General features: G+C 40.8%; 3 protein-coding genes and 1 long non-coding RNA gene across 7 annotated transcripts; 2 read left to right on the top strand and 2 right to left on the bottom strand.

The window, feature by feature from the left end:
• Positions 1 to 10,750: 10,750 nt before the first annotated feature.
• On the bottom strand, positions 10,751 to 11,902 carry hspb9 (heat shock protein, alpha-crystallin-related, 9). Its single transcript, XM_026916953.3, has one exon. The coding sequence runs from the start codon at positions 11,830 to 11,832 to the stop codon at positions 11,221 to 11,223; it is 612 nt and encodes a 203-aa protein (XP_026772754.3). The 5' UTR covers positions 11,833 to 11,902; the 3' UTR covers positions 10,751 to 11,220.
• A 21,708-nt stretch (positions 11,903 to 33,610) lies between these two features.
• On the top strand, positions 33,611 to 132,230 carry rarab (retinoic acid receptor, alpha b). 4 transcript variants are annotated; one of them, XM_053239087.1, is made up of 9 exons: positions 33,611 to 33,897; positions 67,886 to 68,266; positions 115,039 to 115,184; positions 119,127 to 119,268; positions 125,882 to 126,042; positions 126,163 to 126,339; positions 126,990 to 127,194; positions 127,968 to 128,126; positions 129,825 to 132,230. In XM_053239087.1, exons 2-9 carry the CDS (start codon positions 68,095 to 68,097, stop codon positions 130,001 to 130,003), a joined length of 1,341 nt encoding a protein of 446 aa, XP_053095062.1. In that variant the 5' UTR covers positions 33,611 to 33,897; positions 67,886 to 68,094; the 3' UTR covers positions 130,004 to 132,230. The 4 variants fall into 4 exon arrangements, with proteins under 4 accessions (XP_053095062.1, XP_053095061.1, XP_053095064.1 ...); XM_053239086.1 differs by having other exon boundaries at positions 115,036 to 115,184; XM_053239089.1 differs by lacking the exons at positions 33,611 to 33,897; positions 67,886 to 68,266 and adding an exon at positions 92,911 to 93,770.
• A 6,335-nt stretch (positions 132,231 to 138,565) lies between these two features.
• On the top strand, positions 138,566 to 223,084 carry LOC113528062 (deleted in malignant brain tumors 1 protein). Its single transcript, XM_053239391.1, has 43 exons — positions 138,566 to 138,689; positions 155,579 to 155,608; positions 162,313 to 162,627; positions 163,873 to 164,187; positions 164,273 to 164,551; positions 166,378 to 166,692; positions 166,778 to 167,056; positions 168,883 to 169,197; positions 169,283 to 169,561; positions 171,388 to 171,702; positions 171,788 to 172,066; positions 181,157 to 181,471; positions 182,756 to 183,070; positions 183,156 to 183,434; positions 185,185 to 185,499; positions 185,585 to 185,863; positions 187,614 to 187,928; positions 188,014 to 188,292; positions 189,725 to 190,039; positions 190,125 to 190,403; positions 191,844 to 192,158; positions 192,244 to 192,522; positions 193,926 to 194,240; positions 194,326 to 194,604; positions 196,044 to 196,358; positions 196,444 to 196,722; positions 198,138 to 198,452; positions 198,538 to 198,816; positions 200,206 to 200,520; positions 200,606 to 200,884; positions 201,831 to 202,154; positions 202,240 to 202,380; positions 206,943 to 206,993; positions 210,087 to 210,200; positions 211,704 to 211,733; positions 215,353 to 215,667; positions 216,957 to 217,265; positions 217,358 to 217,636; positions 219,218 to 219,532; positions 219,618 to 219,896; positions 220,029 to 220,325; positions 220,422 to 220,547; positions 221,378 to 223,084. The coding sequence occupies exons 1-43, from the start codon at positions 138,611 to 138,613 to the stop codon at positions 221,581 to 221,583; spliced, it is 11,247 nt and encodes a 3,748-aa protein (XP_053095366.1). The 5' UTR covers positions 138,566 to 138,610; the 3' UTR covers positions 221,584 to 223,084.
• LOC117598836 (uncharacterized) lies at positions 151,427 to 153,398 on the bottom strand. Its single transcript, XR_004579376.2, has 5 exons — positions 152,701 to 153,398; positions 152,223 to 152,625; positions 152,072 to 152,149; positions 151,821 to 151,949; positions 151,427 to 151,730 (listed from the first exon to the last, which is right to left on the bottom strand). It is a non-coding gene; the product is annotated as an uncharacterized LOC117598836 (long non-coding RNA).
• Positions 223,085 to 225,293: the final 2,209 nt, after the last annotated feature.

The following is a 225,293-nucleotide window of genomic DNA, read 5'->3' as shown; positions in this document are numbered from 1 at the left end:
GGGCAAAAAACTTTCAAGACAAGATACTGCACTGCAATGATCTCCATTCCTATACCTCACACAAAACTCCTCTGCTAAAAAAGCAGCGCAGAGACACATGTCTAAAAGCATTTAGACAAATCAGAACTCTTTTGGAACAATATACTCTGATAAACAAAAAGAAAACTCTTTAGGAACAATTCAGCTTATCGTGTTTGGAGATGAGCTTGGTGTTTTGCATATGAGGTACAGAGGTGGGAGCATCGTGATATGGGGCTGCTTCTCTGCAAACAGCACTGGGCCATTACATGTAATCATATAAGAAAGAATATACTGGGACATACTAGATTAGGTTAGGTTTAGGTTAGATTCAACTTTACTGTCACTGTCAGAGTATGAGTACAGAGACAACGAAATGCATTTAGCACCCAACCAGTAGTGCAAATAGGAGATAAGTTAAATAAAGTAATAAGGTTAAGGTGCAGTAAGTTATGATAACAGTGTACAGGTAAAGTAAACAGTACGATGCATACCAGTAATGCGAATTATGGTCCAGTAAGTTGAGATAAACAGCATGATGCATGCAGTGTGATACAGTAGATACATACAGTGGATAAAATGCAGATGTGCAAATAGCAATAATATGCAAACAACAATCTGATAAATAATTGTAGTAATGACAGATAATTGCAGTGAAGTGAGAGTACTTGCAAATAATTGCAGATAATAGCAATAATGTACAATACAGTATAGTATGGTGTCTAATGCTACTGATTAGTTATGAGGTGGAGGCTGGCTGTTAATGCTTAGAAGCTGAGCTCAGCATTAGTACAGCTGAAGGGAAAAAGCTGTTCATGAGTCTTTTTGTGCAAGAACGCAGACCAGTTCATGATGGGGATGGGAGGTGTCCTTGATCATGCCTCTCACTCTCTGCAAGCAACGCTTTTGATAAATGTCCAAAATGTTGGGCAGATGTGTTCCAATGTTTGGCAGATTTCACTACCCTTTGTAGTGCCTTCTGGTCACACACTGTGCAGTCATTGTACCATACTGTGATGCAGGTTGTAAGGATGCTCTCAATGGTACAGCAATAGAAGTTCACCATGATCATGACCTTTTTGAGGAAAGAGGAGGTGTTGAGGTTCCAGGAAGAGGTTCCAGGAAATGTGGACACCCAGAAACTTGAAGCTAGAGGCCCGCTCTACCTCAGTCCCCTTAACAAAGATAGTGGTGTGTTTGCGGCTCCTCAAGGACTTCTGGTAATCCACAATCAGTTCTTTGGTTTTCTGGGTGTTATGGTCAAGGTTGTTATTGGCAGTCAGAGGTGAAGAGGAAGTAGAGGAGTGGACTCAGCACACAACCTTGTAGTACACCGGTGTTTATGATGATGATGGAGGAGGCATTGTTGCCAAGTCTAACAGACTGGGGTACGTTGGTCAAAAAGTCCAAAGTCCAGAGTCCAGTTGCAGAGAGTGGCGCTGATACCATGATACCAGGAGAGTTTGGAGATCAGCTTAGATGGAAAGACTATTAAATGCAGAGCTAAAGTCAATGAATAGCATCCTCACATAGGAGTTGCTATTTTCCAGATGAGTCAGGGCAGAGTGAAGGGCCGAGGTAATGGCATCCTCTGTTGACCTGTTATGATGATAAGCACACTGATCCAGTGATGGTTGTAGGCAAGCTATTAGAGGAGAATTGAATCTAATCAGCTAAGAAACTAAATCTGGGGAGAAGATGAACATTTAAACAAGGTAGTGACTCAAACATACAGTCAGAATAAGTCAAGAAGGCCTTGCATAGCCTAGTCCATTTCCTGATTTTGAAATCTAGAGAATTCTTAAATTGCGAGTCTATCAAGCTACCCTTGTAATCTTGGGAAAGAGAAAAAGATTTGGCAAGAGGAATGGGCCACAACTGAAATGGAACACAATGCTGCTAAAAGTTAATTACACAGTTACATCTCAAAGATGTAATTGCCAGCAATGGCTTTGCAACAAAATTCTTATGGTGGTAATTTGTGGTGTCCAAATACTTTTTTCCCTATCAGTAATTTTTTTAACATATGTATTTATGCTTATGAATGTATATACACATTTTTGTTCATATTTATAAAGTCAAAATGAGTATTACTTTGAGTATTACTTACTCATTATGAGTATAACTTTGAAGTGGATATATGCACTGAAAGTAGGTGTCTGAATATTTATTTCCCCTCACAATATAAACAATTAAAGTTAAATACAATCAATACAGCAGCATCACATTCATGTCAGGGTCATAATCCTTTTCCTGTACCTGAGCAACACCAGTATCTTCACCATGGTTGCAGTTGTTCTGCCCACAAACTGCCAAATAAAAGTGGGCCAACTATAACTACATTAATGTTTCCAAGCTACTGGCTGCACCAAAGGCACAAAAAAATACAAAGCAATTCCAAAATATTTCAGGTGCACTGGCAAAATTAATATTTTTCACTGAACACAGAGAGATGTTTGTTTAGTTTGTCACCAGTCAGTTGCTGTAGTAAATGGGTATAATATTAAGAGACATTATGAAATGAAATAACACTTTTTCAAGTCATGCATTGGTGCTGAACAAGACAGTGAAATAACTGTTAAATAACTGAAAAAAAGCATTTTTGGCTCTACATATAAGCGAGCAAACTTTTTTCTAATGATGTTGAACAAGAGCTGACTCAGTCAGTTACTCAGTCACCTTTACTTATAAAGTACATTTAATAACAACTGTTGCCCAAAGTGCTGTACAATTAAATCAGATAAAAAAATGACATGTAACAATATAAGTAAGAATACTACATTTAATCAGATTCAAAAGCTGAAACAAAGAAGTGAGTTTTGAGACATGATTTAAAAACCTCAGGAGTTGGTGAAGACTTAATGTAAAGTGGCAACTTATTCCAAAGCCTAAGACCTGCAACTGAAAAGGGTGTATCACCCTGCAATTTTAATCGTGATCTAGAGACAATTAACTGTAAGCTAATGTGATGACCGTGTGATGACCTTGACAGTCTAGAGTACCGTTGTCAGAAAATGAGGTCAGAAATATAGAGAAGTGCCAAACCATGCAAGCCCTTGTAAACAAATAACTCCACACTTTAAACTGTATGAGATCCTGTATGAGACTGGAAGCCAGTGGACTGAAGCTAGTACAGGAGTATTAGAATCACATTTCCTGGTTCCAGTCAAAAGCCTAGCTGCAGCATTTTAAACAATCTGGAGGCGTGAGACAGAAGATTAAATAATTCCCATATAAAGTGCATTGCAATAGTCAAGTCTCGATGAAATAAAAACATGTATCACAGTCTCCAAATCATTAAAAGTTAAAAATGTGTTTAATTTGGCAATCATTCTAAGTTGATAAAAACTGCCTTTGACCACAGAATTAATTTGACTGTCAAATTTTAAAGCCAAATCAAAGACGGTTTATGAGTGTAAGTTGGAGGACAAAGGGCCCAAGTTACTATTTACCATAGTAATAGGGTCAGGGGGGCCAAAAACTAAGATTTCTGGTTTGATTTATTTAATTGGAGAAAATTAGCCACCATCCAACTTTTAATTTCCTAAAAGACATCAATAGAGATTGTAAAGCAGAGACATCAATAGGTTTCATCGGAAAATAAAGCTGGTTGTCGTCGATGTAACAATGATACGAGATGTTATATTTCTTAAAAATAGCTCCTAAATTGAGCGTATATAAAGAAAATAAAACAGGGCCTAGAATGGAGCAGAAGACGAGGAGAAATTCCCAGTTTCAAATGAGAAAGTTCTATACTTCAGGTAAGAAGCAAACCAATTAAGTGCACTGCCCTGAATTCCAACCCACTGCCATAAACGCTTCAGAGGAATGGTATGTTCGATTGTATGAAAAGCTGCACTGAGATCTAGCAAAACTAGAATAGCAACATCCCCGTGTCCACAGATAACAATAAATCATTAGAGGGCAGACTCAGTACTATGTCTTGTTTTGAAACCGGACTGATATTTATCTAATACATGATTTTTACTTAAAAAGAGGAAAGCTGATAAAAGACAACCTTCTCCGAAACTTTAGAAGGAATAGGTAATCTAAAGGATCAAGATTTGCCTGGACCTGTAACAGTCAATCACCTTTATAATGTGCTTTGCATCTCCACAATAAGACTTATATCTGACTTGACAGCAACTCTTTACTCCCAGACATCACTGTTCCCATTAGAGTTATTAATTTGTGAGTCTTGAAATCTTTATTTACACAATACTTTATTTACAAGTATTCAGCATAAAGTGCTTAAAATCCACCTACTGAAGTGAACAAAAACACACTATTAATGGTGTTAATTTTTTTTAGAGCATGTATGGCCTGTGACTGTACTTTTTTCTCCATCTACTCTCCCAAAAGAAAATTTTAGAAACTCCCACCTTAAAAAAGACTGTCTTCTCTTGACCAAACTCAACCACACTGCGCAGATGTTAATCTAACTGCAAAATCCGTATCGAAACCTATCTTAAATTAGTTTCTCCATCAGTCTCGTAAACAGCTCAAGTAGACCTATCAAATTGTAAACAATAACTAGGAAATGGAATATATACAGTATATTGAGGTGTAATGACATACGAAAATCTTAGTTTTCCATTTTCAATTGATTAAAACATTAAACATTATAACACTTCAGTAACTGAAACTTAACATGATTTGAATGGCTACTTGCATGTGCAGTTTAAATCAGATCATTAGATTATTTAAGGGTGATTAAAAACACAAGTAAAAACTACATGATTTGAAGATTATCAGTGGTCTGAAAACATTATTTTGATTATTTAAAGGCTCAGAAATCTTCATGGATTGGTTTCTAATTCTAATTCTTTTCTCAAAACCAGTCTTGTTATTATACAAGATTCGTGGTCAAGGTATGAATAATATGTCATTTCAGTCCCATTTTCCCCATGTAAAGGAGGCAGGACTGTGCCTCTCCACAGAACTGAGGATGGAACCAGGAACACTAGAGCTGGGAGTCAGCAATGACCTATTAATTAATACAGTTGGTAACTAAAATAATTTCACACAAATCTGTTTTTACACAGTAACACACATACATACAACCATACAGTAGTATGATGCAATGGCAGTACTATCGTATGTTTTCATAAATTTGTCATTTACAGTGCTATATATATACTTTACCTTTTACATTTACATCACCACATCACATGCAGAAATTTTTTATTACACAAAGCAAGTTACAGATAATTTTATTAGGTTAGACACCTCTCCATAGATTTGTACTGGATTATGAGTAAATTATGTGGTGGGGAGTTTAAGCATCATAGAAGCTAGTAACAGTGGTTATCATAGTATTTACGTTCCCTATATTTATGGGTATAGCAGGCTGAAGGTCTTGTGAGATGCCTGGACTCAATCCTGGACTTTCCACTACCCGAGGCTACCCTCCTCCAAATATTAACCTACTTCTTTGGTGGTGTTTCCTATTTCCTGTGATTCCATAATGTGTACCATATGATGGATCTCCAGGGAAATGCAAAGGTTTTCTTATGCAAGGTGTAATACTTTTTGCTTGCACTCCCATGCACTTTTCCAGAGACATAGACAAAATCTCTGAGGTGCACTTACCTGGGTGACCGCTACATTAAACTCCACACTGCTGAACCAAACATATGAAAGCTTCGAACAAGATGTATTTGACCACCCAGAAATGGGAAAGGATGCTGGAGAAAGACTGCTAACACCAAAGCAAGCTGACTTTTCATCAATGTCTCATACAGTCATACATATCGACTACAGTGGATTGGACAAGGACACAGTGAAGTACCGCTACCCTTTACCACTGGTACCATCAGCCATTGAACAGGTAAAGGAGCCAAATGCTCCAGTAAAATTGATGTCCACAGTACAGAAAACTTGATGCACATTGGAGAATGTGATGAGTGGAAGACATTTTTCATAAACAACAATGGAGTACCTGGTCATGCCCTATGGATTGGTCAATGCTCCTTCAGTGTTCCAGGCCTTCATTAATGAGGTACTCAGGGAAATCCTGCACACCTGCATCATAAAGTACATTGAAGATATCCTGATCTATTTCCAGGCCAAGGCAGAACACATCTCTCAGGTACATGTGGTTGTGTAAAAACTCTTAAAGCATAATCTGTATGTCTAGTTGGAAAAAGTGAATTTCACAAGAAACCTGTCAAGTTTTTAGGCTTTATTCTCAACAAAAGAGGAGTGGAAATGGATCAGAACAAAGTGGAGTGAATATGTCTACTGTACATATTCATGATGATCTGCAAATTCCTGACTGGATGCATAATCAGCCAATCATGTGGCAGCAGCACAATGCAAAAAAATCACACCGATACAGGTCAAGAGCTTCAGTTAATATTCACATCAAACATCAGAATAAAGAAAAAGTGTGATACACATACATAGAATGGTGCAAAAAACATCACCTTAAAAAAGTCTACACACTGTTAATATGGCCTATATATAACAGACACATTTACCTATCCAACTTTGTTCAGCTTACAAAAGAATTAATAGTGTCTGGATGCGTAGCACCACGGCTTTCAATGTAAAAATGCCCCCAGTTTTGTAATCATAAAACACACAAATATGCCCACAAACACAAAAGTTATAAATATCAAGAGACTTGTATGCCTTGTTTCGTTTCTCTCTAGTATAAATGCTCAGAGTTTCTATGAGATGTATATATGTTCCTCCCATTTCAGGCTAGCACAATTTAGCACTATTTAGCCACTGACAGGATGCCAAGCTTTAATTTATTTACTTTAATTTACTTAAACGCTATATGTTCCAATACTTTTGCTTACCTAAAAATTGGGTTGTCTGCACCTCATTCTGCTTTCCACCCTCAGATACTCATGTTTCTGCACAGATCTCAGCATGTCTGGGAGACATCTCCTAATGGATGATAGCCAATCAGCTGAAAATAAATCCCAGCAAGACTTAGCTGCTCTATACCACCAGAGATGCATCCCCACACATTGCTAAACTGACTCATTCATGCAGATTTCTCCTATACATCAGAAGGATCGGGCCATTTCTAACTACAGAAGCCACTTAGGTGCTTGTTCAGTCCCTCGTCGGGACTAAATAAAACCTATATAGTTTGTTTAGGATTGAGTGCTGTACTCTGGTTGGTCTGGCTCCACATACCACTAGTAGCTGGTCCTTTTGTAGACAATCTTTCCAGTATTTATCAGCATTATATTACTGTTGTAATATAAGTAGCTTAAATGTACTGAAAATGGAAAAACAACACATAACAATATGAAAAAAGCAGACAAAAAATCGCATAGATAGATAGATAGATAGATAGATAGATCACTGTATTCATCCCAGAGGGAAATTCACCTATTACAGCAGCACGGAGAGTTAAAGTATACTAAAAGTAATTCAACAGTGTAAACATTGTAAACAGTGATAAAATAAATAGGGATATACAGTACTGTATAGATTGAAAATGAAAGAAAAGGGTAAAATGAATAGAAATAAAGTGGCAGGTGCATTTGGATGTGAATAGTGGATGGTAGTAATGTTCAACTATTGTCCAATGAGCTTAAGACTGGCTCAGTGCAAAATAGTGTCCTAGCACAGTGATGAGGTCATGAAGGGGATGCTGTTTATTGTCCAGAATGGCTGTGAGTTTATTGAGTGTCCTCTTTTCCACCACCACCTCAAAACCGTTCAGAGAGCAGCTCAAGACCAAATCAGTCTTCTTGATCAGTTTGTTGAGTATTTGCATCTCTAGCACTGATGCCACCTCCTCAACATACTGCTGCAAAGAAGACCACACTGGCTACCACAGACTGATAGAAGATCTCTAACATCTTGCTGCAAACATTAACTTGAGCTTTCTCAGAAAGTAGAGTCTGCTCATCCCTTTTGTGTACACAGACTCAGAGTTGACCTTCCACTCCAGCTTTTTGGCACATTTACTCTTCAGTTAAATTTGCACTGACTCAGCATTAATGCACATTTCACATTTCATGCATATCATGTTGTCCTGTCTTGTATTGTTGATTGTTGAACTGTTATTTTCCTCTAACAGTGGCAGCAGTCTGAGACGGTCAATCCAAACATCTCTATTCCCATCCACAGATTCCTCCTGGGGACTCTACAGATGTTCCCAAACCAACTGTGAGATGTAGGCTCTTCAGCAAGTCCTGGGTCTGCCCCTGAGTTTCTGTTAAGTTGGACGTGCCTGAAGCATCTCTACCGTCCTGCTCCTGGTTCATCACCACAGACTGGTGCAGCAGTTGTTACACTGATGATCCTGACCTAATCTCTAACTCTCCTTTTCCATCACTTATGAATAAGATCCCAAGATATGTAAACTCCTCTTGTAGGGTCAAGGTTTTGCCCCTTGCCCGAAAAGTGCATGCTAAGTGTGATGAGGAGGAGGAAGGAGCCAGGCTGTGAGGACGCCTGGCACTAAGTTGGCTAATCAGTAGGAGAAAGGTATAAAGGAGTGGCCTCCTCCTTGCCCATCTGTGAAGTTTGTTACATTGGGGCTGAAACCCAGGAAGGGGAGGGATGCGCTGTCGGATAGCCCTTGCTATTGCGGGAGGATTGTGGTGCCGAGGAAGTGCAGTGCTGGAGCGGTTACCGGAGGACAGAGGAGTCACTATCGTCTGCCTGAAAAGGGGCAAATCTCCATTCAGCACTGAAGAGGTGTGTTAACTACCCCAACCTTGTTAAATGCCTTCAGGAGGTTGTTCCTCCTAATCACACCTCAAAGTATCATTCCCAGTATGAGCATTGAAGTCGCCCAGGAACACTGTGGAGTCAGTAGGAGGTACCCTCTCAAGCACCTGCTCCACCTTTTTTAAGAAGGGTCAACAGAGGAGGAGTTCCTCTTCCATGATGTGGAGTTACTTTCCCTGTATGAGTAGTCACAGGTGGACTGGCCCTGATGTGAGGCATCTACCATCAGAGTAAATATTGTTGTAGACTATGCAGTTTGTTTCTTTATTGATATCCCAGGTTTATACAACCTGAAGTCCACAGAGATGCATGTTGGGCTGGGTGTGGTACATGTGAATTGAAGGACTTCTCCAGGTGAGAGCACAGAATTAGGGGAGATCCAGGTCAGTAAGATAAATTGCCTCTAGGTGTGAATAAGTTTGTGAATGTGTGTGTGCATGGAGTTCCTGGGATACACTCCAGATTCACTGAGACCCTGATCAGGATAAAGCGGTCACTGAAAGTGAATGAGTGAGTAATTGAATTTGGATGAATGAATGAATGAATATTTCTAGCAGAGGATAAAGGTGTCTGTCTGGTCACATTAGTTTATAAGCTCCTCTAAAGTCTGGCTGGCATTTTATTTGTTGGAGTCAGCAATTCCTCAAAAAAAGTGCAAAATCTTGGCACAGCATCTCAAAATACAACTATGCGTCAGTACTGAGTTGTTGTGATATCAGTACTGAAATATAGATCACAGGGTCTCATTTATATGCTGTATAGAAATTTGCAAACATGGTATAGATGGTATATAATGTATTTTCCATTTTACACTCGAAATAATTTTATAAAAAGTTGTCGTGATGTATGATGTAAACATAGCCTGGTCCATGAGGCATCTCATCCTAGAAGTTACCAGACCATAAGGATAGAAATGTTTCATCATAGGATAAATGTAATCAAAGAGAAGTGGTATGCCATATTCATGGCCGTAATGAACTTTGAGGACACTGAGGTCCAGACCTTGGTAGTTTCACAAGGTTGTTTTTTTTTTTTTTTGACATGTCATGTAGCCTCCATGTATCATGTGTCAAATTCACTATGGTAACAGTGACATCCTGAAAATGTAGTGGCAGTGTTGTATACTATGCAGAAAAAACATGCAATCCAAGACTACCAAAGCAGCAGTGCTCATCATTTCTCACCTGACTTCAGAGCAGCTGAGGAGGATGTTTAGGGATTTCTCACAGACTTAGTCACAGATTATTTTTAGCTCTCACAGGACGGTACACTAGACTTTATATTGTATGCGAGTGTCTTGCCTAACAGGGACAGTCCACCACCATACCACCAGAGGGCGCCCACCCCCAAATTTTAGAACCCTTTCTTGGTTGACACACTCTTCCTGTTCCTTGAGTATGCAAAGCATACTTAGGATAACCGTGAAGTCTTGTAGATTCGGAGCCATTGTTTTTTGTGATTGCTTTTGCTTTTGCCTTGCTTCTGGTCTTGGAATCTGAGGCTTCAGTGGGCACAGGATGAGCTAAACTGGACAGTTGAAGATTGCAAAAAGACCAGGCAACATTTTTTAATCTTGAACTGTCCAGGTTTAGGTGAGCCTGTGCCCACTGTAGCCTGTGTGCTTGGCTGACTGGAGTGGAACCTGATGTGGTCTTCTGCTGTGCTTTGTAAGAATCAAAGCTGTAAGAGAGAGAAAGAAAGGCTGATGAGGGACCCACTGTTTACAGTTATAATGTAAGTGATAACAGGAAATAACTTGTTGTGTGGATGTTCCATCTGTGGACATTAAATGTAAATATAAATGGATAAACAGTATGACATGGTTTTCTTTAATACATAAAAACTATCTATAATTGTTGGCAAGTTGCTGTGGTGTAAGAGGAATAAAACACTTCAGAACATGCTGTCATAGGAAAATAATCAAGATTTGGGGTGCCAGCAGTAACCCTGCATCATCACTCTGATTATTTTACTATAACAACACCACATACAGTTCATTATTCTTTATTAACACACAATAATATAGTAAAGTCAAAATAACTTTATTTGTGTAGCACCTTTTACAATTAAAAATTTTCTCAAAGCAAATTCTTAAGGACATAGTTATAAATGAAATATAACAGAAATAGCACAAGAAAATACAGCGCTAACAAAAACTAGATAAAATTGCTAAAAAGAGATAAAAGAATAATATAAAGAATAAGAATGAATTGTTTTTGGTTGTTGTTGGTTATAAGCCCTGTCCAAAAATGGTGTCGTTAGTCCTGAATGATTTGAGTCTGAGCTCAGATTTAACGAAAATGGTGATTAAATAAAAAAAAAAACCCAACCACCTGCTGAATTTTTTTTTAATTACTTTGAGTGCCATGAGAGCATAAATAGCTGAGGGATGGGATAAAAATACATTTTGTTTTTTTTTTTTTACAAAACACAGATCATTGGGAAAACATAATGTCAAGCAGCTTGACATGAGGGTTCAGTGTGTGTGTAGAGTCTCTAGTCGTTTTTCTCCTCTGTTTTGCTTGTGTTGTCTTTGCTCAGGGGGAAGTCCAGCGACGTCCTGAAGCGCATCGGGACCTCGCGCTCATCCGACTCGGCCTCTTTGACCTGAGACTCGATCTTGAGGAAGCCGTCGTCCCCCAGCGTGCAGGTGAGTGTGGACGGATTGATGTGTTCCGGGAGCTCCACGCTCCGGGAGAATCCTGCAGGACCGGACGAGTCCCCCTCAGTCGGCTTTGCCACCTTGACCTCCAGCTTTCGGCCACACACAGTCACTGCGATGTCATCTGGAGAGAAGCCATGAGTGTCGAGGGAGAAGATGCTTGGGCCTGTGAGTCTGGCGGTGGATGTGGAAGATGATGTGGAAGATGATGTGGCAGATGATGTGGCAGATGATGTGGAAGATGAAGGTGAGGAGAAGAGTTCATCCAGGCTCTGAAACAGCTCGTTTATGAGTCTGTCTCCTATGTCTGCCCTGAAGCTTTCCATCATCTGCTCTCTGTGTCGCAGGAATCGCTCGGTCAGGCTGCAGCGTCTCGGCCACAGCACATAGGCGTCCTCGAAGAAAGGATCGTCTCCGAATAGGCTCTCCATGATGGACTGGGTCATCTTCCTGTTTAGTTTTTCTAGTGCTTGAAGGCTTCTGCGCTCTCAGCTGAGTGCTTTAGCCACAGAAACCTTCGCTGTGCTTTATATATTCCTCCAGCTTGAGCGCAGAACCTCCTCCTGCTTCTCTCTTTACACCACTGAGCTCATCATGACATGATCGGCATGTTCAAGGTCTCTGACCTAAAAGAAGACGTGTTTAAATTTGACCTGTCATGTATAAATTTACGTCTCAGTGGCTCTTCTTTCTCCTGCGCTGATCTTACTGGCACAGAGAATGCTGGTGACCTTTAACCTCTCAGCAATGCCACAGAGAGTAAGCTCAACGTGCTAATTTTAAACATTGTGTATTAAGAACCATCTTGCTTTCTCTGTACACTGAGCTGACTCACTTCAGTGGTGCATGAGGTCATTTCCCAAAACACGTCATACCCATGTCGAGAATTTTAATTTCAGTACACGGAAATATAGAGCAGGCAGCTTGGGATGATTATTTAAAAAATAAGGCAACTGTAAGCCATTTTAATCACTTAAATAATTTTTAAAAATGTATTAAATAATTTTAATACATTTTCGAGTAGAGTAAAATGCATTATTTATTTTATGTACAGTAAGCCAGAGTAACCCATGGCAACAATATATTAAATGACATAATATATAAAACTGAATATAGTCATCTAAAATGTAAAGTATAACTAATATATTAATAAAATGTAAAACAATTATCAAAAATATAACTAATAAGCCCCAGAGTAAAATAATTATTATTGTTATTATTAATGTAGACATTTATTTATTTACTTATTTGTTTATTTATTTATTTTCATACATTGTTTATATAGATAACAAATAATTATGATAAAGACCTTTAACGAAATTATCTAATATCACAAACTAACTAAAAATCTATACAAATTCCAGCATAAAATCATAAATCATCTAAAAAAAAAAAGTATAATCGATATTTTAAAGATTAGAATTTCTCCAAACAATTAATCATTTCCATGGATATTTTTTTCATTCTTTCTTATTTATTTGCTTTTTTTTATTGAGTATTTATTCATGATAAAGAACATTAATGAGATGAGCTAAGATCATTCATGAATGAATTAAAAAGCTGTAAACATGATTGCATAAAGTCATAAATTATACTATATATAAGTTAAATATCAAAATTTTGCCAAAGTATCTGTTCAAATGTTTTTTTTTCATTCACACACAACATTCATACATGACTTTCACACTCCTTATACACCTTATGACATCAACTACATTTCAAAACAGTGCTATGAATAAATGCATATGTGTGTGTGTGTGTGTGTGTGTGTGTGTGTTTGGGATACCGGTTGAGGATTTACCCGGTGAGTGAATGGTGCAGGAACGTAGCTGAGCAGGGAACACACGCAGATACAGTTTCAGATATTTATAACATGACACAGTTTATGACACACTTACGCTAAACGCTTTAATAAGGTATGAAATCACAGGATAATTATAGCTGTGTGTCGATTAAAGGCTTAAACGGATTATCACTGCTGTGTTCTGAGCTGGAAAGCAGTTCGTGCTTCCCAATCGCAGGGGGTGGGGAAGGGGCGGGTATCAGGGTGAGGGGGGTGGGGGGGGTGATTATTTCTTGTAATCACGAGATGTTTGTCTAAATTCTCTCATTTATTTTAGGAGTATTAGTGCTGCAGTTACATTGTAATTTATAAAATTTGTGTCACAGTTTAGCAATATTTTAAATATTTTAGCAATGTACATCTGCCCCTACATCTCCACATACATCTGCCCCTACATCTCCACATACATCTGCCCCTGCTGTTTACCCTGTGAGCTGTTTAACATTCACCCTTTCCTTATATGGCCAATGCTTCCCTCATTTTTGCCCATGGCAGCTAATTAGTGTCACCTGTTACTTGTTTCCCCTCATTAGTCATTTATTTCTACCCTAGTGGCTTCTCTCCATCCCTAGTGTTCCTCTTTCTTTCTTTCTTTCTTTCTTTCTTTCTCTGTCTTCTCACTCTTCCCCCTTTGTACATTTATTATGTGTTATATGTATTTTATTGTCTTTTCCGTTCACTTTCATAGAAAGTTCTCTTTGATATCAGGTCACAGAGGTCGTAATTTCAAAAGCATGTAAAATGAAAAACCTGGAAGTGAGACAGCGGAGTGAATATGAGTGTGTGACAGAAAACACTGACGTGATGAGTCAAAGCAGAACGTGAGCTGTTTGAGTATCTGACGTGAAGAACCTGATGGACTCGGGGTATGGCTGCAGTGTGAGTGGCTTATATGGAGATGTCAAAAAGTCAAATCAAAGAAGAAGACAAAGTGGGGGAAGAAAAACAGGATTGGATGAATATGTAGTAAAACATAACAAAAGTAAATGACAAAGGAATTAAAGTAAAGAAAAAGAAAAAGAAAGGATGATTGGGTAAATGATAAGAGGGAAGATAAACAATAAACAGATAAAAGAGTAAACTAAAAAAAAACAGAGGATTAGATGAATGAAGGCAGTTAAACGAAAGAAAAAAGAAAGAAAATATCTATAAATTATGTATGTATGTATGTATGTATGTATGCATCTATCTATCTATCTATCTATCTATCTATCTACCTGAAAAGGGAAGAAAAACAAGACTAAAACAAAAGGAAAGTTTTGAAACAAAGGCATAGAAAAATAGAAAGTGATTAGATAAATAAGGAAGAAATCATGGACAAAAGTAAAAAGAGGAAAAATAAGGACTGAATGAATAACTAATAAAGAAAAGAGGAAAAATAAAAGAAAAAGAAGGAAAATAAAAGATGATTGGATGAGTGAGAAGGTAAGATAAAACAAGTGAAAAAGGAAAAAATATCTATCTATCTAGCTATCTATCTACGTATCTACCTACCTACCTACCTGCCTGCCTGTGATCATGGACTGCAGTTCATCTGTTGACTGACAGAGGGCGCTGTTGGATTTACAAAACCCTCAATGCACTCACTGGATAGATTTCCTTTCACAGTTCTTTGAAAATTTATTTTGAAATCTGTTTTGACTCAGTGTGTGACTGTGGATGAAACAGAAACACACACACACACACACACACCATAAATGTAGAATGATCAATAAGAAGGTTGATAATCAGAAAATATTGAAGATACTGACTGACATCAGAATAACACAAGTCAGGACCTCACACACACACACACACACACACACACACCACGAATGTAGAATGATCAATAAGAAAGTTGATCTTCAGAAAATATTGAAGATACTGACTGACATCAGAGTAACACAAGTCAGGACCTTGCGCGCGCACACACACACACACACACACACACACACATTCATTCTCTCTGTCTCTCTCTCTCTCTCTCACACACACACACACCATGAATGTAGAATGCTCGATAAGATGTTTGGTCTCCAGGTACTTCAGATTCAGATACTGACTGACATTAGAGTAACACAAGTCAGGACCTCTCACTCTCTCTCTGACACACACACTCTCACACACACACACTCTTTCTGTCTCTGACACACACACTCTCACACACAGAATGATCGATGTGGTGGCTGATCTTCAGAAAATATTGAAGATACTGACTGACATTAGAGTAACACAAGTCAGGACCTCACACGCACACACACACACACACACGCACACACATACACACACACACACACACACTTGTGTTTTCTAGCAGTGCCATGTAGAAACTTTGCTTTTAGTGTTTCCCAGTGGAGAGATGGAGGGATGTGTTAGTCTGACAACTCTGTTGTAAAGCCTGTTCTTCATGATGATGGACAGATAGAGAGACCCAGTGAGAGATAGAGAGATGGAAAGAGGAGGATGCTGAATGGTTGTATATATGCTGCAGTATATACTGTATGCGAGGTATGAGGGTTACAGTTTTAGCAAAAGGACTAATATCAGGAGGAGAGATTTACCTTTTAAGGAGTTCAGCGAGCAAAAATCTGTCATGGCTGCTGTAGATCATTCTCTAGAACAGTGACAGAGAGAGAGCGAGAGAGAGAGAGAGAGAGAGAGAGAGAGAGATGGCGTGATGCTTGCATTCTGTCTTTTAGCTCACATTCCTCTGTTTCAGCCTGGAGGGCCTGGACGCAGAAAGCGGCTGGTGTGTGGAGGCTGAATTTGCAGATCCAAAAAAGAGACACAGTATATTTATTCGTACACATGTTCGTAAAAAAGCTCAGATGCTCACGCAGGAGTGTGTACTGTTGAATTCTGGATTCTGATTGGTCAGAAAGTGTTGATTAGTTTTCTATAACAGCAGCTCTGACAGTAGCGCAGCTACAAATCACAGGTTTATATTAACACACGCTTTCTAATACGTTATTGTTTCTTGTGTAGAGTGTATATTAGCCTGCATGTAAGGAATAAACGATGGATCGGGGTGATGAAGCGGAGTCACTGTTACCACCCCGATATATGCATATTTCATATTTTCTCATAACAACACTTCTTGAACAGTTTTATTCCTCTTATACCACAGTACATTACATTTTTTCTTTATGAAAGAACAACTCTTCATGTTTTTATTCATATATGATTACATTTAATGCTGTGGAAGGTCTGCGAGACAAGCTAGTTACTGTTATTTTTTACGTTATCGCAGCTATTAATAGCAGTTTCTCACTTTATCTCGAAGTTGAAAAGATAAAAAAAAACTGAAAAAATCATAAAGCGTAAACTCCTCTGTCCTGAAGATGTCGGAAAAGTTCAAGTTACAGCTTTACCTCTGACTGTTACATTTACATTTACATTTATGGCATTTGGCAGACGCCCTTATCCAGAGCGACTTACAATAGTGCTTTGAAGTCTATCAAAAATACATTCTGATATTGGCTCGCTAGGTCACAAACTAGGAATACCATCAGTCCAAAACTCTGATGGGGAGGTGATTTTTTTTTTTTTTTTTGGTGAAAGTGCTAATTTAAGTATTTTATGAAGGGGTAAGTCTTTAGACGTTGTTTGAAGACTGCCAGTGACTCAGCTGTTCGGACATCTAGGGGAAGTTCATTCCACCACCTTGGTGCCAGAACAGAGAAGAGTCTCGATGCATGCCTTCCTTGTACCCTGAGAGATGGAGGGACCAGTCGAGCAGTGCTAGAGGATCGGAGGGAGCGTGGTGGCGCTCGAGGTGTGATAAGTGCTTTGAGATAAGTGGGTGCTGGTCTGTTTTTGGCTTTGTAGGCGAGCATCAGTGTTTTAAATCTGATGCGGGCAGCTACAGGAAGCCAGTGGAGGGAGCGCAGCAATGGGGTTGTGTGGGAAAATTTAGGAAGGTTGAAAACCAGTCGTGCAGCTGCATTCTGGATCAGTTGCAGAGGACGAATGGCGCTCAGAGGCAGAGCTGCCAGGAGTGAGTTGCAGTAGTCCAGTCTTGAAACGACAAGGGACTGAACAAGCACCTGTGTGGCCTGTGAGGAAAGAAATGGACGAATCCTTCTGATGTTATAAAGGAGAAATCGACAAAGCCCTGACACTGGAGACTCCTTCCAGAATTTTAAATAAACTTGTTACAGAAAATCTTCACTGTATCAACAATTATACTTTTTTTTTTTTTTTTAATTTGTCCATGTTACTATAGAAACAATAACGTATTAGAACAAGTGAATTAAAATACGCTTGGGATTTGCAGCTGCACTACTGTCAGAGCTTCTGTTTTGGAAAATGAATCAACACCTTCTGACCAATCAGAATCCAGAATGTTACAATGTAATTAAACACAGTTAGCTTGTTCTTCTTCAGCAGAGTGTGATTGTGTGTCAGGGCTGATGGGAGTCTCGCGTGAGAAGTTGGGCGTCTGAAGGAAGTGAGACGTGTGAGAATGGCAGACGCTGCAGTCTCATCTCATCGCCTGCCCTCACTCACTCACCCTTTGTTCCCTACATCGACCTTCTCACTTCCTGCCATACTTATCTCGAGTGCTGATCGAGTGCCGCTCTGATTTCAAAACGGGACGTGCATGGTTTTGGCTCGATTCTCGTTCCTCATTAATGCTTTCATGTTTACGCTGCTGATTCAGAAACACTTCACCCAGACGCCGTGGAACAAATACGAGGAGCTGCTTGGTTTAGCTCTATCCAGCACTGACGACGCAGTGCAAGCGCAGGTCTTTGATTGGCATTTGACATTTCGCACTGTTGAAGTTCGTTAGGGTCAAACGCACTGCCAATATGCACTCGTTCACACTCTTGAGCATGTGAACAAGAGAAAGGAAGACCTGAATCACACCTTCAGCCTGCCTGGAAAGTTCACAAGTGTTTTCTCAGACATGTGTGGGTATTTTTATGTTTCTGTGTGTGTATGTGTGTGTATGCGTGTGCCACTTCTCATGACCCTGAGCCCTGACACTCTAATATGAGAGCAAAACCTCCACAGACGCCACCATCTCTGCCACTTCCTGTCCCAGCATGCTCTGCTTCCTGCAGATTCATATCACACCTGGCTGGCACGCTTGACACACTTTCGCCTTTACACTACACGTTAAACACATGACTATATTTAACCTTCTGTTCAGTTCAGGATTTGTTCAGCAGTGTGCTCTTATGTCACAGGTTATTTTAAGTTATTATTCGCAAGGACAAAAAAAACCCCTAAACATCATGTCTGTTTTTCGTGTTCATGACAGAAACTGAAACAAAAACGTATAGTCTCCAGCACTTACACTGGAGACTCCTTCCATAAACTTTAAATTAGCATCACCTCACAGAAAACTTCACCAAGTCACCAGTTATACATGTTTAATCAGCCATCAGGAAGAGTAAACCATTTAACCATCTTGTTCTTGATCTCACCAGAGATATAACATGTTTTGCTGAGATGCTAATATTTTCACTTTGTGCATATGAACGCATATGGAGTTTGAGGCAGAATCAACAGTTAAGAAATGGTACGGTCCGTTGTAGGGGTGTTCAGATGTACTGTACGTGCATATTTCTAATATATCTTAGTGTTTAGGTATTTAGAATGTGTAAGGGTGCTGGTAGCAGTCGTTGTAGTAACACACACTACTTTAATTCACATGTGTACAGATGATTGACAGCTCCGTAGCTTTAGCGCTGAACGTGTCCCAGCTGCAGGCGGTTGCTTAATGAGGGCAGTAAATCGTTGATAGCACTGCGACAACAAAACTGCATTTTACATTCAGAAGTGATTGAGATCCAACATACGGTGTGTACGAAGCTCAGTGAAACATTAATGTTAGGCCTAGGAAATGTCGCCCCTCTCTCTCTCGCTCTCTCTTTCATAGTTCTTTACTCTCTCTCTCTGTGCCTTACCCTCTTTGTCTTTCTCTCTCTTTCCTAATTCAAAAGAATGTGCTTTCTCTCTCTCTCTTGCGCTCTCTCTCTCTCTCTTTTGCTCACTCTCTCGCTTGTTTCCTGTTGTGCAGGCCGACTCGCTTGGCAGATTTACAGCTGGAAGGTCAGAGTTTTACAGCAGCGCCATATAAATCTCGTTCCTCCCTCTCCCTCTGCGCCACTCTCTCTCTCTTTCTCTCCCTCTCCAACTCTGACCCCCACATCCTCACCGCCCTTTCATCTACATACCTGAGAGAGAGAGAGAGAGAGAGAGAGAGAGAGAGAAACAGAGCTAAAGACAGAAAAGAAGGCAGAGAAAGAGGAAGAATGTATGAGAGAGAGAGACAGAAAAAAGAGCGACAGAAAAAGAACACTAAAGACAGAAATAGATTGAACGAGAGGTAGAAGAGAGAGTATGCGAGAGTCTGAGAATATTCTGACAATCTTTACTTTTCATATCATTTCGTGTCTAATATGACTCAGAGTCATGCTGCATTAAAGGGCAAAATCCATTACTCAGTAACAAAAACAAAAAAACATTTCTCCTGATGATACACAAGGACACACTTGGATTTCACAACACATACACATGATTCATCTCGGCCCAGTGCTGTGAGACCTACTGACTGAACATGAGTGATCAGCAAAAGTTTTTCTTTTTTGTTTAGCAATTATTCAAATTATAGAAATTATATTTGACATATCTGTGCTTAAACATTCTCTATGTAGAAATTGCAGATATATACAGGTAGACTTTTCGCCGTATCGCCATACTTGTTGTGGTATCATAGGTGTACGTATCTCTCCTCCTGATACGATACGATGTGCAATATGTCAACAATTCTTTGTGCAGATGACATGTATAAAGTAGATAATGATTTAATAATGAGTGATTTTAAAAAAATTGGGGAGGCACAGTGACTAAACCTCAGGTTATTGGTACATCGGTTCTCTGTACCTTTATCAGAAATACTTGTAGATATTCCAATTATTTATACTTAAAGCACTTTGAGATTTTGTACTTGAAGTGAAAAGTGTGATATAAATGAAGATTATTATTATATTTGATTAGATTTTAATGACTGACTGGTCAAGAGGCCACGCCTCCTGTATTGTAGTGAATAATAATTAACACACACAGCATGTGGATGGTGTGTATTGATGATGGATGGGTTTGTTGCACAGTGGGACAACTCAGCTGTAATTCAGAGTGAATAACTGCACTACGTTCGTACACGTGTGTGTGTGTGTGTGTGTGTGTGTGTGCGTTGCTAGAACACATGCTGTTTAAAAAACACAGTAACCCTGTTATATGGACAGCCTGAAGATCATTGGGATTGCTGGCGATGGTGCCGCATGGGGACCGTGGAGATAGTTTTGGACTGCGGTTCATATGGGCAGTTGTACTGTGATGGCATGGGACTGTGATTGCTGTGGTGGCTTTGGGGCTGCGGTTTCTGTGAGCAGTTTTTGCACTCAGGTCTCCATCAGTGGACAGTGGGTAGGTTCAGCAAAACAGACTTCATGTGAAAACTGTAATCAATTTCCTGGTTACACAATTGCACTAGTTGAACATGTAGTACACAGTTATAGAAGGGAATTATTTATAATCGCACTATCCGGTGTCACCCAGATGAGGATGGGTTCCCTTTTGAGTCTGGTTTCTTCCTCATATCGTCTCAGGGAGTTTTTCCTTGCCACCGTCACCTCTGGCTTGCTCATTAGGGATAAATTCATAAATTTAAAATTTATATCCTGAATTTATATATTTCTGTAAAGCTGCTTTGTGACAATGTCCATTGTTAAAAGCGCTATACAAATCAAATTGAATTGACTTGAATTATATCAGTGCTGTCAGGCAGAGATGCTTTTAATCAATGAGAGAGAAAGAGAGAGAGATAGAGAGAGAGATAGAGAGATCTGGGAGTGGGCATTGCATTTCAGATCAAGCCATACAATCCTGACTTAGCTGGCTAACAGTTCCATAAGCAAGGAATAATACACTCTGTGTAGTGCCCTTGTGGGAAAATAATCAACGACTGGGTGTTGTGATGAAGCAGAGATACTCTTAAAAAAGTTGCAGTTGATTATTTTCCAATAACAGCAAATACTGAAGTGTTTTTTATTCCTCTTATACCACAGCAGTATGCCAGTGATAACTATGTGAGCTGTTACTATAGAAACGATAACGTACCAGAACGGGTGCATTAATATAAACCTGTGATTTGCAGCTGCACTACTGTCAGAGCTGCTGTTCAACACTAATCAACACCTTCTGACCAATCAGAATCGAGAATTTGAAAGAGCTGCAGTGTAAAAGAAGTTAGTGAATATAGCGAGCTAGAGTAGCGTTGGCTAGAAATTAATAACTAAAATATATCGGTGCATTATTTTTATTTACTACGAGAGACCAAAGAAAGCGTCTGCACGGCAAAGCCTGTGGCTAACAGCTTCATAATCAGTTCTGTGAAGCGTGTGTGTGAGAAGAAGTGTGTGAGAGTGTGTCTGTGTTGTCCTGAGGTGACAGCGAGTTTCAGTTCTCATCACTCGGGGTGGTGATGGCACTACAAGGGCACAAACTGCAGAGCAGCAAGAGGAACAGGAAGTGCTCATTGCGTGCGAGACAGAGAGAAGTGGGCTGAGGTTTTACTCTGTGTGTGTGTGACTGTGTCTGTGTGTGTGTGTCTGTGTGTGTGTGGTGGGGGGTTGGGAAGATGAGGAAGACTTGCAAAAACTTTAGCGGGTGTAGTGGATCAGTATTACAATCTTGTATGTCTGTTATTTGAAATAAAAATCATAATACACATAGTAAGACAAGCTTGTTTGTGTGAGTCACTGCTGCTCAATGCTCATGACTAAACCTTTTTCAAAATGGCTGAAAACATTCATGTAGCCACAAAGCTAAAGCAAATGGATCGCTATATGCCGAATCCACGCATTGAACTACGGCCAGTAAGTCCCCCATCGTCTTCCATAAACCTTCCTACACGTTTCTTCATTTTATTCTTCCTCTCTCTCTCTCTCTCTCACTCCCATTTACAGGAATCTTTTTGAGTGTGTGTGTCTCCTGCTAGCGAAGCCTGCTCACGCTAATGCAAAGCGACAGCTAGCCTTCATGCACCACTGCGCCCTACGTCCCAGAATGGACACAAGAGGACTCCATCAGCGAGAGAGAACCGAGAGAAAGAAACGAGGCCGAGGGTTAAAAAAGGAAGTAGAGGGCATGAGAAAAAGTCTGTCTCCATGGAGATAGGGAAGGGAAGAGAGTAGTACGACAACACGATGTGCCAATCGTTCATCGTCTAACATCTGCTGGCGCGACGCCGTGGGAAGATCATAAATCAGCATGGAGTCCAAGCGCACCAACCGCACTCAGGTTTTTATTAATTATCATATCATTTTATAATCAGTAAACATTTGATCCTCGTCAGGGTCACGGTGGACATGGAGACTATCCTGGGAATGCTGGGTACAAGGCAGACGTCCGTCTCACTCACTCACTCACTCTCATTCACTCACTCACTCACTCACTCACTTACTCACTCATTCACTCTCACTCACTCACTCATTCACTCACTCACTCTCACTCACTTACTCACTCATTCACTCTCACTCACTCACTCACTCACTCACTCACTCACTCACTCATTCACTCACTCACTCTCACTCACTCATTCATTCACTCACTCACTGACTCACTCTCACTCACTCACTCACTCACTCATTCACTAACTCTCATTCACTCACTCACTCTCATTCACTCATTCACTCACTCTCACTCACTCACTCACTCACTCATTCACTCACTCTCACTCACTCACTCACTCATTCACTCACTCTCACTCACTCACTCACTCTCACTCACTCACTCTCACTCACTCACTCACTCACTCACTCTCACTCACTCACTCACTCACTCATTCACTCACTCTCACTCACTCACTCACTCACTCATTCACTCACTCACTCTCACTCTCACTCACTCACTCACTCACTCACTCTCACTCACTCACTCACTCACTCTCATTCACTCATTCCCATTCACTCATTCACTCACTCTCACTCAATCACTCACTCACTCGTTCAGTCACACATTCACTCACTCATTCACACACTCTCACTCAAGAAAGAAAAAGCAAAAAAGACACAAAGAAACATAAATAAGAAAGAAAGACAGAAAGGCAAAATGAATGAATGAACAAGAAAAAGCAGGTCCTGGTCTTAGAAAGAAAGAAAGAATGGCAAGCAGAGGAAACAAAAAAGCTAATCCTGGCCCAGAGAGAGAGAATTAGAGAATGCGAAAGAAAGAAAGAAAGAAAGAAAGAAATGAAGGAGTGAAAGGCAGACAGTCAAACAGAAAGAATAACCAAGCAGGTATACTATAGAAATGTTAAGTTTCAGGTTTATTTGTCCTGTGCACAAAATGTCAGTGACAATTGTACACTGAAATCCTTGAAAAAAGCAGTGAGTGAACGAATGAAGTAACAAACGAAAAAAAGCAAGTGCTGGCCCCGAAGGAAGAAAGAAAAAAAAATTAAAGGAGAAAAACGGGAAAGAAAAGAAGCTCTCTGAATAAAAGAGAAAAAAAGTTAACAGCTTTTCCTGTCGATGTTGGAGCGAGCGGGTGGTCTGGCTCTCCGTGTGCATGGAGATGAACTCACTCGCTCACACACACTCCATTTTTCAGAGGTGTAATCACAGAGGAGTGATGGAGCGAAAGAGGAGTGATGTGTCATGAGGGAGGAGGAGAAAAGTGAATCAGGTGTGGCTGCTGGAACTCTGGGTGGATTCAAGACTTTACAATGCGACCCTGTGGACTCATTTAGGCCTGTGTGTGTGTGGGTGTGTGTGTGTGTGTGTGTGCATGTGGGAGAGAGAAGTATTTGAGTAAATCTATGGACCTAACTTTGTAAAGCCCCTTCACAAACATGTGGACATCAGTAAACATACAGTTTGTTCGGATACACTTTGGTCCACCATGTTTAGTGAAATAAACGGAATTCCGGGATTGTCTACACGGAGAATCCCACGTGTGTAGTGACCGTGGAATTCTGACAGTTTCTACTATATAGCATATAGCTCTGAAGAGACGCCACGCCTACCTCTTTGTCTCATCACCTGGCCTCCTCACGCACAGTATTCCCGGGATAGACTCCGGATCCACCACAACCCTGATCTGGATAAAGCGCTTACTGGATCTCAATGAATGAACAAATGAATGAATGATATACACACCCTCTAAGTACACACTTATGTTCTTGTCTAATCAGAATCTCTGAGCTCATTAACTGTGTGTGTGTGTGTGTATGTAAGATCTTTGATCAATAGCTAATTAAAAGGTCAGCAGTGGATTAGCTTAGGCTTTGTAGCATGGAACATCAACCTCAACCTCTATTATACTGTGTGTGTGTGTGTGTGTGTGTGTTTTTTCTGGAAATGCCATATTTATTCTAATCCAAGTGAAATATTTTGTTCAATTCAGAATATTGTACTGAAAGAAAATGCTCACGATGTGAACAGTGACAGCAGACTGTTATTCAATGCTAGCTGGCATTAGCTTGCTAACTTAGCCAACAGTACTCGCTAACAGCGCTACATGTGGTTTTATTTTAATCTATAGCTCATTAGCAGTTAGCATTTTTGACACAGACAGAGAAGCAGCAGCGCAAACAAACACCATGTCACCACTATCTGCAACAGACCCCACCCCCCTTCTGTTCAGTGGTGCATGATGGGACAGGTTAGTGCTAAGTGCTAATGGTAGTGCTTAACCAGCTGTTGTTACTGTACTACATGTTTTTTGTGGCTCTCAGTTATGCTACACTATGAATACATTAATCTGAATGCTCTAAATGAATACAAATACAGATATGAATAGTAGGTGCACTATTTTGTTATTTTTAGAAAGCTTTAGAAAGATTGCCGGGGCATCTGGTTGAGACTAGAGGTGTTCATCGGGACTGGGACACATACATACAGTGTGGTGTGAATATGAAACCTGCGTAAAAAAACACTCATTTACATGAACATGCGGCCCTGTGTGACATATTTACAGCGTTCATTCAGTCATCCTTAGTAGCTGCCTGGTCAGGGTTGCGCTGATTTAAATTAGGCGACTATTTTCTTTATATTTTGGGAAAAAGAACCGACAAATTTGTTAGAAAACATCACGACTAAAATACTAACTGCGCATTATGAACTGGAGTGATGTAGCTGAGGTTGAGGAACTGTCACAGCCAGAATACACACACCATGCTGACACTGAAGACCCAAAGTTTCCAGAGTTTTCCAGAGTTTTCCAGTGTGTAGTGGTAGCGTTCATATAGCAGATAGCAGCATTGTGTTATACACCTAATATAAGTATGTGCTTTGTGACGAAGCTCAACAGCTCAGCGTTTAGAAGAGGCAGCCATCGTGTTCAGCGTTGTGCGCTCGAGCCAGCTCTCATTTAACGAGCTGTAATTTCCACCTAATTAGTGTTCAGGCCTTTAATTGCAGTTTACTGAGCTGTTCGGGTTTATTGGGCTTGTGAATGTGTGTGTGTGTGTGTATATGTGTGTGTGTGTGTATGAGGCCTTGTTATGCCACAGTCAGAGTGTTTTTCCTTCCTCTCGGCTGCTTCGTTGGCAGACGGTGTGGCACAGTACGATGATGAAAAACAAGTTTCTATAATCGGCTCATTGTTAACGTCCAAACGTCCTCGATAACTCCGTGCAGCGATTTCAGTTACGAGTACACTTTACTGATCCTACAAAGAAACCTAAATGTTACAAGAGCATGCAAATAATACAAGGCAACATAAGGAGAATCTAAAAGTAAAAGTAAAGAGAATATAGAAAGAGAACTGTGTAGATTTATACAGATTAATAAAGATAAACAGTGCATTTCAGTGTGGCATGGCTGCAACGTGTTAATGACAGTGAAGTGTGATGCAGCAGGGAATTACATTCACTTCTGACGTGAAGTCAGTGTTTAATTCTTAAAAAGCAACAATGCTCATTCTTTTCCTTTTCTTTTCACTCCTACAGCCTTTCTCTTTTTTTTTCTTCTACGACTCTTCTCTTTACCATTTTTTCTTTTCCTTTCTTCACTCTTCTTTTTTACCATTTTCTACTCACCACATTTATTTTCACATCTTCTTTTCTGTACTTTTCTTTTTCTAATCTCTCTCTCTCTTTTTTTTTTTTTACCATTTTCTCTTCTCTACTTTACTTTTTTCTCTTCTTTTTTCTTCTATGACTTTTCTCTTCTCTTCTTTTCTCTCTCAACATTTATTTTTCCTCTCTTCTTTGCTCATTTGGTTCTGTCTATTGTTATACATCCATCTAATGGGCCTCATTCCACTGCTTCGACTTGGCAGGCAGCCGACCACAGAAAGATGAGAGAGAGAGAGAGAGAGAGAGAGAGAGAAAGAGAGAGAGAGAGAGAGAGAGAGAGAGAGAGAGAGAGAGAGAGAGAAAGACAGAGGGAGAGAGAAAGACACAGAGAGAGAAAGAGAGAGAGAGAGAGAGAGAGAGAGAGACAGAGAGAGGAAAGGGCATTTGAGTTCATTTCTCTAAAGGATATCAGTCATCTCGCTCTCCCAGGCACTTTCACACACACACACACACACACACACACACACACAGCTTCCTCCCTCTTGAACATTTCTCCTGCCTCTAATACACACACATTAAGGTTGCTGCTCCTCCAGTAAAACAACCGTAGGCGTGTTTGTGCGCTCATAAAGTGGCAGCCACAACAGTAAAGCTGGAGTAAGTGTTATCGTAAAGTTAACAGCGACGATGTGTCAAGACTCGGGGAAAAGCTTTATGACGGCTGCCGAAGCGTTTTCAGATGACGTTTAACAAGTTTTCGCACATGATGCTTCTCCACAGGTTGGACATTTTCTCCAGTGGACGACTGCACAGTGTGTCGAACCATCAACCCATCAACTACTGTAGCAATGTGATGTTTATTCCGTTCTATAATGTGTGTGACCATGTTGACCAGTCACATGCTCCAGAGGAGTGTGTGTGTGTGTGTGTGTTTAGATATATCGCAGCAATCACACCATCTCATGAATTCAAAACAATATAAATCAGGCTGATCTTTAGCCATGAACAAGTTCAGTGGTGGGAGTTGAATATATCATAAAGTTCATCACAACCATAACATAGAGTAATATAATCACAATAAGAGGTTTTTCTTTTATATGTATTAGAGATGGCTCTGATTCCATACTCGGTATCGTTGTCTGGCTGATACCAGCAAAAAATGGTGGATCAGATATCAGAGAAAAACCATAAAAATTGGAATTGAATTTGAAGAAAGAGATTTGACTGTTTTTTCTTTTCTTCAGATTGATTTGATTATATTTATACTTTATTCTTTATTGTATTTACAATGTGATTTTTGTGTGAAAGAGTTTCACTGTAAAGTGCTTCAGGTAAAAAAAAAAAATTGAAAGCTCAGTAAGTTTTAAAGAAAGCAATAGCGGATGGGTATCAGCTGATACTCGAGGTTTCAGTCTGAGTATCGGAAAAGAAAGAGTGGTATCGTGCTATCGCTAATATGTAGTCCTAGCAGGCAAAATTTGTACACACTTAAATTTGTCAAAGCTCCTAAATAGCCGTCTGTAACCCTGCGTTCATGCTACAGTCATTTTCTTCCCCTCACATTGCTCAAACTGCTACATTTGTCGCTCGCTGTCATGTTTCATAGCAAGCGCAATGGCCGTCTTCACATGCGGGATCTATTTATTTTGCAACTTTGAATATGAAAATTAAACAAATACTTTTCGAATAATTAACAGACGACTTGGCAGCTTGAAGAGGCATACTGTTCATCACACACCCCCGAGTTTCCCCCGAGTAGCAGGACATAATATTAGCTAATGTTCTAACAGGACAAAATATTAGCTAATGTACTAACAGGACAAAATGTTAGCTAATGTTCTAGCATGCCATAATATTAGCTAATGTTCTAGCACACCATAATATTAGCTGATGTTCTAGCACGCCATAATATTAGCTAAGGTTCTAGCACGCCATAATATTAGCTGATGTTCTAGCACGCCATAATATTAGCTAATGTTCTAGCACGCCATAATATTAGCTAATGTTCTAGCACGCCATAATATTAGCTAAGGTTCTAGCACGCCATAATATTAGCTGATGTTCTAGCACGCCATAATATTAGCTGATGTTCTAGCACGCCATAATATTAGCTAATATTCTAGTAAGACATGATATTAGCTAATGTTCTAGCAGGACAAAATGTTAGTTAATATTTTAGCAGGACAAGATATTAGCTAATGTTCTAGCAGGACATGATATTAGCTAATGTTCTAGCACGCCATAATATTAGCTGACGTTCTAGCATGCCATAATATTAGCTAATGTTCTAGCACGCCATAATATTAGCTAATGTTCTAGTAAGACATGATATTAGCTAATGTTCTAGCAGGACAAAATGTTAGTTAATATTTTAGCAGGACAAGATATTAGCTAATGTTCTAGCAGGACATGATATTAGCTAATGTTCTAGCAGGACAAAATATTAGCTAATGTTCTAGCAGGACAAAATATTAGCTAATGTTCTAGCAGGAAATTTCAGTAAACATTCACACACAGCTCAGGTCTTATTCACATGCAAAAAAGAGAGAACAAAAAATCAGATATATCACAAAATATCACAGTTGTGCATCATATATGTCACAAAATATCACAGTTGTGCATCATATATGTCACAAAATATCACAGTTGTGCATCAAGGCCCACGATGTAAATGCAGCCTATGTTTATTTTGTCATTTACATGATGAATAAATGCATCTGCAAAATGCATTCAGCTAAAAATAGCAAATTTGTTACCAGTGGGATCACAGTGGTTGTAGAAGCTTTGTAGAATTAACAGGAAAATCAGACATGAGTGTTTAGATGCGAGTCAAATGACCAGACATCAGATATGCTTCAGATATGAATGTGTGATACTAGATGTGAAAAAATCCAATCTGACCTGTTTGGACAAAGGCAAAAATATCCGACTTGTGTCAGAAGTCAGGGAAAAAATCGGAATTGGTTGGCAATGTAAATGCAGCCGTGTGCAAACCTACTGTATATAACTGCTGTTCATGTGCTCCTTCACAGTATGATAAAGTGTGTTTCTAAAATAAACATGTGCAATCTGTGGGAACTTGTGTAATTAAGTCTTACAAGCATGGAGAATATTTATTCATGACAAACAAATGTCAAAAAAAAAAAAAAAAAAACCAAAGTGAGGCTGTACTATAGCAAATAACCGAACTAACGGTTAATTTCCATGTGAAATCAGATAACATCAGGTTTATTAATAACAGTTGCATGAATGCTGTCAGGTGGAAATGATGTGAAAGAAAACATTTCCACAGTCTCTCTCTCTTTCAGCATCATAGGTGTGAATGCGTGGTGAGTCTGATACGAAACTATCTTTACCGCAGGACTAATGTGTCATTATTACAAGGAACTCAATATTTTGAGATCCTGGGACAAGAAACTTAAAGTGAAACTTCTAACTTGATAGGTTTATCTATCTGTATCATTTCAAGTTATTTTGATTTCAAATGACAGAAATGAACTTCCAGTAAAGTTATATCTGCCTTATCAATTTACGCAAATTGTACGAGCAAACTAGCTGTGTAACACAATACCTCTATCTGTATCTGTTCAATGCATCAAATAGCTATATCTGTAAATTTGGATTTAAACCAGAAGTAGGTGTGGCATCTTTTTGAAATGCTGCTCAGGCTGCGTCACAGAGCTGCGTAACACGCTTGGAGGAAAGTGCTATTTGTCCTCTTCTGCATACATAAGCCCACAGACGCCTACAAATGCCTGCTGTGATTGACAGGAGAGAGAGAGAGTATGCCCCTCCCACCCAGAGAACACAGCCAGATTTGCTCTCTTGACTCCTGGCCACAGACGGATGTGGCGTCTTTGGAATTTGAACTCTCGATCTGCCGACAATAAGGTAAACGCTTTTCTTTTGTGTCCTCGGGAGCCTTTTTTATTCCTGAATTAAACATGAGTCCTACCACTCTACCCACGTAATACTGGAAAGTTCATAATTAATCCCACTCATGCAGCTATTAGTTTAGTTTTTAAATGCTCATGATATTTCCTGACAAATTTAGTTGCTTCTATTTCCCAAAATATAAACAGACTTGTAGCCTGATCTTCCCTGACCAGGCAGATACTAAGGATAACTGAATGAACGAATGTGGAAATGCATCGTGCAGCAGCGCACGTTCACGTGAATTACTGTGGTCTTTCTTTCTTTTTCCCTCAAGCTTCATATCTGACTTGACCTCTTTGTTGCATTCCTAGTTGCTTGTTGCACTCCTCTGATTTCCACCAGATGGCCCGTATCTGTTCATTCTTAATAATGTAAAGTATGTTTGTGAAAGCAAAGCGCACTGCATGGACCTTACACTTTCAGCCAGAAATGCGTGATACAAATTGCGTATCTCTTAAGGCGGATACGACAGAGTCAGTGCTGCTTTGCTCATGTGAAATGCACAATCCTCAGTCTGTGTGCGTTTTTACACAAATCAGAGCCTGAGAGTGCAACCCCACACCAGACGTATAGATCATCTCTGTCTCTCCCTTAGCAGCTAAAGGGTTAACGCCGACCACTGCCCACATCTGGGAGTCATTTAAGACATTCCATACAGCTTACCACATGCGCTTAGACAGTCCGAACCCCACAAAGCCCATTTCACCGTCCGGCGCTGGAAAAACGACTTCTCAGAGAGTGCAGTTGAGATAATTAAACAGCGTTCAAGCTTTTTACAGCTTGGCCCTGCTTCGTCTTTGAAGTAGCATGACGCTAAATGGTGCTAACTCTTTCCCAGCCTGAGATAGGATCTCCACAGGCTGCATGTTCCCAGCTCATTTCCCCCGGTCAAGCCTCGTGACCCGTCAAAAACACAACCGGCTTTCGGCCTCTCCGGAGCGCAAAACAAAAGGCAAACCCGGGCTAAGCTGCAATTAAACAAGGGCAACAAAGATCAAGTTCACTCAAGCGAGTGCTCTAAAGCCCCTGTGGAAATCCCTTCATGGACCTCGACATTCCAGCAGAGGTTCTTAATTTTGCCAAGCTCACGCAATAACGAGAAACACCAAGCACACAGAGATAGCACAGGGTGAGCATGTTAGCATTACCACACACCAGCTCCTTATTAGTTTCCCATGAAGAAGATCATAGAAATAACACACGAACCACTTCATGCAATTACTTCAGCTGTGGTTGACCTCGGAGTCACACAATAGCGCTGATGAATTAAACATGACCGTACAACACGGCCGAGAGAAATCTACTCAGTCTGTCCGGCCTTCACAGGACAGCGCAATTAGACTCAGTTATACTCAGTTAGAGCACATTGCTGTTGAATTCTGCATTCTGATTGGTCAGAAGGTGTGGATTAATTTGTGCAGCTGCAAATCGCAGGTTTATATTAATGCGCTCGTCCTAATACATTATTGTTTCTATAGTAACAGCTCATATAGAGGGACTTATACAGCTCCACGTGAGCGTATTTAAAAACGTGTCACCATCAATATGGTGACATTTATTGAACATTTATGGAAGGAGTCTCCAGTGTTGGAGCGTTGTAAAAGTCAGAGGTAAAGCTGTGTTTTTTTGTGTGTGTGTATAATAGCTGTCAGATCAATAGCCTGAGACGCCTGAGCTTCTGTCACGGTGATGAAATAGTCATCGTCATTCTTTGCAACGTGATGTTTATACACTCTAGCGTGGCTAATCTACCTTTATAGATTAGCCTTATAACCGTGGTTTCCTCTTATCCTATCGTATACAACCTCTCATTAAATGTGTATAAAGACATTCTGAAGAAAAATAAAGCTTGGAAGGAAGTAGAAGAGATGGTTTGTGCCTCAGGCGAGTGTAAATAGCTAATACAGTTAGCTTGCTTTGCTAATCTGCCAATGTAGCTAGTACAGAGCGGAGCTAAACATGCAAATCAAACTTAAATCCATTTTAAACAAAAGTGGTGTGTATAAATAGTATTGGTGTTGGCTGTGCATTTTGACTACTACCGCTTCTTATTAGAATGATTTTTTAAAAATGCTGGCCAGGCCACGCCCACAAGCAACACCAGCAGTTTACAGCATAGGATTAGGGTGTGGAGGAAGCAATGAACTGCCGTGGAGGATCAGGAAACACAGTTCCTAAACACTTTGTGAGACTCTATCCTAGAAATAATTGATCATATCATAATTTATTTAAAATAATTCAAATAATTTACATTGATAGTTAAGTAAAGATAACACCCAATCTGATCATACAGGACCCTGGCTGAAAACCAAGCAATAATTTCATCAACAAACTGTTTCTCCAGCAAACTCATCAGGACTGGACTGGACACGACTGTAAACACGTGCCGCTCACACAGCCGATCTGGACAGGACAGGACAGTGCTGTGTTGTGTTGTGTTGTGTGGACAGCGCCACTGCCGCTTTCTCACATGTGCTTCATGCTGAGGCATACGAACTACATTTCCACACTAAACAAGGCGTCATGCCAAAGCTTCTGAGCGTAAGACCTCCATGTGACTAACAGATACAGTTACACACCACTGTCACAATCACTATATTAATACGGAATATGGGTTTTCCCTGTGTGTCTCCCTGCACTGATCAGCTGACCTGACTCATAAGCTCATTAACACACACTTCACAAGGTTAAACTGGGTGTGACAGAGCAGGAAACACACTGCTGTATGCACTACAGGGGGAATAAACGAGCAGAACATTGCTCTTTTATGATAATAATAATAATAATAATAATAATAATAATAATAAAGAAGAATTACTAACATTATCATTATCACTATGAGCAAATTATACACTGAGCTGGAAAAAAGTAAAACAATAAATAATGTAAATATATAAAAATAACAGAAACAAAATATAATACATACAAATAATGTGAATCTTCTTCTTCTTCTTCTTCTTAATATTATTATTAGAATTATTATTATAATTTTAGTCGCACTGTGTTATTTTTATACAAGTGGGTTTTTTTTTTAATAATATTGCATTTGTAATAAATAGTAGTAGTAAAATATTACCTGTAAATAACTGTAAATAATTTGTAAAATAATACCAAATCAATAATCATAAAATATATTATTGTTATTTATTTCTGACTTGTTGATTTTCGGGTTAATGTGTACAATATGTATAATAATAATAATAATAATAATAATAATAAGTTGCTATTATTTTAATCTGCAAATTATAAAGTCTGAAACAAAAAAGAGTAAAAAGTAAAATAATATAATTGTATCAAATATAAGAAAAATGAATTCTTATTCTTATTATTATCACCGTTACTAAAATAGCACCCCTGACCTGAAGTGACTCAGTGGGCGGAGCCTGTGGCTTTGTGGGCGGGGCGTTGTGGGGGTTCCACCAGTGATCACATGACCGCAATGGCCGCCGCTGTGCTCGCTGGCTCAGAGCTCGCGCTCCGCTTCGGTAGGATGCAGCAGTGGGCTCGTGGCTGCTCCTGATCTGCTCACATAGCGCGTGCTTTCGAGCCTCTGAGTGAAATTAAGGGAACATTCTGCAGCTTGCTCGACCGGAGAGTTTATTAAAATCATAAAGGGGCGGAAAGAGAAGAAAAATAAAGAGCATTGTGACAGAAAACTTGGGAGAGGGAGCGACGCGACGCAGCGGGAGGAGGAGGAGGAGGAGGAGGAGCCAACAGGTAATCATCCTTTCACAATAATACAATACAGTATGGTCAACACACACACACACACACACACACACATGCATACACATGCATACACACACATGCATGCACGCGAGATTAATCGGGTTAAAACAAGCCTGTGGAAGATCCCACTTCCGTTGATTTGTTCTCTGAACTTGCCCAGTGCTTAGGTTTTTTGTGTAATAGTTTAAACAGCTGGTTTGTTTTGTATCTTCATTACTCAAGTTGCGCTGCTGGATGCATGCTGTAAATCAGCCCACAGGGTTGCCAGATTGTGCAGGATCCCGTGTTAGGCTGGTTGCCAAATCTCCATATTGGATAGTGGCCAAAAAAAAAAAAAAATTGGGGATATCCTTCCAAACAGGACATTTCCCCAAGGTTAGTATTTGCGTCCCTCTATGTTGGTTATTTTATGAACCATTTCATAACATTCAGGAAACATTCTCTGAATCGGAATGCGTAGCATGAACGCTATGTAAGAAATAGCACATGGGTTGTGCTGTTCTCTCTCTCTCTCTCTCTCACACACACACAAACACACACAGACATACACACACAGACATACACGAGACACATGAATGCTGCGTCACAACACACTCGGAGGAAAGCGCTATCTACCTCCTTCTGCATGCATGAGCTCACAGAAGCTCATTATTGGCTAGTGTAACTGTGATTGACAGGCGAGTATGCCCCTCCCACCCTGAAAGCACAGCTCTCTTGGACTCCAGGCCACGGTTGGCCGCGGCATCATGGGTATTTGACTCCAGAAGGCAGGACGCATGCTTTTTTAAAAAATTTTTTTAATTTTTAAAAAAAAATTTTTATTGCACCACTCGGGAGCCCTTGTGTTATGCTGTTACAGAATAATAATCCACGCTGAGGTGGTGTGATATGCCAATGATTACAAAGTTTAATATATTATTTATGAATGTCACTTTTTACTGTTTATAAATGCATTAAATTCATTTTATGAAACAATCGAGAAACTGTTTAGTTCTTGTTCTTACTTACTTTATATAAACAGTTGCTCTGTTGTTGTCTCTCTTTTAAAGTTAATAAGATCAAATACGCAGCTTTTTGTGTTACGGGAAAAACTGGGAAGTGTAAACGCTTCTGTCCTGACCGTCACAGAGCGCTGACACTGGAGACTCCTTCCGTAAATGTTGCATAAACACACAAAACTTCACCATATCAACGACTGCATGTTTTTCTTTGTTAAATAACAAGACGTTTTTAAAATGTATCTTGGATTATGTGGAGTTTCTGCCCTACAGATACTTGTGTTGTTACTATAGAAACGCTAACGTATTAATATAATCCTGTGATTTATGTTGCAGCCAGAGCTACTGTCAGAGCCGTGCTCTTATAGAAAACTAATCCAGCCGTCTGATTCGAGAATTCATCAGCGTAGCAGTGTATATATTTTACAGAAACTTTCCTGGAAAACCAAAAGGGAACTATAAAAAAGATTTGTCCTTAGAATGTTTCTGGAACCAGAAACGCCCGAAGAAAGACTTATAACCGTGGCGTCATCTCACTGACCTCTCTTTAACCGTGTAGAGACTTTACAAAGAAAAATAACGCTTGGAAGGAAGTAGAAGGGGTCCTTAGTGTCTCTAATCTAAAGATAATCCGGCAACGAAGCCGAGCACGCCAATCCAACGACCGAATGTTCACACTGATTCGTGCGTTATTGAATTTGTGTTTAACTATTTAGCTTTAGAAGTTATTTATAGCTACTGTTGTTTCTCGCCGGAGGAAAAAAACCCACTGGACAGGCCACGCCCACAAGGGACATGAGTGACTTTGCGTGCTAATATCAGTGTAGGATAATCCTGTCCTGGCTGTTATTCAGCAGATTAATAGCCTCATTGATGGTGTAGCTGAATGAAGTGTGCGATCATGCGTCATGAGGTTTAGGACAAAAGCTCAGTAGTTAAAGGGAAGTTCCCTCGGGCCTGATGGAGCTCATTTGAAGAGGAATGAGTGCATCATTGGAAGTTTGCTTCCTCAAAACACTTCTGCATGCCTGTCTAATATGCGCATTACTCACACTCACGCACACACACACACACACACAGAGTGCTTCACATCTGATAAGACACTTGTGGAAACTGACTGTGTGAGGTGGATGGAAAGTTGTTTAAATGTCATACGAGTACTTATTTTAGTAAGTGTGCTGATTTGTGTGTGAGTGTGTGTGTGAGTGTGTGTTTTTGAAGCTTGAGGTTGAGATTCCTGTCTCAGCAGTTTATTGCTCTAGTCACTGGAAGGTTGTGAGTTTAAATCCTCAGCACTGCCACGGAATGTAGTTTAACTGCAGTACGCTTTGTTTTTGCGCTTCTTTTCACGTGCCGAGCCACGTCACGCCGCGGTTCTTGTCATGCACACGCAGTGTGGACTCATAACTGAAAATCATCTTCTCTATATTCTGTGGCTTTTGCAAGATCGTATTCTGCATGGATTATGTGGAAGACGTTGTATCCTCACGTAAAAATTTTCACACTGGAATAAGAGTTTGGATAAAATCTGTAGATGGAGAAGAATTACCGCCAGTCTACTGCCCACTACTGTTACCTACTGATCCCAGCATCATCATCATCATCATCATCATCGTGTTATTGATGAAGAGCTGTGTTTATATGTGTGTGTATCATTTTTATAGTTTTTACAGCCTGGTTTTCAAAAAAATTCCCATCCACACAAACACAGTTTTCGAAAATGTCTCGAAAGTTTGGGAACACTCAGATGAGCGCTCCAGTCCACTAGGAGGCGATAGCACGTCTTAATTTCTTACGTCAGCGCAGCTCGAGAATAATGTTAAGATCATGTGTATTGAGTGTTTTGAGAGAAGGTAAAGTAGAGCATTTATCATATTCTGTTGCTTCCGCATGATGGTGTGATGATAAACCAAAAAAAAAAGTGAAATTAAATCTCAAACATGTTCTCAAATAGGAATTTACGGAAAACAAATGAACAACCTGGTCAGCAGTCGTGATAAATAAGTCGTAGAACATTCGTAACACACGCATGTGCAAGCTCATCTGTGTTGTTTTTTTTCCTGTGTACCTAAAAAAAAAACTGAAATCGGAGAAACTTGAAAAAATTTCTCCACCTTTGAAGACTCTTTTTCACCAGCGTGAATAAAAACAGCGTTTTTAAATTGAGCATGTATTAATGAAGTCGTTTGTGTTGTCCGTGTTTACGGGTGGACTGAAGAAAAATCATTCAAGCTCACGTGGACGCTCACGTGGACGCTCACGTGGACGCTCACGTGGACGCTCACGTGGACGCTCACGTGGACGCTCACGTGGACGCTTGGACCTTTAAAGCAAAAGTTGCCGACTTTACCAACAATCAGCTGCAGATATTTTTTCCTTTTAGCTCAAATGTAGTCGATCCGAGCGACATGGGTTTAGTGTTGAATTATGTTTCTTTAGTCTTACACTTGAATTATATCGTAAACATTCTGATCTCATCTCTCCATTCCTCTCCTCAGTCCTTCTCAGGAGAGAAAGAAAGACGGAAAGATGGATTTGAGAGTGAGAGAGAGAGAGAGAGAGAGAGAGAGAGAGAGAGAGAGAGGAAAAGAGAATGAAAATGAGAGTGCTGAATCCCCAGTGCATTGTGGGTAGGGGAAATGGAATTTTCTCGTTTTAAGAGGAGGTTTTTATCGTTAATAATTTCTGCCTTTCACACACGCACGCGCACACACACACACACACACACACACACACACACACACACACTGCACTGCTACTCTGGATGGTAATGTGGATGTGAACACACTCTGTTCATGCAGTTAAAGTCTTTCAGCAGGTGTGTGTGCTGTAATGACCCAGATTCAGTCCTCATCCACACACACACACACACACAACACACACACACCCACACACACACTGGAACTTTCTGTCTTCATCTGCTGAAAACGCATAATTGTTAGCAACACTCTCGAGAGCAGGATAAATTGTGTAAATGTCGTTGTTTTCACATTGTGATGCGGAACGATGGTGACATCAGAAAACGCCGTGACGTCCATCGTCTTTTGATTGGCTCCTCGTTGTCACATGATTTAAGGACAATTCCTTAAAGTAAGGAATAAAATACGACGGGTGGTGTGATGAAGCTCTGTTCTCGCAGTGAAGTTGATTATTTTCCTTTAACATTACTCTTTTTACGACAGTGATTTGCCAACGCTAACAATTCAGTTATTAAAGAACGACACTTTTGTTTGTTTATAGTTACTTTTAATGTTGTGGAACATCTGCGAAAAAAAGTTCCTGTTCTCGCTTACATTACAGCAGCTATAAACTCTCTTTCTCTCACCAGCCTCTCGTTATTCTTAAAAAAAAAAAAAACAAAAACGCAGCTTGTCATGTTACCGATAAACATTAAAGCGTAAACTCCTCCTTTGTGAAGATGTCAGAAAACGTAAAGTTACAGCTTTACCTCTGACTGTTACGAAGCTCTGACACTGGAGACTCCTTCCATAAATGTGAAATAACCATCTCCTTACAGAAAACGGAGCTGTTGCTATAGAAACGATAACGTATTAGAACGTAATATAAACCTGTGACTGCTGTCAGAGCTGCTGTTACAAAACGTTTCGCAACACTTTCTGACCAATCAGGAAGGTTTCTGATAAGGGATTGTGTGAAAAAATGTGAATTTTTATTAGAAATAAATGTGAAACCTCTCATATAGTTTTTAACTTGTTATCTGGAATGTTTTATACTGAAGTCTTTTTTATTATTTAAAATGTCTCCTATTTAAGTGTTTTTATCTATCTATCTAGCTATCTATCAATCACCTTGCTCAGATTCCAGTATTCAGCAGTAATATAAAATGATTTAAAACCACCAGCATGAATAAAAACTGTTTATTTGAATCAGGAGACATTTTTCTTTTGGTACTCACCCAGAACAGAACATCTGTAGATCCTTAATAAGCCTTAATTTGTCTGTTTAGGAATTAAAGCTCCTAAGAAGTATTAAATTGCCTTACATTCGTTTTTACACGTTTTTAATGGTAGGATTTTTAGGTTGTTCCTGCAGTGCTGTAATTTGTTTTAGTTATTTATTTTTTTAGTTCTGTCATTTAATCTCATTTTGAAAACATTTCAAAGCACAAGGATGAGACGTGTGGTTTGTGTTGTACTAATACTCAAAAAAAAAAAAAAACTGAAGGATTTCATGTGTGAGGTCTGGGCGCGAATGGAGAACAAATCTAAAGGAATCTGTAAAGCCCATGAGTGATTTTTTTTTTCTTATCGCACGATGATTAACAGTTCCGAGGCTCAGCCGAAGCCTTCGTCATGATTGCGTGTGTAAATCTGATAATATGCAGTGAGTGTCACCACACGCTCACCTCAGACGTGATTTACAGCTTCTCAGCGTGCACTGTTTTTTTTTCCTAACCGGTCTCTCTGCGATATTAGAGCGTCAGGCCTGACAATCCATCACACGTTTGAAAGCAGCGTCTGTGCAGAAGCACCGCAGGCAGAAACGTGACACGGAGGACTCATTCTGTCACGGAATCCAGGAAGGGCTAATTGTGTAATCACGAAAGGAAAATTGACCCCCTCTTCGCCACGGTCCCTCGGGGTGGACGTGATGAAACGTAGCTGTTTGGGCAGAAAACGGGACGGGTGGACAATTGATACGTGAACTCTCATCTCATGAAGTGTTCAGTAATTATGCGGTGTGTTAGATCAGCTCTGATGGAGCAAAGAAAAGTGCACATCACCAGAACATGACTGAAGAAATTGCTTAAGAATTTGCGTACAGCTGTGACAGTAGCGCAGCTGCAAATCACAAGTTTATATTAATGTGCTCGTTGTAATGCGTTATCGTTTCTATAGCAACAGCTCATTCACTGGGACGTGTGCGGTGGACGATCTGCATAAACTGATTAAAAAAACATCTGTAATCATTGATACGGTGAAGTTTTCTTTAAGGAGAGGTTTATTTAACATTTACGGAAGGAGTCTCCAGTGTCAGTGCTTTGTTACAGTCAGAGGTAAAGCTTATTTTTTTGCAGTTTGTCTGTTATATTACAAGCTGTGAACAACTGTTTATAGCTGCTACAATGTAAACTGTATGTACTTTACTAAATAAAAAAATTTATTTGAGGAATTAAACGCTTCACGTTGTGGTGTAGGAGGGATAAAACGCTTCAGGGTGTGGTGTAGGAGGGATAAAACGCTTCAGGGTGTGGTGTAGGAGGAATAAAACGCTTCAGGTTGTGATATATGAGGAATAAAACGCTTCAGGGTGTGGTGTAGGAGGAATAAAACGCTTCAGGGTGTGGTGTAGGAGGAATAAAACGCTTCAGGGTGTGGTGTAGGAGGAATAAAACGCTTCAGGGTGTGGTGTAGGAGGAATAAAACGCTTCAGGGTGTGGTGTAGGAGGAATAAAACGCTTCAGGGTGTGGTGTAGGAGGAATAAAACGCTTCAGGGTGTGGTGTAGGAGGAATAAAACGCTTCAGGGTGTGGTGTAGGAGGAATAAAACGCTTCAGGGTGTGGTGTAGGAGGAATAAAACGCTTCAGGGTGTGGTGTAGGAGGAATAAAACGCTTCAGGGTGTGGTGTAGGAGGAATAAAACGCTTCAGGGTGTGGTGTAGGAGGAATAAAACGCTTCAGGGTGTGGTGTAGGAGGAATAAAACGCTTCAGGGTGTGGTGTAGGAGGAATAAAACGCTTCAGGGTGTGGTGTAGGAGGAATAAAACGCTTCAGGGTGTGGTGTAGGAGGAATAAAACGCTTCAGGGTGTGGTGTAGGAGGAATAAAACGCTTCAGGGTGTGGTGTAGGAGGAATAAAACGCTTCAGGGTGTGGTGTAGGAGGAATAAAACGCTTCAGGGTGTGGTGTAGGAGGAATAAAACGCTTCAGGTTGTGATATATGAGGAATAAAACGCTTCAGGGTGTGGTGTATGAGGAATAAAACGCTTCAGGGTGTGGTGTAGGAGGAATAAAACGCTTCAGGGTGTGGTGTATGAGGAATAAAACGCTTCAGGGTGTGGTGTAGGAGGGATAAAACGCTTCAGGGTGTGGTGTAGGAGGAATAAAACGCTTCAGGGTGTGGTGTAGGAGGAATAAAACGCTTCAGGGTGTGGTGTAGGAGGAATAAAACGCTTCAGGGTGTGGTGTAGGAGGAATAAAACGCTTCAGGTTGTGATATATGAGGAATAAAACGCTTCAGGTTGTGGTGTAGGAGGAATAAAACGCTTCAGGGTGTGGTGTAGGAGGAATAAAACGCTTCAGGGTGTGGTGTAGGAGGAATAAAACGCTTCAGGGTGTGGTGTAGGAGGAATAAAACGCTTCAGGGTGTGGTGTAGGAGGAATAAAACGCTTCAGGGTGTGGTGTAGGAGGAATAAAACGCTTCAGGGTGTGGTGTAGGAGGAATAAAACGCTTCAGGGTGTGGTGTAGGAGGAATAAAACGCTTCAGGGTGTGGTGTAGGAGGAATAAAACGCTTCAGGGTGTGGTGTAGGAGGAATAAAACGCTTCAGGGTGTGGTGTAGGAGGAATAAAACGCTTCAGGGTGTGGTGTAGGAGGAATAAAACGCTTCAGGTTGTGATATATGAGGAATAAAACGCTTCAGGGTGTGGTGTAGGAGGAATAAAACGCTTCAGGGTGTGGTGTAGGAGGAATAAAACGCTTCAGGGTGTGGTGTAGGAGGAATAAAACGCTTCAGGGTGTGGTGTAGGAGGAATAAAACGCTTCAGGTTGTGATATATGAGGAATAAAACGCTTCAGGGTGTGGTGTATGAGGAATAAAACGCTTCAGGGTGTGGTGTAGGAGGAATAAAACGCTTCAGGGTGTGGTGTATGAGGAATAAAACGCTTCAGGGTGTGGTGTAGGAGGGATAAAACGCTTCAGGGTGTGGTGTAGGAGGAATAAAACGCTTCAGGACATGCCGTTTATAGGAATGTAATGACCTTCAGTGTGTAACAGTGACTCTGCTTCATCACACCACCTTGTTATTGATTATTTTCTTACAAGAGTGTTTTATTCCTTATTTTTACTAATGTACTCACTCTATTTGCTATAATTATTGATGATATATTGATTTTTATTAACTTACTGCAAATTCGGGTTGGTAAAATGTTATGCTCATATTTACACACACTCTGTCCAGACGTGAGTTTCGTCGTACACACTGCGTTCCACATTATTATGCAAATGTAATTTTTCTCTCTTTTTCCTAAATAATCTATAAAAATGATAGTTCTCATAATTTTCAAGTCATCAAGCATTAGAGTATAACTCGACTGTTTTCGAACGAACCTCCAAATCATAACGTTTTTTTAAAAAAAAAAATCAAAATCTTAAAATGCACTGTTCCACATTATTATGCACAATAGAGTTTCAAAACATTTTATTGTTGTAAACAACTGAAAATGGTCATTAGTTAAACTGCAAGCATTTGCAGGTTATATTTGCTGAAATCAAAAGCTCTTTCAATCAAAAATATCTTAACAGGCCAAATTACATTTTGACATAGGACCCCTTATTGGATAGGAGCTTCACAATTCTTGCATCCATGGAAGTTGTCAGTGTTTGGATGGTTTCTGCTGGAATTTCTTTGCAGGATGTCAGAATAGCCTCCCAGAGATGCTGTTTTGATGTGAATTGCCTCCCACCCTCATAGATCTTTTGCTTCATGATGCTCCAAAGGTTCTCAGTAGGGTTGATATCAGGGGAGGATGGGGGCCACACCATGAGGTTTTCTTGTTTTATGCCCATAGCAGTCAATGATGCACAGGTATTCCTTGCAGCATGGGATGGTGCATTGTCATGCATAAAGATGATCTTGCTACGAAAGGCACGGTTCCTTTTTTGTACCACGGAAGAAAGTGGTCAGTCAGAAACTCCACATATTTCACAGAGGTCATTTTTACACCTTCAGGGACCTTGAAGGGGCCGACCAGCTCTCTCCCCATGATTCCAGCCCAAAACATGACGCCACCACCTCCTTGCTGACGTCGCAGCCTTGTCGGGACATGGTGGCTGTTCACCAACCATCCACGACTCCATCCGTCTGGACCATCCAGGGTTGCACGGCACTCATCAGTGAATAACACTGTTTGGAAATTAGTCTTCATGTACGTGTAGGCCCACTGCAGGCGTTTCTGCTTCTGAGCTTTGGTTAAGGGTGGCTGAATGACAGGTTTATGCATAACTGCAACCCTCTTGAGGATCCTACACCTTGATGTTCTTGGCACTCCAGAGACACCAGCAGCTTCGAATACCTGTTTGCTGCTTTGCAGTAGCATTTTAGCAGCTGCTCTCTTAACCTGACGCATTTGTCTGGCAGAAATCTTCCTCATTGTGCCTTTATCTGCTCGAACCCGTGTGTGTTCTGAATCGGCTACAAATCTCTTTATTGTACGCTGATCACGGAGAAGTTGTTTTGAAATATCTAAAGTTGTCATACCTTCTCCTAGGCATTGAACTATTTCTCGCTTTTCGGCAGCAGAGAGATCCTTCTTCTTCCCCATATTGCTGGAAAATGGTGGTCTGCTTAATAATGTGGAACATCCATTCTTCAGTAGTTTTCCCTTTAATTGGACTCACCTGCAGACTAATTGGCACAGGTGTCTGAGATTGATTGGAGTGATTGGAAGAGCCCTGACACACATTCCCATCCATGTGTTTAAACTGACAGACAAAAAAATGACCTTTATGACCTTTAAACACAATTTGCATAATAATGTGGAACGCAGTGTATATAGATATGCCAGAGATGAAATTGGTGCATTTTTGCTGATAATCATTTTACAGCATTTGAATGAATAAGGGCTAGCGTGTAATATTTTTATACAATTATTTCGCTCATTTTCTCAAAGGGTGCCAATAATTCTGATTTGAATATAAAATCCTAGCAAAAGAGACAATCGAAGAGATACAAACTCTGATTTTGAATAGCTTAGCAATCAGATTTGACTTAAACAGGACTTTACAGATTTGAAATTGCGATTTTACATTCATACAATTATTTATTTATATTTTATTAACGATCACTTTTTTTTTCTTTCTTAAAAAATTCCACATCGAGTTTCACCTCCGAGGGATTTAAGACATGTGTTCTCTGTCTCTGATGGTGTTTGGTAGAAGACTTTTAGACGTTTCTGGTGACACAGGAAATCCTGAAGGGCAGCGGCTCAGACAGGAAGTGGTGCCATCGCGCTGGCACCGGAACAGGAAGTGGCTCCAAGGAGATGTCATGTTGAAAAGAGTAAAAATGCACCAGCGGCTTCTGTCTGAGCAGAGACTTCCGCTCAGGGGCCAAGAGTCGCCTTTCCTCTCTCACTGACCCTGTGTGTGTGTGTGTGTGTCAGTCATCACATCATCGTTGCTGAATGTTGTCCGCATTTGTCCCACAGTGTATCATGTTTTAAGTTTTCTGTTGGTCAGTTTGCTGGTGTGTCTTTGTATCTGTGCTGTGAACATGTATGATGCACTGATTTTTAAAAAATAAAAAGTCTGAAATTAGTATTTTGGAAAATAAGTAGCTGATTTACACCCTTGATTAAAAATGAACTAAAATTTATATTTTGGAAAAAGCTAATAATCGTGTTTATTTAATACAATCCTATGCAATGATTTTTGCCCATTCTCGTGAAGGGTGCCAATATTTTTTGGTGTAGACGAGGGTTAGGGTGTGTGTGTGCGCGTGCACATGCATGTGCATGTTTCTGCTTCCATTTCGTCACCTTTCTCCCTGTTCACTCATATATCTAATGTGATCAACACTCACACACACACTCACACACACACACACACACACACACACGCACACACACTCACTCACTCACTTCTGAAAGCATGGAAAATTCTCCACTCTGTGCTGTTTACAGAAACCTGGTTTGGCTGCTTACTCTGGCACACAGGAGTGTGTGAAATACGCCAACTTAAAAGTAGGTGGCGTGTGTGTGTGTGCGTGCGTGCGTGTGTGTGCGTGTGTAATGTGAGAGGCGATGATGCACATGATTTAGTCCTGTCCTATCGGTGTTTGTCATTAATCACACACCAGCACCGTGATGCTAATTGGTGGTCATCTGCTTTGGTTGCTTGTTAGCATCTTTAGCATTAAAATTGCATTAATGTTCTGATTAAACCTTTTTTTTTATCCAATTTCACCTCAATAAAGGAGGCGTGGCCTCTGTGTCTGTCAGTTCTAGTAAAGGAGGCGTGGCCTCTGTGTCTGTCAGTTCTAGTAAAGGAGGCGTGGCCTCTGTGACTGCCAGTTCTAGTAAAGGAGGCGTGGCCTCTGTGCCTGTCAGTTCTAGTAAAGGAGGCGTGGCCTCCGTGCCTGTCAGTTCTACTGAACGAGGCGTGGCCTTTGTGTCTGTCAGTCTTAGTAAAGGAGGCGTGGCTTCTGTGTCAGTCAGTCACAGTGACAGAGCCGTGGCTGGTCCCCAGCATTTATTGATTGTTACAAAACAAACGTTAAAACACATTGTGCCACATCTGACAGTCGATCAGCGTTCATCACTCTGAAGACCACAGATCCCCAAATCTCGTACTTTTCTCTCGTCAGAGTGAAGCCTTGTGCGGATTTGTCCTGAAGCGATGAGTCATACAGCATACTGTTGAGGGAAGTACTAAGAGTGTGTGTGTATAGTGTGTATGTGTGTGTGTATGTGTGTTATATATATTCATCCAGGCAGTGTGTGTCAGGAGCTTTGTGTAAAAGCTTCCATGTGACTGTGGTGGAGACGTGAAGCTGCAGGGTGTGTGTCAGTTTGTACGGCCGTGTTTGCAGAAGTGAAAATAAATCAACGTTTCTTAAAGCAGCTTTCTATTGCAGTACAATCCATCAGCTGTTTCATTTCTTCTCCTGCTTCATGTTAAAGATCAAATCAAAATATCACTGAAACCAGTGAAGACAATGCAGAACTGAGGCTTCGCTGGCACACTGTAAGCAAACCTCAACAGTGTTGTACGATGTATCACGAGTATCGTAAAAATATCGTTAAGAATTGTGATCAATTTTTGAGTCATTAACTAACTAGCTAACTCTAGCTAGGGAGTAATAAACATCCATCATGGTTAGGTGGACACTCCACATCAACCGATTGTTTGTTCAGAATTTTCTGTAAGGAGATGTTTATTTAGCATTTATGGAAGGAGTCTCCAGTGTAAGCGCTTTGTAACAGTCAGAGGTAAAGCTGTAACTTTACGTTTTCCGACGTCTTCAGGACAGGAGAGTTTACGCTTTGTAATATGACAAGAGAACGAATGTTTAGCTGCTGTAATGTAAGTGAGAACTTGTTTCACAGACTTGTTTCACAACATTAAACATAACTATAAATGGATAAAAAGTATTCCGTGTCATTCTTTATTCTTCAAATAAAAAAAAAATGCTACTTGTTGACAAATTGCTGTGGTATTAGCGGAATAAAACACATCGGCATGTGCTGTTAGAGGAAAACTCCGGTGTGGTAACAGTAACTCCTGGACTACTCATCACACCACTCCGGCGTTGATTAGTTTCCTATGACGGTTCACCACCGAGTCGTTTATTGCTTATCCAACCTTAAGAATGATGGTTGGCCATTTTTGGGAATTGTTTGTAAGCGTTTTCCTCAAGTGATTCTGTCAGCCATGTTTTTTTTGTTTTTTTCCTTCACTTTTAGCTCTAAATCAGATCATTTCAGTTGAGTACTCACATCTGGAATCTCTAAATGACCTCTAAACAATGGCAGATTAAATCACGTCAGTGGAGGCGCAGGGCGGTGATGGCAGTGTGGCACCAAAAATTTGTTGAGAGTAACCGGATTAGCTCCATCTCAGCGAAAAAGCCCAGCGGAGTTTTGGCAGTTATTAATGAGGACACCAGAACGCTAATGCGGTGGTCGAATAGAAAGGCACCAGATACATGCAGTATCAGCTGCGGATTAGAAGAAGCAGATGTGGGAGACTCTCGCTGAGTGTTTGGCTGGAGGAAAACTTCTGCTTTTGATCAGCAGCTTGCAACTCATCTGGGATTCGAAACGCTGGGTCCTTTTAACGTGACTAAACTCAAATGTTACAGTAAGACTGATGAAGAGCAGACTGTAGGAAAGAGGCTTGCTGAGTGACACGTTATTGTTGCAGCGATGTAGCTGCGCTGCCTGGCATCCTTTAATTTCGTGTGTGTGTGTGTAAAAATATATATATATATATATATATATATATATATATATACACATATATACATATATATATATATATATATATATATATATATATATATATATATATATATATATATACACATATACATATATATATATATATATATATATATATTTTTTTTTTTACACACACACACACACACATATACTACATAAACATAGAAAACGCGATATGAAATTAAAGGATGCCAGGCAGCACAGCTACATCGCTGCAACAATAACGTGTCACTCAGCAAGCCTCTTTCCTACAGTATATATATATATAAGTACTGTGCGAAAATTTTAGACACATGCAAAGAAATGCTGTAGAGCAAAGATGCCTTCAAAAATAATGAAATTAAACGTTTCTACATTTTAAAAAATACTATAAAGAGCAGTAAACAGTAATAAATGAAACAAAGTCAATATTTGGTGTGATGATCCTTCGCTTTAAAAAAAAAAAGTATTCTCAGGTGCAGTGTGTGCAGTTTTATAAGGAACTGAGCTGTAAGTGTTCCTGAGCATCTTGCAGAAGCAGCCACAGTTCTTCTGGAGACTTTGACTGTTGACTCGCTTCTTATTTCTGCAGCGAAACCCAGCAGCCTTCATTCTGTTTTTATCTGAAAAGTGTCTCTTATGTAACTGCTGCTTTCTTTACTGACATACAAACATTTTTCTGTAACATTTCATTTTGTGCTGAAAAACTAATGTTTGGAATCTAAAATGTTTTTGTACTGAATCAATAATGTAGAAGTCAGAAAATAAACATCTATAACAAAGTTTGTACTAAAAACAGTAGGGTGCAGAGACTTTTGCCCAGTACTATATGTATATGTGTATATGTATGTATATTGACGTCCCTGTAGGTGTGGACTAACAGCAGTTCTATATTCTCAGAAGAGCTGAGAGGAGATTTGCAATTTAGCCCCGCCCATATATCTGCTATACTTGCCTTTGCGCTACAGTTATTCCCGTCTTCTGCGATTACTGTTTCACAGACCAGACTTTACAGTCTGCTTTGCTTCGATCATTAATCCGTCCAGATCGCTGTCATTCCTGTCGTCTGTGTTTACGTCACAGCGTGTCACCTGGTATAGGATGTTGGTATCTGAGCATTTTTATGAGTATGAGTAAATGTGCTCGGTATTGGAGAGATATCTGATAGCAGTATCAGTTGCCAGAGGTTTTCACATTCCTTTCATCCTTGAATTTGAAATGCCATTGAGGTGCACTAGCTTGCAACACACACATGCACGCACACACACACACACACACACACACACTCACAGTGACACACACACACTTGGAAAGTCCTGCGGTGTCTCCAGAGGCTGTTTGGGACTGGACGATCGATCTGCCTGGAGTGTTTTGGGTCGTTGGGTCGATAGCGGTGTGTTAAACAGACGTAGCTGCATGCACTGAGTGTGTGTGTGTGTGTGTGTGTGTGTTTCTGCATCGTCAACTGCCAAACTGTATTACTATTTGCTGTTTGTTATAAATAAGGACTCGTATGTTTGTGGAGGCGTGGTCTCTGTGTCTGTCAGTCTGAATAAAGAAGGCGTGGCCTCTGTTTGGCAGTCCCAGGGAAGGGGGCGTGGCTTCTGTGCCTGCTGCTTTCAGTAAAGGAGACGTGAAGGAGGAGTGGCTTCTGTGCCCAATGAAGAAGACTTACCGTGTCCTTACTGAGGTAGTTTATTCATGGCATATTTAAAAAAAAATACAGATGAAAAGAACAAGATGATCTGGCAACACACACAACCAATCAGCATTGAGCAGAGCTTCTAGCCCCGCCCCTAAACCATTAGTTCCTAAGTAGGTACTGATCCTAAGTAGGTACCAAAAAACATCTAACTGGAAGCTTTGGCACCTGGCTGATGCCTGATTGGGGGAAAAAATTACAGTTCAAGTTTACTAGTACCAAAAATTATGGCACCCAACGTTGCTCAGAAAAGCTTCTAAATAAAATTAAGAATTTTTATAGGCAGTGATAAATGTGTGCAGGCAGCTCGCCCACATGTGTATGTACTGACGCTTACTATAGTATAAAACTTAATAAATTAATGTCACTGTCTGTTTAGATACAGACACACCCACAACGAACCATATATGGTATGCAAGCATTGTTCAGTGGGTACATTTCGAATGTGTGTCTGTGTTGGATTACTAAAACAGACGTGGTGGGAGAGATTGGATAGCTGGCCTGAGCTCCTCCATCTTGTCTCACCACAGGGTGGTCCTGTTTGGATAGGTTAGGATGAAGGGTTAAAGGATGATGACCTTTGACCTTGATGAGGTCGTCCATTAGGCACCGATGTCTACATGTCAGTGGCCACCCTGCTGTGATCATTTGTCTTCGTCTGTCGGAGTCGTCTTACTGTCCGCCTGCTCCACGTCCCCGAAATATGGAGCATGAACTCGCCAGAAATCTGTTTCTGTTAATCTTTATTCCATCTTTCATCCATACTATGACTTTTACACCTCAGAGAAGTGTGAAGGATCCTTTTGTTTCTTCTTAATGACTTGGTTTATATTCATGCAACATTTTTTTTTTTTGTAAATAAAGTCAATGGAAGCTGCAGTATCTGTTTAGTCATCACACTCCTGCCTCCTTATTTGCTGCCAGTCTTGGAGTATCTTAGCAAATTGTTTACCTGTAGCGTAACGTTAGCCTGTACTGTGAAAATCACGTCATGTTTTACCTCTTGTAGGGAAATGATGCGTAAACATTAGCTACAGCTACCAATAAGCTTTTATCACATAGTAGAAATTGTATTGTTAATCAAATAGTTTACATATCGCGAACACACTTCTAATAATAATAAGAATTACGAATCAGAAGTATGTCTATGCTATTAAATAATTATTTATATCTATCAGAAGCATAACTAACATTTAATTTGTCCAAAACCTGCCTTGACACCAGGGATATTTTTGAAAAAGACAAAATTACGTTTGAATATGAATTAGTGTATAACGTTTACAGACAGAGTGGACGTTATGAGTAGTGGAAGGTAAAAGTTGCAAAAAGGCACTAAATAAGATCTCAGATTTGTTTTTATGTATTTACCCACAGCGGTGTTTTGCTGTTGTTGCTGCTTGATTTTAGTGTGTGTGAGTTCTTGGTCGACATGGGATACACGTAAATCAGCAATTCTACACATCTTGATGTTTTGAGCCTCTAACACACAATTCAGCTGTTTTCCTCCTCCTTTTCCCTAAATGTGCTCACTACATAGAGTTATAACAGAATGGTGCTGTAGACTATTTGTCCATTAGGATGCATTGGGAAGATTTGGCCACAGAAATGACTCCAGTAAGAGACCTCTGGAGAATCATTACATGTAAAATCACTTTTAAGACATATACTTGGCTTCTTTTTATACGTAATTACTCAATTAATAGATTCAGGAATTACAGTAAGAAATAAATAACATTGATTGATTTATTTTCCTGCATCAAGGTCATCAATTCCTGCTAGAAACCATAAAGATTTAAAATGAGGGATGTACAAGTGCAGAATTTTCCGTGCACTGCTCAGGACTCGGACTAGAGCACGCCGGTTTTGATCCAGAAACCTGCGTCAGTTGGGTCTGTGAGCTAATAATGTTCCAGTTTATCCGAACAAAACACTACGACAGCTTTTGGTTTTTTTTCTTTCTTTTTTTTTTTTTTTTTTTTTTTAAAAAACACTGGACTCGTCTTCTCAATGCCAAGTCTGTTACTGATCTCAGAAATGGTGTTGATAGGATCTCTCTCTCTCTTTCTCTCTCTCTCTCTCTCTCTCTCTCTCTCTCTCTGACATCGGAACTCTGAGCTTCACTACTTTTCTCTCAGCACTTTTTTTTTCCCTTTCAGCTCTTCTGCTCCTCTGAAGCTCAGTCGATTATTCAGGTGGATTAAGTCTCAGTGATTTCCTGAAACCCCCGTCCGTCTCGAGCTTCATTCCGCTCCGTGGCATTGCGATATTTCACGCCACGTTTATTGGCAGGTGCTGTCTGAAAGTGGGTCATCATCGATGATCTGACACACACCAACTCGCGGATGTTCAGTTTCAGGATGGAAAGCTTTGTTTATCTGAGAACAAAAAGACAGAGCAAGTAAAGAGATAGAGGATAACTGCAGTGTTGGTTCCTTCCAAGGTTTTCCAAAGAAATACAATTCAATGAAAGCTTTTCTAATTAACGGCATAAAATTTGCCACATGGGTAAAGAGATCGAAGGTGATGGAAATGGATTATTCAGAATATTCTGCTTTCCTGGTTATACCACATCTGATATGATATCAGACGAGTAATGAATAAAACTCTCCATGTGATGCTGTTTTAGGAAAATAACCAGTGACGTGGTTGACTGATGAAGCAGAGTCACTGTCACCAATCCAAAGTTGATTATTTTCCAATACCAGCACTTCCCAAAGTGTTTTCTTCCTCTTGCACCACAGAAATATGCCAAAAGTAGCATTTAAAAAATATATATGTATATATATGTTAAAGAATGACTTTTTTTTTATCTGTTTATAGTTACATTGAATGTTGTGGAATGTCAGCAGAACAAGTTATTTCCTGCTCTCACTTACGTTATAGCAGCTATAAACAGTCGTTCCCTCATCAGCCTCTCTTTTTTCCTCCCTTTTAAAGTTTATAAGGCAATAAAACGCAGCTTGTCGTGTCACAGCGAAACCGCAAAGTGTGAACTCCTCCGTCTTGAAGTTTTTTTCATGTCTGAAACCTGTTACACACAGTTTTAAAAATCTGTTTATGTCCCTGTGAATGAGAGGAAGTGTAGCCAAAGTTCTTTTTTTAATGGAAACTTATCCACATTTCTAACACTTGTTTTGTAATATCAGAGAAGATTGTGTGCACAAGGTATGCGCACATGTCTAGTGTGTGGCAGTTAGTTGCTGATTTTGCCGAGTGATTAGTAAAACTGCTCGTAATTGATCCACTTAACCTGCAATCACGATTCTTCTTTCTCTGATTCTTGGAAGCTGCAGAGAGTTTGCCCCGTAAAGAATCTGTAATCTGCCGAACAGGAAGTCGGCCATGTTGAAATTCACTGTAGAATCATAACCAAATTTGGATCACAGCCTCGTTTCTTGGATTTTTGATATCTGTGATGTTTCATCCATAACCTGCAAACAGATTTGATGGCTAAGTTGCCGCACAGGAAGTGAGGGCATGTCTCAGCACCGCTTTCATATACTGACATTAAACTTGTCACATATATTTACAAACATAAGCTGAAGCTAAGAAACAGAATTTGACATCATTTGGAGCTTGGTAGGGCTACTGAAAACAGGAAGTGAAGCCATATCTCAGCAACAGCTTGACCTTTTGCCATAAAATTTAGTTTATCTCCTGTGGAGAAAGCGCTGATGGGCCAAGTGGCTTCTGGTTTTCCTCAATTGTAAGGGGTGGGAACAGAAAGTGCCTGGTCCCCTTAATTGCTGCTATGCTTGCAGCTATATTTACATAATATGGTTGTTAGGCTAATATCAGCGAGCTTAGCTAGCAAACCCAGCTACTGGTAATAATTGCACGATTTAACATTTAACCTGATGTTAGCTAGAGAGGTAACATAACCACTTGCAATTATATTATGTAATTAAAGCGTGTATTTTATGCTTAGCAGGATGTCAGGCAACAGAAGTGAAAGTACAGAGTGTGTGTGTGTGTGTGTGTGTGTGTGTGTGTGTGTGTGTGTGTGTGTGTGTGGGGTATGAGCAAATTTGAGATTGGATGAGGAATTTTAAGCAACGCTCCACCCCTTGTTGACTCAGAAACACCTGTCACTGTGCAACATGGAGATGTTTCTAGAAGCTGAAGCAAGGCGTCTCCGCTGACACTGAGGAAGTTGCACTGGGAGGACGAACGTTGCGCTGATGAAGCATTGTGTCCAGCATCGTAGAGGTCACTTTCAGGTCAACAACATTTCCAAATCTAGCAGTATATACATCTGGAAGTGACAATCTGACTGCTGACTAGTATTCTTTCAAAACCCGGAGGCTTTTTTGGGTGGATAAATTTGCAAAATTTGTACAAAAATAAAATCATGAAGTGGCTGTAACAAGCCGATATCCCAGCAGCTCGTGTAAAACGAAAAGGTCGAACAAATAAACGCAGTCGTTTTACGAGGCGTGAGGTTGTGATATCAGCAGCGTCTGCAGGCACCAACATGTCTTTCAGTCATGATTATAATTTTATGATTATAATAATGGATGAAGAGGAACATTGAGAGCCATGTTATGTAATTACCAATAAATAATGAGTTGGTCATTACACATGCATAACAAGGAAATTTTGGAAATTCATTTTGGAAAATAGTGACTAATTTTCCCAAAATCTGGGGATGGAACATGAAAATATGAAGCACAATAACATGCAATATGAAAATAATAGGCATGGTGGTAAAAGAGAGCAGCTGTGACAGTAGTGCAGCTGCAAATCACAGGTTTAGGTTAAGAGTTAGACAGGAAGTGGCTTTAGGCAGAGGAGAGCAGAGGTGGTGTGTGTGTGTGTGTGTGTGTGTTTGTGCGCTGTCAGGCTTATCATCCTCATCATCGATGGGACAGTGACAGAAGACCTGCCTACCTTTACGCATTTTGCGTAGGAGCACTGCATTTTAACATCGAACTATGCTAGTGTGAGTTGTCACTCAAAAATATGCTGAGAGGGCAGTCAGATGAGCCAATCAGCATATGAATCTGGAATGATTGACAGTTATGTAGGTGTTTTGAACTCTTTGATATTAACTGATACCCCCTGGAAACCCCTCCCCCTTCTTTGGGTGGTGCACACAAATTTAACTTTGGTCGGTTGAATTTGTGCTTAAAAGATACACTGACATGGTGTCCTTGCTTTCGTGGTAAATTGAGAATGTTTTGTGTTGTTTAATGTGAAAAAATAATCTATCAATGTGCGTTTAACCTAGCTAACATTAGCTAAGTATGTAGTTAACGTTAGTTTGCGGTATTTATAGGGATTCATCAAAAATTTAGGAATCACCAGCAAATAGTAAAAAAACTGCACATTTGTTTTTTGGTTGAGAAAGAAAAAATGTTCTTCAGTCCGAACACAGTCATAGTCTAGAATTTATACTCTTTCTACTCTTTCAAGAGAATGGGCAATGAGGATTGTATAAAATAACAGACCTGCTAACCTTAACGCACTTGGTGTAGGAGCTCCACACTGTAACAGTGACATAAAGTTTTCCTTTTTCTCCCAATAAAAATGGCAGAAAAGCCAATCGACATACGAATCTGAATTAACTGACACTTGCGTAAGTGTTTCGAAGCCCCGCCTCCTTCCCCAGACTCGTATTAGTAATGTTTTGGCTGGTGCTCTCGTTTCGTCACATATTATCAGCTTGAAAGATGAGCTGATGCGGCATCCTCACTTTCTAAATGGAGAATATTCTGAATTCATTACTGTGAAGAACTTTAGTAAAATCTATCTGTGTATGGTTGACTTAGCTAACGTTAGACAAATATATAGCTAACATAAGTTAGCTATATTTGTTAGGGAGCCGAAAATAAATTTATTAGCAGCTGAAAAGAGAAGAAAAGTTTGAGAATTTCGATTGAAAAAAATTAAATAGACGTACAACGAAGTGTCAAATCCAACACTTTACAAATAATTTTAATTAGTGCAGACGTGTTGCAATAGATTTACAGTGAAAACGTCGGCCATGTTCACGCTTTCTCCCAGAGACATTAGACCAACGATTTGTAAAAGGGTTACACTGAAAGTGTACTGTTATGTTTTATGTGAATCAACAAAACCTTCTCAGAACTTTTTAATAATAGGTTTTTGTTTCATTCAGTAATATACACAGCAACAGTGTTGACACAACAGAAGAACATTTAAAGTGAATGCAAACAAACTGTCATACATTACTGCTCTCCAAGAAGCCTGTCACTGTTCATCGTAAGGGAAGAGCAAAGTGGGACAAAGGGACACACACACACACACACACGCACACAATCTCCATTTGTGTTTGATTAAGACCTGCTGGAGATGAAATAATAAACATGTGCTTGTATCTACGCACTAAATCCCCCACGGCCAGGCGCAGAAACAAAGAAAGCAGAACACACACACCCGGGGTTGGAGGCGTTTCGGAGGAGTCAGGGGTTTGGAGGGGGCACGGGTTCAGCGGGCAGGTCGGGGTTATTATTATTGTTATTATAACCAGTAGAGCAGGTTATTATAATTGAACGCACTTGTGTTTTGATATCTCAGGTGCGCTGAGAAGAAACACTGCTTTAGTGTAAACACAGCTTATTACTCTCCAATAGTATTTAATTTAACTGTAATGCCAGTAAGTTCATGTTGGAAATTGTTACATGTAATAGCATGTTTAGGACACAAACACTGTTCCTTTTTGATGTTTTTTTTCCCGATATATCTATTCAGAGCTTCTTTTCTGTATTGAATGACGGACGTCGAGGAAATGCGTTTTAATAGATTTCTGTTCAGCAGCACAAAAACAAAACATGAGAGAATATGAATATGTAAATATTAAGAAAATTAAAACAGTATTCAGATAGAATACTTTGTTTTGACAGCCTTAATTTATCAGAAACGGACAGACAGGAACACAGACAGACAGACCAACAGATGGCTAGACCAACTGACACGACAGACTGACTGACGGACAGACAGATTGATAGACCAACTGAGAGACTTACAGACAAACAGACTGGTATGACATACTGACTGACTTACAGAGACAGACAGACACCAACAGACCGACCGACTGATGGACAGACCTGCAGAATAACATGATAGACTGATTTAAAGAGAGACAAACAGACGTATAGACCAACTGATAGACCTACAGACAAACTGTATGAGAGACAGACGGATTTACAGAGAGGCAGGTTAACAGACAGACAGACAGACAGTCCAACAGAAAGACAGACTGATGGACAGAAGCCATCATACAGACAGACAGCAATTTAAAGACAAACATAGCAGCATATAGACAGACACAATCAGACACCAACAGACTGACTGAATGACTGACAAGCTCACAGACAGACAGGCAGGCTGACAAAAATGACAGACAGACAAGACAAACTGACAGGCAGTGACACAGAAAAACAGTCTGTCTTGTCTGTCATTTTTGTCTGTCTGTCTGTCTGTCTGTCTGTGAGCTTGTCAGTCATTCAGTCAGATTGTTGGTCTCTGAGTGTCTTGAGTCTGTCTTGTCTATCCTGTCTGTCTTTCTGTCAGTGTCTGTGAGTCTGTCCTATCTGTCTGTCTGTCAGTTTGTCTATGAGCCTATCCCATCTGTCCCATCTGTCTGTGAGTCTATCTGTCATTCAGTCAGTCAGTTTGTCTTGTCTGTCTGTCATTTTTGTCAGTCTGTCTGTCTGTCAGTTTGTCTATGAGTGAAAATGAAAAGTTGACAGTGTAACCTTGTGCTCATGGTTTCATTTTAAATCCAACACACTGGAGTACACAGACAAAATAAAACCTGTGTCTGTGTCCAAACAATGTCTCTCTTTCGTTCTTTTCCCCCCAGTGATAATGTAATAAAAGCTCTTCACACGCTTTAGTGTGTTTCCTGCTGAAAAACATTTCAGCCATGTCAGTGTGTGTGTGTGTGTGTGTGTGTGTGAGAGTGTGTGTTATAAATGTTCTTGTTTGTACCCGAGCCACTTCAGAGCTGCTGGCTCTTTCAGTTGTAATGTTTCTCGCAGAACTAATGACACGCTGGAATCGCTCGCAGGTCTGCTAGCGCTCTGTTCCAGGATTGTTTTTATCACACGGAGCATCGCAGCTGAAATTCTGGCTCGTAATCCCACGTGAGGATGAAATGAAGAGCGCACTGTACACTGGTCTCATATTAACGCCGTCCACGTCTTAATGCGTCGGGGTTTGCAGTGTTGTATTTTTATTTGTTTACTTATTTTGTTGTTGTTGATATAGTGTGAAAGTAAAGCAGGTTAGATAATGCTACAAAGGTATTTTAAGCTAATAAGCTAAGCTACCTGTTTTGCTGTTTTTGTTAGCATGCTAACGCTTCCTAAACCAGTGTTTTGACATTGAGAGAGCAGGAGACGTGATTTTCGAAACGTGACCAGGTGCTTCCTCCGTCACAGTGCAGATTAAGCCTTGGAACTTTTATAAAGTAAACTTTATTATTTTTTTCAATGCTGAATTGAAGAAAACATGTATTTAATCATTCAGAAATTTTTAGAAGGTTTTTTTCTGCAGTTAAATTAGGTTTTTTTTTTTTAAGCATACAATTAGCAAACATACAAGACGTGGTTAACTAGCATCCATGCTCATAGTATAAGGACATTGAGGACATTCAGGACATTCTAAAGATTTACCTAAAATACATTTTTTTTAAATAATTTACTTTGAGTCTGTAATTTAACAGGATTTTACTTTCAAAGTGACCCGGTCAGTCATTATCACTGACACTAAACATGGAAAAAGAGAACTTACTTTTCTTCTTCACATAATCTTCAGGAAACTTGGATGATTGCAACTTCCTGTTGGAATTTTCCAAATATGTCATGTGGTGGATTTGTTAACGAGGTGGAGTGAATGAACTAAAATGTCCGTTTTTCACAACCTAAAAGGGACGACACGTGAAAAAGCACGAGACGTTAAATCAATTCAGATCCTGATGCAAAAAGAATAATATTTTAATGATTATATTTCAAGGTAAAGTGCGCTCATAGTGGGCTGGGAGCTTTTGTAAGTTTTATTATTAATTATCATTTATTAATCTGAAACTTTTGAAATATTTAAAAGCATCTTTTACCTTGACATTACCTTTGCGTCTTGGAGTTTTTAGCTAAGCAGTAGAAGTTGTATTTTTTTCCTCTTTTGTTAGCATCTGTCACTGAGTCATGCTAAACATCACAACGTGCCATGAGACATTTTGTGTCCTGAGGTTATGTGTAATTTCTGTGTTATGTCAGTCATCACACACACACACACACACAAAACACATCATCACAACATCTAGGGAAATATGTCACATGACGTGACGATATAATCTGGTGTAATAGTGACAGTAAGTATCGGACCAGTGGGCGTGTCCTTGCTCGAGCAGCGTGATTGGTCAGAGGGATGAGTTTGTGTGTATGTTGAGGTTTGCTGGTGATGGTATCATGAGCAGGGACGTGTTCCAAAGCAGGTTATTTCGTGGCGCAGGCGTGAGGAATGAGACCCAGCCGGATGTTTTCACCTCCTCCACTCTAACCCTGGAACCCAGGCTTTTATTAACTTCCTGTAGAGATGGATCACTCTCAGCCTGCACCGTTATTGTTGCATGCTTACTTCCAGTCTCGAGGCTCGTTTTGTAGAAAATAACGAGGTTACTGTGGAATCTGCGGTTTTGAATATTATGAGCAACAATTAAAGGAACAGTTTGGCTAAAAAAATGTTTGTTTTTGTCAGATTATTCGATTAGCCAGGATGCTATGTTTACTTCCTTAGTGTTGCACTTCTAAAGTATAACTCTGCCTTTAGACATTAAGCCACACCTCCTACCTGTGTAAGCCACGCCTCCTACCTGAGTCTGATGCTGATCTCTCTGTCTTTCTTTCTGTCTCTCTTTCTCCTTCTGTCTCGTTCTGTCTTTTCCTCTGTCTCTACTATTCTCTGTCTGTCTTTATTTTGCTCTCTCTTTCTCTCTCTCTGTCTTTTTTCTTTGTTTCTTCTTATGTCTTTCTTTCTTTCTCTTACTTTCTTTTTTTGTTCATTTGTCTTTCTTTTGTTCTTTCTTTTTTCTTTTGTTTGTTTATGGTTTTCTTTCATTCTTTCTTTCTTTCTCTCTCTGTTTTTTTCTCTCTTTCTTTTGCTCTCTCTCTCTCTCACTCTCGAGTAGTGTTAGTGAGGGATAAGGGGAGCGAGGGATGAAGTGAAGGAGACTCCCGGGTGACGGATAAGGCTGCTTGCGGCGAACTGGAGACATTAGCGCTGATTAAAACTCACGCCGCTATCCATCACCCACCCCGGCGTGCCCTCTTCCCTCCTCTCACTCCCTCATTCCCTGTTTTTTCCCCTCCGTCTTGTAATGGATGGATTTCCCACAATCCAATATTGCAGGAGCCGTTTGCATGCGGAGTCACTCCATCATGCCAGGGTTGTTTTTTTTTTTTTTTTTTTTTTTTTTCCCTTGACACAACATGGGGCCGTCTCTCTCTCTCTCTCTCTCTCTCTCTCTTCTGCTTATTCACTGATTCTCTCTTCTCTTATCTCTCTATACTTTTCTCTTTTCTGTGATGCCAATTTGTCTCTTTCTCTCTGTTTTTCTTCCTCTCTTTTTTCCTTCTGTCCTGGTGTACTGCATGTCTAGCGTTACTGTAACAGGATTTTTAAATAAATACACCTCTCCAGGTGGTGTGGGGTGCAATGCATTCTGGGAGATTATCAGGGTGGGAAACCTCCTGCTGTGAGGATGATGGAGAAAAACACACGCACACGCGCACACACACACACACACACAGACAGACCGTATAATATCTCTATAAAATGATTATAAGTGTATCTACAGTATATAGTGCAGCTGTAGTAATAATAATATTCAAAAATACCACAGTGTGTTCTGGATTCTGATTGGTCAGAAGGTGTTGATTAATTTTCTAACAGCAGCTCGTTCACAGGGACTTGTATGCTGGACACTCTACAGCATTAAATAGAACCATAAATGTATAAGATGTAGAAAGTGTTAAAAATCATAATTGCTGGCAAAGTGCTGTGGTATAAAAGGAACAAAACACTGATATTAACTAGAAGCTCTGCCCCCTTCCCTCCATCTCACATGCTCTTGTCTGGACTGATGAATGGGTGCTCTTGCTTTCCGTAACGGTGAATGGAGAATGTTTTACGTTTATTGACGTGGCTAAGATTAGATGTTTAACATCAGATGTAGTGAGCATCAGTTCAGATGCCTGAAAAATTTCAGCCCAAAGAAACAAAAAAACAAGCAGCACTTAATGTTTTCAGAGATTTCTTGTTTATATTCTCCCATACTCTCCTTAAACCTTGAGTAAACCACGCCTCCTACCCGAGTAAGCCACGCCTCCTACCCGAGTAAGCCACGCCTCCTACCCGAGTAAGCCACGCCTCCTATCAGAGTAACCCACACCTCCTACCTGAGTAAACCAAGCCTCCTACCCAAAATAAACCATGCCTCCCACTCGACTAAACCACGCCCTCATCTGAGTAAACCACGCCCCTGCCTGAATAAGCCACAGCTCTTACCTGAATCTGATGCTGTGCTCTTTATCTCTGTTTTTCTTTCTCTGTGTCTCTCCTTCTGTCTCTTTCTATCTTTTTCTCGGTCTCTACTATTCTCTATCTGTCTTTGTTTTGCTCTCTCTCTCTCTCTCTTTCTTTCTTTCTCTCTGTCTTTTTCTGTCTCTTTCTTTCTTTCATTTGTTTGTTCATTCTTTCCTTCTTTCTTTCTTTACCTTTTTTCTCTTTCTTTCTGTGTTTCTTTCTTTTTTCTTTCCTCCCATACTCTCTTTAAACCTGAAATCATGGAAATGCCTGTTTCTTTCTTTTTTTTTAGGCTACTGATTCAGGATGATTAAATCATTTAGCAAAAAAATTTTTTTTAAATCACGATCAGGAAAAAAGAAACGAACTCTCACAAGCCTACTTCAGATAGAGAATTGCATTATATACAGAAATACTCCAGTGTATCTGTGTATGCACTGAAAACAGAGCGCAGTTAGTCATTAGATAGAGATCACAGTGATGCGTGTAGTTTAAAGCTCAATGGGGAAGCGATAATTCAGATATTTATGAATAAATTTTGTTGATTCACTGAAAAGGAAAGAACACAGGACATGAAAGAAAAATTAGCTTTTGTTAAAGGTTACATTCATGTCCTTCTGACTTTATCTACTGTGAACTTTGACCTGTGCCTCAAGCCAATAGGAAGTGGGCGGGATAGGGAGTGGGCGGGACTGTGGTGTCTTCAGTCAGTAAATAGAAGATTGTTCCTCCTCATTGTTTTCTTGACATATTTCTTTTTTTATTAGGGTTTTTTGTGGAAAAAAAATCTTTATTTTTTTTTTTCTCCACTTGCTAGGATTTCGTTGTTAGCAATGTTAGCATTGCGTCATGCATGTTTATGCTTGTAACGAAGGACAAAAACATTCCTAACGGTCCTGCTGAAGCTCTCTGGTAGTCGTGGGATTTGAACTCACAACCGTCTGGTCATTAGTGCAGACGTTTAACCACTGAAGCAGCACGGCTCCACATTTCTGTCTCACTCTCTCTCACATGGGTAATGCCGTCTTCATGAACTGATTGTATAATGAGCTGTAGAGGCGCAGGCTTCGTGCCGTTCCCCAGCCGCTTTCCTGAAGCTTATATAACACACGCGTGCACACACACTGCTCCAAATCTGTGTAGAAACCAGGTCAGTGCATTCAGCGTTAGTTTATTGCCTTCAGCGTGAGAGGAGATAACGTGCTTCCACGCCACGGTCATGATAATGGAGCTGTTTTGAATTGAGCAGACTGCAGCGGTGATTATCTCCTGCTGAACCCACGATGAAGCTGGAAGTGATGCTTAAAGTTCCATGTAAATATTATGGAGCTTAACAACGTCGTCTGAAGCGAGTGCACGAAGAATCAGGTGGAAATAGATTTCGTGTGAGTTCCGTTACTTGTTAGCTACATTAGCCTCGGAGCTCCAGTACAAAACTAAGAGTCAAATAGAAAGAAAGAAGGAAAGAAAGAAGATTCGTTGCTTCAGTGTCTTTATTACAGATGGCTGTGTTCATTAGCATTTACCATTAGAGATAGAATGAGAGAGAGAGAGAGAGAGAGAGAGAGAGACTAATGGAAGTGTGGTAGTCCAGTAATGACTTCCTTTTCCCCGTTCCCTCGTCCATTAGGACGTCCAAATGAAATGAAGGGAAATGAATTGAGATTCTGCAGACAAGACACAAGAGAGACAGACAGACCGAAGAAGAGAGACAGACAGATGGAGAGGCAGATGTAGAGATAGGAGGAGTGAGACATAATGACAGAGACAAGGAGATGTACAAGCATGAGGTGAGACAGATAGATAGACAAGAGTGGAGAAAGACAGAAAGATTGGAGAAGGACAGGCAGACGGGAAGATAGACAGAACGATGGACATACAGGCAAGAGGAGAGAAACAAGTAGACAAGAGGAGAGACAGACAGATGGAGAGGCAGACATGCAGACAGACAGGAGGAGAGAGACATACAGGCATGAGGAGGATAAACAGAGAGACAGGAGGGTAGATGGACAGGACAAAGACAGCAGAAGAAACAGATGTACACACAGAGAGAAGAGACAAACAGATGGAGAGATGGACAGGTAAAGACGGAGAGACAGACAGGAGGAGAGACAGACAGGAGGAGAGACAGACAGGAGGAGAGACAGACAGGAGGAGAGACAGACAGGAGGAGAGACAGACAGGAGGAGAGACAGACAGGAGGAGAGACAGAGAGTGAAGATGTGAGGTAAGCAGAGGCAGTAAATGAGCTCATTAGCTCTGTGTAGCTGTCACTGCTAAATGTATGAAGCAGAGACCAAGGACACATTTCAATTAAAGCTACACACACACACACACACACACACACACACACACACACACACACACGTGCAGCCGCTGAAGCCATCAGTGTGATTCATCTGGGTTGTGTGTGTATGTGTGTCTGAGAGAAGATGAGGACTAGACGGACCAAAACACACACAGAGAACGAAACACTTCGCTCAAGTTAATAAAGTATCCAGCTGTAACACAACACACACACACACACACACACAGAAAGAGAGTGAGACAGAGAGAAAGAAAGACAGGCACAGAGAGAAACACAGATGTACACAGACAGATCAAAAGAACACTTCACTGAGGCCTGCTGTAGAAAGGGACTGAGAGAGAGAGACAAAGAGAGAGGGAGACAGAGAGAGAGAGAGAGAGATAGACAGAAAGAAAGAGAAAGAAAAAAGCAAGGATATAATAAAACAAAAGGAAAAATGGGCAAGGACAGAAAAAAGAGAGGGAGAGAAAGACAGAACGGGGGAAACGGGGGAGGTGAAGTGTGATGTTTATGTTTTGATATCAGAACACTTCAATGATGTTATCACACTCTGGCCACGCCCACTTAGTGTTTCACTTCCTCATCGATCAGTGATATGAAAATAATAACTGTTATTTTAGTGGAGAATACAGTCGTACACACTGAGAGGGTAGACACAGAGAGAGAGAGAGAGAGAGAAAAACAGAGAGAGAGCGAGAGAGACAGACGAAAACAGAGAGACAGAGCATGTGCGTGAGAGAGAGAGAGAGACATACAGAAAAACAGAGAGAGAGCGAGAGAGAGAGCAAGAGAGAGCGAGAGAGAGACGGAGGAAAACAGAGAGACACACAGTGTGCATTAGAGAGATAGAGAGAGACGTATGACAGACATATGACAGCGTGACACCCGTCAGCCAATCAGGAGCAAGTCTTTTTCTATTTAGAATTTATGTTCATGGGTAATTAACACACACAGACACACACACACAGGACTGTAAAAGTAATATGCCAATAAAAGTGATATGCCATAAAAACTATCTAAATCTCAAATCTGTAGCTGTGTGTGCGTGTGTGTGCGCGTGTGCGTGTGCGCGTGTGTGCGCGTGTGCGCGTGTGTGCGCGTGTGCGCGTGTGCGCGTGTGTGCGCGTGTGTGTGTGCGTGTGTGTATGCTGTCATTTTCTCCTGGTGGAATATATTTGGCGCAGGTGCCAGCAGCACACATAATGCCAACAGTGAGTGGTGCTGACATTTGCTGTCCATCCACTTGCACACACAAACACACACACACACACACACACACACCTCATGCTTCGCTGGTTCTGACATCTCATCCGTTAGTGCGTGTAGGTGAGACAAGGGCCTGTGCCAGCAGTAACCACAGAAAGGGTGTGTGCGTGTGTGTGTGTATGTGTGTGTGTATGCGTGTGTGTGCAGCTTTTTGGATTGGCACAAATATCTTACTTTGCAGCTGCTGAGAAAACTAAAGGTCAGAGGGCATTTCGGTCCATGAGACTTACCAATACACACATACACACACACACACACACACACACACACACACACATATACAGACAGAAGGAGAGAGAGAAAGATAGGCAGGTGGAGAAACAGTCATACAGACAGGAGAGACAGACAGACAGGATGAGAGAGCCACACAGGAGGAGAAACAGACATACATTCAGGAGGATTGAGAGGGACAGACACACAGACAGGTGGAGAGACACACAGTAGAAGGAAAGAGAAACAGACAAATAGGTGGAGAGACAGACATACAGACGGGAGGTGAGAGAAAGACAGATAGACTGACGGGAGACAAGACAATCACACTGTTGGTGAGACAGACATAGACAGGCATGAGGTGAGACAGATATACAGACAAGCATGAGAAGAGACAGCCAGACAGGAGGAGAGACAGATATGCAGACAGACAGGAGGAGAGACAGACAGACAGACAGACAGGAGGAGAGACAGACACATAGCCAGTCAGGAGGAGAGACAGATATGCAGACAGACAGGATGACAGACAGGCAGAAAGACAGACAGGAGAAGAGACGGACGGGTGGACAGACAGACAGGAGGAGAAACAGACAGACAGACAGACAGACAGACAGACAGGAGAAGAGACGGGCGGACAGACAGACAGACAGGAGGAGAGACAGACAGACAGACAGACAGGAGGAGAGACGGTCATTCTGTGAATAATTATGTGAATAATTTCTCATGTATCTTTCTGAAATCCACTGCATGGTTTGATGGAATAAATGTATTACATCAAACACTTTACACCAAGTTCCACGCTTCAGTAAAAACCATGAGCCTCCCAGTGATCATTAAATCCCCTGCTGCAGGTTTAGAGCTGTGATTCTTCTCCTCCTGCTGTTTCATAGTATTTTAATTTGCTCCATAAATAAGTTAATGATGCCTCTCTTTAGGTAGTCAGCATTAATGGTGTTCGTGTGACTGTTTTTTAATCCCGCTCTCTCTCGCTCCTGCAGCTACTTTTGTTTTCACCCTCCTGTGATATTTCTGATGAGCTTATTTGGCTCTTTTTTCTGCAAAATAGAAAGAATTAAGTAATTAAAACAACAACGGTGGACCGTGTACATAAAGCAAGATGGATTACCACATGTTGTTATTTATCTGTTGATTATTTTCCTGTAACAGCACAAAATGTGGTGTTTCATTCGTATAAAAACCGTAGTTTTTATAGATCTGGCAACCCAAATCCTCGTTTAGCTCCTGTGTATGAGTGAGCTCTGTTCACACTCACACCTATTTCTCTCTCACCTCTCTGTATCTCTCTGTACATCCGTTGTTTCTTTTGCTGTCTCTTTCTTCTCTCTCTAAACACAATCTTTAAATGAAACTCTGCAGTCTGCACTGCTGCATTCTGAGAGATAAATAATAACCTCGGGTTTTGGGGAGGGAATGTTGGGGGTGGGGTGAGATTTATCAGTGCAGAGCGGCGTGTGTGTTTGCGTGGGCTCGGAAAAACTCGATTAGCCAAAGATAGATGGTGGATGGAGGGATGCTAATATGAACTGGTGACAAGAGGGGAAGATGGATGGGTAGATTTACACAATTGAGAAATGATGCACAGACAGGCCAGTACACACACACACACACACAAACACACACACACAGCTTCACTTAGCGATCAATTCGCAAGGCATGGGCTGTTATTAAATTTTCATACCATGATAATTGCCTAACATTTTATCATGATTTACGATATCGTCATGATATTGAAGCAATAATACTATATTACAAATAAATGACTCAGTCAGTGCCACACTTCTGCTTCCATGTTGGAACTCTCATCTGCTGAGCACAATTATGAATCTAAAAGAAAGTTGAAAAATACTATACACCGTGCTCTTTTACCTTTGTCCAAAATAAAAAATGTTCAACCCTGTGGTTTAGGGTTGAACATGAAGGCAACAAAACCACAGCGACTTCATTTCCTGTAAGTGACAGGGCCACAGGCAACGGGTGTTATGGTGACAGGGCAACAAACGTCACAACAAGGAGGTGACAAGAAACAGTGCCAAAAATGTCACGGCAACATGGAAACAAGTCAACAGGCAACAGGGCAACAATCATTATGGTGAGAACGGCAAGGCCGCAGGCCAAATGGCAAACGGCACAGTGGCACGGCAACAGGGAACTGGACAAGTGTCAGGCCAACAAGCGTCATGGCAACAGGGCAGTAAGTGACCAGGACAGAGGATGCGACAAGCGTTAGTGTGACAAGGGCAACAAATGACAAGGACAGGGGATAGATATTATGGTGCCAGGGTGGCATGGGCCAGGGTGACAAACATCACACTGGCAGGGTGGCAGGGAATAAGTCACCAGTTGTTATTGCGATAATTGACAGGGCAATAGGCCGATGAGTGTCAAGGCACCAGGGCACTAGTGGACAGGGCAGCAAATATCACAGCTACACAGAATAGGACAACAAGCATCAGGCTGACAAATTTGATGATGGCAGGGCAGAAAAGAAAAAGTGACAGAGGAACAAGGAATAAGGTGACAAGCACTAGAGCGACAGGGCAACAAGTGACGGGGACAGAGGATAGGGTGACAAGCATTTGAGCAACAGGGCAACAAGTGGAAGTGAGACAGGGAATAGGGTGACAAGCATTAGCGTGACAGGGCAACAAGTGGAAGGAGAACAGGGAATAGGGTGACAAGGAATAGGGTGACAACCATTAGGGGACAGGGTGATGAATGTCATGGCTTCAGCGGGATAGGGTGACAAGTGTTCGAGCAACAAGGCAACAAATGGAGGAATAGGGTAACACACCTTAGAGTGACAGGGCAAGAAGTGATGAAGACAAGGGAGAGGGTGACAAGCATTACGGCGACAGGTCAACAAGTGATAGGTCAACGAGTGACAGGGAATAGGGTGACACGCATTACAGTGGCAGGGCAAGAAGTTACGGGGTACAGGGAATAGAGTGATGAGCGGTACAGCAACAGGGTAAGAAGCGTCGGGGGACAGGGAATTGGGTGACAAGGGTTACAATGACTGGACAGTAAGGGACAGAGGATAGGGAAAAAGGAGGCAAGCAGGACAGAGACAGGGGAATAGGGTGACAAGCCTTACAATGACAGGGCAAGAAGTGATGGAGGCAGGGGATAGGGTGACTAGCTGTACAGCTACAGGGCAAGAAGTGAATGGGCTGAATTGGCTGACAAGCATTACAGCAACAGGGCAAGATGTGATGGAGACAGGGGATAGGGTGACAAGCATTAGAGCAACAGGGAGGCAAGTGATGGGGACAGGACATACGGTGTTACGGTGACAGGGGACAGAGTTGCAACATCACAGCAGCCGGGATTACAGGGAATAGGACAAGCATCAGGCCGACAAATATCATAGTGACAGGGGAACAGGGTGACAAGTGAAGGAGTGTCAAGGGTGTACTTATTGACCCTCCTCTGGAAGTGCCCTTCTGAATATTCTCAAGTGTCCACGATGCTGATGTCTGCACAGTAAATCATATAAGTGATTATTGGCACGGGCCAAATGGAGTCGTTTTAGAAAGTCTTTTATTGTGTCCGTGTGTGTGTCCTCTGGATCCTCGCACCCTTCATCCCACATTTATTGGAACTAAACAAAGTCGGAATCATGATTATTAAGTAAGGAATAAAATATTCTGTGTCGTGATATTATAGGATAATAATCAACAGGTTGATGTGATGAAGCAGAGTTACTGTTACTAATGTTTCTCTCTCTCTCTCCTTCTCTCTCTGTCTTTCTTCAACCTAGGAGCATCATGTGATCTCCAGAGTTCATCCTCACTTCATCCCTACCCACACACACCCACACAAGTCCACCACTTTGGAGTTTATTCCCTGGAAGGACATGTGACACAAACCTCAGTGCATCTCCAAGCTTGTGCCTGATTGGACGGATGGGATCGTAACCATTATTTCATGCTGCAATGGATTTGTAGGCGTGCGTGATTGTGGATCACCATGTCTGGAAACGATAAGCCCCTACCACTCCGTGGCTCTGGCCATGCCCATGCTCTGGGCGTCTTTCCGATGCCCCCGTATCCCTACTTCATCCCTCATATGTTGGGCGGGATCTCTCCTCCGGCGCTACCCACACTTCCTGTGAGTGGATACAGCACACCGTCTCCTGCCAGTGAGTATTTGTACTTATGTCTCCTCTTTAATTGTAAAATGGGTGGGGCTGATTTGGGGTCACCGGTCACAAAGCTCATCCCATCCACGCAGCTTTTACCAAAACCAACTTCTTTGTATCTAAGCAACCCAGCAAGCAAACGCTAACCTTGTGAGTGGAAGCTAACTGGCTTGTGTATTGCGGTTGGTGTCTCAGACAGGGCTGTCAAACAAGTGTGCTCATTATAATATTAGGCCACGCCCACTGGACCATCTCAGATCAGTGTGATCAGAGAATTCAGTTGCTGTTTGAGCGTTTTATCACATTTTTGTCTTGCATTTTTCTTGAAACTTTGCCGGGTGTTCAATAAAACTCTCAAAACAATTAAGATATATCATATTTTACACTGCTTAATTTATTTATTTTTATTTTATTATTTAATCAGTTGTCACTGTTTAGATGAAATTTCGGACTTGGATTCAGACCCTAGGTTTGCCTTGGTGTTTCTTGATTTAAAAAATTTTAAAAACTAGTTGACTAGTTGTCTTTTCCATAACTGTTTTAGGACATCGCTGTTGTTAGGCTGTTTTATTTTTACAGCAAAGAACTCATCAGACCGCACTTTAGGTTAAATATTACATTTCCTGCTTCAGTGCTTTTATAGTCTACATTGTTAACGATGAAAGTAAATGAATCAGTGCAAAAGAATAAATCTGTGTATCATATTACACTATTTGAGGATGTACCAGTCCTTAAAATGCACTCGCATGGACAACCTTACACTGACATTCTGAAACTGAGAGTGCAGCTTGGTGAGGAAACTCTTTATAGCTTAATGATGGATGGAGGACGCAATGTCTACAGCAGCGTCTGCGAGGTTTTTCAACACCAGAAACGAGTCTGGATCAGCGTCTTTGAGCCGCATGTGCTGCTGATCTGCCTCTAAACTAGCTGAGTGAGATTGGAAAGTGATGCGCAACCCGCGGCTCCTGAAAGCAGTCTTTCACACAGCGCTGGACTTTTGAAATTTGCAATTTTATTTAGCTTTAAATGACAACTAAAATAATTGCATGTGGGATTCCTTCATCTGGAGTCTCAGTGTTAGGGCAAAAGAATGATCAAAAAAAGAGCAACAAGAAAAAGACTTTTCCCAGTGTACTCTTGTGTTGACTAGACTTGACTTCATCCAGTTTGATGTATTTTCAAGCTAACAAAGTACGTTTAGCTGCTTTCTTTGCCGTCTGCCTCACAGCGGCGACTAGCGAATGTGTTAGCCCACTAGCCCGTGCAGCTCCTACTCTACACAATATAAAGTCATATCACGTCTGTGCTTAAAAATAGACCATGACATCAAACGTCCTCCAGCAGCCGCTCCGTGTTTGGACGTTTCTTTCCAGACCAGACGTGTGTGAGACGTACTGAGAGATTTCTCCTCACACTCGTGTGCGATGTACACACTGCTAAGTGCTGACAGAGTGATGATGTGTGTGCTGATTCCTGCTCTTTGTGCATTCTTCTTTTTCACTCTGGATGTCCTGCAGATATTTGGGGGATTTTGTTTTCTCGTCATGTCATTTAAGCGCTGTGTGTCTGTGTGTGTGTGTGTGTGTGTGTGTGTGTGTGCGCGTTATTGTGCTGCCTGATGTGTCGGATCACGTCGACGTGTTTGGCGAATCAACTCATACGAAACTCGAGACGTAAAACCACCGGAATGTTCCTGAGCAACACAAAAGATGCCGTTTTACCCGCGATGCCTGGGGAGAAGCTTGTCCTGGTGTGAACTCTTGTGTGTGTGTGTGTGTGTGTGTGTTGATACACACAACATCAGAGTGTGGTTATTAAAGGCACACTTCAGCAACCAATAAGGTGTACATGTTTGGTGTCTCAAGTTTCTTTATTTTTGCTTTGATGCTAATGTTGCTAACAAATAATGGAAGCCTATAGCCACCAGTTTAGCTTGTTGCACTATTTAAAAAAACCAAAAACCTTACAACATTATGAAGTCATTCGGGTAATAATAGTGTTCACAATGCTAAAGTGGAGTCTCTACAGCTTTACACCACAGTGCTGTTGAATTCTGGATTCTGATTGGTCAGAAGGAGTTGATTAATTGTCGATGTGAGTAGTGCAGCTGCAAATCACCGAAATCACACAAATGCGTTTGTTCTAATATGTTATTTCTGCTATGGTAACAGCTCATAATAAACAGATTAAAATATGTGTGTAATCGTTGATATGGTGAAGATTTCCTCTTGTAAGGAGATGCTTATTTAACGTTTAAGGAAGGAGTCTCCGGTGTCGGCATTTCGTAACAGTCAGTTTTCCGACATCTTAAGAACAGAGGAAGCTTTTATTACTTGGTGTCGTGTAGCTTGTTATCATTTTTACACCTGCCTAATTGTAAAATGTGCATTTCTTAGTGTATTTACGGTAGCCCTGCTACTCCAGTAGTTACGGTAGTTATGTTTACACAACAGTGGAAATCCCACACTGGTGGAAATTAGCTTCGTAGTGACCTGTTGTTTAGGATGGATTTATAGACAGATATTTTTCCAAAGCCTGTGTGACATCTGGTATTATGTCCTAATACACATACACCGCATTCTAATTAGCGAGGATATCATGTACTGAATCAAAACCGAGGACATTTCCAAGTCCGGACATGTCCTTGTTTACACTTCCCTTTGCATTAGTCAAATATAATCAAATGAACTTCAAGGTCAAGGACTGAAGGTGTCCAATGGCATCAGATAGATTTTATAGTATGTGATCATATATTTTACACTGTTTGAATTATGTTGAAATATGTCTCAGGAAAGGAGGCGTGGCCTTTGCACCTGTTGGTCCCAGGAAAAAGGGAAAGGAGGCGTGGCCTCTGTGGTTGACTCGGTGTGAAAACCACTGGAATGTTTCAGGGCGACATAAAAATAAAATGCCGTTCTACCCACAATGCATAGGGAGTCGCTTGTCCTGGTGTGAACTTGTGTACGTGTGTGTGTGTGTGTGTGTGTGTGTGTGTGTGTGTGTGTGTGTGTGTGTTTAATGCTGTGTGAGTTCATACACACAACGTTAGAGTGAAATTATTAACAGGTGTAATCACTGAAACAAGCTTTTTCTTTATAATTAAAAAAAAAATCCTATGATGTAATTTTCAATATTGTGTATTACTGCAAAAAAGTTTTGATACCCTTGTATTTTTTTCACCCCATTTTCTCCAGTGCATATTTATTAGTGTATTTACGGTAGGTGTGCTTCTCCAGTAACTACACTAGTTTGCATCACTACCGTTACCTCATTGCTTACATAACACGTCAGATATCATTGCTGTGCTAGCTAGAAATTAGCATCGGACAAACACAAGCGACTCAAATGTCCAGGTTTCAGCATTAAACGCTGTCGTGTAAAGACTTCGTCAGGTTTTAATGTCACCCGTATGGGAATAACGAGGACATCGTGTCCTGAATCAGAACTGAAGACCTTAACATGTCCGAGTGTGTCCTTGTTTACGTCTTCCTTCACGTTAACCAAGTATAATCAAATGAACGATCAGATCCTCAGGATTCTCCACGACCATGAAGGGACATAACGGTCGCTGTGTCACACACGAGTCACACTGAAGTGAAAATAATAAATGGATTAAAAAACCTGCTGTTATTTAAGAAAGAATCATCGTTGATCTGGTGAAGTTTTCAGTGAAGGGGTTTTTATTTATTTTATGGAAGGAGTCTCCAGTATAAGTGCTTAGTACCAGTCAGGAAGGTTTCCAGCATGAGGAAGTTTTTCAGGAGTTTTTATGCTTTTTGGTTTCTCTGTAATGTTTATTTTATATAATTATGAACAGTTAACACAGTGTAATAGTGTCATGTTTCCATAAAAGGAAAAAAAAAAAAAAAACGCATATTATGGAATGTGTTTAGTTTAGAATCGGAGGTAACGTTGACTGAGTAACCAGGCAAGGGGTCAAAGGTAATGGGTGGGGAACCTCACTATATCACCAGTCCTGCTGTGTGTGTGTGTGTGTGTGTGTGTGTGTGTGTGTGTGTGTGTGTGTGTGTGTGTGAGAGAGAAAGAGAGAGAGAGGGAGAGAGAGGGAGGGACAGAGAGAGAGAGGAAGGGAGAGGGGGAGGGAGGACATTCAAGAATCTTAAACCAGACCTCTTATTGCCAAGTCGTCGCTCTGCCTTGCTGGGAAATGACACCATCATTTTTACTCGTCACCGTTTGTTTGTGCTGACTGCAATTCAGGGCACAGGTGTGTGTGCATATGTGTGTGTGTGTGTGTGTGTGTGTCAGTGCTGTTTGAAAGGCTTTCAGCTTATCAGCAAAGCCTCTTCAGACCGGATTGATGTAACCCCCATTATATGTTAGTGCACTCAGACATTGTGAAGAGACCTGCCAGAACACACACACACACACACACACACACACACACACACACACACACACACACAGAGAGAAAGGACAAGGGGGTGGTCGGGATGCCCTTGAGGGAGTGTGTTAAGCTATAAGTGTGCTTCAGGGTGACATTGTTAAATAGATGGCACTCCCTCAGTGCTAAAAGCTGCTTTTATTGCTCATCTTTAAACACACACACACACACACACACACACACAGACATGACCTTCATAAGCTCTGTCAGATGAGAGTAATGCGCTCATGTGTGAGTGTATTTGCGATTTGTGCCTTCACAATAATAATACATTATCATTTCATATACATGTTATCATTGAAAATGGTGAGGTTAGGGAGATGTTTATTTAACATTTCTGGAAGGAGTCTCCAGTGTCGGCGCTTACAGGTAAAGCTGTACCTTTAAGTTTTCCGACATCTTCAGGACGGAGGAGTTTAAACTATAACATGACAAGCTGCGATTTTTAACTTGGAGAGAGAGAGAAAGAGAGAACGACTGTTTACTGCTGCTACAACGTAAGTGAAAACAGGAACTAACTTGCATCGTGAACCTTAAAAGTAACTATAAATGGATAAAAAGTATGACGTCATTCTTTAATAGCGTTGGAAAGCTGCTGTAGTGTAAGAGGAATAAAACACTTGGGGCCGTGCTGTTGTTGGAAAATAATCAGCTTCGGGGTGGTAGCAGTAAGTTTACTTCATCACACCACCTCGGTGTTGATTGTTTTCCGATAACAGCACAACACGGAGTGTTTTATTCTTTACGTGACAAAGAAATGAGCACACGTAAGTAGGACACCATTTGTGAGCATGTTGAAGCTTAAATTTAAAAAAAAAAAAAAAAAAAGATTCCAGTGTTAAAAATTTTGTTCTGGATATGTGGGTATAAAGATTCTAATAAATATTAAACATCCAAGTTTTGACACGATTTCTTTGCGTGAGAAACATACACAAACGACACAATTTTCCCCTCAGTACAAATGCTTTGTATAGCACTACTGCTAAGCTTCACTCTGTTGCTGCGTAACACTGTAGACTCATTAATATTCATTAATATTCATTAATATTCATCAATATTTAAATTTGTTCAGATACTAAAATTATTAGCAATTAGTGGTTTTAAAGTAGTTTGAGAGTTGCAGTGTGCAGTAAACTGATGGATGGCTCCTTTTGGCAATAAAGAAAGGTGTGTGTGTGTGTTTGTACAAGAGGTCACATTCTTGGGATGGCCCAGGATGCACTGTGAGGGGCCCCAGACGCTCCAATCTTACACACACACACACACACACACACACGCTCCTGAGAGAATGCCTGCTGCTGTTAAACCTCTTTAAGTGATTTAATAAGTGTGTTTTGTGGTATTTATAAAATGATTTAATGTGTGTGTGTGTATGTGTGTGTGTGTGTGAGTCATATGGTCAGCTGGGGCTGATGCTTGTCATGTGCTATTCCTGTTCAGTGAAGACAAGCCATACAGTCCTGCACACACACACACACACACACACACACTCTTTCCCTGAATGTTGGTGTATTATCTTTATAAACCTTCTACTTTTAAGGTAAGGCCACCTGTGAGGTAACCAGTAGCAACTACTGACACATGATAGGAGTCATACACACACACACACACACACACACACACACACAGACACGCACACACTGATTAATTAGTGATTGGTTAGTAACACACATTTAATCAGATTTAATCAGAGAACTGAAAGCATCAGACAGATTTACTTACACATGCACTGAATGATGTTTGTGCGCGTGCGTGCGTGTGCGTGCGTGTGTGTGCGTGCGTGCGTGTGTGTGCGTGCGTGTGTGTGCGTGCGTGTGTGTGTGTGCGTGTGTGTGTGTGTGTGTGTCCTCCATGTCTCTTCTTGTGTGCTTTAGGTCTTTGATGTGCATGATGTTCACCACATGTGTGTCTTGTCACTGTGACTGTGTGCGCACGTGTGTGTGTGTGTGTGTGTGTGTGTGTGCACGCATGCGTGCGTGCAGTGGTTTATAGGTGTGCTGTCTCACTCGTGTTGGATTTACAGCTCACAGAATGTGTTTATCACTCACCAGTGCCTAATGGAGGGAGGGAGAGGGAGACAGAGAGACAGAGAGAGAGAGAGAGAGACAGAGAGACAGAGAGAGAGAGAGAGAGAGACAGAAGAGTGGAGTGAGGGAGCAGCGTTCTTTCCTGTTTCTCACTGTATAGCTGTAAATCTCCTCCTCCATCCATACATACAGAGACAGAGAGAGAGAATCAGGGGAGGCATAAAAAGAGGGGAATGAATGAGGAGAGAGAGACAGAGAAGAGAGGGAGAGAAAATGAGCTGGAAGGAAGGAAGGAGAGAGAGATAGAGAGACATAGTGAAAGAGAAAGACATACTGTACAGAGAAGGAGAGAGACAGGTAGAGGAGTGTAACAGCGTGATGTCTCTTTATGCTGTGCTTTTCTTCAATAACAGTCAGTCATGTGACATTTTTGTAGCCCTTCATGGGGTGTGTGTATGTGTGTGTATGTGTGTGTATGTGTGTGTATGTGTGTGTATGTGTGTGTATGTGTGTGTGTGTGTGTATATGTGTGTGTATTCTATTGGCTTTGTTTTAGTGTGTGAAGTCACTTTTATGAGCTGTGTCTTCTTTCCACTTCCACCGTGTTCTCAGGAGGACAAACCACACCGCAAGCACACACACACACACACACACACACACACACACACACAGTCTCTCTCTCAGAGCCATGCTGTTAGGTGGAGCAGTGTGAGGTGTGTGAGGGGTGAAAGGGGCTGAGTGTGTGAAAATCTCACCAAAATCTCACCTCACAGTTCTTCTTCACACTTTTACACAGCATCACTGCTGACCTTTTCACACACACACACACACACACACACACACAGAAGAGAGAATAACAGTAAGAGAGGATGAGGTCTGTGTGTGTGTGTGTGTGTGTGTGTGTGTGTGTGTGTTTTAGTTACCTAATTCAGAAGTGTAACACAAACTGAATGAACAATTCACATTATATTTTCATACCATGCAAACACACACACACACACACAGAGGGAATCCTTAATTGCTACTGCTTTTGTGTGTGTGTGTGTGTGTGTGAAGAGTTAAAACAGGAGCTGTCTGGATTTATTTACAGTGTTTTGGATGTTAAATCTGTTGTTGTTGACAGATGGACAGAGTTGGATGGATGCATGAGATACACAGATGGATGGATGATTCGGTTATTGATACAAAGGCTTCTGTGAAAGTCGTGTAGGGAAGGTGAACGAGTGAAAGTCGTGTAGGGAAGGTGAACGAGTGAAAGTCGTGTAGGGAAAGTGGATGAGTGAAAGTTGTGGAGTGAAAGTGGATGAGTGAAAGTGGGTGAGGGAAAGTCGGAGAGGAGAAGGGGACGAGTGAATGTCAGAGGGAAGGTGGACGAGTGAAAGTCGGAGAGGAGAAGGGGACGAGTGACTGTCATGGAGAGAAAGTGGATGAGTGAAAGTGGATGAGGGAAAGTGGATGAGTGAAAGTGGGTGAGGGAAAGGGGACGAGTGACTGTCATGGAGTGAAAGTGGATGAGGGAAAGTGGACGAGTGAAAGTGGACGAGTGAAAGTGGACGAGTGAAAGTCGGAGAGGAGAAGGGGACGAGTGGAGGGAAGTGTGTGAACACGTTATAATCACTGCAGGAATGTGAAGCGGCGCTACGTTAGCAGATCAGCTGCGAGATTATCAGCAGGTCAGTCGATAAAACCCAATAACGAGTCTTGGTGCGGAATCACATGATCCCCAGCGCAGCCTCGCTCTCCCGACGACACATTCCTGGCTCATTTCCCAGAATTCAGTGGTTCCTCAGAAGTGCCTGGTGCGCTAATATATCAGGCCGTGTGGCGTGGAGCTCGTCCTGACAGCGTTGTGGCGCAGAGCCAGCGGTAGTGAGCATACGTGCAGCTTTCCTCTGCGCTGATGTCAGATTGTTTGTGCAGCGCTGTTACTGAAGAATGTCATGGTTCAGGATCCAGGCTTTATTTCTCAATTTTGCCTTGTGGGGTTGTAAAATCAGCTGCTGCTTCCTGTTCCTCTGCTGCGTTAAGAGCTGCACGAGTGCCGCAAGTTCAGCTGATCAAAGAAAAGACGGCTGTCAGGTAGAATTTGAAAAGTTGAAAACGTAAATAACGTCCAAGATTTTTAAACTGAAGTTAAAAGTTTTGTCTGATGTCACGTTGCACGTTACACCACAGCGCTGTAGAGTTCTCGATTCTGATTGGTCAGAAGGTGTCGATTAATCATCTAATACGTTTTTTTTATTGTAACAGCTTACACAGGGACTTGAACGGCGGATGCGCCACGTAAACAGATTAAAAACGTGTGTGCTTGTTGATTTCTGTAAGGAAACGTTCATTTGAGATTTACGGAAGGAGTCTCCAGTGTCAGTGCTTTGTAACAGTCAGAGGTAAAGCTGTAATTTTGTTTTCCATGGAGTTTCTAATGCTTTGTGTTTTTCTGAGTAACATGATAAGCTGAGATTCCTTACACATTGAGAGATAAAACATGAAAAAAAAAAAAGAACGCAACATGTTCGGAAACGTTTGACTGCCACTGTGAGTCCCAGCTCCTCGTGTAAAACTAATCCGGTCTGAATAGGGCTCATGATGATAACAGCAGTGAGATGTGAGAGGAATCTGTTTTTCACTGACACATCACAGTCTCAGCAGCTGCTTTCTGCGTTTTGATGATGACAGGTGTAGCGCTAAACGCAGGATGCATGTCATCACTTCTGTAAGTGTGGCACAGCTTTTCATCACTGAAGTCAAAACTTGTTTCTTCGCTTCTTGCAAGCGGGTTTTTTTTTTTTATTTGTAGTAACAGTAGAGCATCTTGGTGCATTTTCACACCTTTTAGTCTGTTTGCTGAATCTGAATCAGTGATTCGATTCAATTTGATTCGATTTGACTCTTTTGATTCATTTGCTGTTTGGTTTGGTTTCACACTGCACGTAATTGAACGAACCACAAAGCCAAAAAAAAAAAAAATGCTGTCTGAGCAGCATGTAGTTCTGAAAACATCCTTGTAAGACTTGGATAAAGTTAAACAAACCTTTATAAGTGTGTGCTGAAATCACAAAAATCTGAGTACAAAGAACACAGAGCCAGCGCTACATAAATGAGTAGATAATTATATAAATAAATAGTTTAAAACATTTTGTGTATCATCCAGAGTTTTTGTTCTCTTTTCGTTTTTGATGTCAGACCAAATCTCCAGAGCACATGGCATTTCTGCAGCGTTACAGCTCTGTGCTTTGGATCAGCAAAATTTACAAAGAAATGCTGCGACACAAAACACAACATGATCGATTCACTTCAGGCAGGTGAATCGATTCAGAGTCTTCTTCACTAGAGTTCACTTGCGAACTGATCGAGATCACTTCACTCAGACGCTCTCAGACCCGAATATGATTACTGTGTTCTCACCTGCCTAAAGAACCGCACGCACCTAGCTGGAGAACACTCCAGGGTTCCGTTCAAACACACTAAACACTGTATATGTTAAAGCGTCCTTAAAGTCTAAAGCAGCTTTTCAGTGTGATGTTTCAATAAAAAGTTAAAAAAAAAAAAAAAAAAAAGCCACACATATCTGCATTATCTCTATCCATTAGAAAAGGGGCCAAGTGGGCCTCGAGACAAAGCCTTTGTTCCTGTCCCACACACACGCATCTGCTGGGCAAGCTTCGGGGGAATCCCAGATCGCTCGGATGTTACTGCTCTGGGAGTCGAGAGGGACTCCAAGACCCAAAACAGGACATGCCTGAGGAACTCCTGCGTGTGACAGCTCCTTTATCCTCCGAGGTGAGGTCAGCGCTGGATTGTGCTCGTTTGGATTGTTCGATTTCGCTCTGTTTGTCTTGGCTCGAGGTCTTGTTTTTTTTTTTTCCCCGGACACAGTTCCTTAATATCCTCGGGGAAATCCTGAGGAATTTAGTCACCTGAATCAAATCTCCTGGGCCTCTGAGGTCATAAGACGAGATATTTGTCCATTTAACCTGTTTAATCCAGAACAGATTGACTTTGCCCCCTGACTGAGTTGGTTTAGAGATTATTAAAGCCATACGCTCGCCTGCTCAGACTTTTATCAGGGATTTGGTTTTGCATATGCTTCTACATCGACCACTAATGATGGGTTTATGACTACGCGTTTATGTTATGTTTCTATAGTAACAGCTCATTCACGGGGACTAGTACAGCGGTACTAGTACACGTCATATAAACTGATTAAAAAAGCTTTCATATGGTGAAATTTTCTGTAAAGAGACGTTTATTTCACATTTATGGAAGGAGTCTCCGTTGTTAGTGCTATGTAACAGTCAAAGATAAAGCCGTAACTTCCAACATTTAATGATTTGTACACATTTGTGCACATTTAATGAGAGGATGTATATGACAGGATAAGATGAAACCATGGTTTTCTTCCATCACACAGTAAACGGGAACTAATTGCAGGTGGGAAGTAAAGTCCTGAGCGGGGAACTGAAGAAACGTCGGACCGCGCAGGCCATAGGATTGCTCCGAGGAATCATTCCGGAAGATTTTTTGGATTTGTCGCTTTACATCATTGAATTGAAATTGCATACAATTGAAAATCTCAGTTTAAATGTCTTTTGCTGCTGTTGTTGAAATCACACACACTTACGTAGTTGGTCAAGTAATGTTGTTTCGCGTGCTAGTGTGAATGCAGTGTGTGAGTGTGTGTGTGTGTGTGTGTGTGTGAGTGAGCAAGGGTTTTCCCATATCTCAACAACTTGGTCTGAAAATTCCCTAAAACTCATTTTACATGGAGAAGGAAGTTATAATTAATCTTATCAGGCATCAGAAATCTAACTTCGCAAAAAAAAAAAAAAGCCACTTATGGGCCATTTAGTTATTTAGCAACAAGCTAACTATCATTATAGCTCAAGTAGAAGCGTCAGAATCTGTCATTTTGTTTTAATATTTCTGAAATAACAAAATGACATTAATCCAAAACGGAAAAGTCCACTTTCCCGAAAGGAGACAGACATTATTTTCAGTTTCAGGATATGTACTTTTGAATCAAGCAGGGAAAAAAAAAGTTTAACCCCTCTTCTGTTTGGGTCAAAATAAACTATTTTAACAAAGCTAAATATGATTATATTATACAGTATTCTTAACATACATAATAATGTTAAAAAAATCATATTTACATTACCACGATGATGTTCTCGAGTAGTAAGGTGAAATAAAAATGTTTGTAAATGTAATGTTATCATATGTCCCGTTTCTTCACACTCTTATTTCCACACACACACACACACACACACTTGCCACTAGGAAAGAAGAATATATATTAAAGTAAAGGTCATAGCTGTATTCCTGTACATTCTGAAGTGAAAGCGAGGGACAAGGAGACATAACGTGGCAAAGTAAAGAACAGAACATGAGGGTTAAAACATCTTAAACATTCAACCGTGGATTTTTTTCACCTCGAATATCTAAATATTTGGAATATGGGAATGCTGAAATTCATCCTGGTGAGTTTTCTCACTGGAGGGACAACATTCCGCTTTAAATCGAATAGAATTTTTAGAGATGATCCCTAACACCGAGGCGAAAGCATCTGGAGGGACATTTTTCCAGTGCAGATGAATAAGACGGGCGTGTATACTTATTTCATATACGAAATGCAGAGCATGTGCCGTATACACACTAACGGAGGGATGGAGCTGTGTGTGTGTGTGTGTGTGTGTGTGTGTGTGTGTGTGTGTGTGTGTGTGTGTGTGTGTGTGTGTACACTTCCAGATGTTCCCACTCAGGTCTAGTTAAACATTATCAGTCTCGCTGCCTCACTCTCTCGCCCTCTTCTCCTGTAATTCTCCGGAACTGTCCTGCTCTCTTTCATCTGCCTCCCTCTCTCTCTCTGTCTTTCCCTGTCTCTCTTTCTTTCACTCTCTCTCCCTCTTCTCTCACAGGAACAGATTACTGAAGGCTCTCTGTCTATACTGAATCCTGGAAATGGATTTGAGACACGTCCCCTAACGGTTATACACTGTTTCAGTTTACTGTCAGCATTTACTCATTTATGAGTCAAACGAGAAAATATCACTCTTTCATTGAGCTGGGGAAAGAGATAAAAAAGAAATCAGGGACTGTTAAGTAGCATTCAAACAAACAAATAAAAAAAAAAAAAGAGAGAAAAGCAAATGTTTAAGGAAAAAAAAACGTGGGGTGTACAAACTTTTGCACTTAGCTGTAGGTTATTATAGCTATGCATTACATAATGGAGACCTACCACAGCGACTGGACAGAAGGTGTTGATTAAGTTTCTCGAACAGCAGCTCTGACAATAGTGCAGCTGCAGATCACAGGTTTATATTAATGCGCTTGTTCTGACACCTTATCGTTTCTATAGTAACAGCTCATTCACAGTATGTCTGATATCTACATCGGACATAGAAAACAATCGTGTTGTGTTCATGTTTTGGAATCAGAGAAACATTATCTGTATCTGTTTTAGATAAGAGTCGGACTTTTGAACCCGACTGTACGTGCAACATGAGCCTTAACGTAACACATCAGCAGCTTTAAAGACGCAGTTCACGCAGAAAGTGTACACAGCGTTCCCAAGACGTGATCAGTGTCTGACTTTTGCTTCATTTTTGCATTGAAGCTACAAGACTAATGTAGCTAAGCGGTAATGGAGGCTTATAGCTACCAGATAACATGGAGCTTCTCCTCCGTCGGCTTTGTGGAGTTGTTCAGTGTGTCAGACAAACTTGGTGATGTGTTTCGGAGTGTGTTTTCTTTAAACATGGATAACACTCGAAAGACAAAGTCAAAGAGCGAAAAACATTCACACTTCTTCCTCAGTCACGGGGTCATGGGTAGTCACGGTTACCTCACTGCTGACCTTTTTCAAAATACTGATTAAATTGCGTTTCCGTCTGATTTTTTCCCGATCTTACTCCGGTGCGTTGTGTGTTTTTAACCGTTTTATTAATACCATGATACTGTAAAAATGTCATTTTTCATCTTTATTATCATATCATGCAAATTTCTAACAACTCTACACCATCAGACTTACACCGGGGGTGTGGCCTAAACTTTGTAGGTGGAATTATGCATTAATGTATTCAGATGACAGTATCTGAAAGTCCAGGCACCACCCCTGTCTCAGCTGATCATATTTGGTTTGGTGTCAGGGGGACGGCGTGTATTTTTGCTTAACTGTCCCTTTAAAGATGACGAGCCGTGTGTGATTTATTAGGCAGGAGCACACTCGGCGAAGCGAAGAGAGGACAGGGCACTTCCTTTTATCGAAAGGGCAAAAGTCGAAAGCCCTCCTCGGCTTGAAATTGAAATCCATCCTGTAATTCATTAACATTTCCCCCGCAATAAGCATTCACTCGGTCCCATTCAGTCTCCCGCACCATTTCCATCTGAAAGAGCCGAGTGCGCACTTCAGTCGCTCACTTCAGTCGTGCCTGTCAGGGCGTGACCCCGTGACCTCTGGGGGGAGGATCTCGAATGTCAGGCCCTTCTCTACACTCGCTCCCTCCGTGTCAGAGGGCTCAGGAATGCCCTGCTTATTGTAATGGAGTCAAAGGGGGGAGGGGGTGACGGGGGTAAAGACGGGTTAATTGCCCTCTTTGAGGGGGTGATCGTGTGTTTTCCGGCCCGTTGCGCCGTTTTGCTGTGCCACTCGGCTTAAGGGGGATTTTTAGCGATTAAGCTGAGGATTTGTGTCGCTTCTTGGCTGCTACAGTCAATTTGTCAATTGTGTGTGTGTGTGTATGCAAATGAGCGTGAGCAGACACACTCAAGGCTGTTTGATATGCACGGCTCTGAGGATAAGCTGGCATTAGGGCGTGTGTGTGTCACAAAAGCAGCCTGATACAGGAGGCCTGCAGCGATAAGATAGAAAGCTGCTGGTCTGAGACACGGCTCAGGTGTGTGTGTGTGTGTGTGTGTGTGTGTGTGTGTGTGTGTGTGTGTGTGTGCGCGCATGTGTGTGTGTGTGCACTCTTGCGTGAAGAAATCAGTGGCTTTTGTTTTGCGTCAGTGTGTCTGATGTAACAAATTCTTGCTGACCGGGCCCTCCCCCATTAGAAAGAATCCCTACTGTGTCTTTCTTTTATCTGTGTGTGTGTGTGTGTGTGTGTGTGTGTGTGTGTGTGTGTGTGTGTGGGAGAGAGAGAGAGAGAACACGGTTTGCCCCACTGGAGGAGCCGTCGGTAAAGTCTGGAAAGTAAATGCAAAGCTTTCTTGCTCTCACACTAGAGCTGTTAAAACTACATGGATTTGAATATTAATGAAGTATTTTTAATATATTTGAATATTAATGAGCCTGAAATGTTAGAAAGACGCAGAGGGAATTTTAGCAGTATTGCATGTGATTTGCATCACATAAACAACGGAAGGTAAAATTTGTAATAAGTGTATGTGTGATGCAAACACTTCCTGTATAATTACATACGTCCTGTATAAATGTACATAATTACATAACGTACAGGTTTTGCGTTTTTTTCTTCAGTATAAAGACGCTCCAGGAAGCATTCACTCTTTTCTATCTTCTCCCACTAAAACAACAACAAAACCCTTTAAAACGCAGAACAATGAAGCATTACCGACGTTTAATTAGACGTAATGGAGACACAGGTACAGCTTATAGACATGTTATGGTCATGTGACCTACAAATAATCAAACGCAGCTTGCCTGGCCACGCCCCCTAGAACAAGCGCTTATAACAATATAGGTCAAAACGATAGTGATGTTATTGTGATGAGCATGCGTACATCGTGAAGACACGCCCATTCCTGGGATTTATACACAAATCTCTACGACATCATTGCTTAGCAGAGATATTTCTAGAAAACTAATCCCGACCTGATTAGCACTACGCACAAAACAAACTTCTCCTTCACTATATATGCTCATTACACAGAACATACACTACGTAGTGCACTATATGCCTAATAAATAATAAAATGTTGCTTGAGATTCAGCCACAGAAGAAGAGCAGCTGTTAAAGCTCTTAGACGTGATATCACTTTTAGGATGCATACTTTTTGTATATATTAAATGAGAAAATAATTCAAGATTTTTAAAGAATCGAGCAGATCTCATTTAGCCAAAATAATTAAGAAATCTTTTGTTTCAGTAGACTTAAAAGACAAACTAAAAGAATGTGAGGTCTTAAAAATTCAAATTTGGGTATGTAAATATTTGACATATTTGTATAGTGAAATTCATCCTGACAACACACACACACACACACAGACAGTGATCATTTACGTACTGTGATGTGGGCTCTGGTTTCTGGGAGGAGGGACAGGGCTGGTGTTGGGACTCCTTTTCATCTCCTTGCCCTCTGCAGAAGATGGAGTGATACAGTGACAGTCACTGGGGTCAAAAAAAAAAATCTCTAAATACCCCCCACTAGTCACCCCAACCCCCAGCTCCTACCCTTCCAATCACCCCCTATCCTCTCTTTGCCCCTTTGAAATGGTGATGACGATGATCACTGCCTCTTCACCCCACCCCCGATGATTTACCCCCCTTCCACAGAGGTTAGTTTGGGCAGATTGAACCCCCCCAGCCCCCATTTGTCAGGACTGGCTCCAGCTCTCTGAGCCTTTTGTTTCCTGAACATCTGAACCAGCTCATTTCCCTCTTACACACTCTTTATGGCTAATTTGGAACACAGCCCGGTCATGTCGGTCGCTGATCTTTGTTTATTGTAACTGTGTGTTTATTATATTGTACCTTGAGTATTGTTTTCCTGAAACGGTGTAGCTGTGTGTTTTTGTCGTACATTCAGTGTGATATTTATACTACATGGAGGAGTTCTTGAATTTTTATCCCGCTTGTTTGTCCCACTCGTAAAACTTCCACCCAATCTGAACTCAGGTCATTTTAGAAATATGCCTAATATATAGGCTTAATATGTCTGTTGCATTAATGTTTCAGATTTACAGGACTTTGTTCTTTGTCCTTTGAGTCTTTGTCACATCACGTGTTGTCCACTATGAGTCCGAGTCAAGTTCAGAGTGCAAAGTCATACAGTCTGATTAGATTCCAGAGTCCCAGACCCTTAAACATGCACTGTGAGTCAAATCCAGAGTCTCATAACCCAGAGTCTCAGAGTCAGAGTCCAGAGTTCCAGTATGTACCGTCAGAGTTGAGTCCACAACCTAATGCTGCAAAATAACTTACCTCGGAAGTGGGACGTTGAAACTCAGAATTACGTTTCATTTTCAACCTCAGTGCATTTGAGTTAAAAACTCGGGGAAAACCAGGGATGCCTCAATGTTTGTCTTTTGTTTGCAGCAAGCTAGCCAGCTAACTGTGATGAGTGAGTATTTTCAGAACAGTGAACTGTAGAGTCAGTGTTATGGATTTATCAAGTGAACATGTCTGTATGCTGATTGATCTAGAAGAAATAAGTGTATATACAGTATAACACATTTAAAGGTAAGAAGTGCTGCTTTGTTTACTGCTGAAGCTGTGAGCAGCCATGTTGATTTGAAGTAACTTGCTGAACACGGAATTGAGGAGACCATCCCTAGTTCCCGAGTAGGAATTCCCAGTTGACTTTTCTTTGGTTTTCTTTGATTTTTCCTAGTTAGAGGTTGGAAATAGTGGTTTACAGCCTTCAGTTGAATGCAACATACAGTACAGTCTGCAAACGTACAGTCTGGGTGGAGTCCAGAGCTGTAACCATACAGTCTGGGTGGAGTCCAGAGCTGTAACCATACAGTCTGGGTTGAGCCCAGAGCTGAAACATTACAGTCTGGGTGGAGTCCAGAGCTGAAAGCGTACAGTCTGGGTTGAGTCCAGAGCTGAAAGCATACAGTCTGGGTTGAGTCCAGAGCTGAAAGCATACAGTCTGGGTTGAGTCCAGAATCCAAAGACAAATCGAATCCAGAGTCTGAAATCGTCCTGTTCAGAGTTCTAAGCCAAGTCGGGTTCAGAGTCTCAAATCATATTGTTTGAGTCAGGTCCCAAGCCCTACAGTCCAAGTTGAGTCCAGATTCCTAGAGTCCCAAGCCGTACTGAGTCAAGCCCAGATTTCAAATCATACTGTCTAAGCGGTAAGCATCCCAGACCATCCGGTTTGAGTTCAGAATCTGAAATAATATGGACTCGGTTCCAGAGTCCCAAGCTGTTTATTCTGACCTGGGTCCAGTGTCTAGGTCAATTCCAGAGGCTAAACCGTACAGTCTGAGTCGAGTACATTGGCTCAAGTCATACTGTCCCAGTCAGAGTCAGACTCCAAGCCATACAGTCCAAGTCGAGTTCAGAGACTAAAACGTACTCTCAGAGTCCAAGACTCCGAGTTTGAGTACAGTCCAAGTTAAGTCCAGATGTGCTATCTCTGAGTCAGCTAAAATACAACTTGTATGCAGTACTACTGCTGTAATGGAGAATGTCTATAAATGAAAAAGCTAAACTGACCAGGACAAAGCTTTTATTTTATTGTGTTCACTACGTTTTAGTCATTCGCAGACTGAAGTATAAATGATCTCAACTTGCTCTATTAACTAGTTAGTGACAGCGTGCTTGGATCTCATTAACTCATTAGCTCATTAACATGTCTTACTTTATTGGCTGATAATTGCTTCTTCTTTTTTTTTTTTTTTTAGAAAGAAAAGCTTGAATTTATGCAAAATTACCTGCCAGTAGAACAGAAAAAAATTATGCTTGGAATTAGGCCAAGAATTGGCTTAATAATCTTATAATAGTTTTATAGTTGTTGCATAATGAGAAATATCAGATGTGTTTGCTTGTTTTAAATATTTTTTACTTGATGAGAAATCATTTTACAGTGTAATTGTTTATTCAGTCCCATCATGTGACCATCTACCTCCACTGAGTGCATTATTACTCTTCACATGCTCTCTTTGACTGTCTGGATGTAATGCACACACACACGCATGCGCACACACACGCACACACACAGCCTGTGTCTGGAATGCGTCTGGGTCTGCGCGTGTGTGTGTGTACATGTGTAGTTTAGGGTCAGTGGGTCAGGAGTGTGTTGTGATACTGTAGACGTGGAGCAGGTGGTGTGAAGCTTTAAGCGTGGACTTGACCGATCGTTTCATTAGAAAGAGACGAGCTCCAGGATCTGCTGCTGACGCCGAGGCATGGAAATGTTACACTCAGGAATGCACTGGATTTCATTTCTGACCCCAACCTCATAACATCTGAGCTCTGCCTATCAGCACTGACAATTATTAAACAGTTATTAAACATCACAGCTACGATGCCAGCGACGATTCGTGTCGTGTAATCGGAAATAACAAACTAATAATAATTAACTAAAAATGATTGTAATAAAAATAATAAACCAAAATGGAACAGAAAATTGTAGTGAAAAAAGAAAACTTGCACACTGAATGTATTTTTATTATAAGATTAGAAAAGAAAAAAAATTATACTCCTGTGCAGAAAATGTTATAGTATAGAAACATTAATCTAATATTTCTTATTATCAGATTATTATAAATCAAGTATAATATTATTAAGCCTATTTCAGTCCTTTTTTGTACTAATTTCATGCTTAAAATGGCTTCTATTAGATAGTTTTGCTTCTTTCTTGAAACAAACATTTAAAGTCCAATAAAATAAGACAACTTCAACTTTGAAATAATAATAATAATAATAATAATAATAATTTACTAATATTATATTATATATTAACTAATATATATTTCCAGTGTGAATTTTTTCATTTTTGTGATTTTTTTGTTTTGTGTGTGTTTTTATTTTTATTTTTAATTTTATTTTTAATTTGGCACAAAACTCCTGTAGTTGTCTGTGTGTTATCTGCAGTGTGGGTGATTTTTATGTTTTTTTTTTTTTTTTTTTAAAGCAAGGTGATTGTATTATTTTCTGATAACTGATGAAATAGAAACGTTTTGGACTCAACTTTGCTGTTTTCCCCCCAAACCTCACACATCTGGTGAGACGTCTCGCAGTAGCTAATCCGCTCCATATGCTAACTCAGCCACTGAGTCAGGAAACACACACACACACACACACACACATATGCTGTTCTTCTGGGCTCGCTGATCTTCATGATGGAGATGATTAGAATCTATTTTTGTGATGGTTTTACAGAACACACAGTTTTAATAAAGCTCCATTTAAATAGTGAGAATGAGGTTTGACAGTTTTTTTTTTTTTTAACATACACATTAAGGAAGTTTGATCGAGCGGTCTGAATTTACAAATTACAATCAAATTCATCCTGGGGAAACAGAATTCTGACTTTGTCAGAAGGTGTTGATTAATTCTCTCTAACAGCAGCTCTGACAGTAGTGCAGCTGTAAATCACAGGTTTATATTAATGCGCTCGTTCTGGTACGTTATCGTTAGATGAGTTTGCGCTTTGCGGTTTCTTGGCAACATGACAAGCTGGAGTTTTCAGTCTTATTAACTTCGAGGGAGAGGAAAAGAGAGGCTGGTGAGGGAACGACTGTTTATAGCTGCTATAACGTGACTGAGGACTTGATTTGTGGATGTTCCACAACATTAACTGTAACTATGAACTGATAACAAGTACAGATTTAACTGCTGTGATATAAGAGGAATGAAGCACTCTGGGACATGATGTCATATGAAAAAAAAATAAATAAAAAATTCAGGGTGTAAACAGTAACAACTTCACACCATCCAACTATTGATTATTTTCCTATAAAATCACAGCAAAGTGTGTTTTATCCCTTACATAGAAAAGTTACTGAGTGCTGAATTTCGATCCTTCAGTTTCCCTGTGGTGAGGAATATGTGGGGTGCCAGTACTTTTGGGACAACCCTCTGGTTTGTTCATCTACATATTTTTAAACTGCCATGTCGATTTTAATGAATTTGTAAATCCCCATGTGATTAGCTTTTTTTAATGCAAATGCAGAGTATGATGTAATAAAACGTGGGCTCGGCTTCACACTTATCAGGAACCATGTACTTGTCTCCATACCTGTTTAAATATCAGTCATGTGATGTTTAGCGTCATTCAGGTTGGGGGTTTTGTGTGTGTGTGTGTGCGCGCGCGCTGATGATCGCAGGACAGTGAAGGATGGAGTTATTTTCATGCTTATTGGTGGCTGTGGAGGAGGGCGAGAGCTGAAGGTCATAAATACTCTCTCTCCCCCTTTCAAGTCGCCTTCAGGTCTTCTCATGCATTTCCTCCTCCTGCCATAAAACTCTTTGAATTCCTAACAGCCTCCCTGTGGGCCTCCTCCTCCTTCCTTGTCCTCCTCCCTCCTTCCCTCCCAGCATGCATTTCACCAGAACTCTCATTCCCGCTGCCTCAAACAGAGGACTCGCTTCGAGCGTCGTTTCAGGAGGCTTTTTGAATTCCTACACTACAGGTCAAAGGAATGATGAAGAATAGCGGTTTAAAGTTTACTCAAGAAGAGCGGTTTAAAGTTTACTCAAGAAGAGCGGTTTAAAGTTTACTCAAGAAGAGCGGTTTAAAGTTTACTCAAGAAGAGCGGTTTAAAGTTTACAGACATACAATTATATAAATTCGCCAACAACCAGTTTTGTACTGAAGTCTCATCTTTGTCACTCACACCTGTCGAGCTTCTGTAGCAGGGATTTTCAGCAATTATTTGTAAAAGTCCAGGGACATAAAATTCGTTGCTTACACAGGTCCTGAGAAGCGACGAACATGACTGGGCGGTGACAACAGTTATTATAAACGCTTAACCGTTAGTGGTTGGGCTATAAATAAAAGAATTTGATGTGGTTGTGTTTTGATTCGTAGTGACGCTTCACAATTTTGACTACTGTCACTGACTCTGAACTGATGAGACGTGTTTGGAATTTGACGTGCGGAGAATAAACTCCAACGTCTCTGTCCAATCATCTGTAAACATTCTGTTTTCATCACTTAATTTTTCAAAATAAGCCACTTTACAAATCATACCAGAGAGTGTAAATGAAATGAAACATCTGTTAAAGTGTCTGAAGTCGGAATTATGTCATTTTCGAGCTCAACGTGTTCAAGCTACAAAGTGGACAGAAAAACATGGATGTCACCGTGAAAGCATGTGTTTTGTTAGCAGCAAGCTAACCAGCTAACATTAGCAAACATGAGATCTGTTGTAGATTTAATCAACTAACGTGTCTGTTGTTTGATCTAAAGTAAATACTGTACTTGTACTTACTATAAACTCATTTAAAGTGATAGTTTAGCTCCCCTTGACAGCATCATGTTGACATGGTATCATATGCTGAACATGGGGTTGAGGACATCTTCCGGACTTCCCAAGTAGGAAATCCGAGTTTGAGGGGGCTTTTCCTAGTTCGAGATTGGAAATTCCGGGCTACGAACTTTACTTGAATGCAGTATAATTTACATAAATGCACGGGATCTGCTACAGAAACCACACGGGTTCATGTTTAGAAAACTAGGTACCAAAGTACCAAGATGACCTAATGACACTAAAGGGCGGAGCTAGCAACACTGTTAGTTCCTGATTGGTTACTTATAAGAAGAAAATAATTACCAACAGTTTGTTCCACACATTTGTTTGTTCCAAAAAATCTCTTAATACATACACTCTTAGAAAAAAGTCATTCAATGGTTCTTCAAAGGTTCTTCAACAGTTTTTTAAGGGTTCTTCAAGCATACAGTTGATAATTAAGGAATCTTCTTTTTTTTAATACCATTTCTTGTTTTTGAAATGTACACCATTAGGTTTCTTTAGTCTGGGTGTTGGCCAAGACTCTTAAAATGTATAAATAGAGTGGTACAACAGAGGGTTTCCCATTTCCTTAATGAGGAGAACCATATTTCATCTGGAGAGCCCTTAAGAAACCATTTTAAAGTGTGTTCATTTTGAGTGACAAGAATAACAGATTGTCGGTTGTTTGTGGAAATCAAAATAAATTAAAAATTCATAATATTTGTCAGCAAGTGTTAATCGGCGCTCAGTTTATTAAATACGTCCCTCCGTAAAACTTCTCCAACCTGGAAGCATTTATTTAAAAAACGAATCTCAGTTGTAACTAACTGTGTTCAAGAGCATCAGCGTGTATACTTTATGACGCAGTGTCCATGGTGCTCACTCAGATAATATCCTCTTATCATGTCCTCGTTTCTCGAGTGCGATCAAAGCGAAGAGCTCGGATCAATAACGCTACATCTCGTTTATACCACCGACGTTTAAGACGCCGCCTCCTGCACTCGTTATCTTTATTGTAATGCTTTTATCACGCTGCCGCTGAGGGGCTTTTATCAGCTACAAGACAACACTCGTGGTGGTTCTCTCAAGGTCACAGGCTTTGATGCGACTCGCTTCAGGTCAGTGATTTACTCCAGGGGGACCGTCTGTGATTCTGATAAAATATATCGGTGAATTTTCGTTCATGCTGTTCATTCTCCAGCACGTTTTTAACCCCGAGTTAAGTGGTTTGGACGATATGATGTGATCCTGCTGTTTAATCATGATACTGAGCGCTCGTGTCACGCGTCATATCCATTAGAGATGGCACTTCATGGCAGATTAAAGCGACTTGTCCATTAAGGAACATATGCTTATTGGAAGATCAGCTGCTGTTTGCGTGTTGGCTAATATTTTAGATGGTACGGAATTCAATAGCAGACCTACTGAGAGTCAAGGATAGGAATCAGAGAGGAATCATCCATCGCTCTCCTGATGGATGGAGCTATTCAGTGCCTGGCAGGAACCTTGGAGTGGTGAACATCCATCGTCCTGTTAGGAACACTGCGCTTTTAAACGGTTCTGTACGGGCCTTTTACTGGCAGCTTTCACATAACACTGAAAGCACAAAAAAAAAATCTCAAGTGGAAGATAGATTCTCATCATCTCAGCAGAAATCCACTTACATATTTCAGACTGGTAATTAGCTAGCAAGCCATCATGCTAATGTAATAGCCTAATGAAATAATAGCATGATTACATCTGCTATTTTAATAACGAGGTTAAAACGAGGGACAATCTTGCTCATTTTAAAACACTAAATGATGTTTTATAAGAGTCAAAGACAAAATGCGTCTTCTTTTGTGTCCAAAGACATTTTACAGAAAAATGGGGGGAAAAAAAGAAATAAATAATGTGCATAAATATTATATGATTTATTGCCATTCTTGTTTCATAAAGGTGTTTATGGGAAGAACATAATTAAATCAATAAAAACCCTATATATATATATATATATATATATCAAATTTAAAAAAAAAAGGCAAATTTATAATAAAAAAAAAAAGGCAGATTTATAATAAAAAATATAAATTAATTTGTGTGGCATAATTTTGAGGAAAAAAATATTTATTTATTTATTTATTTATTGTGTAACTCATTCATTATGTTGTCAATGATACAATATTATAAATATAAATAGTAGCAATAAATAGACCACCTGTATGACGATAGAGAGATAGATAGATAGACAGATAGATAGATAGATAGATAGAAACTTTATTTATCCCAAAGGAAGTTGTAGTGTTATAGTAGTGGTAAAAACAAACATATCCAGATAACATAAATATAATAAAAATAAAGAAGCATGGTGCATGAGGAATGATCTAGTCTACATTGAGGAGGAGAGGGAGATTATCTCTGTACAAATAAATGTGTAAAATACGTAAACAGACTGTAAACAGTGCACTTGGAGGCGGTGCGAATGTGCAGGGAAGTGTAAAGGTACCATACTGTATATAATATTGTATATTATTATATTGTATAGTATAATTAAGCAGTATGTCCCGGGTAAGAGTGCGGTTAAACTGACCATCAGGAGTGCTGTAGCTAAACACAGGCGTGCTGATACTCAGGATAACGCACTCATATATTTATGATAAGTACATTCCTGATAAAGGTGCTGAAACTGGCGTCCCTTTTTCCTTTTCATCCTCATCTGATGAACTTTCAATATAATATAATATACAATATATAGATACAATATAACATAATATACAATGCAGTATAATAGCCTTTTATTATATATCTAATAATATCTATTATTCATGCATAAATAGATGTTATTCGTATATAATGATTGATTTTTTATTTTACTGGGTAAAAGTTCACGGAAATAACAATAACAGTGTTTTTCCTATTTTTTTGTCTGGGGCCCAGTGAGAGAGGAGCAGAGGAGGAGAGGAGGAGAGGCGGGGTTAGTGCAGCCAGAGGGCGGGGTCTGTGCGAGGGGGCGTGGTCAGTGCGCGGAGGGGCGGGGCGTCGCGTTGCGTTTGGGTGCGCAGCGTTGCGTTGCGCGCAGCTGCTCGCGCTCGTCAAGCCGCCGCGCTGTGAGAGAAAGGAAGAGGCGGAAAGACGGAGCAGATAGCGGACACAGCGCGGACTCAGCGCGGACTCAGCGCGGACAGAGGAGCGTTCCCGTCAAGCGACATGAGCACGAGCGTGAACAAGCCCCGCGCGCACAAATCCCCGCGCCGTGGAGAAATCCCACCAACTTGTTGACCTGCGCGCGCTCGGGACGGGACTTTCTTCACGCGGATGAGGATTAAACACGATCCTGCATGCCGGATTTTTATCTCTCTCTCTCACACACACACACACACACACACTCCTGGGCTCGAGTTAAACCCAGGAACGTTTTGAACCTCTGATTAAAGCCTTGCTGCTTTTTGATATTTATTTCTTATTTAAAGCGCGCGTGCTGCGTGGTTGCACCGATTGCGATTATTCCAAGGATGCATGTCGTTAGAACGACGCGACTGTTTCACTGAGTCGCGTGCGCGCGCGTGTGTGTGTTCGTTCGTGCGTGCGTGCACATTCTTACACACACTTACACACGACATCGTGAGCGAGTTTGCAAGCTGACCCATAAACACACTCCCGAGCGCGAGAGGTGGTCTCAGGAGCACGGTGTGTGTCCAGTCCCAGGCCCGTGTCAGGGCTTTAATCCCTCCGGAGCCGGGTTTGCGCTGAGGTGGGAGCAGAAAGCTCAGGGAGCTCCCTCGCGTTTGCGCCATGTATGAGAGCGTGGACGTGGTGGGTTTGACCCCGAACCCGTTCCTAAGTGTGGATTATTACCACCAGCACCACCAGCAGCAGCAGAAGCGCGGATGTCTGATCCAGGATAAAGGGATGCCGAGATCTTTCGTCCCCTGGAGCTCCTCTCACTGTAGGTGGCCCTTTTCTCCTTCCTGCTTCTTCTCTCTCAGACGTGTGTGTGTGTGTTACAGCATGGTGGCTGCTTTAATCCCATTCCTCCTCCAGTCAAGGCCTGTGTGAGCTCCACATGCTGCTGTGGTTCTGCTCTGACTCACCTGGAGCAGGTAAACTGCCCTGTCCAGGAGAGAAGAGAGCTAAAAGTGTACCATTGCTTACACAAGTCCAGAAAGGCCTTGCGTCATTTCTTCTTTTTTCTTGCGATCTCAGGATAGGAAGTTGTTCTCTCAAAATCACGACTTATTTTTCTCAGGTCGAAATGCATTATTGGAAATAAATTCTGTGTATCAGGGAGCATCTTAACAGCACCTGGCTGTTACAGTGGCAGAATTTCAGCCTTTCAGCCATAAGGTTGTGGGTTCGATCCTGAGCTCAGGGGACTGTGTGGAGTTTGTCTGTATATTTCACCAAATATCCACTTCGGGATCAGTAAAGTACATCTATCTATCTATCTATCTATCTAGCCTTCTGTTTGTTAGTGCTAGACCTTTTCCAAATTAGTGTCTGTCACTTGAGAAGGCGACTCAGAAATCTGCAGCTATACCATCGTGGACACTATAGTAGTTGTACCAGCTACTTCCTGCATTCGGACATAGAAAAATAAGTCAAGGTCTCGAGAGAACAACTTTTGCTTTCTTGAGATCACAAAAAGAAATAACAGCTGGCCGTTCTGGACTTTGGTCATTCCTTGTCACTGGGTTGTAGCTTTTACCTAGAAGTGTGTGTGTAGTGTACCTTTCACCCTCACAGCCAGGGGTGGGTTGATATGACCAAATGATCATATCACGAGTCTTGAACTTTCCAGCAATACCCAGTATGTTCTGCAGGTTATAGTTTTGCAGACAATTTCTTAACAATTCAGTACGATTGCATAAAAACAGTTCAATACTTCATGCAATGTTTATAACAAACAGTTTATTTAAATTTTTTTTCTTTTGTATTGATATCATTTCATTCTTATTCAGAGGTCTATAGCAGCTTTTGCCCCTTCGATCCTTTAGTCAATAAAACTGAAAGTAAAAAAAGCACTGGTATGGATATGTGAACGTTTTAGTTTTAGGCGTGCGATGCGTGAAGAAAAAACCAAATCGATAAAAAAAAAATGCGAAAACAAAGAAGATATCCTGCAATTTATATTACAACATCTTGAAAATTGTGTTTGGAGCCAAGACAGAATAACAATTCACTGATAAAAGTGATGCAATTTAAAGTAAGACTCCACGCCAAATAATTAAGCGATATGGAAGACCTGAGAAGGTTAAAGTTTTACTCTGAAAGGTAATTATTAAATGTCCAGTTATATACCATCAATCTTTTTGAAAGGTACACAATCACCATGTTTACAGGTGAAGGATGTGTAATAAAAGATAAGGACAAGGACAGGTACAGTTTGTTTTTAAGTGTGTGTGTGTGTGTGTGTGTGAGAGAGAGAGAGAGATGTGGTTCTGGTGTTTTTTAGAGCTGAAATAAAACCTTTTAAACTGTTAAAATGATGGAGCATGTGAGGATCCCTGAGGAACTGGAGTGAAAAGTGCGACTCTGGGCTGGTGTGGCGCGTTCAGCGGAACAGCAGTTGATTAATGAATTCGTGAGTTTGTGTGTGGGTTCAGACTTTCGTGCCAGCAAAGCAGCGTGTGGTTTTTCAGACAGACATGTGGGGAGAAGTCGTTTTCAGCTCGGTTTCTAGCAGTCTGTGTCTGTGCACAACTGCTGCGTCGTGTTTGCTTCTTGTGAAGTCATTATGCAGTGTGCAGGTCCAATGGGTGCACACTGAAAATATCGTCATCATCATCATCATCATCTTCGCGGTTCTCCAAGATGATGTCACGATACACTGTGTGTCGTATTCAGTTTTTTGAAGGTTTACGCAGTAACTTCACACAGGGTTAAGTTCACGGGGTTAAGAATATGCCTAAAGTGAGCAAGAGTTCATTTATTTTATTTGCCGTCTACAGTAACACAAAAGCAGGGACAATACAACGAATGGTGCAAAAATAAAATCTGGAAGAAGCAACAGTCGTCTCCAAGACAGCCCTAAAGTGACAATTTCCTGCGCTAACAAGATCGTGTAATGCTGTAGCACTACAGGACTGGACAAGATGATGGTATAGAATTAATACTGCAAGAAGTTACATTACGATGTGCTTTTCTGAGATATCGCAAGCAGCACCAGTACTTTAACAACAGGACAATGCACAATAATGCAGCTCTGGATGGGTTGTAAACTGTAATGCAGCTCTGGATGGGTTGTAAACTGTAATGCAGCTCTGGATGGGTTGTAAACTGTAATGCAGCTCTGGATGGGTTGTAAACTGTAATGCAGCTCTGGATGGGTTGTAAACTGTAATGCAGCTCTGGATGGGTTGTAAACTGTAATGCAGCTCTGGATGGGCTATGAACAGTTATGCAGCTCTGGATGGATTATGAACAGTTATGCAGCTCTGGATGGATTATGAACAGTTATGCAGCTCTGGATGGGTTGTAAACAGTTTTGCAGCTCCGGATGGGTTGTAAACTGTAATGCAGCTCCGGATGGGTTGTAAACTGTAATGCAGCTCTGGATGGGTTGTAAACTGTAATGCAGCTCTGGATGGGCTATGAACAGTTATGCAGCTCTGGATGGATTATGAACAGTTATGCAGCTCTGGACATGTTGTATGTTTATGCAGGACTGCTTATGTACAGTTATGCAGCTGTGGGTGTGTTATAGAGAGTAATGTAGCTCTGGATGGGTTATGTACTGTTATGCATGATGGGTTATAAACAGTTATGGAGGTCTGCTTATCTAGGTTATGCAGCCTTGGATGGGCTATGAACAGTTCTGCATCTCTGGATAGGTTCTACACAGTTATGCAGCTCTAGATTGGCTTTGTAGCATTATGCAGGACTGGTAATGTACAGGTAGGTAGCTCTGGATGGGTTATAAACAGTTATACAACTGTAGATGGCTTATGTACTGTAATGAATGATAGATAATAAACAGGTATATGGCTTAGAATGGGTTATAAACAATAATGCAGGCGGGTTATGTGCAGTTATGCAGCTCTCGACAGGTTAAGTACAGTTATGCAGGATGAGTTACGTACAGTGTTATGTACAGTTATGCAGGATGAGTTATGTACAGTTATGCAGGATGTGTTATGTACAGTAATGCAGGATGTGTTATGTACAGTTATGCAGGATGTGTTATGTACAGTTATGCAGGATGTGTTATGTACAGTGTTATGTACAGTTATGCAGGATGAGTTACGTACAGTGTTATGTACAGTTATGCAGGATGAGTTATGTACAGTAATGCAGGATGAGTTATGTACAGTTATGCAGGATGTGTTATGTACAGTTATGCAGGATGTGTTATGTACAGTTACGCAGGATGTGTTATGTACAGTGTTATGTACAGTTATGCAGGATGAGTTACGTACAGTGTTATGTACAGTTATGCAGGATGAGTTATGTACAGTAATGCAGGATGAGTTATGTACAGTTATGCAGGATGTGTTATGTACAGTTATGCAGGATGAGTTATGTACAGTTACGCAGGATGAGTTATGTACAGTTATGCAGGATGTGTTACGTACAGTTATGCAGGATGTGTCATGTACAGCGTTATGTACAGTTATGCAGGATGTGTCATGTACAGTTTTGTAGTTTTGGATGGCTTATAAACAGTAAAAGAACTCTGGGCTGGTGATGCAGGGTGGTTTAGGAACAGTTATGCAGTACAGATTATGTACAGTTGTGCAGCTCTGCACTGGTTATGCACAGTTATGTACAGTTATGAACAGTAAAGAACAGTTATGTACAGTTATGAACAGTAAAGAACAGTTATGTACAGTTATGAACAGTTATGCTGTGCTCTAATTTAAGCCTAACACGAGTTTCTGAGCCAGGACGAGGTGAGGAGACGGAGTGTGAAATGTGTGACTTGTGGAGAATTCACCTTCAGGCAGATTCTGTCTAATAAGCTTGGATGAATTAATAACAGTATTAATGTCTGTAGGATTATTGCGGTAAAAATGTCATGTCTACTTGTCATGGATGTTTACGTAATTTATCTAATGCCGACATTACAGTTTATTCCAGCATTTAATAAAATGTTGTTACTCATAGGGAACTATATCAATGAAATCATTATGGGTCGCAATTAGCAATTACTGTAATTATATAGGAAAATCGAGTTTTAATACTGAGTGGTGTTGTGGGATAACTGAACATCTGCCTCCACCTGTGTGATTCACACACCATGAGCTCATGAGTGAGGTGAGTTAAATTCAGTGCAGAATTAAGAAATGTGTTTATTAGTATTTTTATTTCTATCAGGGATCTTAATTCTCACCAGAAATCTAAATAAATCTGCAAATTGGAAAAGGAATATTGGGTAACTGAATCAGAATTCTTAACTAAAAGAAAAATCACTTATGTCATGAGTAAAGGTTGTGTGTGATTATTTAGTTGATGTTGTGTTTATGGTGCTGTTAAATTAAAAATTGAATCATATAAAAAGGCATTATGGCAACGTATGAGGAAAAAATACCCCAGATTTAAATGTAGTGTTCACTGAGAAACCAGTTTTATCTCGATTCTCCTAGCATTAGTGGGCCACGTACGTTATTTTAGGCAACATTAATTATCCCCTCCAATGCAATATTTATATAATGAGTTTCTATTCATTCAATCCTTTTATTTAGCCTGCGTCTCGGGAGACACACTGAGGGCCCGCTCTCGTTTTCACGGATCCCGAGCGGCAAAAAAAACGGCCCAGTAGAGAGCAACAAGGGCATTTAAATAAAACATTTACCGTCGGTCTATTGCTTCTAAGTGCTGTGTGAGTGTAAAACTTCTTTGTCTTCGGCATTACAGCGCTGCTTTCCCATCACAGCACAACAAACCCGTTCCCTCACCAGCCTCGCAGAAAACACGCAGGTTGTGTTGCTGAGAAACCGCAAAACATAAACTCCTCTGTCCTGAAGATGTCAAAAAACATGTTACAGCTTTACCTCTGACTGTTACAAAGCGCTGACACTGGAGACTCCTTCCACCATATCAACGTATTAAAACGAGTGCTTTAATATAAAGCTGTGATTTGCAGCTGCGCTACTGTCAGAGCTTCTGTTACAGAAAATGAATCAGCACCTTCTGCTCATGCACATGCGTAAATAATGGAAAAAGGTGTATTTGAGTTGAAATTTTTCATTTCTGCCACCGTGTGCATAACCCAGATGTGCGCAATCCTTCACTCTGTTTGTTTTAGCCTTCAAGCCCAGGCTTTTATCATTCGTCTTCCCTTTTTTTTTTTTCACGAGGTCGTGCCACTTCTCCTCACAAGTGATCCGTCCATCACGCAGTGTTTGAAAAAGTTTGTCACATTGAAGGTTGCAGAGTGACACACACACACACACACACGCAAAACCCATGAGACGGCTGCTGTCAGAGCGCAGGCCTCTTTTTACAAACAAATGCTATTTCTAAAAAAAAAAAGGATTGTAGAAATGAGGGAAATTAACGTTTCTAAATCTTCACTCTCAGAAAAAAACCTAACTGTATGTATCTTCATGGTTTTTACACAATATTCACATTTTCAGGGGAAAAATGAATACTGTACTAGTGTGAGCATTTTTTACTCCCTTACTTTAAATCCTGAAAATAGGAATTGCACAGCTGGATTAACTGTAAGCCGCCATTTTGCTTTTCTTTTTTTTTCTTTTTTTTAATTTAGAGCTAGAAAAAGTACTTCTATAAACTATAAACTCACACTGGATATGAATCTTATGCCATCTTCTTATTCCAATATCATTGTTTTTTTAAAAAAATGTCTCTTGTTTGTATCATATTACATTAGCCAGCAAAAAAAAAACACTGTTTTCTTCCTCAGCCCATGTTTTTTTTTTTGGGTTTAATGATGAGTGCTTGTGTTTAAAGTCTGTGCTCTAGACGCTATTGAAAAAACCCACTTCTACTCAAGAAAGATCTGGCAACCATGGAGGTGTGAACTACAAGCAATTGAGTTAAGCTTGTGCATAAACCAATTCTGAATATGAGAAACTTTCCCCATAAAAATATTGACATAACTTTTGGAGTTAATTGTGAATATAGCCCAAAGTGAATAGTAAGTCATTTTGGATTTTCCACACCATTTTGGTGTTAAATGGTTGAAATAAAACCATACATCGTTTATTTTTTTTTTTAATCAAATACAGAGTGAATTTTTTTTAACACCTGAAGTAATTAGGTTATTAATTAGAGACTGTAAAATGTAACTCCAGACTCAACTGGCTATTAGATCTGATAGCCATTTCACAAAAAAATTAAACGTAAGAAAAGATTTTTTATTTAGTGAGCGTTCAGATGAGTAAATCTTTGCGTAATGGCTGTGGATGCCTCCCAACACTGCCGAGGGTGCCAGTACTTTTGTCTTCAGTGAAGAGAGAGATGTTTGAGTGCAAGCTATGGATCTGCAGTTGAATCAGAAATGTCACACTATTACTCTGTGTATGAGGACACCAGGTACGGCCCCGATCTCCATTATGTTACAAAGAAAAACAAAAGTAAATAGGAAGCCATTTTGGGATTTGTTCCGCTAGAATGAGATTGTCATGGAGTCGGAGCGAAGATGTTGTTTTATGGACTCTGTCAAAATGGTATGTACCTTCAAGGTAAAAACATAAAGAGCTTCACTGGAGATGGAGGCATGGAGGGGTGGGGGGAGGCATGAAGGGGTGTTGAGAGGGGTGGTGGGGTGGTGAGAGGGTGGGGGTGGGCTGGAGGGGTGGTGATAGGGGTTGAAATGTGGTGGGGGAAGGCAAAGGGGGTGGGAGATGGAGGGTGGTCGGAGAGGCGTGGCGAGAGGGCTGGCGGGGTGGAGGTATGGTGAGAGGGGTGGGGTGGGAGAGGGGTGGGAGAGGGGTGGCAAGAGGGCTAGAGGGGTGGAGGTGGGGTGAGGGGGTGGGAGAGAGGTGGAGGGGTGATTGGAGAGGGGTGGCGAGAGGAGAGAAGGGGTGGAGTCATTTGCAAGATGGGTGCAGGAGTGGCAAGAGGGCGGTGATTTGAATGTTATGTGCAATATAACGTGAAGGAAATTTGATGAGATTCACATGGTGCTGGAATGAGGAAGTCCTAACTAAGGAAGAGAGTGTCGTTGTGTCGTTTTATCATTTCCTGTGAGCAGCGCAGTGCTGCTGGGAACAGCAGAGCCGTCTGGGGCGATGAGGAAGAAGAATAAAAGACAGAAATAAGATGGAAGGAATGAGATGGAAGGGAACTGAGACGATCTGGTTCATTGGTCACGGCCGCAGAAGAGCAGTGTGGTGGGAGGACGCGGGGTTCCCACTGACCTGCGAAGATAAAAAGCGTTTAAAATGTTGGTGTGTAAACTTCGGTGTTTCGATGTAGAAAAAGTCTAAAGTGTTATTCAGATGGGATTCGTCTTCCAGACATCAGTAGTAATTATGGCCGGCATAAGCAGCCTGTGTATCAGTCATAGAGATGGATGTGTCTTCACGTTGTATGCCAAAGGTTCCATGCCTACTACACACATTTCATTTTTAACACAAAAGTATTGGTTGTTTGGGAATATGTATAGCCATTTGATTTTTACCTGAGGATCTTATAAATATTCCAGAGCACCGTCAATACAGGAAGTTGTACATTCACCTCTAAAGCAAGTTGCGCAAAGTTCCCCAAAATTAGCATCGACTCTGGAAGTGCTTCAGGCCTTTTACAGACTATGAAATGACTTTAACGACTTTTTGACTTCATTAGATATACACAATAAAAATGTTGTTTTTTTTCTTAGTTATGGCAGAATGCTTAAAATATGGACAGAGAAAATATGAAAAATGTTTTTTTTTTTTTTTTATTTTTATTTTTTTTTTAGAATAAGTGTTTACCTTGTTGTTTCTCTTTAACAAAAGTAGTTGTTGAATGCCACCCAAAAGCATTTATCTTTTTTACAAGTTTGCTGTCCTCCGGGCTGCTCATTACCAAAAGCTGCTCTGTAATCAAGGTGGAGAAAGCCCTTGTGTTAAACCCACACAGGGATGAGGCAGGGATTTCGCAACACATGGCACCCTTCCAGACAGGTAGTGCAACCCTGAAGGCCATCGCGTGCTTTAAAGTGCCGCCGTGGAGAAGAAGCACCAAACCACAGACTTCTGTTTGAACCACATAGAACAGTGTGTTCCTCAAACGCTCGCCAGCGTTCAACATCAAAACATCACAGGTGTCAGAGTGTTTGTTTCGTTCGGCAGGTTCATTCAGCGAGCTCGACGTTTCCTCAGGCTGTCAGTTGCATCTACAGAAAGGTCATGTGATAACCTCTGCTGTTCAGTTCTGTATAAATCACAGTATTTTTATTATTATTACCTTTATTATTATATACACATACACAAACATTTATGCACTGCATGATCTACAGCCTCTCTGTTTATACAGTCAGAGGAAGTGCTGCGGGATCAGGAAGTGCTGTTTGTGTTGTGCTGTGTTAAAGCGGATCTGGCAGAGTGTCACGCCTAAACACCGCTAGCACATTCCACCTCTAACACTAACCCCGGCTGAGCCTCTCTACCTGCTCCACGTGTCACTGACGTGGATACAGATAGACGACTAGACGTCTGTTTTTAGGCAGCAAAAGTGAAAAGCTGTAAGTGCTGTTGAATGCTGGATTCTGATTGGTCAGAAGTTGTTGATTAATTCTCTATAACAGTAACAGTAGTGGAGCTGCAGATCACAGGTTTATATAATGCACATTATCGTTTCCATAGTAACAGCCCGTTCACAGGGACTTGACTGTTTATCATCCATGTAAATCGTTGATACGGTGAAGTTTTATATACGCTTCATGGAAGGAGTCTCCAGCGTCAACGCTTTGTAACAGTCAGAGGTAAAGCTGTAACTTTAAGTTGCCGTGACAAGCTGCGTGCTGTTACAGGGAAAATAACCAACTTCGGGGTTGTAACAGTAACTCGGCTTCATCACGCCACCCGGTCGTTGAGTCTTTTATTCCTCACATGTTGTGTGTTGTGGTTGTGCGCTCTGGATGTGCATTAGCATGTGCAAATCAGTTAGTTTGACTAGTCAGATAATCGGCTGTGGGAGAAGAGGTCACTGGAGTCCTTGTCAATGTTAAAGGAGACGTGTAAAAGTAAAAGGGAGTAAAAAGCCTTTTTAAGACATGTCGTCGGCGCTGATGTGTATTTAGAATTTGTCGTGTGTATCGAGCAGCAACAACACTACCATGTACTCCGCCATTGTTGTGTATGTTTGTTCGCTCTCGCCTTTACAATAGACACGTACTGCGCACGTCTACATACCTAACACGTACTATGCACGTGCATGATGTCACCGTTTTTAAAAATTCCCGTATTGGGTGTTTACATGGAGACGATAACGGCAGCGTTTTCAAAAACTTGCACTTTGAAACCCGTTTTCAAAAATATGTGTTTTCAGTCCCCAAAAACGCCATTGTCGTGTAAACGAACAGGCAAAACGCATAAAAAGTTTCCTGTTTTTGGCTGAAAACGTTGTCATGTAAACGGCCCCTTAGTTTGCTTCTTCAGTTTTGCACTCGAGCTACGAGGCTAATGTAGCTAACAAGTAATAAAAGTTTATGACTACCAGTTTAGCATTGTAGAATCTGCACAGGATATTCCATGTACTGGATTCTAACCCAGACACTAAAGCCTAAACAGCGTGCTTAAGTGTTTATGGTGTGATGAAGAGAAGTTACTGTTACCACCTAAAAATGGCCGTCTACCACCACGGCCGTCTACCACCACAACCGTCTGCCACCACGGCCGTCTACCGCCACAGCCGTCTGCCAGCGGTTACCAGTTTTAATGGTCATACTTTTTCTCTGATTATAGTAGTTACATTTAATGTGGTGGAGCATCCAAAAAAAACAAGTTTCAATGATAACCTGTGATCTTCAGCTGCACGCCTGTCAGACCAATCAGAATCCAGAATTCATCAGCGCCGTGGCATCATATTGAACACCACACTTTTTTCCTCCAAAACATTTTAACAGAGCCGTAAGCAACAGTGGACCGAAGCATCTCCAGATAAACCTGTGCCTCGGTGATGGCGAGTCTCCTCCGTGTGCTCTGAATAAACCTGTACAGCTGATGGAATTGGATCTCAGTGAGTGGGCGAGGAGGTTTCAGTCCCAGACAGAGTGAGGGGTGGAGGTGGGGGGGTGGAGGTGGGGTGTGGTGGGGCGTCACGTCTGCTGCGTTTCAAAAAAACGAGAAGGAGAAAAGGGCAGAAAGAGAAAGGCAGGCAGCTGTAAACCCACGCAGTAAAACTGAAGGAGGCCTGAAGGCTGAAACCTGTTCTGGCAGGAGGAGGAGGAGGAGGAGGAGGAGGAGGAGGAAGAGGTGTTAGACAGATTGCCTTTATTTTTCTAGATATTAAAAATAATAGCAGCAATATAATATATAATAGAGAATATATATGAATTATGAAAGAAATATACATTCAGTATATTCTTATTTTAAAATCTGTTGTTTTTTTCTATGATCATTATTATCTGAATGTCCAATAATATTGTACAAATATGATGTTAATATTTTATATTTAATATTAATATTCAGTTCTTTTGTAATAATAGTGATAATAATAATAATAATAATATTATAGTGTTTGTGTATAAAAAAATTATCAAATGTATAGAATATTGTGATATGATGACAATAGAAAAATGATGAAAGAAATAGATATACAAAAATACAGAATATTACAAAAAAATTAAAAATCTTTTAAAAATAATTGCCTACTGTTATATTTATTTATAGTGATAATGAAAATGACAATTTTAGTAATAATATTTATATTATATAAGTGTGTGTACTTCTTCTTTTTCTTATTATTAATGTATTAACATAATTTAAAAGGACAGTGGGACATTAAATTAATAATTCTGAAAAAGTGAGTATCATTATTATTAGAACTAGTACAAATCTACGATTTCATCTTGCTTTATTTTTATTTTATTTTAGCATTTTTTTGGATTTTTAAGTGTCCTTAAGAACAATAATGTGCGTGTTGATTACAGATGATCAGCACACGCCTGCAGTGAAGAAGATAATAAACAGAATAAATATGTGAAATGTTTCGGCTGAACCGCTGCAGGATGTTTTTTTTCTCTCTCTATCATCAGCACTCGTGATTAAACGTTTCAAAGATTTACACTCCTCGTGTTTTACATGCTTCCTGCTGAAATGCCAGGCGAGTGTACAGAGGGGTCACGGGGTCACCATCTCACTGTAAACTGATCCTGCCACGTTGCTTAACATGCTGAGGAGTTTAACCTTTGACCTATTTGATCTCTCTCTCTTTCTCTCTCCTCATATCTCTTTCCTTGCTTGTCGTCCTCCGGAGCTCGGCAGTCTCTAAGAGGAGAGTTTTTTTTCCCTGCTGGACTCATAAATCAAGGTGGAGTGGATTCACGTTATAATCACAAACGCATTTCTACACTCATGTTAGTTTTACTCCGCTGCGCTCGGCCGCCCAAATGAAAGGGCGCTATTTATTTCTGCACGCTTCTCTGAAAACACTGGTTTCGCATCAGCTCGCTCGTTCCTCTCGTCCTCTCGTCCTCACGTCCTCACATCTCGGGTTATTTTGGGCGGAACGGCCATTGAGGCTGCAGCGGGTTTTTATAGATGCTGTCACAAGGCCACATGATTAGATTCTGGAAAATGGATTTGTGTGGATAGCAGGAACGCCGACTCTACTGTAGACACATCGATTAGATCACTAAAGCAACATGGACTGTTATTGCAACACAACACAAACAGTTTTATAAACAATTCCGCTAATGATCAGGCGTGACGCAGTACTCTACAGTAAGAGTCGGGGGCAACGTTATTAAACAGAATTACAATTCGGTTGCTATTGCTAATTAAACGTAGCCATCAGTAATATGGATGAAACCCAAATTCTAGCCTGATGACTCTGACGACGCTCCTAACATTCTGAGTGTTGTGATTGGCTGTCCTGTAAAGGCAATTAATTATTTTTCTTTTAATGCAATTATTATATATAATGCTATCTCCAGATATGTTGTATGTAACTTCAGGAAAGATGAGCTGAACTCTCTAGGTTGCGCCGTGGACAAGTCAGTTTACCAAAGCTTTATTAAAGTACACGTTTACCACGACATTGAATTCTGGATTCTGATTGGTCAGAAGGTGTTGATTCAGGTTTATATTAATGCGCTATCGTTTCTATCGTATAGTTACGGTGGAGTTTTTCGTCTCCGGTGTCAGTCATTCTTTAATAAAAGAAAATTGTAATCGCTGTGGTGTAAGAGGAATAAAACACTTCAGGACATGCTGTTGTAGGAAAATAAGCAGTTCATCTGAGTGAGTCAGAGGAGTTAAAAGATTAAAAGTTGTGTGTTTTGGTGAACTTCCATCAGAATGCAGTGACTTTCGAGTTCTCCGTCCAAACGTCTTCTCATGTTCGACTACATCACAATACGTTCACCAGCAGGCAGAAAATAAAATTAACCGATACCGTCATGTCATGATTCATTTCCCTTTCCACTCCACCTCACACTAACTGTCAGTGAGGAAAAACACAGAGCGCGTTTCCCTCCTAAACGGGTCACGAAACGATGAAAAGAAACGCTTTCTGGTTTCTGTTTAATGTGGTTTTAAATTCTGAACCACATTCGCACCGTATTCAGGGTTTAAATAAAGTTCTAACGCAGTCACAGCGCTGGGAATGAGGACCTCAGTGTGCTCTGTCCAGAACTCGGAGAAATAAAGACTGCAGCAGCAGAGCGAGTGAAGTGAGAAAGTGTAGAAGAACAGCAGAAAGAACTTTGTATCTCCGTCTTGTCTTTGTCTCTCGTGGGAAATAATGTGATGATTTTCGTGATGATCATCGTGCCTGCCCCAGATCCCGGTGTCATTTTTGTACACTTTCTCTTTGAGTGTGTTTTCCCTGGTGTCCTGATGAAACAGAATGTAGGTCAGTGTGTGTTTAGTGAGAGACAGAGGGCTTTCCTCAGCCTTCAGCTTCCTGCACAGCTCTCAGTACTCAGCTATAAGGATGTGTTTTTTTTTTTTCTTTCTTTCTTTCTTCAACCTTCATCACGTTTTACACGTAATCCTCAGGAAAGTGGATGCATTTAAAAAGTGCTGCATTTTTTTCTCCATGCATTTAATCTCCTGATCAGGTTAGAGCTAGTGAGGCTGTGTATCGTACGTCATTATTTGTATTATTCCACCATCCTGGCTAGTTTACTCACAGTTCCTAACTAGGCTTTTAGTTCAGCTAAAGACACAAGCTGTTGAAGTCTAGCTGACTGACTGTCAGATTGCGTTACGTTACCATGGATCAACAGTTCTCCATCATGACTAATATTAGCAACGTATTAGCAACGCGTCCATGCTAACCCTGGGCCTCATTGATCTCTTTTAGTAAAGCTGTGTGTAAATGTTTTCGTCCAAACTGAACTTAAAATTCTGTCCAGATTTACAAATGTTTCGTTAACCCTGCTTTTCTTCCTACTCGTGTGTGTGTGTGTGTGTGTGTGTGTTGATAAACGCCAATCAGTTGTAAATTACCAAGTGTGTTCCTGGCACGGCTGATTAGGCACGCTCATAGAACTCCATAAAAGGCAAAGGCCACAGAGAGCGGAAAATAGCAAAATGACGACTAAATTTTTTTTGTGTAAATGCGAACAATTTACGAATAAATCTGTTGGTATCCAGTTGTGATAAACGAGGTCCGATATTGCTAGGTTTGTATGAGAAGTGCGAGTGAGGCGTTTAGCTAAAAACAGCCTCAAACTTGCTAGTTGTCTTTTACAAGGCCTTCATTGTTTGCTGCTAATCTCATTACACACTTCGATTTAATCAACATTTCTTTCTCTCTTTCGCCTAACCTGTTTCTCCTGGTGCTGTTTTTTTTTTTTTTTTTTTTTGAGGCAGAGGTTGGGGAGGGGGTTTGTCCCTGTGTGTCTCCAGATTTCCCCCACTAAGCCGTTAGTGGGCACTTTGGGAAACGCTAATTTAGTCCCCACGTGCCGCCGCACGCTCGTTTGTTTGTTTAAGACTTCCTTTTCAGCAAGGCTCTTATTTTGCAGCCCATAAAAATGCACCTTAATTACAAAATTGCTGGTTGGTGGTTTTGGCTGCTCGTGAGGCGTGTTAGTTTTTTCCCCACCGCGTCCGGCCGCAGAAACAAAAACGACAGGCCGCTATTTCTGTGCGCTGAGCTGAAAACACTGGTTTCGCGTCAGATCAGCCGTTCGTCTCGTCCTCGGTGCTTGCGACTGAGGGTTTATTTTAAGCGGCCCAGTGCGTGAGGCAGTCGCTCTGCAGGCATGTGGAGGTTTTAATAGATGCTGTCGGATTGGATCTTAGATCTGAGCCAGATTTCTTTCAACCTGCAGTCAAGAAAACATTCAGAAACACGGACGCTAAACAGCGTCAAAGAATGCAATAAAAAACTTTCATCCTGGTTTATAGGATTGTATTAAATACAGTTTCCCCGTGTTTAAAGCCACTTGTCCTGGTTGTGATTCCTCCAGTTCTGCCAGCCGTGTTTTCTGTTTTACCTACACTCTCTTCTAATGAACAGAATGATGTAATAGCATCAGTACTATGCCTTTAATCCATTTATACTTACATTTAATGTGAAACATCCAGGAAACAAGTTCGTTCCTGTCCTCGCTTACGTTACAGCAGCTATAAACAGTCGTTCCCTCTTCAGCCTTTCTTTTTATCTCTGTCACGAAGTTAATAAGACAGAAAAGCTCAGCTTGTCATGTTACTGAGAAACCGCAAAGCGTAAACTCCTCTGTCCTGAAGATGCACTGCACAATGCACTGAAACTGGAGACTCCTTCCATAAAAGTTACATAAACGTCTCCTTACAGAAACCCTCACTGTATCAACGATTACACACGTTTTTAAACACACGATAAACGAGCGCATGAATATAAACTTGTGATTTGCAGCTGCACTACTGTCAGTGCTGCTGTTATAGAAAACTAATCAACACCTTCTGACCAATCAGAATCCAGAATTCCACAGTGCAGTGGTAAGATGCTATTAAATGCTATCAGTATATCGAGATCATTCTTTCCAACTGATTATTTTCTCACAGGTTTGAAAACACACCTAATGGAATGTTCTGAACTCTCAATAAAAAAGGTGTGAAAATGATCTAAAATGTTGTTGGTATCAGATCCGAGTCAGGTGTGGGGCGGACATCGGAGCCCTGATATCGGTGATATCGTTTTGTGATGCATTGAAAGCTCAAATCAGATGATTGAGCACAAAAGGAGATGTACAGTGTTAAAACTGCCGTACAAATAAAATAAACTCAGACTGTCTTGAGAAGTGTATCGGCCGCTTGTTGCGATAGAAAAACGTCCCGAGATCTGTTGTTGGTCTCCACCCGCTCTGTATACACACGCTGACTCAGCGCTTCCGCCTCGCAGCTGATCAAGTCCACTCGCTTTAATCACGCCAAGTCTGAGGGGAAAAAACAGCAGCTCAAGCTTCAGCTGTGTAAAGAGTGCTCTGTTTTACACACTCATTCACTAATTACACACACTCCGTTTACCAGACGTCTCTCAGTGCAGGCGCGCACGCACACACACACACACACACACACACACACACACACACACACACACACACACACACACACACACAGCAGCCTCGATTACGATCATTTTTCAGTTTACAGTCAGACATTTCTCCCCGTTTTCTTGTCCTCTTTCACTGGCCAATCAGAAGCGAGGGGCGGGGTTTACGAGCCTGAGTCACCGGGAGCTGGTTGTGATCCAGACACTGAGTCAAATAAGCAGCTGGTGTGAAGTGACCTACATCACACACACACACACACACACACACACACACTCGTCTCACTTTCGGTCACTTTCTCCTTCTCTTTTTCCCTTTCACATACAATTCCTGTCTTTTTTTTCTAACTATCCCTTTTTCCCATCTCTCTCTCTCTCTCTCTCTCTCTCTCTAGCATTTCTCTCACTTTTTCTCTACATTTTTCTCTCTATTCTTTCCTCCCCTTTTCTCTCTAGACCTCACCTCCCTTCTCTTGTTCTCTTTTTCCATTCCTCCTTCTCTCTTTTCTCTCCCTGTCTCTTTCCCTCAATTTTCTCTCTCTTGCTCTTTCCCTTCATTTTCTTCTTCTTTCTAGATGTCTGTTTCTTACTTGCTCCATCTTTCCTTCTCCCCTTCCCTTTCTGTTCTCTTTCTTTCTACCTTCCTCCCTCATTCTTTTTTCTTTTCATCTATTCACTGTGTCTATTTCACCCTGTCTCTATCTCTTTTTATCTTTCACTGCTTCTTCTCATTTCTTTCTGTCTTTCTTCTGATTTCTCTCTCTGTCTGTCATCCTCTCCCTCTGTCTCCGTCTTACCCCCTTTCCTTTATCTTTCTCTCTATCTGTTTCTTCCTCGATCCATCTCTCCCTCATCTTTTTCTTCCCTTCTTCTGTTGCCTCCTCTATATTCGTCTTTTGTCTGTCCATTGTTGTCTACTTCATTCAGTTTTCTCTTTGTCTATTCAACCCTCTTTTCTCCATTCTTCCAGTCATACTTTGCTTTTCTCTTTCTGTCTGTCTCTCATTTCTCTCTCTCTCTCTCTCTCTCTCTCGCTCGTAATGATGTTTGCAGACTTTCTGCTTCTCCTCACTAAGTTAGCTTTGAATAACAAACGTGCTCCGCTTTGATGTGCAGTACGGTGTGTGTGTGTGTGTGTGTGTGTGTGTATTTGTGTGTGTGTTAGCTGTACCAGGATCTGCTCTCTCCCCAGAGAACGTTGCCAGGTATGCAGGCGTTTTCCTTTCATGCACTGCCCTATTTTTCTCTCACACAGTCTCTCCATCTCACTCGCATGTCTGTGCTATCGCTTTTTCATTAACACACACACACACATACACACACACACACAGAGTCTCTTTTTCTCTCCCCACCTGAGCGGTCAGGTGTGTTAACACAGCTGTGTCTCTCCCCCGCTTTCTGTCACACAGGAACTCTAGACACTCGAGTGTTTGTGACGTTTTCCTCCTGCAGCGTGGCCGAGTGTCACGCTGAAGAGAAACGACCTGACCAAAAGTTGGTTTTATTTTGTATTCCCTTCTGTCTGAAAGATCCAGCTTCGCTATGAAGTGCTACGTTTACACGTGTGTGTGTGCGTGTGTGTGTTTCAGTGCATGCTGAAAGGTAGCTTTCATCGCTCAGGCATTAATAGTCTCGGTTCAGGTCGGTTCATTGTGCTGGTTCTGTTACACTCTTCACATCAGCCACATGCAGAAACATCCTGATCCCACAGTGCTGCTGGATTCTGATTGGTCAGAAAGTGTTGATTAATTTTCTGTAACAGCATACTTATATATACTCTATCACATACTTTCTCTGAGGGGAAACTACGGGAAAATACGGGAAACTTTTTACGGGTTTGGCCTGTCCGTTTACACGACAACGCCGTTTTGGGGACTGAAAACGCATATTTTTGAAAACGGGTTTCAAAGTGCAAGTTTTTGAAAACGCCGCCGTTATCGTCTCCATGTAAACACCCAATACGGGAATCTTTGAAAACGGTGACATCATGCGCGTGCGTAGTACGTGTTAGGTATGTAGACGTGCGCAGTACGTGTCTATTGTAAAGGCAAGCGCGAACAAACAAACACAACAATGGCGGAGTACATGGTAGTGTTGTTGCTGCTCGAGAGTTTGCTAACGCTTCTTCAGCAAAGTGTGGATTTACTTCACCAATATTACAACCAACTAACAAGGGGACAGCGCCAACTACTGGCCTGGCGTATGTAATACAGCGTTTTTGGCCGTTATCACGGATATGCGTAAACGCCAATTGTTTTGAAAACATTGTTGTGTATACGTGAAACTTTTTGAAAACGCAAGAGAAAAACTTTTCCATTTTTGACTACATCGTTGTGGTGTAAACGTAGCCTGACAGTACTGCAGCTGCAAATCACAGGTTTATATTTATGTTCTAATATGTTGCTGTTTCCATAGTAACAGCTTGTACAGCGGACGCTCCACACAAACACGTGGGTAATCCTTGATGGAAGGAGTCTCCAGTGTTAGTGCATCTTTAGCACAGAGGAGTTGAAAAAGCTGCTTTTTTTGTCTTATTATCTTAAAGAGAGAGAATAGAGAAAGAGGCTGATGTTTGTTTGTGAGGCGAATGTTTATAGCTGCTATAACGTAAGTTCCACAACAATAAATGGATAAAAAATACAGTGTGCCAAGTAATGAAAATGGTTAGTGTTGGCAAATTGCTGTGGTCTAAGAGAAATGAAACACTTCAGGACACTTTATCATCACGTTATCACAGTATCGATATTATAGCGTCATATCGCCCAGCCCTCTGTGTGTGTGTGTGTGTGTGTGTGTGTGTGTGTGTGTGTGTGTGTGTATGAGAGAGAGCTGGTGGTGTCAGTTCGTCCTCCTTCAGTGATGAAGCTTGATGTTGTGGTGAAGCTCTCTGACGCTTGTGTATGAGGTTTACCAGCTTTTCGTCCGTTTACAAATCGCTGTGTGTGAAATTTTACAGCTTTATTTTATTACACCGCATTTTTATTGATTTATATATTCACTTTCACACCACTAGTGGCAACATTTCTTTCCTAAAACGTGGCGTGTGACGGAGTTTAGATTATAAACAGTCCATAAAGACCCACTGAGCGGTGTGGTGTGTGTGTGTGTGTGTGTGTGTGTGTGTGTGTGTGTGTGTGTGTGTGTGTGTATGTGTGTCTGAGAGAATACAGTGTGCATTGCTGGTATATGGTCACCTTTGTAGTGTGTAGAAGGGGATTAAAGCAGGTAGTGGTTTGATGGGAACGGAGATTTCCTGCTGCAGTGTGTGAGCGAGTCTCTGCTGGATAATCTCGCATAATGTTGCGCAGGTTTGTACGATAGCGAGGGCATTAGTGTAAGAGGCTCAGCGCTACTTTAATGCGCACACAGTTGGCTGCTTTGCTTCGGTCACTCGCCCTGACTGCAGTGACGCTTTAATCCTCATGGAGAATCTCCGTGTTAAGGCGTTTGAAAGAGAAATAAAAAAGGTTTGTTAAAAAGTATTCTGTGAAAGAGACGAGTATGGCTGGGCAGTATGACGAGATCACCGGTATCGTGATATATTTTCCTGTGATTATTTTTAAATAACAATTTCAAACTCTGATCAGAAGCAACTGAATCAATTTTTTTTCCATTCATATGCATATATATATATATATACACACACACACATATATATATATATACATATATACACAGTACTGTGCAAAAGTCTTAGGCACATGCAAAGAAATGCTGTAGAGCAAAGACGCCTTCAAAAATAATGAAATTAAATGTTTCTACATTTTAAAAAATCCTATAAAAAGCAGTAAACAGTAATAAATGAAACAAAGTCAATATTTGGTGTGATGATCCTTCGCTTTTTTTAAAAAAAATAGTGTCTCAGGTGCAGTGTGTGCAGTTTTATAAGGAAATGAGCTGGAAGTGTTACTGAGCATCTTGCAGAAGCAGCCACAGTTCTTCTGGAGACTTTGACTGTCGACTCGCTTCTTATTTCTGCAGCGAAACCCAGCAGCCTTCATTCTGTTTTTTTGTCTGAAAAGTGTCTCTTACGTAATCTGCTGCTTTCTTTACTGACATACAAACATTTTTTTTGGCAATCTAAAAAGTTTTTGTACCGAACCACTAATGTAGAAGTCATAAAATAAGAATCTGTAACAAAGTTTGTACTAAAAAAAATAGGGTGCCTAAGACTTTTGCACAGTACTGTGTGTGTGTGTGTGTGTGTGTGTGTGTGTGTGCCAACCATGGGTTGGTGTGATGAAGTGGAGTTACTGTTATCACACTGAAGTTGATTATTTTCCTCTAACAGCATGTCCTGACGTGTTTTATTCCTCTTCTACCACAGCAATTTATCAACGATTCCAATTTTTATTTATTAAAGTTCATTTGAAATGTTGTCATTTCATGAATCACAATATTTAAAACTTAGTTTGATGACACTTTTATTGAATGAAATTATTAAGAAATTATTTAAAAACAAAAAAATAGGAAAACATTTATAAAAAGGTAAGTGAAAATGTTAACATCAAGTCAACTGCTTTATTTTTCACTCATTTTGTTATTATAAATAATAATAATAATAATAATAATAATCGCAGTAGTAATAATTGGGATTGCTGGCGATGGTGCCGCATGGGGACCGTGGAGATGGTTTTGGACTGCGGTTCATATGGGCAGTTGTACTGTGATGGCATGGGACTGTGATTGCTGTGGTGGCTTTGGGGCTGCGGTTGCTGCGAGCAGTTTTTGCACTCAGGTCTCCATCAGTGGACAGTGGGTAGGTTCAGCAAACAGACTTCATGTGAAAACTGTAATCAATTTCCTGGTTACACAATTGCACTAGTTGAACATGTAGTACACAGTTATAGAAGGGAATTATTTATAATCGCACTATCCGGTGTCACCCAGATGAGGATGGGTTCCCTTTTGAGTCTGGTTTCTTCCTCATATCGTCTCAGGGAGTTTTTCCTCACCACCGTCACCTCTGGCTTGCTCATTAGGGATAAATTCATACATTTACAATTTGAATAGATTTTTTTTTCTGTAAAGCTGATTGTGACAATGTCCATTGTTAAAAGCGCTATACAGATCAAACTGAAATGAATAATAAAGATACTGCAGTTCTTGTGATATCGCATATATGTATAAAGTGATGTAATTTATCACAGTATCGACATCATGATATCGTCATTTTGTAATATCACCCAGCCTTTTCTCAGGAGATCATGAGTTTGAATCCCACTGATGCTACAGCTGTGTGAGTCCAGGAAGCATGATTGTCCTGCTCTCTGTCAATCAAAATGAAGCCAGCCAATCACGGGCTTCTGTTAGCTCATGTGTACAGAACGGTGCAGTTAGCGCTCACATTCTGTGATGCTGTTTGAGTGATGGTTTGTAAAAATGCTTGGAGATGTAGATAAATGAGTAGGAAGTGGATTTGACTGAGATGGTGTTGTAGATAAGAGGTCCATTCTTCAGATCAGATCATAATGCAGCTCTAATGTGTGTAAGTGCAGATTTGGCTGAGAGGTTTATGAGATTGTCCTTTTGACATTTATGATATCACTGTGCATTATTCATCCATGCATGACTAACCCTCTCTCTCTCTCTCTCTCTCTCTGTCTGTCTCTCTGTAGCAGTGGACACTCAGAGCTCCAGTTCCGAGGACATTGTCCCGAGTCCTCCGTCTCCTCCGCCTCCTCCTCGTGTGTATAAACCCTGCTTCGTCTGTCAGGACAAATCATCGGGATATCACTATGGAGTCAGCGCCTGTGAGGGCTGCAAGGTACCGACTCACTCAGCTCACCAGTTTCCCGTTTATTTTTAGCCCGGAGTAAAGTGTGGAGTGAGTGCTAGTGTCAAAAAGTGCACGGGTTACAACAGACGCACCATAAATGTACCAAAAAAGTATTACTAAAATGATTCAAATGCATAAGAATCCTAATGCTGCTTCTATCCACTTTTAATTAGTCCACTATAAAGTCCTGATATTTTAGAAAACTGTCTTTGACATCTTCAGAATGGAGCATCCATGATAATATTGTGTGTAAGTCAGGATTAAAGCACTTGGGTTGTGCTGTTATAGGAAAATAATCAACAACAGGGTGATGTGATGAAGCAAAGTTACTCTTACCACCACAAACTCCATTAACAGCTCCGTCCCGAAGTGTTTCCTCTTACAGCACTGCAATTTGCCAATGATTACAATATCTCTTAATTAAAGAATGACGCGTCATACTTTTTATCCGTTTATAGTTATGTTCAGTGTTGTGGAACGTTCATGAAATTGCTTAGCTGAACAAAGAAATCCCAAAAACACAGTATTATGTTTTTCCACTAACTAAATTATTCCTCTTAATGAGAATTGGAACAAAAGTTCTGTTTGTTTTCCGAACCTCTAAGGGTTTTGTTTAAAATAATGAAATCGAACAGTTCACAGTTGTCCTGAGATTTTATCTCAGTGGTCCAAACACCAAGCCGAGCAACTTCATCAAAATCATCAGTGAAAAAAAGTGACGTACTCAGCAAATTCTGTGAAACATTCCCAAAACAACATTCCTACAATGTTCAAAAACTAATATTATTATTGCTTTCAATGTTTGTAAACGTTGCAGTAATATTAGAGAAACTAAACTGATCTAAAAATCTAAAAGCTCATTCAAAACATTCATATCCGAAGCCATTCTAAAATACTCACAACATCTCACAACATACCGCATCACAACAACTAAATTCTTTATTTAAACCAGTAATACACTTTTCGCTCCTGTCAGCTAAAGTGGAGCAGAAGAATTGTTTATTGCACACATTATTAAGAATAAATTAAATGATTTATCGAACACTGGATTTTATCGTTTTATTTTTGTCGCCACTTTACGAATAATTTCTGAAGTAATCCAAATCATTACGGCATCGGTCTTTCTAAATTTCGCCTGTTATGTTGCTTAGCAACAAAAGATTACTGTTAAGGACTACACTGCATGGTGGAAGAATTTTAACACATGGGGTTTTTACCTTACTCGTGATAAAATCACTGCAGCACATGGCCTCTCGCGGCTTACTGCTTTAACAAATGTTGTGCAAAACGTTATCAGAAAACAAGTTCAACATTTTAGGAAGCAAAACTTGAGATAAGCTTCTGAGTAAGCTGAAACTGTTAGCTGGACACTGAGACGAGCTCTGAGTGATTTTATTGTTTAAAGAGCAGCAGTGTGTAGAGTGTGTGTTGTAGAGTCCGAGGGAGCGCAAGAGCAGAGGTTAGCACTGAGCTAACCTCCACGCACACACACACACACACACACACACACACACACACACACACACAAGGCTGAGGGAGGGAACTGTGTGAGGAGCACACACGCTACACAAACACACTCGCTCAGCAAGATATAAACATAACTTCATTAAATTTTCATGCTCAGTGTTTCCCTCCTTCTCTTCCCACTGCTGAGAATCAGAGCAGCGTTTCTGAACTCCGTCCTGAAGGAGTCTCTCATCCGCTCATCTGCTCATCCTCTCATCCTCTTATCCTCTCATCCTCTTATCCTCTCATCCTCTTGGCTGTTCTGAGATAAAGCTGAGTCAGCAGTCAGAGTCAGCAGTCAGAGCTTCTCAGAGTGTGTGTTACAGAAACCGGCTCACGTTCAGATCCCTTCCATGCTGATAACTCTGTACACACTCAGTTACACCCCCCCCCCCCCCCCACCACACCCCCCCCCCCCCACCCCCCCCCCCCCCAACACACACACACACACACACACACTGTCTCAGTGTGGTCAGAGCTTAATACTCACACAGTTATTAAATGGACACTAAAGAGCTTTAACTGCCTGAAGACTAAATTAAACACAGCCACCAAGCAACTCAGTCCTAGTCCAGTGTCCATTTCTCCTCTTGTCCCTTCTCTTTCCTTAATCCTCCTCTTGTTACACATTTTCTCCATTTTTCTCTTCTACTCATTTCATTGTCTCTTCTCACTTCATGCTTCTCATCTTGTCCCTTCTCTTTCTTTAATCCTCCTCTCTTTTTAAACCTTGTCCCTCTGTCAGCTATTTCTCCATCCTTTAATTCTCTTCAGTTCCTCTTTTTGTCCCATTTCTACTCGGTTCATGTCATGTGTATGTTTTCATCCTCCACTCTTTTTTTCCTCTCTTTTTTCTTCCATCTTCTCGTGACTGCTCTCTTCTTTCCTCTGCTCAGCTCATGCATGGGGTAATTTCTAAACTCCTCCATGACACACACACACACACACACACACACACACACACACACACACACACACACTGCATGACTAATCCCAGTCCAGTGTCAGTATCCGAGCTCCTCGAGTGAATGTGTAAAGGTGATGGTGATGTCAGGAAGGTGTGATGTGTTGAAATGTTGTATGAGTGTAGTGTGTAGATGCTGATGTGCTGTGTGTGTGCTTGTGTGTGTCGGTGTTTGTGCGTCTCTGTTAAAACGCACAGACTATCAGCTGATGGGCTGCCAGAGCGGCGTTCGCACTTGGGGCTGATTTTTGGGCCTTTTTGGTGATAGCCATGTGTGAGTTTTGTCATGGCTTTATCAATGCGTCAGGTTTCTGTGAAGTCAGAACAGAAAAGAGGGAACGAAGCACGGCTGATAAAAGCTATTTTTTCCCCGATTCCGGTAAAGAGAAGAGTACACACACTCATGTTATTTCACTATTTATCACAAACTATCCTTCTGTTAGTTAGGTTGTCACAAACAACCTGAAGACTCGTCCCTCCTGCAGTAATTTAACTGTCGCCTGGATACAAGAGTTTTATCACAGAGGAGAAGTGTATTAAAAAAAAAAAAGAAGACGACACGGGAACATCACACAAGAACTAATGCCATCGAAATACGGCTCTACACTGTGAATCATCATGATACTCAAAGTGAAAGGCGTGTAGCAGAAGAGTTTGTTTAAAGATTTAAATAAAATCCATTATGATTTCATTATGGAAAACTGAACCAGTATTGACCTGTGTGAGAGATCATACCAAAGCTACTTCTTTGCTACTGTACTTAACTACTTTAATTTGGAAGATTTAAACTTTTCTCAAGTATTATTATTGAATCACTAAATATTACTTTTTCCTTACTCAAGTTTCATTTTGACCTTCGGAGCACTCGCTGAAATATTCAAAAGCCATGAGATTTTTACTCGTTTTTTTTTTTTTTTCCCCTGGCTGCTACACCATTCAGTTGTTCAGTTGTGTTTTTCTTGTTGTTGTTGTTGTTCTTGTTTATTCACTGAAATTTATTAACATTTATTAAACATTAACTAAACTACTGGTTATATAAAATGTGAATAAATAAGTACAACTAAGGAAGAAAGTATATGTAAGTTGTTTAGTCATTAGTTAAGTACATATAAGTCAGGATAAGTAAAAATAAGTAAGTCAAAGTAAGTATAGTAAGTAAAAGTACGTATATAAATATAATAAGTAAGTAAAGGTAAGTGAGGAAAGAAAGAAAGTCTGGATTTGGTCAGTTGAAAATCATTTGTAAGTTCTGATCAGTTTAAAGTCAGTTATTTTATTATCTTGAATACTAGTGTATATTTAAACGTAAACACCTCTGGTTAAGAGTTATCATCTCTACCACTTTGAAACATGTATTAGTGCACACTGATTTAATTACAACTATATATATAGTTTTTTTGACTATATAAAAACTATTACAGGACTGGACTCAGTGTGTCTGTGTGTGTTATTGTTTGCAGGGTTTTTTCCGCAGAAGCATTCAGAAGAACATGGTGTACACGTGCCACCGAGAGAAGAGCTGCATCATCAACAAGGTCACACGCAACCGCTGTCAGTACTGTCGTCTGCAGAAGTGCCTGGAAGTGGGCATGTCCAAAGAGTGTAAGTGTGTGTGTGTGTGGATGGGTGTGGGTGGGTGTGAGTGGGTGTGGGTGTGTGCAGGGTGGTGTGTGTGGGTGTGTGTGGGTTTGGGTGTGTGTGGATGTGGGTGTGGGTGGGTGTGAGTGGGTGTGTGTGGGTTTGGGTGTGTATGGGTGTGTGTGGGTGTGGGTGAGGGTGGATGTGGGTGAGGGTGGGTGTGAGTGGGTGTGTGTGGATGTGGGTGAGGGTGGGTGTGTGTGGGTTTGGGTGTGTATGGGTGTGTGTGGGTGTGGGTGAGGGTGGGTGTGTGTGGATGTGGGTGAGGGTGGGTGTGAGTGGGTGGGTGTGTGTGGGTGGGTTTGGGTGTGTATGGGTGTGTGTGGGTTTGGGTGTGAGTGGGTGTGGGTGTGGGTGTGAGTGGGTGTGGGTTGGTGTGGGTGAGGGTGGGTGCAGGTGGGTGTGTGTGGGTGTGGGTGGGTTTGGGTGCGTATGGGTGTGTGTGGGTGTGGGTGTGAGTGGGTGGGTTTGGGTGTGTATGGGGGTGTGTATGGGTGTGTGTGGGTTTGGGTGTGGGTGTGAGTGGGTGTGTGAGTGTGTGTGTGTGGGTGTGAGTGGGTGGGTTTGGGTGTGTATGGGTGTGTGTGGGTTTGGGTGTGTGTGTGAGTGGGTGTGGGTGTGAGTGGGTGTGTGTGGATGTGGGTGTGGGTGGGTGCAGGGGGGTGGGTGTGGGTGGGTGTGTGTGGGTTTGGGTGTGTATGGGTGTGTGTGGGTGTGTGTGGGTGTGTATGAGTGGGTGTGGGTGTGAGTGGGTGTGTGTGGATGTGGGTGTGAGTGGGTGTGAGTGGATGTGGGTGTGAGTGGGTGTGAGTGGGTGTGGGTGGGTTTGGGTGTGTATGGGTGTGTGTGGGTGTGAGTGGGTGTGGGTGGGTGTGGGTGGGTGTGGGTGTGTGAGTCTCTTCAGTGACTCGAGTCATTTGACTCTGTTCATTTAAATGATTCGTTCACATTTGCGAAACATTTGTGTGTGTGTGTATTTTGACCTCAGTCCATCAGTGTATTTGCCCTTCCATCCCTCCCCTGACAGCCTGTGTGACCTTTGACCTCTTACCTTTGACCCCGATATGCCCCAGCTGCTCTAAAGCCTCCACAGAAGCTGTTTTGTTGGCCTTCATCCAGCTGCTAAACTCATCAAACTTAATGTTTTGGTGTTTTTTTTGGATTCTAGAATCATGCAGTAAAGTGTGTGAGGATGTGTGTGAAGGCTTTAATACCTAAGCAAATAAACTGTTAGTAATATTGAAAAGTAGAAAAGTAGAAATGAGGGACTGATCTTCTGAAGATAATCAAGAGCCAGTTTGTGGCTCAGAGTTTGCAAGTCAGATTTGATTCAACTTCATAAAACATGCTGCTGGTGTCTTTTTTTTTAATTTTCATTTTTCCCTCGTAGAAAGTGGATGGAGCAGAATTTCGTTTAGTGAATTTCCTTTGTGTGTGTGCATCCGGTTTGTGCTTAACGATGCCTAACGAGACGTTGTCATCGTGATGAAGATCTACACATTCGCTTCCTTTTAATCCTGAATTTCACAACACACTGAAATCTTTCTTTAGATGCGTTATCCTCTGAAGCTCTTGGTCTCACGCAGGCCAACGTGGTGCGAGTGTTGAGGAGTTTTCTGTTCAATACGGAGAAGCATCTCTCTGAGTGTGTGAGTGTGTTGTGGGAGCGTGTGTGTGTGTGTGTGTATATGCGTGTGGTGAAAAATGACTTTCCCTGCACTAATAGTTCTTTAATGGTTCCATTAGATGGGTTTCCACAGCCCACGCTGGCACCTCGCTCACTCCGGAGAGATGAATATATGCTGAGGAGGAGGAGGAGAAGCCGCAGGCAACACATACTCTGTTAGAGATGAGTGTGTGTGTGTGTAGTGTGTGTGTGTGGTGGTGACAGTGGATTTACATTTACAGTGTAAATTAGAATGAAAAATGAGTCAAATAGTCAAAACAAGCACTGAGGCATGAAGGAAGCGAGGAATGGGTTAGAAGACGAAGGTGAACAGAACAGAACAGTTTGATCAGGACGTGTTTGCTACGAGGCTAATGTAGCTAACTAGAAATAGAAGCTTATAGCCACCAGTTTAGCATCGTGCAAGACTTGCTAATATAGTTTGTGACTAATTAGGGCACATTATTATTTATAAACATGCACTAAAGGATGCTGCAGAGATAAAAACAGTCACACTTCTTCTTCAGTGCATAGATGTAGGAGGTGTGGCCTAAAGCTTGAAGGCGGAGTTTACAAGTGAATGAGACATGCACTTTACACAATTCTCCACTGGTAGCTGTAAACGTACTGTTGGTATATTTTTTTTGTTTCTTTTTTTTTTTAACCTGATCAAGTTCCTTTCTCTGCTGCTTCTCATCCCTTATGTGTGTCTCCCCAAAACTTTCTTACCCTCTTTCTGTGGACTCGTCAGTTTCTCGGTGCAGGGTGGCGACTGCATCGAACCCTTTTGGCTGTGTTTAATCCACTACTGCTGTTGCTGTAAACCAAACAACAGTCTGCTTTTTGGCTCAGCAGCTCCAGTTAGATTTTTATTTTTTGGCTCGGCACGTCTCCTTTCCTCACAGCCGCTCTCTCTTTCAGCTTGCAAGATAAATTCTGAGAGTGTGATAGATTTTATGGAAAAGTCCTTCTCAAAAATATAGTTCTGAGATCGGGATCTGATCCTTTTTTTCCTTTTGGTTTTTGTTCTGTATATAAGAATGTACAAAGAGATTTATACAAAAGATTTCATAATTAATTTTTCCTTTAATTTTCACCACCAGCTCATGAAACTGTGATTTTTTTATTTTTTATTTTTTGGGACTAGGTCATCATACTGTAAAACATTTAACCCATAACAGCCCTACTTAGCTAAATTAGCCTCGTAGGTTCAGCACAAACCTTTTTTTTTTTTGGCAGATCGACTGCAATTCAGGTTAGAAGAACACTGTGTACATGTTACACTGCATTCGGGTTACCTCGGAAATGGGAAGCAGGAGCTCGGAATTTCGTCATTTTCGTCCTCTGTGTGTTTGAGCTGCAAAGTGGGAATGAAACAGATGCCTCCATGTTCATCTTTTGTTAGCAGCAAGCTAGCAAACTAACAGTGATGAGTGATGTATATTTACTTCCTCAAATCAGTGAACTCTGTAGTCAGTGTTACAGATTTAATGAATATGTCTGGATGTTGTATGTATATACAATATATATATATATATATATATATATATATATATATATATATATATATATATATATATATATATATACACAATATAACTTTTTTTGAAGGTAAGTAGTGCTGCTTGTTTACTGCTAGTGCTGTGAGCGGCCATGTTGATTTGACATCATTTACTGAAGTTGGAGTTGAGGAGATCATCCCGAGTTTCTGAGAGGAATTCCCAGTTGAGGGAGTGATTTCTTTGGTTTTTCTTAATTGGAAGTCTAGGAAATTACGAGTTATGACTTTTAGTCAAATGCAGCATTATATTAAACTGAAATGTTCCTTTAATCAGTGTGCTTCTAACCTTCCACAGAGACCTGATAATAATACTGTTGTGTGTTTCCATCCCCCAACTGGTCTAAAAAAAACATTAGGAATCCTGCTAGGAGACCCGCCATTTTTAACCACCGGCAGTCAGTCGGTGTGTTTAGTTTTGTACAGGACCTTGAAAGAGAAGAAGTGATAACGTCCGAAGCCCTCCAGATCGACCTTGGTGACGTATTGTTATTGTTGTTGGTTACTGCAGCGCTTTAAGGCCTCGCTGCTGACACGAACATCCACAAACCGCACGAGTCGATCAGTGAAGAAGCACCCACATGAATGTTTACACCATTCCTACAAGAGCTGGGGGAGGAACCTGAAACATTTCATCACTGTGAGAGATGAAGAGAGAGAGAGAGAGAGGAAGGAGAGCTGATGATGGAAAGAGTTTAAAAAGGAAAGCACCCACCCAGAGCTCTGAGCGTTATCGCCAGGTTGGCAGGATTTCCTATTTAAAAAAAAAGAGAGCTATTTTTAATATTAATGAAAAGCCTTTATTTGTCACATAGTGCAACACAGTGAAAATCTTTTCTTCACTCAGCCCAGCTCGTTAGGAAGTTGGGGTATTCTACCACAGCGCTGTTGAATTCTGGATTCTGATTGGTCAGGAGTAATTTTCTATACCAGCAGCTCTGACAGAAGTGCAGCTGCAAATCACAGGTTTATAATAATGCGCTCGTTTCTATAGTAACAGCTCATTCACATGAATTTGTACACGAATGCGCCACAGAAACAGATTTTAAAACATCATTGATATGGTGAAGTTTTCTGTAAGGAGATTCATTTTCAGCATTAATGGAAGGAGTCTCCAGTGTCAGCGCTTTGTAATGGTCAAAGGTAAAAAAGCTGTAACTTTACGTTTTCCGAAATCTTCAGGACAGAGGAGTTTACGCTATGCGGTTTCTCGGTAACATGACAAGCTAAGTGGTTTTTTTTGTGTCTTATTATTTTCATGAGAGAGATGAAAGAGGGGCTTGTGAGGGAACGACTGTTTATAGCTGCTTTACCTCAAGTGAGATCTTATCTTATCTTGTTATGTAAAGAATTGGGAAGGATTTTTGGACCTGCTGAGTCCAATCTGGCAACCCTAAATCTGAGTATCAGCTGTAATATCCGACATCCTCTCTGTGAGCTTATGTGAAATATCTCTCATATGGAATACATCCCTGAAATGCACATCCATAAAAAAATCTCAACTTTGATTCCAAATTCAGTGAAATGAATTCCATTAAAAATAAACAGGAAATTTTTCGATATTTCGATATAACGTTGCAGCTTTGATTCTTGGCTGATATCATTTTTTTTTATACCTCTTCTCCCACCCCTCTCTTCAGAGGACAATAAGGACTTTGTTAGCAGTATAGAAAGATTATCTCGACCATTATATGGACTATGAAAGCCACTCCTATGAGGAGGAGAGAAAGGAAAGTGAAGGAATGGAAGATAAAGAAAAAAATAAATAAAAATTGTAAAACAATTTTTAAATGAGAGAACAGGGAAAATATTATATTGTACATTATATTATGCATGATTGCATGTACACATCGACCAACCAGAAACATGGCATATTTTGACAGCAGAACAGGAAAAAACACATGTGAGGAAAAAACTAAGGAATAAAAACAGTATGATGAGGAGGAACGTTCTAGAGAGAAGTAGCACAAAATGACAAGGATCTGGCATAACTGTGCAGAGTGAACAGAAAGTACTGAGTGTGTATTACATGCTGTGTGTTCTTAGAAACTACTTATAGACCCTGTGTGTGTGTGTGTGTGTGTGTGTGTGTGTGTGTGTGTTTGTGTTTGTGTGTGTTAGCATGCTCATATATCTGTAAATGATTCAACTAGCATAAAAATCGAATATGTGAATGAATTGTTTGTTTTGTTGTGTAAGGCTGAGTTGTGAAGATTCAGACAGTGTGGCATGCAAAGTTCATCCCTGGATCCTGAGCTGGATCTGGAAATGTGTGTAAACTCAGAAAGTAGTTTGGGAACGTGATTGTGTGGTTGTAACCCCCTAACACACACACACACACACACACACACAATGAGCTTCAGTGCTGTGCTGTGTCATGTACCTGGATTCGATTAGAGCGGCACACAGACGTCGTTCATCACTGATATTAACACCTTCATCTGCCAGCTGTGTGTGTGTGTGTGTGTGTGTGTGTGTGTGGAAAGCAGTTGTACTGTAATGATGAATGCACACTTTTGTATGCGGTGTGTCTGTGTGTGTCTATTCTGGAGACGTTCACATCTGTTTTTTCTCAGTTTTAGCATTTACAGTTTTGTAATTTAATTCCAAAGGTTTCCATGTATCATGAATGTGTGTGTGTGTGTTTTGTGTGTAGCAATTCTTTTCCTCGTCGCTCTCCGTCTCAAAATCATCTCTTTACAGTTTTTTTTCTTGTCTCCTCTGCTTTCAGATTGTTCTTTCATCATTATTACATCATTCCCACACTGATTTTAAGACTTTAAAGATGGGTGCTGTAGTGAGCCTTACTTGAGGACAGACTCCTGCAGCAAGATAAATAGAGTTGTGTCGCCATCTAGTGTTGACGGAGTCACATTTTTTTAATGCCAGTTTATTGCTGTCTGTGTACTGTGGTGTGTATGGGGGATGTGTGGATCAGTAGGGACAGAGGCGTGAGGAAAGTAGAATTTAAAGCAGATTTTTGAGCTGGATTAATTTCCCCTGGGTGATCAACTGACTTAAATAATTACCAACAAGATCTGTGACTTCAATCCACTGATACTGTGGCAATATTTCTGGAGTAGAGGGATGAGGTTGAGGAATACAGATATGGAGTGGAAAAAGTACTGAGAAATTCAGCCAAAGTGGTAGAAAAACTCAAAAAAAAAAAAAAAAATCTGCCATTAGTTGTTATTTGCTCTTCACGGTCCTCTCTGACCAAAGCTTGTATTTACAGTAAGAGTTTATGAAGATGAACACACACCAGGTGCCAGTTTGTGAGTATCCAGTGATTAAAAAAAAAAAAACCAAAATGTTGCTGATTGTTTGATTCGTGTCTCTTCCCCCTCACACAGCGGTTCGGAACGACCGGAACAAGAAGAAGAAGGAGGAGAAGAAGCCGGAGTGTTCTGAGAGCTACGTTATGAGTCCTGATACGGAGCGGATGATCGAGCGTGTGAGAAAAGCTCACCAGGACACGTTTCCATCGCTGTGTCAGCTGGGCAAATACACCACGGTGAGTGAGACACAGCAGCAGAGGGCGCTAGTCCTGTCAGAACTCACCGGTCTGTGCCATGATGAAGCTCAGTGTCATGATGAAGCTCAGTGTGATGTGTTTTCTCCTCTTGTCCTGTAGAATAACAGTGCTGATCACAGAGTCTCTCTGGACGTGGATCTGTGGGATAAATTCAGCGAACTCTCCACCAAGTGCATCATAAAAACAGTGGAGTTCGCCAAACAGCTGCCCGGCTTTACCACGCTGACCATCGCAGATCAGATAACACTGCTCAAAGCAGCCTGCCTCGACATCCTGGTGAGACACACACACACACTACAACAACTACAATAATAATACACACAAACACAACAGTGGAAAATATATAAATAATAAAACACTGAGTGGTGGGATGAAGAAGAGATACTGTTACTGTACTGAAGTTGATTATTTTCCTAGAACAGCACATCCCCAAGTATGTTATTCCCCTTATTCCACAGCATTTCATTTATTAATTTCATTTATTAATTAAAGATTGTCGTAATCATTTTTATCCATTTATAGTTACATTTAATGTTGTGAAACATCCGTGAAATGTTACTTCTTGTTCTTAATTATTAACATTAACAGTCATTCACTCACCAGCCTCTCTTTCTTTCTCTCTCAAAGTTATTAAGACAAAAAAAAATGCAGCTTGTCATGTTATTGGGAAACTGCAAAAAACAAAATAAAAAAAAAACAAAAACGTAAAGTCTGTTCTGAAGATGTCAGAAAACGTAAAGTTACAGCTTTACCTCTGTTTGGTGTCTAAAGTTTGCATTTATTTTTGTAAGCTTTTTTTTTTTTTTTAATTAAAAACAGGTTTTTCCCTCCATAGTTTTTCTGAGACTAAACAGAATTAAACGTGTGTTCAGTTGTGTACGCACTGGATTGTCATAACGTTCGTATTCTGTTCTCTCCCATCTCAGATTTTGCGGATCTGCACACGCTACACTCCCGATCAGGACACCATGACGTTCTCGGACGGACTGACGCTGAACCGGACGCAGATGCATAACGCCGGCTTCGGGCCTCTCACTGACCTCGTGTTCGCCTTCGCTAATCAGCTGCTGCCGCTGGAGATGGACGACGCAGAGACGGGCCTGCTCAGCGCCATCTGCCTGCTGTGTGGAGGTACTGCAGGGCTTCACTAAAGGACACGAGGCTGAATATCAACAGCTAGAGACAGAGTGATGTTTTAGCAAGATTCATCAAAATCTACATTCTAGCTCAGTTTACAGGCAGATTACAGCTGAATGGGTGTTACTGCACGGCACGTTTGAAGCTAAAGTGATCCAAACATTTGCAAACATGGGGTTCCACATCATTTAACACCCAATCAAGAGGCAGTAAATGACACTTTCTGATCAATCAGTGCTATGGATATACTATAAAAATATAAATAGCATTTTGTGTAGTTAAGTTAAAAAAAAAAAAAGCCAAAACGTTTGTGTGGGTTGAGAAGGAAATAGCTCAGTAAACTTCACAAACATTGTGGTTTTTTTTATTTTTTACATTTAATTTTTGTGTATATGCACAATTAATCAGTACCATGCAGTGCTGCTAGCCCCGCCCCTGAGTATTACTGGGTCAATCTTTGGAAGACCCCAAATTACTGGAACCTTTAGTACTGTAACAATGACCAATGGGGCAGTATTAAAAATCCCAATTAATAGTTTTTGATACCTTCTCATGATTGGTTAATGATGGTGGAAATCATACTCAGGAGGCGGGGCTAACAGCACTGCTTGTTGCTGATTAGTTATGCATAGTGCATCACATAATATGCATATACCTGGACAAAAGCTGAATTTATCCACTTGTGAAGTTATTAAAGAACCTTCAATTGGGAGATCTTTTTCCTAGAAACCATGTGAGAGTCGTGAGTCTTTTCTCTTTCTGTACAGATCGTCAGGATCTGGAGGAGTCAGACAAGGTCGATATCCTGCAGGAGCCTCTGCTCGAAGCGTTGAAGATCTACGTGAGAAAGAGGAGGCCTCATAAACCACACATGTTCCCCAAAATGCTGATGAAGATCACAGACCTCAGGAGCATCAGCGCTAAAGGTGAGGAAGAAGATTTAAACACGACAGAATTAAACAGATGACAGAAAGCAGTACTCTTCGCCATGCAAAAGCTCTACTCTGAGGAAATGTACAGCCAGGTCAAACAGTTCTGAATAACTTTTATTTATGTTTTTTAATATATATTGGATGTTCTTTTAAAATATACCCATGTGTGTATATACACCGATCAGCCATAATATTAAATACCACTGACAGGCGAAGTGAATAACGTTGATTATCTTGACATTATGGCACCTGTCAAGCAGTGGGATATATTAGGCAGCAAGTGAACAGTCAGTTCTCAAAGTCGATGTGTTGGAAGCAGGAAAAATGGGCAAGCGTAAGGTTCTGAGCGACTTTGACAAGGGTCAGATTGTGATGGCTAGACGACTGGGTCAGAGCATCTCCAAAACAGCAGGTCTTGTGGGGTGTTCCCAGTATGCAGTGGTTAGTACCTACCAAAAGTGGTCCAATGAAGGACAACCAGTGAACCGGTGACAGGGTCATGGGTGCCCAAGGCTCAATGATGCACATCGGGAGCGAAGGCTAGCCCGTCTGGTCCGATCCCACAGAACAGCTACTATAGCACAAATTGCTGAAAAAGTTAATGCTGGCTATGATAGAAAGGTGTCAGAACACACAGTGCATCGCAGCTTGCTGTGTATGGGGCTGCGTATCCACAGACATGTCAGAGTGCCCATGCTGACCCTGTCCACCACCGAAAATGCCTACAATGGGCACGTGAGCATGAGAACTGGACCATAGAGCAATGGAAGAAGGTGGGCTGGTCGGATGAATTATGTTTTCTTTTACATCATGTGGACGGCCGGGTGCATGTGCATCATTTACTTGGGGAAGAGATGGCACCAGGATGCACTATGGGAAGAAGGCAAGCCGGAGGAAGCAGTGTGATGCTCTGGGCAATGTTCTGCTGGGAAACCTTGGGTACTGGCATTCATGTGGATGTTACTTTGACACGTACCACCTACCAAAACATTGTTGCAGACCAAGCACACCCCTTCATGCCAACAGTATTCCCTAATGGCAGTGGTTTCTTTCAGCAGGATAATGCACCCTGCCACACTGCAAAAATTGTTCAGGAACTGGTTAGAGGAACATGACAGAGAGTTCATGGTGTTGATTTGGCCTCCAAATTCCCCAGATCATAATCTGATCAAGCATCAGTGGGATGTGCTGGACAAACAAGTCTGATCCTTGGAGGCCCCACCTCGCAACTTACAGGACTTAAAGGATCTGCTGCTAAAGTCTTGGTGCCAGGTACCACAGCACACCTTCAGAGTCCATGCCTCAACGGGTCACAGCTGTTTTGGCAGCACAAGGGGGACCTACACAGTATTAGGCAGGTGGTTTTAATGTTATGGCTGATTGGATTAAATATCACACACTCACTTAATTTATAACAGGAGATTGTGCATAATAAGTTAATGATAAAAAAAAAATAAATTAATTGGAAAATCAGTGTTGAAATTGTGAAAGATGAGTATTATTGTGTCATAAAACTTATGTTCTTATTATGTTTTAATGCAAATCCAGAAATAAAAAATAAATAAATAGCAGATGGTATCAATGGAGGTAGTTTAACATACATGTACAGCAGAATACATATAAATACCATCTCTCTCTCTCTTTCTCTATCTCTCTCTCTCTCTCTCTGTTTTTCTGTCTGTCGTTCGCCAGGAGCGGAGCGAGTGATCACGCTGAAGATGGAGATCCCCGGCTCCATGCCTCCACTCATCCAGGAGATGTTGGAGAACTCTGAGGGTTTAGAGGGCAGCAGCATGAATCCTCCAGGCAGCTGCAGTCCGAGTCTCTCACCCAGCTCGATACACAGCAGCCCTTCGACACACTCGCCCTGAATCTCTCTTTCTCTCACTCACAGACACACACACACACACACACTTATGTTAAGCATGCTCGCCCTGAACCTGCTCCATGACTCAGGAACCACACACCTACATGTGCAGCCGAGTCAGAGAGCCTGGTTTCAAGACAATAATGTATAAAGTGGCTGATTGAGAAGCTCAACACACACACACACACACACACACACACAGGCTGAGCCTGAGTCACACTCGCATTACAAGCAAGGTGTGCGCTTCGGTGGAACTCCTGAGGTACCGATCTGATCTAAAGCAGCTTGCACGCTTGGTTAAAACCGATTCTGATCTAATACCAGATCGAGGATTCTAATCAGCAATGTGGAGAAGGACGTGAGTTTGTGGACGTGGTGCACACTCCGAGGAAACTTTCCTATTTCCGTATGTATTCTACAGTGACGTTTTGGATTCCTTCATCTGTAGATTTAATGAATGAGGAGACGGCAAACTAGAGACACAGGACGTCCGATGTCCAAAAGTCATCAGGGACATTTTTTGTGTTTTGTTTGTTTTGTTTTCTTACAAAAGATATATGAATATATGAGTATCTATATTGACAGAAAATGAGATGATTCAAAAGTTGTGTTGATGCAGGAAGAAAAAAAACCCTCTCACATTTACTCTTATTTGTCTCAAGAGTTGAATATAGTTCAGTTCTGCTCACTGTCTCACTTCACTGCAGAAGAAGATTGTGGATGTTATGGTGATGTTTTCATGCCGTTCACTCAGACTCGGAACAAATCTCACTTTCACTAAGCACATCGGGGGGAAGGGGGGTGAAAAATTCAAACGTAGCTAAGCATGGAAAATTATTTAGCGAGTCATTAGTGGTTTGGCTCCGGTGATGATCAAACTGATTATTAAGGAAAATAGTTAATAGTGCATAGTGATGCAGAAAAATCTAGATTTAAAATAAAACAGGGGTGGACAAATCATACATTTATTAGTAGTGTGTCTTCAGTCTCGTATTTTAGTTCCCCGGAAGCCTAACTGAGGCTGGGGTTCAACAGTGGTAGCTAATGTAATATATCATCATATGGCTAGCTAGTTAAATGCATTAACACAGACTAAGAGAAATGAACAAGTATGTAGCCATCTTTCATATCTTATCATGATTACATTTTTGATCTAGTTTTTAATGAAGTTCCAGGCTACTGATTTGTCCACCCCTGATGAACAAAAGTATATTTGACCACTGGCAAAATAAAAAAAAACAAACAGTTGAAGTAAAGAGACAAAATGTTTTAGTACAATTTCTGCATTTTACACATGAAGCATCCATATTTCGTATCTTTTACAGTGCAATCAAATCTGGAAGCCCCGTCAGCAGAGAGATTATTACACTGCCTCATTTACACAACCACAACACTGCCTCGGTTTTTCTTTATCATTCATCACCATCTACAACACCACTGCCTCTGTGAGACAATCACTTTTCCTGTAGCGTCCCAAGAATACTGCCTGTGTGGAACACACCGAGCACCGCTGGAGACCGGGATCGAATGTCACAAACATTGGAATTGCATCATGTCAGCAGCGAGTCTGTCACTGAAAGAGAATTCAGTTCATTTTTCCCAAGATGTTGCTGCAAATGAACACCAAACTGGCCTTTGAACTTCATCCACCGTGTCACAGACCCATCCAACCCGCTGATGCGCCATGGTCTTTACATGCTCACTACAAGCTCACAATGATCCGGTCCTGATCCCAGACTTTTACCCCTGAACTACCACCGCCAGGAGCATTTAAAAGCTACGACACACACCACTTCCCTCCAATCCAGCTTTCCACTGTAGACACGCGCTAACGAATCATCACTGTACCCGTGTGCAATACCTCTTCAGAAAAAAAATCAAATCAAGACGCTTGAAAGACTTCCACGTTTCACTTTGACTATGCACGCGACTTGCACAGAAACTCGCAATGTGTTCGGCTTCCTCTGAACTTCCTTTTCGTGTTTCGTGAATGTGAGCGTGATGATGTACGGACACTGCCGAAAAACTTTCACTGCCAACGAGCCACATCAATTCAGACGTCTTAAACCACATCAAAGTCACACGGCGTCCAGCACAAAGACATTGTTCTGTTCTGTTCTGCTCCAACACTTGTTACACATTCAAACGCACAAATATTGTTTCTCTTGTATCGTGAACTGGATGATGAAAATAATCTTTATTAAAGACTGATGTTTTGTGTGTGTTTCTGATCACGTTGAAAGCGTTCTGTTCTTTTACACAGCTTCATTTGAAATGTTTAGCCATGTTATAGAACAGAAGTTTAATAGCGAGTTTACAGTGTGGATCATTTTACACAGAATCCCCAGTGATCTTAAATGACTTAAGGCTGCTTTCACACTCAGCCTTTTTTCCTCAAACACCAGCGCAAATTTACTTGTAACCCTACAGGAAGTGGCTGCAAGACGGGTGCTATTAATAAGCAATGTGGTCTGCATTTTTTTGTGTCACGTTGTTGTTTTTTTTTTTTTTTGCTCAGCTTCCACATGGTGAAAAAAGTTCAGTGTTTCAGAAAAGCACCGAGTACTTTTTAACCCCTCGACCAATCAGGGTGCCAAGAGAGAAAAACAACCATAGAGGACAAAGTGCTGGTAAAAAAAAATTCCACCGTTGTAATGCAGCTTCTGTAATGATTTCTCTTGATTTTCTGCCTCCAAAGCTACAGCGAAGACAAACAACCTCTTCAACACCAGTTACTCCATCTCAAAAATGGAACTAGAGAGGAGTAAACATTGGGAAGAACCAACTCATCAAGAGGAATCTATCCTCTGGCAGAAGTTCAATTCAGTTATAAATCATGACCGTATACAGGTGTAGTAGAGTAACGACAAGCAATACTAAATGTGTTGAAAGCTGATTTCACCCTAGTGCTTGTTAGTTGTCCTATAGAACAAAAAGCTCCAACTGTGGGCCTTGATTTTGGTCTAATTGTGAATTTGGGAGAGAGAGACCTTGCATGCCTGGTAATCAGTATAATGCCAATGTATAAACAATGATAACAAACATACCATAAAATAACTGGGCTGGATAAATTCCAAAATCTAATCAGATTACCTGCTATGAAAATTCCATCTAAATCCTACAAACATCGAACAACTTGTTCTTGAGATACTGCACTAATGAGAATCTCACACTGATGCATAGACAACCCAGAATGTACTCAAAGAAGGAGTACACTATATGGCTCCTTATACTCCTGACCATCACACCCATATGTGTCTCTTCCCCAAACTGTTAGCACAAAGTTGGAAGCACACAATTGTATAGAATGTCTTTGTATGCTGTAGCATTACAGTTTCCCTTCACTGGAACTAAGAGACCCAAAGCTGTTCCAGCATGACAATGCCCCTGTGCACAAAGCGAGCTCCATGAAGACATGGTGTGTGAAGGTTGGAGTGGAGGAACTCGAGTGTCCTGCACAGAGCCCTGACCTCAACTCCACTGAACACCTTTGTGATGAACTGGAACACTGACTGAACCCCAGACCTCCTCACCAACATCAGTGCCTGACCTCACTAATGCTCTTGTAGCTGAATGGACACAAATCCCCACAGCCACGCTCCAACATCTAGTGGAAAGCCTTCTCAGAAGAGTGGAGCTTATTTTAACAGCAAAGGGGGAATAAATCTGGAATGGGATGTTCAGCAAACACATACAGTATATTGACCATATAGTGTATCCGGCAAAAGAAAACGTATGTGTTAACCACCAGAAAATATTTTAAATGATCATTGTAAAGCCACACTCCACTTTAAAGAAGGCATTTAACACAAAACAAGCTCATTCTAGGCAATCAGGTTTCAATCAGACATCCAAAATTTCTAACTTATAAAAGATTTCTTGGAACCAACCAACCATGCACAGGGGAGATTGGGGTCAGTTGTGGCACAAACAGTCGCTCCAGTCAGCAACAAGGTACAGTGATGACACTCACTCTGCACATGCTCAGTAGCATCCTATACATGCCTGGAAAAGAACAGCAACTTCAGCCAGGTTTACACAGTACGATTTGCAGCCCGACTTTGCTGTCACATATATAAATGAGATAAAACTCAACATCCACGAGTCCCCCAGATCTACTCCTTTGATAAAAACACTAGTCGCTAAATGCTAGGTTAAATAAATAAGTCTTCAACCTCGACTTAAACACTGAGACCGTGTCTGCTTCACGTACATTAACTGGGAGACTATTCCATAATTTTGGGGCTTGATAAGAGAAAGCTCTGCCCCCTTCCGTGGTTTTGGCAATGCGTGGTACTGATAGACAGCCTGCATCCTTAGAGCGAAGTAGGCGCGGCGGAACGTAAGGTACTAGCATATCGCTTAAATACTGCGGAGCGAGACCGTTTAATGCTTTATAGGTTAGGAGTAATATTTTAAAATTGATGCGGAATCTTACTGGGAGCCAGTGTAATGTAGATAAGACTGGCGTGATATGCTCATACTTCCTAGTCCTAGTCAGGACCCTCGCTGCTGCGTTCTGAACTATCTGAAGCTTATTTATGCATCTAGACGTGCATCCAGATAGTAAAGCATTACAGTAATCTAATCTGGACGTGATAAATGCATGGACTAGTTTTTCAGCATCACTTAGCGAAAGTATATTTCTAATCTTAGCAATATTTCTGAGGTGGAAAAATGCTAACCTGCTTACATTATCTACATGCGCCTCAAATGAGAGATTAGAGTCTATAATCACACCAAGATCTTTTACTGTTAGACTACTTGAAACAGAGAGACCATCTAAAGTAACAGTGTGATCTCTACTTCTAGCGGCTTGTGGTCCCAGTACCAGAACCTCTGTTTTTTCTGGGTTTAGCAGGAGAAAGTTGCTTAGCATCCAGTCTCTTATGTCTATCGCACATGCCTCAACTTTCTTTAACTGGCTATTCTCATCTGGCCTAGCTGAGACGTATAACTGTGTGTCATCAGCATAACAATGGAAGCTAATATTATGTTTGCGGATTATGTTACCTAAAGGGAGCATGTATAACGTGAAAAGCAGTGGGCCTAAGACTGAACCCTGCGGAACGCCATATTCTACTCGATAACGTGCTGAGTGGTCACCGTTTAAATCGACAAACTGATAGCGATCGGTTAAATAAGATCTAAACCAGTCGAGGGCTGAGCCCTTAATTCCTACGACCTTTTCCAGTCTGTGAAGAAGGATATTATGGTCGATAGTGTCGAATGCTGCGCTAAGGTCGAGTAAAATTAATAGACTAATGCAACCCCGATCAGAGGCTAATAGCAAGTCATTGACTACTTTGACTAATGCTGTCTCTGTGCTGTGGTGGGGCCTGAAACCTGACTGATAAAGTTCATAGATATTATTACTTTGTAGATATGAAATTAGCTGCTGCGCTACTACTTTCTCTAATATTTTAGATAGAAAGGGAAGGTTTGAAATCGGCCTATAGTTAGTTAAGTTGTTAGGGTCAAGGTCTGGTTTCTTCACTAGTGGTTTAATAACAGCTAATTTAAGTGATTTTGGAACGTACCCATTGCTCAGTGAGGAGTTAATTATTTTAAGCAGGGGTTCAGTTACGGTTCCAACTATTTGCTTGTCACACAATCTGTTATACAATTCAGCCAAGGTTTTACTGGGATCATCTCCATACAGTGTCATGCATAACAATCTTAAAAGGCCACTGAAATTGCATATGTAAACCAGCTTTAATCACGGCTCTGAAAAACTTGTAAATAAAGGTCAGATTTTGAGGGAAGAAAGCAATTTTCCTTATCTGGAAAACTTCAACATTATGAATTATGTGTTAATTTAGCAGGGATGCAAGAAGGCATTTTATATTGGGGGTACTGAAATTTTTAAAAACATATTATCTAACAGAAGAAAAGGTAAAGTCAGTAAGTTTCCTGGCACAGATATATTATATATATAATTATACAGTTGCTTAACTCTATATTAGTCCTTGGTGTATAGTCTATTGAATAAAATACAAACCAGATTCCATCTTCTTGAAGTGGATTCATTCCTGGAAAAGTTTGCTGTACAAGGATGAAGCTCAAAGACCCGAGCAGCTGTTATTCGCTTGATTGACGTATTTGTGCCTCAGGCAGTGCCCAACATTTATGCACCCAGTTAACAATATGGGGGGAAAAAAGTGCTTCTTCTGGTGCAAACAGCACCGTAACCAGGGTCAAAATTTTAGTGAGGTCCGGATTGCAGAAATGTGTTCTCATTAATGTATCGGTGCCAAATGTGTACTACATCAATTGCTAATGTTTTAATCTCCAATACGTTATCTTTCCATTCTTAGGTAAAGTATGTTACATATAGTAATTAATAAGAAAGAGTGTATGTGTGTAAACTATACTAGTGTCTATATAACTTAACAGCTGTTTCCCCCAAAAAGCCCAAAATTACAAAACTACTGAGGTCCAGACATTGGTGTCCTCATATTTTGTTACGAGCATGTGTGCAAACACTGTAAATATGAGTTCTTTACGGCATAATAAAATAATTTGCAAAAGCATATTTATATCTTCCCCATACTTAATGAATTTAGATGTTACAAATGACCCCAATATTCTCTGATACTAACATAAAGATGGTCTTTGTTTATTATGAATAGTTAACAGAGAAATATCACGTCCAAAAAACTGGAGTGCTAAAAGAGATTTAAAAAACAAAAAAAAAATTCAGTGTTACAACTGGCCCCACTCTCCCCTACAGCAGCTGCTACAATGCTCCAGGAATACACTACAATCCACGAACACACCGCTACAATGCTCCAGGAATACACTACAATCCACGAACACACCGCTACAACGCTCCAGGAATACACTACAATCCACGAACACACACAGTGCCTGCAGAAAACAGTAATAATTAAACCCGACAAAGAAATACAAAATTGAGACTTACTCTTTTTCTTGTAGCTCTACTCAAATCCTATAATATGACTTCACTTCAGACAACATGGGTTCAAAACAATAACTCTTTCCTCTCATGCTGACTGAATGAGCTTCCAAACAAATCTAGGTTTGATTGGGAGTCATGTGTTAATGTGCTATATATGACACAACACTGATTTAACCTGTCTAATCTCTATTCTGAAGAAAAGGCGCAAGAACTGCTTGTCTGTTCCCAGGATATAATGGAATCTTTACCAACATGGTGATTTTACATGAGGATGTAAATTTAATCTAATCTGAATAAGGCTTTATGTTCTACTCAGAGGTGGATTTCAGGATCAAATCCCCAGTGAAATAGTTTCTGTTAGTTCCTAATGCTTACTTGTGGGTGGTGAAGATAGCTCACATACAGTGCAACTGATTATATATTGTATATGTTTTACACAGTAATTGTGCTATAATGGTGTTCATAGGTCAAAGGTCAATGTCAAACAAATGCATCCCTTAATTTGTGGCTAGCAGAAACAGAAGTATCTAATCAGAATCATGCATTCCAGCAGATGTGGTTTTACGAGGTAAGACGTAATTATCAACAAATTACTAGCATGTCATTTTAATCATTTTCAGTGGAACTATCAAAAAGCCATTTTATTTCTTGTGCCTATTAACGTTATTAATTACTTCCATCTCGTGTGCTACACTCAGCTGAGGAAGGTCTTCAGAAAACCTTAGAGCTCAGCTAGTGGAAGATTAATTTTATAGAAAAGTAAGTGCTATAAGCATTTATAAATGTACAATATTTGTTTAATCTACACTATTAAATTACTCTTGGTTCTTTTATATGGTTAAATATCATAGATTTCTAGTTAATTTATTAATTACTGTAAAAGGACAAATTACATCCTGTCAACCCCAAAAGACTTTTCTTTTTTTTTTTTTTTTTTTGTAGTGGGTCTTAGGAAGTTCTTCATGGCCCACTTTTTTTTTTCTCTGGCAAAGGCAATCTTGTCTGTTGTCAGTTTCTCTGCCAGTTCCAGGCGGCACTTTTTTGGATTGAGGCTTAGTAAAGTGCTATGCAACACATCCAGGGCCAGTAGGTGTTCCTCCTATCTCTCAGAGTATCCCATGATGAAACATTTCTATCCTGATGGGCATGGTCTCCAGGATCCAAGATACCAGGATCACTCAGTAGACATTTTATTATTCTTTCTTTTTTGTAGACTTGCTAACCAAGTGACTTTTCTGTGTCCAGCAATAAAATTTTATCAAATCTTCTCCCACGTAATGTACAATTCAGTATGTTTGATGCTTTAGCTCATTAACAACTTCTTCCTGTTGGTAGAACATGAAAACACACTAAAACATGAAGTACACAGGAAGATAAGGAGTAAAGTCATGGCATGAAGGTTGTATGTCGGTTCTTTGATTATAATGTATACCAAATTTGCACTCACAAGTACACTTTCTGAAGTGTTGCTTTTTAACGTAGAATAGTAAACTGTTTGTGATCGTCTAGAAGTGCTGTTTACTGTACTTTTTAACAAGTCTAGTTTGTGGTTGTGGTTTTGCTGTTAGTTTCAGGAATTCTTCCTTTCACAATAGGAAATGATCAAAAATGGAAACTCCACCTCTTCAGCTTCATGATAAAACACAGCCATTAAAACCTCATGACTGTCACCATGAGAAGACCAGAGCAATGAAAACTGTAATTAACACCAATCTGAACAAAGCCTCAAAGATCAGGATGCAAAGACTTCAACTCACATTAATGCTTGGTAATTATGGTATTTTGGTATTTTGGCTTGTTTAAAAAAAAAAATCTATATATATATATATATCACTGATTTTCTTACAAGTATTTTTGGTACTAAAAAAATTTTGTAAAAAAATTACATTTATTTATGTAAATAAATAAGGCTTCATGTAATTAGATATGCATAAATCTGCATACTTAATAAAATCAAAAATTTATTTCACTCTGACGAATGTCTCTTCTCAAGAGAAAGACATTAACAAAACATTATCGGCTTTTTCTAAAGTCATTTTCAGTATAAAATCTAACATCATTCAAACAGCTATCAACATTTTGAGAAATTCTTCTGTAATACCCTACATAGGGATAGGAATTAACATCTGGAAACTGCAATTTTTGGTCTGGATATAGAAAAAATAATTTCGAATAATAATATGATTTCATGTGCTTCCACTCTGTGTAGTGCGATTTATAAGGTTTATAAAGGAAATTAACATGTATCCTATAATGACACAAATTGACATTTATCAGGAATAGGCTTTTCGGGGAAAAAATTTTCTGCTGAGTTTTGATATTTTGTATTACTGTGGTTTAAGAGAAGACGTGTTATAGACAAAATTTATCTGAAAATCTGATAAATGATTGAAGTGACCAAAATTTCTACCTGCAGTGTCTTGCCTTAAGTAGACAGAGCATTGTCTGACATTTTCTAATGGTCATAAATTTCTATATATAAATGAGACTATATGATCTATATTTCAGTACTGGTAACAACAATTGTGACACAATTATAATCTCATTTTGAGATGTGTGAGATGTACAAAGCTTTCACAATGGACTTTTTTGACTTCATGTTTGAAGAATGGCTGATTTCAGCAAAATGCAGCCTGGGATGAAGAAACCTTTTTTGGTCGGCCAATAACCTTTAATACACTCACTCACTTCCAGTAATTGCTTTATACTTGAGTAACCTTTAACATTTGTTAGAATTAGGTTATTTTAGTTTATTGTCTCTGAGCAGAAATTATTTTCAACAGCATATATATATATATATATACATTGCTCAAAAACATTAAAGGAACACTTTGAAAACACATCAGATCTCAATGGGGAAAAATATCATGCTGGATATCTATACTGATATGGACTGGGTAATGTGTTAGGAACGAAAGGATGCCACATCATTTGATGGAAATGAAAAGTATCAACCTACAGAGGGCTGAATTCAAAGACACCCCGAAAATCAAAGTGAAAAAATGTTGCAGCAGGCTAGTCCATTTTGCTGAAATTTCATTGCAGCGACTCAAAATGGTGCTCAGTAGTTTGTATGCCCCCATGTGCTTGTATGCATGCCTGACAACGTCGGGGCATGCTCCTAATGAGATGACAGATGGTGTCCTGGGAAAAAAGAGTACTATACACTTTTCATCAAACTGCATTTTGACAGTTCTATCGTCCAATCAGAGCATGCCACATCACGAAGTCCCTCCCCTTTTTTATCCAATCAGAGCGCACCGTGGCGGAAAGTCCCGCCCCCCTTTCGACCAATGAGATTCTTCTTTTTTCCAGATCTCCCGCCCCGGTCCCCCTCCCTAATTTTTGTGGGTCCGTTCACGCGCATCTGTGTTCCGTGCGGGGGTCCGTTCACGCGCTTCAACCCCCTTTCTCTCTCATCCCCCTCACCCCCTGTCTGGGGTCCGTGCAAATTATCCGGCCAGCGCACGAGGTCGGATTTCAGGCGGCTAGTGTCATGCCGTTCCACTCTTAAACTTTTTTTTTCCCTTTTCCTGTGTATTGTGCGATTTCAGATCTTTTATTAATACTTTATTTATTTATTTTTGAAACATAAACGGTATCCCTGTTATATGCAAAAAGAGGATTAATGGCCCATCACGGGTGTTCTATTATCAGTGAGACTATTATTTAGATTTTTCAAGATACTGACAAAGACGGCCCATAAAAAACCAACGCGTATCTTCGCCGCACTCAAGCACCACCGGCGGGTCCGTTGTGCGAGGAATGGCCTCTGGATTTCTGCGGACAGGGTGGACGATGGGGTTATGTGTTTAGCTACGAAACCGGGGAATTGCAGCTATATCAGGTGAAGTGTGGAGAGAGCCTGGGGGTCTCGACGTGTCTAGCCTCGTTATCCTCTAATGACTGGAGTGTGTTAAAGAAGGTTGTCCTTGAGAATTTTGACAAGGATGAAGGAAAATGGAGAGGGAACGGGAGGGCCTCTCTCCCGGAGACTTTTCCCAGAACCCCAGAGGTTTCAGAGCGAAAAGTCAGGTTTATGGCTATCTGGATGACTAGAGCCTCAGGCACAGGGCGCTGGTTCTACAGGGCCAGTCGCTGTGTGGAGAACATGGAGAGAGAACCGGTATGTAAAAAACCCAGAGAGTACTTTGTCCTGGATCTTTTCAGCTCGGACTGCAGTGTTTTTCATACCGTGTTGGATGTGCCGCTTGTAACGTGGAGGGAAAAGATGGGTGAGATTGACTATAAAATTACTTCGCTCTTTCTCAGCTGTCGCGAGTGGAACGAAGCCCTGAGTGATGAAAAAATGAGCCATTGTTGAACATGTGCGCACACTCGCCCTCAACACGGATCGTATTACGAGGGGTGGGAGGGGGGAGCTTGAGCTCTACTTCGTTTTATTTTATAAAAGAAGACTCGACCGAGAAAGGAGAAGAGCGAAAGAGAGAGAGAGAAAGAGAAATATGGAAAACTGCTGTGAACGCGTGCTCAAGAGAATCAGGCCTACCCGGATTGTGTTGAGGGGGATAGAAGAAGAAGAAGACGGAATGTCCGACCATCCTTCATCTCCGGAGGAGAGTTACGCCGTTTCTTTCCCGCCGACCCCTCCCCTGACCCCTGAGTTCTTGCAACAGCTTTCACCCCCTCGCTCTGAGGAACCTGTCGTCTTGGGGCGCGAGGAGACCGTCATCTCGGAGCACGCTGGCGAGGATCCTGCGGGGTTGGACGTTCAGGAGACTCCTTCGAACGAGAACTCTCCCTGCGGATTGGATGACCCGTTGTGGACGTTCATCGATGACCCTGACGCGCCGCTCTCATGCTGGTTGAAGAGGATCGAGTTTTTCAAATGTCTGGAATCAGTGGTGCTTCATTTACTCAACAAGGTTCTGACAATATACGCCGAAGCCAAATGCAGCGGCTGTCAGATCAGTCATCCTAGCCAGAGACAACACACATGTTGTCACATATATCAGACCTGCTTTCACGGTGTGGTGCGGATGCTGTGGAACTCACTGTTCATCCATGCCATTGAGAAATATATGGAGAGCTACGGATTTTACGAGACGTGCGATGGCGACGTAATTAGGCCGGCAACAGAGATTCTTTTGCTGGGGTATAGATCAGGAGGATCGATCTACGAGCGCATCTACCAAATGTATGATGAAATCAAACCTGACGAGGAGAGAATAGAGCGTTTCATAAAGCTGGTCATGGACTGCCAATATTCCCGTTAACTTGATTTTATTCCATGCCATCATATATGCATTTATTCAGTGTGTTTTTTGCAGCTACCTCTTATATTTTATTCTATACTATTATATATTCGATTATTCAGTGTTTTTTTTTTGCTGTGCTGCTAGCTATTATATACGCTTGTAGTTTGATTTTATTGCTGACACGTATTTGTATATAGTTTTTGCACGCGTGTTTGATTTTATTCTATACTATTATATATTCAATTCAACGGTCATAGACGTATTTTCCAAGAAAGCTTACGTCAGAACTCTCAAAAGAAAAACATCCACGGAGGTGGTAAAGGCTCTAGAATCCGTTTTCTCCGGAAGTCAGACACCTGTAAAGTTACAGACTGACGCCGGAAAAGAATTTTTTAACAAGGCTTTTGAAGGTTTGATGAAAAAACACGGCATCGTGCATTTTTCCACATACAGCGAACTCAAAGCTTCGGTGGTTGAAAGATTTAATCGTACTTTAAAAGGTCGATTGTGGAGATATTTCACAGCTAACAACACCTTGCGATACCTCGACGTGCTGCAGGACTTGGTGAAAAGCTACAATAACAGTTATCACAGCAGCATTAAAATGGCGCCGGCTCAGGTGACCTTGGAGAACGTCGATCGAATGTTTCAGAACATGTACGGTAAGCCGCCAGTCCAGAAGGCTAGATTGAAGATGGGTTTTGAGATGGGGGATCTTGTCAGGATATCGAAATTAAGAGGGGTGTTTGATAAAAAATACGAACAGAGTTTTACAGACGAGCTTTTTTCGGTGGCCGAACGCCTCCCTTGCGACCCACCCCCCCCATGGTCGACGTGCACGGCGCGTACGGGGACGTAGTAACCTTACTCTTCGATCTGCCGTATTATTTACCCGCGAGCAAGCGGCACATCGAGAACATAAAGATCGAGATAAAAACGGATCAGAACCAAGAGGTAGAATTCACTTACGGGAAGGTCATCGTGACGCTTCACTTTAGACCGAAAACATACGGTGTATGAATCTATATAAAATCCATCCTTTAACGCGACCGTCATTCAATCTCAGGCCAGAGAGGACGAAGCTACGTTTGAGGGCATCGGAGAACGAATTAAAAAATAAAATGGCTCGGGGACTAGCGATGGAAGACCCTCACAGATTCGTCCGTTACTACGAAAATCAGGCCGGATGCGATTTAGGAGGATTTTACGGAGCCCCTGTAATGTACGGCTTCGGTATCGGCTCGATATTCTCAAAACTGTTTCGTTTCATATCTCCCCTGCTGAAAAAAGGGCTCGACATTGCCAAACCCCATCTTAAAATGCTTCGACGATCGGAAAAATCAATAGGGGTCAGGGGGCATCGTGGTTTTGTTGCGAAGAGTGAGGAGACGACCTCCGGGGGGAGCGCCTCTCGTCGAGTTCTAATAAACGTTCGAGGGGTAAGAAGAAGGAAACAGTCGGCAGAAGCGGTCGCTCGAAGAGGAAACCCTCCCGGAGCTCTGATATGTTTTAACCGACGTAGGGGAAATTCAAACAAAGAAACATGGCTCTCTTGCATCAGAAATCCCTCGAGTGCACGCTGCGCGAGCTGGATCTATTTTCTGCACCTATGACACAGCTTTCGATCGAAGATAAAATATACACCGAAATCTCCCCCTTGTCTGCCATCACGGACACGGGGCCCATCGAGTTTTTCATCCCCGGAGATGGGGAAAAGTTTCTGGATCTGAATGACACCATGTTGCATCTCCGCGTGAAAATCACCAACGCCGATGGTACGGACCTGGCCGACGCGGCCGCAGTAGGGCTCATCAATTACCCTCTGAATATGATATTCAGTCAATGCGACGTCATTCTGGGGGATCGTCTAATCTCGCAATCGACCGCCACACATCCCTACCGTGCCATGATCGAGACTCTGCTCAACTTTTCACCGGATACCCTCGGGAGTCAATTCACCGCCGGTCTTTTTTACAAAGACACTGTGGGAGCCATGGACTCTGTAGCGGTCGCCAACGGTCCTAACAGAGGATTAAACAAGAGAGCCGAATTCAGCGCTAATTCTAGAGAAGTGCACCTGCTCGGCCCTCTCCACGGGGACATATTTTTCTGCGAGAGACTTTTGCTGAACTCGGTTGACCTGAGGGTCAAACTGACATGCACCGGCGACGATTTCCGTCTCATGGGAGCGCGCGACTCGGGATTCCGAATGAACGTTCTGGGAGCATCTCTCTTTGTGAAAAAAGTGACCGTAGCCCCTGCCGTGCTGTTAGGGCACGTGGCGGCCCTGATGAAAGCCAACGCTCTCTATCCCCTCTCACATGTCATCTTGAAAACCTATTCCATCCCAGCAAACTCTAGGATATGTAACCAGGAGAATCTATTTCTCGGAACCACTCCTAAATACGTGGTTTTAGGTATGGTGCACCAAGAAGCGTTCACGGGGAGAAGAGACCTGTCCCCATTTAACTTTGTACATAACGACGTAGAATACCTGGCTCTCTGTCAGGATGGTAGACAGATCGCCGCCAAGGCTTTCTAGCCCCAATTCAACAACAGACAATCCGTCAGAGAGTTTTACAACATGTTCATGGCTACTGGGAGACATTTGAAAGACTTACCTCTGAGTATTAACCGCAGCGAATTTAACGAAGGATACGCCCTGTTCGCTTTTAATCTCAACCCAGCCGACGACAACGATGCGTTGTCGGTCGTATCGAGTGGTAATTTGAGACTGGAGATGAGATTCAGAGTGCCTTTAGCGAATACCACTACTCTTATCTTCTATGCTTGTTACGATTCTATTCTAGAGATTGACTCTAAAAGACAGGTGTTGGTGGATTATTACTAAACATGGATAATCTTCAGCTAGAGAGTCTTTTGCAGCATCTTCCGAGGAACGTATTTCGTGGCATGTGGGCTTCCGACCACCTACCCTCTCTGAATCTGTCCTTTAGACCTCCCGCCTACTTCGTGGTCAACACGCACCCTGCCCACATGCCCGGCGAGCATTGGTTAGCATTAACCCTGGAAAAGGAGGGTGAAGCCACATTTTTTGACTCTTACGGATTTCCCCTGGACTTTGCGCATTACCCTTCGACCATCCGCTCAGTTACAACAGTCTATGTCTACCGTATGCGGTCATCACTGCATCTATTATCTTTACCACCGAGCCAGAGGCTTATCTTTTGACCAAGTATTGTCTTTGTACGACGAGGAGGACTTGATAAAAAACGATCTTATGGTGTACGACTTTGTGAAAAAATGTGGGTTAAAAATAAAAGCGATCACTGCGGGGGGGCAGGGTTGCTGTTCTTTATCTGCATGTGAATACAAGTTGTGAAAAACGAAAGACTGTACGCATAATGATTCAATTAATTAAACTCTTTATTGATGAAATAATTGTCTCAGACATTTATTATTATTGCGAATACTCGATCCATCGAGGGGACAGAACGATTCGTTTATCGCTCCTGAACTTCTTAGAGGTGAGAGGTGCCGGGGGTGTGATCCAGCGCGGGGATAACGATGCTGAGGTGCTTTTAGGATGTTATTTTAAACTGGTAATGGTACCATCCTTCAGGGAACGGTATTGTTCGCGAGCGTGCGGGTTATTTACCGAAGATAAAGGGACGTTCAGTTCCAATAGAGTATTCAGAAATTGCGTCCAACCGGTGGGAGGGGGTGTTTTTTTTCTTATAGGAGAGAGAAAGATGTTTGAATAAATCGATCATATGAGACCCTTTCGCCGTCTCACCCTTATAAACAAATTCCCCCTTCGAATTCCATCCCCCGCCGCTTTCCTTTAATTTCCCGATGATGTATTTATTTGCGTTCTTGTGACCCCGAGGGGGTAAGCTTTTCAAAACCTCATCACCCATACGGTCGAAATCGATCCCATCGGACGCACGCGCGGTTCGAGCGGGAGAAGAGGAGGGGTGTGGGTCTCCCACACCGGCGGGGACCCGAACCCTCTCCTCCTCGTCAACCTCCCCACCCTCTCCATCCTCGGTTCGCTCCCGTAACGTCGGAGTGACTATACGCTCATCTCGCCGATCCTGCTTCAGCAACGTCAAATATCTCTGCAACAAAGTGTCGTATTTTTTTATTTTTTCATAAGAACTCAGCCCCGGCTCGTTTAACACCTCCCTCATTTTATCGTTCAAATCGTCTTCAGACGTTTCTCTGACCGTAGGCCGAGTCAGGCCACTTAACCGACGGGGTGAGACGAGAAACATTTTCCGAGCTTACTTCAAAGTCATTTTATTTTTTATTGTCTACTAGAGAGCCCTCCAAGGGTTTTTAAACAATAACAGATAATTACTATTCAGGCTGATGGTACGGTTGTGTTTACCTTGCTGAAACACGTTTTGAGTCAGCATCATGACGCTCATGTTTCTGTGGTGTCTGTACTGAGTGAAAATTTTAACCACTTCACGATGTTCGGATTCTTGAAAGATAACGTCTTCCAGAATGATCAAATGGTTTAAGTCCTGAGGAAACAGGTTTTCATCTTCGAAAGAATCAGGAAGCCCTTTGACAAATTTTATCTTTTTATTCATCTTCTGCAATTCATCGTACATAGGCTGGTAAGAAGTGTAGACCCGTACCAATGTTTTCGGGTACGACATTCATGACACGTTCAGAACATTCCAGTACCCTCTTTACAAAACAGGTTTTCCCACAGCCACTAGGGCCCGCTATTATACAAGAGAAAGGACAGACGAACCTGTGTTCGAAATCTGTTTCTTCTATAACCTCGAGATGTGACATTTTATTTATTTATTTGCCCCTCCAAAAAAATATAGATTAATATCCGAATGGCAGAGTAGTACCGTCTGGAAAGAGTTGTCTTTTGTCATATACAACCAGAAACTTTTTCTGAAATGTCGAGTTTTTTAATGAGAAACCCTTTATATCACAAGTTATTCTGTGCTGAGGGATCTCAATAGCGCCCGCCACCCCTCCCTCCCCTGAGATCTTTAGGTAATCCTCCACCAGATCTCTGACGCTGTCAGAGTTGACTCTCTCGCAACATTCTACGGTTTGTGTGACTCCTTTGACGCGCATCACCATTTTTTTTTTATTCTTTGTCTGATAGGCGTAACTCTTGGGCCCTGCTGCCGCAAACTCCTGTATGCTATCCCCGTCCAATTCGTCAGTCAGCTCACCTAGGTAATTACCCAATTCTAAAGGAGTCTCCCCCTCCTTCACCACATAAATTAAACTATCCGTGTCTGTGTAAAGAACTCTGTCCCTCAACCTTTCCAGGTAGCCGTACAGTTTGAGATGCGCGTGGGTGGTGGTGAACGCAGCTATGAACACATTACTCCTTCTGCCTGGGGGCTGAATGCAACGGTCGCCGAATCTCCACCTGATCAATGCTCTCTGGTCGTCCAGAACATCAAAGTTATCAATCACGTATTTACCGGAAAACAGATAGCTGAAAAACTTTTCAGGATCCGATACTATCTCGGTGCGGAGCAGATCGTCTCTTTGAGCAAACTTCCCCCAAAGACTATTGAGACAGAGTTTAGCCACCTGTCTCTTGGCCGGATTCACCTCTATCTTTTCAGGGTCTAATCGGACCCCGTGATGCTCCAGATACTTGGAAGAACTAGAGGGTATTAGCCTCACTCAGACGGATCCAGGTACCGTATCTCTCTCTGTGTTTTTTTTGTTTTTGGCCTCTGTTATTTAGTTCTGGTGAAAAACTTGTTTTTTTTTTTTTGTTTTTTTTTTTACTAAGCGTGACAGATTTTACACGTGGTATTAATCCTGATGAGTTTGCGAGAGGATCGGGAAGCGACAGTCTCACCGATGATTTGGATTTGATGCTAACTGGGGCTTTGCCAGCTTCAGGCGGGTAACCGGACGCTTCCTGCTTTCCTTTTAAAAATGCGTGTACGTACCCCGTGAACACGGAGTCGCTGCTTTTATCGAAGTGCCATACCTCTGTGATTTTAGCCACTCTGTAGCCCATCTCCAAGGCTTTGTTAAATTCTACAGTGACCCACACACCCGTCAATGCTCTTGCTTTTGTAAAACAGGGAAAAAGAGCCCATGAGGCAGGTAGACTGTGGCTCTGATGAGACCGAAGTAGTTTCTAGGGTCTCTGAAATCTTTGTATATGATCGTAGGGTGATCTAAGGGGTAAGAGCATGCACTGTTAACGTATGGATATAGAGAGGTGACGTCAACGTAGAGCACTCGTTCGACCTCTGTAAAGAGCGGCGCGAGGGACCAGAGGCTCTGGAGGATTAAACGTACGGAGAAACTCTTTGACACGCTCGCAAGATTTTTTCATCTCAAGCCACTCGTGTTCTCTCACCACCGTCACGCGGACGCCGTGTTCGGACTCTAACGTCCTCACTCTCTCCTCGCTGTTCAACCACAATTCACTGAAACTGATGCCTCTCAACAGGCACGTCTCCGCCGGGTCGAAACACGACGGACAGCCGTGGTAAAAGCACCCGTGATATTCCCATGCGTACTTTTCTCCATCAATCTCGGCGTAACCGTCTACAAAAAAAGGACCGATCTGCTCTTCCCCCATATTTAGAGCGTGCTGAATAAAGATTTTTTCTTTCGCCATGACCCATTCTAGCCATTGGATGGACGCGTGCAAGAATCTTTTACGCACCCGAGCGTAACCGTAGGGGCATGGTATGGCCAACGTCTTAGGAGTCATATAATTTGTGATAAACACTTTCATGCAGGCTGACGCTATGGTGATCAAATCGAATGGGTCCACCCCTGTCTCTCCGAGAAACTGATTTCTGAATTTGATGCAACCCTGGGAAAGTATAATCACGTCGTTTTTACAATAACGCAGAGCTTCCTTCCTAAAGTTAAAAACGCCCAGCGCAGCCACGGCATACCATTCGTGAAAATCTTGATGCTCCTGCTCCGACATGCGTTCTACCCCATAATCGGAGGCAGGTGGGTAGGGTCCTACGTACTCGAGACGCTCGGCCGAGCTGAATTTGTGAGGAAAATACCCCTTGGTCTGATTGGTGAAACCTAAGGCTTTTGGGAAATCGCTAAGACGCATGGGTAGGAAAGACAGAGATTCTATGAATTTTAGCTCGTAATGAGGGTCTTCAAAACTAAGGATTTTACTCCCCGTCATGAGAATAAGCTGAGGCGATAACCCCTCTTTCAGCATATCTTTCAAAACCAGATATCTGTCACACCCTTTGGCGTTGTGAGCGATAAAAACGTTACTTCTGTAGCGCTCATTTCTGAAATACATAAGAAAATGTTTAACGCACCCATGACCGTAAAACCACTTCTCTTCACCTTTCAACGTTTTTGCATACACCAGAAAAGGTACGTGCACACCGTTCTCAGTGGCGAACGTTTCAAAGTGATACAAAATCAAATCGGGATGGTCGGCGCTCACGGGGAGAGGGCGAATGTAACACCTGTGGTCGGTTTCTAGCTCCCTCGTTAAAATCTCCCCACAGATTCTACATTTCGGCTTAGCGCAACAATGACTATTTCCTACACGGGTGTTCACTCCTGTGTTGTAACACCGGCCGCATCTAGCACATTTTTTAACGAGCTCGCAGAGACTGACCGACCTACCAGTTACAAAGTTCCTCTTACCTTCTTTGTGATGGGCGAAACACGCTGGGGAACGACACTTTCTGAGACAGTCCGAGCATTCTACGGGATCATGCTCTTGCATGGGGCACTCCCTGTCGTTGCATATGTGACAATAGCCCCGACAGGTATGCGCAATTAAAACCCTTGTAGCAATAATTACAGACGAATCGCGTACCTATAAAGGCCTTGAGGTTTTTTATCCTGTAATAATGGTTATCCAGTAAAAACAAAAACAAAGATTGGGAACGGTCGTGGAAATCTATTTCAAAATGCGAGAGGGTGCTAGACGTTCTGTAAAACACTACGATTTTACGTTCTAAAATGTCTTCGAATTTTCGCACGTCGCTAAAGGTGACGGGTGTGTGCTCGTCCAGACCGACCGCTTGCTGCCACTCTCTAGCTTGTCTCTCGCACTGCCCATATGTGAAACTGCCGTTACACACGTGAGCTAGACTGATGGCAAAGCAGAGCTGATCTCCGCGGTCCTCTGTAACGTACAGGTGACATCTTTTTTTACGTATGATTTCACTGTCTAAAGTTTTCTCCAACTTACGTTTTCCACCGCCTCTAGGGTTCCGCACCACCTGAACAATCAGATCCACTCTTTCGCTCACCGCAACCCCCATGTTCGACTGTACTATCTGATCGAGCATATCTTCAAAAACGGGTAGAATATTTTCACCCGTGCCGTCGGCAACTACCGACGCGTGAACTCTTACATTTTCGCCCTCTACACTTAACTGTACCATGTCCCCCCTCCCAGCTACGACTCTCGCGTCGTCGATCAATTCCCGAATGAGACTGATCACGTTTTGATAAAATGTAGCGATATCAGGCTCGCCCACCGGTGGAGGGATTGTTAACACGCGTCTCATTTTTACGTATTAAAATTCTTGTGCGTCGTGACATCGATTTCTCTTTCATCAGCTCCATGTTCCTCCTCGTCTTCGACCATCGCGCATCCTCCTCCTCCTCCCACCTGCGGCTTTTCTCTATCTGCTCCGCTCCCAACCCCTCCACTTCCTCCTTCCCCCAATTCTCTCCCATCGCCCACGACCCCTCCTTCTGGTCCTTCTTTCTCTATTCCCTCCCCCTCACCCTCCGCACCTCCTTCTACCCCCTCCTCACCATGCGGCCCACTTTCTTCCTCTTGTTTGTTTATAGAACGAATAGCGGCTTCGATTTCCAGAAATGGATCATCGTGCCTATTTAGACAGAGGATTGCATTTTCTATCGCCTGTAGAGGATCTTGCTGAATCACAGAGGTGTTATCGTATATGTCCTGCTGCATGTCTATGCGAAAGGAGGGGCGGATAAGCCGTAGCCCTTCTACGCTTAACCTTAATTTGGCAAGGACCCGCTCTAAAGTCTCATCCATTTTTTTTTATTTTAAAAATGATGTGTATTTTTTATTTTTTAAATAATATGTATTTTTTATATATATATATATTTTAAATTATATATGTATTTATTTTATATGTTTTATAGTGTTTATATGATTTATAATGTTTATAGTGTTTATATATTTATAGTGTTTTATAGTGTTTATATATTTATAGTGTTTTATAGTGTTATATTTTTTGCTTATTTTGTATGCTTTTACTTTTAACGAGGGGTCTAAATAAAACGTCACAACTCAGGGTTAAATGATTTTTTTTTTCTTGCACACTTTTATTATATAATTTTCCCCTATCTATAACCCAGTATTCACAACATCAGAAATATTGCCCTGACGCTAACATACATTCAAAAACATGAATTCACAACATCAAAATATACCTCGACACGGACATGCATTCAAACTTTTCACACAAAACCTTTTTCACACATGGCACTGTTGTCGCGAATCAGGTCGTGAATCAAATCGCTCGTTATTTCGGCGAGCCGCAAGATTCTGCTGTCACGGTGCTGGCGGAGAGGTGGCGCTATTCTCAGCCGACGGACCCGTTCAGGTCTCGCTTCCTGGTTAGAGACGTTGGCTGAAAAAAAATAAAAACCCCTATCAAAATCTTATACGTATAGGTATATAAAGAAGAAATGTAATATAAATATATACATAGACGACATACCATTAAACCGTCATTGAGGAAACCTGCGCTTAAACAGAGGCCCAGTGGGACTCTGGCGCTCTCTCCGACATCGCTCTGCTTCCTGATTCGGTTCTGGGCCGTTATCCAATTCGGTCTCCGCTTCAGTCTCTGATTGTTTTAAAAAAGAAGGCTCGTATCAAAAACCGTATTCACACACACACACACACACACATATATATATATATATATATATATATATATATATATATATATATATATATAAAACACACCGTTAATCACGCATTGAGATCCATGACCCACTTCCCTGGTTGAACACGCGGGTGAACACGTGGGTGATTCGACTGAATCTGTAGGGGATTAGAAGAATGTCTAATATTCATATATATATGTGAATAATAAATATTGAAATAAAAGACATACCTGCGACGGACTCTTACTGACTAATCTCCGTCTCTTCGCTCGCCGGGGTGCGTCACAGACTTTTAAGATGGGTGTCACGCTTGCGACTTGCGGCCTCACTGGCCTCGGAGTTGTTGATATTTCTATTACGCCATCTCCGCTTCTCGGAGGAGAAGACGGAACACGGCGATCTCGCGAGATTGCTGGCAAAGCCCCAGTTAGAATCAAATCCAAATCATCAGTGAGACTGTCGCTTCCCGATCCTCTCGCAAACTCATCAGGATTAATACCGCGTGTAAAAAAAAAAAAAAGTTTTTCACCAGAACTAAATAACAGAGGCCAAAAACAAAAAAAAACACAGAGAGAGATACGGTACCTGGATCCGTCTGAGTGAGGCTAATACCCTCTAGTTCTTCCCCTGTAACTTTATTAAAGAGAAAAACATATCAAAAAAGTACAGAAGGGTTAAAATAAAAGAGAAATTAATAGAAAAGCTTACCCTGATACTCAGGCACCTGGTGAATTTCAGCTTGAACTTTTTGAAGCTGAGAATACATAAAGTGTTTATTTAAACAATGTTTTTAAGAGAAAAGAAATACCTTATAATTTCAACAAGTTTTCTTACCATGAGCCATCATGTTGATCCCCGAATTTCTTCATGGAAAATGTTAGACTGTCTCGTTTCTTATATACCCTAAAGTTCTTTTCCCACCGATACACCTGTCACAAGTTCTCGAGCAACCATATACACCTGACGCCTGATATCATCGCTTTAGAGGGTGGAGGGGTAGACTGTTGCGACCCCTCCGTCAACACGTGCTCTGCGGCTGGTGAGAATCAGAATGAATGAATCCTGGTACATGATTTAAAATATAATTTTCAGCTGACGAAAGAGAGTATGAGGATATTTTCATAAAATATATTTTCAGAATATGAGCGCTGGGAAACGTGATGCTCGAATTAAAATATATTTTTTGCATATAACAGGGATACCGTTTATGTTTCAAAAATAAATAAAGTATTAATAAAAGATCCGAAATCGCACAATACACAGGAAAAACCATCAACTTTGACTAGCTTCAAATAAATCACTTATACACAGCAGTAACAAATAAATAATTTGTACATTGTGCATTAAATGTTCCCCGTATGCTTCTTGGTAAAACGTGGCTAAATATAAATAGCGAGACTAACCTAACTGATGCTAAGCACTGTGGTTTTTTTTTTGCTAAACTCTTTCAATTGGGCAATTTTTGCTAGCTAGTTTTAATCCAAATTTATCTAAGATGTATTAAATATTAGCTAAAGTTTAAGAGTGGAACGGCATGACACTAGCCGCCTGAAATCCGACCTCGTGCACTGGCCGGATAATTTGCACGGACCCCAGACCAGGGGGTGATGGGGGTGAGAGAGAAAGGGGGTTGAAGCGCGTGAACGGACCCCCGCATGGAACACAGATGCGCATGAACGGACCCACAAAAATTAGGGAGGGGGATCGGGGCAGGACATCTGGAAAAAAGAAGAATCTCATCGGTCGAAAGGGGGGCGGGACTTTCCGCCACGGTGCGCTCTGATTGGATAAAAAGGGGAGGGACTTCGTGAGGTGGCACGCTCTGATTGGACGATAGAACTGTCAAAATGCAGTTTGATGAAAAGTGTATAGTACTCTTTTTTCCTGGGGTATTTCCTCCCAGATCTGGACCAGGGCATCACTGAGCTCCTGGACAGTCTGAGGTGCAACCTGGCGGCGTCGGATGGACCGAAACATAATGTCCCAGAGGTGTTCTATTCGATTTACGTCAGGCGAGCGTGGGGGCCATTCAATAGTATCAATTCCTTCATCCTCCAAGAACTGCCTGCATACTCTCGCCACATGAGGCCGGGCATTGTTGTGCACCAGGAGGAACCCAGGACCCACTGCACCAGCGTAGGGTCTGACAATAGGTCCAAGAATTTCATCCGATAACTAATGGCAGTCAGGGTGCCATTGTTTAGCCTGTAGAGGTCTGTGCATCCCTCCATGGATATGGCTCCCCAGACCATCACTGACCCACCACCAAACTGGTCATGCTGAACGATGTTACAGGCAGCATAATGTTCTCCATGGCTTCTCCAGACCCTTTCACGTCTGTCACATGTGCTCAGGGTGAACCTGCTCTCATCTGTGAAAAGCACAGGGCGCCAGTGGCGGACCTGCCAATTCTGGTTTTCAATAGCAAATGCCAATCGAGCTCCACGGTGCCGGGCAGTGAGCACAGGGCCCACTAGAGGACGTTGGGCCCTCAGGCCACCCTCATGAAGTCTGTTTCTGATTGTTTGGTCAGAGACATTCACACCGGTGGCCTGCTGGAGGTCATTTGTAGGGCTCTGGCAGTGCTCATCCTGTTCCTCCTTGCACAAAGGAGCAGATACCGGTCCTGCTGATGGGTTAAGGACCTTCTACGGCCCTGTCCAGCTCTCCTAGAGTAACTGCCTGTCTCCTGGAATCTCGTCCATGCTCTTGAGACTGTGCTGGGAGACACAGCAAAACTTCTGGCAATGGCATGTATTGATGTGCCATCCTGGAGGAGTTGGACTGCCTGTGCAACCTCTGTAGGGTCCAGGTATCGCCTCATGCTACCAGTAGTGACACTGACCCTAGCCAAATCCTCTACCTGTAAAACCATTCCTGTTTTGGGGGTCGTCTCATTGTTGCCCATCTAGTGCACCTGTTGTTAACTGATTAACAACCCCCTCTGCTACTTAACTGACCAGACCAATATCCCGGGAGTTTAATTGACTTGATGCTATACTCTGATTAAAAAATGTTCCTTTAATTTTTTTGAGCAGTATATATATATATATATATATATATATATATATATATATATATATATATATTTGTATATAAATGTATAAACGGCCCATGTGTTCCGTTTGCACCACTGTACAGTGGGTGATGACTCACAGCTGACAGTGCTGATATGCTGTATTAGACCCAAGTCAGACCCCATCTAACAAAGATTCACAGTGGCCTATAGTGTTTAGTGATCCAGTGATTAACTCCAAATCCTGAATGTATCGCCCTGTGTACAGACTTATACATATGTTGAAAAAAGATGAGTTGATGGAGCTTGAAGATAAGGACTAAGGATATGTACTGTATATTATTAGCGGTTATTTGTATTACTGTGTGTGTGTATCTGCAAGTACATCAGGACACTGTGCGCAGACACTTACAGAGGGTCTTCATTTTTGCACGTGTTTATACTTTTTTGTATAAAGTTTTATAATTTACAAATGTATTTGGACCACTGCATGAGAACTTAAAAAGAATCTCTTTTGGTTTTTACATCACTGGTTTAATGAAATTCCTCCTCTTTATTTTCTCTCTATAGTCAGTGTTCTTAGTGCTTCCCTGCTGGCTGGTAAGTGTATTTTTCTTTTGAATAAATTTGATTTACTTTCTAGATCAGGGGCATCAAAATCAAATTCTGCCCAGGCCACATAAGCATTTTTGTGAACCTTTGAAGTGCCATAAACTACAGCTATGAAACAAACATCAGTCAAGATTAGTCAAAATTAGTCAGGAGTAGGTCTCCAACAGTAAAGTAGGTGGCTTCAACTACATTTGAATGATTGTTTTACTCCTTGAGCCTGCACCAATTCCAAGAGAAATCAAAAGATTGATCAGGCCTTAGATTTTCCCTGGAATGAAATGATGCCTTGTACACCATACAATCACCTTGCCGATATATGCCCTGAAATGTTTCATTCACAGTAAACATGCATTAATTTGCTAGCAAGAAGTTTGTTTGGCTTCATCAAACCAAAGTGTTTTAAATACTTTAAGAAGTGATTGAGATTTCCTAGTAAGTTTGCTAGCAAATCTTTCAACATTAAAAGATTTCTGAGCCATAGACTTGATTAGACCACTGACCTTCTTAATGACTTTCCCTGCACGAGATCCGACAACATCCTGTGTGTCAATGGTCTGTGGTTGTCTATCAGTTTTAATGTGTACTTCTGAGTCGTGAGTATATGAAATTTGTATTTGGAATGACTGATGAATCAGAATCTCAAGGTAGACTGTCTATGCTAGTAGTATGTGAAAGAGAGTGCTCGCCTGTGTCATCTTCAGTTTCTCTTGAACACTGGGTTCATCATCTCCTAGTTTGGAGTTTTCAGCTCTCAGAACTTCATCAACAGATGATGTCAGACTCTCTACATCTCTGGGTTCATCTGAATCATCCTGCTCTGAGGTTTCAAAAGGATTCAGGGTGAAGGACTCATTCTCTGAATATTCAGAAATGGATGGGTCATCACTCACTTCTTCATTAAGTGACTCTACCAGAAGAAAACTAATGTCCAGGATCAAATTGTGATGTACCACCTTATGATTTGTTTCATAATCTGTCAATTTGTACACATTGGTCTGAAGAATTCTGTCTTTTTCCTCTTTTTCCCTTGTTTGCAATGAGTACTCTGTCTCCAATGTTAAGGTGTGTGCCCTTGACACTTTTATTGTAACCCCAAGCTTGTTCATGTTGTTCTTTGGCAGGATGTTTCTGTGCAATGTCAGCTGCTTCATGAAGATACGAAATGAGTTTTCACATAACTGCCAAGGTCAACAACCGTGCAGCACCTCTTTGAACATTACACTGACTGGGAGTCTTGGGACATGACCAAACATTAGCTGAAATGAGATATTGTTGCATTGTATGTGAATGTCATTGTCTGAATCTGTTGAGGCCACTTATGCTTCTCCTGAAGAGGGTCAGACTGGAGCATATTACCTAGTGCGCGGTTGAACCTTTCAGTTCCCCCGTTCCCCATGGGGTGATAAGCTGTAGTGTGTGACTTGGAGACCCTAGTTTTAAGAGCTTTTCTAAAACTGCACTCTCAAGGCTAGCTCCCTGATCAGTTTGAATTCTTTCCGGAAACCCATAGACACAAAAGACGTAATCCCTTAACTTCTTGGCAATTTTTTTTTTTTTTTTGCAGTTTGGTTTGAACATGGAAAAGCATGAGATAACTTTGTAAAGTGGTCTTTTATAATACGCACATCTAATGTTGCTCCCTATCCTTGGCACTCCAGAAATCTAAACAGAGTAGCTCCATGGGGCTGAAATCCTGATGTTTTATAATGGGGCCCTGGGAGATAATTCAGGTGTCTTTGCCAAAATACATCTCTGACAATGCTTTGCATACTCCCTGGCAAAATTCTTTTTTAGGCCAGAAGAAGCATTGTTGTACAAGGTGAAGTGTCCTCTCCTACCCCTGGCCCCCATGCAGGGCCTTCTCTTGGAGACTCAGAGGAATGATGAACTGATGTCTCTTCTGTCTATTAAGGGGATCTTTTGTAACTCTGTAGAGCACACCATCTTGGACCTTAAGTCTGTCCCACTGCTTGAGAAGTATCATGGCCCTCAAGTCCATTCTGTCCCTCTCTTGCCTTGAAGGTCATCTTTTCTGAATGGCTGTGTTGGAGCTCCTCTAAGGTAATAACTGAGTACTTGTCAGGGGAAGCAAATTCACTCACAGATTTTCTAATTATCCCTTGTTCTTCTGATTATCCCAATTAAGCAATTAAGCTTGGCTCACCCCTTGAAAGAGCACAAAGTCCTTCACAACCAAACATGGTGGCACATCAGCCAAATTACTTTTCCTTATCAACATGATGGGCTGGTCATAGTGGGATCCAATCCCTCCATGGGGATCCATTCAACACCCCATAATGGCATAACGATGCATCCAACCATAATGCAGCCTGGCATGGTCTTGCAGGTTGTGGGTTCAATGACACTGGTGCTCCCTGGAGACATGGGAACACTGCTTGGTAATTTTCCCCAAAGTAGATGTCCTTGCTTAGCCAACAGTGTGACTGATTTTTGGAGTTCGTTCCCACCTTGCTTGGCAACTCATTGCCTCTCCATCAGCATGTGTTTGCCATAAGGTCTAAAAAAATGCTCACACTTGACAGAAGACTGCAGACCACCACTGCAGATGAGATGCCAGTAGTTATCACTGTTTTACATTCAAACCATAAGGAACATTATCATGTTCGTGCCTATTATACAGTCATCCTCGGTTTCATACATGCATTTAGTCTGGTAAGTTTACCTCCACATCCAACTAAAACTATCTCCTGAGTCACTGGTTTTGGTTCAGATAGTATGTTTTCACTCACCATTCTTGCCTCTGCCTCCTTGCTGAAAGTGCATGCCATAGATCCTGAATCAAGCATTCCCCGTACTTGTTATTTATAACTGACACTAACTGGTGCATAGAACAATTTGTCAAATGGCTCAATTTTCTGTGTATTCTGTACTATCACTTTAGAGCCTACTGGTGCTTGAGTGCATGCATTTGCATAGCTCTGCTCAAAGTTGTAAAGTTTGAGGCATTGTTCACCTTTGTCCACACTTTCCCCTCCTGAGTGTAGGATGCCTAGTTTAATGGCTCTGACTCTTGAGGTGGGCGCTGAGAAGTTAGGTTCACTGCACCATTTGTGCATAACCTGGCTGAAACCCCTCCTGACCTCTCCTGACATGACCTGACTGAAAGCAAATCCGACACAAATGGTCTCATCTGCAGTGAGCAAGAGCGGAGTGCTCAACAGATCTACAAACCTTACATGGTATTACTGGAGGCTGGGATGAGGAGAACTGCTTGTCTGCAATTGGATTATTTTGTGTAAGAAGAAGGTGGCTTATAAATGCAGTTGTCTTCAATCTGAAGGGCAGATGTGCAAAACTTCAGCCAGCATGAGCGGACAGCCCTGGTACTGAGCACACACAATTTTTCCCCTTTTCTCCTTAATTTAGTCATGACCAATTCCCTTCCATCAGTCACCTTACCTCTACCACATGACCAACCAGGGAGGACGAAGGTTATCAATGTGCTTCCTCTGAGGCACGTGAAGCCAGCCAACCTCATCTTTTCGAATTGCTGCTCATGCAGTGTCAAGGGGCAGCATAACCCACCTGGAGAAAAGCAGTATCTGCCCACATCTGCATGCATGAGCTCACAGAAGACCATAATTGGCTAATGTTGCTCTTGCCAAGTTTATCAAATGACAAGAAAGTTTGAAAGAGCTGTGTTTGGCCTGCTGGCTTTGAGTTTGACACATGCTCTACAATTTTACTGCCCATTGTATTGTTATCCTCTTTGTATTTTTTAATCTTCTTTAACTTTTTTTTCTTCACTCATATATTGTGAACTGTGTTGTAATTTGTTTTTAATATATATACACAGTACTGTGCAAAAGTCTTAGGCACATGCAAAGAAATGCTGTAGAGCAAAGATGCCTTCAAAAATAATGAAATTAAACTTTTCTACATTAAAAAAATACTATTAAGAGCAGTAAACAGTAAACAATTGTGACCTGTGTTGTAATTTGTTTTTAATATATATACACAGTACTGTGCAAAAGTCTTAGGCACATGCAAAGAAATGCTGTAGAGCAAAGATGCCTTCAGAAATAATGAAATTAAACTTTTCTACATTAAAAAAATACTATTAAGAGCAGTAAACATTAATAAATGAAACAAAGTCAATATTTGGTGTGACGAACTTTCGCTTAAAAAAATAGTAGTCTCAGGTACAATTCGTGCAGTTTTATAAGGAAATTAGCTGGTAAGTTCTACTGAGCATCTTGCTTCTTCATTATGTATTTTGTCTGAAAAGTGGTCTTCTACATAACACGCTGCTTTCTTGACTGACATACAAACATTTTTCTGTAGCATTTAATTTTGTGCTGGAAAACTAATGTTCGGAAATCTAAAATGTTTTTGTACTGAATCAATAATGTAAAAGTCATAAAATAAAAATCTATAACAAAGTTTGTACTGAAAAAAGGGTGCCTAAGACTTTTGCACAGTGTGTATATATATATATATGAATATATATATATATATATATATATATATATATATATATATATATATATATATATATATATATACATATATATATATATATATACATACACACAGTCAGGTCCGGAAGTATCTGGACAATGACAGAGTTTTTGTGATTTTGCCGTTATACACCACCACAATGGATTTGAAATAAACCAATCAAGATGTGATCGAAGTGTAGACTTTCAGCTTTATTTTAAGAGGTTCCACAAAAATATGGCATTTACCATTTAGGAATTACAGCCATTTTCAACAAAGTACCACCATTTTCAGGGGCTCAAACGTATTTGGACAAAGTGACATAATTGTAAATATAACCATAATTTTAATACTTGGATGAAAATCCTTTGCAGTCAATGACTGCCTGAAGTCTGGAGCCCATGTTCTCAAAACTCAAATTCTGAGTTTCCTCCCTGGAGATGACTTGGCCATCGAAGAATTTTCCATTTTTTTGCCTTCAAAAAGTCTTGAGTTGCTTTCTCAGTATGTTTAGGGTCATTATCCACCTGCACTGTGAAGCTGCATCCTATCAGTTTTGTAGCATTTGGCTGAATGTGAGCAGAGAGTATAGCCCAATACACAGAATTCATCCTTCTACTTCTGTCAGCAGTCACATCATCAATAAACACCAGTGAGCCCATTCCATTTGCAGCCATATATGCTCATGCCATGACACTGCTTCCACCATATTTGACACATGATGTGGTATACTGTGTCATGAATCCTGAGGTGTTCCTTTCTTTCCCCATACTTTTCTCTTCCCATCATTCTGGTACAAGTTAATCTTGGTTTCATCAGTCCAAAGAATCTTATTCCAGAACATGGGAGGCTTTTTTAGATGTTTTCTGGCAAAGTCTTATATGGCTTTCCTGTTCTTGAATGTTACCAGTGGTTTGCACCTTGTTTTAAACCCTCTGTATTTACATTCATGAAGGCATCTCTTGATAGCAGATTTTGACAACGATATGCCGACTTTTTCCAGAGTATTCTCAACTTCTGTTGATGTTGTGAAGGGTTTTTCTTCACCAAGGAAAGGATTCTGCGATCATCCACTTTAGTTGTCTTCCATGGTCTTCCAGGCCTTTCGATGTTGTTGAGCTGACCAGTGCTTTCTTTCTTTTTAAGAATGTACCCAACTGTTGATTTGGCCACACCTAAGGATTTTGCTATCTCTCTTATAGATTTATGTTGTTTTTTCAGCCTAATGATGGCCTCCTACACTTACATTGAGATCTGCCAAATGCCAACTCAATACCTGATATCAATTCCAGACCTTTTATCTGCTTCATTTGTCTTGAAGTAATGAGGGAATGGACCACAGCTGCTGAATTAACTTCTTGTCAGTCAATTGTCCAAATACCTTTGAGCCCCGGAAAATGGAAGTACTTTGCTTAAAATGGCTGTAATTCCTAAATGGTAGATGCCATATTTTTGTGGAACCTCTTAAAATAAAGCTGAAAGTCTACACTTTGATCACATCTTGATTGTTTCATTTAAAATCCACTGTGGTGGTGTATAAAGGCAAAATCACAAAGACTCTGTTTTGTGCAAATAATTACGAATAAATATATATATATATACGTATATATGTTCTATCTTTTGTCTTTTATTTTCTATTAAATTTGAAAGACATTTTTGACATTTTTTGTAGTTGTTGTTCTTTCGGCTGCTCCCGTTAAGGGTTGCCACAGTGGGTCACTGGTCCACATAATTGATTTGGCACAGTTTTTACACCAGATGCCCTTCGTCACTCAAACCTCCCCAGTTTTATCCGGGACTGGGACCAGCACTGGGAGTGCACTGTGGTGTGCAACCCCCAGTGGCTTGGGTTGGTTCCCTGTCCAGGAATCAAACCTAGGTGGCAGCGGTAAGAGTGCTAACGCCTAACGACTAGTCCTCCAAGTAGCTCCAGTTGTGCTAATAGTGCTAAGATGTATTGCTAAAAAGGTCCTTAACAACCTCCGAACAGAGGGGGCAGTGGTGGGTTAAAAATAGTAAGAAATTGGATTTAAAAGCATACAGCATAAGATTAATTATCTAATGCAAATAATGTAAAGATCAGTATTCATTATGTAAAAGTCCCGACATCATTTTCAAGAAACTAAAAGGAATGAACAGAAATTGATTTATAGTAGTCCATGTCTTGTAATATTGCAATGTTGTAATGAGATTCATTATGACTATTTCACATCTTTTGCTGTTTGTCTTAGATGGCACTAACATACGACTTGCTGGTGGCAATCACTCCTGCTCTGGTAGAGTGGAAGTGTATTATAATAACCAGTGGGGAACAGTGTGTGATGACAGTTGGGACATGAATGATGCGCAGGTGGTGTGTAGACAGCTTGGATGTGCTAATGCTGTCAGTGCACCTCAAAGTGCCCACTTTGGTCAGGGAAGTGGCCCAATATGGCTGGATAATGTTCAGTGTTCTGGAAGTGAAAGCGCCATCACACAGTGCTCTCATAATGGATTTGGAAAACACAACTGTGGCCATGGTGAAGATGCTGGTGTTACTTGCTCAGGTACAGAAAACTCTTATATTATGACCTTGTCATGAATGTGATTATATTGCACTGATTAACTTTTATTGGTCAGTAAAAAAAATACACAGGTGTAGCACAATTATTTATCTGGCTGTCATTTTGGCAGCTAGGTGAATAATATAGTGTTCCCTGGATTATTAAAACTACTTGAGGAGTTTATGTTTGTAGAGCAGCAGCCACAACAAGACAGCAAGGATGCAGTTAGCTTAGGTGTTTACTGATAATATTCGTGCAATACAGAAGAGCCAGCACTCACCAATGTCTTAGAAGAAGTGATAGAAGATTTATAACTCTCCTATTTTACTGGAGCTTACAGTTGTCTGTGTGCCCAAGCTCTTGCGTTTAGTTGCGAACAACCTACAGTACCTTTAGTTTTGAGCAACATGCTACAGAATAATATAACTGGGTGTAGAGCTGACTTAACCAGTGAGTGTGTGAGTACCCTGAATAAATGAATACATTACTATCCACAGGGGAGGGAGCAAAGAATCAGCTCCAACCCATGCTACAATATACTAAAGCTAAAATAGCACCACCACTCTTTCTTATGTTTGCCAGCCACTGTAGATAATATGTAAGAAATAAAACACTAACATGACAGAAAAACACATAATACAATTTATTTATTTATTGGTACATAAATAAAGTTGTGGAACATCCATCAAATTAGTTCATGTCATCATCTATGTCAGAAGTATACAATCTATGGGGCATGAAGGAATTGCAAGGGAATGGAGATGAAAAATAATATGTCACAAATGTGACTTTCGATTTTTTTTAAGAAAGAGAAAATGGCTGAAAATTTTGGCTGAAAAACCATGAAATATGCCTGCAACAAAGTTTAAAATCTACCACTTTACAAATAATATTGATGATAACTATAATTGGACAGCAAAAGAAAAGGCTGTTTGTTTGCTTTGCTCTCCTGCACTGCAGTCACTCCATCCGCTATTCAGAATATATGTGCGTGTGCAATCATTTGACTGCAATCATTTTGTGTTGAAAATGGGCAAAACGTGGAGAGTTTGATATTTTATTGTTCAGCTGAGACTCTGTAGTTTGGATATAAAATGTATTTTTAGTTTTCAGAACAAATTGAGAACTGTCACGAATAAGCTTGTTCAAAGTTCAAACTTTTCTTCAACTTCAACTGGTTTTGTTTCTAATATTATTTGATTTCATGGCTCCTTCGTAACACCTTCATTTTTTAAACTACTAAATCAGGCCGTAATGAGATCAGGCTGGTGAATGGTCCGAGTACCTGTTGTGGCCGAGTGGAGATCCAGCACAATGGCCGTTGGGGAACAGTGTGTGATGATTACTGGGACTTGAAGGATGCAGAGGTGGTGTGTAGACAGCTTAGATGTGGTAAAGCCATCAGCGCTCCTCGTAATGCCCGCTTTGGTCAGGGAAGTGAACCAACCTGGCTGGATGATGTTCAGTGTAATGGAACTGAGAGCTACATAGATCACTGCTCACACAGAGGATTTGGAGTGGAGAACTGTGGACATGGTGAAGATGCTGGAGTCGTCTGCTCAAGTAAGTTATCATTCTTTCTTGTTGCAATACCCTGTTTAAAGTAATTATATTTACAAAATTATTCAATATACTTCTTTATTATAAGACCTGCAGACTCCCACATTGACTCGGATCTCTCCAAACTCTGTGGTCTCACCTGGAGAAGTCCTTCAGTTCCGATGTACCACACCCAGCCCAACATGCATCTCTGTGGACTTCAGGTTGTATAAAGACGGGACTTCAATAAAGAATCAAACTGCAGAGTCTACAACAACATTTAATCTGACTGTAGATGCCTCACATCAGGGCCAGTACACCTGTGACTACTCATACAGGGAAAGTAACTCCATATCATCCAGGAGCAACTCCATTACCATCACTGTGGGTAAGTGCAGAGAGGATGTTATACTGAACAGCATTAAGTCATTAATTAATTATTAAATGCTGTTCAAATAGTTGCCATTGATTATCCATAAGTTATATCTGATTTAAATAGCATTATCAAGACTAATACATAAATACTGTAGAGATGCCTGGTCATGATCTTGAATAGGATGGCTAAAATATTCCACTATCTATCAGTAACCTTCCGTTACTATTATTTAAATAATAAAACACTCTGTGTCATGCTGTTTTAGGAAACTGATCAACAACGGGGGGTGTAATGAAGTGGAGTTACCCATCCCACTGTTACTATTGTTGATTTTCCTCTAACAGCACATCCCTAAGGGTTTTATTCTTTTCAATACAAGACCAAATTCTACTCATTCTATTCTTTTTGGTTTGTCCATTGACTCTGCAAATTGTATTCTCCCTTGTAGTGCTTCTCTTGTCTCAGAAACTCTCGTCTCAGAAATGATTAGATTACACATGGAACCATGTACTATAATCACTGGATTGTTCCTAATGTTCTATTTTGCCCCTCCTAACCACCCGGGGTGGTGCTAGAGCACCTATATCCCTGTGACATTTTGGCAGCTAGGTAAATAATATAGTGTTCGCTGGATTATTACAACTACTTGAGGAGTTTGTATTTATATAGCAGCAGCCACAACAAGACAAAAAGGATGCAGTTAGCTTGGGTGTTTACTGATAATATTCGTGCAATACAGTCAATCCGAAGAGCCAGCATGCCCCAGTGTGTTAGAAAAAGTAACAGAAGATTTATAACTCTCCTATTTTACTGGAGCTTACAGTTGTCTGTGTGCTGGAGCTCTTGCTCGGGCACAGAACAGGAGTATAACCTTATCTTAGAAGAAGTGATAGAAGATTTATAACTCTCCTATTTTACTGGAGCTTACAGTTGTCTGTGTGCCCAAGCTCTTGCGTTTAGTTGCGAACAACCTACAGTACCTTTAGTTTTGAGCAACATGCTACAGAATAATATAACTGGGTGTAGAGCTGACTTAACCAGTGAGTGTGTGAGTACCCTGAATAAATGAATACATTACTATCCACAGGGGAGGGAGCAAAGAATCAGCTCCAACCCATGCTACAATATACTAAAGCTAAAATAGCACCACCACTCTTTCTTATGTTTGCCAGCCACTGTAGATAATATGTAAGAAATAAAACACTAACATGACAGAAAAACACATAATACAATTTATTTATTTATTGGTACATAAATAAAGTTGTGGAACATCCATCAAATTAGTTCATGTCATCATCTATGTCAGAAGTATACAATCTATGGGGCATGAAGGAATTGCAAGGGAATGGAGATGAAAAATAATATGTCACAAATGTGACTTTCGATTTTTTTTAAGAAAGAGAAAATGGCTGAAAATTTTGGCTGAAAAACCATGAAATATGCCTGCAACAAAGTTTAAAATCTACCACTTTACAAATAATATTGATGATAACTATAATTGGACAGCAAAAGAAAAGGCTGTTTGTTTGCTTTGCTCTCCTGCACTGCAGTCACTCCATCCGCTATTCAGAATATATGTGCGTGTGCAATCATTTGACTGCAATCATTTTGTGTTGAAAATGGGCAAAACGTGGAGAGTTTGATATTTTATTGTTCAGCTGAGACTCTGTAGTTTGGATATAAAATGTATTTTTAGTTTTCAGAACAAATTGAGAACTGTCACGAATAAGCTTGTTCAAAGTTCAAACTTTTCTTCAACTTCAACTGGTTTTGTTTCTAATATTATTTGATTTCATGGCTCCTTCGTAACACCTTCATTTTTTAAACTACTAAATCAGGCCGTAATGAGATCAGGCTGGTGAATGGTCCGAGTACCTGTTGTGGCCGAGTGGAGATCCAGCACAATGGCCGTTGGGGAACAGTGTGTGATGATTACTGGGACTTGAAGGATGCAGAGGTGGTGTGTAGACAGCTTAGATGTGGTAAAGCCATCAGCGCTCCTCGTAATGCCCGCTTTGGTCAGGGAAGTGAACCAACCTGGCTGGATGATGTTCAGTGTAATGGAACTGAGAGCTACATAGATCACTGCTCACACAGAGGATTTGGAGTGGAGAACTGTGGACATGGTGAAGATGCTGGAGTCGTCTGCTCAAGTAAGTTATCATTCTTTCTTGTTGCAATACCCTGTTTAAAGTAATTATATTTACAAAATTATTCAATATACTTCTTTATTATAAGACCTGCAGACTCCCACATTGACTCGGATCTCTCCAAACTCTGTGGTCTCACCTGGAGAAGTCCTTCAGTTCCGATGTACCACACCCAGCCCAACATGCATCTCTGTGGACTTCAGGTTGTATAAAGACGGGACTTCAATAAAGAATCAAACTGCAGAGTCTACAACAACATTTAATCTGACTGTAGATGCCTCACATCAGGGCCAGTACACCTGTGACTACTCATACAGGGAAAGTAACTCCATATCATCCAGGAGCAACTCCATTACCATCACTGTGGGTAAGTGCAGAGAGGATGTTATACTGAACAGCATTAAGTCATTAATTAATTATTAAATGCTGTTCAAATAGTTGCCATTGATTATCCATAAGTTATATCTGATTTAAATAGCATTATCAAGACTAATACATAAATACTGTAGAGATGCCTGGTCATGATCTTGAATAGGATGGCTAAAATATTCCACTATCTATCAGTAACCTTCCGTTACTATTATTTAAATAATAAAACACTCTGTGTCATGCTGTTTTAGGAAACTGATCAACAACGGGGGGTGTAATGAAGTGGAGTTACCCATCCCACTGTTACTATTGTTGATTTTCCTCTAACAGCACATCCCTAAGGGTTTTATTCTTTTCAATACAAGACCAAATTCTACTCATTCTATTCTTTTTGGTTTGTCCATTGACTCTGCAAATTGTATTCTCCCTTGTAGTGCTTCTCTTGTCTCAGAAACTCTCGTCTCAGAAATGATTAGATTACACATGGAACCATGTACTATAATCACTGGATTGTTCCTAATGTTCTATTTTGCCCCTCCTAACCACCCGGGGTGGTGCTAGAGCACCTATATCCCTGTGACATTTTGGCAGCTAGGTAAATAATATAGTGTTCGCTGGATTATTACAACTACTTGAGGAGTTTGTATTTATATAGCAGCAGCCACAACAAGACAAAAAGGATGCAGTTAGCTTGGGTGTTTACTGATAATATTCGTGCAATACAGTCAATCCGAAGAGCCAGCATGCCCCAGTGTGTTAGAAAAAGTAACAGAAGATTTATAACTCTCCTATTTTACTGGAGCTTACAGTTGTCTGTGTGCTGGAGCTCTTGCTCGGGCACAGAACAGGAGTATAACCTTATCTTAGAAGAAGTGATAGAAGATTTATAACTCTCCTATTTTACTGGAGCTTACAGTTGTCTGTGTGCCCAAGCTCTTGCGTTTAGTTGCGAACAACCTACAGTACCTTTAGTTTTGAGCAACATGCTACAGAATAATATAACTGGGTGTAGAGCTGACTTAACCAGTGAGTGTGTGAGTACCCTGAATAAATGAATACATTACTATCCACAGGGGAGGGAGCAAAGAATCAGCTCCAACCCATGCTACAATATACTAAAGCTAAAATAGCACCACCACTCTTTCTTATGTTTGCCAGCCACTGTAGATAATATGTAAGAAATAAAACACTAACATGACAGAAAAACACATAATACAATTTATTTATTTATTGGTACATAAATAAAGTTGTGGAACATCCATCAAATTAGTTCATGTCATCATCTATGTCAGAAGTATACAATCTATGGGGCATGAAGGAATTGCAAGGGAATGGAGATGAAAAATAATATGTCACAAATGTGACTTTCGATTTTTTTTAAGAAAGAGAAAATGGCTGAAAATTTTGGCTGAAAAACCATGAAATATGCCTGCAACAAAGTTTAAAATCTACCACTTTACAAATAATATTGATGATAACTATAATTGGACAGCAAAAGAAAAGGCTGTTTGTTTGCTTTGCTCTCCTGCACTGCAGTCACTCCATCCGCTATTCAGAATATATGTGCGTGTGCAATCATTTGACTGCAATCATTTTGTGTTGAAAATGGGCAAAACGTGGAGAGTTTGATATTTTATTGTTCAGCTGAGACTCTGTAGTTTGGATATAAAATGTATTTTTAGTTTTCAGAACAAATTGAGAACTGTCACGAATAAGCTTGTTCAAAGTTCAAACTTTTCTTCAACTTCAACTGGTTTTGTTTCTAATATTATTTGATTTCATGGCTCCTTCGTAACACCTTCATTTTTTAAACTACTAAATCAGGCCGTAATGAGATCAGGCTGGTGAATGGTCCGAGTACCTGTTGTGGCCGAGTGGAGATCCAGCACAATGGCCGTTGGGGAACAGTGTGTGATGATTACTGGGACTTGAAGGATGCAGAGGTGGTGTGTAGACAGCTTAGATGTGGTAAAGCCATCAGCGCTCCTCGTAATGCCCGCTTTGGTCAGGGAAGTGAACCAACCTGGCTGGATGATGTTCAGTGTAATGGAACTGAGAGCTACATAGATCACTGCTCACACAGAGGATTTGGAGTGGAGAACTGTGGACATGGTGAAGATGCTGGAGTCGTCTGCTCAAGTAAGTTATCATTCTTTCTTGTTGCAATACCCTGTTTAAAGTAATTATATTTACAAAATTATTCAATATACTTCTTTATTATAAGACCTGCAGACTCCCACATTGACTCGGATCTCTCCAAACTCTGTGGTCTCACCTGGAGAAGTCCTTCAGTTCCGATGTACCACACCCAGCCCAACATGCATCTCTGTGGACTTCAGGTTGTATAAAGACGGGACTTCAATAAAGAATCAAACTGCAGAGTCTACAACAACATTTAATCTGACTGTAGATGCCTCACATCAGGGCCAGTACACCTGTGACTACTCATACAGGGAAAGTAACTCCATATCATCCAGGAGCAACTCCATTACCATCACTGTGGGTAAGTGCAGAGAGGATGTTATACTGAACAGCATTAAGTCATTAATTAATTATTAAATGCTGTTCAAATAGTTGCCATTGATTATCCATAAGTTATATCTGATTTAAATAGCATTATCAAGACTAATACATAAATACTGTAGAGATGCCTGGTCATGATCTTGAATAGGATGGCTAAAATATTCCACTATCTATCAGTAACCTTCCGTTACTATTATTTAAATAATAAAACACTCTGTGTCATGCTGTTTTAGGAAACTGATCAACAACGGGGGGTGTAATGAAGTGGAGTTACCCATCCCACTGTTACTATTGTTGATTTTCCTCTAACAGCACATCCCTAAGGGTTTTATTCTTTTCAATACAAGACCAAATTCTACTCATTCTATTCTTTTTGGTTTGTCCATTGACTCTGCAAATTGTATTCTCCCTTGTAGTGCTTCTCTTGTCTCAGAAACTCTCGTCTCAGAAATGATTAGATTACACATGGAACCATGTACTATAATCACTGGATTGTTCCTAATGTTCTATTTTGCCCCTCCTAACCACCCGGGGTGGTGCTAGAGCACCTATATCCCTGTGACATTTTGGCAGCTAGGTAAATAATATAGTGTTCGCTGGATTATTACAACTACTTGAGGAGTTTGTATTTATATAGCAGCAGCCACAACAAGACAAAAAGGATGCAGTTAGCTTGGGTGTTTACTGATAATATTCGTGCAATACAGTCAATCCGAAGAGCCAGCATGCCCCAGTGTGTTAGAAAAAGTAACAGAAGATTTATAACTCTCCTATTTTACTGGAGCTTACAGTTGTCTGTGTGCTGGAGCTCTTGCTCGGGCACAGAACAGGAGTATAACCTTATCTTAGAAGAAGTGATAGAAGATTTATAACTCTCCTATTTTACTGGAGCTTACAGTTGTCTGTGTGCCCAAGCTCTTGCGTTTAGTTGCGAACAACCTACAGTACCTTTAGTTTTGAGCAACATGCTACAGAATAATATAACTGGGTGTAGAGCTGACTTAACCAGTGAGTGTGTGAGTACCCTGAATAAATGAATACATTACTATCCACAGGGGAGGGAGCAAAGAATCAGCTCCAACCCATGCTACAATATACTAAAGCTAAAATAGCACCACCACTCTTTCTTATGTTTGCCAGCCACTGTAGATAATATGTAAGAAATAAAACACTAACATGACAGAAAAACACATAATACAATTTATTTATTTATTGGTACATAAATAAAGTTGTGGAACATCCATCAAATTAGTTCATGTCATCATCTATGTCAGAAGTATACAATCTATGGGGCATGAAGGAATTGCAAGGGAATGGAGATGAAAAATAATATGTCACAAATGTGACTTTCGATTTTTTTTAAGAAAGAGAAAATGGCTGAAAATTTTGGCTGAAAAACCATGAAATATGCCTGCAACAAAGTTTAAAATCTACCACTTTACAAATAATATTGATGATAACTATAATTGGACAGCAAAAGAAAAGGCTGTTTGTTTGCTTTGCTCTCCTGCACTGCAGTCACTCCATCCGCTATTCAGAATATATGTGCGTGTGCAATCATTTGACTGCAATCATTTTGTGTTGAAAATGGGCAAAACGTGGAGAGTTTGATATTTTATTGTTCAGCTGAGACTCTGTAGTTTGGATATAAAATGTATTTTTAGTTTTCAGAACAAATTGAGAACTGTCACGAATAAGCTTGTTCAAAGTTCAAACTTTTCTTCAACTTCAACTGGTTTTGTTTCTAATATTATTTGATTTCATGGCTCCTTCGTAACACCTTCATTTTTTAAACTACTAAATCAGGCCGTAATGAGATCAGGCTGGTGAATGGTCCGAGTACCTGTTGTGGCCGAGTGGAGATCCAGCACAATGGCCGTTGGGGAACAGTGTGTGATGATTACTGGGACTTGAAGGATGCAGAGGTGGTGTGTAGACAGCTTAGATGTGGTAAAGCCATCAGCGCTCCTCGTAATGCCCGCTTTGGTCAGGGAAGTGAACCAACCTGGCTGGATGATGTTCAGTGTAATGGAACTGAGAGCTACATAGATCACTGCTCACACAGAGGATTTGGAGTGGAGAACTGTGGACATGGTGAAGATGCTGGAGTCGTCTGCTCAAGTAAGTTATCATTCTTTCTTGTTGCAATACCCTGTTTAAAGTAATTATATTTACAAAATTATTCAATATACTTCTTTATTATAAGACCTGCAGACTCCCACATTGACTCGGATCTCTCCAAACTCTGTGGTCTCACCTGGAGAAGTCCTTCAGTTCCGATGTACCACACCCAGCCCAACATGCATCTCTGTGGACTTCAGGTTGTATAAAGACGGGACTTCAATAAAGAATCAAACTGCAGAGTCTACAACAACATTTAATCTGACTGTAGATGCCTCACATCAGGGCCAGTACACCTGTGACTACTCATACAGGGAAAGTAACTCCATATCATCCAGGAGCAACTCCATTACCATCACTGTGGGTAAGTGCAGAGAGGATGTTATACTGAACAGCATTAAGTCATTAATTAATTATTAAATGCTGTTCAAATAGTTGCCATTGATTATCCATAAGTTATATCTGATTTAAATAGCATTATCAAGACTAATACATAAATACTGTAGAGATGCCTGGTCATGATCTTGAATAGGATGGCTAAAATATTCCACTATCTATCAGTAACCTTCCGTTACTATTATTTAAATAATAAAACACTCTGTGTCATGCTGTTTTAGGAAACTGATCAACAACGGGGGGTGTAATGAAGTGGAGTTACCCATCCCACTGTTACTATTGTTGATTTTCCTCTAACAGCACATCCCTAAGGGTTTTATTCTTTTCAATACAAGACCAAATTCTACTCATTCTATTCTTTTTGGTTTGTCCATTGACTCTGCAAATTGTATTCTCCCTTGTAGTGCTTCTCTTGTCTCAGAAACTCTCGTCTCAGAAATGATTAGATTACACATGGAACCATGTACTATAATCACTGGATTGTTCCTAATGTTCTATTTTGCCCCTCCTAACCACCCGGGGTGGTGCTAGAGCACCTATATCCCTGTGACATTTTGGCAGCTAGGTAAATAATATAGTGTTCGCTGGATTATTACAACTACTTGAGGAGTTTGTATTTATATAGCAGCAGCCACAACAAGACAAAAAGGATGCAGTTAGCTTGGGTGTTTACTGATAATATTCGTGCAATACAGTCAATCCGAAGAGCCAGCATGCCCCAGTGTGTTAGAAAAAGTAACAGAAGATTTATAACTCTCCTATTTTACTGGAGCTTACAGTTGTCTGTGTGCTGGAGCTCTTGCTCGGGCACAGAACAGGAGTATAACCTTCATCCATGCGTTTAGCTGCAAACAACCTAGAGTACCTTTACTTTTGAGCAACATGCTACAGAATAATATAACTGGGTGTAGAGCTGACTTAACCAATGAGTGTGTGAGTACCATGAAAAAATGAATACATTACCATCCACAGGGGAGGGAGCAACGAATCAGCTCCAACCCATGCTAAAATATACTAAAGCTAAAATAGCACGCCCACTCTTTCTTATGTTTGCCAGCCAGTGTACATAATACGTAAGAAATAAAACACTAACATGACATAGAACAACACATAAAACATCTTATTTATTTACTGTTACATAAATAAAGTTGTGGAACATCCATCAAGTTAGTTCATGTCATCATCTATGTCAGAGGTATACAATCTGTGGGGCATGAAGGAATTGCGGGGAGTGGGGATGAAAAATAATATGTCACAAATGTGACTTTCGATTTTTGTTAGAAAGAGAAAATGGCTGAAAATTTTGGCTGAAAAACCATGAAATATGCCTGCAACAAAGTTTAAAATCTACCACTTTACAAATAATATTGATGATAACTATAATTGGACAGCAAAAGAAAAGGCTGTTTGCTTGCTTTGCTCTCCTGCACTGCAGTCACTCCATCCGCTATTCAGAATATATGTGCATGTGCAATCATTTGACTGCAATCATTTTGTGTTGAAAATGGGCAAATCGTGCAGAGTTTGATATTTGATTGTTCAGCTGAGACACTGTAGTTTGGATATAAAATGTATTTTTAGTTTTCAGAACAAATTGAGAATTGTCAAGAATAAGCTTGTTCAAAGTTCAAACTGTTCTCCAACTTCAACTGGTTTTGTTTCTAATATTATTTAATTTCATGGCTCCTTCGTAACACCTTCATTTTTTAACCTACTAAATCAGGCCGTAAAGAGATCAGGTTCGAGTAACTGCTGTGGTCGAGTGGAGATCAAGCACGATGGCCGTTGGGGAACAGTGTGTGATGATGATTGGGACTTGAAGGATGCAGAGGTGGTGTGTAGACAGCTTAGATGTGGTAAAGCCATCAGTGCTCCCACAGCGACAACCAAACAAGCAGCAACTAAAGGTGGCTGCAGTGAAGGCCTGGCAAAGCATCTCCAGGGAGGAAACTCAGAATTTGAGTTTTGGGAACATGGGCTCCAGACTTCAGGCAGTCATTGACTGCAAAGGAACTTCATCCAAATATTAAAATTATGGTCATATTTACAATTATGTCACTTTGTCCAAATACGTTTGAGCCCCTGAAAATGGAGGTACTTTGCTGAAAATGGCTGTAATTCCTAAATGGTAAAAGCCATATTTTTGTGGAACCTCTTAAAATAAAGCTGAAAGTCTACACTTCGATCACATCTGAATTGTTTTATTTCAAATCCATTGTGGTGGTGTATAACGGCAAAATCACAAAAACTCTGTCATTGTCCAAATACTTCCGGGCCTAACTGTATACATATATATATATATTGTAATATATATATTCTATCTTTTGTCTTTTATTTTCTATTAAATTTTATAGACATACAGTTGAGGACAAAATTATTAGCCCCCCTATGAAATTTTAAGTTTCCTCAAGATATTCCCAAGTACCTATTTAACAGAGCAAGGAATTTTTAACACAGTTTTTCTGAACATACTATTTTTCGTTAGAAGGACCAAAATATTTATATTTGCACACCAAAACATTGTTATGTAAGAAAAAGCTAAAATGACCAGGGATATTATTATTAGCCCCCTATAAGAAATGACCATTTATTAAGTCCTTTACCTTCACAGGTGATGTGCGTAAAGGTGATCAGGTGAAACAGGTGATCTCACTCAATAATTAAGTTAAATTAAGGTATAAAAGCCTCAGTATGGGTCATTGAGCTGTCAACAAAGGAAATCAGTTTGGACTTGAGACAAATAATTATTGATGCACATAAAACAGGAGAAGGATATACAAAGCTATCCAAGCGTTTCCAAGTCTCAAGAACCGGAGTGAGAGGTATAATCCAGAAATTCAAAGAAAGCCACACAGTGCAGAACAAGCCTGGCAGAGGTAGGAAGCGAAAGATTTCAAAGACACTGGAAAGAAAACTAGTGAGAGATGTGTCTAAAGACCCCAGAACAACTGCCAAGACACTGGCGAATGACTTGGCCACATCAGGAATCATAGTCTCTAAGAAGACCATCACTAGAGCTCTGCACAGGAATGAACTGCGAGGTTGCAGACCAAGAAAAACGTCTCCAGGTTACGTATGTAACCAGAGGGAACGAGACGCTGCGTCACGAAACGCTATGGGAACGCCCCCGCGTGACCGCGCACTGAATCACGTGTCTAATCCGTCCAATGGATGGGCGAGACGTCACGGACGGGGTGACGTAGCGACCCGGAAGCATAAAAGCCCGAGCGGCGAGCCCCGCGTTAGCTTACTGGAAAATGAAGCAAGCGCCGCAGGGACGCCGGAAGTGTGGCACCGAGACGCAGCGTCTCGTTCCCTCGGGGAACCATGGTTACATACGTAACCTGGAGACGTTCCCCTTCAGGAACTCGAGCTGCGCCACAAAACGCTATGGGAACGAGTATACCCACGCCACCAGACTTACAAGTCCCTGCCTCCAGGAGGAGGCAAGCCTAAGGCACAAGGACAGAGGAGCCGGGAGTGGCTCGCGTATCTAGGTCATAAAACCTGGCAAAGGTCAGGGGCGTGGACCATCCCGCCGCGTTGGAGATGTCCTGTAAGGACACACCTGCCAGAAAGGCCTTAGAGGCCGCCACCGCTCGGGTAGAGTGAGCCTTGACCCCCAGGGGACTGGGGAGACCAGAGGATTCGAAAGCCAGAGAAATGGATTCTACAATCCACTGGCTTAGGGTCTGCTTAGAAGCAGGAAAACCCCTCTTAGGGGGACCAAAGCACACAAGCAATTGGTCCGCCTTTCTCCATAGGGCAGTTCTGTGGACGTACGCGTCCAGTGCTCGCACTGGACACGTACAATTGAGCTTCCGATGGTCGGGCTCCCCGAAGGGAGGAGGACAGAAAGCCTGCAACACGACCGGCCATGGTGCCGAGGAGGGGACTTTCGGTACGTACCCCGCTCGGGGGTACAAGAACGCTTTGGCCAACCCAGGCGCAAAGTCTAAATAGGAAGGGGCCACAGAGAGGGCCTGAAGATCCCCCACTCTCCTAAGAGAGGAAATTGCCAATAGAAAGGCAGTTTTCAACGTCAGAAGATGGTCCGAAATCTCCTCAATGGGCTCGAAGGGGGGTTTGCAGAGAGCCTCTAAAACCACGGCCAGGTCCCACGAGGGGACCCGAGATCGAGCTGGAGGTCTGATCCTCAGCGCACCGCGGAGGAAACGTGCCACCCAGGGGGTGTCTGCCCACTGATTGGCCATCGAGAGGGGCGTGGTAGGCTGCAATAGCCGCCACGTACACCTTCAGGGTGGAGTGGGTCAGCCCCGCGGAGAGGCGGGCCTGCAAGAACTCCAGCACTGTACCAACTGGGCAGTGAACAGGGTCAAGCCGGTGGTCTCCGCACCAGGAAGTGAAAAGTTTCCACTTCAGGGCATACAGTTTCCTCGTAGAGGGAGCTCTGGACTGGAGAATGGTCTCCACAACCTCGGTTGAGAGACCGGAAGCGCGGAGTTGTGCCCCCTCAGAGGCCACACCCACAGCTTCCACAGCTCCGGGCGGGAGTGAAGATGGCCCCCCGCCTGTGAGAGGAGATCCCTCCTGATCGGAATCTCCCATGGGGAGCCGTCTAGGAGGGAAATCAGGTCCGAGAACCATACTCGGCCCGGCCAGAACGGGGCTACTAACAGTAGGCGAATTCCATCCCGGCACACTCTCTCCAGAACTCCCGGGAGCAGAGCGACCGGAGGAAAGGCATACAGACACAGCCTCTGCCATGGCTGTACCATGGCATCCAGTCCAAGAGGAGCTGGATGAGTCAGAGAGAACCAAAGGGGACAGTGTGACGTCTCCTGCGTTGCAAACAGATCCACCTGGGCTCTGCCGAACATACGCCATATGAGCTCCACCACCTTGGGGTGGAGTCTCCATTCCCCGGGCACCGGCCCCTGCCTCGACAGGGCGTCCGCTCCCACGTTGAGATAACCAGGGATGTAGGCTGCTCTCAATGAGAGGAGCTTCCCTTGGGACCACACAAGGATCTGGCGCGCCAGCCTGTAAAGGGGGCGTGAACGCAGACCTCCCTGGCGGTTGATGTAAGAGACCACTGTCGTGTTGTCGGTGCGCACCAACACGTGGCGGCCTCTTAGGTCTGGGAGAAAGTGTTTCAGAGCCAGAAACACGGCCAGCATCTCCAGGCGGTTGATGTGCCAAGTGAGATGGCGGCCGCTCCACAGACCACGGGCAGGACGGCCACTCATGACCGCTCCCCATCCGGTGAGGGACACATCCGTCGCTAGCACTACGCGGCGACCAGGAGCTCCCAGGACCGGGCCCTGAGACAAGAACCCAGGTTCTCTCCACACAGCTAAGGCACGGCGGCATCGCCGCGTGACCTTGATCATGTGGAGCGGGTTTCCTCTGTTTCGGAAAAACCCCCTGGTCTTGAGCCACCACTGTAGGGGTCTCATGTGCAGCAGGCCAAAAGGTATCACGTTGGACGCGGCTGCCAATAGGCCCAGCAGTCTCTGAAACTGCTTTACAGTGAGTGACCGGCCTACTTTCACTCTCGTGACTGCTGTGAGGACTGACTCGATCCGAGCAGGAGACAAACGTGCCTGCATCGTGGTCGAATCCCACATGACGCCTAGATAAGCGGTTCTCTGAGCTGGAGAAAGCACGCTTTTCTCGGCGTTTAGTCTTAACCCCAGTTCCTTCATATGGGCGAGAACGACATCTCTGAATGAGCTAAAGCCGCCATCTGCTCTGAATGAGCTAAAATCAACCAGTCGTTGATGTAATTCAGTATGCGGATGCCCTAAGGCAGCATCCACGCACTTCGTGAAGGTGCGGGGTGAGAGTGCTAGGCTGAAGGGAAGAACCCGATACTGGTAAGCTTCGCCCCCGAAAGCGAACCTCAGGAACTTCCTGTGTCGGGGAAGGATGGAGATGTGGAAATATGCATCTTTTAGGTCGATCATGACAAACCAGTCCTCGGACCTGATCTGAGACACGACCTGAGTGACCGTAAGCATCCTGAACTTCAGTCATGCGACTGAAAGGTTCAATTGCCGCAAGTCCAAAATGGGACGCAGCCCTCCCCCCTTCTTGGGAACAATGAAGTACCGGCTGTAGAACCCGGACTCTCTGACCGCTGGAACGCCGCCGCCTGAGCACGGGCCTGCTGGTATCTCTCGAAGGACGGAGTCTACAGCATCGCCAAACAGGCCCGAGGGAGTAAGCAGGGTGTCCATGAGCACGACCCTGTCCTTCTCTTTCATATCGGACAGGGTCACCCAGAAATGCCTCTCCGCCGCCACCAGGACTGCCATAGACCGACCAATAGCACGGGCGGTCTCCTTGGTGGTGCGGAGGGACAGATCAGCGGCCCGCCTGAGCTCAGCTACCTGCTCAGACGTCATCTCCCAGTGCTCATCCAGCTCTTCAAGCAGGTCGGCCTGGTACGCCTGTAACACCGCCATGGTGTGCAGACACGCACCGGCCTGACCTGCTGCCGTGTACGCCTTGCCTACCAGCGCTGAGGTGGTCCGCTGCGGCTTGGTAGGCAACGCCGGAGCCTTCAGGGACGATGCAGCAGCAGGGGATAGATAGCTGGCTAGCGTCTGTTCAACCCTGGGCATCGCCCTGTAACCGGAGTAGTCCAGCCCCGCCACATTAGCATAATGGGAGGAAGTGGGGCTGAACAACCGGGCTGAAAAAGGCCTATTCCAGGACCTCCACACCTCAGTGTGGAGGTCTGGAAAAAAGGGCAGGCTCCGGGGCGGAGGTGGTGGCCTACTGCGCAAAAAGCGCTCATCCAGCTTAGAGCAATGAGGCTCAGGCCGTGTCTCAGCGGGCCAGTCAATGTTCAGCTTAGCGACTGCCCGCGTAACCACCTCGAGCAGCTCCCCGTATTGAGGAGACTGCGGCTCTGGGTCGACGCTCTCCACATCGACCTCCTCGGAGGACGATAGGTGGAGCGCCGAGTCCGCTCCCCGGGGGGAAGAAACCGCAGAGCGTGCTTCCGAACCCAGGGAGGGGACAGTGGACCTGGAGGGTGAGGAAGGAGAAAGGGACGGGCCCGTCTCCATTCCCTCCGCCAGGTCCATCTGCGAGCCCCACGAGCGCAACCGCCGCTCTGCCTCGGCAGAAGCGGGGCCGGCACCGCGAGGCACGCTAGTGAGGGCTCCCTCCTCAAAGAGAGCCTTCCGGGAGCGGAGAGTGCGCAGCGGTAAACGCTCGCAATGTGCGCAGCCGGCTCCCTCGAGAGCCGACTGAGCGTGCTCCGCTCCCAAACAGGCAACGCACAGAGTGTGTGTATCCCCGCCCGTAATATATCGTGGACAGGGAGGAACACACAGCCTGAAGCGCTGCCCGCTCTCGCCCTTAGTTTTATCTTTGGCCTTTGGCATGCCGCCGACAAAAAAAGACAAACAATATACATAGAGCGCTTCCTGAAAACAGGAAGCTAACGCGGGGCTCGCCGCTCGGGCTTTTATGCTTCCGGGTCGCTACGTCACCCCGCCCGTGACGTCTCGCCCATCCATTGGACGGATTAGACACGTGATTCAGAGTGCGGTCACGCGGGGGCGTTCCCATAGTGTTTCGTGACGCAGCTCAAGTTCCTGAAGGGGAACTCCACCTTTGAAGAAAAGACACCTTCAAGCCAGACTTAAGTATGCTCAGGACAACCTGGAGAAAGATTATTCATACTGGAAGCGTGTCTTATGGTCTGATGAGACTAAACTAGAGCTCTTTGACCACAGAGACACTGCTTACGTTTGTAGAAAAAAGGGAGAGGCATTCAACCCAAAGAACACTGTCCCCACAGTGAAACACGGTGGTGGGAGTATTATGCTGTGGGGATGCTTCAGTGCATCTGGAACTGGAAATCTTGTCAAGGTGGAAGGGATCATGAATAAAGAAAAATATGTGGATATTTTGAAAGAAAACCTTAAGCAGTCAGCAGTGAAACTAGGTTTGAGTCGTCGCTTCATCTTCCAACATGACAACGATCCTAAACATACATCTCTCTTGGTGAAGAACTATCTCCAGACGAACAAGGTGAATGTCATCGAATGGCCTGCACAAAGCCCTGACTTAAATCCAATAGAAAATATGTGGGGTGGCCTAAAGAAAAATGTCCATGCCAGAAAACCACCGAATCTGGAGGAACTTGAGAGATTTGCCAAAGAAGAATGGGCCAGGATTCCTCAAATGAAGTGTCAGAGACTTGTTGACAATTACAACAAACGACTGCAGGCAGTTATCCAGCAAAAAGGATACACAATTGACTATTAGAATGTGGGGGGCTAATAATTTTGACCCTGGTAGTTTTTGTGTTTTGTGTAATAATTTCATTTCTGTGTGGAATATAAAATAATGTAAGCATCCAAAATAAAACTAGGATGTCTAAAAAAGATGTGTTAATTTATTTTGCTCTGGTTAAAAGCACTTTTGAAATACTTTTAAAACAATGACTATTTTGTAGGGGGGCTAATAATTTTGTCCTCAACTGTACTTGACATTGCTTGTAGTTGTTGTTCTTTCGGCTGCTCCCGTTAAGGGTTGCCACAGTGGGTCCTTGGTCCGCATATTTGATTTGGCACAGTTTTTATGCCGGATGCCCTTCCTCACGCAAACCTCCCCAGTTTTATCCGGGACTGGAACCAGCACTGGGAGTGCACTGTCGTGTGCAACCCCCAGTGGCTGGGGTTGGTTCCCCGTCGAGGAATCAAACCTAGGTGGCAGCGGTGAGAGTGGTAACGCCTAACCACTAGTCCTCCAAGTAGCTCCAGGTGTGCTAATAGTCCAGAAAAATATAACTTTTTATAATGTATTGCTAAAAAGGTCCTTTTTAGAGGACAGAGGGTGCAATGGTGGGTTAAAAATAGTAAGAAATTGGATTTAAAAGCATACAGCATAAGATTAATTATCTAATGAAAATAATGTAAAGATCAGTATTCATTATGTAAAAGTCCCGACCTCATTTTTAAGAAACGAAAAGGAATGAACAGAAATTGATTTATACTAGTCCATGTCTTGTAATATTGCAATGTTGTAATGAGATTCATTATGATTATTTCACATCTTTTGCTGTTTGTCTTAGATGGCGCTAACATACGACTTGCTGGTGGCAATCACTCCTGCTCTGGTAGAGTGGAAGTGTATTATAATAACCAGTGGGGAACAGTGTGTGATGACAGTTGGGACATGAATGATGTGCAGGTGGTGTGTAGACAGCTTGGATGTGCTAATGCTGTCAGTGCACCTCAAAGTGCCCACTTTGGTCAGGGAAGTGGCCCAATATGGCTGGATAATGTTCAGTGTTCTGGAAGTGAAAGCGCCATCACACAGTGCTTTCATAATGGATTTGGAAAACACAACTGTGGCCATGGTGAAGATGCTGGTGTTACTTGCTCAGGTACAGAAAACTCTTATATTATGACCTTGTCATGAATGTGATTATACTGCACTGATGAACTTTTATTGGTCAGTAAAAAAAAATACACAGGTGTAGCACAATTATATATCTGGCTGTCATTTTGGCAGCTAGGTGAATAATATAGTGTTCACTGGATTATTAAAACTACTTGAGGAGTTTGTGTTTGTAGAGCGGCAGCCACAACAAGACAACAAGGATGCAGTTAGCTTGGGTGTTTACTGATAATATTCGTGCAATACAGAAGAGCCAGCACTCACCAATGTCTTAGAAGAAGTGATAGAAGATTTATAACTCTCCTATTTCACTGGAGCTTACAGTTGTCTGTGTGCCAGAGCTCTTGCTCAGGCACAGAACAGGAGTATAACCTTCATCCATGCGTTTAGCTGCAAACAACCTTCAGTACCTTTACTTTTGAGCAACATGCTACAGAATAATATAACTGGGTGTAGAGCTGACTTAACCAATGAGTGTGTGAGTACCATAAATAAATGAATACATTACCATCCACAGGGGAGGGAGCAACGAATCAGCTCCAATGTGAGCTAAAATATACTAAAGCTAAAACAGCACCCCCACTCTTTCTTATGTTTGCCAGCGACTGTAGATAATATGTAAGAAATAAAACACTAACATGACATAGAACAACACATAATACATTTTATTTATTTATTGTTACATAAATAAATTTGTGGAACTTCCATCAAGTAAGTTCATGTCATCATCTACGTCAGAGGTATACAATCTGTGGGGCATGAAGGAATTGCAAGGGAATGGAGATGAAAAATAATATGTCACAAATGTGACTTTCGATTTTTGTTAGAAAGAGAAAACGGCTGAAAATTTTGGGTGGAAAAACCATGAAATATGCCTGCAACAAAGTTTAAAATCTACCACTTTACAAATAATATTGATGATAACTATAATTGGACAGCAAAAGAAAAGTCTGTTTGTTTGCTTTGCTCTCCTGCACTTCAGTCACTCCATCCGCTATTCAGAATATATGTGCGTGTGCAATCATTTGACTGCAATCATTTTGTGTTGAAAATGGGCAAAACCTGCAAAGTTTGATATTTTATTGTTCAGTTGAGACTCTGTAGTTTGGATATAAAATGTATTTTTAGTTTTCAGAACAAATTGAGAACTGTCACGAATAAGCTTGTTCAAAGTTCAAACTTTTCTTCAACTTCAACTGGTTTTGTTTCTAATATTATTTGATTTCATGGCTCCTTCGTAACACCTTCATTTTTTAACCTAATAAATCAGGCCGTAATGAGATCAGGCTGGTAAATGGTCCCAGTAATTGTTGTGGCCGAGTGGAGATCCAGCACAATGGCCGTTGGGGAACAGTGTGTGATGATTACTGGGACTTGAAGGATGCAGAGGTGGTGTGTAGACAGCTTAGATGTGGTAAAGCCATCAGCGCTCCTCGTAATGCCCGCTTTGGTCAGGGAAGTGAACCAACCTGGCTGGATGATGTTAAGTGTAATGGAACTGAGAGCTACATAGATCACTGCTCACACAGAGGATTTGGAGTGGAGAACTGTGGACATCATGAAGATGCTGGAGTCGTCTGCTCAAGTAAGTTATCATTCTTACTTGTTGCAATACCCTGTTTAAAGTAATTATATTTACAAAATTATTCAGTATACTTCTTTATTATAAGACCTGCAGACTCCCACATTGACTCGGATCTCTCCAAACTCTGTGGTCTCACCTGGAGAAGTCCTTCAGTTCACATGTACCACACCCAGCCCAACATGCATCTCTGTGGACTTCAGGTTGTATAAAGACGGGACTTCAATAAAGAATCAAACTGCAGAGTCTACAACAACATTTAATCTGACTGTAGATGCCTCACATCAGGGCCAGTACACCTGTGACTACTCATACAGGGAAAGTAACTCCATATCATCCAGGAGCAACTCCATTACCATCACTGTGGGTAAGTGCAGAGAGACTGTTATACTGAACAGCATTAAGTGAATAATTAATTATTAAATGCTGTTCAAATAGTTGCCATTGATTGTCCATAAGTTTTATATGATTTAAATAGCATTATCAAGACTAATACATAAATACTGTAGAGATGCCTGGTCATGATCTTGAATAGGATGGCTAAAATATTCCACTATCTATCAGTAACCTTGAGTTACTATTATTTAAATAATAAAACACTCTGTGTCATGCTGTTTTAGGAAACTGATCAACAACGGGGGGTGTAATGAAGTGGAGTTACCCATCCCACTGTTACTATTGTTGATTTTCCTCTAACACCACATCCCTAAGGGTTTTATTCTTTCGAATACAAGACCAAATTCTACTCATTCTATTCTTTTTGGTTTGTCCATAGACTCTGCAAATTGTATTCTCCCTTGTAGTGCTTCTCTTGTCTCAGAAACTCTCGTCTAAGAAATGATTAGAGTACACATGGAACCATGTACTATAATCACTGGATTGTTCCTAATGTTCTATTTTGCCCCTCCTAACCACCTGGGGTGGTGCTAGAGCACCTATATCCCTGTGACATTTTGGCAGCTAGGTAAATAATATAGTGTTCGCTGGATTATTACAACTACTTGAGGAGTTTGTATTTATAGAGCAGCAGCCACAACAAGACTAAAAGGATGCAGTAAGCTTGGGTGTTTGCTGATAATATTCGTGCAATACAGTCAATCAGAAGAGCCAGCATGCACCAGTGTGTTAGAAAAAGTGACAGAAGATTTATAACTCTCCTATTTTACTGGAGCTTACAGTTGTCTGTGTGCCAGAGCTCTTGCTCGGGCACAGAACATGAGTATAACCTTCGTCCATGCGTTTAGCTGCAAACAACCTAGAGTACCTTTACTTTTGAGCAATGTGCTACAGAATAATATGACTGGGTGTACAGCTGACATAACCAATGAGTGTGTGAGTACCATAAATAAATGATTACATTACCATCCACAGAGGAGGGAGCAAAGAATCAGCTCCAATGTGAGCTAAAATATACTAAAGCTAAAACAGCACCCCTACTCTTTCTTATGTTTGTCAGCGAGTGTAGATAATATGTAAGAAATAAAACACTAACATGACATAGAACAACACATAATACATTTTATTTATTTATTGTTAAATAAATAAAGTTATGGCACATCCATCAAGTTAGTTAATGTCATCATGTCAGAGGTATACAATCTGTGTGGCATGAAGGAATTGCGAGGAGTGGGGATGAAAAATAATATGTCAAAAATGTGACTTTCAATTTTTGTTAGAAAGAGAAAACGGCTGAAAATTTTGGCTGAAAAACCATGAAATACGCCTGCAACAAAGTTTAAAATCTACCACTTTACAAATAATATTGATGATAACTATAATTGGACAGCAAAAGAAAAGTCTGTTTGTTTGCTTTGCTCTCCGGCACTGAAGTCACTCCATCCGCTATTCAGAATATATGTGCGTGTGCAGTCATTTGACTGCAATCATTTTGTGTTGAAAATGGGCAAAACGTGCAGAGTTTCATATTTGAGTGTTCGGTTGAGACACTGTAGTTTGGATATAAAATGTATTTTTAGTTTTCAGAACAAATTGAGAACTGTCACGAATAAGCTTGTCAAAGTTCAAATCTTTGTTCAAGTTCAACTGGTTTTGTTTCTAATATTATTTGATTTCATGGCTCCTTCATAACACCTTCATTTTTTAACCTACTAAATCAGGCCGTAATGAGATCAGGCTGGTGAATGGTCCGAGTAACTGTTGTGGCCGAGTGGAGATCCAGCACAATGGCCGTTGGGGAACAGTGTGTGATGATTACTGGGACTTGAAGGATGCAGAGGTGGTGTGTAGACAGCTTAGATGTGGTGAAGCCATCAGCGCTCCTCGTAATGCCCGCTTTGGTCAGGGAAGTGAACCAACCTGGCTGGATGATGTTAAGTGTAATGGAACTGAGAGCTACATAGATCAGTGCTCACACAATGGATTTGGAGTAGAGAACTGTGGACATGGTGAAGATGCTGGAGTCGTCTGCTCAAGTAAGTTATCATTCTTTCTTGTTGCAATACCCTGTTTAAAGTGAATGCATTTACAAAATTATTCAATATATTTCTTTCTTATAAGACCTGCAGACTCCCACATTGACTCGGATCTCTCCAAACTCTGTGGTCTCACCTGGAGAACTCCTTCAGTTCAGATGTACCACACCCAGCCCAACATGCATCTCTGTGGACTTCAGGTTGTATAAAGACGGGACTTCAATAAAGAAGCAAACTGCAGAGTCTACAACAACATTTAATCTGACTGTAGATGCCTCACATCAAGCCCAGTACACCTGTGACTACTCATACAGGGAAAGTAACTCCACATCATCCAGGAGCAACTCCATTACCATCACTGTGGGTAAGTGCAGAGAGAATGTTATATTGAACAGCATTAAGTCAATAATTAATTATTAAATGCTGTTCAAATAGTTGCCATTGATTGTCCATAAGTTATATATGATTTAAATAGCATTATCAAGACTAATACATAAATACTGTAGAGATGCCTGGTCATGATCTTGAATAGGATGGCTAAAATATTCCACTATCTATCAGTAACCTTGAGTTACTATTATTTAAATAATAAAACACTCTGTGTCATGCTGTTTTAGGAAACTGATCAACAACGGGGGGTGTAATGAAGTGGAGTTACCCATCCCACTGTTACTATTGTTGATTTTCCTCTAACACCACATCCCTAAGGGTTTTATTCTTTCGAATACAAGACCAAATTCTACTCATTCTATTCTTTTTGGTTTGTCCATAGACTCTGCAAATTGTATTCTCCCTTGTAGTGCTTCTCTTGTCTCAGAAACTCTCGTCTAAGAAATGATTAGAGTACACATGGAACCATGTACTATAATCACTGGATTGTTCCTAATGTTCTATTTTGCCCCTCCTAACCACCTGGGGTGGTGCTAGAGCACCTATATCCCTGTGACATTTTGGCAGCTAGGTAAATAATATAGTGTTCGCTGGATTATTACAACTACTTGAGGAGTTTGTATTTATAGAGCAGCAGCCACAACAAGACTAAAAGGATGCAGTAAGCTTGGGTGTTTGCTGATAATATTCGTGCAATACAGTCAATCAGAAGAGCCAGCATGCACCAGTGTGTTAGAAAAAGTGACAGAAGATTTATAACTCTCCTATTTTACTGGAGCTTACAGTTGTCTGTGTGCCAGAGCTCTTGCTCGGGCACAGAACATGAGTATAACCTTCGTCCATGCGTTTAGCTGCAAACAACCTAGAGTACCTTTACTTTTGAGCAATGTGCTACAGAATAATATGACTGGGTGTACAGCTGACATAACCAATGAGTGTGTGAGTACCATAAATAAATGATTACATTACCATCCACAGAGGAGGGAGCAAAGAATCAGCTCCAATGTGAGCTAAAATATACTAAAGCTAAAACAGCACCCCTACTCTTTCTTATGTTTGTCAGCGAGTGTAGATAATATGTAAGAAATAAAACACTAACATGACATAGAACAACACATAATACATTTTATTTATTTATTGTTAAATAAATAAAGTTATGGCACATCCATCAAGTTAGTTAATGTCATCATGTCAGAGGTATACAATCTGTGTGGCATGAAGGAATTGCGAGGAGTGGGGATGAAAAATAATATGTCACAAATGTGACTTTCAATTTTTGTTAGAAAGAGAAAACGGCTGAAAATTTTGGCTGAAAAACCATGAAATACGCCTGCAACAAAGTTTAAAATCTACCACTTTACAAATAATATTGATAATAACTATAATTGGACAGCAAAAGAAAAGTCTGTTTGTTTGCTTTGCTCTCCGGCACTGAAGTCACTCCATCCGCTATTCAGAATATATGTGCGTGTGCAGTCATTTGACTGCAATCATTTTGTGTTGAAAATGGGCAAAACGTGCAGAGTTTCATATTTGAGTGTTCGGTTGAGACACTGTAGTTTGGATATAAAATGTATTTTTAGTTTTCAGAACAAATTGAGAACTGTCACGAATAAGCTTGTCAAAGTTCAAATCTTTGTTCAAGTTCAACTGGTTTTGTTTCTAATATTATTTGATTTCATGGCTCCTTCATAACACCTTCATTTTTTAACCTACTAAATCAGGCCGTAATGAGATCAGGCTGGTGAATGGTCCGAGTAACTGTTGTGGCCGAGTGGAGATCCAGCACAATGGCCGTTGGGGAACAGTGTGTGATGATTACTGGGACTTGAAGGATGCAGAGGTGGTGTGTAGACAGCTTAGATGTGGTGAAGCCATCAGCGCTCCTCATAATGCCCGCTTTGGTCAGGGAAGTGAACCAACCTGGCTGGATGATGTTAAGTGTAATGGAACTGAGAGCTACATAGATCAGTGCTCACACAATGGATTTGGAGTAGAGAACTGTGGACATGGTGAAGATGCTGGAGTCGTCTGCTCAAGTAAGTTATCATTCTTTCTTGTTGCAATACCCTGTTTAAAGTGAATGCATTTACAAAATTATTCAATATATTTCTTTCTTATAAGACCTGCAGACTCCCACATTGACTCGGATCTCTCCAAACTCTGTGGTCTCACCTGGAGAACTCCTTCAGTTCAGATGTACCACACCCAGCCCAACATGCATCTCTGTGGACTTCAGGTTGTATAAAGACGGGACTTCAATAAAGAAGCAAACTGCAGAGTCTACAACAACATTTAATATGACTGTAGATGCCTCACATCAGGGCCAGTACACCTGTGACTACTCATACAGGGAAAGTAACTCCACATCATCCAGGAGCAACTCCATTACCATCACTGTGGGTAAGTGCAGAGAGAATGTTATATTGAACAGCATTAAGTCAATAATTAATTATTAAATGCTGTTCAAATAGTTGCCATTGATTGTCCATAAGTTATATATGATTTAAATAGCATTATCAAGACTAATACATAAATACTGTAGTGATGCCTGGTCATGATCTTGAATAGGATGGCTAAAATATTCCACTATGTATCAGTAACATTCCATTGCTCTTAAGTAAATAATAAAACACTCTGTGTCATGCTGTTTTAGAAAAATAGTCAACAACGGGGGATGTAATGAAGTGGAGTTACCCATCCCACTGTTACTACTGTAGATTTTCCTCTAACACCACATCCCTAAGGGTTTTATTCTTTTGAAAACAACACCAAATTCTAGTCCATAGACTCAGAAAATTTTATTCTCTTTTGTGGTGCTTCTCTTGTCTTAGAAACTCTTGTCTCAGAAGGCTAGCTACTCTCTTCTCAGAAATGATTAGATTACACATGGAACCATGTACTATAATCACTGGATTGTTCCTAATGTTCTATTTCTCCCCTCCTAACCACCCAGGGTGGTGTTTCAGCACCTACATCCCTGTGAAATTGTCGAAAGGACCCACTCGTCTCAGGTGCTTGCTGCTGAGTGAACAGTATTTTCAGTTGTGAAGCTCAGCACCAGCCACTTGGCGGGGAGCTTCACTGTTGCAAACACTGTCGAGTTGTTCTGACTTAGATAAGATCTATCTACATTGTAATCTTTTCTTTCTGTCCATAGTCTCTGAAAATTGTATTGTTCCTTGTAGTACTTCTTGGCCACAAGACCAAAGACTCCAGTACATACGACAAATTTTGTAGGTTTGTTTATCGTGACCTTGGCAGTTTTGTCTGAACCAACCAAAACTGGCATTGATCCCGAATCAAACTGGCTGAGAGACTCCCCATGTCTTGTCCCAAGTGCCCTACTGCCAGAAGTACAGTTTTAAGAGGTGTCTAATTGTGTTGATGCAAGCAACCAAGCCAAAACGAGCAACATAACTGCTAGCCATGTGTTTGTAGCAATCTCAAAATTCTTTTACTGCATAAAATCTAAATGTCTATACTTGGTGCTTGGGCATGGTGCATGTGCATATCATGCCTCATCACACAAAACCACTAAGGAGACAATTAATCAACAGACACATTACCTTTTTCATTGTAGACATATAGCTCATATTTGATTGCTCAGTGTTCCATCTGGATTGAATTTAGTTTGGATGTAAAATGGATGTTTAGTCGACTAAACAAAGTCACTATTCTTAAGCATACAATGATTCAAAATAAGGAAGTTCAGATTTGACTACAGCATGTTTTAAGCTTTATTCCTAGTGTCATTTCAATTTACATCTCATGAGCAAAACTGACAAATATGGGTGATTACTAAAACCTTCTGTGTTTTCATGTAATAAATCAGTGCATAATGCAGTCAGGCTGGTGAATGGTCCGAGTAACTGTTGTGGTCGAGTGGAGATCCAGCACAAAGCCCAGTGGGGAACAGTGTGTGATGATTATTGGGACTTAAAAGATGCAGAGGTGGTGTGCAGACAGCTTAGATGTGGTAAAGCCATCAGCGCTCCTCATAATGCCCGCTTTGGTCAGGGAAGTGAACCAACCTGGCTGGATGATGTTCAGTGTAATGGAACTGAGAGCCACATAGATCAGTGCTCACACAGAGGATTTGGAGTAGAGAACTGTAGACATCATGAAGATGCTGGAGTCATGTGCTCAAGTAAGTTATCATTCTTTCTTGTTGCAATACCCTGTTTAAAGTAAATATATTTACAAAGTTATTCAATATACTTCTTTATTATAAGACCTGCAGACTCCCACATTGACTCGGATCTCTCCAAACTCTGTGGTCTCACCTGGAGAAGTCCTTCAGTTCAGATGTACCACACCCAGCCCAACATGCATCTCTGTGGACTTCACTTTGTATAAAAATGGAACTTCAGTAAAGAAGCAAACTGCAGTGTCAACAACTACGTTTACTCTGACTGTAGATGCCTCACATCAGGGCCAGTACACCTGTGACTACTCATACAGGGAAAGTAACTCCACATCATCCAGGAGCAACTCCATTACCATCACTGTGGGTAAGTGCAGAGAGGATGTTATACTGAACAGCATTAAGTCATTAATTAATTATTAAATGCGGTTGAAATAGTTGCCATTGATTATCCATAAGTTATATATGATTTGAATACCATTAACAAGACTAATACATAAATACTGTTAGACATGCCTGGTCATGATCTTGAATAGGATGGCTAAAATATTCCACTATCTATCAGTAACTTTCCATTACTCTTAGGTAAAAAATAAAACACTCTGTGTCATGCTGTTTTAGAAAAATAATCAACAAAGGGGGTTGTAATGATGTGAACTTGCCCATCCCACTGTTACTACTGTAGCTTTTCCTCTAACACCACATCTCTAAGGGTTTTATTCTTTTGAATACAACACCAAATTCTACTCATTGTAGTCTGATTTGTTAATCCATAGACTCAGAAAATTGTATTCTCCCTTGTAGTGCTTCTCTCATCTCAGAAATTGTCATCTCATAATTGATTAGATTACACATGGAACCATGTACTATAATCACTGGATTGTTCCTAATGTTCTATTTCTCCCCTCCTAACCACCCAGGGTGGTGTTTCAGCACCTACATCCCTGTGACATTGCCGACAAGACCCACTGGTCTGAGGTGCTTGCTCCTGAGTGAATAGTGTTTTCAGCTGTGACGCTCGGCAGCAGCCAGTTGGTGGGGAGCTTCACAGCTGCAAACACTGTCGAGTTGTCCTGACTTAGATGACTATCTCCACTGTAGTCTTTTTTTTGTCCATAGACTCTGAAAGTTGTATTCTTCCTTGTAGTGCTTCTTGGCCACAAGACCAAAGACTCTGGTACATACGCGAAATTTCATAGGTTGATTTACCATGCCCTTGGCAGTTTTGTCCGAGCCAACCACAGGTGGCGTTGATCCAGAATCAAACTGGCTGTGAGACTCCCCATGTCTTGTCCCAAATGCCCAACTGCCAGAAGTACAGTTTTAATAAGCCTCATTTCAGAGATGTCTAATGGTGTTGATGCAAGCAACCAATCCAAAGTGAGCAACACGACTGCTAGCCATGTGTGTGTAGCAATCTCAGAAGTCTTTGACTGAATAAAATCTAAATGTCTTACTTGGTGCTTGGCAATGGTGCATGTGCATATCATGCCTCATCAGGCAAAACTAATAAGGGGGCAATTAATCAACAGCAAAATTACTTTTTGCAATGTAGATATATAGCTCATATTTGATTGTTCAGTGTACACTCTGGATTGAATTTAGTTTGGATGTAGAATGGATATTTAGTCAGCTGAACAAATTCCCTATTCTTAAGCATAAAAGAATTGAAAATAGGGAAGTTCAGATTTGACTACAGCATGTTTTAATCTTTATTCCTAGTGTCATTTCAATTTACATCTCATGAGCAAAACTGACAAATATGAGTGATTACTAACACCTTCTTTGTTTTCATATAATGAATCAGTGCATAACACAATCAGGCTGGTGAATGGTCCGAGTAACTGTTGTGGTCGAGTGGAGATCAAGCACAAAGCCCAGTGGGGAACAGTGTGTGATGATTATTGGGACTTAAAAGATGCAGAGGTGGTGTGTAGACAGCTTGGATGTGGTAAAGCCATCAGTGCTCCTCATAATGCCCGCTTTGGTCAGGGAAGTGAACCAACCTGGCTGGATGATGTTCAGTGTACTGGAACTGAGAGCTACATAGATCAGTGCTCACACAATGGATTTGGAGTAGAGAACTGTGGACATGGTGAAGATGCTGGAGTCGTCTGCTCAAGTAAGTTATCATTCTTTCTTGTTGCAATACCCTGTTTAAAGTAAATATATTTACAAAGTTATTCAATATACTTCTTTCTTATAAGACCTGCAGACTCCCACATTGACTCGGATCTCTCCAAACTCTGTGGTCTCACCTGGAGAACTCCTTCAGTTCAAATGTACCACACCCAGCCCAACATGCATCTCTGTGGATTTCACTTTGTATAAAGACGGGACTTCAATAAAGAATCGAACTGCAGAGTCTACAACAACATTTAATCTGACTGTAGATGCCTCACATCAGGGCCAGTACACCTGTGACTACTCATACAGGGAAAGTAACTCCACATCATCCAGGAGCAACTCCATTACCATCACTGTGGGTAAGTGCAGAGAGAATGTTATACTGAACAGCATTAAGTCATTAATTAATTATTAAATGCTGTTCAAGTAGTTGCCATTGATTGTCCATAAGTTATATCTGATTTGAATAGCATTAACAAGACTAATACATAAATACTGTAGTGATGCCTGGTCATGATCTTGAATAGGATGGCTAAAATATTCCACTATGTATCAGTAACCTTTCATTACAATTACGTAAATAATAAAACACTCTGTGTCATGCTGTTTTAGAAAATAATCACCAATGGCGGGTGTAAAGATGTGGAGTTACCCATCCCACTGTTACTACTGTAGATTTTCCTCTAACACCACATCCCTAAGGGTTTTATTCTTTTGAATACAACACCAAATTCTAGTCCATAGTCTCAGAAATTTGTATTCTCCCTTGTAGTGCTTCTCTTGTCTCAGAAACCCTCAACTCGGAAGGCTAGCTTCTCTCGTCTGAGACTCTCTCCTCTCAGAAGTTATTAGATTACACATGGAACCATGTACTATAATCACTGGATTGTTCCTAATGTTCTATTTCTCCCCTCCTAACCACCCAGGGTGGTGTTTCAGCACCTACATCCCTGTGACATTGTCGACAAGACCCACTGGTCTGAGGTGCTTGCTGCTGAGTGAATAGTGTTTTCAGCTGTGACGCTCAGCAGCAGCCAGTTGGTGGGGAGCTTCACAGCTGCAAACACTGTCGAGTTGTCCTGACTTAGATGAAGTCTATCTCCATTGTAGTCTTTTTTTTTGCCCATAGACTCTGAACATTGTATTCTTCCTTGTAGTGCTTCTTGGCCACAAGACCAAAGACTCTGGTACACATGAGAAATTTCGTAGGGTCGTTTACCATGCCCTTGGCAGTTTTGTCTGAACCAACCACAAGTGGCGTTGATCCAGAATCAAACTGGCTGAGAGACTCCCCATGTCTTGTCCCAAGTGCCGAACTGCCAGAAATACAGTTTTAATAAGCCTCATTTCAGAGGTGTCTAATGGTGTTGATGCCAGCAACCAAGCCAAAGCCAGCAACACGACTGCTAGCCATGTGTGTGTAGCAGTCTCAAAAGTCTTTGACTGAATAAAACCTAAATGTCTATACTTGGTGCTTGGGCATACCATGCCTCATCACACAAAACCACTAAGGAGACAATTAATCAACAGACACATTACTTTTTCAGTGTAGACATATGGCTCATATTTGATTGTTCAGTGTACACTCTGGATTGAATTTATTTTGGATATAAAATGGATATTTAGTTGGTTTAAGAAATTCCCTATTCTTAAGCATACATGGATCGAAAATAGGGAAGTTCAGATTTTACTACAGCATAAACAAAAACTGACAAATATGGGTGATTACTAAAACCTTCCGTGTTTTTATGTAATAAATCAGTGCATAACACGATCAGGCTGGTGAATGGTCCGAGAAACTGTTGTGGTCGAGTGGAGATCAAGCACAAAGCCCAGTGGGGAACAGTGTGTGATCATTCCTGGGACTTGAAGGATGCAGAGGTGGTGTGTAGACAGCTTGGATGTGGTAAAGCCATCAGCGCTCCTCATAATGCCCACTTTGGTCAGGGAAGTGAACCAACCTGGCTGGATGATGTTAAGTGTACTGGAACTGAGAGCTACATAGATCACTGCTCACACAGAGGATTTGGAGTAGAGAACTGTGGCCATGGTGAAAATGCCGGAGTCGTCTGCTCAAGTAAGTTATCATTCTTTCTTGTTGCAATACCCTGTTTAAAGTGAATATATTTACCAAATGTTTCAATATATTTCTTTATTATAAGACCTGCAGACTCCCACATTGACTCGGATCTCTCCAAACTCTGTGGCCTCACCTGGAGAACTCCTTCAGTTCAGATGTACCACACCCAGCCCAACATGCATCTCTGTGGACTTCACTTTGTATAAAGATAGGACTTCAATAAAGAAGCAAACTGCAGAGTCTACAACAACATTTAATCTGACTGTAGATGCCTCACATCAGGGCCAGTACACCTGTGACTACTCATACAGGGAAAGTAACTCCACGTCATCCAGGAGCAACTCCATTACCATCACTGTGGGTAAGTGCAGAGAGGATGTTATACTGAACAGCATTAAGTCATTAATTAATTATTAAATGCGCTTGAAATAGTTGCCATTGATTATCCATAAGTTATATATCATTTTAATTGCATTAACAAGACTAACACTTAAATACTATAGAAATGCCTGGTCATGATATTGAATAGGAAGGCTAAAATATTCCACTATCTATAAGTAACTTTCCATTACTCTTAAGTAAAAAATAAAACACTCTGTGTCATGCTGTTTTAGAAAAATAATCAACAAAGGGGGGCGTAATGATGTGGACTTGCCCATCCCACTGTTACTACTGTAGCTTTTCCTCTAACACCACATCTCTAAGGGTTTTATTCTTTTGAATACAACACCAAATTCTACTCATTGTAGTCTGATTTGTTAGTCCATAGACTCAGAAAATTGTATTCTCCCTTGTAGTGCTTCTCTCATCTCAGAAATTGTCATCTCATAATTGATTAGATTACACATGGAACCATGTACTATAATCACTGGATTGTTCCTAATGTTCTATTTCTCCCCTCCTAACCACCAAGGGTGGTGTTTCAGCACCTACATCCCTGTGACATTGCCAACAAGACCCACTGGTCTGAGGTGCTTGCTCCTGAGTGAATAGTGTTTTCAGCTGTGACGCTCGGCAGCAGCCAGTTGGTGGGGAGCTTCACAGCTGCAAACACTGTCGAGTTGTACTGACTTAGATGACTATCTCCACTGTAGTCTTTTTTTTGTCCATAGACTCTGAAAGTTGTATTCTTCCTTGTAGTGCTTCTTGGCCACAAGACCAAAGACTCTGGTACATACGCGAAATTTCATAGGTTGATTTACCATGCCCTTGGCAGTTTTGTCCGAGCCAACCACAGGTGGCGTTGATCCAGAATCAAACTGGCTGTGAGACTCCCCATGTCTTGTCCCAAATGCCCAACTGCCAGAAGTACAGTTTTAATAAGCCTCATTTCAGAGATGTCTAATGGTGTTGATGCAAGCAACCAAGCCAAAGCAAGCAACACGACTGCTAGCCATGTGTGTGTAGCAATCTCAGAAGTCTTTGACTGAATAAAATCTAAATGTCTTACTTGGTGCATGGCAATGGTGCATGTGCATATGATGCCTCATCAGGCAAAACTAATAAGGGGGCAATTAATCAACAGCAAAATTACTTTTTGCAATGTAGATATATAGCACATATTTGATTGTTCAGTGTACACTCTGTATTGAATTTAGTTTGGATGTAAAATAGATATTTAGTCGGCTGAACAAATTCCCTATTCTTAAGCATAAAAGAATTGAAAATAGGGAAGTTCAGATTTGACTACAGCATGTTTTAAGCTTTATTTCTAGTGTCATTTCAATTTACAACTCATGAGCAAAACTGACAAATATGAGTGATTACTAAAACCTTTTTTCTTTTCATGTAATGAATCAGTGCATAACACAATCAGGCTGGTGAATGGTCCGAGTAACTGTTGTGGTCGAGTGGAGATCCAGCACAAAGCCCAGTGGGGAACAGTGTGTGATGATTATTGGGACTTAAAAGATGCAGAGGTGGTGTGCAGACAGCTTAGATGTGGTAAAGCCATCAGCGCTCCTCATAATGCCCGCTTTGGTCAGGGAAGTGAACCAACCTGGCTGGATGATGTTAAGTGTAATGGAACTGAGAGCTACATAGATCAGTGCTCACACAATGGATTTGGAGTAGAGAACTGTGGACATGGTGAAGATGCTGGAGTTGTGTGCTCAAGTAAGTTATCATTCTTTCTTGTTGCAATACCCTGTTTAAAGTGAATGCATTTACAAAATTATTCAATATATTTCTTTCTTATAAGACCTGCAGACTCCCACATTGACTCGGATCTCTCCAAACTCTGTGGTCTCACCTGGAGAGCTCCTTCAGTTCAGATGTACCACACCCAGCCCAACATGCATCTCTGTGGACTTCACTTTGTATAAAGACGGGACTTCAATAAAGAAGCAAACTGCAGAGTCTACAACAACATTTAATCTGACTGTAGATGCCTCACATCAGGGCCAGTACACCTGTGACTACTCATACAGGGAAAGTAACTCCACATCATCCAGGAGCAACTCCATTACCATCACTGTGGGTAAGTGCAGAGAGAATGTTATACTGAACAGCATTAAGTCAACAATTAATTATTAAATGCTGTTCAAATAGTTGCCATTGATTGTCCATAAGTTATATATGATTTGAATAGCATTAACAAGACTAATACATAAATACTGTTAGAGATGCCTGGTCATGATCTTGAATAGGATGGCTAAAATATTCCACTATGTATCAGTAACCTTCCATTACTCTTAGGTAAAAAATAAAACACTCTGTGTCATGCTGTTTTAGAAAAATAATCAACAATGGCGCGTGTAATGAAGTGGAGTTACCCATCCCACTGTTACTACTGTAGATTTTCCTCTAACACCACATCCCTAAGGGTTTTATTCTTTTGAATACAACACCAAATTCTAGTCCATAGTCTCAGAAATTTGTATTCTCCCTTGTAGTGCTTCTCTTGTCTCAGAAACTCTCATCTCACAAGGCTAGCTTCTCTCGTCTCAGACTCTCTCCTCTCGGAATTTATTAGATTAAACATGGAACCATGCACTATAATCACTGGATTGTTCTTAATCTTCTATGACGCCCCTCCTAACCACCCGGGGTGGTGTTTCAGCATCTATATCACTGTGACATTGTCAAAAGGACTCGTCTGAGGTGCTTGCTGCTGAGTGAATAGTGTTTTCAGCTGTGACGCTCAGCAGCAGCCAGTTGGTCGGGAGCTTCACAGCTGCAAACACTGTCGAGTTGTCCTGACTTAGATGAGATCTATCTCCACTGTAGACTTTTTTTTTTGTCCATAGACTCTGAAAATTGTATTCTTCCTTGTAGTGCTTCTTGGTCACAAGACCAAAGACTCTGGTACACATGAGAAATTTCGTAGGGTCGTTTACCATGCCCTTGGCAGTTTTGTCTGAACCAACCACAAGTGGCGTTCATCCAGAATCAAACTTGCTGAGAGACTCCCTATGTCTTGTCCCAAGTGCCCAACTGCCAGAAGTACAGTTTTAATAAGCCTCATTTCAGAGGTGTCTAATGGTGTTGATGCCAGCAACCAAGCCAAAGCCAGCAACATGACTGCTAGCCATGTGTGTGTAGCAATCTCAAAATCTTTGACTGAATAAAACCTAAATGTCTATACTTGGTGCTTGGGCATGGTGCATGTGCATATGATGCCTCATCACACAAAACCACTAAGGAGACAATTAATCAACAGACACATTACTTTTTTCAGTGTAGACATATGGCTGATATTTGATTGTTCAGTGTACACTCTGGATTGAATTTAGTTTGGATGTAAAATGGATATTTAGTCGGTTTAACAAATTCACTATTATTAAGCATACACGGATCGAAAATAGGGAAGTTCAAATTTTACTACAGCATCAGCAAAAACTGACAAATATGGGTGATTACTAAAACCTTCCGTGTTTTTATGTAATAAATCAGTGCATAACGCGATCAGGCTGGTGAATGGTCCGAGAAACTGTTGTGGTCGAGTGGAGATCCAGCACAAAGCCCAGTGGGGAACAGTGTGTGATCATTCCTGGGACTTGAAGGACGCAGAGGTGGTGTGTAGACAGCTTGGATGTGGTAAAGCCATCAGCGCTCCTCATAATGCCCGCTTTGGTCAGGGAAGTGAACCAACCTGGCTGGATGATGTTCAGTGTACTGGAACTGAGAGCTACATAGATCAGTGCTCACATAGAGGATTTGGAGTAGAGAACTGTGGACATGGTGAAGATGCTGGAGTCGTGTGCTCAAGTAAGTTATTATTCTTTTTTGTTGCAATACCCTGTTAAAAGTAAATATATTTACAAAGTTATTCAATATACTTCTTTATTATAAGACCTGCAGACTCCCACATTGACTCGGATCTCTCCAAACTCTGTGGTGTCACCTGGAGAAGTCCTTCAGTTCAGATGCACCACACCCAGCCCAACATGCATCTCTGTGGACTTCAGTTTGTATAAAGACGGGACTTCAATAAAGAAGCAAACTGCAGAGTCTACAACAACATTTAATCTGACTGTAGATGCCTCACATCAGGGCCAGTACACCTGTGACTACTCATACAGGGAAAGTAACTCCACATCATCCAGGAGCAACTCCATTACCATCACTGTGGGTAAGTGCAGAGAGAATGTTATACTGAACAGCATTAAGTCATTAATTAATTATTAAATGCTGTTCAAATAGTTGCCATTGACTGTCCATAAGTTATATATGATTTGAATAGCATTAACAAGACTAATACATAAATACTGTTAGAGATGCCTGGTCATGATCTTGAATAAGATGGCTAAAATATTCCACTATGTATCAGTAACCTTCCATTACTATTACGTAATTAGTAAAACACTCTGTGTCATGCTGTTTTAGGAAAATAATCAACAAAGGGGGGCGTAATGATGTGGAGTTACCCATCCCACTGTTACTACTGTAGATTTTCCTCTAACACCACATCCCTAAGTGTTTTACTCTTTTGAATACAACACCAAGTTCTAGTCCATAGACTCAGTAAATTGTATTCTCCCTTGTAGTGCTTCTCTTGTCTCAGAAACCCTCAACTCAGAAGGCTAGCTTCTCTCGTCTCAGACTCTCTCCTCTCGGAATTTATTAGATTACACATGGAACCATGTACTATAATCACTGGATTGTTCCTAATCTTCTATGTCGCCCCTCCTAACCACCCGGGGTGGTGTTTCAGCACCTACATCCGTGTGACATTTTCAACAAGACCCACTGGTCTGTGGTGCTTGCTGCTGAGTGAATAGTGTTTTCAGCTGTGACGCTCAGCAGCAGCCAGTTGGTGGGGAGCTTCACAGCTGCAAACACTGTCGAGTTGTCCTGACTTAGATGAAGTCTATCTCCATTGTAGTCTTTTTTTTTGTCCATAGACTCTGAATGTTGTATTCTTCCTTGTAGTGCTTCTTGGCCACAAGACCAAAGGCTCTGGTACACTTGAGAAATTTCGTAGGGTCGTTTACCATGCCCTTGGCAGTTTTGTCTGAACCAACCACAAGTGGCGTTGATCCAGAATCAAACTGGCTGAGAGACTCCCCATGTCTTGTCCCAAGTGCCCAACTGCCAGAAGTACAGTTTTAATAAGCCTCATTTCAGAGGTGTCTAATGTAGCAACCAAGCCAAAGCCAGCAACACGACTGCTAGCCATGTGTGTGTAGCAATCTCAAAAGTCTTTGACTGAATAAAACCTAAATGTCTATACTTGGTGCTTGGGCATGGTGCATGTGCATATGATGCCTCATCACACAAAACCACTAAGGAGACAATTAATCAACAGACACATTACTTTTTTCAGTGTAGACATATGGCTGATATTTGATTGTTCAGTGTACACTCTGGATTGAATTTAGTTTGGATGTAAAATGGATATTTAGTTGGTTTAAGAAATTCCCTATTCTTAAGCATACATGGATCGAAAATAGGGAAGTTCAGATTTGACTACAGCATAGGTAATTACTAAAACCTACTGTCTTTTTATTTAATAAATCAGTGCATAACACAATCAGGCTGGTGAATGGTCCGAGTAACTGTTGTGGTCGAGTGGAGATCCAGCACAAAGCCCAGTGGGGAACAGTGTGTGATCATTCCTGGGACTTGAAGGACGCAGAGGTGGTGTGTAGACAGCTTGGATGTGGTAAAGCCGTCAGTGCTCCTCGTAATGCCCGCTTTGGTCAGGGAAGTGAACCAACCTGGCTGGATGATGTTAAGTGTACTGGAACTGAGAGCTACATAGACCAGTGCTCACACAGAGGATTTGGAGTAGAGAACTGTGGACATGGTGAAGATGCTGGAGTTGTGTGCTCAAGTAAGTTATCATTCTTTCTTGTTGCAATACCCTGTTTAAAGTGAATATATTTACAAAATTATTCAATGTATTTTTTTATTATAAGACCTGCAGACTCCCACATTGACTCAGATCTCTCCAAACTCTGTGGTCTCACCTGGAGAACTCCTTCAGTTCAGATGTACCACACCCAGCCCAACATGCATCTCTGTGGACTTCAGTTTGTATAAAAACGGGACTTCAATAAAGACGCAAACTGCAGAGTCTACAACAACATTTAATTTGACTGTAGATGCCTCACATCAGGGCCAGTACACCTGTGACTACTCATACAGGGAAAGTAACTCCACATCATCCAGGAGCAACTCCATTACCATCACTGTGGGTAAGTGCAGAGAGGATGTTATACTAAACAGTTTTAAGTCATTAGTTAATTACTAAATGTGGTTCCAATAACTGCCATTGATTCTCCATAACTTATATATGATTTAAATAGCTTAATTAACAAGACTAACACATAAATAGTATTTAGCTGAATCGGAAGGCTAAAATATTGTACCATGTATCAGTACCTTGCCATTCCTATTATGTAAATAATCAAACACTCAGTGTTTTGCTGTCATGGGAAAGAAATGAGGGGTGGTGTGTTGAAGCTCAGTTACTGTTGACACCCTAAATTGATTTTCCTATAACAGCATATACTCATGTTTTATTCCTCTTTACCAAACCATTTTACCAATTTTTTTAATTAAGACAGGAAAGTTCTTACATTTGTTTTAGTTTAATTAAAACATTTGTTTTATTTTAATTAATTTTATTCTTTGTTCCCAAGAAACCAGTTAGTTCCTATTATCACTTATGTTGTAGAAGATAATAAGAGAAACAAAGCTTGTGATGTTCCTGCAAAGAAACCACAAAGCAAAACTCCTCTGTCCTGAAGACTTTCCTGTAAATCAAAAAGCTACAGCCTTACCTCTGACCGTTACAAAGCTATAACATTGAACACTTCTTCCATAAATGTTAAATATATTAAAATTAAAACCTAAAAAATGATCACGAAATGATTATACTTTTTTCTTTGTTAAATAACAACACATCTTTATAATCTCTTTATGTTGAGCGTCCACTAAACAAGTCCTGGTGTATCTTTATCACCATAAATTTTCCTAAAGTGAATTTTGAGGGTTTTTTTGCCAGTACCAGAGAATACTTGCAGCTCTGATTTCAGCTATAAACAGTGTAGTTACGTTAATTTATTCATTATCAGTAAGTCTCACACTGCCGAGCTTTTATATTTCAAGTTCCTGACAAACCTTGTCTTTGTTTTCTAGTGAACTTGCAGCAGCCGAATATCTCCTTCAGTCCTGCTGATAGATGGTTCCACTGGGGGTCTGACAGACGAGAAGCAAAAAGGGGCTACAGCTTCTCCATCGTCTGCTCCACTGAACCTCAGTATCCAGGAGGTTCCTTTCACTTGGTGTTCAGTGGATCCAACATCACCAGAACTCAGTCAGCTGTTAATCACTCAGCCGTCTTCATGTTTCTTGAGGCAGATTTTGTCCATCAGGGAAACTACAGCTGTACTTATGAAGTTACCGTGTCTTCATGCACCTTTACCTCTACTACCACTGAGCTCCTGGTCATCACTGTGAAAGGTATAGTAAAATAAACTAGTTCTGTTTTTTTTTTTGTGTTCTGCACTTTAATGAGTAAAAGTATTGATGATGATTTCTCTCTCAGCATCTCTGGCCCCTTTTATTGGTGTTGGACTGACAGCAGGACTGCTTCTCATGTTAGTTCCAGTCATCATTTGCTTTGTGAAGACACAGAAAAGACGGAAGTTTCAGATTAACGAGAAGAAGGATACACAATTTGAGTTGTGTAAGTCTTTTAAAGGTTTCACTATATTCATAAAATTCTCTTCTGAAAACTGATTACTAAATGGATTTATACCACAGTAATGCTGAATTCTTGATTCTGATCATTTGTACAGCAATATAGCTGCAAATTACAGGTTTTTATAATGATCTAATTCTAATACAGCATTGTTTGTTTGTTTTTTAATCCTGGCCCGTAGTTTTTTTGCTCACACTCTCTTTTTGTGGGTTGTCACAATAGAATCATTTACAGTTTTATGGAACATATGTTACACTACAGGCAATATGTTACTTTTTAGACAAAATGAGTTTTGTGTGTGCATTCCAAAGCCTCAACCCACCCATATTGACAATGAAGAGAAAACACATGAGAGGGAAGGGAAGAGGTATCGAGTCAATTAGAAAAGAGACAGAAGACTAATAATAGAGAAACAATAATAAGAACAACAACAATAAGGAAAATGAGAGCAGTGCTACTAATAATAATGATAAGCATTGTTTGTTCCCTTCCCAACCCAACTGCAGATTCATGTTCTGTGATTACTTATTTCAGCAAGCAAACTGATGGACAGACAGATAAATGAGATACATATACGAATGTGGGCTTGTTGGTCTTGCCTGAAATGTTGTTTGCTATCGGGGCATTTTTCCTTATGTATGAATTAAAAATATTGGGGTAATATTTTTTTCTAAACTGATTTTTGGAAATCGTTTAAGTTTCTTTAAGGCTGTGGTTTGGTTTTTGACTGAAGCGGATAATGTTTCCATTGAAACTTTTTCCTTTAGAAGGTTTGACCATAGTGCAATGCTTATTGTATTTAAAACATAGTTTTCTTGGCAGCAGTCAGCACAACATGGAATAGTTTTAGATTTGAGTTTGGAAGGTTATTGAAAGGTACACTATATGGCCAAAAGTATGTGGACACCTGACCATCACACCCATATGTGGTTGTTCCCCAAACATTTGCCACAAAGTTGGAAGCACATAATTGTATAGAATGTCTTTGTAGGCTGTAGCATTAAGAATTCCTTTCCCTGGAATTAAGAGGCCCAAACATGTTCCAGTATGAAAATGCCCCTGTGCACAAAGTGAGCTCCGTGAAGACATGGTTTGCCAAGATTGGAGTGGAAGAACTTGGGTGGCTTGAACAAAGGCCCTGATCTCAACCCCACTGAACACCGTTGAGATAACTGGAATGCCGACTGTGCCCCACGCCTCCTCACCCAACATCAGTGCTCAACCTCACTAATGCTCTTGTGGCTATATTAGCACAAATCCCCACAGCCACGCTCCAAAATCTAGTGTTAGGCCTTACCAGAATGGTGGAACCTATTAGTACCACAAAGGAGAGACTAAATCTGTAATGGAACGTTTAAAAAGCACCTCCGTGTGTGATGGTCAGGTGTCCAAACCCTTTGGCCACATAGTGTAAGTGTGATGGAAATGCTGGATTGCAACAGTTCCAACATTGTGGTATGTATTCAGTATTTTTTTTTTTCAAAATGTGATCGGGTATGGCTATAAGATGTGGAAATAGGTTTGTGTCTATTGTGGCTTTGAGAGCCCAGGATTTTATTAATGGTGTACAAGCTCCTTGATCTCATATGATGCCCCCAGGGATTCCAAACTATCTAAATATGTGTCTGAATAGCCGTTCTGCTGTTTTAAAGGCTGAGGCAAGTACAGGTAGAGGAATGAATCGGAGTGAGCTTGAAAAGCTGTCTATGGTGACCAGAATGATGGTAGTTTGCAGAGATGGTGGGAGGTCTGTTATAAAGTCCAGAGCTATGTGTAATCAAGGTCAAGTCAAGTCAAGTGAGTTTTTAATTGTCATTCCTCTATATAGCTTTTATACATTGGAATGAGATGTCATTTCTTCAGAACCATGGTGCAACGCAGAGCAGTACTCAAGACTATATAAAATGCAAATGCAAATACACAACAGTGTCAGATGAGTGCAAGACAATAAATACACAGGACAATAAATACACAGAACATGGGCTGTGAACTGTGAACTATTTTGTGATATAGCAGCACAAGTGTAGCAGCAATAATGGCAGAAAAACAAGTTCCATTTAAATTGTCTGATGCAGTGGTATTGAGTCATTCTGGGTTAAGTTTTTGACTAGCCCATGCGAGCATTGGGAGGCAGCAGGGTGTTGACTGTTGCAGAGCCTGCTGGTCGTGGCACGGATGCTGCTGTACCTTCTGCCAGATGGCAGGAGGGTGAAGAGTCCATGAGAGGGGTGAGAGGGGTCCTCCACAATACTGGTGGCTTTGCAGATGCAGCGGGTCTTGAATGTGGTGTTGATAGTGGGTAGAGAGACTCAGATGATCTTTTCAGCTGTCCTCACAATTTGCAGTAGGGTCTTGCGGTTGGAGACTGTGCAGTTCCCATACCACACGGTGAGACAGCTGGTCAGGAAGCTCTCTATCGTCCCTCTGTAGAAGGAGGTGAGGATGGGAGAGGGAACTTTGGCTCTCTTCAGCCTCAGCAGGAAGTGGAGGATCTGCTGGGCCTTCTTGGCTAGGTGGTGGTGTTGAGAGTCCAGGAGAGGTCCTCCATCATGTGCACACCAAAAAACTTGGAGCTTTTGACTCTCTCTACAGTTGTTCCATTAATGTACAGTGGTGAGTGGTCCACTTGGGTCCTCCTCCTCACAAGGTCATTGTGGAGAGAGTATTGGGAGTAAACTTCCAGCAGGCAACATTCTCAGGACTAGCTTTGGTGCAGATGCCACATGAGGAGATGAAGTTGTGGATATCTGTTATGATACATGAGATCACCAGCTCCCAGAGGCAGGAATGTGTGGGAATGTGCTCTTTATTTCCAGAAGTGTGGGTCAAGGGTGAAGGGAATGGGGAGTGGAAGAATGAAGCATGCAGGTAGTGGTGAGGGGTCATCCTGGCATGGAGCGCAGCGAGCAGGCAGTAGCAGAGCAGCGGCGGGACAGAGGATGCACGGCGGTCGGTCCTAGTGGCGCGTTTTGTGGTCGTGCAGAGGGAGAGGCTCGTCTTTTCTGCTTATGTCTCCTTCTGTCGGGGAAGAAGAGAGAATCGTTAGAAGGCTTAATAGCCTCCCCTACCTCCCTCAAAGAGCGGCCACGTGCTCCTTTTATTTTCCTCTGTCTTCTCTGTGAGGGTAGATTTTGGCCGCTGCTCTTATTGGCTGCATTATTCTGCTCCGTCTCGCGGCCACGCGCACTCCGGCTGTCCAAAACAAGAGGCATGTTTTGTTGTTATTATGAGATGTATTTAACAGATGTTACAGATGTTAATTTGATTTATTTACTGTATGGTAAAATGTGTGCTATGTGGTAATTGTGTTCTTTTTTTCTATAAATTAGTACTAGTATCAGTGAACATCACAAAGAGAGAGAACCAAAGCAGATAAGCAGCCCACTCTGTCATGGAACACAGAGACTGATGTTGACATATGGGCTTTTACTATATTCTAAATAAACTACAAACAAAAAATATATATAGAAATTTCTTTTGTCCTCACATTCTTCTTCATAGCACTTCCCTCTCAGCCACATTCCTGACTGAAAGGCTCATTATGCAGGTCATTATGCGGGTCTTTGTCTTCTCAGGTGTCAATCACATTATTATGCATGATCATTCACGCCCTCTTGCATATGCCCTTTCGAAACAAAAGGTGTCTTAGAAAATTTTAATCAGTATATTGTTTTCTGTGAATGAGTGAACAAGATGATTATCACATCATTTTGATGCAAAAACTCTAGGCTACAAGATCCAGTTCTCGAAAGTCTTGTGAACCAGGGCTCTGTATGAAAATTTGTCCAGGGTCCCAAAACACCCTCAGACCCCAGAGGGTTAAAGATGTAGTTTACTCAGTTCTGTTTGATTTTCCTGTGAGGTTATTTGTAGGCTTGGAATCTATGCCTTTTTCACATATCAAAATTTGGGATTTGATGATTATTGATTTTTGTCTGTTCTTTTCAAATTTGTTTGAGTTCTTAACAAGGGTTTATATAGGGGTGAGAAGTATTATTTTACTGCTGGATTATTTAATCTCCAAATATCAGTGAGACATAGATAAACCATGTATTGTTTTATCGTATCTGTAGAGTGCCGGTTTTTCTGGATGCAATTGGAGAGCTTGACCTGTCTAACACAGGGTCTATGACTCTATCAAAATCACTGCCAATTATAATTATTGAGTCTATTAAGTTGTTTAGTTCTGAAAAGAATGAGTGGGAAAAGGTTTAACTGTCATTATTTGGGCCATAAATGCTTGTTATTGTGTAATTGCTATTGTTTATTGAAGCTTTTATTATGATTTTCCTTCTGGTGCTAAGTGATTGGAATTGTGAGAGATTGGTTTTTCATTTATTAAAATCAAGACATCTCTAAGAGTAATAAAGAGGAATAAAGAATTTTGGATGTGCTGTTATAGGAAAGTGATCAAACTTTGGTGGTTGATTATTTTCCTGTAACAGCACGACACCGAGTATGTTATTCATGACTTGTTGAAATTGAATATATCTTGATATTCAAATAACCTCAAAATGTGTGTGTATTTTGACACAATCATTGTATAGGTGCCAACACATATGAGACTCCCCAAGGAAAGAAAGAGACAGATGATGAAAGTGTTTATCAAAACACCGAAACCGTTTTCCACTAGAAGAAGGATTTAGACAACTCTCGTAATGAATACCTTGATTTTGATGGCCATGAACAAAGAAGTGCCGTGGACAATGACTATGAGGGTGAAGAAGTTTATGCAAACTGTGTAGAGAAATAAACAATTATCCAATATCTACAGTCCACAAACAATAACATGGTTAAATTTTTCCATTGTTAAGATACTATTGTTTTCAATTCTAAAGTTATAGATTTCAGAATCATTTTGTTTTTTACTCTATTTTGTCTTTTCATATGTGACTATATTACAACTTATTACAACTTATTTTTGATCTTATTACAAGTTTATTGTTACCCATTTATCTCACTGCTACTTGACATTAAAATAGTTTAGAGGATGAATACAAATTGGTTCTTATATTTAATATTTTATTTGAATTAGTATCAAAATTAAAATAACCAATCAGTGTTTTCCATAAACTGATGACGAATGCAGAAACCAGAAAAGACTGAAATTTAGTTTTTATTCTTATTTCATGCAGAAACTCCTGATATGAAGGAACTCATGCAGAGTGTATTGACATTTTAAAATTAGATTCAGGCCAAGCTTTTTAAAAATTAATATTTCATTTATTAAAATAATGTTCTGTAATCTAAAAATTATTGTTATTTGTTGTTTATGTTTTAATTGGATTTGCATGTTTTTTTGACATTCTTTTAACTTCATATTTTGTGAATTCATTTTGTGAATTGTATGAATATTTAATCCATTTACTTGCTGCAATATACAGTATAATCAGTCTTATGAATAGCAGTTGTGGATTTTTGACAAATTTTCTACAAATTAATACAAAAATGATACAAGTATTTCTTTGTGAAAAAATAAAGCATGACTATTATTATCTCCAATTTTTAATTGTGTTGAACATCAAATTTACATAACATGGCCAAAAGTAAGGGAACACCTGACATTCACACCCATAGGTGGTTCTTCCCCAAACCTGTTCCAGCATGACAATGCCCCTGTGCGCAAAGTGAGCTCCATGAAGACATGATGTGTTAAGTTTAGAGTGGAAGAACTCGAGTGTCCTGGTCCTGAACCTCACACAACACATTTGGGATGAACTGGAACACTTTCCTGTATGCATATTACATCTGGTTTACCTTTTCAACTGTTAATGAATTTTGTAAATTCTAGTCCATTTGAGACAATGCTTCAAGCATTTCACTATAAAATTAGAAGCAGCATTATAAGCTTTTGCATGTCGAAAATTTTTTTGTTGTTGTTTTTGCAGCATTATGACTTTTTTCATCTGTTTGACTTTTTTTTTTTAACTGTCATACCTAAAAACGTCTGCTATAATTACAAAGACTGTAATGCCCATAATGAATATCTTTTCATACACTCAGTATTGTTGTATGGTACTATGCATGCTATAATTTATAGTACTATTCAGTGTCACCCACCAGAGGATGGGTTCCTTCTGAGTCTCAGGGTTTCTTTCTCATGTCCTCAGACCGTGTCTCCTTGCCACTGCTGCCTCTGGTTTGCTCATCACCTACACTCTGTATGAGAGAAAAAAAAAAGAGCAAAGTGAAAGACACAACATGGTCACACCCATTTCTGTACTCACATGGTTCTAAATCTAAATCTAAATACGGATTTCTCTAAAGCTGCATTGTGACAATTCCTATTGTAATAAGCACTTTATAAATAAAATCGAATTGAATTGAACTTATACTGTATATGTTGCTGTACTTCGGCCATCAAATGTTCTGGAAAGGTTCCTTTGACATTTTTTATTTCCATGTTCCTGTAGCTTCTCACCGCCCCAACACAGAATCTCAGTAGCCCTGCTATAATTAAAACAATTAACCACATAAATCAGTCACAGGCTCATTTATAGCAATATCACTTCTGTTGGCAGGTTCATGCTTCAACTTGTATATACTTGTGTATAAAGTGTGAAGATTAGAGATTTTATCTTCTCTAAAAGTGTAGTGCGAAATTTTCGGTGCCTGAACATGGTTTCCTAAAAACACATAATGTTACCTAACACTGAAGCATATTTCAATCCAGGGCTCACTGATTGTTTTGATGAGTTCAATTAAATTTTTATTTGTATAGCGCTTTTAACAATGGACATTGTCACAAAGCAGCTTTACAGAAATTTCCCAAAGTGATCCAAGGAAGGACAACCGGTGAACAGGTGACAGGGTCATGGGCACCCAAGGATCACTGATGCGTGTTGGGAACGAAGGCTAGCCCGTCTGGTCTGATCCCACAGAAGAGCTATTGTAGCTCAAATTGCTGAAAAAGTTAAAGCTGGCTATGATAGAAAGGTGTCAGAACACACAGTGCGTCACAGCTTGCTGTGTATGGCGTTGCGTAGCCGCAGACCTGTCAGAGTGCCCATGCTGACCCCTGTCCACTGCCGAAAGTGCCTACAATGGGCACGTGAGCATCAGAACCATGGAGCCTTCTGCTGCTAGTGTCTTGGTGCCAGATACCAAAGCACACCTTCAGAGGTCAGTGGAGTCCATGCCTCAACGGGTCAGAGCTGTTTTGGCAGCACAAGGGGGACCTACACAATATTAGGCAGGGGGTTTTAATGTTATAGCTGATGGGTGTATATTACGAGAATAGAAATGATGTAAATCATATACCTAATTTAACACCTATGGGAGATTTTGGAGCAACATGTTCATCATCAAAACAAAATTGAGGGCATATCTTTTGGAAGAATGGTGTTCATCTCTCCAGTACAGTTCCAGAGAAGCTGTTCTGGCATCGTTTCATGGTCCAACACTTTAGTAGCACCCTTTATGTTGTTTTTTCTTTCATCTGTCACTCGTCTGTTAGAACAATAGATGAGCGGAAGTAACAAGAGGAAGTGGATATTTCTGACACATCAGATACTCTGGTGGTTTGAATAGGTTTCGCTAGCAAGTGTGCTTTGGGTTGTTCTTCAAATTTTAAGTGTTAAATGTGCAGCAAAAATAGTTTTAGGATTTCTTCCTTTCGTAAACAGGAACTGGCCAAAAAAGAATCTACGCCTTTTCAGATGCATGGGAAAATGAAAAACATCAGCCATCATAACCTCATGAGCTTGGTCATGAGAAGACAGCAGCAGTGAACACTGTAATTAACACCAAACTGAACAAAGCCTCAAGGACTAGGATGCTGAGACTTCATCTCACTTTAATGCTTGGTAAATCTGTCATTTTTATCAATAAGTTTGGCTTGTTCTTAATATTACTATATAATTTCCACATTTTATACGTGTGGAGTATATGCCTAGTAAGGCAAGACAATACATATAACAATTAATGATTGCTGAAGTATTTCTTACTAGTCTTTGGATGATGATAGAATTTAAATATTTATTTTTACTGTGAAGACATTCTCCAGAGAAAGACATTTACAGAGCATGTTTACTTTACATAACATCTAACATAATACCAATACAATAATGATAAAATTTTGGGAAATGTTGATCTTTTAATGAACCTAGAAACTGAGAATTCTCAATTCTGAAACTGAGATCTGAATATAGAAAAAATGATTTTGAGAAAAATGGTTTTAAAAATATGATGGCGTTTCATGTGCTTCCACTCTAGCTGGGGTGGTTTATGAAGTTGGTAAATGGATATGTTTATTATTATGGCATAATGTGACACATAATTTGATATTTTCATTACTACAATTTAAGAGAAGTATTACAGATGCAGTTTATCCAAAAATGTGTAAAATTGTGTTTTCTACCTGTAGTGTCTTGCCTTACGTAGATACAGCATTTTCTGTATTTTTAATTGTTCAAGTTTTTTTTTTTTTTTTTTTAAATATACCGTGAATGACATTTTGATCTATATTTCTGTGGTTGGTATTACTTTATCTCAGGATTGTGACACAATTATAATCTTATTTGGAGATATGTGAGATGTGCCAATCTGTTTCACTTCTTGTTTGAGGAATTGTTGACTTCAGCAAAATGCAGTTAGGACTGAAGAGAAACTTATAAACTGTTGTGCTCAGACAGTAACCTTTAACAGTTGTTAGAATTTTATTTTCTGTTTAATTTGTTTTCTGGACTTTCAGAGGAAACTCTTTTCACCAGCAGGTACAAGTGAGAATGTGATATAAATATAGTGCTCTCCAGAATTTTTGGCACCCCTCATGAAAACAAAAAACCCCAAAATTGAAACCTGGGATTTGCGGCTGCACTACTGTCAGAGCTGCTAATAGAAAATTAACCAACACCTTCTGACCAGAATTCAACAGCGCTGTGGTATAAAAAATGTTCCTGTATGAGTTAAAAATATCACTTATTGAATGTGTTACTCATTTTATATATTACCACTTACTCATTTTCATGAAGGGTGCCAATATTTCTGGAGAGGACTGTACCAGTTACATGCACAAACACAGACTGCAACTTTCCAGCAGACTTTACACATTATAGTTTTACCAGCATTGTGTAGCAGAAGCACAAAACCTTTACCCGAGCAAACTCGATCATACACAAGTGTTTTATTTATTCTATGTTACTAGAAGTGCAGAGTACTTGAGAATTGCAGGCACAGTATAATATGTTCAAATATAGCTGAGGTTTATTTATATTTGCGTTTAATTTAAGATTATTAGACAAAAGACAGCTTTGGGTTTTTATATCACTGGTTTAATGAAATTCTTCCTCTTTATTTTCTCTCCATAGTCTGTGTTCTTAGAGCTTCTCTGCTGGCTGGTAAGTGTATTTTTCATGTGAATAATATGTAGGTGGGTTCAACAACATTTGAATGATTTTTTTTCCTTAAGCAAGTGTACACAAAGCTCCACCTCCAGAACCCCATAGATTTCAAATAGAGTTAGCATTATCATAGAGTTAGCCTGTCATGACATCACTTTCAAGCATGCTCGACAACAAGTTACAACACTATAAATACATGAAATTCATCTCATACTGATTTATGAGAATGGCCAAGAGTGCCAGTGCTGTCCTGTTTTTCTTTGTAATGAGCCCTAGTGCATTTTTATGCTTACATTTTCACATCATTAGCTGCATGAGAGTTAGCCAGCATTACATACATTTCATTTAAGGTAGTTCATACAAAGCACTGTCTAACCTTTCTCTCTAAGTCATAAAAACGTATTTACTTGATTTGGTATGTAAAGCAGGCCATTTTAACAGTTCATGGCTTTATACAGATTGTGTTTACATACATGTACATGTATGTTAATCCTGCTTCCAGCTTCATCCCCTTCACCAGTAGTAAAGTACTCCATTTTGGAAAGCCCTGCCAGTGTTTATTCTAGTTTTACTGCATTTCTTGTCAGTTTTTTTTTTTTTTTTTTGCCCCCTCTGGAGAATTTGCTTGCTTTGCTGGGCACTTACCAGTTTCAGCCCAGTTTTTTTTTTTTTATTTTCAAACAAGGTGGAGTGATGGGTTTTTTCGGAGTGTCTTTTAAATGACTGACAGGAGGGCCATGTAAACACAAACAGGCATTCCATACCATGACACAGTTTTCCAAATGGATTTTCTCAGCCACATAATATACTTGTGCTAAAGCTATGGTTTAAACAATTATTAAAGGTTATTAAATAATAAATACAAAAATGACTATTGCACATTTACTGTCTAAGTATTATTATCTATTCTGTTAATTAACACCAATAATCTAGGCTTTGAAATTAAAATAGGATGATTCTAGGAAAAAGAATTTGCTTACAGAAGCTATTCAACAATATGCACTATGATTAACATGTACTATACTGATTTTTTTTATTTCATTGAAAAATCTTTTAATTTCAAACACTTTTCACTGTCTAGATAAAATGCAAGGATACCAATAGTTTTGGCCATGTCTGTATATAATTTATACATTTAATGTTGTGCAATATTCATAAAGCAAAGATTTGAACACCCTCATTGAGAAAAATAAGAATATACTTAACAGGTTAAAAGAGACTAAAAAGAAGGAGCTGAGATGAGCAATAAAATGCTACACAAACAGCAAGAGGGAAAATCTAGCTTACTTTGCATCTTGAGTGTTCTTACAAGATGGAGTGACATCTGGTAAGAATGAAAGTGTGTGCAAATGGTCTTCCCTTCAGGAAACAGATTATTTCCTGCACTAAAAGCACATGACATTATGTAGGAAGTCATTGGTTCATATCTTCTCTTACTATAAAAGAACTATTTTAAACTTTTACACAACTCAGCAAGCACAGTATAATAAAAGGCAAGAAAAATTCTGAACAAGACACATATACAATACCAAAATACTTAATGTACAATATGTTTTTGTACATAAGTGTGTGTGTATATATATATAAAGTAGTAATTTAAAAAACTGCTTTAATGCACGATACACAGTTTTCCTGTCTGTTCAGCTGGATTCTATAAGAAATCTTGCTCTGGTGCTCAGGTGTTGTACAGTAGCATGCTGTGTTGTCTATTGGATTAGTGTGTATGCTAAATTTGTGCCGGTGGTCAGCTGTGTGTGTGTAAGCGGTTCCAGCGTCTCTGCAATCTCCAACAGCTCATCCAGGACCTCAGAGTTCGCAGAATACAGATCCCAAACAGGAACACATCAACCGTGTGGTGTAAGGCTCCCTGTGTAGCATCTCTGGTGCCACCCACTCATTTCTGGTGCCACCCACTCAGCTGTGACAGCTTCCTGTCTTTGGCAGGAAGTTCAACAACCTCCCTGGCCAAACCAAAGTCAGGGCAGTCACCCATATCAAACAGCTCTACTTCCTGGCATGCAACAACACAAACGAATCCTCCCCTCAAGCTGAAGGCTGACTTTGATAATCCCCTTCGTACGCTCCAGCTCACCACCTTCTGTCACAGAGTCTCAGTCAATCATTTCTTTGAGTTCATTCGAAACCTTCAGCATGTTAGCATATTTTTAAAAAAGTGACAATAATGAGGGGGGAGGGGAAAAATCTATATATCCATGTATATAACTACTTATGTACTTGTATGTACCTACTCTTACTATTATTTATTTTAAAAAAAAAACATATATAGTATATAAATATTTGGCTATTATAGAGCCAGTATGTTTAGGGCATGAACAAGTGCTCTAAAGTGTTTGTTAATTGATTAATTGATTATTATGTGAGTTGGACTTTTGTATAATTGATAGAAGGTCTGTGAGTATTGTGTTGTCCTTGATGGTCAGTGAGCATTGTGTTGTCCGTGATGGTCTGTGAGTATTGTGTTCTCTGTGGTGGTCTGTGAGGATTGTGCTGTCTGTGATTCAATTCAATTCAATTCAATTTTATTTGTATAGCGCTTTTAACAATGGACATTGTCACAAAGCAGCTTTACAGAAATAAATGGATTCACAAAAATATATTGTAAATATTTGAATTTATCACTGTGAATTTATCCCTAATGAGCAAGCCAGTGGCGACGGTGGCAAGGAAAAACTCCCCGAGATGATATGAGGAAGAAACCTTGAGAGGAACCAGGCTCAAAAAGGGAACCCATCCTCATCTGGGTGCAACGGCTCACATGATTTTAATATCAGTGATGATTAGTGAAATAGGGAGGTATTTAGCACAGTGTTAGTGTTTGGTTTAGGGAACAGTGAAATTAAAACGGTATTCATGTCTGGTGGTATAGTCATTGTTTTTTTTTTTTTAATTCCTTCTAATAAAAAATAGAGAAAGTGTTGTCCAAAAATGTTTATAGAAATCAGCAGGAACTATATCTACCCCTGGCAATTTGTTGTTTGGGAGTTACTTTAATGTATTTTCAAACTCTTTGTAGGATAGTGGTGTTTCTAGGGATTCCTTTTGCTCTTTGTAATTGAATTTTTTTCAATTTTGTTGTTTGTGTGTGTGTGTGTGTGTGTGTGTGTGTTTGTTGTGTGTGTGCTATTTACAGTTACATTCTGGCTTGGTTTAAGAGCTTGTGTACCGATCACTAAGTTCTAGTGGAGGCCTTTATTCATGTTGATCCATCTCTGCCATATTTCCCTTTCAAAAAGCCATGGAGTAGTGCTGGAACCTTTAAAGAGCTGTTTATTTATATACAGTTTGTCTACCACTAGTATCAGACCCTGACTGGCTGAACTGTTTAAACCGGGGATACAGTACTTTGAGGGGGAGTGGTGGGTTAAAAAATAGTAAGAAATAGGATTTAAAAGGTGTTAGCATACAGTATAAGATTAATTACCTAATGCAAATAATGTTCATTTTCATTATGTAAAGGTCCTGACATCTTTTTTGAGAAAGGATTAGGAATGACAGAAATGGATTCATATTAGTTCAGGTGCTGTAATATTGCAATATAGTAATGAGATTCATTATCATTAATTAATATTAACATGCATTTTGCTGTTTGTCTTAGATGGCGCTAACATACGACTTGTTGGTGGTCGTCACTCCTGCTCTGGTAGAGTGGAAGTCTATTATAATAACCAATGGGGAACAGTGTGTGATGACAGTTGGGACATGAATGATGCGCAGGTGGTGTGTAGACAGCTTGGATGTGGTAATGCTGTCAGTGCACCTCAAAGTGCCCACTTTGGTCAGGGACGTGGCCCAATATGGCTGGATGATGTTCAGTGTTCTGGAAGTGAGAGCGCCATCACACAGTGCTCTCATAATGGATTTGGAAAACACAACTGCAACCATGGTGAAGATGCTGGTGTTACTTGCTCAGGTACAGAAAACTCTTAAATTATGACCTTGTCATCAATGTGATTATATTTATATTGCATTGCACATTGCATTGATTAACATTTATTATTTAAAATAAAAAAAAAAAATGAAAACAGAAGTCTAGCGCAGTTATTTTGTTGACATTTTAGTAAATGTCAATCAACTTAAGTGGATACAGATATTCAGAACCGGATAACAACAGCTACAAATTCCACAATATGTTCCACAATAAGTTGGCTGGCTGTCATTAAAATATTTGACGTTATGCAAAAAAATACACTTGTTTGTTTTGCTTGCGAGCCGGTCACTTGGGGGTATGCTGTTATAGGATTATTTTCACAAAATGTTTTATTTTTTTATACTGTAACAATTTGGCAATGATTATTTTTCTTTGATTAATTAAAGGAAACACATCATACATTTTATGTATTTAATGTTATGGAAAGTCTGTGATGTTAGTTCCTGTTATCATGTTATATGTTATAGCAGCTATAAACAGTGATTCCATCACTAAAATGCTGTTTGCTACATTACTGAGATAATGCAAAGCATAAACTCCTCCTCTCCTTACAGAATACTTCACCATATCAACAATTACATGTTTTTAATTCCTTTATGTGGAGGTTCCCTATGTAAGTTGTTCCTGTAGAAACGATAACATTAGAATAGGCACATTGCTATAAAGCTGTTATAGAAGATTAATCAACAATTTGTGAAAATTCAGCAGTGCTGTGGTATAAATCTTAAATAAATTTTAGTCTTTTCTGATGAGCTGCTTTTTAGTCCAATGTATTGTAGTAGATTATTCAGATTATTAGCTGTTTATTTCATGAATGTAAATGTCTCACCGTGCATGTGCATGTTTTAATCCTTTGTAATGTTGTACAAAAGAATTTTTCATTAAGTCATGTTGAGCTGCCATTCTTTCCATCAAGCTTTGTGTGGTCTGTACTTATCAAGCTTAAATATTATGTATTGAGGAATATATTGTATTTTGAGGAAAAAAGAGCAAAACCTGTATAAAAGAGCCACATTGCCATTTTTTTATTGCAAATACACATATTTAATTGTTCAACTCTTTTTTTGAATATAGTTTGGATATTTAAATTGGTTATTTACTAGACAAATTCAATATTCTTAAGCATACACAGATTGAAAATAGGGTAGTTCAAAGTTTTCTCAACTGGTTTTGTTTCTAATATTATTTCTCTTAATATTTCATCAGCAAACTAGTAGACACAAAAATCAGTCATTAGTAAAAACTTTCTCTCTTTTTATATAATAAATCAGATGAGATCAGACTGGTGAATGGTGTGAGTAACTGTTGTGGTCGAGTGGAGATCCAGCACAATGGCCGTTGGGGAACAGTTTGTGATGATGATTGGGACTTAAAGGATGCAGAGGTAGTGTGTAGACAGCTTGGATGTGGTAAAGCCATCAGCGCTCCTCGTAATGCCCGCTTTGGTGAGGGAAGTGAACCAACTTGGCTGGATGATGTTCAGTGTACTGGAACTGAGAGCTCCATAGATCACTGCTCACACAGAGGATTTGGAGTAGAGGACTGTGGACATGGTGAAGATGCTGGAGTCGTGTGCTCAAGTAAGTTGTTATTTTGTAGCAATACTCTGTTTAAACTGAAAACATTTACAAAATTATGAAATTACGAATGAAATATACTTCTTTATTATAAGACTTGCAGAGTCCTACATTGACCCAGATCTCCTCAAACTCTGTGGTCTCACTTGGAGAACTCCTTCAGTTCAGATGTGCCACACCCAGCCCAACATGCATCTCTGTGGACTTCACTTTGTATAAAGACGGGACTTCAATAAAGACACAAACTGCAGAGTCTACAACAACATTTAATCTGACTGTAGATGCCTCACATCAGGGCCAGTACACCTGTGACTACTCATACAGGGAAAGTAGCTCCACATCATCCAGGAGCAACTCCATTACCATCACTGTGGGTAAGTGCAGAGAGGATGTTATACTGAACAGCATTAAGTCATTAATTAATTATTTAGCAAATAATTGCCATTGACTACCCAGAACTTTTATATTTTTGAAATAACTTATTTAACATTTATTGCATAAATACCGTTAGTCTATGTTGGCTGAATAGGATGGCTAAAATATTCTACTACCTATTGGTAAGTTGCCATCAAGGGGTGGTGTAATGAAGTGGAGTTACTGTTACTCCCCTGAAGTAGATATCCAAATAACAGCACATCATGAAGCACACCAATTTACCAACAATTACAATTTATTTATTACGGGAAGGAATTTCAAACATTTTATCAGTTGTAAATGTTGTGTAACGTCAAAGGCAGGCTCATGGGATTCTTTAATGGGGTTTTGCGAGGCAGGTGATGTGGGGTGGGGAATATTTGGGGCAGCATGCATTCTGTAGACATGTCCCCTAGAAGAGTGAGCACAGCTATGTCTGCTAGAGGTCTGTGAGTGCAATTCCACTCATCTGTCATCTATCCAGGGTTGCTGGACCTATGTGGCTGACCCACCAATAAGCTTGCTTGTCGTAACCTAGACGAGAACTGTCTCTATCCTCTTCTTTTTTGTTTGTCCTTAGACTCTGAAAACTGTACTCTGCTTTCTAGTGTTCCTTGGCTGCAGGACCAAAGACTGACCCTGGTACATAGGGAAAATTTTGTAGGGTCCTTTTGCACACCCTTGGCAGTTTCGACTAAGCCAAACACAGCTAGTGTTGTCCCAGAATCGAATTGGCTGAGAGATGCCCTGTGTCTTATCCCAAGTGCCCCACAGCCAGAAGTGCAGTTTGAATTGTCCTCATCACAGAGGGGTCCACTGGCATTGACTTGAGTGACCGATTCAAAGTGAGCAACACATCTTCTAGCTTGTCACCTGCGTACTCCATGTGTGTAGCAACCATAAAAGTCTTCGACCAAAAAGAAATTTCTGGACTTGATACTTGGGCAAGGTGTTTCTGCATTCAGCACCTCACCAGGTGAAACCAGTAAAGTAGCAATGCAAGCGTCAAACGCTGGCATGTACCCCAGGTCAACTTGTTCATGTTCAGTCATACTGGCTAAAGTGTTTGCCACCAACCCAGGGCATGGTACTGCTTTTATGCTAGTTAATATACACCTTGTACTGCAGCATAGCAGAAGATTTTGCAGTCAGAATTGCCCAAAACAACTCTTTTGGCTCTGAGTGTTGTCCCTCTGTGTCCAAACCAACATGTGTCACTGCCATCTTTAGATTGGCTATTATTGCTCATTTAGAGATTTTTCCTTAGCCTGCAGGATGGTAGACTAATTCAGATTTGCTTGTGGTTCATGGCAGAGATGTGGATGATGACTGTGACTCAGTCGATAATTCTTTGTCAAACTTAAAGCTTAAAGTTCCAACGAGTGCCCCTAGCCCCTAGCTAGTGCCCCTGAGCTATCTAGTACAAAACAGATATCCATCTACATTGTCCACACAAATGTGCCTTATGGATGCCTTATCATCCTTAAGACCCAAAAATCAGTCATTAGTAAAACCTGCTGTTTTTTTATGTAATAAATCAGTGCATAACAAGATCAGACTGGTGAATGGTCCAAGTAACTGTTGTGGTCGAGTGGAGATCCAGCACAAAGCCCAGTGGGGAACAGTGTGTGATCATTCCTGGGACTTAAAGGATGCAGAGGTGGTGTGTAGACAGCTTGGATGTGGTAAAGCTGTCAGCGCTCCTCGTAATGCCCGCTTTGGTCAAGGAATTGAACCAACCTGGCTGGATGATGTTCAGTGTACTGGAACTGAAAGCTACATAGATCAGTGCTCACACAATGGATTTGGAGTAGAGAACTGTGGACATGGTGAAGATGCTGGTGTCGTGTGCTCAAGTAAGTTATTATTCTTTTTTGTTGCAATACCCTGTTTAAAGTGAAAACATTTATAAAATCATGAAATATATTTCTTTATTATTAGACTTGCAGACTCCCACATTGACTCGGATCTCTCCAAACTCTGTGGTCTCACCTGGAGAACTCCTTCAGTTCAGATTTACCACACCCAGCCCAACATGCATCTCTGTGGACTTCACTTTGTATAAAGATGGGACAGCAATAAAGACACAAACTGCAGAGTCTACAACAACATTTACTCTGACTGTAGATGCCTCACATCAGGGCCAGTACACCTGTGACTACTCATACAGGAAAAGTAACTCCATATCATCCAGGAGCAACTCCATTACCATCACTGTGGGTAGGTGACATTTTCTGCACATTTTCTGCCATTATCAGACAAAATTTGCAGCTCTGATTTCAGCTATAAAACAGATTAGTTCTCGTCATTTCATCATTTTCAATAAGAGAGACCATGCTTGTTGTTTTCTAGTGAACCTGCAGCAGCCCAATATCTCCTTCAGTGCTGCTGGTGGACCAGAAGTACCAAGGGGCTATGGCTTCTCCATCATCTGCTCCACTGAACCTCAGTATCCAGGCGGTTCCTTCCACTTGAAGTTCAGTGGATCAAACATCACCAGAACTCAGTCAGCTGTTAATCACACAGCCGTCTTCCTGTTTCCTGATGCGGATTTTGTCCATCAGGGAAACTACAGCTGTACTTATGAAGTTACCGTGTCCTCACGCGCCTTTACCTCTGCCACTGAGCTCCTGTTCATCACTGTGAAAGGTACAGTAAAATAAACTAGTTCTGTTTTTTTGTGTTCTGCACTTTAATTTTTGAAAAGCTTGATGATGATGATGATGATGATGATTTCTCTCTCAGCATCTCTGGCTCCCTACATTGGATTGACAGCAGGACTGCTTCTCATATTAGTTCCACTCATCATTTGCTTTGTGAAGACACAAAAAAGACGGACATTTCAGATGGATAAGAAGAAGGATACACAGCGTGAGTTGCAAAAGTCATAAACATTAAACTACATTTAAAAACATCCCTTTGAAGACTGAACAAATATAATTTTGTTTATGCCACAGCACTGTTGCATTCTTAAATCTGATTACTTTTCTTTAACAGCAGTTCTGACAGTGCAGCTACAAATAACAGGTTTATATTTACAAACTTGTTGTAATATGTTATTGTTTCTATAGTAACAACCTAACCAGAGACTTGTACAGGGATCACGCCACATAAATGTTTTTTTTTTAATGTTTATTTGTGATATGGTGAAAGTTTCTGCAAGGACATGTTTCTTTAGTATTTGTGGAAGGAGTCTCCAGTGTCAGCACTTTTAAAAAGTCAGAGGTAAAGCTATAACTTTTCGACAAAGGAACGTATTCAGGGCAGATGAGTTTGCAGAGAAACACTTTTTGGTTTCTCAGTTACATGACAAGCTGCAACTGTTTTTTGTTTATTAACTTCAAGAGAGAGAAAAAAAGAGAGTCTGGTGAGCTGTAACTGTTTATAGCTGCTATAACATAAGTAAGAACGGGAACTAACTTGTGTTGCAGACCTTGCACAACAAATAACTATTGGATTATTTGATGGATTAAAAGTATATTTCATTCGTCAATTAATAAAAATCTAATCATTGTCTAATTGCTGAAGCACATGAGGACTAAAAACATTTAATCAACTTTGATTGCTGATTATTTTCCTGTGACAGCATCACCTGGACAATTTTATTTATTACTTATATTATTCTTGTTGAAATTGAATATATGTTGATATAGAAAAATAACATGTAAACTTGTGTGTATTTTGACACAATCAATTTGTAGGCGCCAAAAACACATATGAGAGTACCCAAGGAGAGATTGAGACAGATGATGAAGCTGTTTATGAAAATGTAGAAACCATTTTCCACCAGAAGGAGGATTCAGAGGACTCGGATAATGACTACCTTAATGTGGATGCTGATGAACAAGGAAGTGACGTGGACAATGACTATGAGGATGTAGAAATTTATGCAAACTGTGTAGAGTAGTGTGGAGAGCTAAACAATTATCTAATATCCACAGTCCACAAACAATAACATGGTTAAATTGGATAATTTTCCATTATTAAGATATCATTGTTATTATTTATAGATGATTTAATATACATGGACTTCAGAGTCAGTTTGTTCTTTATTGTTAGTCTTTTATTCTTGTCCTTTATTATTAGTCTTTTCAGATGTAACTATATTAAAACCTTTATTTTCATTTTCTTACTGGTTTCATACACATTTATATTACTACTACTTGACATTACAGTAGTTTAAAAAAGTGATTATTTTAATATTAAATATTGAAATGCATCAACATTAATATGATCAGTCAGTGTTTTCCATAAACTGATGACACATGCAGAAATTAGAGAACAACTTTAGGGTCACCTGAAATTTAGTGTTTATTGTTATATCAATCCTAATCTCCTGAAACAGTCATGCAGAGTCTGTTGATATTTTTAAAGTAGATTTAAGCAAATCAGTTTTAAAATAAAATTTAATTTTTAACTTTTTGAACTAATTTTGCATAGTCTAGAAATTATTTTTATTTGCAGGGTTTTGTTTATGATTTTGACTTTTTTATATGTTGTGAACGAAGTCTATTTAATCCATTTACTTTATGAACTCTCTTATCTTTCTGCAAAATTTAATCAGTCTTATGAATAGCTCTATGCTATTAGACGCTAGCACTTAGCATTTTGCTCAAACTTTCTCATACCATTCTCTTTACAGCCTTGCCACAAATTGCACTCTGCCATATTATTTTCTATTCATATTTGCTATATAACTTACATTATATTATTTATTTATTGTTTTGCATTTCTGTACATACATACTATATACAGTGTATAAAAAAAGTCTACACACCGTTGTTAAAAATGCATGTGTTTGTGATATAAAAAAAATGAAACCAAGATAAATCATGTCAGATTTTTTTTCACTGTAATTGTGATATAGCCACCAACAAAATGTTAAATGAAAAACAAATACAAATGTTTTAGGGGGGAAAAATAATAAGAAGAAACATACAATGACCTGGTTGCACAAGTGTGCCAACCCTTTTATAATTACGCTCAGAATTAACCAATCACATTCAAACTCATGTTCAAAAGTAATTATCATACACCTGTCACCAATTAAGTGATTCTGATTAACCCCAAATAAAGATCAGTTGTTTGTGTACAATTTTCTTGACATATTCTTAGTTTCATCTCTCTGCTGAAGTCATGGTCCTCAGAGAGCTTACGAAGCTTGTACAGTACTTCATTATCGAAAGGTATCGATCAGAAGAGGGCTACACAAGAATTTCCAAAACATTAGATGTACCTTGGGACACCGTGAAAGCCATCTTCAACGAGTGGAGAAAATGGAGCACCACAGTAGCATCACCAAGAACAGGACGTCCCTCCAAAATTTACAAAAGGACAAGACAGAAACTTACCAGGGAGGCTGCCAAGAGACCTGAAGCTGCAGAAATATCTGGCAAGTAGTCACCCCCTGCATGTGAGAACAATCTCTCATATTCTTCACATGTCTGGGCTATGGGGAAGGGTGGCTAGACAGAAGCCCTTTCTCAAAAGAACATTCACCCCAAACCATGAAGCAAAATGTGTTCTGGTCTGATGAGACCAAGTTAGAAGTTTTTGGGCATAATTCTAAAAGATACTGTATGTTTGGTGCAAAAAAAGACCGCTTATTACCCAAAGAACACCATATCCATGGTGAAGCATGGTGGTGGCAACATCATGCTATCCGGCTACTCCTCTTCAGCTAGGACTAGGGCTCTAGTCAAGATAGAGGAAATCATGGATGCCTCCAAATACCAACCTATTTTGGCACAAAAACTGCAGGCCTCTGTTAGTAAGCTGAAGATAAAGAAAATTTTCACCTTCCAACACGATAACAACCCAAAGCACAAATCCAAGTCAACAAAGGAACAGCTTCAGAAGAAGATGATCAACTGGAATGGCCCAATCAGAGCCCAGATCTAAATCCTATCAAAAACCTGTGGAATGACTTTGATAGAACAACGATGTGTTAATCAAGATGTGCTAAGTTGGTAGACCCTTACCCAAAAGAGTGCTGTATTACAAGCAAATAGTGCTTTAACAAAGTATTAGTTAAGGGGTGTGCACACTTATGCAAACAAGTTATTGTAAGTTTTTCTTGTTCTTTTTTCCCTAAAACATTTCTACTTATTTCTCACTTAAATTTTGTTGGTTAGATGTGACCTGAGTTATCTTGGTTTAATTTTTTATTTATTTTTTTACATCACAAAAACCTGCAATGTTAACACAGAATGTGCAACCCCATAAATCAGTAACAGGATCCTTTATAGCAATATCTCAGGTTCAAGCTGTAACTTCTGTATAATATGTGATTAGAGATTTTTATCTCTAAAACTGTCATGAGCAACTTTTGATGCCTGAACATGGTTTCCTTAAAAACCCATAAAACTGAGGCATATTTAAGTTGGTGTTTGCATATTTACTTAATGTGAATCTTCACTACCCGATTCTTACAAAGGGTTAGCAGTATGTATTAGAGTGTTTATTACTTATGCAGAGATACAGATTGGTGACAAAAGAAGAAATTGATCTGTTACACTGTGGGGGCATCTATCTATCTATCTATCTATCTATCTTTGCTGGCATGGTTTGGCTTCATTGGTCCGATTAGAGATGATCACCTTTATCCTATGATGAAACAGTTCAATATTGACGGATGTGGTCTCTTCCTGGTCTCCACTCCACCCCTATCCAGGGCTTGCTGAATGGTTTGATGAGGTTGAAAGTTATCATGGGCTATGACCTCTAAAATACATCTAAACTCAATTAAATACCTATGACAAAATTTGGACTGATGTGTTAGACACCATTCTGAACCACCATCATCCAAACACCACTTTTGGAATGGCAGGGTTCATGCCTCCAGTACAGTGCCAGAGAAGCTGTTTCAGGCAACTCTTCATGGCCTGACACTTTACTAACAGCCTTTTGTTTTCTTTATCACCTCTCTGTAAGATGGCCAGATACTAGATGAACGGAACTAACAAGAGGAAGTGGGTATTTTTGACACTTTAGACACTCTGTGGGCTCTAACAAGTTTCACTGTCCCGTGTGGTTCTTCAAACCAAGTATACAGAGCAGATCATGGGTATTCTGGACTTATCTGATTAATGTTCTCTGCTGAACAGAGAGTGTAAAAGGTATTTTCTGTGTCCACAATATAATTCAGCTCATTAACAAGCCTTTTTTGGAATCATGGAATGAAGGATGCAGATCAGTTCCCTGGTTATAATTTATCATTTTATACTCACAAGTTTTGCTTAAGCTCACTTTAATGAATAAAGACTAGACAAGTGCATGTGATAGAGTAGAAGTGATATTTACTAAACATTTTAACCAGTCACAGAAACAGGAACTGGCCAAAAAAAAAATAGACTCCACCTATTCAGATGCATAGAAAAAGACCATCAACCACATGAGCTCATGTGTTTCACCGTGAAAAGACAATAGCAGTGGACACTGTAATTAACACCAAGCTGAACGACGCATCAAGGACCAGGATGCTGAGACTTTATCTTAATTTAATGCTCGGTAAATTCAACATTTTTATCAATACATTTGACTTGTTTTTAATACTAAGAACAACTTTTAAAAAAAATACATATCACAATTAATATTTGCCAGTTGATTGCTGATATT

Source organism: Pangasianodon hypophthalmus, chromosome 13 (genome assembly GCF_027358585.1).
Source record: "Pangasianodon hypophthalmus isolate fPanHyp1 chromosome 13, fPanHyp1.pri, whole genome shotgun sequence".
NCBI classification, from domain to species: Eukaryota; Metazoa; Chordata; class Actinopteri; order Siluriformes; family Pangasiidae; genus Pangasianodon; species Pangasianodon hypophthalmus.
The sequence above is the reverse complement of the archived record's forward strand: the minus strand, read 5'-3'. Positions and strand labels throughout refer to the sequence as shown.

Bases quoted from the DNA above. Each gene is read 5' to 3' on its own strand.
- hspb9 (XM_026916953.3), bottom strand. From the start codon at position 11,832: ATGACCCAGTCCATCATGGAGAGCCTATTCGGAGACGATCCTTTCTTC.
- rarab (XM_053239086.1), top strand. From the start codon at position 68,095: ATGTCTGGAAACGATAAGCCCCTACCACTCCGTGGCTCTGGCCATGCC. The intron at 127,195-127,967 runs GTACTGCAGGGC...CTTTCTGTACAG, and splicing joins CATCTGCCTGCTGTGTGGAG to ATCGTCAGGATCTGGAGGAG. The intron at 128,127-129,824 runs GTGAGGAAGAAG...GTCGTTCGCCAG, and splicing joins CAGGAGCATCAGCGCTAAAG to GAGCGGAGCGAGTGATCACG.
- LOC113528062 (XM_053239391.1), top strand. From the start codon at position 138,611: ATGAAAACTGTAATTAACACCAATCTGAACAAAGCCTCAAAGATCAGG. The intron at 162,628-163,872 runs GTACAGAAAACT...CTACTAAATCAG, and splicing joins TGCTGGTGTTACTTGCTCAG to GCCGTAATGAGATCAGGCTG. The intron at 185,864-187,613 runs GTAAGTGCAGAG...CTACTAAATCAG, and splicing joins CTCCATTACCATCACTGTGG to GCCGTAATGAGATCAGGCTG.